General features: G+C 46.9%; 4 protein-coding genes across 12 annotated transcripts; all 4 read right to left on the reverse strand.

Moving 5' to 3' along the window:
- Positions 1 to 24: 24 nt before the first annotated feature.
- On the reverse strand, positions 25 to 7,872 carry EIF5A2 (eukaryotic translation initiation factor 5A2). Of its 2 annotated transcripts, none has more exons than XM_029962303.1 (5): positions 7,319 to 7,507; positions 5,827 to 5,931; positions 4,159 to 4,290; positions 3,803 to 3,893; positions 25 to 726 (listed from the first exon to the last, which is right to left on the reverse strand). In XM_029962303.1, exons 1-4 carry the CDS (start codon positions 7,481 to 7,483, stop codon positions 3,834 to 3,836), a joined length of 462 nt encoding a protein of 153 aa, XP_029818163.1. In that variant the 5' UTR covers positions 7,484 to 7,507; the 3' UTR covers positions 25 to 726; positions 3,803 to 3,833. The 2 variants fall into 2 exon arrangements, with proteins under 2 accessions (XP_029818163.1, XP_017934690.2); XM_018079201.2 differs by adding an exon at positions 7,789 to 7,872 and having other exon boundaries at positions 27 to 3,893.
- Positions 7,873 to 13,120: 5,248 nt separating this feature from the next.
- On the reverse strand, positions 13,121 to 23,901 carry SLC2A2 (solute carrier family 2 member 2). 2 transcript variants are annotated; one of them, XM_008930012.3, is made up of 11 exons: positions 23,749 to 23,901; positions 22,999 to 23,094; positions 22,270 to 22,526; positions 21,636 to 21,760; positions 20,756 to 20,871; positions 20,057 to 20,219; positions 19,456 to 19,643; positions 18,309 to 18,413; positions 16,159 to 16,260; positions 15,537 to 15,740; positions 13,121 to 15,333 (listed from the first exon to the last, which is right to left on the reverse strand). In XM_008930012.3, the coding sequence occupies exons 1-11, from the start codon at positions 23,779 to 23,781 to the stop codon at positions 15,142 to 15,144; spliced, it is 1,581 nt and encodes a 526-aa protein (XP_008928260.2). In that variant the 5' UTR covers positions 23,782 to 23,901; the 3' UTR covers positions 13,121 to 15,141. The 2 variants fall into 2 exon arrangements, with proteins under 2 accessions (XP_008928260.2, XP_017934689.2); XM_018079200.3 differs by lacking the exons at positions 22,999 to 23,094; positions 23,749 to 23,901 and having other exon boundaries at positions 15,142 to 15,333; positions 21,636 to 21,857; positions 22,270 to 22,450.
- A 5,162-nt stretch (positions 23,902 to 29,063) lies between these two features.
- TNIK (TRAF2 and NCK interacting kinase) lies at positions 29,064 to 154,108 on the reverse strand. Of its 6 annotated transcripts, XM_029962299.1 has the most exons (33): positions 154,043 to 154,108; positions 103,192 to 103,248; positions 98,244 to 98,369; positions 90,190 to 90,300; positions 87,757 to 87,847; positions 86,262 to 86,392; positions 82,941 to 82,995; positions 82,147 to 82,225; positions 77,834 to 78,009; positions 76,113 to 76,179; positions 75,064 to 75,268; positions 66,665 to 66,775; positions 66,099 to 66,185; positions 64,595 to 64,795; positions 59,705 to 59,869; positions 57,663 to 57,902; positions 55,293 to 55,399; positions 52,845 to 53,008; positions 51,632 to 51,729; positions 50,889 to 50,912; positions 48,083 to 48,091; positions 46,833 to 47,017; positions 44,038 to 44,164; positions 41,718 to 41,882; positions 38,717 to 38,831; positions 38,173 to 38,343; positions 37,738 to 37,881; positions 36,097 to 36,231; positions 35,731 to 35,831; positions 34,116 to 34,265; positions 33,024 to 33,183; positions 32,296 to 32,435; positions 29,064 to 30,615 (listed from the first exon to the last, which is right to left on the reverse strand). In XM_029962299.1, exons 2-33 carry the CDS (start codon positions 103,204 to 103,206, stop codon positions 30,532 to 30,534), a joined length of 3,939 nt encoding a protein of 1,312 aa, XP_029818159.1. In that variant the 5' UTR covers positions 103,207 to 103,248; positions 154,043 to 154,108; the 3' UTR covers positions 29,064 to 30,531. The 6 variants fall into 6 exon arrangements, with proteins under 6 accessions (XP_029818159.1, XP_029818162.1, XP_025751626.1 ...); XM_029962302.1 differs by lacking the exon at positions 66,099 to 66,185; XM_025895841.2 differs by lacking the exon at positions 57,663 to 57,902.
- Positions 154,109 to 196,374: 42,266 nt separating this feature from the next.
- Positions 196,375 to 241,070, reverse strand: PLD1 (phospholipase D1). 2 transcript variants are annotated; one of them, XM_018079236.3, is made up of 26 exons: positions 240,917 to 241,070; positions 240,472 to 240,599; positions 240,033 to 240,178; positions 239,071 to 239,179; positions 237,442 to 237,507; positions 231,958 to 232,016; positions 231,341 to 231,433; positions 228,734 to 228,886; positions 227,839 to 227,988; positions 226,928 to 227,011; positions 225,120 to 225,201; positions 222,832 to 222,942; positions 221,336 to 221,542; positions 220,278 to 220,494; positions 219,241 to 219,354; positions 217,108 to 217,236; positions 216,646 to 216,764; positions 216,377 to 216,490; positions 210,970 to 211,080; positions 210,216 to 210,304; positions 206,744 to 206,857; positions 205,560 to 205,612; positions 204,522 to 204,656; positions 202,608 to 202,761; positions 201,883 to 201,997; positions 196,375 to 201,346 (listed from the first exon to the last, which is right to left on the reverse strand). In XM_018079236.3, the coding sequence occupies exons 1-26, from the start codon at positions 241,068 to 241,070 to the stop codon at positions 201,122 to 201,124; spliced, it is 3,231 nt and encodes a 1,076-aa protein (XP_017934725.1). In that variant the 3' UTR covers positions 196,375 to 201,121. The 2 variants fall into 2 exon arrangements, with proteins under 2 accessions (XP_017934725.1, XP_017934726.1); XM_018079237.3 differs by lacking the exon at positions 219,241 to 219,354.
- Positions 241,071 to 285,811: the final 44,741 nt, after the last annotated feature.

Below are 285,811 nucleotides of genomic sequence, written 5' to 3' on the forward strand. Positions count from 1 at the left end.
CGTTCAGTGTAACCAGCACCAGCCTCCCCACAGCACTGACACCTTTATTATTATTATTTCTGGAGCAAAACACACACGTACAAATCTCTTTTCCCCTGATCGTTTCCATGGTGTTGAGAACACAAGCTTCCAAAAGAGAGCCGCGGGAGCCACTCGGGCCGGGAGCAGGGTTTGGATTGTCCCATGATCCGTAACTCCAGCTGTGGCCGTCGCTCCCCTTTTCCCTCGGAGAAGACAGGTTTGCTTACAACAGACAGCACAGGACAACAAGGGTTTCTGCGATACAGCAAAGCACAGCAAACAGTTCCTTGGAGTTCACAAACCAAGTCACTCTCGGGTGCCAAATCCTGTAGGGCCGGGCTGCAGGTGCTGGAGAGGCTCCCGACCCCCTCATTCCATGCTGATCGCTCCACCACGCCTCCAGGATCCACACCTTCACAACATTCCCAGTGGATACTCAAAATATCCTTAGCAAGGTTCTTTTAATAGCCTGAATTTAGTTCTACTGTAACAAACTACATTCTAATTACTCAACCAAATAAAATAAAAAAAAAAGGAAAAAAAGTGGGATTTATTGAATTTTGAGTTCTGTGAGACTGACCTGCAGCAACCATAAGAGTTTGAACTGTCAACAAACTTGACTTCTTTACAGATTATGTAAAATTATCTGCATTGTGAAACTACAGACCGTGCACCGTTTCTGGGTACACTGTGGATTACAAAAACCTGCAAGAGAAACAATGAACTTCAGCTAACTTCTTAAAAAAAACAGCCCTGAGAACATGGCTCAACCAGCAAGAGCCCAGTTGAAAAACCACCATTGTAAGCAAAAATTAGAAGGATCTATTGAAATCTCAAAGTATTATTTGCCAACATTTGAGGCAGGAAACACTGCAGTCTTTCCAATTGTGTAAAGTAGTAAGAGAAACTCAATGAACAGGAGCCATAAAAAAATGCATTATTTAGAGTGGAAACACCTCTCATCACCTCCCTGTGTTCACAGCCTTTAAGCAATTGCCATCAGCTATCAGAAGTTTATAGTTTATGATTTTGACACAATTTAAGTGTTAAGACAGTAATACAGAACAAATACACTGGTAAGATTTGTTTTTAAGCAAAGCTATGAAAGAACTTCCCTAAGCACTTGGTTATGGATCTTAAAAATACACACCTCTATGGATTACTGATCACAAAGTTTGTTGCAACGATTCTGACAGGAAACTGAAACATCTCGGTTTGGAAAAAAAAATGCCTCAAATACATGTTCTAGTTTAGAAGCAACTTTTAACCTTACTGAAACTTGGAGATTATGCTTAAGACATGCTTATGTATTATCTTATGGGAAGCTTCATGCATGATGCTTTGCACTTCCATGGTGTCTGAAGTGCTTCACAAAAGACAACTAAGTATATAAGAACAAACCTATAATGAAGTACTTAACCATTTAAATCTTGCAGAACTGAAGGTTGCAATAGAAGGATGTCTGAAAGGCCCAAGGAGGGCTCTTCTAGCAAGCTGGAGGTCATAAAACCTCTATCTTTAGATTGCTGTATTACTTGAAAACTCCAGTCAGGCCTGAACCCCGCTTGTAGGAACAGGACTAAAACCAGCCCTGGTCCCAGAGAGCTTAGTCTGAGTAACTGCTCAGATTGTGAGCTAGTGGCATCAAATACCTGTCTTCCAACAAGGTTTGTGAGGATAGGCAGGCATCTGAAAGTAGACTAAAACACTACCAAGAACAAGGACAAATTCAAGTCTCGCAGTTTTCAAGCATATTAGAAGTATTTGTAATATGGTGATAGCATTAGAACTTGCATTAGTTTGATATAGCAACCTAGGACCTCCCATGTGACACCACACAGCTCAAATTGCTGTCAGCACTATCATCAGTGCTTTTAGTCACCTCCAAAGCCAACAAAGCCTGTCTTCCAGGTACCAGCCCAATGGAGAGGCAGGAATGAGCATAGTGCAGAGTAGCCTCACCTATTCCACACACGCTTCAGAACTATTCTGAAGGCATTACAATCTACAGCTTCTTCTAAGAGCAGCTTTGCCATTTCAGTCAAGGTGCTATTTACAGAGTTCACCTGCAACATGTATTGTGCTAGGCGAGAGCATGAGGCAGGTCCTGCTTCTGCCAGGTGTCCCAGGTAACTGTGCTTTATTACCAGAGTGTATTTATTGCTGTCTTTACCATCACTGGTACTGCTCTCCCTGGCACGAGGAGTCTGTGGGAAATGCATGTTTTTGCCACCTGCATTTGCTAAGCCCTGCCACGGTGTGTCCAAGGGCAGTTCAGGACAGTTGCCACGAGCCCTTCGGGGACTAGAGAGTACAAACTATGAAGCTGAACACATTTGAAGCAGCTGAGAGCAGCGTGAAGCCTGACTCTCGCTGCCAGTGGTGCGAGTTGTGCGTGCTGTCTGGGGCAGCAAGCCACGAGCTTACGTGTCATCCTCCACCAGCCACTGAAGATTAAGGCAAGTTCATGGAACGATTTATCAACTGTGAAGAGAGGTCTGAGCCATGGACTAAGGAAGTTTCCCACTCGTGAAGAGTCACCAAGTCTTAGAATTCAAGCTGAACGCCTTAAACAGGAGCAGGCTAATTATCCTTCCATAACTATTGCTGTGAAGCCTTGTTAAGCTACTATATAGTTAGAGGCATGCAGGCGTGTTGCTATGACTCAGAACTCTCTAGGACAGGAGCCAGCTTTCCTAACTAGGTAGCAAGTGTTTTACTTTTATAGTTAAGCCATGGTTGTTCGGTATCGTCTGTCAAGTTTATATTTTGAAAATACAATAGTTTTATTTTTTCTTAAAAAGAATCACATGCATTTAGTTTAGGCTCAATGCTACAGTTTGTCCCACTTTTTGAAAAACATGTGGTCCCTGTGCTACAAAAATATGGTCTGAACCTGAAGGTTAAAACCTAAAGCTGGAAGCACTGCAACAGATTCCCATGGAGTTTGTCACCCTTTTATAGTTTTAAGATAAATATAATAAAGGAAAGCAATTGAACTGCATTTTTCTATTTTATTTTTCAAGTCTGACAAAGGCCTCGAGTGAAAGTCTATAGCTTTAACATCCATTCTCACCTTTGTGTCCCCTTGACCTATATGTCTTATCTACCCAATATTCCAATTGCCTGCCTAAACTACAGGTAGGCTTTTTTTTTTTAAACCATTTTATCATTACAATAAGCCAACAAGTTGGCAAAGAAGAAAACAGAGGTAATACAGTTAAGTTGCACATGGCCACCGGGGCTTGGTCAAGCCAGCTGGCATTTCTGATCACTTGAGTTTCTTGGTCTAAAAGTTGTGATTGGCACCTACAGTTCTGCAAGAGTCCCAATCCACAAAGTACTTAAGCTTTAAAAAAAAGAAAAAAAAAGGCTACTTTTATTGTCAGTTCTACCTAAAGATGTCAAGAAAAATACTATTTGTGCTCTAGGTCACTTTATAATCCTAGATACCTACCAGCTTATCTAAAAGCCCCTGAATACTGTATTTTGTCTGTTCATACAGACAAACACTGTTTTGCTCAAGCAAATAAAAATATATCCACTAGTAACACCTGATTGGTTTCTTAGATCCATAGCTGAAACCCACAGGAATGTTAAAATAGTTACAATTAAGGAATTAAAATCTCAGTGATTTTGAAAACTGCCAGTTAGCCTGCAACACTAATCCAGAATCCAGCACTGCTTTTTAACAATTCAAAAAGGAAATGAGGTTGCTTGTGAAGGCCAGAGCTTTGGTGACAATAAGAACCAAATTTATAGATCTGTGGTTTGTCCAGACCTGAGCAGTTGCCCGAGCCTGGCGATCTTCTTTACTTGCAAGGCTTTATGGCTACAGCACATTCTTCATTCATTGCACTTATGACAGAAATCTGGAAGAGAAGACACAGAGGTGAGCTCCAGACCATGCCACAGGAAGTGTTCTCAGAAGCTACAGACTTTCACATTTTAGTATCTATCCCATCTCTTTTCAGTACTCCACTACGAAAGTCCTTCTACATCTCAAAGGGTGAATTCCTACCCCTCTAACCCGCTCTTCACAAAGAGATACAAGTGGTCAATACCAGAATAAGACTTCCTCATTGCATCATCAAGTGGAATTAGCCATAACTGTTCTTGTCTGCCCTCCATACTCACCTGCACATCTTCATTGGCATTGAATTTTCCTTCTATTTCTTTGCCGAGATCCCCTTCTGGCAACTTTAGATCCTCACGAACTTCACCACTTTCCGTCAGCAGGGAGAGATACCCATCCTGAATGCCTATCAGCTATGAAGAGAAGGCCACTTTTAGGAAGTTTAACATCAGCAGTCACTAACAGGTAGTAGCTGAAGGTAAGCAGAAAGCAGTGAACTCTACCTGTTACAATAGTTCTTTAGTATTGTGTTTGTAACAGTTAAGAACCTTCTGTAAGTCAGTTTTTAATAAGTTTAGTGGGCTGACTTAGGGCAACTGTAGCAAAGGCCAGTCTGCTGTCAACAACCAACAGAAACCTGCTGGGTTACTTCCTACTATGTTGGGCACTGCAAAACCCACCCTTGTGATTTAGGAAATGTACTGCTTCCAGGTCACTGGTTCAGCTTTATCTGTGAATTAGAAACAATAACTGGAACAGTGTTCACTGAACAGCACTGCTTGTGTGAAGTGTACAAAGTACACATCAGGATAACTGTACACCTCCACACCTGCATTTCTACAGTGAGACACTATCATTTACATTAAACATCCACCAAGTCATGGACCACTTCTATAATGCTGTTTTCAGCCTAACCAAAAGCCTGAGCTAAGGGGAATGGCTATTTTGACAGAGTAGGCTGGGGAATGGGGAACGTGTAACAGTAAATCCAAAGGCTACCCTAACAAGTCTGAGAAATAGCAGGAATTTCAGTAGCAATATGAGCCCAAGAAATGGAGAAAGACCACCAAGGTAACATTAAGAATTTCTTGGAAGGTCTGAGCCCTAAGACAGGCTGGTCACACTATGTTCCAACAGCATCAGCTGATTTGAAGAGTTGCTAAAACACTGGATTTGGGCTTTGTCAATCATCTGCAGCTTTCCAGATGATGTGGATGTATTAACTCCCGACCAGAACTATTGCCACTACAATGGGAATATACTGAACACACTACAACTCAACCTGAACTGTGCTGCTTTTAAGAGCTCACTATCCATACCACAGAAGGCATTACAGAAGCCTGCTGAGCTCCTTTCATACAGGTATTTCAGTGCAGACTTCAGGAGCACCAAAATTATTTGATATCAGCTAAAGCCAGCTCCACATGAGGAGGAGAAAACATTGTAGCAAGTTAGAATTGGCATCAGATACAGTTTAAGACTGTTTGGGGATTCATCTACCCTATGTAAGAGCGAAATTATAAATGACAATATATGCTTTGATTCATGTTTACCTAAAGTGAGAGCTTGACTATCCTTTAACTAATAATAACTGGTAGCAGGGATAACCTCTCTCCATATTTTAAAGGATGCCAGTATCACAAAGAACACAGAAGTGACCTTATAACAACAGTTAAAAAACACAGTTATGAATTATGTCTATTACCTGTCACATTTAAAGATTACTACTGTAACATGAGGCTGTTAATACACTAAGGAGCTCCCTCTTTATCAGTGAGTTTTGACAGTCTTAACAATTCAGTAAATGCTATGAGTTTAGGTATGAGATGTCTAGAAAAGCAAGTTCTATTAATTCTGACAACAGTACTTTATTGAGAGGCAAATTTGGGGATAAAGAGAATTTACATGTGGTATTAAGAGTATAAAGCCCCTTATAACTGTTAACTCACCTGGTAATCATTCCTCTTGATATTTGGAACATCCATGTTATGAGTCGATGGGCAAATATCTTCATATTTTTTACCAGTGAAGATATCAATACCAACCAAGTGGACCTGTAAGAGTAGAAAAATAACTTCAGTTACTGTTGGTCCTACAGAAGCAACATGCCACTGCCGTATGGCACCTAAGATAGCTGGTTTCACACAACTTTCTAAGAGATCATGTGCAATCCCAGATTCCACCTAGACCCTTTGCTTGTGGTATGAAACATCCCTTACACAGAGAGGAGGCCTCTTGATCCCTTCAAGAGAACACTACAGAAACCCTACATGAGAACAAGATCACTGTTGTCTTTCACTGCCTTCTGTAGATTTACAGCAGTAAGCTCAGGGCGTGCAGAGGTTAACAAAATGTGTATTTCAAGTTGTAGCTGTTCTGAGAAACACAACAGTGTCGCTGACAATGCAGAGGTTAAGGGGAAAAGTGGTGGTCATGCAGAGATCACAGCAGCCCCCATCTCCCTTTTGCCTGTTGCACTGCCCACTGCAGCTGGAGCTTACATGGCCAGTTTAACCGGCTCTTCTTGAGTCCTCTACACATTTCTGTATTTAAGAAAATTGTATCTATTAAAAAAAGGGAAGGAGAAAGGAAAAAACTGGCAAGAGCTTGGTATACTCTAGCTTTCACAAATCCCAAATACTCTACCCACCTACACATATCACGCAAGGTTGTGGAAACTTAAAAATCTCATTAGTCTGTGCTTGTAACAGACCTGTCTCTAAACTCTCACACACCCAGCATGAAGAGTGGCTGAATGAATGAGGGGGGATTCCAGCCTTGCTCCAAGCTCTGGACAGCTGCACGAGCCAACTGCTCAGGCAGCAGCCCCAGAGAGCGGCTGAGAACGGCCCTGCTGAGACAGAGGAGGGGGAAGGCACTCCTCTCCCAGTGCTGGGAAAAGGAAAGAGCTGCGAGGCAAAGGCAGCAAAACAGGGCCAGAGCAGGCCCAGGGAGTACTGAGTGTCCGCGGAGCCCTACGGATTATGTAACACGGCACGGGCCCTTCTGGTCTGGCACTACAACAGTGAGAGTGCCGGCACGGGCAGACACAAAAGTGCTGTGGTGGGTAGCGACAGCACAGTCCAACCACGCCCTAGTGATTTCATCAGCCCCCCTTCCAGAACTTACTCTACCCCCATTACAGAAACTGGTTTTGTCACTATCAGCGTTAAACCTTTTTCTGTTGTTGGTTTGTTTGGTTTTTTTTTCAAAAAGCGTTAACGCGTTAAAGTTGGGAGAAAAAAACTAACCCCACCCCCCCCGCCCCCGTCCTCAATCGTTCCTGCTTTACATGACTGGAAACCCTTGAGCCAGCCCTGGAGCGACGAGACACGCGAGACGCCGCTGCGAGAAAGGCAAAGGCAAGACAGAGAGCCAAATGAAACGCTACACCCATCCCTCCAGCCGGCCGGGAACACAGACTGCGGGGCCAGCGCTCACCTTGGCGTGGCCGTGCTTGCCCGTCTTGGAGGTGGACATCTCCACGATCTTGCAGGGGCGCCCCTTGAGCACCACGAAGCCGTTCTTGCGCAGCGCTGAGCACTGCATGGGGTAGGTGGAGGAGGCGCCGGCATCGCCCGTGGTGAAGTCGAGCTCGTCGGCCATGGCGGTGCTGGGGGGGCGGGGGGGCTGCGGGGAAACCAGAGAGAGGGGAGGTCGGCTGGGAAGGCCAGGGACGGGGGAGAGGGGAACGGGGACGGGGCACCAAGGAGGGGCGGGGGGGGAATCACGAGGCACGGCCCAACCACCCACCCCGGGAGCGGCGGGCTGGGCCCCCCCGGCTCCGCACCACGTGCGCGGCGGGCGGGGACCGCCACGTGGCCGCGGTCCCCCGGCCTCCCGCCCCAGGGCGCGCCTCACCCTCCCCCCCCCCCGCCCCCTCCTCCTTGCCGTCCCCGCTGCCCCTTTACCTCGGCGGAGGGTCGGGGGCCGGGGGCGGCGGGTGGCGGGGCGCCGGGGCGGGAGCGGCGTGGCGCGGCGCAACGCGCCCCAAACACTGCGCGGCGGCGGCGGGAAGGGGCGGCGCGGGGGCGCGCGCGCACCGCCCGCCCCGCCCCCGCGCTTCCGCCCCGCCCATTGGCCCACGGGTCGCCCCCCCGAGGTGGGCGTGGCCTCCCGCCCCCGCCCCCCGTCCCCACGTGCCGGAGGCGCTTTCCCGAGCCCGCCGCGCCCCCTACGGAGCGCGCGGGCTCAGGGCGCCGCCGCGCTCGGCCGCCAGGGGGCGTCGTTGCGCCGCCTCCTCCCCTTGCCCACACCCCTCACGCTCCGCCGCCATCTTGGGCGGCTGAGGCGGCCCCCGCCCATGAGGGGCTGACCGCGCAGTCCACGGAGTGTTTTTTACACGCATTACAGGGGAAATGTGTGTCCCCAAGACCTCGTGAGGCCTGATTAACTGCCCACACAGCGCTCTGTTGTCCGCCTCGTGTGTCCCCTCTCAGAGTAATCAGAAATCTTGGGCGGCTGAGGCGGCCGCGCCCCCCGAGGGGCTGGCCGTGTGCATCGCGGGGTGTTACACGAATTACACGGGAAATGTGTGTCCCCAGAGCCTCGTGAGGCCTGATTAAGTGCCCACACGACGCTCACTTGTCGGCCTGTTTCTTATGTACCCTCTCAGAGTAATCAGGAATTAGTGTTTTGCAAGCCAAAGGGGCCTGAGACAGGCAAGATCCATACCAAGGGCTTGTGCTTCTTAATAGACATGATATTCCATTAATAGTGGAATTGTTAGTACTGCACTACTGTGTCCAGCTGTGGGGTCCCCAACATAGTAAAGACATGGATCTGTTGGAGCAGATCCCAGGGAGTGCCATGAAGGTGACATTCTTCTGCTAAGAAAGGCTAAGAGTTGCAGTTGCTCAGCCTGGAGAAGAGAAGGCTCCAGGGAGACCTTGTTGCAGTATTCTAGTATATAAAGAAGGGTTATAAGAAAGAGAGAGAGATAGACTTTTTACCAGGGCCTGTAGTGACAGGACAAGGGGCAATGGTTTTAAACTGAAAGAGGGTAGGTTTAGAAAAACTGTCCCCAGAAAAACTTTGAACGCCCCATCATTGGAAGTGTTCAAAGCCAGTGTGGATGGGGTTTAGAGCAATCTGATCTAGTGAAAGATGTCTGTGCCCATGGCAGGAGTTTAGAATAGCTGATCTTGAAAAGTGCTTTCAATCTAAACTATTGTAGTGCTTCTTGCCCCCTCCTCAGCAACGATGCCACTGGCACAGCCCTTGGTCCCACACCCAGCCCTGCACTGCCTCAGGAGGGGTCTGTGGCCATGGGATCCTGAGAAAAACAAAGCCAAATGGCTGTTTTTACTAAAACTCTCCAAGTCAGATGCCACAATATTTGAGCTATTTGACCAGACTCACCTGCAGACTGTCCTGTGGAGCAGCTGGCGGATGGGCCCCAGCCCTGCGGGGTGCCATGCAGGTCACCTACAAACACCACAAAACCAGGAAAATGCAGAAATTCCGTGGCAGCACTGTCAGCACTGGCCTCTGCTATCACCACCACAGGCTGCTGTGTGGTGTCCTACGTTTTCTAACCCAGAATCCTGAATTTGTCATCTGTGTTCCAATGGGGCATCTAGACAAGTCACTTTTAACATCACATTTTTAAATGGTTCACCATGGGATATTTTATTTAACCTGTGTCAATCTGCACGATCTGTTTGCCTGTGGTCCCTCCCTTGGTTATACAGATCCCACTCCAAATTGTACAGTGTGTACTTAAGAAGAAACATTTGGCTCTCATTTACATGGGGCCACTTTATGATGCCCCCGCAGTGGCTCTCTCTGTTACCACAGCTCTCCGTGGATGCTGCCTCACCCAGCCTGCTTTGGAGATGATATCCTTTATCCTGCCCATTTTACTGCTGTCTCAGTTGATAGGGAGAGTCTGGGGCATCCTGTTAAGTGTTTTCACATGTACAGTGAGTGTTTGTTTACCTGTGTGTGACAAATTGCACGTGTTCTAGGGCATTTTTTCTTCTGATAAAATACATCGTGAGTGAACGACCAACTGCTCTGACCCAAACAGCAGCAGGCTGTGGCTCAGCACTACTGATAATTTTTTTTCTCAAGTATCAGTTGATAAATTTGGTTGATTTTCCACAATTAACAGATTCATTTTGTAGTAGTTGAGAGATCTTCTGGGCTGAATCAAGTCCTTTTACTAAAATACAGCTGTAGATGATACTTATTTTTCAGACACAAAACAAATATTCCAAGACGGCCATTATCTGAGATTCAATAAAAAACATTGGAAATCCATCCATCATTCATTGCCTGCAGGCATCTTTCCTTTGTCTGGATCAACGTTTATTTTCTAATGTATGTTTCTTGATAATACTAACGTGATTATCCCCCTTTTCTACACAACAACAGCAATTTGATTGAAAGCACATTCGAAAATAAAATACTGTGGCCTTTCACATTTAAAGGTATTTCCTTTCCAGTGTTGCCCAGCCGGATCACACCCCCCCCTTTTCTTTCCAGTAGGCTCAGGATGCTATGAAGCTTTGTTTCTCCTAACTGTGTCTTTATATATAAGAAGTGAAGAGGGATTAGAAAACTTTTAGAATGTTTTAAACTGAATGAGTTATGTCTGTTCTGAGTTACATTCTGGAGAAATGTCTGACACACGTCCTTAAATCCCAGCCTCGAGAATATGCATTTCAGCCAGAGCTGGGCTAATCCCACCTTCTTTCCAGAAACATCCCACCTTGTTTCCAGCTGGCCTGCTGGAAGGCAGGAGGTGGTGTTTACACCCACATGAGCCATGGGTTCAGGTCACACAGAAATAACAGGTCACGAGCAAAGCAGTGTAAACAGCCCTGTTCCAACGTGAGCCAGAGTCTGCTTCAGCTGCTGGGCTGACTTTGCTGGGATCTCACCGTGTCCTGACTGTTAGAGTTGAGGGTTCACAGCGGCTTCTGGGTGCAGCATCGAGCAGGAGAACATAAGAGGCTGGGAGTCGGTGACTCCCCCTTCCACAGGGCAGTGCTGTGCTCAGCAGGCCCTCTGAGCTCCTCCAGTGTCTCTGTGGGGCAGGAGCCAGGTCACGGGTCACAGAGCCTCTGCAGTGACCTTGCCACAGGCACCCACCCTGCTCCGGGCACTGCTTTATTCCTGCCGTTCACCGTCAGCTCCCTCTGCCGTGCCTGTGTCCAAATTACCCAGGGAATTACCCTGGGATTGGGGATCAAAGACAAGCCGTGACAGTGCAGGGACACTGAGCTAGTGGGAACTACTGTAACTTCCCCACCGGGAAGAAGGGAAGCACAAAGTAACTCCAGCTGTTCCTGGGTCTGCAGCAGTGATATCCCACTCACGACCTGGGGCCTTGGTGCTTTCCACAGTCACAGAGCCGCTTCCCGCTCCTGAACTGAATACAGGGAGGCAAAAACGCAAGACACTACCCAAGTCTCAGGTCTACAGTTGTATCTACAGCCTGTAAAATTTAAGGACTGATGATCCACAGCCAGGATTTATTGCCCCTTTGCTGGGGAGGAGATCCTTCCTTTTCAGCACAGCTACTTAGGCTGTGCCTCTGGGTAAAATTTGTCAGTATTGCTTGAGAATTTAGTGAAACACTTGAGCACACTCGGCTACCTTAAATTAAATCTCATGCTTACACATTCTGCTGGTGTTCTGCCATGAAATTCCTCAGCTCCCATAGATTTCAGTGAAAGATAAGGACAGTGAACACCTCGGAAAATTCATCTTACCTCAAAGACTTGGTACCTGCGTACATAGTACTTGGGTTAACTTCATCGTTATCAGCTGTTTGACCCTGGAGGTGGAGGGTAGTGCTTTTCAGCGATGAAAAACAAGTTGAAGTGAGGCAGAAAAATCTGTGATAAATTAGTGTGGAGAGTGTTAATGGGGCCAAATGTCCTGAGTTTATTGAATTAGGGAAGTCAAACTAATTTTAAAATTAAGCCTAGAGAGTGGGAGACCAGATATCGTTGGCACAACAGGAAAGTCTTAATGGCTGTCATCTCAGCACATTAGGAAAACACTGTCAAAGCTCTTGCTGACAAGATGCTTTCTCAGGGATTATTAATTATATTGCATTATTAGCCAGGCATGGTATGAGAACATATTTTGCACGTTAACTAAAATGCAACAACCATTTAGCTAATAAGTCTTTTCAATTTTCTTAATGATTAGCGACTTAGTAAAACTGTAACAGTGAGAGGTAAAAATAATGGTTCAACAAGCTGTATCTCAAGAACAAGTTTTAACTGGAACTTGCATGTAGCAAGGACAGATAAAGTGTACAGTTCTAATTACTGGCCTGATGGGACAAGACATAAGTAAACATATCGACTCAAATGACCCCTTCCTGCGTTGTCATATGGTAAAAGTGCTCTTGTGATAGTTCAGCCCAGCTTGATCCTTCCACCACAGCCATAGGGAGGACAGAAGGTCAGCAGTGCCAAGATTTGCTCATCCTGTCCCAGGCTGGAAGGAGAAGACTCCCTTCCCTTCCACACAGCAGCTGCTGCAAGGAAGCACCATTTGAAACTATTTTCCTTAAGCCTTTCTGAACCCTCAGGCAGATCTTCCGGGAAGTTCAGGGATATAGGTATGGGTAATGTTAATGTTGCAGGGCTTTGTTAAACTAATTTATGTGCTGCAGTACAGTAATTGAATCAGGCTTTCTATTCTCATTCACCAGTGACATGAGAAAACAAGAACTGGCTGCTCAGTGTTGCTCAATAAATGGCCCTTCATGCTGAGTTCCTGGCAGTCACTGGTGCCCTGCAGGCATTAGGACAAAGATTAGCAGAAGTTTAGCAAAATAGTTTTGGACCACCTGTATGATGACTGGGAACCCAGCCTGGCTGGGGTCCTCCCTCAGAGCCCTCTCCCCAAATGCTCCGACAGTCGTGCCTAGAGAGGCCCCAGCACCAAGTTTTAAGCTGCAGCAGTGCCATGAAGCAGAGGTGCTTCATGGCAGGGTGAAGTGGGAGTGGGGACAGCTGGGGCCAGACACCAGCACACCTCCAGTGAGGGTTGATCCCAACACAGAGCCAGCTCACACCAGCTCCAGGTCTGCCTCCAACCCCAGTCTCACTTCTGTACCATCCATTTAAGGGGGTTTGGCTGAGGTCTTGCACAGCATTTACCACCCATAGAGCAGATGTGTTCTGCCAGGAAAATAGGTTCTGTCTGGCACTGGATGCATGTCTTGAGATGTACAGAGGGAAAAAAACAACAGCACAGGCCAACACACACCATAGATGTTGTTCACTGTCACTTTTATCTAACAGACATAGATAACATTACTGAAAGCAAGAACCCATCTCTTTCCCCCCCCTTCTTTTACATTCAGACAATCAGTTATAATATTTAACTACCTGTAGTAAACACTGTGGAGAGTTTCTGAGTCTGCTGTGGCAGCTGGTCTCACCTGGGAGGAACTGTTTGCAGCACACAGACAGAGGGTTCCACTCAGATCTGTGCCCCAGCTCTGCTGCTCTCTTCTCCACCCTAGCCTGGGCCCTGGTTCCCAGATCCCTGCATGCCCCATGTCAGACCTGGAATCCCCACTGCTGTAGCACATGACAGCACTGACCCAGTTCTTCTTTAGTTAAATCCCAGCAGTCACTCTGGGAAAGCCTTTGGTGCAATCTTACTGCTTCAGTGCACACACTGGGGCCTGACACTTCTCCCAAAGGACCTCGTGGCTGCACTTCCAGTCACTTGGAAGGGACCAGAATTTGCTTTAGAGTCGTAATACCAAGAAAGTAAAGTCTACAAAGGAAAAATGTTCAGGCACATGGAAAGGAGCATGAACATTCCCTAAAACCAAACCCACAGCAGCAGCATGATCCTCCTTGGTCCATCTGTTCTGTGCTTTTCATTATGCTTGATCCTCTGTTACATTTTGACCACTGCTTCACCATCAGCGTGGTGAGCTCACAGCAACCCAGCAATGCTGGTGTTTCATCTCTAAATAAATAATGGGTTTCTATCCTGAGAAAGTGGCTAGAAAGTAACCTGGTATCACAACAAAGAACATGCAAATCTTAAAAGTCAAGCGAACAGAGAGCAGGCTTTTACAGTGGTTCCAAGATATCCCCCCAAAAAAGGAAGAAAAATCCATGGAGTTTGATTCTGTCACATAAAAATGTCTCACAAAGAAGCAAAAGGAGCACAAACAAGGCTATGGAAACAGCATGACCTCCTGCTTGCACTTCTTGGCTGCAGCACATCCAGCCAGCAAAATCCTAAGTGGTGCAAAGTGAGGGTCTCATCAGTGGGCACCTTCCAGTTAACCCTCCAGTACCCATTCCCTCTTTGGGTCATCATTAATTGGGCAGCCCAAGCCCTTGGCTCAGGCTGGAGCCTGTGGGTCTGAGCACTGTACAAAAGGAAGGAAAGGCAGGCATAGAGGATGGGGAAGGAGGTGACCTGGCATTTGTCACACCGTGGGAGGGATGGCAGCAGGACTTGGGTCTCCTCACCCTGGGGTCAGGAGCGCCCAGGCCCCTTGTGTGGTCAGTATTGTGCTTGCCTTGTGCTGCAGCAGGGAGAAGGGAGGGAGGAGGGGCTTCCTAGGAGGAAAGAGGGTGCTGAATAGTTTGGCTGAAACATAAGGAAAAAAATGCCCATCAGCCCAGCCACAGTTTCTAAGATTCTCCTAAAAAAATGTTGTGATTGGAAATCCTTATGAGATCGGACAGCATTTCCATAATGCACAGACAGCAAAGCAAGTGAGGTTCAGGTGGGATCCACCTTTTTCCTCGGCACAGGCATGAGTAAGGGGGAGTTTGCCCAACCTGTTTTTCTTGGCACCCCATGCAATCAGTGTTGTGTGCTGGAGGCACAACTGCACTAGCAGTTGGCTTCTCAAGGCACCAAGTCACTCACGAGAAGGAAGCAGCAAGCATGGGACAAAAAGGTGAAAACGTGAGGCTGCAGCATCAGCCGACCCTCGTTCCTTCACTCCAGCTGCGCCATGGCCCTGCTTGGCCATGTGGTAACATCACTGTCCTGCTGGGGTCTTACAGAGGCACATGGAGACACACAGATAACATACTCCTCCCGTCCTTTCCCTGGCTCTTCCTGCAGTACCAAGTATCTCAGACTAAAATGCCAGGTTAGCACCTTGGGAGGTGTGAACAACGGCAGCCAGAAGGAATGCAGTGGATGGGTCCCCCTGGTCTGCTGGCTGCAAGATTTTTGTGAAATGAGACTTTTGCTCACGGTGCCTGAAGGAGGTCCATGCCCAGTCCCTCCTTTCTGGATGGGTGGGATGGCTATGCCTCCTCAGTGGCTCGCAGATCCTGCAGCTCAGTCATGGCTTTGGCCGAGAGCTTCTTGCGGCGGAACACAGCTGCGATCTCCTCAAAGGACTTCCCTTTCGTCTCCGGGACTTTGAAGTAGGCAAACAGAAAGAAGAGTAGGAGCAGGGCTGCGAAGATCGCAAACACGTACGGTCCACACAGATCCTGCAGTGGGGCAAGTGGGAACAGGGGATACCACCATGAGCACTGCGGGGATGGCTTCCCTTTCCTACCCCGGGGGACTGAGGTGCCCAGCAGGGCTTGGGGATGGAGATCTGGGAGGCACATCCCCATCCCGCTGGGTTACTCTGGCAGCCAGCAGCAGGGTCATGCCAACCATTTATTTGTATGGTTTAGGGGTTTCTTACCGCTATGTACTGGAAGCACATTCCCACGATGAAGTTGCAGGCCCAGTTGCAGAAGCCGGCGACAGCGATGGCGGCAGGACGTGGGCCTTGGCTGAACAGCTCGGCCACAATAAACCAGGGGATGGGCCCGGGCCCGACTTCAAAGAAGATGACGAAGAGGAAGATCGCAATCATGCTGACATAGCTCATCCAGGCAAACTGGCTCTGCAAAAGGTTGGTGTTATAGTCCCAACACAGCTCTCATTAATTATCACCAATTACTTTAATTAAGCTTCTTTTTCAGAAATTTCTTTCCATTCAGACAAGTGGGGACTGGACATGAATAATTAAGGCTCTCAACCCTTGTGCCAGGTGCTGGCTGGGTGTGTGTTGCCAGTGTTGCTGCTTGCAGGAGTTCACAGCCATCAGCTCAACTGTTCCTTTGAGCTCTCTCCTTGCCTGCAGCACGACCAGGACAACAGAGAATGGTTCTGTCATTAATAACTAGGGTGTTCAGTAGAGGAGGTCACCCCTTATTTGGTTTTATATCCCAACAGGGGCTTGCTCCAGTGGTTTGGACTGACTTTGATGGCGTCTTCTCTTGTTTGCAAACAAGGGATTAAAAATGGAGAGAAATCCTTACCAGAAGCACAAGTCCAACTGTCATGGCCACGGCGCTTATTAACATGCCCATCAATCCAGCCAGGAACAGGGACCGCCTGCCCGCCTTCTCCACCAGAAAGACCTGTAGAAACACATGCAGCAGCTCAGTCTCCAGCACTGCTGCTCTCAGGATCAGGTCCATTAGCAATAACCAACCTGTTACCACTGCCACACTGCCCTCCTGCTCTTTTAGCTCTTGTGATAGGGATTTATGTGCTGGTTTCCAAGTGTCAGAAACTGGCAGTGGCTCTTAGGGAGCCAGACTGAGAAGTCACCTTGCCAAGGGCAAGGCAAAGCCACATACACTCAGAACTCATGAGTTTCCGAGCTCTCAGGACTTCTCACTTCTCCTACACATGTATTGCTGACTGAACTTTTCCTCTCTCTCTTTTTCTGTTTTTTTCCCAGGAAATAAAAACTCACTAGCTCTGCATTAGTTTGAAATTGGCCTTCAAAATGTAGCATGATTCAGGTCACACCATTGCACGTTGCCTGTCCCAGGGCAGGGATAGTTTTGTAGCAGCAGGATTTTTCCTCCAATTGCTCTCAGACTCCTTTTGTTTCCCTGGCATCCACAAGTCTTAGTTTTCTCCTTCTCAGCTCCTCTTGGTGGACTCCAGTCATCTCACAGCTTTTGTAAGTCTGTACCAGACACCTCACCCAGTGGGAAGGTGTAGGTACCTCCAGAGGACAGTGCAGATGGCCTGGCCTAACTGTGCATGAGCCTCTGAGGCTGCCCAGTCCTTCCCCTCTGCTCTGAAGGACACCTCTGGCTGGCAGCTCAACCTTTCCTGCCATTATAGCTGTGATTTATGCTTCTAGGAGACCGTCTCCTTTACTGGAGGTGGTTCACCCTGCTGACTCGGGAAGTTGCAGAGAACGAGCCTCTGCGTTCCCTTCTCCCCCTGCCAAGGTCCACCCGCTGTCAGCACTTCTGCCTTTTGATCGGGGTCTGTCATTTATTGACAAAGGCAGGTAATTTTTTAAGTTCTCACGGCCAAAAGAAGCAAAGAGCAAATGCCCCAGGCTGTGAGTACCAGAGCCTCACTCTGGAACTGCAGGAGACCCTCCGTGCTGGAGAAAGGCTTCTTCCAGCTGCACACCTCCTAATTTCATTTCACAATAAAGATCCCATTTTCTTCTCACTATGGGGCCTGTGATGGACTTCCTCTAAAGTTCACCCCAAGACCTCCTATCTCATACATGCTGGAGTAAGAATGGTTTGTGTTGGAAGGGACCTTAAATACCATCTTGTTCCAACACCCCTGCCATGGGCAGGGACATCTTCCACTATCCCAGGTTGCTCCAAGCCTTGTCCAACCTGGCCTCAAACGCTTCAGGGATGAGGCATCCACAGCTTCTCTGGGGAACCTGTTCCAGTGCCTCACCACCCTCACAGACTATTTCTTTCTAATATCTAATCTAAACCTGCCCTCTGCCAGTTTAAAGTGATTCCCCCTGTCTTAAATCTCTTGGAGCTGTATATTTCTCCCTTGCAGCCAGTCCTGCTTTGTTGGAGGTAAAAGTCCTTTACTCCCTAAGTCTCTTGAGAGGTGTCAGGGAAATGGGCTTGGCATTTCCTGATCTTATATTAATGGCCACATTAAAAAACTAATTGCCTGCTGACAGGAATTGTGTTAATCCTCTCAGGAGAGAGACAAACAAAGGGAAAGTCTGTGGAAACAAACCCATCCTTTTATTGCTGCAGAGCACTGCCTAGGTAGGATGAGGATAGGTGCTGGATTACTGGATTGGATACGTAGCAGGTGCTATGTACATACACAAAACAGTTTGAAAGATAAGGGGTAAAGGAGACTGAGCTGCTTGCTCCCCCATCACAGGCCCCAGCCCCTTTTGTTTTGGGGAATTGCTGAGTTACCAGAGCTTCCCTGAACACAGTGAAGTACTTTCCACTCATAAGGCATTTTAGCAGTGCTGATGTCAGGCTCTCTGTCAAGGCTTAAATTTTCAAATGAAACTTGCCCAGGGAATGATTTTTCCCTGTAAGGTGTTCAAGGTCAGCCCTGAAAACTGCAAATCCCAGCCCAAGCTCCAGGATAAAATCATGTTTCAAAACCACATTGTAGCTTACGTGTCTTTGTAGTCTGTGTGGCAGAAGTATTTACTTACAGAGATAACAGTGAAGACTGTGTTCACCACTCCAACACCGATGGTTGCGTAAACTGGTTGGTCAACTCCAGCTCTCTCGAAAATGTTTGTAGAATAGTAAAAGATCTATCAAAATACATCAAGATGAAGGATTAGGCAACAGGGCTGGTGGAACTTTTTGTTCTCTTGAGAGAAGAGTTGCACTTGCTTGGCTGAGATGTGAAGTAATTTAATTATGATTAGTTTTTCAACTTTTAATAGCTTGTTATAGTAATTAAAGCTGAAAATTTCAAAGGAGCCGGAGGGAGTTAAAAATCCTGTTGAAATTCCCCTCCTGAGCTACTGCATTTGCACATTAAAACTGTTTTCTTCCATGTAGTCCATGTTTAATCTTGAAATCCAGCACTGAGCAATGAAGAAAAATATCTTAATATGACTGAGTTGTACGTGAATTTTAAAATATTCTCACTGCATTGAAACAACTCCCATTTCTTCCTTTTCTCCAAGAATAAGGTGATTCTTTTCTGATAAAAGTTAAGGGCAGTAGGTAAATGGGTGCTGTCCTCAGCTGGGCTCTGTGACATCCTCATCCCAGTTCATCCCCACAAGGCTGGGCACCCCTGCATGCCACTCTGCCTTGGGATGCAGAAATGCTCCCAGAGGTTTGAAAGCTGGTGGAACAGAGGCCTCAAGTTTCACCAGACTTTCAAAAATGTGATTTTTAGCAGATTTTGAAAAGGAGGCTCTATGCTTCCGGGTGCAAAATGGTGATTTCTGGTATCCCCAAGAGGTGATGCGAAAAACTGTTTAGTTACAAATAGCTAGAAAACAGTGATTCTATGGTTCCTGGGGTGAGCACATAGTCATTAAAGAGAGAAAACTGCTGATGAACTCAGTTAGGTGGAGGGTCACGGGAGAGCTCAGCGTGGACCCGCTGTGCCAGCTAGGTTTGTGCTGAACTCCCTCACACCCTTCTCCCCTCCTGCCCTCCCACAGCCAGCATGGCAGTGAGATCCACCCTCAGCACTGATGGTGGTGGCTGAGGAAGAAGCCCACTGCAGCCATGGGAAAGCCACCTTTCCCCCCTGCATGGCTCGGATGGAGCCAGAGCTGCCTTTTCATGCTCAGTGTGGGTTTCTTGAAAGACAAACATTTTGGGGCGACTCACCGCATTGATTCCCGAGAACTGCTGGGATATTTGCACCATCAGTGCCACGATGACAGCCTGCCTGTACTTGGAAGAGCTGAAAAGCTGTCTTATGGAGACTTTCTTTTCACTAGCAGCTTCTTGCTTTTCTTTTTCCATCTCTGCAATCTCTTTCATCGGGTCACAGTTTCCTCTAAGCCTTTTCAAATCTTATGAAAAAAAAAAGAAAGATTGACATTTTATCTTCAGATAAGGCGCAGAGTAAGGACAAGAATCTCTCTAGCTAGAACTCAGGGTAGGCCAGCCACATGGACAGCTATGTCCTCTTGCTCTGAGGATTCCTATGGCACATCAAGGATCCAAAGTGTGTCTGCTTGGCCAGGGGCAGCAGCACATCAGTCCTGCAACAGCCCTGAGACACTATGCTCAAGCTTCATCTCTCAGCAATGCTGCTTAGTCCCATGCAAACAGTTTTTGGTCCAGATCTGATTTGTACCTCAGCAGCTCAGAGGGTAGAATGGAGCAACCACAGTTATATGTGAATCCTCAGCCTTTTTCCTTCTGTGTTTAATACTGTATACAGTATAAAAACAATTCTAGACAAGCCCAGAATGTGTCTTACTTCTTTTAGCTTCCTCCACCTTCCCCAGTTTGATGTAAAGGTATCGGGGGCTCTCGGGGCACAGCAGGAGCAGGAAGAACTGCAGCAGGGCAGCCATGCCAGACAGACCGAGGAGCAGGGGCCACATTTCATCGTTGCCCAGGAGAAAGTCTAGTCCAAGGACCTGGAATAATTGAGGCATGTTTGAATGGATTGTTTTGCAGCCTAAGAAAAGAAAGTGATTTATCACTTTGGCATTTTGAAGTGACAGCCTGGAAGTAAACTAGAAGCAAATACCAATTCTTTTTCTGGATGTATTTGTTCTTGGTACATTTATGTGCCCACCTGTTGCATAGCTGGAACTCCTGCCATGGTAGGGAAAAGCTGACTGGGACTTTGGGCTTCCTGCTTCCCTGATGAAGCCATTTTTGAGAACCTGATTATTAGGGTCTTGTGCTCAGGATCCAGCCTGATGCTGATTAGATGCTGAAAATAATTCCTCAGGGAAAGGAGAAATTGCAGAAGCATTTTTTATTTCTTGAGATGTCATCTTTGTTAAGACACCTCCAACTGAAGGCATGAGTTTAACTCCATTAGAGTAGATTGCTTTGTGCACTCCTTCAGTTTTGGGGTGGAATGGTGTGTGACACCCCAGCATATCACTGGGGTCTCCCTAATCTCCAAACCACCCTCTCTGGACACGTGAACTTTCCTTCTTACCTGGCTGATGAGGATCCCTGTGACAATGGCGAGCTGGTGCAGTGTCCCCAGCGCTCCCCGAAGGGCTGTGGGAGAGACCTCGCTGACGTACATGGGCACAAGTCCGGAGGAGAGCCCTGCATGGAACACACTCAGGTGTCACCTCCTCTAGACCACAGCTCAGAAACTAGCAGAAACCACTCCCCAAACGGGAAAGGAGGATGGAGCCTGTGTGCTGCATCCCACACCCCACCAAACCCCTCGTGCCTGGCTGGGAACCACCTGCACCTTGGAAAGGTGCTGGGATATCCCTGCATAGGATATCCCAGAGCCCCAAACTGTGAAGCCTCTATACTTAAACACATATAGCACAGAGCACAGAGCAGAGATCATCCACTGGGAGGAGGTATCACAGGGCAAAGAGCTTGCTTAAAACTTGCCTTGAAACCTCAGAGCAGAGTATTGTATTTGCATACCAGTAACAGTGGTAGCGAGCCGTTATTTCTAAGGTAATTCTAATGTAATTCCATATTATTTGCTGACTGTTGTATTCTCTCCCTGTACAGTGCTTCTGTGCTCTCTGCTAGACAGCACTGCTGTCTAGGGAACCTGTTAACCAGCCTGGCTAATGATGTGCTGTTACAGCAGCCACCAGCAAGATCCAGCCTTGAGATAGAGAGGGGCTTGCTCCTTTCTAGCATATGTAAAACAAACGAGTTTCGTGACAGAGCCAACCCAGATACTTCTGGGAAAGATCCTGGATCGAGAAGGACAGACAGAGGAAGAAGAAAACTCCCACCTGTGCAATTCCTTCTGATTAAAAAAAGATTAAAAAACATAAGAAACTCTGAACTGCAGCCCTGGAGCACCCGGCGCCCTGCCTGACCCAGGCTGGACTCACCGCAGTACAGCCCCGTGACTGCTCTCCCGGCGATGATGAGGATGTGAGACGGCCCAAATTTCGCCAGCCCCATGAGGAGGTTCCCGGCGATGGAGAGGACGTTCACCACCAGCATGGCTTTCACCCTGCAAGGCAGCAGCACCACAGCTCCTTCCGGCACCTCGCTCAGCCAAAGCAGCCGTCGAGACATGCAAGTGGAGCTATTAACTGACATAATCAGCACTACAGAGGGAAAAATAATGATTGTAGGCACTGCAGAATATAGCGCCCGGGTGCAATCAGAGCAGTTAAAATTATATTATAAATTACATTTTACATCCTGTGCAAACACTGTTCAGATGCCCTTCTCTCCCATTTGCCATGAAAAGAAAAGGGGGAATTCAGAAGTTAATCAAGGCTGCTCATCAGCTGCTGTCTGAAGTGCTAAAGTTGCAATAAAACACCTGATTTATAATTGAGGATTTTAATAAGCCCGACCTCTATGATGGTTGGAACAGTTTTTTGGAAGTTGGAAGGATTTTTTTTCCCCTTTTTTTCCTAAACTGGGGAAAATACTAGAAATTGTATTTCTACAGGGAGGGAACAGAAAGTCTCGGGCTGTGGCACAGAGTCACAGCACACATGGAGTTCTCACCTGCCGAGCCGGTCGCCGACCCAGCCCACGGTGAAGGAGGAGACCATGCCACCGACGGCAAACACGGAGACAGAGAGGGACCAGTACATGGTGAGGATGTGTGAGGAGGTGGCCAGGTCCTCGCTGGTGTCAGCCAGGGGTGCGAGCGTGCCCTTGGTGCCAGCCTGGGGGTCTGTGCCATCCTCCCTGGAGGTGTTGGTGGCGTGTCCATCCAGGGGGACGATGCCCAGCACGCGCCCATAGTGTGCCTCTATCACCTGGGACAGGCAAAGAGGGAAAACCCCATCAGCTCAAATCTATAACCACCCCAAGAGCTGTTTTGGGGTTTTTTTCTGCCCCAGGAAAATCTTTTCATTGGAGGGTCTGCAGGAGTAAAATCATGGGGTCACCCCCAGCTCCCCAACACCCAGGGACCAGCGAGGAGGGTCCACACGGCAGGCACAGAGCATCCCCTCCTCCCTGGGCTGAGGTGAGCGTGGTGTCAGCACCAGCAGAGAGCTGCAGTCCCTTGGCCTGGGCACGGGGACTGTGTTGCAGTGGGGATGGCTCCACGACTGCAGAGCCCTGCTCCTTTCCCTGGGGAAGTGGCAGAGGGGGGGTCCTAGCCGTGTTCTCACCCCACTGCCTTTGTGCTGTGGGAGAAAGCGGCTGGGAAAGGGACAGGGAAGGGACAGATGGGCCCTGAAGCCTTGTCCCTTGGCTGTGCATGGCCTGGGGGGCTCAGCTTACCTTCTGGGGGGCATTAATGACACCCAGGCTGTAGCCGAACTGGAAGAAGCCCAACACTGCAGTGAAGACAGAGAGGACCAGCGTTCCTGTGAGGTGCTGGGGGAGGAAGCAGAGAACAGCCTCATCCTGTTGTCCTAACCCTGCCCCAACCTGGGGGGCTGCACCTCATCCCTGTCCCAGGGGACTCTGATGCCCAGCTAGCCAGGACCGTGGCATCCAGCCAAACCTGCAGAAGCACAGGTGGTTGGGCTTCAAAGGAGAAGGAAAGCCCCTGGAGACAGGCAAGATCAAGGCCCCCAGGGCAGAGTGCTGTTGCCCCACAATGAGCAGTCCAGCTCTCCCTGATGCACTGCCCATCCTGGCCCTGGAGCTCACGGGAGCCAGAGCTCTGCCTGGTACAGCAGCACAGGCAGCAGCAGTGTGCCCTGTCCCATCCCCAGCCTCATCCCCATCCCTGAAGCACAACAGCTGGGAAAATAGTCACCAAAACTGTGGTTTTCAGCAGTGCTGTTTCAAGCATTGTTTCCTTTCATCACAGTTAAAGTTATCCAATAAGCCAACAGAGCTCTTAAAAATAAAAAACAACCCCCGACCCCTTTGCCCCTGTGCTCAGTACACAGACATGAGAGAGCAATTAATTAAGGGAGGGGATTTTTTTTTTTTGGTTGGTTTTGGTTCTTGGCACGGAATTGCTCAGTGCTGGGCTCCTGCAGAAATCCCAGTGCAAAAATACCAGTGACCCATGGTTACCTTCTCTGTCTGCATTTTGCTTTTCTCTTCCATCCTGCAGCTCCTCCACTGTCCTCCCAGGAATGGTCCCTGTCCTGGGCTGTGGAGCGAGGTGAGGGCTTGGGCAGGGAAGGAGGGACAGCCACGCTGGGAGGGAGGCAGGAAAAGTGGCTGATGCTCCGAGAGATGGGTCTATATGAGCTCTGGAGTTAATGAGAAACCCAAGCCTTCCATGTGTTACTTGGCCACTGCTCGGCTCAGGGCAGCCGCCACCAATCCCTGTGTCTGGGGACAGGCACGAAACAACAGGAGACCCACAAAGGCATAGAGTGGACCTGGGAAATTCAAATGATCCAGCTGCAGGGCTGGTTTGGGGCTGTCCCTCGGTTTAACAGCCAGGAATGTGACATGCCAGGGACTGGGGAACACGCTACAGCCTGTTTCGAGATGCTCAACACTTTCCTCGGCTTCTGTGCTGGTGTATGTGCCACATCACAAACCCCTTTCTGAGTTAGGGAGAAGAAACCTCTCCAGCATATGTTAGCAAAGCAGATAGAAAATGACTAAGTGTTTTATTTAAATAGCACTTAGCACCTGCTTTAAAATATATTTATGTGTGTGTATCACATACACAGCCAAACATATAAACACAGATGTATAGAGGCCTCTCTGTGTCTCCATACATAGACACCTGCATGCACAGAGCCCCTCAGCACCCAGCTGTAGTGCCAGTACACACCTCTACGTGCAGCCTGAGTGGTCAGAGGAGGCATCTGAATGTGCATGTGAAGATATAACATAGCAAAATTACCCAGGATATTACCATAACAGAGGTTTTCATTAAAAAACCCTGCAGCAGCATGAACACTGAGCCTTTCAGCACCACCAGCTGATCCCTGCGCGGTCAAATATCGCTGGTTCTGTGAACTATGGCCGACGCTGCAAATACTCCTGCTGCTGCCAAATATCTTTGGCTTGGTTTTCATGAACTTTGCACATCTGCATAAGCTGGTCTGAGCTGGTCTTGCTCTGGCTCAGGCTGTGCTGTCCTTGACATGGTCAATGAGAGGAGCTGCAGGGCCGGGCGGACAGTGGCATCCGTAGGGACATGCCAAAGTCTGAGTCAGACTGGAGGTGATTAATGCTGATTAAAACCATTACCTTCCAAACCAGCCCCTGATGGGTCCAGCGGCCAAGTTACAGGATGATGCTCTCAGCCATCCAGGCTTCACATAGGCACAAAATGTACTCTCTACAGAGGAAGAGCAAGAGATAAAAAAACAAAGATGAGTGTAAGACCACTAATCTTTGCACTGGGCTCCTCCAGTAAAGTAAAACTTTAACTGGAGGAGAAAAGTTCATTGCATTAAGCAGGTGTTGATTCCAGTCTCAGCACCTGCATTCCCCTCTTGGGCTGACGTAGCTGTGAGGGGAAGGGCCCGAGGCTGAGCTTTTTAGTTTTCCCCAATATTTGTCCTTCCAGCTGAGATCTTTGCCCATGGTGTTTGTTTGCTTGCTGTGTGTGGATACTCAGGCATTTACAAGCACCATTTCTTTGCACTGCAGTTAAATGCCTCCACAATGGGGCTGTCAGGATTTGACAATTAACAGGCTTTTTAACAAGCTTGAATCAGAAAACAAAAGAGAGCCCTGACCCAAGATCCCAAACCAAAACCCTTGGGCACTGTGAAATCCCTGGCCAGGACTGATGTTCCCCTCCAGGATCCCCATGTACCCATCTGGGATCCCCATCCTATCGCAGGTGCCTGGCCAAGCAGGGGTGTTACTTCCCCCCTCTACTTTTCCCACCCTACCAGAGTTAGAGGGGTGAAAGGGCATCCACATACTGAAATGAGAGAGCAGGGTGGCCTTTCCATGTCTTCCATGCTGCTGCTTCCACAGCTGAATCCTCCTGTAATTCCACTTTCCAGGGGGAGGGTGTGGAGCAGCTGGGGGGGGAAATGGTGTGGGTGAGCATCAGTCACCTCCCCAGCAGTGGCCTGGCGACTTCCATGGAAACTTTGGATGCCAAAGGCTGGAAGCCCCACAGTCACATGTATTCCTCGATCAGATCTGCTGGCAAAAGGGATGAAGTTATCCCGGGATTCTCCCATCCCCTTTTACAGTCCCCCCCAGGCTGGATGCTCTGAGCCGGTGCCACCTCTCCCTACGAGCTGATGCCAGCTGGGCTGTGCCATACTCTTCCACAGCCTGGCTCTGGGCAATTCAAGCACATATTTAGCTCTCAGTGGCACCAGGACTCCAGACCCCATGTTTTTCTGAACGGGGGGCTGGATGTGGATGTGCCGATTAGCTCGAGGCTCATCCTGAGGCTCACAGGTGGAAAAGGGCCATGTGTAAATCTGCCTCCCACAGTCACTTCCCAAAGGGGCTGACTGATAGCTTGGAAAACAGAACAACATTCCTACAGGATAGAGCACCGGGCCAGGCTCTGCCAGGATGAATGACCAGCCCAGCAAATCTCTTGCATGTCTGACAGTCGGTTGTGACCACACAAGGTCACAAGGTCACCTGTGACCACACAGGTTGAGCCCTGAGGGTGCAGAGAGCAGCACAGCACAGCTCAGAGCAACACCAACCTGTCCCACGGCTGGTGAGCCTGGCCAGGCAGCGGTTCAGTGATGGGCAAACAACAGTGCCTGCATTATTGCTGATGGCTTACTTAAATAATAAAGCGTAAGAACTGTGTATAATACTGGTTAGGCAGAATTGCCAGCTTATTGCCTACTCTGTGTTGTGTTCAGTGTAACTGGTGTTGCTGATAATCTGATGCTCTGTGATAAAAGCAATAGGCTAAAGTTTATGGTTGGGCTTTGCTTTTGAGCAGCTGAACATGCTTGTCACCTGAGTGGAAGGAATTTAAAGACTGCAGGACAGTGAGGCTTTCTCTGTGGCTGGGGTAATTTGCACACCTATTTTACTGCCTCTGGGTCACTCAGAGGTAGCTTTGATGTTAAAAAAAAAGTAAAAACATGCCATTAACTGAAACAAAACCAGAAAGAAGAAAAGGAAGATCGAGTCCATAAATCGCTGGCTCTCCAGGTAAGAGCACGACTGATGCAGCACATCAGCTGGCACAGAAAGATGATGATAAACATCCATTTTTCCTCTCTTTAAGGACAGCATCCAGGGCAGGCACTGGTGCTGGGGCCACTCACAGGATGGTGGCTTCAGGCTGATAGTACACATTTAGGAGAGAGAATTTGGTGCATTTACAGCACCGCTGTAAAGATACCGGAGTGGTGGCCTTGTACCCTCCCAGCAAAATCAGGTGGCATTAAAACAGGGGAGGTTAATGGGCCCTCTCCCACCCCCAGCTCTGGGTGGTGCAGCATCACCGAGAACAGAAAAACTGGGAAGCAAACCCAGCAAAGCTGTTCTGCAGCAGGTCATGACAGCCTGGGTGGGAAGTGGGAAGTGGCAGCTCTGCAGGGAGCACAGGGCAGGACATGGATACTGCAGGGCAGCGGTGGTTGTGACAGGCATCCTACACCTGGAACCACATCCTTACTGCTGAGAACATTGCTGGATCTTCTCTGCGGAGCTGTGCCCTGATGGGTGGCTTATCCTGGACACAGGCAGGGTATGGAATGGAGGTCCACCACACACCTTCAGGAACAGGCAGGTTCATCACTGCTGGCAGACACGATGCTCACACTGTCCCCAGTTACACAGCATCAAATCATTGCCTGAGCAGAAAAGGACCTTACATGGGCTCATGTGGAGACAAGGAACTGCAGCACAACTACTTCAACCATTTCCAGCAACCAGCCCAGCTCTGGGGCCAGGGTCACCTTGAGCATCCCCCTTTTGTCACAAAGATGTTACAAAATACGCACTATCGACCTCCAAATCATCTCGCAACAAGAAAAATCCCATTTGATAATAATTCTGAAACAGGTTTGAAAACGTGCAGTTCCCACAAGTAGCTGCTACAGCCTTACCTCTGAGCATCCTTCACCTGGGAGTGGTACCCAGCACCTCCCTGGGGTGCTGGGGGTCACCAGGGCCTCACACAGCCTTGTGTCAGCTCTCGAGGCTTTTATTCCATTTGCCAGGACTCATCCCTGAAGTTCATGCAACATTTCACAGCAACTTTGTAAATAACTGAATCTGCAAGAGGCTCAGGTGACTCCTGCATGCACAGACATTACTGCTTTTTCCTCCTGCAGCACTGCTCAGCTGAAGAAATAAATTTCCTTTCCCAGGTAAGAACTCCCAGAAACAGGGTTTCAAAAGGAGCCCCAGGTTTTATTTCTTTAAACACTAAGTAGTTTCTGCGAGCACTGATCAACTACAAGCGTATTTTACTTACAGCAAAAGACAAGAAAATCAAAGCTAGGAATATCTGAAGGAGAAAGCAGGTCATTATAGTAATCATGGCTTGATTTTGTAGAAGAGCAGAAGTTTTTAGGTGGTAATGGTCCATCAAAACATCCCTTGGCCACTGCTGAGTGCTGAGTGCACACATCCCATCTCCCTGCACTCATCCTGCTCCAGAATGCTGCTCTCCCGAGAGTCTCCAGCCAAAGAGCATAGTGACTGGGAACCCTGAAAATCCCCTTTACCTCCATGTCCTCCAACACCCCAGGTTTTATTTACCCAAACATAAAAGGCATGGTTTAATGGTGAAGTTTTTTCTGTTTTATTGTGGTTGGCACCAGAAAAACCTTTGCTCTGTGGTATCTCCATACACACACACACACCGTACACAACACTGTGGTAATACTGGTTTCTCGTGATTTTTTGTTTCAAATTATTTTAAGATTTTAAAAAATACATTCACAAACTACCTTATGTTTAAACACAATTAATTCCTTCTATTTCATCACTGTACCAAAACCCTACATTAAAAAAATAATCATCCAAGGCTGTGTATTTGTCGCTTGAAGGGGGACCAAAAAAACCTCCAAAACTAGTTATCAGTTTGCAACATAATAAAAGCTCTGGGCTTTATTTGATTTATATTTTAACCACAATGAAAATATAAAGAGGTGGTGGCAATCAGTGTCTGTGATGGGACTTGCATGGGGTTTGAATACCAGTATTGTGGTCCTATGGCCATCCCTACACTCTGCAGGCTGCACTGGCCCAGCAGGAGGGTGCCTGAAGAAGGCACCCACAAAGCACATCTCACCTGTGCTCCCCTGGACTCCATATCCTGCTGCAAGTCCACTGCCAGCAATCCCTGCAATACCAAACCGTGACACCCTTCCCACGGGATGCTTCAGGTGAGGGTGGCCCATCCCATCCCATCCCCGCCGCCCCACATCGCCTCTCACCCTTGATAAAGATTCAAGTTTGACCAAGTCCTGTTGATTTAATCATTTTTTAATAAAGCCATCGTTACTGAGTACACCAAGATTGCCAGTTAAGCTCTCTATATGTCGCTGGAGGTAACAGCGCTGTGATCGACAGCGGAACAGAAAAAAAACCAAACGAAACCAAACCAAAAAACAAACCCCAACCGAAACGAGGTAGGTTAAAACCAGCAACACAGACCTTGTTATGCGACACCCCAACACCACAGGCGGCCATGCTTGCAGCTACTGAGAAAGAAAACCCCAGATACGCACCGAAAACGGAAATCAACTGAGCAGAGTTTATAAGGACACGATTCAACCTGAACTAAACACACACACACGGTTCGGCACAGATGTTGTCTTTCACTGTATGTTGGGTAATTCCTAGGGAGTGGAGGGGGTGGAAAACAAGTAGATTCAGACCCTTGGCCGAAGAAACCACACATATATATATTTTTTTAAGCTCTTTACAAGCCCAATCCAGCAATGTGGGGAGACAGGCAGCTTGTTTCGTGGTCCCCCTCCCTGTGCCGGCTGCTCCCGCACGCCAGCGCCTGGCTCCGGGCTGAGGGGCACGAGCGCCCGCAGCTTGTGCCGGTTTCGGCATCGGGATCCGGTGCCCACGGCATCCTGGGAGCCGTCTGCGGCCACAAATCCCACCTTGGGGGCGAGCACGGGGCTCCTCCGACCGCTCCGCCGTCCTCTCCTCCTCCGATCCCCCATCCCGGTGCCCGCGGCCAAGCCCCGGGGCGGGAGGGCACCTCCGGAGCAACAAGAAATGGCACCTCTGTCCCTATCAAGACACACCATTATGTGAAGATCCATATAGAAATATGGATTGACAGACTTGACAAAAATGGTAGCTGATTTTTATTAGTCTAAGGCTAGTAGTTTAGCCATTTAAAATCCATTTCCCAAAAGAGGGGAAAAAAACCTATTACTTTTTCTCTTCTTTAAAAATCCGTTAAGCCGTTGCTGCCAAAAGCAACATGTAAATGTTGGTGAAGGCAAAAGATTTCTAAAATTACCCAGCTATATGGTTATGGCCTTCATCACAAAGATAAAAGGTACATTTATTGTGCTGTCTCTCACCAGATTTAATTGGTAACTTTACAACATACTATATATTTGATGCTAGCAGGCAGACAGAATTAAAAACAGACTTTTTGACACTGTTTTCTCTCCCCGTTCTTACAAAGTAGGGGACAAAGAAAAAGTAAAACTAAAAACCAAAATAAAACAAAATAAAGGAAAACTCATAACCCACTATAACACAGCGTAATCAGGAGACCTCGGGTGGTCCAAGCGTGAAAGTCCATCCCTGGCCGCAGTCCCTGCCCCGGGGCTGGCGGAGCCGGGGGAGCGTGGGGAGGGGGTTCCTCGGCGCCCTCCACACCTGCCTCTACAGTGTTAGTCCACGTGTTTAATGTCCTTTAAATTAGAAATAATGCCATGGCGGTGAGTGCCAAGTGCTCCTCTGTTACCAGTTCATCATGGAGTTTCTGTTGAGGGTCATGAAAAACACTTGGCTGCTTCCTCCGGATCTCACCGATGCAAAAAATACCTGTTTGGAAGGAAGAAGTTATTATTATTTTTATTACTATTATTATTATCATTATTATTATTAAAAATGTCTGTTGACTCAGTGATTGAGGAAAGCAGGAGCTGCCCCACACAATTGGTTTCCTCTGCCTGAACCTCCCTCCCTGCTCCTTTTCTCCAGCTGACAGCACAAATTTTACACAGACCCGTTGCCTGGTTCTCCGATGTCCATGGAATTGAGAGGCTGGAGCTAACCCATGCAGACTGGGATCAAACTGAACCACTTATTAGTAAATGCAGTAAATAAACCTCCCTCTCTATAACCACCAAAAAGAGCAAAGTTTAGAACACCTTAAAAATACCAACTTTATCCCATTTTACTGCCACAGCACCATTTATTATGCAAAATTAATAAAACTGGTCTGGATCTTGCTAAACGTTCACCATGTGGGTCAACACCTGCATGGCTTTCTTGGGAAAAGTTAGTCCTGGTATTTCAGCTGTTCCTGAAAGTAAAGCTCAGGAAAATGACTTCCCTTCAATATGTTCAAAGCACAGAAACATATCAAGACTCTGTATGGAGCACATGGGTTTTGGTGCTTCTGGCAGGATCCACCAACATTTAATCCCAAGGGAAGTCTTAAAAAATAAGAAGTTATAATTTCCAAATACTGAAGGGGACAATCTGAAGCCTCTGTCCTTTTTAAAAGTAAAAATTACTTAATCTTACCAGTTTAACCAGTTCTCCAGAAAGACAAACATCTGGTTTTACTAATTCAAACCCATCAGTGATCAGTTGGTTCCAGTATTTTAGAAAGACCAAGGTGGTTTTTTTCTAGCTTTTTCAGAATTAAATTATATTTTAATTAAACTTAAATTCAGCTTCTTGAGCAGCTTGACATACTCAGCTGCAAGGTTAGGATACATTTTCCTGCAGAGTTCCAGTGTAACTCCATGCCACGGGCAGGGCAGTGCTCAAATAACGAGCAGCTGTTTGTGGAGTCAAACCTAATTTACTGCACATTGTTAAACCCTGCTCTGGGGACAGAGCAATTGGTTTCTTCACTGCTTTCGTGATCATGTTCATTATGAAAGATCTCCCTGCTGCATGGTCCTGATTTATCTCGGTGAAACCTTGTGAGATGAGGAAACACCACCAGCAGAAACAGACCTTGGCATTCAACCATCTCTTCCATGCAAATAGGCCTTTTTCTCCAGCAATTTCTCCTCATGTCCCCCTTGCAGCAACCATGGCAAGGGTCATCTACATGACAGCCATGGAACTCTGGTGACCCTCCAGAACAGTATTTATCAGTGCTGTCCACAGAAAAACATGAGGCTCCATGGAGAAAATAACTTAAGATGCATCAAAATGTTTCCGCATCAGAGTTCAAATCAGGGTCACTTGCACACTGCTACCATTTCTCAACTTTTAGAGTTTACTTGGCAGCCTCGGTTTAATGTTCAGATGAAAGAAGTGGGAGAAAGTCAAGCCAAGGGAATGCAGATCTCTGCTAGAGGAGGAAGAGATGTTGCAGGCTGAGGTCTCCATCCACTGGAGAAAATAAACCGGGAGTAGGTTTATGGGCACTGCTTATTAAACAGGACCTTCAGATTAATTATTAACCTCAAGATAAACCAGACAAAGTCTAAAAGCACCCTGCAGCTTAAAGCACGGATACAAGCTTTGAAGTGGACTTACCTTATCATTTCTTTCACATAGAAACTTCAACCTTTGAGCTCGCTTGTGCATAAATACTCCATCCAAATGTCCTGTCTCCACTGACCGGATTTCAATAGCTTTCTCTCCCCAGCCCATTATTTGATTGGAATGAATGTAGGCTGTCAAAAGGAAGCGTTTGGCAGGTGTTACAACTTGTGTTGAGTTAAATATTATGCAGAAAAGCTCTCATCAGCTGTTACCCAAAGCCTATGTGGATCAATGGCAGAGCTCTGACGGCCGGGCGGGTGCCCACAGGGACAGCAGCCTTCTCAGAGCACTTTCCATCCAGAAATTGCTGAGCAATTTAAACAGAAGAAGCATCACTTCTTCAGATTTCAGGGAGCGAGGAGCTGGGCAGTGGTTTGCCTCCACTGGCTGTGGAGCTGAGCAACAGCAGAGCCAGAAGAGCAACCCAAGTGCTCCCAGCTCCACATCCAACCCCTCTTTCACTCAACATAGTATCCCACCAGTGCAACGGCTTGCATTATCTTATACTTAAGACAAACCAGAGCTCAAATCTTCAAGGAGTCCCTTGCTTTTATTATGGAGGGCCAAACTGTAGAAATTAAGCAACTGCATCTCACAGCTGGTGGAGGGAAATCTCCTTTGATAAGCAAAAGCCCAAATGACTCCATCTCATCATTCTTGATTCCTCATCTTACTTGTCACTTGTATTTTAAGCAAGTGAAGAGGAAGGGTTGACCTACCCACAGAAGTAGGCATTTCTCCCCACTGGAGCACCACATCTTTAGTTATCCTTCCATAGGTGTTCACATAGACACCTTCATCCTCGTAGCACACGAGCATCTCCATCCCGTCTGTTTTAGGCAGGATGACAATGGCGTGAGGAGTAATATTGCCCTGAATCTGCAGGCAAAATAAACCCTGAAAGTCAGAATTACATCGAATGGAGAAAAGGGGAAGGGGGAAGGGAGCAGAGCCTTGGGGGAAAAAAAGCCCAAACCAACTTGAGAACAAAGCCCTCCCTCCATTCACCAAACAGTCACTGGCTTTCAGAGATAAGCCTGAAGGGGAATAAACTGTCATGTTTACCCTACCACAGAGCTGTCTGACATGGCAAGGATAAACAGGTTTAGTAATTACAGACAGATCACAACATATACGCCCCCAAGACTGATGGCTGACACTTGGCTGGAACACAAATAAGTGACTGAGTCAATGAATCCATCTCCTGTTCAAATCAAGGTAAATAAACCCAGAATTTTACAGGCAGCCCTAGGGAGGAAATACTCCTATTTTTTAGCGATCAGTCTCTCAAGGGCAGCTGCAGTGACTTTCCACCCATGTCTGCCCTTCCATAGCTAAGACAACACAAAACCATCCTAAACTACCCTGGTATTTCTCCCGATGCTCTTGCCAGATCTTACAGAGGAGGATCTGATGCTTGGATCAGATTCAGCAGTTTCTGGAGTTCTTTAGTGACACAGTTTCTCCTATACCGGTTAATCCTGGGTCAACAGCATGGATACAGCTTCAATAAGCCCTACAAAACCCTAGAGTTCCATTATTGCTCCATGTAGTGTATAGATTCTCCTTTCTGTGGGACATGGCAACCTTAAACCTGACTGCTTGGGAACAAGGACAGAAATAGCCTGTGCAAATAATGAACATGAAGTATGTGATAGCTTTGAGTCCTCTTTAAAAGTGGCTATCAATGAGGACAGCACTGGAGGATGTCACACCCATCACTGGTCACCATTTCTGAGCCACCAAGAGCCTCTCCAAACCTTGCTGGTGACCCACGATACTCATGCGGCAGCACTCCCTCGTGTACTCACGTGAGATGGTATATAGATATCATAGGAGTTCCCAGAATCCACATCAATCACATGGAAACCAGTGTGTGATCCAAAGATAACCTTGAGCCTCTGACCCTCTTCTACAGTGAGGTCCACGAGCAACGGCTTGTGCTGGAGATCTGCAAAAGACTTTTATAATCCCTTCCGTGAGTACCACAGAAAACCCACCAACCCCGCGGCAGCAGCCTGATGCGGATCCCAAATTGTATTTGTTTATCCTGCTAAATATGTGGTTAGTTATATTCCTCCCTCTTTGTTCCTATGTCAGATGCCTCAGAGGGTATTACCCACTCACTCCAGCCATCCCAGCAGATAAGTGTTCACCCTTGCCAAGCACAGCTCCTTAGCACAGGAGCCCGAGGCTGGCATAAGGATTTGGTCTCTAAAGGAAAGCGACCGCTCAATTTTATGTGAGTGTGTGTTCAGTCAGCAGAGATCTGTGACCACCCACTTCCCCTCTTGGCAGGGATCACCACTCTGGTTTGGGCTGCTGGAATGAGTCAGTTTAGCAAAGACCTGCTTTTCTCTGCTCGATCTACCCTGCTGGATGCAGGCTGGGACCAGCTCCCAGCCACGGATCGATTTGGGGCAGAGTATCTCTCCATGACTTAGGTGTTCAGCAGGACAGTGAAACACCCCCAGAGAGAGCAAAGAGCTCCTGGCTCTCTGTGCAAGGACCACTTTGACTCCTGATAGGGAAAATCTGTGGGTGGTATTTCACTCTCTCTCAAAAGATCCCTGCCTACAAGGCAAGGAAAGGATGTTCATCCCCCCAGGCTGCAGCAGCAGCACCAGGAGCACCAGCCAGCATCCTCAGAGCCCACAGAGGCTGGATCCCAGGCCATTCTGATGCTGCTGAGCTCTCCATGTCACTGAGCCCATTTATTCTGGCTTTTGTTCAGAAAAAGCAAATGTGACCTAATACTGAATAAGCCCATTTGTGTTAGAAGGATGCAAAATGAGATTACTCAGCATGAACATGTCCACAAGGCATTGCCCCTTGTGACTTGTCTTTGCACAGAGCTTAGGATGAAAAGTGCTCTGAAGGACTAAGTACAAAATGCCCATTGGCAGGTTGTAGAGGAGAAAGGTCTCACTGAGGAAACCAAGGAAAAGGGACAAAAAAAAAGAGAGAGAAAGAGTGGGTCATCCTCCCAAACTTTGTCTTGAAACAGAATCCACATTGCAGAAGGAGAGAGGACCTTGCAAAATAAAAACGGAAAATCATGCCAACCTATTTTTGTCCTGTATGTGAAAAATTAGTCAGAGGTTAAAAAAACAAAACAACTAAAAAATCCACAAAAAAAACCCCCACCAAAAACAGCCATCAAAATCTCCAACTCAGTTTTACTCATTTGCATTTGATCAGCTTTCTGCAAACCCCCAAGTGAAGCCTACCAGCATAAGCTAATATTAACACTTCATTGTTGGCCATAATCAGAAGGTATCCAATCTCTTCAGCCAGCATGGATCCTGTCTCTCATGCCTGTCAGGCATCCTGAGGAGCTCAGCTACATAAGCAAGAAGCTTTGCTGCTCTGCAGCGTACAGAAATCTCACGTATTTACAATTACTGAGTTAAAAGACAGACATACCTTAAATGCCATAAACTTGTGATATGGTTTTGGAGCCCAGGCATAGATCTCTACAGCGTTCTTTAAGGCAATCACCAAGAACTTGATCCTTTCATATTTCACTAAAATAAAAATAAAACCCATTTTAAAAACGTTCAGTTTCTTTCCAAAAAGACTGAACAACTCGTCTCCAGGAATTGCTTCTCAGGCCATCTCTCTGTTGGTTCTCATTAAGTAAAGTGTCCACCTAACACAGACAGATGAATTCCAAATTTATCTGTGGCTATGGTCTACTCATACTTTTAAGATAAAATTGTCAGGTCAGACCTAAAACTAGAGAATAAAAATCCATCTCTTCAGACATTTATTTCCAGAGAGGCCACTCACCGACTTTGTAGTGGATGCATCCTTCCAGGTCCCCGACTGTGATCCAGCCCTGCTTCTTCTCCACCTCAGGGTCATTGTGTAAAATCCTATTTCTCAGCCAGGACAGGTAATACACACGCAGCTTGTTCTTCTTTCCTGTTGGCAAAGGAAACGTCCCTGTCAGAGCAGAGCCCGTGTGCAGGGGGAGTCTTGAGGTTTCAGTGTTTATTTTCACTCACAAGATGATAAAATTCAAGTTAGTTTCGTGATGAAGTTGAAAATAGTAATTTAGCTGTTGTGTTAGGTTTTTCTTGAGAAGAAACACATGGAAAGCAAAGCCCAGACCTCTGTCTCCCAGACTGCAGGCGGACACTGGAAAAGCCAGGTTTTTGCTTCCCGTAGGCGGGAAATGTTCCTTTTCCTATAAATCAGTGTTCACAGTGAGATGGTGGGGCACAGCAGGGTGCCGACCCCAGCTCTCTTACAGCTCAAGGCTCATCCAACCACTCAGCTACCTGGTTTCTTTCCCTTTCTCTCCTTCATACAACATTAATTCCACCCTGGAGCTGAGACATGAGCTCCTTGGCCTTGACAGGCACCACTGCTTGCCAATGAGCCCAGAGCTGGGCTCTGCAGTGCTGAGGGGCTGCCAAATTTCTGCACATCTGCCTGCTCTTGGATAGCTGTGATCTGGCTGCAAACCTCCCTGTGGCTGCAGAGCCCCTGCTACAGGGACAGGACACAGCTCACACTGAGCCCAGTGGGACAGGACCCAAACCATAAACCAAGGGCTCTGTCTGCTCACAGGTTTCCACAAGTCCCCAGGACTCATTCTCAGCATCATCTTGGGGTTTGGTCCTGCCCCCATTCATCTTCCAGCTGTACTAAACCCCTTATTCGTACAGTTGCATCCCCAAAACCACAGGGGAGCTGCAGACCAAGGTAAATGATGGAGCAGCAGGTCTGGAGTTCTGTCTGAATGGAGGGAGCAGGAATTTGCAGCTGAATGCAGAGTGAGCCCAGGGGGTGTTAACAATGTGAAAGTAAAGAGAAGGATGATATCAAGCAATTTTCCTAACAAACATTTATCTTGCTGCCCTCCATGAGCTTTGTGGGACAGGCATCAGCAGGAGAAGGCTCTGCCACCTACGTGCTCCAATGGGGCTGCTCTGCAGGAAGGATGCCGAGTGCTGTCCTGGGAGACTGGACTACAGAGTTTTTGCTTTATTTGCCAGAAATCACCCCATGAGCCTGATATGAGCACTCTGTAGCTCTTGGTAGAACACAGGGACAGTGACAAGCCCATGGCCCTCATGATGCTTGGGGCACAGCCCTGAGCTGGAGCCCTGAAGATGTGGATATTTTTTCCCCCAGCTAGAGCCAAACAAACTAAAAGCAGAGCTCTTTGCCCTCTCAAGCTGTACCCTGTACCTCCCCTTCCCTGCTGAAGGAGAATGGAGCGCTGCAGATAAAGTGGAGCCAGCAGGTGAAGGGAGCAAACTACTCTTGGAGGCAATTCTTCCAGATTTAACTCATTTGATTCTGGAATAAACCACCTCCAGCTCCCCTGGGAGCTTCCGTCAGACACTGGTGGGCAGGTTTTGTCTGAGCTGGGACCACTCAGGGCTCAGGGCTGAGCAGGGGAGAGCACGAGAGGAGCACCTGATATTGTCACGAGGACGTTGAGGCCCTCGAGCACATCCATCTGCTGGAATCGCCGTCTGTTGATGAGGTTGTAGACCTTCCCTTGCCCACTTCGGTCCAGCAGCATCAGGCCATTTTCCGTGCCCACCAGCAGATTCACACCTGAGGAGGAGAGGGCAGGCAATGGGCACCAGGAGCTACAGCTGCTCCCAAGGATGGCACCCCGAGCTCGTCTGTGCTGCCCCACAAGTGTGACCAACCCAGCCAAGGCTGGGGTCTTCCCAAGGACAGGAAAGGGTTACAACACAGGGACTCAGGAACATGAGCCTTGCCCGGGACTGAGAAGGGCCAACCAGAGGCAGGGGCTCAGCTCTGTGATGGCACACTCCCATTTCCCCACCAGCCACGGGCTCCGGGGAACTCTGCCGAGGGCACAGCATGCTCAGGGCTTACCCCACAAAGCAGCACAGAGTATCTCCGAGTTGAAACGCTTCTTGTACTTCCGGATCTCCGGGGTGTCGCTGTGGGGACGGATGTTGGTGGGGTTGACGTTCACCACCGAGATCTTACGGGCTTCGTTCAGCTTGGCCTGCTCCTGCCTGAGCAGCTCGCTGGTGAACAGGGCTTGCAAGGAAACACAAGAGGACAGGGGGGTGTGATGGGTTAACTGTTCTGCCACCTCTTTTTTTGGGACAGAAAGACAATACGGGTTTTATTTCCTGATGGGGGAGTCATCACTGTGTTACAAGATATCAGTTTGCCCAGGCAGATGGGAGTGGGGACTTCTGCTGCTTCCTGTTTTCTCTCAGACCTTTCTGGTGGCATTTAACTGGTGGGGGAGAAGTTGGATGGAAACTGGAGAAGGCAAGGATGCAGACACAAGCAATGTTTGGACAAGACTGAGTGAAATGTGAAACAGGTTCAGTGGGGTTATTCGGGCTCCCAACCTGGTTTCCACAAGACCCTCCTCTCTCAAACTGGCTTAATTGCCTCCTACCAGTAGCAGATGACTCCTCATCCTCATCTTCATCTTCATCAGTAGGTGAGGTCTGATACACTCTGGTGTCCACAAATGGGGTGAAAGAGGCTTTGGTGCTACTTCCCATACCATACTGGAAAATAAACATCAAAGAGAGAGCTCAGAGCACAGAAATAACAGTAATTTTGTGTGTGAGTGTACATGTAAGACTTTCTAATTAGCAAACACAGTGTCTGCCCCTAAGGTGCCCTTTTCGAGCCCTCTATAAACATCTTCTCCTCCTCCCCATCTAACTAATCAGAGAAAACATTAAATTGGATTTCTGTGTGTCTGTGAGCAACAGAAAACGAGAGGAGCAGGGCCTGGCTCTGCTCTCTCCTTGCAGACAGAAGCACAGCCATGACACTGGTTAGGGAGAAGCTGCAGGGCCAGAGGCAAAAGCCACCACAGGCAAAAACCAACCAAGAATCACAGAATTGTTTAGGTTGGAACAGACCTTTAAGATCATCAAGTCCAGCTGATAACTTGCCTGCATCAACACACCTGCCTTAAAACCCGCTCTGGGATGTCAGCCAGGTGAGTGTTTGCTTTTCCCACCGTGCAGCCAAGGGTGGTGGGACCCTGGGAAACCTTGGCACAGGGCAGCTGACATGGTTTTAAACTGCCCAGCATTTCAGGTGGGACTGCAGAAAGAGCCATTTCTAAGCTAACAAATCTCAACCTGAAGGTATTGCAGGGAATGTCAGAGCCAATACTTTGCTGAGGGAATTTGGGGATGAACAAACTGCAACATCACATTGCTTTCTTTTTAAAACCACTGCTTTGTTAAGGCAGAAAACGAGGCTAAGACCTTCTTCCTAGCAAAAGGAAATCCTTGCCTTGGGAGTCGAAATGACGTGATTTCCCCCCTCTGTTGAGCAGCTTATCCTTCCTACTCCATTATTTACCAAGGATATGCTTTATGGATGAGCTCCATTTAGAGCTGTAACAGCAGCAAACCCCAAGTCACTCTGCAGCAGCACTACTGCTCACGTTTTTCTTCCCTGGGACATTGCCCCTTCATGAAATAAATTTCCCTCAGCTTTCATGTCACCCAGTTACCGAGCACAGGCTGATGTGCCATGGGAACACCACTGCCCTGGCACATCCCCACCCCAGCTGGGCTGGGCCTGTGCCTGTCCTCCAGTGGGCCACAAAAAGATTTAGGGGCAAAACCCTATCAGGCATAGGAGCACCCTCATGGCTTGTGACCTTCCCGAGCACTCTGGGGCTGGCATCCACACCAAAACCACCTGCGCATCCTGCTTCCCTCTCAACTCTACTCCTCTGACAGTCTGGCTGTTTCCATAGAAACAGGATGGATTTCCAAACAGTACACGGTAATCAAGACCCACGGAAGGAGTCGGCAGCCTGCGGCAGGGAAGGCTGCGGGCACGGGTACCACATTTACATACACAGTTCATCCACACTTGTGTGCACATGTAGGACAGACTTGAGCTACTTTGTGCTTCTCTCAAATCCAAGAAATACACAATTTTTTTCCCTGTGCTCGATGTCTTTTCCAAAACCACTAACAATTCAAGGAGGAGAAAAATTCAGTATTTACAGGGATGCTTTCCAGCTGAGAGCCAAGTGCTTTCCGGCAAATGAATTATGAAGAAACCTCTCATCTCAATGCATTTTTCCTTGCTCAGATTCAGTCATTCTCCACAGAAGCTGACATTTTAATAACTTACAAGTCTGCTATTTAAATACTAAGACTTCATCTTCCTCCAGGTCCTGTTCCACTGCCTATAAACCTCTGTGGTGGCTTACAAAGAGCAGCAAGCTGCACGCTGAGGTTGTGCTCGCTCCCTTCTTTTTGCTCAGAGCACCATGAGTCACCTGGAAGCCCGTGAACTAAATCTCCAAGTTTCCACTCACACCCACTCCCAGCTCAGTCAACCCTGAAAATGCAGTTTTAGAAATGGAGATGATCTTTTTGGTCGCTACTTCTATAAATGAATAAATTTAAACCCAATCCCAGCCTGCATTTCAGCAGTCCCAGGATGACTGTGGAAGGTGTTACTTTCAGGATCGACTCTCTCATTGCTGCTTTTAATACCAACGAGGAAACACAAAAAAATTTGAGGTCAAGTCAGGCACCATCTGTTCTTACGTTTCATCAATGCCCAATTCCAAGCAATTCTTATTTTTATACTGCTAGTAAAAGTACACCATGAGTACATAATTTCTATGAAAGAATATAGTATGGCAGAACTTTTGATGTGTAACCCACAAAATGAAATGAAAACATGACATACAATAGCTTTTTTAGCACCAAATGAGTTGATTTCTCATGGGAAAAGAGAATGTTCTTGTGCCTCATTCCCACAGCTGGGGACAGTAAGCAGGGAACAACAATTCCCTTGGTTCATTGTCACATCTTGTACTTTCTAAGACTTTTTACACCTTATACAACATTAATGTTCAATCATGTCCCTGTACAACACCTACCAGGGAAAAATACTTTGCCATGACACGAAACACATGATTTTAAAGTTGTGCAGATTTTTTTCTAGTCTGAAGAACTATCCAGAATTTTGCTGGCTTTGGTTTTTGCTGACCTTTTGAATCATGTTAATTATCAGAGATTGCAGAGGAGGAAGCTGGGCCCAGTTGAAGTTAATGGCATCACTGGCTCTCATAATTTCCTTTTATAACCAAGAGTAAAAAAAAAATAAAAAATAAATGGGGCTTTCGCATCAGTTGGCAGCACTTAAACCATGACCACCAAAATTCCAGCAGGTGGGCTTGAGAGACCTACTGTACATTTCTACCATCAGCCACAGACCCAGATAGCAACAACCCATCCGATTCCCTCGTGTTTCCACTACACTCACCCACGTGGACCAGAAACGGAGAGAGAGAAGAGCCAAGAAAGCCAGGGAGGAAAGCAGGAAAGCCCCTTCGTGGGGCAGAGAGGTTAATACTTGTTTAATGCGATGCAAAGGAGAAAGAGGAGCCCCCCACCACCTACTTCAGGCACCGAGTCCATGTCCTGCGCATGCGTGGAGACTCGCCCCAGGGCCTCGGTCGGCGTGCCCGCCGGCGAGTGGCTTTGCTGCACCAGGTCAGGGAGATTGATGTGACCTGCAAAGCCATTGCTGGCTGCGTGGCCAGAACGCTTTTTTTCACCAGAGGTCTGCAGAGACACAAGGCATGAGGAAGAAAGAGAAGGGAAGGGGGGGGAGGGAAGAGAAAAAGAAGAGAAAAAAAAAAACCAAACAAAACTAAGTCGTTGGCTGTCCCCAAGTTCCCAGAGCAAGCGCAGGAGAAGGACCCTCTCTGTTCCATCCCCATGCAGTCTGGCAAGCAGCAAATCAACCCCCCGCTCCAGGAGAAATAAAGACAGGATTAATCACAAAGTCAATACAGAGTAATTAGCCACGTTGCAGCGAGAGAAGCCTGATCACTGTCGTCTGGAGACAAGGAATGTAGGTAGGGCAGATTCTGCACTTGCCACCATGGGCACAAACCCCATGGCCAGCTCTCCTCCCCACATGGCCACTGGCCATCAGTGACAGCAGAATCTGAGCCCTTGATCAGCACAGCTATAGCAGCGAGTAGCCTGACTGCAAATGCCAACACAGCCCCGTCCATGTTTCTGTAACCCAAACCAGCAGTGAACAGTGCCAGCAGTGGTGGAAGAGTGACAGAACTGGCAGCTCGCTCTGCACACAAGGTTCCTTGGGTTTCCCTGGGGTTCCTCTTCTGCTCCATCCCCTCCCTGTGCAAGCCAGGTGCTGGGAATTTTCTGCCTTCCTTATTTTGCCATTTTGATGAATCTCACCTACCTGGAGCACACCAGTGAGATCAGTACAGGGATTTGCCCATTTGCTGGGATTGGCTCACCAAGCTTCTGGCCAGTCCTAACAACATTTATCTTTTGATTGCTCATTACCAGCACCTTCAATCACATCTTGCAATCACAACAGGGAGTGAAAAGGCCTTTACCCAAAGCCCACTGACCTCAGGGAGTCCATCCTCTGATGGCTTTGGTGGGGAGAAAACAGTGAACACCCAGCATAAGGCTTCAGTTTGGGTTTCTTATCATGCTCTCTCCTCAGAAAGGGGTTTTCCAGCTGCTTGTCTTGCCCATGGCTTTTCAACCCTTCTGCATCCCTGGTTTTCTCATACAGCCTTGCTGGCACAGCACCTGTTTTACTGCTGTGATGCTGAACACAAGCTCATTTCAGAAATGGCTCCCTGTTAGAGGGATTTGTTCTCCTGCTCAGCCACATCACCCTCCCTGATACAGGGATGTGCAGAGCTGTGGGGATCCCTGCTCTGAACAGCTCCTCCCCAGAGAAGGATGAGGTGGGCTGTGCATTGTTGCTCACCTCCAAAACTGATGGAGAAAGGCAGCAAACGTGTTGTGATTTCTTTGGTTAAATCCTTCCTTTTTCCAAAGTTGCATCCACCTTTTTCCTTCATATGTGAATATTTTATATAAATGGACCTAAGAATTAAAATGCTCCTCAAGTCTAGTTTGCATTTCATGAAACATCCCTCCTTCACAACTGCTGACTCCAAATTCTGCTCCCTCCTTCTCCTCCCCCATCCACCTCCTTTACATGCCAGTAGAGAGTGACTCCCCTGTTCACTAACCCCCCCAGCCTCCTGCCCTCTCACCAGGAGATCTGCTACCCATCTGTGTTTCCAGCAGCATCACCAGAACATTCCAGGAACTGAGAAACTGAGGAACACTGAGGGAGATCTTCCCCAGCCAACAAAGGTGCCTCCTCTGCCTAATTCCTGCAGTACCATCCATCAGGATTGATCCCACTGCAGCTTCACCTCCACAAGGCTGGTGCTGAGGATGAGGCCTTGCATCCCTGTGGGATGCCCAGTGTCCCCATAGCCAGCTCTGAGCAGGACCAGCCCCTGCCAAAAGCCTCCAAATGCTCTATGGACACTGCAGGGCTCTGACAGTCACATGGTGGCAAAGGCTGGGAAGAAGAGGGGAAACTCTGGGCCAGTTCCAAGCGTGTAACTAAATGTTGTAAATGGAAGGCAACTTCTGTTGCCGGGAGCAATTGTGGGGTTACAGTAGAGCCGTTTGCAGGAGCCTCCACCCCGCCGTGCCCTGGCACTGCTATTCACTGCTGTTTGTAGTTCTGAGAAACATCTGCACTTGTCACATTTGCTCCGAGAGTAAACTGCATTAACGAGAGCGCTAACGAGCACATTTGACTCCATCATTTTGTGTTCCGGACACACAGCACTGTTAGTTGTTGTGCTTACATGGGCAAAACCTCCTGAAGATGCTCCATGGAGATACTTGTTTTACAACTTACCTCCCTCACCATTAAAGTCCCTTCCCTTGAAATATTGCTAAACGTATCTGCGTGGGAAGTCTCTAGCCCGTGGGTCGTCACCATTCCCAGGTTGTACGGCTCATTGCTTCCAGGAATTCCTGTTGGTCTGAGGACAGAATGGAAAAGCGTTAATGATAAATATTTCCTTTGCTAAAATAAATTAAAAAATCCTCTAATACAGTATTATTCAGTAAGGGTAAGGCTCTGTATCTCTCGGGAAGAAAAATTAGAAAATGTATCCACTTAATCTACAGGGAAATGATTGATGTTGTCCGAAATACAGGACCGGGGTCGAGTTGATAAACTAGAGATACAGCACAGAGACCACAGAGAAGGACCTTTCTCCTCCCAAGGTGTCCCAAGAGGGGCAATGATGAACAGGTAACAAGGAGTGGCAGTCCTGCTCTACGTTACATCATTTTTTCTACTTAAGAAAGTTTAAGAAAATATAATTCACTCCCTTTATTCCCCAATTCAACTACTGAAAAGGGAACAGTGCCTCACAACACCTGATGGCAAAAGACAGCAGGGGAGAGGATGGGGTTTAGAGAGGGTGTGGGCAGAAGGACAAGTTGTGACTTGTAGCTCCCTGCAGTTTTCCAGGTGAAAATGTAGCCCTAACCCATGGTTTCATCTTGAGCTTGTTTCTGTGTTCCTATCTCAAGAGACAGGCTGGAATCTATTCTCACACACTACCATTAGCTTCTCACCACTGCCAAAGGACAAGAAAAAGTACAATTATTCCAGTTATAAAATAAGAAAGCAGAGACAGAGGAGGTTATGTTAATTTTGAGACTGTAAAGGCATGGCTGTGGTAGCCCCAAGGTCTCAGATTTCATCAGCTTTCACGTCATCCTGAGAGAAATCCCTGGACATGGGCAAGAGCTGGCTTGCACAGCTCAGAGAAGAGGAAGTTGAAGGGAGTCATCACAGTCTTCAGATGGAGAAATGATATCTGCAGAGGTGGATGGAGTAAACAGTCCCTCCTATGCACTGGGACACAAAGCGATGGACGGGATTATCCTACAGCAGGAGAGACCTGGATAGAGCTGGAACGAAGAGCAGCTAAGTGCTCAGGGAGGATGCCCAGGGAAGTTTAAAAATGGGTTATACAAAGATCACTTGGAAAGTGCAGGAGAACATGAGATGATCTCTCTCAGCCCCAGTTTCTAATGTCAAACACTGAACGCAGAAAAATAAAGCTTTGATAGAAAAATACCCAACTACATCGAGTCTGAACTTAACGTCCCTTCTGTAAAATAAGGGTGTAACTCAAAGCATTTGCTTTCTTCCCCAGACATAGAACAGTGCAGCCCTGCCTGCAGATACCCCTACATCTCAGATATTCCTGCATCTCCACCTTCCCATCTCTGGGGCACGCACGTTCATCGACGGGACATTTTGGGACAAGTGGCGTTTGGCTGGGATCATCCATCTCACTGCCGTGCCTGTCATCCCACACATCTGGCTGCAAGGCATTCAGTGAGACATTTTATCCACTGAAAAGTGCTGTGTCAAACCCAAGGTGTTTGGAGAAGGATGTCGGCGTGGATTAACCACTCCTGATTAAACTCCTCATCCGAAAGCAGCTTGGGGCCCCTTCTCGCACGCATGACTGCCCATCCGACTGCTTCAGATTCAGAGCCATCCCTCCATCTCCTGACCTGCTCCAACAAATTCCAAGAGCTCTGATTTTAATTCTTCTGGTGGAAGGAAGCTCCAACCCAGGAGCTTGGCACTCTGACTAACAAGGACCCCAAGGAGACCTCTCCTTGCCACCCGGAGGGCTTCTGTGCCGCTCCACTATGAATCAGAGAATCAAAGAATTGCTTAGGTTGGAAAAGATCTCTAAATTCATCAAGTCCAACATTATCCCAGCACCATCATGTCACTGCTAACCACGTCCCTAAAGCCAGGTATACCTATATCGACTAATAATTCATTTATCAGGAAAAATGGAAATGAACTGATTAAAATGCAATTAACCCCCCGAAGATTCCCACAGCTCCTCTGCAAATTCAAGGGGCAGGAGTCAGATCCTGCTGCCAGGCAGAGACCTCCAGAAACAGTCCTGCAAAGTACCAGGAAGGAAGCCCAAGCATGATGACAGCTCACTTGCATGTTGAGGCTGTGCTGCCCTCCTCCCTCCCCTAGAGAGACTCAAAAGCACAAGCAGGACACAACAATAAAGTCAGCTGACCTTTTCACTTCAGTGTTTTAGCCCACCATGTTTTGCTGCCAGCACAGTGACTGAGCCAAGGACAGAAATCAAAGACAAAGGTTCAGGATTAGTATAATCCTGGCACTACCAGTTGGCACTGGGCAGGCCACCAAGTACTACACTTCAGCATAGCTTGATGTGGGGCAAGACCAAGAGCAGGCAGAGCTTGAACAAGCCTGTGCCATGGGCAGGACCTATGGGGGGGATGAGGTCAGCTGCAACCACTCTGCCCAAAAACCTGCCTGGCTCATCAAAAGGAACAGGTCCATCAGCTTCGAGCCAATGTTCACTGAATGTACAGTGGAAACAGTTCTTTTTTTTTGTTACTTTTCCATTAAGTATCTCTAGTTTGGACCAAGAGAAAGACTCATCTGAATACATTATCCCTTGCAACCTTGTTCCCAGTGCCAGCCACCAAACATGGATGTGCTTTGGACATGTCCTATACCACGGCTACTGCTCCTCCAGGCCAAGACACACCACAGTTTCACCTCCAGACCAAGACACACCACAGTTTCATGGCTTGCCCCCCTCAAAAGAAAGCCCTTCTCACATAAGCCGTGGGATGTCACTGACAGGCACCGTCCCATCATGTGTCTCGTTCTCCCCGTCCTCCTCCTCCTCCTCGCTGCTCTCGGACTCCTCGCTGGAGGAGGAATAGTCTGTCACCTTCTTCAGGGGGCGATTGGTTTCCTCGATGCGCAGCTCCCTCAACTCTTTGGCTAGGGCCGTCAGATCCTAAAGGGGATGGGGGCAAGGAAACAAGAAAGCGATGGCTGTTACATTCAGAGCGAGGAGAACGTCACATACATCTCTCCAAAAGCCAATGCTAACAGCACGAGCAACAAGAAATAGCTTTACAGAGTCGTTACAAACATGAGACAAACGTAAGACAATGTTTGTAGCATGTAGCATTTATTAAACAAAACAAAACTGATTTACGCTCACTGAAAAATCAATAGCCAACCTCTTCTTTTTCTCTTTGGAACGTGTATGTGCATATATATACACACACTTATATGTATATACACGACAAAATTATATTTGTTGGAAAAGGTGAAGTTCAGTCACCATCATAGTAAACTGGAAAACAACGTCACTTCAAAGATTGGCTCGGAGAATTTCTCCAGCAGGGTCTTCTCTTCTTTCAAACTTCTCAGAGAGACCCCGTAATGGTATTTATTCTGTAATAAATGCATTTGGGAAGGAAGCAATGACAGCATCTCCCATGGAGTGGTGCAATCCCCACGTCAAGAGCTGCTTCCATGGTGAGTCTCCGCTGTCGGGCGGCTGCCGAGAGGCGGTGAGGAGCACGAGGAGAAGCGCCCAGCTCAGCCAGACTTTGGAGTCACAGCTCTGAGTCAGCCACACGATCAAAAAATAATAATAATAATAATAATAATAATAAAAAAAAAAAATCCCTCAGCGGGACCCATTAAGCACTTTAATGTGAAATGTGGCAGCCTACAAGCTAAGGGAAAAAGAAAACAAAAAAGAAAGCCTTGAAACGAGAAAAAAGATAGGAGCAGTCCCAAAGCCTAGTCATAATTTTTCAGTTTACCATGACTTTGATGAGGTCTCAGACCCGACAGTCATATAAAATAGACACTGCTATTTCAAAACAAGGAACATGGCAGGCACCGTGTAGAAAAGAGACTTTTTGTTATCTTACATGCTTTTATAGCAATGCAGGGGGAAGCAGTAGGGCAGAAAAGCATGAGAGCTCGAATTAGAATGGGTTAGAGAACTCTGTTGCACAAGACATGCACATGACGAACAAAGCATTGCAATTGTCAGTCTTACCATTTCTCCCTATATTAGTGACCGAGGTAGGCATCAGTGCATTCGGTCAGAGATAAAGGATCAGGGAGAAAGAAACTCATTGAAAAAGACTAAATTCCACAATAGTCTTACGGCCATACTCTCATTTACTGCATTTCCAGTTTACCGTTCCAGCAGGGCGACTACAGCAATATTAATTACGGTTGCAAAGAGAGCTCTTAAAATCTATCCTGTTGACACGTGAAGAAAACGATGGAAAACCTCTATGGCTGAGATGCAAACCCAGTTTGGTTTTTAATTGTGAAGTAGGAATGCTTTGCAAGCAATCTGTGCTTTGGTTCCTGATGACCCACACCTCCCGGCGGGCTCCCACCGGTGACAGCTGCACATTCTGCTCCCAGGTCTGCCCTGCCTGGCCTCTGATGTAGAGGATGGACTCCCATTGATATTGGAGAGCTTTGCATCAGACTAATTAGTACTACTTTACCAAAAAAAGCCTAGCTTTTTTTTTTTTTAAATGGTCAGTTCCTGTTTCACAGCAGGAACCTGTGATGGGTTTTATATGGGCTGTTCAACGAGGAGACGAAAAGGCTCTGGAGGGACCTTAGAACATCTTCCAGTACCTAAAGGGGCTCTCAGAGATTTGGAGAGGGACTTCTGACAAGGGCCTGGAGTAACAGGACAAGGGGAAATGGCTTCAAACTGCCAGAGAGTAGGTTTATACTAGATATTAGGAAGAAATTCTTCCTTGTGAGGGTGCTGAGACCCTGGCACAGGGTGCCCAGAGAAGCTGTGGCTGCTCCATCCCTCGAAGTGTTCAAGGCCACGTTGGACAGGGCTTGGAGCAACCTGGTCTACTGGAAGGTGTCCCTGCCCACAGCAGGGGGGTTGGAATGAGATGAGCTTTAAGGTCCCTTCCAACTCAAACTATTCCGTGATTCTATATCCCTCTCCAAATGCTCTCTGTACCTTTAAAGAAGGCTCTTTGTTGAGATTAAAGACAGAATGTGATATTTCAAGAGTTTATTTTCGATGCCAACGTGTTTGGGATTGAAATACAGTCAAATCTGCAGTCACGACAACTAATTATTTTAATTAGAGCTGTAGCAGCTTCTATGGTATGATTGTTTCTTTTCCTAAATAAGAATCAGTGACAACTTCAGCAGCTTAACAATGCTTTCCATTTAGAGTATCAAACATGCTCTTTATTGAGCACTTGCCTTTGAATTGGATTAGAGCCTCTCACTTTAAAAAGGACTTTAGGGCTGTGTAAGAGCATCTCAAAATTACAGCTGGACTTCTGCAGTGCAGGACTAGGACTGAACTCTTCCCTATCAAAGCGATGGACTGTGAAAATTACCTCTTTTTTGCACCTTCCATTTCTAACGTGCCTCAGGGCACCCTATCAGCCTTCTTTGGTCATCGCTGGAAGACAGTCAAATGTTTTAAAAATCAGCTTAATTAGTTTTAATAACTAATTTGGAAGTTCTAACAGCAATAATACTCCCAGACAATATAATCAGATAACTCTTATTTCCTAGTTAAAGCTTTGCCTCGGGATGGTTAATCCTTTGATGATATCGTTTTCTGCAATAAATGAGCACTTTGTAGGATTAAACGGCTTCACCAAGTTGCTCTTGGACCAAAAACAATCTGACAACTAGAAAGAAAGTGCTCTGTAGTTCCATATGTGTTCCAAGTGTTATTACTGAGGGTGACATAATACATAAGTTAGTAGTGTCAGTGCTCTTTAATTACTTTTAATTACAAAGCCTTCTTTAGATTTAATATTTGCTGGAATCAAATCAACTTTGTTTCCGAAATCACATCGCTCATTGAACTTGAATTTAGCACACATGCTGCCTCTATTTAGACACTTATTTATGTGCTTTTTTCTTAACAAAGCACCTCATTAAACAAAATGTATTGCTCATATTATACCCAAGAGAACAAGTTAACTAACCAGCACATCTTCCTGCTTTCATATCTTCTATTTTTAGAGGAAAGAGGCTGCAGGAGAGGCTGCTGATACTGGTACTTTCCATTACAGCTCTGCAGTTACCAGTATCAGTATCAGCAGTATGTGCACAGTGATGCATGTGTGAGGCAAGTTAAATCAGGAATGCTGGATCTTTTCCCATGACTATTTAAACATTCACCATCGCCAGATACAGATTTATTTAAAATACTGTCATATGTGAAAAAGGTAATTCAGGACTTTCATTTTTTTGAGAGGACAGATGAGGACAAGCATCGCCCATCAACATCCAAGATGGCTCTGCTGACTCTGGCTTTGCAGCTGATGCTGGTCCATGAAAATGAATTATTCCACTGCTCTGTTTTCCTTTATTTTTGAAGTGCCTTCATTCAAATTAGGCTTAAAACACATTTCAAATAGCACTTGGTGGCCCCACTGAAATCAGTGGGTGGCCAGGGGCTGTGGCTGAGAGCAGAATGTGGTGAGGGGTGCCCGGACCATCTCCATGTGCACAGGAAACCTCCGCTCTCACTCCTCCTCTTTCCAACACGCCAAACAACAGCAGCACCACACGTGGACCTTGGGGTGTCTCTGCCGTGGCCTCCATGCAAGTGGTGTGGCCAGCAGCTTCTGGGCAGCCCATGGCTGAGCAGAGCACACCAGCAGTGCCACTCCCCTCCCCACGGGCAGGCTCCCAACACAAGAATGCGACCTGTTCGCTCTCCCGTCTGACCCAAGATTGCATCATCATCTTTACCAACATCAGCACCAAGAAAACCCGGCTCGGTATTAAGCACTAACTAGTCAACCTTACATAGGCATGACCCACTGAGAAAAGATATCACTAACCTCATCTATAGCTTTCTTATAGCTCTGTGGGTAAAGGAAGAATAATCAGCATCAGAGGAAACAGATCGGGACAGGAAAAAGCCAGAGGAAGGGCAAGCAGGTTAGAAATAAAATTAGAATTGTTAGCTCAACGCTGTGGAGTGTAGAGAAAAAAAACATCATCAACAAAACATTAATACACATTAAAATAGAGAAGCAGTGGAAATTCATTTCATTATTAGGCCGACTCTGCAGTTTTAAGATACAAATGTCAACAGCATTAAACCAGGAGGAAACACTTCGGATGAGATTTTGCTCAGAGTAATACAGAGGGAGTGTACGGAGACCACTACCAGGTTGGGTTTTAAGCTGTGAAGGCTGTCGGGGGGCTGGTGGCCCAGCCTTCCCGAGCAGAGCATCCCTCCGCCGGGCTGCTGCGGGGGACATGCAGCACGGAACACAACAATGTGCCATCGGCAACCGCCGCGCCCAAGCTAGCAAAGCCCTTAAGCATCTGCTTCACCTGAAAACACAGGCTTAAGTGCTTTCCCCTAGACTTGGGCTCCTGGTAAAAACTCATGCACTCTCTTAAGCATTCAGATCTCCCAGGGGCTCTCGCCGTACTGCTGCTTTCCAGTCTGTCTGCTGGAGAAGCACCAGTACCAGCCTCGTTTTTGGGGTCCCCACGGTTACGCCACCGCACCGAAGGGAAATGTGGCCAAGCCGGCTGGCAGCATTCCCACGGGAAATAATTCGAGACTCACAGCGGGTCGGCTCGGTCGTGTCACGTCCCTGTTGTCTTCCTGCTTGACCTTGGGAGGCTCATGGGAGAGCACAGGGGACCCTTCAGGCTTGGCATTCCCTGGGTGAAAGGCAAGCAGAGAGAGCGGGAATTAAAATGCTGCCAAAAACCATCTCTGCATCCTGTCACCTGGGACAGGTGGGTGCAGGGGCTTCAGCATCATTTTGCTTCTGCTGCCTTGTAAAACCCTCCTGCTCCTTTCTGCTCGACTGTCACTGCAATTCTCCATCAACAGAGCAAGAGAAACCATAATCCAGCCCAGCCTCCACAGACAGCCCCCTTGCAGAGTCACTTTTGTACTAAAGAAATGAATTTACTTTGCAGAAGAGCAGTGTATGTGATAAATTAAAAGCTGTGAAGCATCTGACATTGCTAGGACATTATTTGTCACAGGATTCCTCATTAGTAAAAACAAAACCAAACCCAAAATGACAATTGGTGACAAACTCCTTTAATTGACTACCTAGAGGAGTGACGGTTTCAACAACAGACATGTCATCTTATGGCCAAGTCATAAAAAATTCAAAGCATGGAGGCAGCATTTGTTTTAATGCTCTTCAGCTCTGGGGACTGGAACCACAGGGCTGTGCCAGAATGCAGATGTATGGGAGTTGCTTTGGCAACTCCACTGTGATTAAACAGGGGAATGGAATATCTTTAAGAGGGCTTTAGGATGAGAGGAAACAATCTGGCTAGGAATATAAATCCCGTGTCAGCATGGCTGCCTGGCAAGACCACTGCAGAGAAAGCTTCTTCCAGGCTAAGTCACTCCTCTGCTCCAATCTCAGGCTTTGCACAAAGATGAAGTTCCAAAGAAATTATTATATACCATTATATACCATGTCAGAAGAAGTGAGCTAGGAAGCACACAGGTATTTTTTTCTGTTTACTCCAAAGCATAACTCCCATCTCCTTTTGTACAAGTTACTCGGCACTGCGATGCCAAGCCCAGGAGCAGCACACTCTGCTGTGGGCATCCCACATCAGCCTCCAGGCCGAAGGGAGCATTGGCATCTCCATTTGCAAGGAGGCCAGCAGCTTACAGAAATGATGGATCCTTTGATTTTTTTAAATTTTTTAAAAACCAAACATGAGGTCACAGGCCTCTTGCCCTTCCTGTGTATCAGGAAGCCGCAGAGAGAGCGCCCGGTGCTAAGGGATGTTTCCAAGCTCACCTCTGACTCTGTTGCGCTCGCTGGAGCCAGCCTGGGAGCCGGGCTGGGATCCACCCTGGGAGCTGGGCTGGGAGCTGGGAGTGCTGGAACTGGAGGAGCTGCCACTGCTGGTCCTCTGCAGGGGGCTCTCCACGATGGTCTCTGTCCTCCTCAGGTCTGGGTTGCTGCAGGAGGACAAAACAGCAGGGCACCATCAGCTGGTGTCACACACCCCCCCGGGGCTCCAGACCCTTCCCACACTGACAGGGACAGCTGCACAGGTGGGGAGATACCTCCTCAGCTGGAGAAGACAGGGCTGAGGCTCACCAATTTTGGGTGCACTACAGCCACGACAAAAAAATTGCCTAGAGAAGCCTTCTACTCTTATTTTGTCAAATTTGGCAACTCAGAACTCCCTTTTGCTCTGTGGATTTGCAATGCTAGAGTTACCCAGTGAACCATTAATATTTATCATAAAAGCAGGAATTTGCAAAGTGCTGTTAGACAGACAAAGATTTCAGTGAACAAGGATCTCCAGTTTGCAACAAGGATGCAGATAATTTGTACCACTTATTCACACTCCCCAATTTTCATGGCTTCGCTTCAAACTTGCATCAGATACCCACTTTTCTTCCTTGATTTCTCTCACCCTTGTGAACATACATAAATCTAGAATAAAAAAGTGCCCTTGATACACAAAGAGTGACTAATATCTCTCTGGGTATTGGATGCCTTTAGGAAATTAATTCTTACTTGGCATTGAAACGACATCAGAAGAGATGTTCACACAGAGTTATGCAATTTGGTTTTATACAGTGTTTCTGTAAGTGATCTTATTAAAATTCCGGTTAAAAATGTACAGTAAATATCCCTTCATTTTTTACAACAGGGTGACAAATAAAAGAAAGAATATTTTTGTAATATTTATATTTATGCATGGGCAGAATCGAGAACCAATAGCAGAGGTGGTTAAAAAGGAAAACTGGAAAAATGTTACATTACTCTGAGAGAAATGAAGTATGAAATAATTCCACTGAATATTTAAGTTCAATAGACATAGTAGCAACCTAGTAATTTCCAGTTTTCATCAAACTGAAGGCCTCCAGCTCATCCTGTATGGCTGACGTGTCCTTAGCTAAATTAACTCATGAAATGTATTTGAAAACTTTGGCAACCAGTGTCTTTACCTGAACTAACCAGGACTGGGATCATGAGGCTGCAGGAAACACTGGGCAACCTTGAACTCAAATCCCAGCCTCCCATTATCATTTTACTTCCAATACCATTACTTACAAGGACTACACAGTCCAATGTCCCTCTGCATTTTAAACTGTCCTTCAAGCAACAGCTAATTAGAAGAACTATGTTTTCAAGAATTCGAAATGTTTCAGCCTTCAAGCAAAGAAGAGCAACAAACCATGATATATTTTTTCTCTAATTAAAAAAAAAAAAAGGAACAACAAAAAATACTCTTCCTCCTACTGCTGGCCCTGCCAGCGACTCGAGGCTGCTGCCTGTGAGTTTGCTGATGCAGGGACGGGGCACTGAGCTGGAAAGGAAGGCGTATGCTCAAACTAGTGACAGCACACACTATGAACATCCCAGCGTTCACTTTTTGACCTCACCCTGAGAGGACACGGCAGGAAGAAGCAGCCAAGGAGCTCCATCACGCAAAGCTAATTGGAACTCCTATTTCCCCCGAGATCTGCCCGTCTGAGGCCTCGCTCTGCAAAGCAGAGACAAGCTCTCGCATGACTAAGCCGTGTTTTTGCCGTCCAGCTCTGAGCAGAGCCTGTCAGCTTCCCTGCTCGTTTCAAACATGCCCAGGGATAGCTGTGACATGGCAGAGATCAGACTGCAGCAGTGGTGCAGCTCCTTCCTCGGGTGCTCCAAGTGCACCCTGCATAGCACAGTACCAGAGAGCTGGATCTGGTCAAGCTAAAGGCCCTAGTCCTAGGAAGCCAAAAGGAATTTAATCCTTGATCTACATCTAAAGAATATCTCAGCAAGCTGTGTGTCTGTCCTCAAGCACATTCCTCAGTCATTATCTGTGAAAAGCTGCTCTGATGCATAGGAAATGTATGGAATGTACCTTTGAGACCTACCCACTGGCTTATATGGACTCCTTATATGCAAGAGGTGACACTGGGAGAACCAGAATCTAATACCACTAAAGGGAGTGTCCAAATTCCCACTTGACCCCCCCGCAGCAGGTGCAGCATCCACCTCCAAACTCTGATGTGCAGGAATGTATCAGCCCAGGGAACAAAACCTCCAGGGATCCCAGTGCTCACAGCATTTGGTGTCGGTACAAAACACTAATGGATGCAAAAATTCATCCCAGAGATGAGCAGCCCTGCAAATGTCATGGTGTTCCAGTCAGCAAAAGCAGGGTTGCTGGGCAAGGCCAGGAGCAGTGTGGCAGTGGCACACTGGGATCACTCCTGCCTGTCCCCTCCATGTCCATACCTTGCCCGAATGGGCTGGGAGCCCAGCCGGGGTCCCAGGGCGCTGCCATTGCCCGGGGAGTTCTTCCTTGCCAGAGCAGGGGATATGGAAGTGGTTCGTTGAGGCACCTGGAACAGAACAGAGACATCTGCCTTTCAGGGTCTGGCCCACCACCTGAGAGATCACGGGATCACCTTCCAGCACTGCCTTAAGGCTGATTTACAACTGATTTCCCACTGAGAGAAAGGTAATGTTTAGGGCAGTTATAAAACACAAAGCTCCTGGTTTTTAGAAGGAATCGCTGGAGTGTGAGACAGCAGGGAGCTGCAAAGGTGCTGTCAGGAATGCTCCTGGCACAGGAGTCCCCAGCAGCACACAGAGCAGCCCAGCTACCCCCAAACGGGACACTTGTTCAAAAAGGAATGTATGCACAGACATACACACACAGACAGAGATTTATAAAATGTAAATCTAACAAAACTCTGAAAACTAATTTTTAAGGTAAAATTCACCCTCAAGTGCATTTCAGAAGCCACGTCGGATCTTTTAGCACCTCTAGTTCAGACATGACACAAGCCAGCAGACAGAAGATGTTGACCAGTGGACAAACAAGAGGGTTGACAGTGGGAAGATCCAGACTGACCCACCTAATACTTGGATTAAACACTATGTCCTTTGTTGAGCTTCAGATGCTGCTGCCAAACCCTTGCTGTTGGCAGGATGGCTCACCACAAACACCCAAAGCCAACTGCAGCCTACAGGTGCTATGACAGGTAACCCTGGAGCCCTGCCCCATCCCGTGGGAGCACAGGCACCTCTACATGGCCATAGGCATGGTGGTCTCATTCCCCAGCAGTGTCTGTGTGGAGAGGCACAATACTCACCATGCAATACCTTGCACCAAGTAACAGAGGCAAAGGGCTTGGTGGGATTAGCAAAAAAAGGATTAGACTTTTTTTTTTTTTAAATAAACACACAGTTGTAATCAGGTAAGATAAAAAGATTTAGTGAGTGAGCATGCTTTATGCTCTGCAGCATAGCCAGCTGCAGCTTGTCTCATTACAAAGCAGTCTCCCCCCTCTGGGTAGGGTACTCTGCAGTCAGGACTTGGGGAGGTTTTCACCTTCCTCTGAAGCATCCAGCCATAAGCACTGGCAGAAACAAGACCCTGGACCACAGAAACAGCCTCACGGGGCAGTCCTTTCATTGCTTCCAAACACAGCAAACCCACTTTGGGTAGTTAAATGTGAAGTCAGACTCCTCATGGGTATCACTAACGGCCCTAAATGTGATCTAGTGGGGACTCCTTCCAGAGCTCATGTTCCCTCAGCCCAGGGGGAAATACTCCACAGTGCTGGAGAACAGCTTTTCTCCCAGCAGCAGGTGCCATGGTCTCACCATGTAGGGCATCACGGCAGCTGAGATGTCCTTCCCAAAGAACTCATAGCGAAAGCCAACATTAAATTGGAAGGGTTTTTACTTAATTAGGTTAAAAGCAGGCAGTGGCCCTCCTGCACTCTAGAGGAGCCAAGCACACAAACAGCTCCAGGAGCTGCTGGCTTGCTGTTCCCCTCAGCTGAGCACTGCTGTCTCCTCTCACTTAATGAGAGCAAAATCAGAAACATTATTAACACCCATGACACCACCATAGATCCCTTGCACAGGGACGCTTACCTGATAACTGGGATTTTGCTCTTAAAAAGGTAAGTCACTTACTTAGTTAATACGCAGAAAAATTGCCTCTCAATCAGGGACAAATACTGCCTCACTGTCACTAATCAATTTATAATAATTTCTTCTCTGTAAAAATCCTCCCAGGCTGAGCACTGATTCACTGTAAGGTGAACTTTAATGGCCAAGTTATAATTCTTCCAAAATGAAGGTGTACAAACAACACGATCGAAATACTGGTCCAGAAGAATCCTAATTAAAGAGGTACTACCAGACACTGCCAAAATGTCAATGAATGTATAAAGCTGCTGGAGCCCTTACAAGTCTTCCATCAAATATTGATTGCAACTGGAGGCACAGTACTGGACTAAAAAGGACCCGTCTTATTGAGTATGACAAATTTTATGTTCCTATAATTCTATTTCAACAGAAGGTTGTTTTTTATCTGAGGGAAAGGGGAAATTAATTTGTTTTGGCCACTGTCCGGGCTCGAGAACTTTCTCTGCTGGAGGGCAGTGCTATTTTGCAGCACTGTGTGTGCACCCAAGAGCAGCTCCCAGTAACTTGTGCAAAATCTGCCTCAGGAAACGCAGCCCCCGGGCAGGTCAGTACTGGAGAGCCACAGGGATGGGCTCAGTCCAGGCCACTCTGCTTTGCTGGAGGGACTCAGCTCTGGGACTGCCTCTTTGATGTGCTGAAAGTGAGGAGCGACAGTGTTACCTTTGGTGGAATGTCTTCCTCCTGCCGTAACCAAGAACTTCGGTCAAACTTTTCAATGCGAGGGGGCAGAGGAGGGTTTTCAGAGGTGGGGTCCGAGTTCTGCCTTGGCATCTCAGTGCGGTGAGAGGTCACCGTCAGAGCCTCCTGAAACCCAGCCAGTCCCTTTGCAGGCTGTTCATGCAGTGACTGAGACCCAGACAAGGAGCTTCCTTGGGATTTCACAGTGACCAGATGTGGAATCTAAGCACCAAGTCAAAACAGAACTATCAGTCAAAATAGGAAAACCAAAATCAAAAAAAGAAAGGAATCAAAAAAAATTTTAAAAATTTGATTTAAAAAAAAGATAATTTTGATTAGCATTTTGGATGCACTGAAAAGCCCCCTCGGTCTGAGATCAGCACTGCCTTGGTTTCAGGAACTTCTGACTTTAATTGCATCAACGCAAGATCTGTTAAAAATTACACTTGCACAGCTCAGCCTTTTAAAATCAGGGAATTTCATGCTCAGTCCTGCCCACTCCTGCGTGTGCAGGGACACGGCTGGCACTGACAGCCCCCCGTGGGTGCCACCCTGGCACAGGGACACACTGCTCCCTCCTGCCAGCTCCCGCACACACCGTGCCCACCCCAGGCTCTGCCTGCTGCTGGCAGAAATTCCAGCTCCTAAGCCTGCACCTCTACAGTTGTGCTAATGAGGTTTGTCATGGATTTTCCATGTTAAAAATGAAAAAAAAAAGAAGGAAACAATAGTAAATAATAATTGATTAAAAAAAAATCATCAGGAATTCTCAGGCATAGATGGCTTAAAAAAATATCTTGAGGCATGAGATTCTATAGGTCCCCTATCCCATGGATCAGCCCTATAGGATATGAGTGAAAGGAATACCAGTATCAGTTGTGGAAAATCTGAGAAAATCACAAATTTACAGTTTGTGAAATCAGAGCTTCTTCCCAGCTCCCCGTGAAGCTGCACTTCTTTGATACAGTGGGGTTGTAGCTTTTATTTGACATTTCTACATACACGTCTCTGTTCATGTCTCACAGGTATGTGTGTATGCACACACACACTGACAAGGGGCTTTGGGCTTCAAGCAACGTTGTCATTGCTATTTTACTGCCAAACAAAAGTTTTTGTAGCTGTTGATGATAAGGGTTGCTAAAAAGGTCACTGAAAAATACATGGTGAAATCAGAGAGATGACAGTGATGTGGGGTTTTTCCCACTTCCCAAGGCATACAGACCACGTATGTTGGGCAAAAGAGTTGTATGTTTAAGGGCTTTCCTGCATGTTTTTGTTTAAAGCTGGCATGGTACTGGAGGTGCACATAGCACACGTGGATGGCACTAAGTTGGCACATTTTCCCATAAGAAGCCCAGCTGGACTTGGAGCAAAGGCTTTGTACTTCCCTCTGAAATCCCTGCTGGAGTCTGTGGGAGGCATTCCAGGGGCTGGACCAAAACCAGCACCAACACTCCTACAGCTTTTGGTGGCAGAGTACTTGCAGACCTCATGGCTGGGGGAAACTTTTAAAATAACGATGCCCCTCCTCCGTGACAGTCATGGTGATCTATGCCCTCTGCAGATGTGTTTGTGACTGATGTCAACTCAATGGAAAACCAAAACAAAACCTTGAATCAAAGCGGCAAACAAAGCAAAACCTCTTTCTGATGATCCTCAGCATCAAAGCGTCCTGGGTCATTTGTACCAGGTGCTGTGGTTTTTAGTCCTTTACACAAACCAGACCCAAAGAGGATCAGAGCAACTGCTGCACTGGATCAGAGCAGCAGTTCCTCTCGGTCCTCCTGCTTGTTTCTAGCAGTAACCAGTCCGTGATGCTTCAAAGGAAGGTATAAACCAGTGTGATGTTGCTAACACATGGAGGTGACAGGAGGAATACTCATGGATGTAGATGCTGCTCTTACTCATGAATACACTTAAGGCTGAGGGACCAGGGAGCGAGACACTATTTCCCTTTAATCCGCTCTTCTCCTCTTTACCTTACCAGCACCCCCAGCATCCTGGCTCTGGGGAAGCACCGTTACCTGCGGGTCCACGGGTCGGAGCAGGGGTGGGGTCCGGGCTGGCTGCACACCACTGATGCTGAAGGACTCTGACCGAGGAGGCAGGTTGGGGTCAGAAATCCTGTTGGCCACCTTATGGGGCATGGCCGGCGAGCTCTGGCGATTGAGCCGGGAGCGCTCCTCCACCTGCAGGGGGATGGGGAGAGCGGGTCAACACCCCACAAAAGGCCATTTCCAATGGAAAATCAAGGCATCCATAAACACACAGAGGAAGTTCTTCTCTCTTTAGGTGTATTACAACTAACGTTTGACCAACCTAGTGATCAGTCAAAGGTTGGACTTGATGGTCTTGGAAGTCTTTTCCAACCTAAACGATTCTGTGATCATGGAATTTGAGTTACCCCACAGACCATGCAATAAATGCATTTAGAGGCACCAGAAGCACTATTTGTATTGATGCACTTCATTAATCTATGAACATGGAGTGGAAAAATAAAGAAGCTAAAAAGAAAAAATGAAGAAAAGGCAACATGCCTCAGAGAGGTGCCTCTAGAAGACGACTCCTGAGAAACTCTTGCTTCTTCTCAAATGTATCTTTAAGCAAGGAGACCCTTTTCCTTCACTATTGTAAACACCATAATGAGTGGTTTTCTTTGATCCGAATAAAACAATAAACATGGCAGCCAGAAGACGGCTGGTTTTGATCTGGATTTAGTGAGTCTGGCACCTTGTCATGTATGGGAGGGGAAAAACCTCTATTACTGAGAGAAAATTCAACCCAAAGCCCACTGCTTTCAGCTACCCTTGATGGGAACATGGTGGTTTCAGCTAACCCAGCCTTATGTGCCATCCTGCAGTTAGACTGTGCATTGATATTCAGGCAGCATATGCTATGCAGAATTTTTGATACCTCAAGATCTGCTGAATATTTTCATTTACGTATCATTAACGTGTTAAATACCCTTAGCATGTCTTGATTCCACCATGGATGATGCCATGCTGAAAGGCAATCTTTAAAACACGTTTGCCTGGCAGCAACCACAGCTCTTCTTTAAGTAAATAAATACTCATCAAACAAAAGAGCCACTATATGAATAAAAATGACTCTTTTTCAGAGACTGAGCAGGAGACAGAGTAAAATAGGTAAGAAATTTGCATTATGGACTTTTTCAGTTCAGGACGGACCACCTGGGCTTCTGCTGAGTCCTAAGAGGTCACCACAACTTCCCCAGGCACTGCCCACTGACCAGCAGAGGCAGAGCTCGGGTCAGCACTGCCCATGGAAGTGGACACAAGGATGGGAAGGAGAACTCCCTCTGAGCAAGGGAACAGAAGCAAGTGCTGGGTCACAGGCTGGTCCAGCACATCTCCTTATCAGCCAGGCCTTGGCACCAACAACAGGCAGAGACGGTGCCGCCGCGTCCTCTGGCTGTTTGCAGGCGCTCTCCGGCACGCTGCCAACCCATAATGTGCAGCTGATTATGGAGGATGTTAAGGCTTGTGTGGAGGAGAAGGCAGGAGAGTGATGAAAGAGGGAAGTCTGGGTACTGGGAAGGAGAAAGGTGCTTGGTTTCCCACTGCTGGCATCTCCTTGCTTGCACCTTGTGGCACCACCACTGCACCAGCTCTTGGGACTCTTCAGCTGTATTTTGTGGGGCCCTATTGACTCCACCATTAGACAGAGAAGGGGAAAAAGCTGCAAAACTCTTCAGGAATTCATCATTGCTCCAGTTCAGGCCATTTATGATTGAACTCAAGACTCCCCTCAAACAGGAAACATCCTCAGCAGCATCTGTGCAGTCCCAGGGGAAGGCTGCTAATGTTTTAATACATCACTTCAAAGTGAGAGGAGGATAAAAGCCACGGGGACTGAAGGAGGAGCTGACATGGGTGTTGGCTGCTGCAGAGAACAGAACAGCTCATGATGCACAGCCGAGCCCCGAGTTCCCGGGAAGCTCCAAGCTGCGGGAAAGCACCGCAGGGGACAGCCACCATGTGGGAAATGCCTGGTTAAACCTGTCCCCTCCTTTCTGCACGGTTATATATCACATATACCTGCCCAAAACGATCCTTCAGCTGACCAAGTTTCACCTGGCTACCTGCAACACCTTGCTTGGCAAATACTGGTTCATAACAGAAGAGTCAGTAACAAAGGGAGCTGGTACTTTCAGGACTACTGCTAAGAGTGCTAACGCCACATCCCTGGCTGGGTCACCAGAGAGTCCCAACATGCTCTCCAAAAAGGCCCAGCTAGTCCCTGATTAGAAGAAGAGATGTGACTTGGCAAACAGGGCAGGTCTGGGACAGCACCCAAGCTACAGCCCAAGTTAACTTCCAGTGGACAACCCTCCACTCACTAGAAGATGAATAGAAGGGGCAGCAGATGGGAATGTGCATCCATGCGTGTTGGCAGGACTATCTGATCAGACTGTTTTGTTCAGAATAAAGAGAAATTCCTGACTGTGCTTGGGGAAGCTCTAAGAGATGCAGCACAGCCTGGTTCCTCATCCAGAGTTCTGTTGTCACCAATGGGCCAGTCTCCAACAAGGCAATGCAGGGGCACAACCACAAGGTGAGTGGCCACAACCTCACTTTTATGCTTTACCCTTTGTCTGCAGGGTCTTGTAGTCACGATGTGAAGAGAAGTGAGGTTGGAAAATATGTGCACAAAGGAGAAGTGTGAAAAGCAAAGAAGGGCACAGCATGAAGAGAGCTCAGCTGTGTGATCATGCTCCTGAGAGAGAAGGCTTCAGACCAGAAAGCATAAAAACAAGGGCGGTACAGAATATAATGCAAAATCCTCAGGAAATACCCAAATAAGCTTTGCAGAGCCTCCAGAAATTGTAGGCTGAGCACCAGACTTGTCTCTTCATTGTTCCCAAAGGAAAATAAAGTCTCAATATTTCTGTTAACTTAGCATGCATGGGTTAGGTATGGAAATTGCAAAACTATAGCAAGAACCACTGATTAAGTACCAGTACAAATGCATCTGGTACAGCCAGAAAGGGTGGGCATTCACTATTTGCAGCAAAGTACCTAAATTGCTAAAAGTGGAACTATGCAGTAGATAAAACAAGGGATGGAGGTGAGAGAAGTCATTCCGGGAAGTTGCCAAGGGTGCTGTGCCCAGGCAGTACATCAAACCACTCCCAAGAGCAGAGAGATGCCTCAGCTGCTTCTTTGAACATTTAATTAGAAACTGGATAGAGTGACACAGGTGAGGAACAACTGGCTTGGACAGCTAAATGGTAGAAGCTGAAGATGTTCCCCAACAACAGGAAACCTGAAATTCCCTATGATTTCCGCAAAGGGTAAGAGGCCATGTTCTGCTACTCTCATTCACACTGTGCAGTTCCCAAGGTCCTGCTTCCACTGATGGCAACAAAAAGACGCCTCCTCCGTGGAATACAAGAAATGGGCCTTTGTGTCCAAAAGGGAGAGCTAAATCCAGCACTTTTCTCCTTCATCCCAGATAAAGAATAACATTCCTTTTTATATATCTTTGCTAAAGTTTTGAAGACAGTGCCAGAGGTACTTTAGCAACATTCTAGAGGATTTACTCAAAACCAGAAAATGAAAGAGTTTACTCCCTTTTTCCTGCCAGCTACCTACTCTCACAGCACTTCTGCAGATGATCAGGAGAGACCCAATTCTGCACGAGGAGGCAGAGGCACCACCCAGGTAGAAGCCTCTCCTGTCAGAGGTAGCTCAGCACATCTGGAAAGTCTCATCTGCAAATCCCACTTATCAAACCTCTTTTTCCAGTGGAAGGGCTGGAGAATGATGCTGCAACTCCATGAAAATATATCATCTGGTGCATTGCCACAAAAAGAGAAGGAAGACTAAATGGGAAGGCAATGAAGAAGAAACCCAAGGGAGTATATGAAGAGGTGAAAACAATTTTTGACACCCACATCTATCTCTGTGATGGTTTAAAAAGGCCAAGAACTGTTCATATCATTGGCCATTGCTTAGCAATGGACAGCTGGCTGAATTCCTTGAGCTTGCAGGTACTGTGGATGCAGCTGAGGACTGTCAAGAGGAAAGACCAGGAGACAGCTACATGTTGGATGCACATCACATCTCTGCCAGGACTGGAGTGCCAGACATCTGGCAGCCGAGCAGAGGTCTTCCTTAGTAGGAAGAATAATGGAGTTATTAAAAGATCTTTCTGCCCAGGAGTAGGGTTATAAATTTAAACCAACTAAACACAAAGAACTTTAGAAAAATTAATAGCAAGAGCAAGCACCAGTCTTACTGGAGCCACCACAAAGACACTAAGGAGAAAGAGTCTGCACATGATCCTGAATCCGCACTGCAGACAATGCACATCTTCATCTTTTCAAGACTATTCAGCCAGGCAATAATTAATATTCAAGATCTCACAACTGTTACAACAATTCTCTCTTTTTGTTTGAGAGAAAAAAAAACACAGAAGAGCAATCCCAAGAGATACAGCCCTGAGCCTGGGAAGAACAGCTGTCCAATCCCTGACTATGTGGAATTAGGGCTCAGCAAGGCACCCCACGACAACCACGCCCCTACATTCACCCCTGGCCCCCTGTGCATGTGCCAGGAAGGAGAATAAGAAGATGATCTTTAAAGTCCATTCCAACCCCTTAACATTCTATGATTCTATGCCCACAAGCCCAACAGGGCTGAACGCCTCCAGGAGGGATCCATCCTCCTTCCTTGCATGCCCTCATGGAAAAACCTCCTTCCTCCCCTCTGCTTGCACAAACACAAATGTGGAGACACACACACAAAGTGGGAGTATTTCCAGCACAGCTGACGGCATCTGCTGGATCCCAACCCTGTGGAGCACAATCTCCAGTGGGTACTTGGGACCAAACCCCACGCCCAGCCCTGTGGATGCAGTTGGCTCCCCCCACACCCCTCGCTCTCCCCTACCTCCTTGGCCCAGGCTGGCTTCTCGCTGGCATTTATCCCTTCTTTGTAATGGTAGAGGGGCTTCTTCTCTGCTGGCCTCTGGTCCTGCCGCTGCTGCTGCTGCTGCTGCTGCAGGGACACCAGGTAGTCCCGCTCCTGCTGGAGCTGCCTCTGCAGCCTCTCCGCCTGCCGCTGCTCCTCCAGCTGCTTACGCTTGTACTCCTACCCAGGAGAAAACACAGTGACAAAGGTGCCCGGCCAGCCTGCAGACTGCACATTTATCTGTTTGGGGAATCTGAAAGGCTCTTTTCTGGAAAAGCTTATTGATTTGAAAGACTTTGGGGACTGAGCTGCAAAGCATCTCCGAGGAGAGACTGCTGGGAGGGCAGAGACAACAAATTCAGAGTTGTGACTCCAGCATCGATGCTTTGCAGCTGCTGAACTGCCCTGTCTGATGGGAATGGGGGGTGCTAATGCTGCCTTGTCAGGGAAACCCTGTGACATCCTTAAGAGCTGACATTCACTTAGGAGTTACCATTGACTTTGTCAGGATTTTTCTGGACAGGAAGAACAAAGGATCAATCCAGTGAGGTGTCAAACATCACCTGGTCAACATGGGGCTCTGAGTAACCTGCTCCAGTGGAAGGTGTACTTGCCCATGGCAAGTTGGAATGAGGTGGGTCTTTAAGGTCCCTTCCAACCCAAACCATTCCATGATTCTGTGGTCAGACAAAACCAAACCAAAACCAACTCCTCTGTAGGATCAATTCGCTGATCCTGGGAAGGGCTGCACAGCAGAGCCAATTGTGTGATCTCTCTGAATCTCTACAGCTCTAAGAGGTTTAAGGAGTAAATCACTTTGAAAGGGCCTTTTTAGAAGACAAGGGTTTGTGTGAGGGTTTTTCTTTTTCCTAAATAAAATTAATAGCAAGAGTAAAAAAGAATAATCCCTGCGGATTAAAAGAAAATGCAGTAAGAGTAACAGCTACCAGCACTAAAAAGGATAACTCAAAACCAAATTAAATAAAAAAAAGAGGACATCTACAATGCAAACAGCACACAAGTGAATATACAACATTCCTGCAAGGAAATTAAAACAAGAGCCTTCACTTGGAACATGAAGAGCAACACGGCAGGGTGGGTTTGATGGGTGCAGGCACGCGACAGCTCGAATGCACCCCAACATGCTGCAAACAGCCTTCAAAACTACACAGCAGCAACCAGGGCTGCTCCTCTCATGGAGGCACCAGGGCTGCTCCTCCCATGGAGGCATCAGGGCTGCTCCTCCCATGGAGGCACACACATGCCAACGCCGCAGAAGGGATGCAACGAGAGCCGTGCACCGAAGCGGCGGCAGGGAATCAAGGCATGCTGGCAGCCACAGAGCGGGACAGGAGGCTCCAGGCATGTGGTGTCCCCCATGTCTGGGCATGGCAGGAGGCACCTGGGGGACATGGGTGCAGGTGGGCACATGCGGACGCGACACGGGCAGGAAGCGGCAGCGTGGCCGGGGCCTCCCATTTACCAGAAGTAGCGCTTGCTCCTGCAACAACTGCTGCTGCAGGATCTCTAACTGTCTCTGCTCCTCCTCTAACTGTCGCCTGATGTACTCCTGGAGCCATGGGCAGCAAGGATCAAAGGAAAAAGAGAGAGAAGGTAAAAGAGACAGTATTTCCCAAGAGGTAAGAGAATGAGGTGGGCACCCGCATCCACCCCACCCGAGTGCTGGCACTGATCAATCAGCACAGGTGCCCTCGGTCCCTGCCCAAAGAGCCCAGGGTGTCCACTACTCTACAGGGAGTGGTAAAGAATGGAAACCACTGGAAAACGGCAAACATGTCCCAGGAATACCAAAAAATCTGCCCCCAGGAACAAGTGGGTGGAAAAAACCTGCATCAAGTGTCTCCACACCTGCGGGCCAGCAAGTGGATCCACACGGAAACAAACAACAGCAGTGAAAGCAACACACGCGGTGTTAACAATTAAGCAATTTGCTCTCAAGTAGTAAAAAATGAGTGTTTACAAGAAAATCCCTGATTAGAGGAAGAGGAAGCCACGCTGAAGGCGACAGGCCTGCTCCCACCAGGTTACCTGCTCGTGCTCTGCACGCCGCCGCTCCTCCTCCCGCCGCATCTGCTCCTCGTAGTGCCGGCGCTGCTCCCGCTCCTGCTGCTTCCGCAGCTCCTTCTCCCGCCTCTGTTGCTGTGGGGGCAGGAGGCACAGGTCAGCACCCCTACTCTTTTCCCTGGGAGCTCAAAGTCCTTTTTCGCATGATTTTTGGGATGTCACCTCGCCCACAGACCCAGAGTGCTCCCACTCACCCAAGGAGATGCCTTGCTAGCAGGCCAGTCCATCTGGGTGGTAGAGGGGCTTCCTGATCCCACCTTCTTGATCCCACTTCATTCCCACGCACTCTGATGCCTGGCACTAGCTATGGAGAACCCAGACCATCCTCTGAGCACCAGAGGATAATTTCTTATTCCACCTGCAGATGAAGCCACGAGGGCAGCGCATGGTCCCCACCTAATCAGGCCTTAGACACCCAGGAGCTGCATGAGCCCATCACTTATGGGGAACTCACATCTCAGCCCCAGTGAGGATGAGGGAGGGAGCCAGGGGAGTTACTGCCTGTCAAGAGGGGAACACATTCCTCTTAATGTTTGTTGAGATCTGAAACTAGTAAAGAGGGCCCAAAATCCAAGGGCTTTTCCCTTCTGAAACACAAAATGAGCAGTGTGGGGGCTTCCCTTGCCATCCTCAGGCCACTCTTTCCTGCTGACCCTCCTGGGCCGCATCCCTGCCTGCTCCACTCCGTAGCACCTTTGCTGACAGCAATTCAGGGAATTTTGTGGTAATGACAACTGACCCACAGACTTTTGTGAATCATCCTGGGGGGCCCTGGGTGACACTTGCAGCTCCCACATCCCCTGCTTTTAACCCAGCCTAACTCCTGCAGCTACCCACACCAACCCAGGAGGGTTTTTTGGGATTCCCCAGGGAGCAGGGGCTCTCAGCAAACTGCTGGAATGCTCGGCACAGCAGCCCCTCACTGCAGCCTCGCATCACATCACCATCAGCAGAGGGCACTCAAATGCCAATACTGGCTACTGGGGCTCTGCAACCTGCCATGACTCCATCATCTCCTGCCACAAGCTAGCGGGAGGCGCCCGCTGAAGCAGAAACCTGGTCCTTTTTCCTCCCTTTTTTCCCTATTTTTCTTTTCCTGTCACTGACATGCAGAGGCTGAGCAGACTGCAGTGGGAATGCCGGCACTGGAGAAGCTGGCAATGCCACTAAATCACGGGGAGGGCTGGACCAGCAGCTGAGGAGCTGGCTGAGCAATCCAGAGACCAAGATATATCCATTTGAAACTGCTGCTCTGCAGGAACCGGCACTGTGCAGATGGATTTGAAACCTTTATCTATCTAAAGATACTTATATAGATATGTTCTATATAGATATCCATCCCTAATATAAATATCTGTCTATAGAGATATTATATATATTATGCAGATCTCCAGAATACCCCTCTCATACAGTAGATCTAATATATATATATTTATAATTGATACCTAATAGATAGATCTGCTCTATTAGATACATATCCATTATAGACATTGTAATTATATATATTCTCTCTATTTTATTCTATATTCTATATCTCTGTGTGTCTCTCTCTCTAGAGACAGATATCTGTAGATGTCTTTATAGATAGATACCCATAAAGATAGATCTGCCTATAGATATATCTATGGATACTGTAACAAACATTTAAACACACCCCAGCATTTCAATCTCAGGAGGAGCCACTGCCTTCTCACCCACAGGTAACATCCACAGCTACCCCACGCAAGGACTCCAACAACTTCCTTGGGCTGCAGCTCAGCTTTAGTGCCACCTATAGCCATATTTATCAATTCTGTTCCACTCGCCTCGGGGAAGGAAAAATTGCATCCAACCTGAAATAACCTGCCAGCTCCAGACTCCGGCGTGTCCCATGCCAGGCACAGTCACTCGCGCTGCCCACGTAAGCAGGGGATCCATGTGTTACTCCGAGCGTACGCCCGTCCTCGCAGAGCGCAGGGCAAACGTAGGGATGGCTGTAGTTTTTGGAACTCTATACTAGGAATTCAGGAGGATACGCCACTGGGATACGGTCACTCGGCAGCACTTACAGTAACACATGGGATTTCTTGGCTTCAGCAGCGCTCCATGACCTCCTTAGGTGATGGTCACTGCTCCCATGACCTCTGCAGCACAGATCTTTAGACTAACAGGTTAAATAAATGTCACCCTGAGCTTCCACTGACAACTCTATCACACTGGTTTTGGGGTGAGTTTTAACGGTTTGGCTTTTTTAGTTGAACTATCACACAGCTGAATAAAGCACATAATGCTTGTGTAGGCTGGGCTTGGCTGGCAGGAGGCAAGGCCCTGAATGCCACAGCTATTTCTTACATAAAAATCACCCAAATGGTCTTTATTCCCAATCTGGCAGGCAAGAAAATCCAAACCCTTCCAAAGAAGGAGGCAAAAGCTTTTTTCACAGGGAGGGAACAGCACACCACAACCCTTCCAGGGCACCATGTGCCCAGTGGCCCTAGTGAGCTTGGCCCGTTTCTGGCCTCTCTCCTGTAAGGCAGCATCTAACTAGCAGCTTCCTCCACACTTAAAAGCGTATTTAACTCCAGGAGCTGGGAATTGAGCCCCACAGGTACAGTCTTCTTTCAAAGACAGGTTCCTCTGGATATTTAAAAGACCTCTGCACCTGCCACAGCCGGGCTCTTCAGGCTGTGAGCAGGATGCAATACTCACATTTATCGAGGCCAGGAGCACAGCACTTCCCTCCAGCTCCACAGCGGATTTGTCAGGTCACATTATGAGCAAGTCATTTGTCACGGTCGCATTACCAGCACCTTCAGCTAAACACTGCAGCCCAGCAGAGCGGGGCTGAATCGGCCACGGCGCAGCCGCTCCGCTGCCCTCCCAGCACGGCCCCCCTTCAGCAGCTGGCAAACATCTGGAGAGGACCTGGCACTGCAGTGGGAAAAGCCTCCAGCAAGGGATGATGAGGACCCTGTTCTAAGTAGGGACTGAGCTCAGGGAGATGCAGCTGAAAACAACTGCTCATAGAAACGGAGAAAAAAAAGCGGGGGAAGATTCAAAGATCTCTCTTTCGTTGCCTCCTTTTCTCCCTGCTTTCTGCCCTCTCTCTCCCACTGCTAGTGCACACTTCCCACATTTCTCCAAGCCTGAAACTACTGTGTGTATTTACACTACCCAGATCCATTATTCATGCAAGGCAAGAGCACCAATTAATTAGGACTGCATTTATATAACTCTGCAGGTAAAGCTATATGTAGCCGCTTGTAAGCCAGAATGGGATCTTATTTGCGCTGCACTAGATATGACAGGTTTTAAATATTGATGAGAGAAGACACACGAAGGCAAAATCTCTCATGGGAAGGCCCTTGGAGGCCTGGCATGAAACAAGGACTTCAAAGGAGCAAGCTCACTTGGCTAGATCAGACACATTCAGGGCTATGAGCGATCGCAGAGCTGCCGCCACCCAGCAAACCCAGTGAGCTCCGAGAGGCACCTACACTTGCAAGAAGAGGCTCCTGGAAACCTTGGCTGCTGCTCCCAAACATCAGCACGAGCCAGGAAAGAAGTGGAAGGGGAATTCCAAGTGACAAATGAAAACAAATATTCTAGGTGGTTGCGTTGCTGTGACAGGCTCATTTATCTGAGCCACCAGGGAAAGAGTGACCGTGGCTGGAATACCATCTTTCCTGACACACCAAGCACTGGAGCATGGAGAAGTGTTTTTCACTGGTAGAGAAACTGGGTCAGAACTTCCCACCATGGCAAATGGGGATCTGATAAGCTCTGAACCATTGCAGGAGCTTTTAGTCAGGATCATCATGAAAGGATGCTCTGTGCAGGAAAAAGCTCATGCTTCAGAAACTATGAGCTCTACATGTTTCTTAACCAAAGAAAAACCAGAGATGCAAGACTTAGAACATACTTGTACTACAGGAGCTGCTTTAACACAGCTCTCCTTGGAAATGGGTACAGGAATGCTGCTGGGACCACTGCAGTGCCCCATGTACCATCTTACTGAGAGGGGGCTGTCATCTGAATGACAATGTTCCTACAAGCTGTAGGACACCTGCACATGCAGAAAAAAATAACAACCACCATTTTTGGTAATCTAAATTTATCTATGATTAATTGCTTGATTTTTTTGGCATTGCTTCATAAGAGCTACCAATAGATGGTCTTCTGCTGATTAATATACAGGAACTTCAGCAATTTTTTTTATCCCTTGAACATCCAGCTCTCTTACTGCACTAAATGAAACCTCACATGCAAAGAGCAAGATGCTTAGATTTGCCTTGTACATTCCCTGTAAAGATCTGACCTTTGTTTTATGTGTAGAAAGGAAAAAAAATCCACAACATGGCAGAAAAATGAGGTTATGTAAAGCCCTCCCTGACTCCATCTGCCCACTGCTGCCAAGGGGTCTGCACAGAGATTTGTCTTGCAGGATCCCTAAGGCTCCTGACCCCAAGATGTGTTATTCCTACAGCTCAGCTGGAGTTTCAGTGGTGAAACCAGTGCATCAAGGCTCATTCTGTGCCAGCAACAAATGGAGGGCTGATTAGGGAGCTGTATATATCTAATATAGGTATATACAGGGAAAAATTAAAATACATTCAAGCCTTATAACCCTTCTGCACTACACAAGCATTTTCCTTAGTGCTATTTGATCTATTGATATTTAATTCTCTCATTTGAGGGTTAATTCTACTGCACATTTTAAATTCACGAGACCAACTTTCTGCACGAGGGAACCCAAAACTTCGACTGATTTCCCATGAAGGTCCCAGTTCCAAAGCCAGCTTGGGCATTTTTTATTTCCACCACAATTAAAGACAGCTGCACATCTAAATCTCTTTGTCTGCCTGGAAGAAGATTCAGCCTCAGAGAAGGAAGTTGGTCAGCTGTTGAAAAAGGAGGCCCAAGTGTCTGACAGATGCAAGGAGACACGCGAAGGATGGCAGCCGGTCTTGGGGGCAGCACCAAAAGACCACCAGAAGATTTCCTCACTTGACTTTTTAATATATGCATTTGATGCTATTGTTGGAGCAACACTATGAGATGGTAGGTTTCCCCAAAATGGCCCTAAAATGGGAGGTACTTTGTGATAGGTTCAGAAATCCCAATTTAGGGAGATCTAGATGACAGAAAAAAAGGGATCCCTTCATTTTGAGCTCTACTGGGTGAGGAATGAGAAATGGTAGGAGCTTTACCACTGGCAGTATTTAAAGACAAGACTAGAAAAAACAAAAAAAAACCCTCCTGAAGGTCTGCACTGACAGAGGAATGGACCAGTTATCCCACTAGCAGGCCTTTCTCCAGCTCTTTTGCTGTGCATCTCCAGTACAAATTAACTCCAGGCATTTCTGAGCTTAGCATCCTCCTAAGTCAATCCTTTTGGAGCTGCACTTGGGCCCAAATGCCAACTCACTCCCTCAGCCTGGCAACCTCCACAGTGTCTTATGACAAGTCACAGCTCTTTCTATAAACACAGTAACATGCTTGGCGGTACTGGACAGGCTGACTTAGGAGCCCCAAAAGCCACCAGCTCCAAGGGTTTATGTGTCCTGGTTGCTCTATTGGGTTTTAAAGGTCAACTTTATTTTGAAAAACCAGTAATCTGAGTCTTCCACTGGCCTCTCCTCCCAGAGATCTGCTGGTCCAGTGCTGCTGGCTGGAGGCACATCCCATCTTAGTCGGACCGTAAAGCAGCATGGAAGAAATCCTGTTCCCATCAACCAAAATAAATCCGTGGCCAAGAGTCATCAATGAAAGTTAGTGCAAAGCTAGTGGAGGAAAAAGCACAGAGGCCAAACTGCAGCAGCCTGACTGCTGCTGAAGCCTTTAGGTACTGTTGGGATGGGTACAAGTGCTGGAGCAGTGCTGCTCTCTGGAGCAAAACTGCAGTGACGTGGTTGGAGTGAGTGTGGCGCCTCAGGGCAGTGATATCACAGTCAGCACAGCTGTGACAGCTGCTGTTGGGTACCTCTGCCTGGCCATCAGATGCTTCCTGCCCCAAAATATCTGGGAAGAACAAACACCAAACTATATCCCTGCAGCAGCAATGAAACTTTGTTTGCTGATCCCTGCATCTACTACTTTTCTGGTTTTCCCACAGCAGATATATAGCACCTTGCAGCTGACAAAGCCACAGCTGGCCATGCTGGGGAGCAGCACCTCTGCCACAACCCACAGCATTTGCAACAGGAGGTCTATATCTCTTTCAAGGACTCCTGCTTTAATCCTCACCAAAGCAACTCAGCTGTTTCTTCCTTGCCACGCAAACAGTGTCTAATAGAGAGCAGAGCTCACTTTGTGTCTGGAGATGCAGATGAAGCTAAACCTGGCCAGATGGACCTGAGAAGATGGGCACTTGAGAAGATGCTGGGGCTACCACAGCTGCCAGCTGGCCCCAGCATCTGCCCTAATCCTGGCTGAGCTCATGGGGCTGGTCACACCAGGGTGGGCAGAGGATGCCCTTCAGCTACAGTCTGTCTTTCCCCACTTCTCTGACACAGCAGGAGCATGGAAACACCTCTTTGTCAGCTTTGCTCCAGCACCTAACTCCCTTTCAAATTAGGTCTGAAAGGTGTAAGGCAGCTGTTAGAGCCACTACAAACAGAGGCATTAGTTTTAAATCCTGGCTATGGTGGCATTAGCTTTTAATGACTTGGGGAAAGAACAGGGGGAACTGGCAAAGCCTGGGGGGCTGCACAGAGCCTGGCCCAGCAAGGCAGAGACTCCGTAACTCAGGGCAGAGCTCGCCAGCTTAGCAAGGGGATTAGTCCTCCATTCAAAACCTGCCTGGGAAGCAGCAAAGAGAGAATAATTTTCTTCTATGTGAAGAGAACATATTAATACAGCAGCAAGCATTGTGTTCATTACAGGATTGCAGCTAATCTCGTGTCTGCTTTTATTCTGCTGTTGTTCTGTTCCCGTACCGCTTGCAGCAAGAGGGCTGGGACAAAGGCAGAGCCAGGCTTCCTTCAACAGTCCTCAGATAAACATCCATTGGGGTAGAGGATTTCAGGGTACATCTATGTGCAAACCTTGTCCTCTCTCAAAGCAGCTCACCAGCCTTGGGAAGGGAGCAAAGCCTGATCTACAAAGTATTGAACATGCTGTGCTCTGCTCTCTGACAGCAGGACAGACCTACATATTTACCAGACTGAAAAAATGCTTTGCCTGGGATTTGCCTGTGTTGATTTTTGCCCTGGAGGGGCTCAGAGGACCACCTCGAAGAGGTGCCATACCATCATCATCACCATCAGCTGCCTGAAATTCCTTCCTGTCTGTGCCCCTGGCCTGCAGGCATTACCCAGCACAGGGAGAGTCTGGTGACCACAGTAACAGATCTCTGATTCGTGCAAATTAAGGGGGTGGTTGCTCTAGTAGTCCATTTACTGCAAATCCTTTCTTCAGAAATATTGGTGACCTCTTTGGAAAGCTAATTTAATGACCCTTAAAGTATGAACCTTTCAATCAGTCTCTTGGAATGAGTTCACTTCGAGGCAATGGGTGTCTTTGTGCAAAACCCCATCAAAACCCCAAGAGATGGGGAAAAGCCTGGGGGTTTTTTTGTGAACTTCTGCAATCCAAGAACCAAGAGCTAAAGCAAAAGTGAGCACTTCCTACAGAGACCATGGCCAGGCTGAGCAGCTCAGGGACACCCAAAGTCACACGGTCAAATCCTGCAGCTGGATTTTAAATGGGGTGGATAATTTTATGACCGATCACATTTGTAGCTGGTGTGTTAAGACAAGGGTAATGAAATCTTATCCTTCGGGGCACATATGGATCATTGCACAAGTCAGGCAGGCATCTGCCCCTCCCCTGCAAGAGAAATTGTAATTGGCAGGGACTGTGAGGACTGAAGTTGAAATTAGGGATTAAATGGGACACAAATGGCATATGGATCTGGGGAAAGGGCAAATTGAGCTTTTCAGCCTCTTTTCAACTGTAACAGTCCACAGCAGCAAATAACGATAATGAACTTGACAGGTGCCTGGATCAGTATGAGTTTTGCCCATCTCGACTGAATACAACTGTCACACCAATAATGGGTTAACTCTGCTCAATAGTTCCAGGGATCCCTTTAAGTTTGGCATTTCAATGGTTTATTTATATCCAACCAGTTCCACTACCTTCACAAGAGTTGGCAGCACTTACTGTGGTGAGGAGAGTGGTTGGAGGTGGGTATGCCACAAGGATGAGCAGGGGGGTTTGACCAGTGTAACAAAAAGGTTTGGGATTACTCACTAGGGAGACCAGGACATGACCTTCTTAAATCAGGCTGAGAACAGTCACTTGGGACCTGCTACCAGAAATCCCACTGTTCCACCCCAAGCCTGCCTTTGCCAGCCCATCGCTCGGCTCTGGCCAGTTACCTCCTCCAGCCTTCGCCTCTGCTCCTTCTGCTCCTCGATCCGCTTCTGCCGCTCGGCCAACAACTGCCGCTTGTGCTCCTCGTTCTCCCGCTGCTGCTGCTCCAGCTGCTGCCGCCGCAGCGCCTCCGAACGCTCCTTGTTGGCCAGCTGCAGCCGCAGGAAATCCCGCCTCAGCGTCGACTCCCCGGGCAGGTTCAGGATGGAGCTGCACAGGACAGAGGCATCAGAGAAGATCCCCTCCCCGCATCCTTAAACCTCTTGCCAAGGGAGGTGATTTTCCAACGTGGCCCCTCTCTCCTCCACCCAAACAGCATCCAAACACCCAACAGAGCGTGGGCAGCAGAAGATGGAGGGATGGGGGGACTGCAAGTGTCAGAGTAGGGTGGTAGACACAGTGCTCTGCCCATGGCCCGCCATGGCCACCATTTATTTGCTAAAGGTTTCCCTTACATGAAGTTCCTAACCAAAGCCTCTGGTGCTGCAGTGGTACAACACTATATTTAGCTGTGCACAAAGCACACTTAGCATGAATCACTGCCAGCTATTAAAATACTACATTATCTCGGTGAAATAATGGAATAACCTGATACTAATTACAACAGCTCTGAAAAATGTCACCAAAGAAAGTTCCAGCCCCACGGTGCTTGCAGTGGCACTGGGGGAGGTTTCATGGTGAAAAGTTACATGGAAATAGGGAGTTACACTTGGATGTAAGGAACCACATTTTAGTCTTCTTTAACTTCATCTCACGTTTTTCCATATCTCAATATCCACATTCCCATGACAGCATCCTGCTGTGATGCAGGTCCCACAGGCAATGGGGTACCCAGGTTGTCTTCCCCAGCTTTTGGCTAAGGTGATTTGGAGCATCAGTTTATACCCACGCACCACCCAGCAGTGAGGATAAATATCCTCTGTTCTGCCAGGGAACAGGACTCAGTGTTCAAAGTGTCCTTTTTCCATTTCTAGTTCATATGAGCCCATAATTCAAGCTGATTTTATACAGAGCTAAAGGGACATAAGGGCAGAAATGAAATGCTGATTCTTACCTGGGCTCTCCAGAGTCATTTTCCTCCTCCTCCTCCTCACTTCCACTGTACTCATACTCTGTCTCATCTAGGAACAGAATAGCTCATCAGTGCCCTTTGCTGGACTCATTTGTTTTTTTCAGAGGCTGAAAACTCCAGAGCTCTGAATACAGAACAGACTCTTCTTGCATGGCTAAGAATAAGCAGCATTACTGCTCTTCATTTTCTGGTTTTATGGGGGGCTGGAAGGCCAGGGAAGCAGAGGTGGTCTCCCTGGGTGCTGGCACCTCACAAACCTGTGCCAGCTGGGAAGAGGGATGCAGTCCCAGCTGGTGCACCATGGGCAGCACCAGCACAGCGGGAAACAGCCTTGACAGCCACAGCCCCTCAATGCAAAGATGGGGGTGTCCTTGAAATTAGAATTTATTCCCATATGACAGTGAGTGACCCCCTTCTTCAGGAGGGTTCTGCAGTGGGAGGTGCCCCACAAGCTATTGAAGCCACAGTCACTGGAGGGTGGGATTTAACCATGGCTCTGAAGGTACCAACTCCTCTTTCCCTAAACATATGCTCTTCCTATGCAAATCCATGTAATTTCCAAGCAATGAAGATATCCACATTAAAGCCCACTGCAGTGTTGCGCTATACACTGCAGTTTCTGTTGGGATATCATCTTTATCGGATGAAGGGAATTACAGTAAAAGAAAGGCCCACATTTATCCAATTACTCTCCATCTCTAGGGTCCAGCCTTCATTTGCCAGACTAAACACATTTAATACTTCACTGGGATCCCATTTTATTGTTTTGATTGTAGTGAAATCTATTACAAGGGGCTGGAAGGTACGCATGAAAAATTAATTCCGCTACCAATAAGAAGAGAAATAGCGACATATTAATTTTCCGGATTCTACAAATGAGCTTTCAAATTAAAATTCAGTTCACAAGCTGCTGAATACTTTAACAAGTTTCTTCTGCTATCTGATCTTTCTTGCAGAGGACTTTGATAGGGCTTGGAGAGTTCACTGAAAACATTCAGTTTAATAGGTTATTCCTAGTCAGCGGAATTGCTTTGGGGCAAGGGTCTTATCTCGATGTTCATTTGCACAACTTTGCCATCGCTGGTGCAGCGTGGATGTCACGTAGATCAACAGACTGGGCACGAAATACGTGAGCTGGGGAAAATTCAGCTTAGCAGCTTCACCCTCCCACATGCCAGGACGTATCTATGTAAACGTATATTTTATACACGCACTTTAATGAATCAAAGCTTAGATGTTCCATGTGGAAATTACCACCTGGACAAAAAAAAAAAAGAAAACCACACACTATTTTTCATCAGGAAAAAAAGAATATTTAAAAACACTGATTAGCTCTAATGACAGTCACCTGTCTGTTTGGTATGAACACCCACTGGTTTGTTATGAGTATTTATTTTCATTTCAGGGACTGAGAGGAATCAAATCAAGCACAACAATCCAACCTCAAAACCATAGGAAGTGTGGTCACACAAGGGATCACACCACTGAACTCAACCAGATTGCAAACAAACTCAGCCATCTGAATGAGGGGAACTGAGACCACAAGCAACCCGGTCCTTTCTGCCTTCCTTCTCCTACCCACACCCTTTGCCCACAGGGATGTGCCTTGGGATCCTACAACAGGGATCCCCAAGCACACGGCAGGGGTCAAGGACTGCCCAGGGTGCTGCTTCTCCACTAACCCTCCTCTCTTCTGCACTCACCTTTCTCGCCTCGCTTCTTTTTAGTCCTGTCGATGTGGTCCTTGAGCTGGATGCGGACCTGCCTCTCGTTGGGCTGGTCTCGGATGAAGGGATGCTTCATCAGCTGCTCTGTGGTTGGTCTCTGGCTGTGGTTCTTCACTAGGCAGCTCTCAATGAAGGACTGAAACTTTTTAGACCTGGTCAAGGACAGGAAAGGAAGGTACAGAAAAAAAATAGGTAAATATATCAATTCTCCTATTAGAAGATGAAAAACCTGTGGGTATTTGAGAAGATTTTTTGGCCGCTACACAGTTCTTGCTCAGATGCAATCCTTCCAAAAGGATTCCCATGATCTCTCAAAGCTGCACCATCACAAGCACCCTTTATCACTTCATCTTCTCCTGCTCTTCCCATGCATGCTCCTATCTGTAAATTCCTGGTGCAATTAGGAGAAACCACTATTCTTCTCAGTCTGCAGAAAGCTGGGAACCATCAGTAAGACTGTGGAATCACCACAGCCAGATGTGACCAATGGCAACCAAGAAAAAAACAAGAGAGTGTTCCTCCTCCCTTCCCTCTGACCAGTGAAACTGCAGGTAGAAATGAGAGACAACACATACAGATATAAACATAATTCCTTAATAGATTGTTTCTCATATTTTATGGCCCCGGGCCCCATGAGTGGGACAAGATAAGTTGATTTTTGTTTTAGATTTAACCTCCCAACATTAAATGGCTTGTTAAAGCTCTGGCAACCTCCAGGCAATGCTGCTGCCTGCAGCCCTTCCCTGCTCTCTCAGAAGCATCACTAACCCACCAGATCCAGGGGGCCACCATGCCCTGGACTCCCTGATCATGGAAGTGAATAGGACGTTCCTTTTGGGCAGCATGGCTTGGGCAGAGGGGGGAACGTGGCTGTGAATGGCAGAGCTGTGGCCTCCTCACAGCCTGCCTGCCCACAAAGTTCCATTCAATCTCAGCTAAAACAGTTTTGGTCAAATCTTTAATAAACAAATTTCTCTTAGACTCAAGTGTTGCACATCACAAGTTTTCCTGGAACTAATTTCACCACATTATAAACCCAAGAGAACAGGGATTTACAAGAAAGGAAGATGTTGACAGGTTGCTATAGCCTATGTTGCTTTAGCAAATAAGAAAATGAATATAAATTAATGTCAGAAGCCAACAGATACTACAGAATTGTATTAGAAGTAAAACAATAAGCTTTCAGGGATTTTACTTTTAAGCTGTCAGGCTAAAATTGATTTATCTTTTAAGTGCTAATCCATACAAATTGAGATGCAAAAATAAAATACACTACTGGACCCAATTAAATCCTCCCTCCAGCTTTATTAACAAGCAAATCTTCCTTCCCCACCTTGCCTTGAGAAACCCAGTGTCTCGGTGTATCCAGAAGGGATAATCCATGCGATGCTCAAAAAAAATCCGCTTCTAAAATATGATTCTCCCTTGTTGGTGTGAAGCTGGAGAGGCTCCAGTCCTGGATGTGTGGTCCAGAGCATGTGCAAACACGGTCAAGGTGAAGTAGCCAAGAAGTTATCCTGCAGTAAGTGATGGGTTTGCCCATCTCTCGAGGATGGGGTTCCCAGTGCCCTGCAATGGCCTAGGACACCTTTGCACCCTTGAGCTGGCTGAGCAGCCACAGACAGGGACCAGCTCAGGCCTCTGGATTTCCCAAAATCTTCCTCTCTAAAAAAAGCAAGCCTGCCCAGTCACATAGTTCAGCCCTCACTGGAGCTGGAGCAGAAGACAAGGGCTTTCTCCCTGGCTCTGATCCAGGAGGACACCATCACATGCCTCATCCCCTCCCCAGGCCCAGGTCAGCTCACCTTCCTGAAACACTGATCCTCTAGCTCCTGAGGTTTCTAAAGCTTAAATCAATGTTTGCAAAGTCTTTGCAGCTGCTTGGATGAAAAGTGGTCTCACAGTGCAAATATCACCTCATTAACAAAGAGGTTTTGTGTCTCTTACAAGGCAGGTCTAGGGAAGGTTTATGGGAACAAAATTACTAAAGTTCGAGTTCATTTTGCCTGTGAAACATGGGAAGAAGAAAATAAAGCTTCGTTGCTGGCTGTTTTTAATTGGGAAAGAAAGTGATACACCAAAGACTTCACTTTCATAGGAACAGCACTATTTAAAAAGCCAGTTCAAGTATTTAGTGAGCAACAAAATTATTTTCCTCTCTGCAATTTTCAAGTCGGGGCAGGCTCCCATGCCAGTATTCCCTCTTGGCTTTCCCTAACTTACCCTCAAAGGTGCTGGAGTGCCTTTACTATTTCTTTCAAGTAAGGAAAAAAATGGTTTGCCCACCTGGTGTACTTTTATTTATGTGTTGCTGCACACAAAAGCAAGGACAAACTCAAGGTTCAAGTTGAACCTTCTTCATTTTGCTTTCCTCTTGCGACCTGTGCTTGTGAAAACCAGCTCACTGACTGCCAGGAACCCACCAAGAAAGCCTGGTCAAGCATCTCCACTCTTCTTGGGATGGGCGTGCAGAATTCCAGGACCCATCCTGGCAAGGCCCAAAACCTCCAGCTGAGAAATGAGCCAAGGACAGCAAATCTGCCCAGAGTCACATTAAAAATGCTGAAAAAATTTGCTTTGAAGGAATTGGTGGAGTTGGTAGAGCTTTATTTGGATGCTTTGGAGTTTCCCACTGCAATGAAAGTTTGGAAGATGGATTTGGTTTGAGCTGCCTGAGGTACATGTGTCCCAGCTCTGATGGAGACCAGGGATCCCTGCTTGCTCGTGGAGGGGTAGCAGAGGCCAGGTGAGCACCAGGCTTCCCCTTGAAGCTGGAGTTTCATGACACTACGACTTCCCAGGAGATCCTTCTCTCAAAGCAGCCAGGATGCCACCCCTGGCATGGCACAGCACTAGACTGACCAACTGACCCTGGGCAGACACCACGAGATGTGCAAACCTGAGGAAGCTGTCGGACATGCACGGAGAAGGTGGTGCCAAGGAACATTCCACCTTGCACAAAGCACGTCACAGTATGTCAGGGCAGGGACTAAAACACAACTTCCACCTTTAGGAGAAATGTCCTGCTCAAAACCTGCTTTCATCAGCTCCCCTCTGCCTGGAGGCAGAGTGAACCTTTGCTGAATAAACAGCACTTCGGTATGAAGAATAAACTCTGAAGTCTCACAATCCATATTGTGCTGTAGCAGTGAGGATAATGAAAGAGCTGGTGATCTGGCAGAAAACAAACATCTACACAATTTTCTCAGCTGACTAACGGTATCCTCAAAAGGTTGTGCAAGGAGAACGAGAATCTTTGACACTCTCTGCAGAGCCAGCTGGGAATGGTCCCTCCCTTCCTGGTTTGGTATTGGAGCAGCTGATGATCAGGCTAACAAAATTGAGATGCCTCGTGCCAAAGCCTGAGTGAGTTTTTAGGGGTTGTTCCTAAAACCCCGACAACCATGCACTGGATGCAGAGGACTCCAAGACCCTCTCATTCCTGTCCCAGCAACTAAACACCTGCTGCTGCGGCACCAAGTGTTTTCCATACCTACAGCATGCTCTTCTCCTTTTTCTGTGTGTGTGTGTCTTCAATAAGATAATAAGCAAAATTTCAAGGATTAAGACAAAACTTCCCTCTGGGAGTTCAGCCTATCTGGGAGCACAGGGCTGTCTCTCCAACCTCTGGCAAATCTTTCCTGACCAAACCACTGCTGAACCAGGGGCAGGCAAACAGCACGAACCAAAGACAAGTGTTTTTAAGGACTCCACTTCCATTAATACAGAACATACAGTAACAAAACAACATCTGCTGGGCTTCAGAATATTTTTCCTGCGGGTTTTTATTGGCATGCCTTGCCTTTTTTTTTTTTCCAAAACAGTGACGTATCTTTTCCTGCAAAATTTTAAAATAAAGCCCAAACTAAGTACAAATCTCCGCATTCCTGGGCTTCCAAGATAAACTATCCTTTTTTGGCCTGGATACATATTTCCACTTGAAAACGGAACCTGACTGGAAAGAAACAGGAGCCAAGCAAAGTGTCATCAGACTTCAGGCTGCACAAAGCGCCCTGGAAAAGCTGACACCGACCTGTGAAATGGCAGTGTGAGAGTCTGGCTCTCTCTGCCTTCCAAGGACGCCCTCCATCCCATAGTGGATCCTTCAACCCAAATTTCCTCTCCATAGGAGATCAAGACCCAAACCTACACTCACCGGAGTGATGCTGGAGACCATCACCAACCCCTGAAGCTGTACAAATGTAAACACAAACACCCAGCCTGGGCTGCAGAAACAAGGTGCTCCAGAACCAGTTTCACAGTTGCTGAAGATTGAGAAAGAGACTCACCACTTCTTTGATTTCAACCTTGGGGCTGGGTTGCGGGGGATGAGGAAGAGGGCTCTCATGGGATGCATGTCGCACAGAGCTGCAATTTGCAAGAAGAGGCATTAAACGTGGACATCCAACAGGGGAGACCCGAGTTTCCTCTGAGGCTACAAGACCTGCATGGCAGCTGAGAGCTGACATCCCCATCCAAGTGGTGTGTGTGTCCCCAGCAGTGGCAGGGAATGGCTGGGGACACCTGTGCTCCTGCAGTTCTGGGTCCTCAGCATCCACCCAGGCGCCAACAGCGACGGGCCTGGAGCACGGGGCAGCTGCACCATGTGTCACGATGCTCTGCTCTATTTACCTGCACTTACCACTGTGCAAGGACAGCCCCAGGGTAATGCTGAGAGCCCTGGCAGGATGGCCTGTGCAGGTGCCCCAGGTGAACCCAGCATGTCACTGCTGGTGTCACTGTGGAGGCTGGTAAAACAGCAGCTCTGAGGAGCAGTGTTTTACCTGCTTCCAGTCCTCCACCCCTTCTTCATCTGCACTTTATTTGAGGAAACTGAGTCCCAGAGCGCTCAGGTAAGTCACACAGCGCCATGTGCTCAGTGCCTATCCTGTCTCCTAGGCCACGCTGCCCTGGCAGCTTTGTCCCCATGGATGCTGCAAGCTCCATCTCAGTGAGCCCAGGATGCTTGGGAAAACCTCGGCATGGTGTTTCTTGCACAGAACCGAGCGCTGGCTGGTGCTCAGCAAACCCCAGCCCGTCACACCCCAGGGTCAATGAACACAGAGGGAATGACTCTACTTACGGGGAGCACCTTCCGCCATCTCGATGGCTGTTATCCCCAGAGACCACAAGTCGCTCTGTAAAAGAAAGCAGAGGGACATTTGTGACATAAGGGAGTACTGTCACAGCATCAGGCACCAGGTGAGGGGGAAGCAGGGCTCTTCCCAGCCCTGAGGGCTCAGCCCTGGGAGCCAGGTCCTCTGCAAGCCCCCAGACTCACATCTCAGACATTGCCTCATCCTCCTGCCATGTGCTGGAGTTTTAGAAGAGTCTCCCAACCCTGCTGTTTATGCCAAGATTTATTTCAAAACTTTCAAGGTATTTTTGGTGTGGGACACGGCCACCTTGCTGGCACCACTCCCAGCAGCCATGGTGGGGACACTGCCCAGGGACACGCTTATTCTGGACACCATATATAGGGTTGCTAAATATTGACAATGCAGCACCTGCTGGAATGGGAACTGGACTCTGATCAACTCATCTCAAGGTGGAAGGGATGGACTCTGCCTTCCACTCTTCCTCCTGCAACTCCAGCTCTCACATCATGCTCTCCCTTCACTCTGCTCTGTGCCACGTCCCTGCAGTCCCACTTCAGCTTTCTCCTCTCCAGTTCAAGAGCTGCCCTTTCCAAACTGCCTCAAGCCTTTAAACCTGCCATTTAGCGAGCAAATCCCAGAAAGGTTGTTTTTCCCAGTACAGAGTCCCAAAAGCTCAGCCAGAGCTGAAGGGAGCCTCTAGTAACCACAAGTACCTTTGCACATTCACCCTCCAAGAAAGACAACTCGGATTTTCAATTTGAAGGCACTTTTCCTCATTTTTGACTCAAGTTCTCCCTTAACAAATGCTGCCCTTGCTACACATCTTTGTACCTGCTTAAAAATTCTTTCTCAAATCTTATTTCCATCCCTTTCACAGTACAGTCTCATCCATTCTTTGTTTCTGGTCAGCTGGGATTTCTGCTGCATACTTAATTATCACAGTCTTTCCACATGATTCAGCACACATGACCCCTTCCCTCAGGGTTGCCACTGAACTCCTTCCAAATTCCTAATGTGTCTTTCCATATTGAGGTGCCCAGTATTATATGCAAGATGCCAAGTGATCTTAAAGCTGGAGCAATACAGAAAGGGATTATCACCTCTCTAAGTCTCCCAGAGAAAGCAGAAAACTCAGCAGGAAGCACACATTTTATAATGATCTTGAATTCGGGGGTTTTTGTGTGGTTTTTATTTTTGAGGCTGAAAAGCTTTTCAGTCCATCCAGCAAAGATATGATGTGCTAATATATTTGCATTGCCTTGACTTGGGAAGGGAAGCAGGCTTCTTTCTCCCCCTCCTTTTGATTCTAAGTTTATTGACAAGATATCTCTAAAGAAAAAAGGAGGACTGGCTGGGGGAAAAAAATCAACAAATAACCTCAACAATGTGGGGTTTTTATTTGTTCTTTTTAAAAGTGGTTTATTTATGTGAGGAGGTATTTACTGCCTCCTTCCATAGATTACACAGGCATCTCTTTCTGGCTAAGAAAACAGTGAGATCAGAGGCTTTTTGTCCAACAGATTAAGCCTGTGAGGAGTCCTTTTTTCACCCTATAAATCTCATCTTTTGTATTCAGTATTTTAAGCTGGTCGGCTAAACCAGAGAGCATCTGATTTGCATCCCTTTTAAAAGGAATAATTATAATTTACATCCTCCCCCCCTCAACTTCAAAGCAAGAGCATCAGGTGCAGGGATGTGATCCGGGGAAGGGACTAATGTCCAGTGGCTCCCAATTCCCCAGGAGCTCTGAGAGTGAGCGTGTCGGCAGCAATCAGCCTTCTGTCCCACACCCCCAGCCACAGGAAAATGGTCAGTGCCAACTTCAGAGACGCTACGAGCATCTGATCCTGGGGGACAATGGAGGGATTCTGGTCCTGGAGCCTGTGCATCAGTCAACGGCATATTAAGTGCCCTAGTTATTCTGGCAAGAGGAAAATCCTCAGGGATTTCAGAGGGCAGAAAGCAGCCTATGAAGATATCAGTCCTTTTTTAAAAAAATAATAATAATAAAAAGCTGTGATGAATGAGAGCGTTGCACAGGCAGCTGGTGGTGGAGAAGTGGTGGGAGCAGCTAGAGTGGGGTGCAGCCCTGCCATGAAGCACTGCCATCAGCAGAGCTGAGGAAGTGCCTGTTGTAATTGGTTAATCAAAGAGTAATAAGTAATTGTAGATTAAGCTATTTCTGCGTGTCCTTATCATTAATGATTTCTGTAACCCTGAGTCTGAACCCAGCCTGGAAAGCTGCTCTCTGGAAAAACATCAGTTCAAAAGTTGACTGATGCACTTAAATGGCTGCAATAGCAGCATGTCTCTCAAAAATGTCTCTGAATGATCAGTAATTGCACCCCAAACAGTCCCATGATAGTGGACTGTGGCACTGTTACACTGGAGTGTTCTGTTGCTAGAAAGCAGCCCACACCAGGGGGTCTCAAAGTTCTTTTTAAACATCATCTTGTAAAGTGACCTTTCAGCACGTGCATGAACAGAGGTCCAGTGAGCTTTACCTATGTCTGAGCTTTCCCCCCAGAGTTCATGTGTCAGTGACCTGCCCTCCTCTCTGGACATGCTCAGTGGACCTTAGGAGGTTTGCAGCTAGAAATTCAAGTTCTGGACACTTCAAAAAACCAAGGCACAAAAAGTCAAGGGATATTTCTACAGATGTGTGTCCAGAAATTTGTAGTAAGGCAGAAAAAGGATAAAATATATTAAGCTCTCCCTGCTTTAACCATCAGGTCTCACTGTTGTTTGAATGGGCAGGTGGGACTCCTAACACTCCTGCAGACCTGCTGCATGGCACAGGGCTCTGTGCCACATAATAACTCAGTAGTGATGTTGTGCTGCCACTGATCCAAAAATAAACTTCAAACAGACTAGAGAGACATGTAAAAAGTAGGTCAGCCCCCTAAATGTCTGATTGTGTGGCAGCCTTCAGATCTCCCTGCGAATATCAGCCTGCAGGCCAGAAGATATGATTTTGCCCTTTCTAAACCTGACCTGACTTCTCTCCAGAGTAAATAGAGCAAATACAGCATGTTTGACTGGAGTATTTAAAAACACACAGCACCAAAAAGCAGGGTAGCAGGTAGGAAGCCTCAGTCTGACACCTTTCTCAGCATGGGGAATGACTTCCTCACAGTAAATTTGGATACGTGAACAGCACAACAAATATTCACGTTGGACCTGCACTGGCATCTCAAAATCCCTCAGCCAGAAAGCAGGAGGAGACTGCGCTGCCTGTCAGTGTACTTTTTCAAAGCTGCAAGGATATACTAAATTCCTGAGTGAGAAGATGCTGGTTTAGGTACCTTGAAGTCGTAAGTGGCATCGGGATTTTCATCGCAGGCGATGACCTCGGGGGCCATCCAGTAAGGCGTTCCAATGAAGGTGTTTCTCCTGCCCACCGTCCTGTCCAGCTGAGCGCTGACACCAAAATCCACTGTGGATCAGAGACACAACGGGGCATTGTAAGGTCAGAGACAAACCTGAGCAACACTCTTCTGCTGAATGTAAAACATTGTGTTCATTCAGAACAACTCTGCACCGCCAGGAAAGAAAGATGCGGCCAGTGACATTCCTGTTTGATCTCTGCTGGGATCAACAGAGGTCAATCAAGGACAAACCTGATCATCTGATGTCCAGGTTTTCTATGAAACCCTGTGCCTTTTCCTCCTTGCCAGGAGGCAATGAAAAGAAATCACAGCTCCTCATACTAATGAGAAACAGGGTTAGCAACATGAATAACCAACAGCCTTTGTTCTATGCTTGCTCATTTGAATTAAAGCCTGCCAAATATCGGTGGAAGCCTCATTTTTCTACCTAAATTCTTGCTGGAAATGGCAGAAATGCAAAAGACTTAAGGAACTAAAGGGCCAAGGACACAGGCCCATAGGGAAATGTCAAGCAGAGAGCTGCAAAATGAAGCAAAAAATGATGAAATCAAACCAATGAGAGAACACTCTATGGTCCACTAAGTACACTTTGCACAACACAATGGCTGGAGATTTGCCCTAGAGAATTTCCCCTTAGAGGGGAATCTTCACCAGCATAAAGCCAAACGAGCTGGTGGTACCATCTGTTAAGGTGGGATTTTATTCTGCTGTAAAGGGAGAGGAGAGGCATGGGAAAACAAGGCTTGCACCACACAGTTCCCAGTGTAAGGGATCTTCCATCACCATCATAAATTAAAAAGTGCAGAGGCAGCCTTAATAACATTGGTGTTGAACAACTAAGAATATGAGCCCATCATCTGTGCTGATCCATTGCCTTACATATGATCTTCACATGAATGCCTGCTCTTCTTCAGGGTGGCTAACATCACGTATTAACTTCAGAGTACTTCTTGCAAATTAAGCTCTCTCCATCAGGTTAGTTTGGAAGAGGAGTCTGGATTATGTCACACTAAACTGAATGGATTATGATCCTGCAGGGCACTACTATGCAGCTGTAGCTGTAGGCAAACAGCCTTTGATAATGCTTGGTGATGCATACAGGGCAATTTTCAATCTGGGGCATGAAAAAATGGTCTTGGTTGCTTAACCTGTATCTGATGGCAGAGCTGTCTGAACAGTAACACCACTGCAAGTGCATCTTTGCACACAGAACTCGGCCATCAACCACCAGCAGTTTATGGCACAGCACTCGGTCCAACACCCAAGGTCATGTTATTGAGGCCAACATGACAAAAAACACAGAGCAGCTCTTGGTACCCATCCCCTTTCTTCAGGTCATGTACAAGTCAGCTTTGCTGCTTCCCTCCAGCCAGCCCACTCGCAGTTTCCAAGAGCTCTTACCCACTCTTACCTAGTTTCACTTCTGCATTTTCCGTCAGCAATACATTCTGTCCCTTGATGTCTCGATGAATTACTTTGTGCTGGTGTAGATGACTCAAGCCCTGGAGAATTCAGAGAAAGGTTAGAGGAATCCAAGTTCAAAGCATGTTATTTTCTGACATTCCTCCTCAACCAATTATGCTCCAGAAACAAAAAGATCACAGTTGGAGTTAAGCACTCGAGAATGCTTTTGTTTATCACATGCTCCAAACACTGTCCTGTGTCCCATGCTGGGAGGACATGCCCGGTGAGGCCCAACGGGCTCTACATCCCTCAGCGGGTGCTCCCCACTGCAGGGAACCACTGATCCTACAGGGATTAAACCCAACCTTTCAAGTTTCTGCAGGAACCCATACTAACCCAAATTCCTCCGTAGCTCTAGACATAATTTCCCCCATGTGCTCCCTTGCCTTAGGGAGCCATTTCTGCAGCATAAATAATAGAATGGGTTTGTCTCCTTTCTGTATTTCCATCATCCAGAAACTGAAGGAAACAATTCCCTTGTTATATCGGTCCAATAAACTGGATTTCAATACACTGAGGCGCTTGTATTAAAAAAGCTACCATGCAAATACAAACGTTATAACTTGCACATATCCCTAATAGAGACATAGCTCAAATTAAAAGCCTGTCTCAAAGGCTAAAGGTAAACTAGCTTTGTTGTTCTGCTGGTTTATTAGCTCATTAATTTCCTTCCGCAACCTACATATTTATTTCATTCATTTATTATTTCAGTTTCAAAGTAACATCCACCTATATTGCCAGCTTAGGAAAAATATGGATTACTTCAAAAACTAATTTTGCATTAGGCTTACATTTCACATTAAACATTCATATTTGAGGAAGAAAAGAATCTCTGCTATCACTACTGGTAGTTATTAGTCATTTTACGCTCATTACCTTGGGAAAACACTGTGGAATAGATTATATCTGTATGGGAGTCCTTTTTTAGCCATGTTATACTTGGTTAGAGGCACCTTTGTGCATTGCAGGTAAAGCAAAAATTCCACTGAATTTCAATAAATCCTTCAACAGCGTGAGATTGAGCCTTCTGTTAGAATTACAACTGTCCATCAATGTCTGAACCAAGAGTAAACCACCTTCTGCAGCATGAAGGTGGGAGCCTTTCATCACCCAAAACCCTATGGAGGTCACCCACCAACAGCCCCAACGCAGGGCCAAAATCAAGGGATGACACTCGATGGTGGCCCTGGGACATGAATCAGTGGCTGGGTTCTGACTCACTGCCAGGGACTAAGTGGGCTCAGAGAGCTCACACATTTAAAATAAGCCCATGTAACTGTGGCCTCCTGGCACTGAAAGCAGTGTCCATACAACAGCTGATTTGTTACAGTGCCAGCATCTTCTGCACATCATGTTGGTGTGGACAGGGCATTCAGGATCAACAGAGAAGTGCTGTGTCACCTCTGGACACCCATGGCAGCCTAAGTGTCAGTCACATTTTTTCAGAACAACCATTCTGCCTCATTTTCTTTCATAGAATCATGGAATTGTTTTGGTTGGAAAAGACCTTTAAGACCATCAAATTCAACTGTAACCCTGACACTGCCAAGCCCACCTCTAAACCATGTCCCTAAGAGACATATCCACACGTTTTAAATCTCTCCAGGGATGGGGATCCATCACTTCCCTGGGCAGCTTTTTCCAGTGCTTGGCAACTCTTTCAATGAAGAAATTTTTGCTAAAATTTTCCTGGTGCTACTTGAGGCCATTTCCTTTCATCCTATCACCTGAGTGGCTCTGGTTTCTTACACACAAATATTTCTATTTTCTCTTGGACAGATGCTCCGTTTGCAGAGCAATAAGTTTTGATGTCAGGCAACCATTAAAATCCCATCATCTGACCTCAGCTGTGCAAAATGCAGGCAAGTCTTTGCTGAAGCTGCCATCTCCCAGTACATGAAACTCTGGCACGGCACATTTTAAGACATTTCATTCAAACATTTAAACTGTGGGTATAAAAGCTGCAGCATCCTCATTAAAGGCAGAGACATGTGGATTTAATAAAACATAGGATGCTTTTTAATAATGAAGGTTCTTTTTTCCACAGACTTTATCAGTCCTCACCTGTTAACTAAAAATGTAATTCTAATGCAAATAAATCTTTGCCCTATTAATACCAAAAGGAAATTATATTTTTGTGGAAGGAAAAGGAGGGTTAAAATTCAGGGAACCAAGAGAGCTAAAGGGCATTAAACAGGGCTTATTTATTATGCATCATACAAGCACATGAATCATTCATGCCTGCAGGCACCACAGAGGCTCCAGCCCATGGCAGCACAGCATCCACGAAGCCTGTGGAGCCAAAGGCTTTCCGTGTCCCCTGAGCACCAAGTGCCACATTCCAACAACCCCCAGCATTCAGCTCCCTCCAGACACGTACCCGTAAAATCTCTCTGCAGATGTAGGCGATCCACTCCTCCTTCAAGGTGTTCCCCTTCGTGTTCTTGATGAGGTCGGTGACGGAGCCTGCACCGCAGAACTCCATCACCAGCTGCCAAATGGAACAGAAATGCAATTAATGCAATGACACCAATAGCATCCCCAGGTCTGCCTGACCCCAGGGCAGGACCCTGATGCTGGCACTGCTGCTGTGGGGCCACGGTGGTGCTACGCAGAGCCATTGGGACATCACCTTGAACCTATCAGCTTACAATCCATCTGGGTTATAAAAACTAAACAATAACAGGCTGGCAAGGCTCGAAAGGCTTGTTACTCTCCAGAAGGTTGGGAGCAAGAAGCAGGACTGTCCAGTGCTGAAAACCAGTGGAGGAGGCTGGAATCTCAAACCCCACCGCTACATACCCTGCTTTATACTTCTGACCAATATGTGTCAACAACAACAAAACTCTTCCTCCTGCATGTAAGTTCTCTGAAAATGCAAAAGCACCAAAATAAATGCTTGAAAGCTTCCTATAACCTTAGAAATCATGTGTACTTTTCAAACTATTTCTTTATTTTTTAACCAGAAGATCTTTGATTCTGATCATCTTTTTGAGCAGGAGACCTCCCTTGCAGGGAAAGTTGCCATTGCAGCTTCAGGCCTCCCGGGAGAGAGCTGATGTCCAACTGCTCAGGTTGGTTCAAACTACACTGACCACCACCACTTGTACCACTTCCAAAGTGTCAGAATATCAAGTATAGGAGCACAGTGATCTAACTCAGACCAAACTTAACCTTGTCATTGAGCAACTGTGAAATAACTGTTACAAAAATAGCACGGGATGTGAGTCTGTCTCCCAGGGACATCACGGATCCCCAGGGCGTGCAGGAGCTGCCACTGTGCTCCAGAAAGCGAGCGCAGCCTGTGTGTGCAACAAGCCTCCTCCAAGGCCTGTGCAACTGTTTCTCTCAGATGTGAAATCATGTTTTCCAATTAGATCTACGTCCTACTGAAAGATACTCCCTTGCAAGTGGTGCCAGATTCTTCGATGTGCATGTTTAAAGTTTCTTATCACATGAAGCTTACACGGCATTTAACGTTCTCCAAGCAAGTGACATCACTTCATTAAAAGCACAAGCCAAGAGAAGAGAAACTGAAGAAGGGTTACTCCTAACCAAATTGCACAAACGCAGTGATTTAAGACTATCATAAATTATAATGATTATAAAATCCAGACACAGCACCGCCATAAACCGTCAGGTTAAATAAAATACTCGAGCAGATTATACCTTAGTTGGCTTTGACCATGATCCTATCTTTAGTTTTGATGTTAAGTTTCTTTTCTTTTCCTGAACTGACAGCTGAAAAATGCTTGGTATATCCCTGTTCCATCAGGAAACTGGCTTCAAGAAATAGATGGATGACTGGCCAAAGTCTGCTCCATGCAAAGGCAAGGAACACACCTACAGCTCTTCCACCCCAGCGGGATCCAAGCCATCCAGATAGGTCACTGGGACACAGCCTAAGTCATGGGTTACTCATTGCTCACTGAATGGGGAATAGTGGAACAACTGGTTTCAAAGTCACTTTCCCCTCTTTTTTCCCTTTGGATGATTGACACATGTTTCTGATTAAAGGAACATTTGGGATACCACAGCAGCAAGTTTGGAAAGGAAAACTCTGGAGAACTGAGCCAGCCACAAACACTTCCCAATCTGAAATGCTGCCCTTTCCAGTCCTCTTCCATGGAAATTCATCCACAGGCTCTCACCAGGGTTTGGAGCAGGAAGAAGAGGCAGGGCATGCTACGATGTGTATGGCAATCATAATACTTAAAAGAAGATGGAAGAAATCCCATTAAAAGTACACAGTGCACCCATTAATTTGGCAGACTATCTTTGTGGAGCTGGCAGTTCTCTCAGCCCTCTACCCTGTCCTTGATTTCAACAGAGCAAAGATTAACTTTGCATCTGAGGTATCCCAAATCTGTGACTGTGCAATCTCCTGGAGATTAAAGAAAAAAAACAGAGAGAGGGGGAAAGAGAAACTCCCAGAGGGGGGTGTTTCCAACAGTGCTTTTTAAGAGCTGCATATTCCCATAACATCTGTAGGAAAATATTCAGCACTGGCAGATCTCTGTCAGCACCAGGAGGCTCCAGGTCCTGGGCAGGGGCCAGGGGGACTGAGCCGCGCTCACGAGCACTGCCCGAAAGCTCTGCCACGAGTTCTACAAGAAAACGAGCTGCAGAAAGATGACAAGGCTGTCTGAGTATCCCTGTCCATGCTGGAGAGCTGGTGGACACCCAATGTGAACAACTCCCATTCCCAGAGGGTTTGGGTGGATTGGGAAGAAAGCTGGCTGCCCCGGTGCTTAGCCGCACTGGGATCCCCTCATGCTCTTATGGCTTCCTTTGCTCCTCAGGTGGAAGGATGCTACAGAATTCCCAACAACAGCTCATACAACGCAGCATCCAGTAGGAGGAACCACAGATGATGGCTAAGGAGTCACACCAACAGGAGAGACCTGCCCCACAGCACTGCGTGTCCTGCTTGGCAACAATGCCCAAGAACGAAAAATGCACACTGGAGTGGGTACAGGAGGATGATCAGGTCTTCTCAGGGGACCTGAGGGCTTGTTCAGCCATCCAGAGGATGGATGGCTAAGGGATACGAATGTATACTGTCAACAGTATGAACAAGTAAGCACCAGAAAGGGAGTCAGATACGGGGATAGCATCAATTTATCAACACTCTATGGGTATATTTAATCTGGAAACCAACACTCTTCCAGGAGAAAAAGAAAAGTGAACAGAAGTTCCAGCTGATTTTATGGTAGAACTTAATATACTCAGGAAAGGCTTCAAATGGCACTTGGATACTAAGACACTTTCTTGCCAGTCCCACGTCTCTAGGTGAGTGCTTTGCCCTCACACACTTGCATCATTACTGGTCTTCTTAAGGGCTGAAGTCATGATGGAGTAAGACAATAAACTGGAAATGCAGATTGAACTTTTATTAACCATAATTAAAATTATCATCAAGATGGGCTAAAGGTAAGATCATCTTCCAAAATTTAATTTGCAAGGCCATTTATTGAGGAAGTATTTTTAAATACAGTTCATCTAGCATTTACATAGCTCTTCATATCAGAGTGACAGCAAACTTCATAAGCAAGGCAAATTCAGAAGCTGCAGCTGTGTTCCGCTGTCTCATGATTTTTTTGTTTAAAGAGACTGCAGTTTTCAAATCAGCCACAGCTTTCCCCAGTTTGGGAGTGGCCAGTAAGACCCCTGCTCCCACCACTGCTGTGTGTTACCTGGAAGGGCTCAAACCTGAGCACCTCCAGCACAGCAACCCCAAATCCAGCTGATGGTGAACTGCTCCAGCTTGTCCAGAGGAACACCTCAAAATTAATCAAACCCTTTATTCCACAAACCAAATCCTTCTGTGTTCCTATTCCTCAGCCCAGGCACAATTTGACTTCTTTTAAGTTACAGAAAATAAGCAGCATCCAAATGCTCTCACACGTTTTCCTCAACAAATGACTTGCCTGCCTGCACTTCCCTGCACATTGAGGCCAGCCAAGCAATCCATGTCCCCTGGGGAGGCAGCAGGCAGCTGCTGCCATGGGCCCTGAGCAGGCTGAAAGCTTTGGGTTAGGGATGGCAGCAAAAGGAGCCGGGCTCGCAGTCTTGCAGTGTTTACAGCACTGACACTGCTTTGAAAAGGAGTGAGAATGAAATAGTGTTGGATTACTTTGCCAGACAGCAGCAGAAAGCTGCTCTGGTAACCTCGGGCTCTCGGTCAGGGGCCGGGGGAGCAGCTCCAATTCCCCCTCACTCCCCCGGGACTCCAGGGCTTGGAGGGGCTACAGAGAGATACAGCTCAACCAAAAAATGACCCCTCTCAAATGTCTCATGATCTAATGCAAAGTATCAGCAGCTGCCCAAAAATATTTTTCAGTGTATATAAGCAGATTAAGAAGAGCACTCCTCCCTGGAGCTGCACAGGTGCAACCCAGTGCTTTGACAGCTCGTGCTCCATTTTCAATATAGCCTCGCTGCCCCCATTTTTTGCTCTTCAGATCCAGACTCTGTTCACACCACCCCTGCCACGATTCAATGGGGCCCTACGACTCCACACAGTGAAAAAGCACATTTCAACTATGCAGTGACAGCCCTGAGCGCTGCACGGCTGCAGTGGTGCCACCCTGACTGAGGGGCTGTTCCCAAATCACCTTAATTCCTTTCTCCCCTCACATTGCCCCAGATTATCTGCTGCAGAGGACACCCTGGAGGCAACACCACTGTGCTTGCCACGAACAGGTATCTGGCAACCTGCCTATCAGCAATTTTCCCCCTCGGTGACAGATGCGGCTGCAGGCACAGGCAGGGTTGCCATGGCAGCCCATCCATCACAGCCAGTGCCGCTGGGACCGCGCCAGCGGGCCCTGCCCTGGGTGGGCTCTGCCCTGGATGGGTTCTGCCCTGGGCTGCTGCCAGCCACTCTTCAGCCCCCACATCTGCACACCCCCCTCTGCCTGCTGCCCATGTCTGGCAGGGCTTCTCCAACCATGGTCTCAGTGCACCGTGGACGGCAAGGGCAGATGACAAGTGCGTGGCTGAGTGGCACCTCCATACCCCTGTGCATGAGCACAGGGTGTTAATGGATGGGGATCAAGCAGAGTGCCTGCAGTTTTCAGCAGTCCTTAGGGCAGGGCAGAGGTCCTTCAGGATGGGGTCACTTCCCCCGTCCAGCTCACACTTCCTAAGGAATGCCCCATCTCTCACCACTCAAAACAACCCCACCTCAAAATATCTCAGAACTGCACAGCCTGGTATCCCACAGCTTAGCTCTGAGTTGAGCAAGGGGAATTTAATAAGTCTAACTCCAAGAAGCAGCAGTTAGCTGATTAACTGGGTTCTCACCATTTCCCCAGTTTCTGCAGCCCACCCTTGCTCTGTCCCCTTGCTCCAGAGGCACCCCCAGGCAGGACCCCCTTGTCTCAGCTACAGATGGGCACAATCACCCTTGAAGGTCCACAGCACACCAGAAAGCAACATGTTACCCAACAAAGGAATAAACCCACCTCCTATTTTTTCACTTCTTTTAAAATGTTCCATAAAGGTTGTCCCTATGAGTTTTACTTCCTTTTTTCCCCCTAATGTATCAGATTTGTGATGCATCTGCTAAAATACCCTTCACGCAGCATTTTATTCCAGGAAAACTGGATTCTTTAGTAACCTCCTCTTTCAGGGCGAGTGGCTGCTGTGGAAAGGAGCAGCAGCACTGACAGACCTGCCCGGCAGAAGCGATGACAATACTTCATGTTGGAAGCCTGCCACGTTTCTGAGAGATCTTAATCTCCACTGAAAGAGTTCCCTATTTTTTATTTCCGTATCAGCCTCCTGGATGTCGATAAAAAGAATTACTTGGGCATTATCAGAAACCGTTTTATTTCAACAAAGGGCCAATGAAAAATAAACAAGCCTTTATCTGTGCAGCAGGACTGATAGAGTTCGAGGGAGTCCTAATTCAATCAGATCCCGAAACAACAGCTATTTAACGCAGCAGCACCAGCACACCTCTCCTCCACAGCTGGGGAGCTTTCCCTGGAATACCTCCACAAGACCCAGCATCGGGTATAGACTTAAAAAGCCCCTCACACCTCAGTGCAGGAAAAGCAGCTTTTGCGCAAATTTTTTTTACTAACCCATTAGAGAAGCCACAAAACGAAGAGGAGAGGTTGGGGTCTGGAAGGGAATTTAGATTATCTAGTCTGCCTTTGCCAGGGGGCAAGAACAAGCAGCACAGCTGGCTGACGAACACCTTCTCCCCTTGCACGATTGGGTGATCCACAGGGAAAAACCCAGGTTCTCCTCCAGACTTGGGGCACCTGAAGGTGATACAGCACATAGAGCTGCCTCTGCTGTGTCATGATGATGGGGATCGATGAAAGCATCATAGAATCACAGAATCACAGAACATCCTGAGTTGGAAGGGACCCACAAGGACCATCAAGTCTAACTCCTGGTCCTGCACAGGAAAACCCCAAGAATCCCACCATTTGCCAGAGAGTGTTGTCCAAACACTCCTTGAACTCTGTCAGGCTTGGTGCTGTGACCACTTCCTGGGGAGCCTGTTCAGTGCCCAACCACCCTCTGGATGAACAATCTTTCCCTAATATACAACCTAAACCTCCCCTTATACAGCTTTGGGATGCTACTCTTAATGCCATACCTCTTGATCAAAGGAGTTCTCTACTGAGCTATTCTTTTTGGAAGTTGAGGCTGTTCTGCACAGGCAATTTAAAAAACATTATTTTATTAACACTTGTGTAAGCCAAGAGCCCTTTGTACTGAAGCTGGAGAAAAAAAACCCAATAAAAACCAAACAAACCCTGTTCTCTGGCCAGAGCACACAAACCCCAGATCCAAGCAGTGTAAAGGCATTGAGCAGAGGGCTCCTCTCATTATTGAGGGCTTTGGCACACAGATGGTGGGTTTTTCCCCCCAGGCACTCCTGCAGCACAAGGGGAAATGTTATGGGCTGCTTTAATTTTTTTTTCTTCTTTTTTTTTTAAATTATTATAAACCGGCTAAAGCCAAATGGAATTTCACGGGATGAAAAAAGCATTTCTCAGCCTGACAGCTTTCTCCTTGCTGAATCCTAGGCCAGACGCAAGGAACGTGTTCCCACCAAAAATAACCTGAACACCCAAGCAAGAAAAGCCCCTGGAGTCCAAGCTCCTAAGTCTTCCCAATAATTCATTGTACCAGAAAGTCTCAGGGAACAAAATGGCACAGAAGTCCATCAATTCCATTTTTGTCCTGGAAGGAATGTCCTCTGAACCCCTACAGTTCCCACCAGATGCTCTGGCACGTAGATGCAGGGGCAAACAGCTGAAGTCACTGAGTGTTTTGCTAAAATAAAGCCTGTATTGCACAGAAACTACAGAAAAGAGCATCTCCATGGTCTCCCAGATGAACCAGGGATATTTGCTACCCCTGAAAAATTATGCTCCAGCAACCTTACTCAGGCACGGAAAAGCTCTGGAAACCACCCATGGGTAACATAGAACTGACTGGATTTACAAGACTGTGAGGAAATAAGTGCTATCTAGACCACAGGACAACATCCAGGTCGTATTTAGGATCACTCCAACACAGCTTTATCTTCAACACTGCCCCAAGGAAAGCAGGGTCCCAAACTGCTGCTCAGACGACTATGGGCACTGCAGGCTGTTGCTCCAGAGACTCCGACCAGCACAGCCAAGCTCAGAACACAGCACAATTAACTTTAATTAATTTTTCATTCCTGGGAAGCCCCGATCTGCAGTGCCACTGCCCTGCCCTGCGAGCACCAGCTGCCAGCAAGGGGTGGGCTCTGACGCTCCGGCTCTCTCCGGAGATAAGACAGTAGATTTAAACTCTATCCTCCATGGTCTGGGAACGCCGAATTAATAACTGGGAAGCCACTGACAAGGGAAGCAGTGGGAGGAGGCAGCCAAGGGTTTACGGAGACACAAAGCAGCTTTTGCTGCCCTTCAGCAACATGAGGCGCCTTCACCGATATGGCTGGACAGCCACAGATCTCCCTGCCCTCCCCTCATCATCCCCCTCCTCTTTATTCTCCTGCACTGGCTCTGTCAAACACGAAGCACAAGAGGCAGTGCTGAGAGCTGGTAGGAATCACGTGCACCCAGCATTCCCCCCAACCTACGTCTTCCCAGTGACGCTCCCTGCTCCCTCCAACTGGTTTTTTTGATGCATTTATTTTCATAGGATGGAATAATTTTCAACTGAATGTTGTAACAAAGACAATGCTAATGACACCTCAGAATAAAAAGGGTTTTATCATCGCTCTGCAAAGGTTTTATGGTAAAATGGAGAAGCGCTTTGCAGTGCAGCAAGAGCCTTTTCAAAGCCACAGCTTCAAAAAAGATGGATGCAAAATAAGGCTTTTTGTGCGAGACAGGTGCTGTTAAGTGGACAACAGGGAGTAAATAATTTCTGTCAAATGCAAGTTTTTTTAAAGAAAAGAATGCAACTTACCCAGAGCTGATCATCCATTCCTGGTGGGTTCTTTTTAATAAAAGCACCATAGTAAGTAGCAATATTTCGGTGGTGAGAATACTTCTTCAGCATGTTAATTTCTTGTTTGATCTCTTCCTCTTCATCCTGGGATGAGGTGAAAAGAAAAGAAAAATAAAACCAGAGGCATTAAGAGACAGCATTACACAGGCTCCCAGTTCTCTTTGTACATGGGTGAACTTCCAAGCACCCCACTCCTGACCGACCTTTTTCAAGCTTCTTTGCACCATTTTTTTACAGCCACTTTTTGCAGCAGAGCCCTGAGAGCTTGACTGAAGACTAATAGATTGCTGCTTGAGCCAAAAGCTAAGGAGAAAACACGTGCTTTGCCACATTCCCTGTCACATTTTTGAACCCTGAACTGGACAGATCTTCAGGTGGTGTGGAAACCAGCTTATTTCCTAAGAGTTCAGATCAGGTCATCTCCTCCAGAGCAGCATCCCAAGAGGATCTCCAGAACAGGGCAGCAGTCCTCTCTCAGGGGTCAGTGACCCACTATTCCTGTGCGCTGCTCCAAACTTTGCAGCAGGGAGAGCTCCAGGAAGTCCCAAACAGCTGGGTATGTGAAGGTATAAGAACCCACCGAGGGGCTGGGCAAGCAAAGCAAAGTCTGTCTGGGAATTGAACCCTCACTTGGAGATATGCTCTCCATCCAGAGGTGCACCAGTGCCAGACTTTGACATCACAGCCAAATCCCATGTTTTCAGCAGTCTAGACATTCCTCCATCTTTTTAAACTAATTTCTTTACAATTCATATCATAATTAACACCAGTCTTGTGTTCCTTTGAGGCTCGACCATGCCTGCATTACCCCAGCAATGCTCCCAGACCCACCAGAGCCCCCGGATGGTTTTGTAGAAACCACTGCACGGCAGAAGTGCTCCTGTGCTGTGCATCCCAGCCCTCCAGCTCATTGCTCCTGACCACCCTGGAAGCAGCACATGGCCTTTGGGGACACCAGGTGTTGCTGGTGGTGCGGTGGCACCACACAGGGAACAGGAAGGTGCTGCCTGTCCACAAACTCTGTCAGACTAACTGAGTCCTGGTGACAGCCACCATTCCCGTGGGCTCTCTGAGCCCCTCTCCATCCTGTCTGCAAAGCAGCAATAGCTGAAGCAGCCGAGCCAGAGGAGCCACACCAATACCTGTTTGGATATCCCACCTCTTTGCTCTCATGACCATAAAATGTGCCCTGGTTGTATTTTAAGCTGACCGAATCCCAGCCCACTGCAGTTCCACAGGCAGCAGTCAGAACCTTGATGTAAAGGACCAGAAGGGCTGTTCATTCTCTATTCTCCTTTATTCCTCTAATCTCCCTCGCCTGCTTCATCCCGACCTCAGACTTCCAAATGGGCAAAGGCCAAGACACCTCGTGGAACAGCACAGCTTCTCGAGGAGCAATGCCCCCTGACCAGGTGTCACATAACTCAGACAGAAGTACATCTTTCTTCCCCACAGAAAGTGATTTAGTGGCTACGCTCTTCTAAGAGGATTCAGGGAACAGCAGTGAGGATTAGGATAGGAGGAACAAATGCAAAACGTATCCAGGTGGAGCTTGTATAAACAACCTCCTGTTTTATTTTCGGTAAGAACACGGAGGGTATAAGCACCAAAGAAGATGAGGAATGGGCCCAAATGTTACAAGGAAAACTTGGGGACTATTCTGGAAGACCTTTATCCCCTCTCTTCTTCAAGCAGTCAACACAACTTTGCTTGTTTTCATTTGTCCAGGAAACCAGGGGACAGAACACATAGTTTATCATGACACAGAGGTGGGTTTTTTTAATTCAAGCCCCTTGCAACAACAACAACAAAACAGTAGCTGGATGCTCAACAGTGCTGGGAGCATGGAGCAGCACTCAGTGTAAAATTCCACCAGGGCTCTGAGCACTACTAGCCGGCTCTTCAGTCATCCCCCACCTCATGCCTGGTTCTCTAGGAAAAATGGAGACAAGCAACAGGGACATGTGGTCTAAGGTTTTATCTCGAGTCCCTCCTTAAATTGAAGAACTCAAAATGGGGGGAAAAAACCCCTCTAGAGCATCAGAGCTGGGGATGGCAACTGAGGGCATGTCTGCATCTGCATGGTCATGCTTGGTGTCTCCAGCCCAACCTCCTGCTCCAAGCAGGGCTACAGCCAGCAATCACCACCAGCAAATCCAGTGAGGGAGGGAAGAAAATGGAATTATCATAGCCGGCTGCTGCATCTACTCCAACCCAAAAATGAACGAAACCCACAGGCCAGGCTTTGCTGCCACACTTTGCCTCCATCAATCGATTCTGTTACATCCATCGCTGGAAGTAGGTCACGCAGCAAACAGCAGGACCAGCCCCCGGAAAATTAATCCAAACTCTTAATTCAGAGATAGTGGCTGCCCAAACCGATGAAGTGCTGTAATTTGAGGGCCTCTATGCTTGCAATCTTCCCTGAGAGATAATTAGCAAGAGTGGAAATGAGTTAAACAAAGCACCACTGTCAGGAGCCTTTAGGGGTTTAGTGCAAGGCACGTGGTCAGGATGAGACACTGGTTGGGAGCTCACTGAACACAGAATCATAGAATGGTTTGGGTTGGAAGGGACCTTAAAGGACAACTTAAAGTTCCAATCCCCCTGCCATGGACAGGAACACCTTCCACTCGATCAGGTTGCTCAGAGCTCCATCCAACCTGGGCTTTACTCTCCCAAAGCTGCAGATGGCCATAGTTGGGATGGCCACACCAGTTCTGTTCTCTGTTGACTTCTGAAAGACACACTGTCATCAGGGGCATCCTGGAAAAACAGGTGGGATGGAAGCTCTGGATCAAATGAAGCAGCAGTAGCACTGAAACTGGTGTGTGTCAAGAGGAGGTGAAGAACTGAGTTTGGGTTTTCACCAGCAGCCTTTGCACTGAGCCTGGACCAGGTGCCAAACATGGCTGTAGGCACAGTGCAGGGACCAGCTTTAGAAATTACTCCAGAAGCAATTCTCCAGTGGCTGGAGAACATGGCTGACTTCAGCACCAAAAGCTTTGAAGCACAGTCAGTCCCTTACCACAGCACAGGTTTCCACTGTCTTCCCTGTGGTCACTGCCTGTCCTGCCCAAGCCTGGTCTTGCTCTGAACTAGTCTCCTCTGGCTAAAAGCAGCCTAAGGGGAATATAATTAAATACCCCAAAACCCATGCTAAAATCTGATTTTACCTTGGCATTCAAGGTAAATAAACTTGAACCTTGGACATTCAGATGTGAAGCCCAGCTTTGAAAGGTAAAGTTTTAGGTCGGGACACCAATTTAAAGATGTGGATGAAATTACTATTGGGCAGGATCAAGACTTCAGGTACTTTCCTCCAACATCTTTGCTTGGAAGTGATGATATTTTAAAACCACTGAATTAAGTGTGTTTTCAAATTTAAGTCCATGCTTGGCCTCAAAGTAGTATTTTCATTTCTCAGCTTAAATTCATTCTAACATCAGACTTCATCCCATGGGAATCTCGCTGCTATTTATGCCATGGGTTTATGTTTGGTGGGTCTGCCTATTCCCTGAGAGCCTGCTTCCCACGGGAATGAGATAAATGGCACTTGTAGATATTGCAAGTAAACAGGAACAAATCTCACTCACATTTACAGACTCGTTTCCACACATCATTTCACCTGTTAGCACCAAAAATAACCTGGATGGAGGTCCCACAGATATTAATACCACACCATAACATCTAAGGTATTTCAAAACATACTCTCAAGGCCAGCTGCCTGCTTTCACAGCGAGTCATTTCTGTGTGTGCTGAGCTCCCAAAAGCTAACTCAAAACACCAATTCAAAAATTAAGGTGGGTAGATTGTGATCCTAATTTTTTAAATGTGTTATTCCAGTACAAAAAAAAGAAAAGACAAAACATAACAAAACATATTCTTACTCCCAAGCCTGACACTGTTTCTGTAGGCAGAAACTTTGGGAGGTAGAGTACTCCACTCAGAAAAAAATTATTAAAGAAAAAGCATCCTCAGGTCACCTTCCTAAATGCAGCTGTTGAGGTTTTTAGGGATAATAGCAACTCCACTCTATTTTTCTTTTGTGGCCACTGGGAAATGGTGAAACCATTCTTTCCCCTAAATTCTGTTATTCATTTAATAATTTGTAAATTCTTGGTTCTCTTAATCTGACGCAAGTTTCAAAAGAGCCACGTTTATGAGATCAGGGTGGTACATTTTGTTTCTCTTTATCAGTAGGATGCACAGGAATTATTTAACTTGCCTAATGAAGTTATTCATAACAATATTTGTACGTAGTTTTAGTAAACAAAAGGCTCTTTAGTAAAAAACATGGATGCAGAGAAACTGAAATGTGTTTATGAATACATTTCATAACATGATCCTGTTGCTACTTTTGTCAAGGGCATGTGTGATAGGAAGAGGGGGAATGGCTTCAAACTGACAAAGGACAGGGTTAGATTGGATATAAGGAAGAAATTCTTCCCTGTGAGGATGGTGGTGCACTGGTGCAGGTTGCCCAGAGAAGCTGTGCCTGCTCCATCCCTGGAAGTGTTCAAGGCCAGGCTGGATGGGGCTCTGAGCAACTTGGTCTTGTAAAAGCTGTCCCTGTCCATGGCAGGGGGTTGGAACTGTGTGGTCTTTAAGGTCCCTATTATTTTCTTCAGATTTTATTAAGGCATTTAAAAGAGACACTGCTGGAACTGGATGTTGTTGTGTTTCAGCACAAAACTACCTAATCTCCAAAACTCTTGCAGACTTATTTTTCTCTCACATATTCATTAAAACCAAAACATCTTAGTAGCACATATCACATTAAGACAAAGGGGATTTACTTCCCAGGAACACCAGTCTTCCACCAACCCCCACATGTTATCCCATCCCATCCCCTTCCTCCCCATATATCTGTAATTTAAGGATGCAGAAGGTGAGGATACATTACCCCGGTGACGTCCATAACCTTAATAGCAGCAAGCTGGCCTGTTTTAACATGACGACCCTGCAAAAGAAAAGGGAGAAGTTTGTTTGGTTTTGCTCAGTGACAATATTTTCCTTGCAGTGAACAACATCCTTAAACAATCTCCTTGTCTTAGTAGCACATCTGCACTTTTTTTTTATTTTTATTTTTTTTATTTTTTAAGAGCATCTTCACAGCAGCCATGATGGGAAAGCAATTCCCTCCCCTTCCTCCTGTCATTACAATTAATTAGTACAGGGCCTTCAATGCTGTATTTTCCTGGCAAACAAGTGCTGGAAATATCCTTTAATGCTCAGCCATGTAAAAAAAACCCAGCTCGGGGCCTCTCCTGAGCACAGAGCATGACTCGGCTGGAAATGGGCTGCTGGAGCTGTGATGATGGGAATGTGCCGGCACTGCCTTTGGTCCACTCGTGTCCCAGCCCCAGCTCTCACGGATCTGGGGACACACCAGGGAGTCCTGGCCTGCAGGGCACCATATGCACTCTGACCAATAATTCATTTATTTTGGGAAAGTCCTGGTTAACAGGCTAGGGAGGATTTTAAAAGCAGATTTGCTTCTAGGCTGTGGAAGTGACCCCATCCTCAGTGCTGGTACAAGCAGGCAATGTGCATCTAAAGGAGATGATTGAGAACTAGCACAAGAACCGAAGCCCCTGGACAAATACTAGGTCCTTTTTTTTGCTGAAAAATTAGCAAATCACTGCAATGAACTGCTTGTTGCACAGTGCTCAACTACATTAATCCTAATGGAAAAACGCCTGGAAGCGATACAGAAAATATAAGAGCTCCAACTATTGATGAGGTCTTAAAACTAACACAACTGCTATCAGGCAAGGCAATTCCCAGGCTTTCCTCCTCTCCCAAGCAATGGATCACACAACATCATATCGAAATTGCTCATATCAAATCACACACACAAACACCCTTTGAGGGCATGTGCTCTGATTCCAAAGTGGGAAGTCTGATGCTTCTCCTTCAGTAAAGCCAGCAAATGCTGATCCTGGCAGAAGAGCTGGGAGGCAAAGGGAAGCATCCTTATTTCCCAGTCAGTCCTTACAATGGGAGCTGCCCAAGGCTCCATCATGTGAGATACGGTATGGAGGACGCAGAGGGAGTGGCAGCTTCTGACCTACAGCTTTGATAATTAACACTCCAAGGACACACCAAGGAGCAGAGGCAGAGAGGGGTCAAACTACAGCACCGCATAAACAGGGAAAAACAGGAGCTTTTCCTAAACTGCAGGCTCCTCCTGCCCCCCCACCAGTGTGCATGTTGATGAGCTGGGGCTTGTACCCAGGTGTCCCAGCCCTCCTGCAGGCTGGAGATGGTTTTCCACACCATCCCACCTCCAGCAAGAGCCCCAAACTACCAGACACGGGAACCTCTCCCCGGTCCCTCAGGTTTCCAGGCACGGCACTGGGAAGCAAACCCACGCGCCGGCTGCGGAGCAAGGCGGCATCATCCTCTCCAAATTTATGACTTCACCAGGAAGCCAATTCACCCACCAGGGCTCCTCGCTCATTTATTAACAAAATTTATACGTCCTGAGCAACCGCATGTTCTAACAACGGAAAAAGAGCTTTATTTAAAATATGTGCAACATAAAAAGTAATAAAACCAGGCGCAGCCCAGCAGCACCAGGCTGTGGATGAAGCATCCCCTGGATGCGGCCGTCGGGAAGGAGGGGCACACGGCTAGACACCATCTATTTAGACAGCTAAATCTGCAGAAACAAATCCTCCTGTTCCTAAATTCACCCTTGTTTGCTTGGCCAGGAAGACCCTGTGTGTTCTGACACTTTAATTAAAGCCAACAGAGCACCAGCAGGGAAAACGCTCAGGCACAACCATGGCATGACACACCTGCCATGAAGTGGAGGAGAGAGGGGGAAGCAAACTGTGGCATTGCAACCCCATGTGTTTGGTAGTTATACCCACCCTCCCCTGATGCATCACCACCTCATCTTGTTTTTTAGGGACTGGCCAGCCTTGCTGTGGTGAAGTGCTGCTCCCTCCCTTGGCACTGGCTAAGGGGAAGCAGAGCCCTGCGTGCCCACAGCATCCTTCTCCCAGGGATCTGCAACCATCCTGTGTGCCTCCCAGACATTTACAGATGATGGTAAGGACTTACTATCAAGTAAGCATTTACCAAAACAAAATAAACCACTTGGAAACATATGTTAATGTGAGCCATGAGGGACATTTAGTCACGCAAAAATCAGGCAAAGTAGAACCAATAAGTATTTAGCCTGGGATCTTCTAACAAATGTTTGCTTTTTCTATAGTTTGTTCATGACAATGGATTACGCAGTTTCCTCCTAGCAGATGAAGCCATCCAAGGAAACCACATCTCCTCACCATTCAACTGTCCCTTTTAATTCAACATACCCATTTCTCAGTTTTCAGACTCGCAGTGAAACCACCATAAATAGTTCAGAAAAACTAGCTGATTTTCACCCTACTGCAGGTATTTGTGGGTTCACAATACAGATATAGACAGGTTGGAGACACTGAGAACTGGAAGTGTGAGATGTAATACAGGAGTTAAATCAGCATCTGACCTGTACCCATTAAAAGACGCCACAGCAGCAACAAACCCTTCTGCCACCGTGAGCAACCAACCACATCCTGCACCTTGGCCACACAGACATAAATGCCCATGCCCAAAGGCTGGAATCAAGACCAGGAGCATCCGTGCCCCTGCACTCTCTCCAAAGTATCCAGCTGGATCGGGCAGTGGAGCCATTTCTGCCAAAACCAAGGCAAGATGAATTTGTTAATTTATGATCTGCAACTGCTAAGTTGTCCATTGTGAATCTGCGCTGCTGTGAGGAGGCTACAAATGGGGACTGGGGTAGCAAGGCAAGAAAAACACAAAAAGAACCCTGTTGTGATGCTTTAACCTCACGCATTTTCTCTACCCATCAAAATTTGTTGGTTTTTTTCTTTAAATCGTTGCCACAGCAGGGCCCTCCACTATAAAACCACACAAGGACCAAGCCCTACTCCTGGGGTCACCTCTATTCCTTCAACACCAAAGGTGTGGGTCAAGACAGGCAAGAAGTATTGAAGTTCAACAGAAAATCTCTACTTTCTTAAAATTCCACCTTTTTTGGTGCCCCACGCTTGGGAGCTAACCCTGAGGATGCTGGAGAGGGTGCAAAGCCTTCAGGAGGACAGGACCCTTCCCAAGTAAGGAAGTCACTTCTGAGCCTACAGGTCACACCACCACCAATGTTTTTGGAGGAAACTGGAGCTACTAAAGTGTTTTCACGCTCTCCAGATTTGCTGTCAAGGTTCACTTGGATATAAACCCACATTTCAGCCTCAAGATTATTCAAGCGTGGTCTTGAAAGCTGCCACAATTTTTAATTAAACACCCATCTGAGCATAAATTCATGCTCCTAATTACTCTCAAAATGTTATATCAACTATCACTAACTTGATAATGTCAAGTATTACGACTAATTTCTGCAAATGAAGCAGGCACCACGAGTTTTTTTCTTCAAAGGTTGTGGTCCTCACACTCCATAAAGTGTAATGGACCAGCACACGATGGGAACATTGGTAAAAGCTTTTAAACATCAATTGATGCATTCAGGCATAATATTTACCAAATAAATAAACCCTGGCCTCAATATCAGCCTTTGTACACAACAACTGCATGTCCTGGCCCAAAATTCAAGTCCACCTTTTAAGGACAGAAAGAGGATGATTGATTGTTGCTTTTTAAAATTTTGCTTGCACAAGCATGGATTTCACCTCTAAGCAAAAACTGCAATTTCTGTACCCAGAAATGTATCCCACCATATTTACTTAACTTCTGCTGTCGGCTCTTATTCACTCAACAAAATAAATGACCCACCACCTGCTGCAGCCAGTGGGACACAACCAGAATTGTCACTCTCTTGAGAAAGGCAGAGCTCCCATTTCCTCCAGCCAGGCAGAGCACCATCTCTTACATCTCCCAGCCTGGACACGCAGCATCCACTGCCCCATGCACACATAATCCCCACAGCAGGCATCTAATGGAGCAACTATGTTGTAGGTCTGATACTTTAAAGCAAAACACTCGTGATCCAGCCATTTTGCACTGCCCTTAGTCATGTTGCATGTAAATATTAGTGTGATTAAGGTGCTCTTGCAAGGCACTGTTGAAATTTTGATATGAATGGTCTTGCTGGGACCAGACCACAACCCTGCTGAGGAATACTCTGTCCCATACAGAAATTTCAGTGAATTGAGACAAGTAACAAAAAGTCTCATAAAAATCCAAATATTACCACTTTGGCAGGAGAGAAGCCTTCCAACTAAGTTTCTTCCATTACATTTTTGTTGCAGTTGAAATACTGAGCTGGTGCCAGCAACCCAACAACCACCTTTTTTTCTGTAACTCCTGCCTCCAAACAGCACATCCTCAACACCACCACCTCCAACATATTCTTCCTACAACACGAATGGCACAGGACACCAGAGATTTTGCCAGGTTAGAAATCACCAGTTCAGTTTTCTGTGTTGACATGTGTGCTAACTACGACAAAGTCTTTGCCCAGCCCTACTTCTGCACACACACCATCAAGGTGTTCACTGGTGAGTCCCATCTCCTCCATGCTCCATTTCTGCATCCAAGTCCTTCTGCAGCAAAGCTCTCCTGGGATGGGTCAGAATTTCACACAGGTCCATGGTCCAGATCCTGCCAGTTCCTTGTTTTCCTGCAGTTTGAGACAATTCAGGGTCTCAATCCAAGAGTTTTTGCATGAAGGCACTTTAGCACTACTGCACTGAAAACTGCATCCAACTTTTCCTGAGAGAAGGAACTTTGCCTTCCAAAGGGAGCTGTGAATCTGAACTGCCATCCTGCAGTACATTAGACCATTTTATAGCACCTGGCGTGATTTGTTCTCAGCTTTTATAGAGTATAGGCACATTTATGTACTTGGTTTCCCACTGAAAACAATCTTAAGGGTGCCAAAATTCCCTTTCCAACTAGTTTGAGGGGCTAAAATACTTACTGATAGAAAAACCAGGCTTATTCTACTGTGAAAATTCAGCAGTTTCCAAAATAAGCTGTTTTATAAATTATGTACTCGAGCTTTGCACTTGGTTTACACATTTCTTCAAACATATCTGAAATAAATCCACGTCTCCAAGAAGGTAATTAAAACATCGGATACTCCGCAGAGCAGCCCAGCATAAGAAAAAGTGAGTCATATAACAGGATGGGAAAAATGTTTGTTTTAACAAAGAGTAACATATCTGTTTGATTAAAACAAGAGCCAACACGGGCCAAACCTTATTGTTGCTGCCTGCACTTAACCCCAGTACTGGGAGTGAGATTTCAAGCCAGTGGGCAGTCAAGACAGCTCTGCAGACTGGAGACCAGGCCTTCAACCCTGGTTGAGGATTCACCCACCCCCTTGTCTCTGCCTTACTGTAGCCAAACTACTGCCCTCTGCAGCCAGGTGAGGTTCCAGAGTTGCTCCTCTGCCCTCCTGAGCTCTCCTGCAGAACCCTGGTTGCTCTTTACCTCTGGCCAATCTGCTGACAGCCCTTGGGTTGCTTCTGGAGAGCAGACCGCCTTCACTGAGCAGGACAAGCACAAATTTCACTCATAGCCAATCCTCCCCTTACATCTGTCACCTTTTCCAACGTTTTAAAAAGTAAAATCGTGGAAAACTTTCAAAAAAATTCAAAGAAAAACTAAGCAAAGTGGATTTTTTTCTTTTTGTTTCTCAGCTGGGCATTTTAATACTTCAGTTTGGATTGAGCAACCAGAGCTTCCCCTCAGAAAAGCCTAAATCCTCTCCCACCACAGACAGCTCTCTAACTGCACAGGCCCAAGCTCATGCTCTGTGCTGACCAAACAAAGCTGACCTCAGGACTGAAGTGTTTCTGTATCAATCAAGCTCTGATCAGGACCAGGCAGCTGGAGAGCTGCAATTCCATTACTGAAGCTCCACAATAGGTCTGACGTTAAGTAAAGAAGGCAGGATTATTAGATTAACAAACTAAATTGTTAATTAGCATATTATTCATCTCCAGAAATAACAGGCACTATAGCATATAGGTGAGCAAGGCTTTAATCTCATATTCCCTAATATATAAGGGAAACACATCCCTTACACCAATGCTTGTACTGGTTCCATCCCCTATCCCTACTGTAGTTCAAAGGAGGCTGGAGACACCCACCTCCAGCTCAGGAAGGACTGAAGTTTCCCTCTTCTATGGATAAAACCACCAGTAAAAGAGGTCCTAAACCAGCATCAGAGATCCCAAAACCTTCCAGAAGTTTCTGTACATGGTTCCTCTAGATGTGGCTTGCAACCCTTCTAATTCCCACCCAGAGAAATCCACTGCTCCACAGTAGAGCAGCACGGACTGTGACAGATTTTGTCCACAAGTGTTTGAAGATGTAGGTTTTGAAGAACTGCTCTTTATGGTCACAGTAAACCCTGTGGCAGAGCAGATTTCAAGATAATTCTGCATCTGGCAGGGCTTTCCCAGAGCCACATGTTGCTCTGGGAAAGGGAGGTCAAAGCCTCACCAAGAGCTGGTCTATGCTGGAGGATAAGTGGGCCAAGCACCACAGCATGGAGTGGAGAGAGATGGAGATCATCAACAGACAACAAATGCATCAAAAGCGGGTTCAAGGAGCATCCTACAGGAACCTGAAGCACCAAAGGACTAAGGAGAGAGATTCCTGACAAAGAGTAATGTATGTGTATATCTATATATATATATGTATATATATATAAAGAAGGACACGCAGTGCCTTAGGCAGTAGGATTCAGTGCACCAGTGGGATGGAGGAGGAATGGGATGCTGCCAGTTATCAATGGATCCCCTGTAGATTTCCCAGGCCCTCCACGAGCTTTGCTCCTTGTCCCAGCACCCCCAGGTCCAACCTGGCAGTTCCCAGCATGGGGCAATCCCGAGGTTCTTTGCCACAAGGAACATCCCAGCCCCTGCAGCCCCGCAGACCCTGGGTGCTCCTTCCCCTCCCTCACAGCCTGCCCTCCCTCTGCCCCAGCTCCTTGGCTTCCCTGCAAGTGCACATTTCTGCAGCTAAAAGGAGGCAGCACAGCCTGTTCCCAACAACATTAGTTCATGACAGCCATGTTATTACCACCCTTTAACACCCCCACTGTGCTTCTGTTTCACGTCGCTGCCTATTCAACACTGCAGTATTCATAACTAAAATTAAATCTGCGTTTAGGAGACCCATAAGGCACCCTTTCACACAGGCCACGTCTCTGGTAGCAGCACCAGGTTGTTCCTTCCAGTGGGAAGCATTGAGCCGTGGAGGGAACAGCACTGCCCACATGCACCAGGACCACCCAGTCCTCTCAAGGGAGACACCTGGCTCCCAAGGGTGGCCCGAGGAAGACCCAAGCCAGGATATCCCACTGGCTGACACCTCTAGAGCCTTGGTGCCCGACAGGTGGCAGGGGGCCACCACAAACCTGGCCAGGTCTGGACTGCAGCAGGGAGCTTTCACATCTGCAGAATGCCACGCAGATCCAGATTTCCACATCCTTTTGCCGTATGCAACCCACAGCCAACCATTTCTGCATGTTCCCAGGGGTACCTTGGCTTTACCATGGCTAGAACCACATAGTTTTCAACTTTCAAACCCAAACTCCAGGATGAGCCCATCAGCTTCAGGGCACCAATTCCCATCACAGGTGAAGGTGGCTCTGTGCAGACATAGGAATGGGCATTCCAGAGCATTCCCTGAAATGACTGGGGATGCTCCTGACCTCAGACCATATGCTTGGGATACGAGTGAGCCACTGTGTCCAGGGCTCAGGGGCACCAGAAAGGTCTCCACCATGCAACATGCTTTGGCAGCTGCTGCTGTATCTTCTGTACTCACAGAAAAACCAAATCCCTTCAAAACAGATTGCTCCTAATGCGCTCCCTGCTACAGGGAGACAGGGCTTAACGCCTGCAAACATGTGCTCCTGCCTCCCATGGCAATTCATCCCAGAACACCGAGGCACTCCGCTACCCCTCAGCCTCCTCAGGCTTTTGGTACCTCATTTCTCCATGCCACACATTAAACAGCTGCATTTCAGCATGTGAAGTGCCACCTGCTCTCTAAGCCATGCCCCAAATCAGTAACTGTCTTGCAAACTGCAGTTGACTTAAAGAAAAATGGCCCTTATGGAAAAAACACAACACAGGCTGATGGAAATGTAGTTTCTGGAAACACCTCTTCAGCGCCATCTGCTTGACTCCGGATCTAGTTTCATAGTAGCAAGATCCAATTTTGGAGGTGGCATGTAAAGTGCAAGGTGATTTTTCAACCAACAAACAGCGGGAAGAACCTCCTCTCCAGAACCTGAGTGCTCAGCACCCTCTCCAGCAGCAGGAGACAAACGGCACTGGTGGCAGGAGACAACCACGGGGGAGCCAGGTAACACAGAGGCATCTGTTTCCTAAAGCTGGTTGAGGATTTTTAATATTTTTTTTTTGTCCCTGTGTAAGGAAAACTGAGTATGAAGGAAAGCCCAACTATGTGTGGTGTTTTCCTGACCACTTATTCGAGGAAACTTAACTCTGTGGCTGTCAATGGTTTTCCATTTCATTTCACTGACTTGCAGAAAGGAGCCTGAACACAAATCCACTGGGTTCTTCTCTGCACCAACCCTAACACTCTAAATCCGGGAGAAATTTGGGCTGAACTTCTGAGGTCCCGTTGCTGAACTTGCACAGGACATACGTCCAGTTACCTTGAACCACTTTCTAAGCAAGCCATCCTTATAATCCTTTCACTGCCTCCCCCTCTGAGCCTCTTCAGTCCTTCTCACACTTGGATCAGTACAGATCTAATCACCTTGATTCCTGCCCACGTGGCAAGGCTGACTGGCACCTGAGCCAGTTCGTACATTCAGGCTTCACACATTCATCAATCCTGAGCACGACTCCAAGTCCCTGTCTCAGGGTGGTAGAAATAACAAGAGCAAGCTGATAAAGGTACTTACGTTTTATGGGGCTTAGGAGAAAATGCCACAGCTGCCAGAAGCTCTCACATATATCTCGTGGGTGACTTAAGTCGTAGCGTTAGGAAAGTAAGTGTAAGAATGACATAAGTAACCCCAGATGTTGTGCCATGGAGGGTTGAGATGCTTCCCTAATCCCAGTGATTTTGTAACTCAGGATACTGCAGACCCTGTGTTGCACGTTTCTATCTATGTCAGCTTAAATATCAATTTTAGACCTCACATACCCAAAGGCAGATGGGCATCACACTCTCTTTCATCCAGAGCTGCCTCCAGGGTTTTTGTCCGCCCTGAGCAGCCTTGACAACTTACTGTCCATCCTATCCTATTCCCAGTCACTTACTGTCAGGAGTCAATAAACATTTTGCAGTGCCTGTGTTCTACTGATTTAGAAGACTCAGCCATGCCCAGAGCAATACTATGCGGTATACATACTAATTTGGCTGCACAGGGATACATCAAAGCTTCCATGTTGTCTGATGCTTTAAGCAAGTCAGGTACTGAGTAGCAAAATTTTAGAACCACTTATTGGAAAAGGGAGCCTGAGAAATGACATGTAGACCCATTTATCCTTACATTTGCTTTACGTATGTCACACGTGCACTCGCTGCTTTGTCTGGGATAAAGATGGGATTTTTGACTCCGCTGCAGAACAGCCCCACTGTGGCTCACCCTCTAAGCCAGCCTTGAGGGTTGGGATCAACAGCGTCAATCAGCAGATTAAACTCCATTGCTTTTATACTTTCTCCATTTCCAAGTCTCCTCTCTCAAGCAGGAATTTCCTACCCTTGGACTGGCGAGCCAAAGCTTTTCTGTTAAGCAATAAGGCAGTCAGTCCATTGCCTTTCCCTGCCTTCCCTAAAAATGGACCCAATGGCACTACTGGGTTGCCCTTGCTCGGTAGAGGACCCTCCTCTTGGGACACCCAGAGCTCCTCAAGAGTCCGCATTACTCTGCAAAGTAGAGAAACTGGGGTGTGACGGATCCTCTAGGAAAAGAAGGAGCCCTAAAAGACCCCACAAAAGACCCTCCCCCAGCCCCACATACGACCCCCATCCAGCCTCACAGCAGGCAGCACAGCCAAGAGGGGCTTTAGCCAGGGATTTGAAAGCAGGGAAGAGAGGAGGAGGACTCGGGATTAGCAGGGGAAGGTTAAGCCGGTACCAGGGATTGCATGGGAACAGCACAGCTCAGGAATGAGTGGGAGGAAGCCAGAAAGGACCGAGTGTCCCTGCCACCTTCAGCACTTGAGGACACGAGGGACGAGCCCAGCACTGGCACAGCACGTTGCTATTTGGTAATTGGGGGCTGCAACCACTGCCTGACGTGGTTATCAATGCAGGAGGGCTGCCCGGCCATTATGGGCCCTACTTACAGAGAATAACGTGGATAGACACAAATCGATGCCGTGCAGTTTGAAGGAATGGACTGAAGGCTATGGATTTTACTCACTGTTATTTGCAAAGTGAAACAAAGCAGTGAAAAAAGCTCTCAAAGCAGCCCAAAAAGCTGCCTGCAGGCAGGGCGCCTGCCGGAACGTGGGTAGCTCATGGAGGCTGCCTGCAGCTTTGCAGGGAGAACACATATGGGCAGGGGGTGATGGCCTTTTATTCCACTGGATAAAGATCTTAGTGGAAATCTGAAAAGCTCGGCATGAAACCTCATCCGCAGCTAATCCACGCGGACTGTGCCATGCTGTAGGCACGTCAGGAAGGAGCCAAGGCCAGGCACTGCATCAAATCACACCACAAACCTCCAATCTCAGCTGTACTAAGTGAAAGGAATTGGTAAGATACAGTTTTAGAAGCATCCTTCTGGACCAGCTGCTTCCTGCTCCTACCTAAAAGGCAGCTCAGGCCACCCACAAGCCCCATCCCATACAGCCAGGACAACATGCCACCCCTCCCAGGCCACCACAGACTTTAACACTTTCCCAGCAGGATCAATGCTTGCTAAGCACTAAAAGTCACCAATATATTACAGGCAGACTCATATTAAAAAGATCTTTCATATTCAAGGTCTTTCCCAGCAGCAAGAGCTGGCTGTCAGACAAAACCCCAGTTTGGTTATGCTGCTTGGTATTCAGGGTCTGGTCACCTGTAACAGGGTGGGCAAAGGTGATACACAGAAGTCCCTGCAGGAGCAGGGAAAGACCTCTCTGCATTTTTCTGGGGGAAAATCCCCCAACCTGCCAGTTTGCCTGTTCCTTCAAATCCCCACAGCCAGGGGTAGGGGGTATAACTTCTCTTTACATTACAGCCTTGTTTAAGACAACATTGATTTTAAAGTACACTGTGGAGTGTACCTTCGTAGTCTCCAAGGAAGGAGGGAAAGCACAGCCAGTGATGTGTGGTGTGGGACAATTTCCCGGGATATGGGGCCAAGGCTGAGCAGAGCAGCTGGAAGCTATTCCTGGATCCCCACCAAGTGCACTCAACTTTGGTGTAGAGATTGGGCTCTTTGCTGCTCAGCGTTATCCCCCAGCAAAAGGGGTAAAATAACACTGCAGCTACCCCCTAAAAATGATGCAATGGGTGATGCCATATTGCAAAAAGCCTCCAAAGCCTTCCTTAAGAGCAGAAACATGTTTGAGAATACAAGGAGTTGTTCCTCACACAGCCATACTCTGCACTAGAGCCCTGATTTGCACCTTCAAACAAGAGCACTCTATAAATTCTTAATTATTTTTTTTCTATAGCAGAGGGCTTTTGTCTTCCCAGGAGACTTACAAGGAAAAAAAAAAAAAACAAAACCAAAAGCCAACACAATTTCTTTACATTTTTAATTCAAATGCTTCTACACAGCATTTCCACAAGACAGCTTAAAAAGTGCACTAGAAATTGTAATTAAAAGCTGATCTGCTTTAGGAGAATGACTCAGGCTTCTGCAGCTTCAGCCCTGGCCTCAGCCAGCTCTGCCAGTGCAGCACTGACCGTTTCCAATCGGCACAGAGTGAGCTGCCAGCGTTCATAAGAGATCAAGGGAAGGTTTGCTTAAATATGAAGGGTAAAAGATAAAAATCAGTTACTATCACCTAGTTTCTGAGCAGCACAGGAAGGGAAACAAGCAGTCTCTGAGAGCAAAAGACCAAACCCCTCTCTAATGCCCATAAAAATAACATAAAGCCCATCGACAGATGTGTTTTTCTGAATAAATACCATCATAAATGTAACCTGTCCCTTTGCCTTCAGAGCAGAAAACTGAGTTGTCAGATGGCCTGGTATTTCTCATCCCTCCCACTGCTGTAGCTCAGCAGGACACACTGGCTGCAGAAATACCACCCTGGGATTTAGTTTCTAGTTTCCACAGACATCACATTTCCCAGAGGGAGCTACAAGATGTGCCTGGCTCTTCTTTGCTATTGTTGTTTCAGTAATGATAGAATTGTTTAGGTTGGAAAAGACCTGTAAGATCAATGAGTCCAGTTGTAAAGCTAACACTGCCAAGGCCAGCACTAAACCATGTCCCTAAGTGCCACATCTACACATCTTTTAAATCCCTCCAGGAGTGGTGACTCAACCACTTCCCTGGGCAGCCTGTTCCAGTGCTTGACAACTCTTGACAACTTCTTTCTGTGAAGAAATTTTTCCTAATACCCAATCTAAACCTCCCCTGTTGCAAATTGGGGCCATTTCCTGTTGTCCTAATGATGCAGATGAAGGGCTGAGATGAGGCAGAGATGCTGTGTCCTGGTGCTCCTCACAGCGATGGCTTCTGCAAGTGAACCTCTGACAGGGACTCGCAGGCGGGCGGAGGCAGCTGGGAGACTCCGAGAGGGTAATGAAATGCCAGGGCTGCATTTGCTCCGACAACAGCAGTGCTGTGAGAAGCAGAGGATGTTTACAGCAAAGGCACTGGCAGGTCGTGAACTCAGACCTCTGGACGTGTCCCTACATCGGGTCATTCTTCTCCCTTTGTCCTTGTACAACCTGAGTCCTCTTCAGAGATGAAACACATTCCTTCCCTCACCTCACAAAAGCACATGCAGATCTCTTTGAAGGAAAAAAGCTCCTCAGAGAGGCTTCTTTTGTATCACAAAGAGAAGTCTTGGTTGAATAGGAAGACACATTTTTAACATGAAAAGGGCAGCACAAGGAAATGGGTGGAAGGAGGTTTCTGCCATAAGTACTGCAGAGCTGCACCCAGAGTCAGAGCCAAGGGCTGCTCCAGCACCAGACTTAAGAGACAGAAGCCATGTTCAGGGTACAACAGAGAAGATCCCTGCTCCCCTGAAGTCCATTTGCCATTCAATCAGTCATACAAAAATGGAAGACTGGACAGTGGATGACACAGACAACAAAACAAATGTGACAGACCATTTTTGTTCCCTCCAATGCCCAACTTGTCTCCATTCAGGTCAGCACCCTCAAGAGGTAAGACACCAGGAGCAAGACTTCTCAATCAAGCATTTCCTGATGGAAATCAGGATAACCAGCAAACAGGAAGCATGGGGGGTGTGGGGACCAGCCACCCAACCGAGCACTGGGGTGTTCACACCTCCTCAGACCAACAGCTCTCAGGTCAGCACACATTAGATAAACACCACTGCAAAGTTTTGGGCCACTTTCTGCGTGGGTGATGTGGCAGTTGTCTCACCTGCAGATGTTTATGGTACCACCATCACTGTCCCTAAACAAAACACTGTTTCAAAGTCCCCCCAAGGTAGGTGTAAGTGCTCCTCAACACCTGGCTTTTGAACCTCCTCCCTCCCCTTCCCACTATTTGAGGATTTAAAAGTTGCCTAAGCCAGTTCTCACAAATGAAACATGGCAGACAGAAATCTTTTAGCAGGGAAAAAGCACACCTAGGACAGACATTCCCCCTAATTCGGGCCCTCCTTTCCAGCACCCTGCTCCTGCCTTTCACTTGAACATTCTTGCTGACCCCAGCATAACTTCTCTAGATGTTGCCTCCAACCAAGCTCACTCCAGAGAGTATGCAATGCTGTTACAAATCCGTCCTGGCTATTTAATTATAAGTGATTAATTGTGATTAATGCTCACAGCGGTGACATGACCGAGGAGTGAAGTCACTGGCAACAGCAGCAACACCAGCAATGGCACAGGAGATGACTGCAGAAGCCACAACTCATTCTTGCTGCCTACAACCCATAAGCCTCCAGTGCTTTAAACAAAGAGGAAGATGAGTAATTTCAGACAAAAGAATGAGCCATCATCAAAACTTCTGACACACAAATATCTGAACTGGATTAGGTACCTGTGCTACGAGTCTCTTTTTTCTTTTCTTCTTTTTTAAGCTTTTCACATTTTGTGTCCTTCCTCCAGGTTTCCAAATTCCTACCCATCTCTGAAAGAGATGAACTGAAGTATTCCCTGAAGGCTGCTGTTCCCAGTACCCTCCTGATCAAGAAGAACTAGAGATTTCAATAAATCTAGTCCCTATTCACCCCACACGCACCTCTATAAATTTCTGTCACAATATCTTTCCTTGTCTCCTCGGGATCTCAAAGCATTCATGTGCTGGATCAGAAAGAAATGGGACTCGGCAAATAAAACCTATCCTGAAGATAAATGTAAATATAGAGGGGATGAACTTCCTTGGTGTAGATGTAGAGCCATCTGAGGAGATCAATCACCACTAAGTTGACCTGAATGACGGCCAAGCCAGGCCATCCCCTGACAGGGAGTTGGGTTTCATGGTTGTGGAGGATAATTGTTAAGAAAAGAGACTTCAGCAGCATTTGCAGAGTGGGAAAAGCTCCTTACACCTGCTCAGGACATGCCATATGTAGTAGCCTCTTAACACGCTCTGAAATGATGGTCCTGTCCTTCCTGAAAGGGTTTGTGCTGATGAAAAATAAATGGAAAGTCATTCTTATAGTCCTTTCTTAAATGCTCATGGGCAAACAGTCTTTTAGAAGTGCTCAAAAACCTGCCCAAACTATCAGTAACACACAGTGTTGTGATTTAGTGTGAATGTGTCCCAGTTCTGTGAAAAAATAAGGCAGAAAGAAGGAAAAAACACGTGATGTGACAACAGAAAAGCAGATCTTGGTATCCCCTGAAATTCCTGAACAGCTTGAAATTCCTTTGAGTAAATTTCAAATCATTTCTCCTTCTGAAAGCTTAGTGAACCAGTCAAAAATATACCTGTCCATCCAAACACAAGCATCCTGTTTTCCTGAATGATTTTATGCAAATTAGATTATCCAGCCCTTGCTCTTCTGCTCTGTGCCAAGAGCCACTTGAAATGCAAATGCTTACTTAGAAACATAAGGGAAAATCTTCTGACACACAGCAAACCTGATCCTGGGTGACGAGAGGTTGCCCATTTGGTAAATCACTATTATACAACTGACTGGATAAAGTAGATTTCCAGGAGATGGGTTTCTCACGTGCCACCACGAAATGCTCCACCGGGCTGGGGTAAGTCCCAGGAGCGATGGGGTGGGAGGATGCCAACACCTCTCGCCCTGCAAATGCCGTTGTACTGAGGAAGGAAAACAGAAGTGAAACAAAGCCTAGTGGAGCAGGTGGCAGGAAGAGCAGTCATTTCTCTCCTCCTCCCCCAAACCCATTATTTACAGTAAAGTAAAAACCCAAGTGTCCCTAAAAATACAAGTTCAGGTTTCCTGTGATATCGTCTGACAGCAGCTTGTCTCCAGCTTTCCAAGCCCTATGAGCCCCTACTGCCTCCTCACTGCCTTCCTCCTCTCCCCCCTTTATTTTCAGTCTTCCCATTTTCCTCCCTTTTCCACAACCTGCTTTCCCTGTTTCATTTTTCACCACAGTCCTGGTAAGGACAGCGTGGTGTCCACCCAACACCAGGTATCCACCTGGTATCCATCCAAAAAGGAGGTTGGAGGATTGGGTCAAAGCCACTCACCCTCTGGTTTTGTCACAAGAGTGCATGGACAGGACTGAGGAGAGGATTTCTCCTTCCCCCACCCATACGTCTCTGATTATGGCATCTGGACACAAAATAAATTAAAGCTAAAAGCACCTAAAAGCATGGAGAATAAAACAGGCTAATTCAGAAAAGCAACAGTACATCTACATTAGTTACTGAGAAATGAATAAATGGCAAATCCAAGGCTGCAAAATTACTCCATTCTGTAGAAGAATTTATACACTTTCAAGAAAGGGCAAAAAAGGTGGGCTGAGAATATTTTCCATTTATGCAATTACTTTTCTAGGACCTGGCTGTGCTGCCATACCAGCAATAAGCAAATCCCCCTCTTGCCATATAGGCAAATATAGATTCACATGTCTCTGGTAACTCACTTTTTGCTGCAGTCCTAAGGTTGTCTTTTTGCACTCTTATGTTTTGTTTATTTAGGAAAAAAAAAGTTAAAAAAAGTTAAAAAAAGGTTAATCACTGCCATGTCTTAGGTCAGGTCATTATTCACACATGGGTATCTGCCATGTACGGTCTCAATTTCCACATATTTTCTACACCAACAAACCTGACACAGCATTTCACACTGAAGACTGATTTCCAGCAAGAATTCCCATCATTCCATGATTTTTTAACATGCCGAGGAAGATCTCATGCCGCCTTTCAACCTACTAACTTGCTTTCTCAGACTGGTTACAGGACAGAGCTCCTGCTGTCATGTCTCGGGCACACCTCTCCTGAAAGCTCTCACAGTGCTGCTCGGGGTAAGACTCCCAACAGGATCCAGCATGGAGACACCTAGGAGGCTCAGGGTTGTCATGTCACCTCTTCTAAGGTGGTAATGAGGGCAGTGAGCCTTCCAGAGGCAATTCCATGTTATTCATTCCCACTGATGTCTGTGCCATGGCATTCCTGGAGCAGCAGCTTTGCCCTCCAACAGGCTCAACCATCCCTCACCTGCCCCAAAACCAGTCAGACTTACCCCCACACTCAGGTACACGATTTTCAAGGCACAGCCCGGTTTTCTGGGTACAGATCACATTTGGGAACGGCTGTTGCTTACACAAAAACCCCTCAGTACTGGCTTGCAAGCCCACTTCCCTCACACACGGTGCTACTACAGCACAAGTGCACCAAGTGCTGTGCCTTCCACGGGTGCCAGACCACACTTTGATATGCTGACCATACACATTCCTTACCTTCCAAAGCAAAATCCTCACTGCTTGGCTTGGACTAAAAAGACACCATGCCTTCACTATTTTACCCCAGCCTCCCGAGGAACAAGCCAAACTGGAGATTCGGCTCACGTGGGTGCGTGCATGCGTGTGCTTGTGAGCTTTAATGCTATTAGCTAACTTCAAAGGCATCAAAGATAATTATTTTCTACCAACTTCATGGAAACAGGCAGCTGGGTGGCAAAGGATGCCGGACACAGCCTTTCACGAGGTTTATCTCCAACAGCTTTTAATCCTGTCGGCCCCTTTCTCCAGTCAATTATAGCAGCCTCTGTGTTGCCAGAAAAGTAATGGCAGTGAGAGACTATAGGTATAAGCAGACATAATAGAATCCTAATTTAATTAGGGAAGTACTCAATCAACCAAGAGACATAAATACAAAGAAAATCAGGTTTATTAGTTCTGGTGCTTGAAGAAATGCCCATTTCATTCCTGATTACTGGGGGAGGGATAAAACAAATCAGTAATTTTAACAGCACAGTCCTGGTTTGCTCTTTCAGAAAAAGATAATTATAAAACCAACCAAAACTAAAGAGCTTCAAGAAACACGGTGCTCACGGTGGGCAAGTAACTGAGCTCATATGGGGGGAGACGGGTTCTGGCTTAACTCTGGTTGCAAAATACAAATCACAGCTGGGCCAGCCTCATGGGAAAAAGTTTGTGACCCCAGTTCTCAGGTGAAATTTAGACTGGTCCTTCTCAATGACTCCAACAACTTGCTTTCCCCAGTGTAAGAAGAAATTCAGGATCACTGGGGTAACAACATACACCAACAGGCTTTGAGGGGGAGAAGGGGAAGGCACCAGGGCAGCATTGAGCCCACTAGGGCTAGAAAGCTCCATCTTTTGCCATCCCATCCTCATTTGGGGCTGGCAGGTTCAGAGCCTGCTTAGTGAAACAGCAGGTGTATGTAACATTTGTGCTTTAATGCCTGAGAGCTTAACAGTGCAAAGTGACTAACGAGGGGCTGGGGAACTATTTGGAGATTAACTAACTGATTTCACGTTATGAAAGGGCAGGCTGTAATTTTAGGATTAGAAATCTGTATTTTGGATGTCAACACCCTGCACTGAGAAAAGGGCCAGAAGCAGTGGCACGATGACGTTCTAATCCACTCGTGAGGAACCAAGAAGGCAAGCAGAGAATGAGCCATCCATGCCAAGAAATTCCAAAAAATTATAACAAATCCACTGCAAACACCACGTTCTGTGTTCTTTTGTAACAATAGGTGAGCTAACACGCATCTCCATGCTGACTCCCACTGCCTTCACTGGGATTTATCCAGCTACAGCCACAAGATGTGAGCACCTACCCAGTAATGTGGCAGGGCCCACCCCACCATCAGATGGTGCTGCCCACCAGCTAACCATCCCCATCTCTCCTGCAGCCTCCAGGGTACTCCTGACAGCACTGAGAAGTACTAAAAAAACCACAACTAGATGCCAGAAAGAGAAAAAAAAACTATATATGGGAAGCCATGTGGTGAGACTGTCTGAGCATCCCATTCTGGCACCAATTTAGTGAGACCAAGACCACACAACCACACTGCTCTTCTTCCATCCCTGCCTTGGTTTAAACCAGTGGCATTTAAGCAGCCTCAAAGGACTGTGACCTTTCTGACATCCCAAGAAGTTCCAGTTTCACTGTGCCCTTTGGGTTTATTCATCCAGGATAAGGAAGCACCCGTCACTACAACACCCTTCATGGGTGCATCTCCACCAGCTCAGCTCTCCAATAAAAACCAGTGGTTCCCCATTACTCCAGTAAAGCTGCAGGGGAGCAGCGGGTCACTCTCAAGACTTACCATGCATATTATATATACACATATATTCATGTATGTACATATATATTTACTGTGAGGATGGTAAGGTACTGAAATGGGTTTCCCAGAGAAGCTGTGGCTGCCCCATCCCTGGAATTGTTCAAGGCAGGTTGGATGGAGCTCTGAGCAATCTGGTCTAGGGAAAGGTGTCCCTGCCCACAGCAGGGGATTGGACTGAGATGCTCTTTAAGGTCCCTTCCAACCTAAACCATCCTGTGATTCTATGATATACACACACATAAATACATATATATGCAATATATGCAAAGTGGTGAATCAGCACATCCCACCCTACCTGGTTTCCTATTATTGCTGTTGGCTCATCAGGATAACCCCCAGAGGAGTCAGGGATGAAGTTTGATAAAGCCATGACTATTTAAGCAGAAAAACAGTCCTCTTGCAGCCTGCAGTATCCAGGGCCCTGTCTGATGGTACATTAAACACAATATTTATCTTACCAGGCGCTCAGTGTTTTATGTTTTGAGATTTTTCAACTTCCAGTTAGAGGGAATTTTGGAGACTCAAAAAAGAAAAAAAAAAAATCACTGTAAGGTGAACATAATTTACCAACACGTTTTTCATTTAATTTGGTTCATTTTTCCTCTTTCCTTCCATTTTCATCCATTTTTTCCTCTTTCTCCAGTTTACATTACTTAAAATTTATAAAGTTTGAAACAAATAAAGCCAGACTGAAAATACACAGTCAGTCTTGAACGCTGCAGAGGTTAAAAATAGGCTTTAAACCAGCTAATGTCAGCATCAGCATGAAAAAAAGGACACCCTGACAGCTCTAATTATTACATTCTCTTGTTTTGCACTTCTGAAGAGCAGCAATTAAATCTCTGCTTGGGCTTATAAGGAAAAAGTAAAGTGCTCTGCACCTGCAAAACGGATTCTGTTCCATCAGAGGATTTCAGCTCCCCAAAGCACGTTATCCAGGGCAGTCTGCAGAACAAAACCCATCCTCCCCTTTCCAGCGACCGAGGATTTTGCTGCCGGTTCACAGGGAAGAATACTAATAATGGCAACCCCTCCTCTTCTGCCCCTGCTGGATGGATTTATTTAAGAAAAAGCTCACCATTTCTGGACAAAACCGTTGCAGACTATGTATGTGTGCAATGCCTGAAACTGCCATATGGTGATAAGAGTAGTTTTATTCATAATCATTTTTATTGCAGGAGCCTCCGGGGACTTGAACTAGGTCACTTTCCCATCAAGGCTCACTACAAGCCGTTAAATAAGTGGTGCACAGAGAGCTCTTTAAGCATCCTGTATAAACGAGTCATTCTGTTCATTAAAAAAAGGAAAAGATAAACAAGCACCACAGTTTATGAAAACTATTTTCTGCTGCTCACAAATTCTTTGATGCTCAATAATCTGAGTTCAGTGTTCGCAGCTGTTGCCTCAGCAGCATGGAGGGTCTCTTGTTTATTCCAACTACCTGTCTTTGGGACATCTGCTGCTCTTAGAGAACTCTTGTTAAATCTGGCTGGGATGAGCCAGGAGGTTGGAAATCTCCCTGACTCAGAGACAGAGGGGACTCACTAACAGCCATGCCAGTTGCAGCAGCTTCATTTCTTTAGGACATTCAGCTAAAAAGCATATCATTGCTTTCATGCTCCATTCCAGGCTGGAACCGAGCAAGGATGGCTTAAAAAAAAAATCACGAAAAACTCAAAACAACAGAAAAGAAATCACTCAAAAAATCCCAAGGAACTACATGACACCTGGGTCAAGCTTCTCCATGGAAAACAAACGTTTTAATTTGTAGAGAAGTGTATTTTTATTTTCCTAATGCAAACCAGTTTTGAGTAAGAGCGTCTGGGCAGCCCCTCTCAGTGACGAAGGGAGGACTTGGTATGCGCAGGAAGGGCAGGCACCAGCTGGGACACCAGGAGAAGAAAGGCACAGTGTTTCCATAAAGCCAGTGGAAAAAAAAAATATAGCTGGGAACATTTTTCTGGCAGAAAACGTTCACTCATGGAAGTGAAGCACTGATAGCCAAGGATAAAGCTGAGCTCGCTGAGCCAGCTCTCCCGCTCCCAGGGACACCTGCAAGTTGTCTTCTGCAGCAGCAGCTGAATGGGGACATAAATAAGGCTGCCTGGGCTCCATCCCCAAACCCAAGCGATCACTGACGCTTTCTAATTGATCTCAATGGATTTTGCATCAGCCATTGACCCAAGGATCTTGGATCTCCCATCCATTCTGTATGGAGACAGACCGGCCTTTCCCACCCTAACTGAATTGCCACCCTGGTACCACGATTTAGATCCCACCTAACACAGTCAGCAGTCTGCTTAAAATATTTTCATAGGTTTTCCAGCCTGAGGAAAGGACTGAGCATGCCCCAAAGCTCAGGCAGCTTCTCCAGCTCAGCTGGCTGTTCTAATAAAAGACATTACCTCCTGGTTCAGCATGGCTACAGCGAACACTACTTCCAAATGCTTTGCTGATTAAGTATACAAAAGGATTTAAATAAAAAAGCTACATATACTTCAGACATTTTTAATTTACTCCTAATTCTATAGGTCTTGAAAACTTTTAATGCAACTTATCAGTCTGGGAAAAAAAAAGAGTTATCCCTATTAAGCTCACTGTGCAATACGTATCCCTCCTTGGCTCAGCTATCTATTTTTGTCCTTATAACGGAGCAAAACAACATGATAACGTCCTTGCAAGGTACTTCATCACAGTAATAATGTCACACGAGATAACTCAAGGGTGTGCTTCTGGTGTTTGTCTTTACCCTATAAGTCAGGAGTTTATCTGCTGGTTGCAAGGGCCAAGAATAAAAGAGCATATTTGAAGGTGTGCGTCATGCCCAGCCCTGCTCGCCGGACGCCTCACATTCCTCCTGTCACACAAACTGCCCTGCAGTTGCTGCTGGGCTGCAGCATGTGGTGGGACAGGCAGCAAACACCTGTGGCTGGCACGTCCCCCCAGAGCTCCCACTGCTTGGCAGGACCTGGGACCACCCCAGAGCATCAACAGGTCTCAGAAAGCTGAAGAGCATCACCGAACTCATGAAGCAACAGAAGAGTTTAACTCATGAAACTCAGGAAGCACAGATGAAAGAAACCCAACCCCACAAATGTAAGACCCAGCAGCTCTGCCCTGTCCTTGTGCCAGGGCTCTGGCTTTTCCCACTACTTTTCTCTCCAGAGGGCTGTGTGCCTTCCAGCGTGCCATAAGCACTGACAGCCCCAGTGCAAATAGTACTGTCACGATTTGTACCTTAGACTTTCTTAATACTGCTAATAAAAATCTAATACTTAGCTTTTTCTGGGTGCAAAACACCTGTTTTATTTTTTAAGCCTGATCCTTATCCTGACAGATTTCCTCCAACAGTCATGTAATACATTTCACACCTCATGGATGCATCACAAAAGCCTTACTAGCCCTGCACAGTATCACTTATCAATTCCAGGTACATTGCTCTTGTGTCGACACAGGGATGAAGTTAAAGTGAGTCCTGAAAGATGTTCTTTTTTTGGCAGGTCTTAGGAGCCAGCTCAGCACATTCCCATCTCCTGCTTCGTCTAAAAATAATAAACCCTCCGAAGCAAGCAGTCAGGATGATCTGTGCTGAGTGCAGGCATGCAGTGTGCCCGGTCAGCTCTGCTGCTCCCCCCTTCAGCCCTGCCTGGGAAACACCAATGAATTGAACCAGGGACAACGGCTGGCTAGAGCTGCCAGAAAAAGGTCATGGTGCTCAGCATGACATGGAGATCTTCGCTTGGCTTCCCAGTGATTGGCCACTGTTCAGAGGTAAAGGGAACATGCACCACGTCCCACAGTACTGATGGTGCAGAGACTGGATGTTTACCTGGCTGTCCGACTCACCCCCTCTCTGGGCTGGTGGTGTGGATGTCACCTGGTAACCCACCTCAGATGGGGGGGACAATCAGAAAGCAGAAGCCAAGACAAGACTTTCTCTGCTCAGCCAGTTCCTCACACTTCCTGCCTCCACAGACAAAACCAGCACTCTCATTTCTTTCTTTTCCAAACATTCAAGTATATAGGTTGGAAGTGACCTCCATCTGGTCCAACCCCCACACAAGGCAGGGTCACCATGGACCATAACCACCAAGGTGCCAGAGCCAACCCAGGGGAGGCAGTGGGGCTGCAGTGTAGAGAAGCTGGTGGACACTTATCAGCCACCACAGTGACCCTCCACCACCTCCAACAGGTTGGCAGCACACCCCAGTAAGTAGCTGTAAATTCAGACTTCCAGCAAATCCAAGAGCTATCAAAGTTTAATGCTCTATTATTGGCACTACTGTATCTGAATTCCAGGAGATATTCTCTACGCTAGTAAACCTAATCTTCTACCTGCAACTTTTCAATTTGCTGCTGTGATGTAGGTGCATCCTGCTCCTCCGAACAACAAATACGAGATTGCTCTCTCCTTCGGTGTGATATAAGAGCACCCATCCCACTTATAGTCCCTGCTGCCCATCTATTTCTTGCAAATACAGAACTGAACACACCCTGGGATTCTCCTCTATCAGTGTGAGAACACAGTGGTTCACTAGAGTGATTTTTTCATTACAGTTGTTTGCTCCCTGACTCCTAAAGCCATTAGAGCAGATGCACAACTCTCATAAGAAAAAATGGCCTCAATCTTACAGGAGATTCTTATTTGAACCTTGATTCTGGCACCGATGCCATTCATTCCCAAGATATTAAGAAGAAAATAGATATTAAGGGATTAAGAAGGGCAAGAAAACACCACAGACAGGGCTTTAGTCCTTGCACAGGGAATGGGCACCAGCAACACGCAGGATACATCACCAGGCCCTTCTGTGATGGCCACTTGTCTATCAGAGAAATCACTCAATCATCTCTTCATATCACTGCTGCCTTTTTGTTCTCAGAGCCCTCGTCTCTGGCTGTTCTCAAAGCAGGCAGGAAAAGCAGAGCTGACTGGGTAAAACGCTGTTTATTTAGGTGGCACAACTGAACCCTCACGCTATGCTGAGCTCAGCTGACCTGACACATCAAAGCCTCTGACTGCTTTCCAAGCGCTGACAGCAAGGACCCCGCCACAGCAATGCTGACAGCACTTGCAGAAGCACCACGATGTGCAACACCACTAACAAACCCACAGTTACAGATGAGAAGGGAAAGAAAACCACAAAAAGTGATGCTTACCAAAGAGGGATGGTTTTGGCACAACAGGGGCACTACAACGCTGTGATGGTCTTCCCTGAGGTCACCATCAGTTCTGCCTGGCCCAAAAAGCAATCAGTTTGCCAGGAAAAGCAGGCAAGCAGGGTATGTAACAGCCGAGGCTTTTTGGGTGACATCTTACCTGGCCATGGCTGAACTCACCCACAGGTTGGGGTCAGAGCATGGGACTCACTGGGGTTTGCTGCTCATTGAGAGAAAGGGATCACGAGTCCTGCTGCTCCTACAGCAAACCCATACCCACCATGTATGCTCTTTACAGAAAATAACATGCCCTTGGACATTTGGGAGATGAAGGAGCAACAGAATTCAGTCATTCCTTCCAACAGAGGGAATGTGTTTTAAGCAAACAGCCAAGGAAGCAAAGAGGGGGATGAGGGGAGGGAAGCAAAGCAGTTGTCTCACAGAGTTAAGTCTTTAATTAAGAGGGCTGAGCAGAATGTTTCGAACACCACATGGGTATAATTTAGAGAGCAGTTTGTAAGATGAGTTTTCATCTTCAGCGTGGGCTTTCATGTATTAACAATAAATAGAATTTTCATATTATTTCCATGAACTCCAGCTTTCATAAAAATCCCAGCCTTTTTATAGTGGCACAGCCAAGGTTCATATCAAACCGTCTGTACAAAAGTCATTCTGTGAAGATCACAGCTAAATCCTGGGTATTTGGTCAGAAAAACAGTGTCTTTTAAAGCCACTCTGACAAAGGACTCTAATTTTATTACAGTAAGGAGCCTGTCACACAGGTATGGACACAGCAGGACCCGGCCTCATGACACACATAATGCCACAAACTCTGGAGGGCTCAGGGAGATCTCTGACCCCACTTGTTCCACTTCATTTGAAACCAGCACAAAGTTTTTCTATCCATATTTTAAAAGGTGTTCCCCAGATCTCCTCCAGCCAAATTCCCCATGCTCCTGGTGCAGTCATCTATCACCAGCTCATCCTCTCCCATGCTCTCCCTGCGGGGCCGCAGCGAGGTTGAACAACGTGGTCCCTAATAGAGTATTACATATTGTAATTAGTGCAACACCAGTAACCCAGATCAAGGTGTTTTATCACAGCAACCCAACCTCTCCTTTACAGGATGCTTCCCTGAAGAGCACAAGGCTGTTCCTGTAACGAAGCGCATTCCCAAACAACAAACTGACACGCTTCCTAGGTTTTACAACCTGCTCCCATGGTGGGGCACATGCCATAAATTCATGGGAACAAGAGCAATCTCTGTTCTCTCCCAAGTAGACTCATTTGCTTAGACCTGATCCTTCCATTTGCACAGCCAAAAAAGTGGGTCCACCACTGAGTCATCTCCATGAGGGGTGTCATCTCCCCCAAATGCTACGAGAATGCAGCACCAGCTCTCAGAGCTGTCAACAGCCCTGTGAAGGCTGTGAAGCTCCTCCTGAGCTGCAGGCACATCTGCAGGGACTAATGCCTGTGGAGCTCTCCTGCAGCAGAGGATCCGGGTCCCCCATGACCCTACATATTACACTAAGGACCCCTCCAGAGCTTCACAAGGCTGAAAAGCCTATTCAGCAACTCCCTGGGGAGTCAGAAGGACTGACTAAAAAATGTGGGTTTGGCATCAGTTACTCAAGAAATGTGAGTGAAGTGAGTAATGTCCCCATTGGGCTGATGGTATCAATGAGCCAAGGGAGGCACATAAAGGTCAACACTTCAGATCATACCAAAAAACACGTGGCACCGCAGAAACATTCAACTCTTCAGTCCTAGTCCTGTGCTTTGACCACATACATCTGCCCCTTTTCAAGCTGTAGCCCACTGGGCATTATCTGACTAATCCTGCAGCAACGAAACCCCAAAAGTTCCCTTTTCCACAAACAGAAGTGTCTCATCGTCACAGTTCAATGACTTAAACAGCAAAAAAAGTCACAAGGAGTCACTGTTGAAAGTCCTTTCAGAAAGATGCCCAATTAATTACCAAACTACCACAGAGTCCGAAGTCATCCCAAATGCATCAACATGGCAAGTGATGAGTCATCTCAGGAAATGCCAGGAGCTCCTCTGTCACCAGCCACAAGGCAAGGCCAGTTTTTGCTCCAGACAGGAAGCAAAATACTAGATAATCTGAAATGGACCACATCAGTCATTGGACAGGAGGTAGTAGAACATTAAGATGGCCTGCAAAATCTGTTCCTATCCCTGAAAAAGAAGTGGAGATGTTTTTCAATGTGCTGTTGTGCAGGAGAAGTATCCTACTTCCTTCCTCATCACCGCTCCAGAGAGCGCACAAAGAATGCTCCTCCAAGAGTAAATTATTTAGGGAGTCATCACTGCAAGTTATTTCCGCTCATTTCCGAGGAACAATACAGCTCAACCTGGAATTTAAACCAGCAGCAGTGAAATGGTGCCCAGTTGACTCCACCTCCAGAAAACAAGCAAAGGATGGACAGAGAACACCATGAAACCACCACTAATAGAGGAGGATGCAGCGTACACCTGACGTGGGTTAAACACAGACACGCAGTCACAGGAGCTGTGGCACTCCATAAAAAACTGCTCCATCTTCACATCCTGTGAAGGAATGAAGGAATACACTTTCCTCCTAGAAGACAGCTGGGTTTTCTACTTTCACATGAATTACTCTAATCTTGTTGTGACAGTGCAGAGCAACCAGAGGATGCTGCGAGTTAAACGTCATCATTTGTCTGTAAGTTTTAAGAGGGAACGGGGCTGCCAAATCAGACCACTGCAAAGCAGGAATGTGACAGCTGTAACTAGGGCAATTTCAGTCAGGGAAAGATCTAAATAAAGAAAGAAATGAAAAAAAAAAAAAGAAAAAACAGAGAAACTATACATTACAAGAGGGAAGGGAAGTGAGAAATGTAGGTACTACATAAGACAAAAGTTGGCCATTTGCCTATTTAATGCCCTCCTCAAACCATTATCACGTTCCTCACATACCTGATGCACAAATGTTTAAGAGCAGCCTGGAAGAGACAGAAGAAAAGAAAGAAAATTGAGGTCCCAAGCTCAGCACCTGCTTGCCCAACTGCAGTCTTTTTAAAAGATGCAGAACTCCAGCTAAGACTTGGTCAAAGCCCCCAGCAGCGCTGATGGAAGTACACATATACCTTCCAATGTTTACTGAGATGGTTTCAAGTCTCAAGCACATGAACCCTGCACAGAAAAAGTCTGTGCTGTGACGTGACAGCCAAGGCAGGCAACAGTCTGATCCCCTGACCCTGATTTGCTCTGAATTCTAGGGGAATCAGAGGTCCTGCAATTAAGGAAACACAGGAAAATTAGATCCACCAGAGCATTCTCCAAAACAAAGGCCAAGTGTCTCTGCTGCCACCAAACTCCCAATGGATTATAAAACATTAAGCCAGAGGAAAAAAAAATAAATTTAAAAAATCTCAGAATTGTCAGTAAATTTAGATGTGCAGCCATTAAAAAAAGTTGCAATTCTTTTCAAGAAATATTTTCTCAATAAAGACTCTGCGAATTAAAACTAGATTCCAAATCCATCTAACTCCTTTATCCATCAGTCTTTTTCAGCAGTAAATCCAGAATCCTGACTCAAGCAGTCACCAAGGCTGGCCCCCATTCACCAGAGGAAACAGCCCCATCACAGAGGACCCTCTTCTTCAAGGCACCCAGTTGAGTGTCCAAGAGGGACTCTCTGCTGCTTCCTAAGAAGAGTATTCAAGAGACTGCATTCCCTATAAATCCTTTCCAGTTTTATGTTCATCTCAGAGGCATCTACCTTCAGGAGTTAAAGATGTAGAAAGATTCCATGCTCAGAATATTTTTTTCTTCCGAAAAAAGGAATCCAGCTTTAAAGTCAGAGAGCTCTTGGTGTACATGGATGGTCTGGAAGCAGAGCTGATGCCTGGTGGCCAATAAGCCAATGCTAAGGAGTGTATTTTTAAAACCTGCACTTCACCAGGTTTTGGCGACAATTATTTTTGCGTTTCTGCTCAAGACCAGCTCACCACAATGGTCTCCATTAGGACCTCCACTGTCAAGATCTCTCATAACCAGCCACCAAATAAACACCATCATGCAGCAGAGCCTCCTCCCTGGGGATGGCTTGGGCAGCAGAGCTGATGCCTCCAGCCGCATATCCTGAATCCAGAGAGACTCCACGTTTGCCTTCCAGTAGCATCCACACCGGCCTAATGAAGACATATATCAAAGACAATTCCTGTCTGACCTCCTCATCTGCTGCACACACCAATCCCAGTTGTAGGACAGGCAGTGCCCATCAGGGTTGAACAGGAACAGCAGTTGAACATGACCTTGAGCTGTCTCTGGGCTCTGAGGCTGCACTCACGGGCACATTCCCAGTTACAGGCAGCAACGAAGCCTCCAACCCGCATTCCCACTCCTCCCCATGACCCAGTTCCACACTGCAGAACTAGATTATGGCTCCCATTGATCCACTTGGTTTTCCGCTTCAGTTTTGCTGGTGAAGCAGTGAAAGAGGTCATCCCTCTCTGCCACTGCTGAGGCAGCTTCCTACCTACCAAAGAGCAGAGCTTATCTCCTTGGAGCTCCTTGCTAGTAACCAAGGGACAGACAGCAAAAATATCTTCGAACTGTTAAAAAAAGAAAGTGTGAAAAACAAGATGTGTTCCTGGATACACAGAGCACCTTCCCAATCTGTACTCACAGGGCTTAAAAAAAGGCTGCCAGTACATACTACAGACAGTATTTTATATTATCTTTACAGTGTAGTCCACAGCATCCATCACCAAGATGCTGCTGATGTGCTGAAGGACAGACATTTATTGTCAGCAGGGGATACCCATCACAGCTGAAGTTTCTGTAATTACTGTTTCTTAAGAGAAAGTGGAAGATTTATTGTTCGCATAATAGTCAATGAAGGTCTTTTCTGGTGTAGAATAGTGGTTTACTTACAGGCCTTCATCTGTGTGTCACATTGTATTATGCAAGATTAAATAATTTAATTTTTTCAAGCTGTGATTTTAGGTAATGTGTGGATTGTCCAGCAGTAATTATGAGGACAGAAGCTTCTTGTACTCTCTGCTGTGCCTCCCAAGGCAGCTGGTACAGGGGCACCAGTGGGGACTCTCTCTTCCTTCCCAGATAGTTTCTGGCTGTATTTCTTTAAGTCACGAAACCACAGGTAGAGAAGATTTATATTCTGTCATTGGATAAGGGTCTTCAGCTGAGATCAAAGCAGTTAGCTATAATTGCAGAGAAAAGGTTGCAAAACAAATCCTAATTTATCAGTAGGGATTTTTCACCCCCTAAAGTACATAGCATCTACAGCAAGCAGCAGAGATAAGAAGGCAGGAAAAAAAATCATCCATCATTAGAGAAGCTGCCCTCATTCACAGTTTTGCCATTAGCCACAAGAGAAACTCTAAACATGAGACAAAATCTCAGTGCTGTGTGTTATGACATGTCTCCCTTAAAAAATGTTTTTTAAATGAACACTGCATGCACAAATCCCACTACTGCAACATTTCTGCCTTCTCTCCATCTTCTTTCTCCCAGCTTCTTGATAAAGCCAAGACCAGATTGTTTAATTCCTGCAGAAACTTAAAGAGAAATCACAATTCCAGACAGTGGCAGAAAATGGCAAAGACCACGAGAGCCAATAACTCCAAACTGAAGATGGACAAAGACTAATGGGAAATAAAGAGCATCATTTATAAGTGAGAGAGATTAATCATCAGCAGGGATTGATGAACAGTGGAACCACTGATGCTTGAAGGGTTGACACCAAAATTAAAAGTTTGATCTGAGTAAGCTGCCCAAGCTGCAGTTGTGCCACACTGAATGAATTAACAGGTGGAGTCCATCATCAGCCAGCTGGTAACGTAGGTCCAACCACCTTGAAATCTGGGATTTCTCACCCAAAGAGAGACTGGAAGCTGAGGACCATCCCCTCTCTGTTCTAAACCACACCACACTGTCCTGCTGCCCAGCACCAGGGAGGAGATGCAGACAGATCCATCTCTTGCAGACAGATACCACCCCATCACTTCAACCCTTCACCAAGTTTCAAGACTAATTTCAGTGTTACACAAACTTTTGGGACCAGGCTGACTTTCCACTTGTAGACATACTATGGGAGTTTGATCATCACTTAAGCAGTTCTTCAGTGCAGGAGAACAAAAGAATAAATAAAAAGAGAAAAGAGAAAGCACATCCATCGTACACTCAGCCACCAGAAACATGCAAGGCAAAAGGGAGGGAATAAAGAACAGTATTCTCTCCTCAGCCTAGCATTAAAAAGACAAGATACATTCCCAACTATAAGCCTCTATGAATGAAAAACTGGCAGAGTCAATAAAATGTGAAGTAAACCTAATTCATTTTTACTATATGACCTACTTTCAGCAGGTTTTGATTCACATGAGCAGCTAGAGCTTCAAGGTGGTGATTCGGCAAGGTCTGTTCATTAAAGTCATTCTTTTCTTTATGGCTTTCAGCTTCAAGGGATAAGAAAACACATTTCTGTCAGAGGCATTCGCCAAAAAGGTCCCCTCGGCACAAACGCTGCAGCAGCCAGGGAAAAAAAATGGATATGAATGTAAATGCTGCTTCAGAACTGAACGATGATGGGAGTGAAGAAAAACCTAATTGCTGGAGTGATGCCTTCTCCACCGCCCTCAAACACCCGCTGGGTCCCACTTGGAGCCCTGCAGGGCAGGCAGGGATGCTCTGGGGGGGACCAGGGTGACAGTCCTTGCTCCTTGAGCATCCCCTTGTTGCAGCCATGACTCAGCCCCTGCCCTAGGAAGGAACAACAGCATCGGTGCCTGTTTGCTCTGACAGGCCAGAATGTGGCTCCGAGGTGCAGGACCAGGACCCCGGCCACACCACCCTGGCAGCAGCAAACCCCTTGGGGCTTCCCCACAGTGCTCTCTCCCACTCTCTCATACTTTGATAGTTGATACAGCCCTGACAGCTTAAAAATCACTTCCCTTCCTCCCCCGTCCCTAGAGGAAAAAAAAGGAATTTGAAATAATCTGCTGGCTCTGAGTTCTTCATCACATCCAACTAGTCCTGGAGCAGTAACTGGGACTGGATCTGAGATAAAATGCTGCAGAAAGTAATTTTCCATTTTGAGTGGAGCACCCTCTCCCTCTGTGCCGCATCCTCTCTCCCTGGCCACCCCTTCTGGGTGGTTTTCTTCTTCGTGGTACATCTGTACCTGTCTGTCCCTGACCCCATGCAGTCTCGTGGAAGAAATATATAATTTTATCTACTGACCATGAGAGGGCCAGTAAAATAAAGAGGAGCACAATTAACCTGGATCGGGCTCGTAGGCACCAAACGCTCCCACAATACTCACCCAAGCAGCCACATTTGATTCCAAAAGAGCTGTTCATATGCTTGGGCTGAGCATGTAAATAACCACATTAGGACTTAACGTGGATGAGATTGAGCCAGTCATTGCTAAATAACCACAGAGGTGATCTCTCCTTACTGCCATACCAAGCAAGGTGGGTGCCTCATCTCTACACAGCCCAGATTTTGTAAACCTGTGGGGAGCTCAAGTTAACCAAAAGCAGTTGTTTGCTTTGTAAGCAGATACCTCATTCTGTTGAAAATAATATGTGTTTTGACATTTCCCAGGCTAATCCTGACATCAGGATAGCTATTCCAGAATAGCATCCCTATTACCTGCACTGCCTGGGGCTGCCAGGGATCCCGTGGGGCCAGGAAGGATGGATGAACATACGGATCTCTCCACTGCACTTTTCACTGGCTCTCAGTCCCAGCTTCAAGTACCTCCAACATTACACAAAATAGCAAGAAACAGTATTCTGACTAAGGCTGTGAACACTGTACTGGGACAACAAGGCTCTGCAGGCGAGGCTGGAGTGAGCCACCCCTTGCCAAAGTCACCGTAGCAGAGATCAGTTACAGACCCTTCCGAAGAATCTGCCAAAATAACAGTAATTAGAAAATAAATAGTTCATTTCTGTGCTCCTCTTGGGCCACTGGCTGACAGCTTTCCTCCAGCTGAAACCAGGGGCACCATCACCTTGGCAGGCGCTGCCACAAGCTGCTCCCACAAAGGGCACTTCACATTCCTCCAGGAGCAGCCACACTACACCTCGGGCCAGGGCACAAAGGCAGGAAAAGGCATGTGGCTGAGAAAGCGGAGCCTTGAAGACCTCTCATTAAATGTCTCCATGTGGAGTAAGGAGAGCTGACTGGAACAGCAGCAGCTCCCACTGCAGAGACACAGTAAAAACAAAGCAAAACCCCAGAATGGGAACCCAAGCTCAAAAATCCTGCATGTTCCCCAGACAGGTATTATGTTATACACACATTTTACAGTGGGGGGGGGGGGGGGGGGGGGGGTAATTTTTTCTACAGGGAAACCATCATTTGAATATTTTGGCTCAGAAGAGTTTCCTTCCCTCATCACCAAAGCAAAGGATCTGTGAGAAAATGTCCTTCCTCCAAAAAGGGGGAAAACAATTTCTGGCTTGAGCCTAGAGAATGAAGCAACAAACCCTCTAAAGCTCAACTGAATAAAATGCCATGAGAGTTTTTAGGCAGAGCTGAGCCTGACCTTAAGCCTGGCCTGGCTAACCCTGGCCTTCTCGTGAGAGAGATTAAATAAAAAATCATGCCCTGTGCCTTGGTGTTCTGACAGACACAAAAACCCTCCTGGCATCAGCCCTGGCTTGCCATCAGTCAGTACATTTGAGACTTACTTCTATTCACCTTGAAGCAACACATGCAGCTATACAAATAAGTATTTTCCATATTTTGAATGTAATTGGGGGATTATTAAAAAGTAAGTTGCTCTCAGCCTCCTAGGAGACATGAAAAGGTCACGGAGCAGGCTGCAGAATATTTTCCCAGCCTTCCTCAGAAATATTTAAACTTACATGATTTCTCTATTTTAAGGCCTTCTCCGAGACTTTCCCCAAAAGTTCCAAAAATAATAAAATAAAATGAAAGCGCTCCACAAAAAGAGGACACATAAGGACACCAAGTGTGGGCAGGAAAATAGATTTCGGTACTTCTATGAACTCTGGCAGCAGAGACACGGGCAGATGGGAGCAGCAGCGAGGGAGCTCAGCTCAGCATATCATGTACCCAGCGGGAGGGTGCCCAGGAGTGCCACCCAGCAGCGGGCACCTCGCTCCAGCGCCACAATTCCCATTCCTCGATCTCGCCGGAGCAGAGGGCAGGCTCCCTGCGGAGGCAGGGGCTGGGCTGGGCACTGCCCGCGGGCAGAGCCGCGGTGCCCGCGCCGCGGGTGGGAGACACCGGGCTGGAAACCAGAGCGGAGGAGGGAGGAGGGGATGGGGAAAGCAGGGCAGCCCTCCGGGCCCGCTGCCTCCCTGGCTCCCGGGAAGCTGCCAAGCCTGTCAGCGGAGATGCTGCAGTATTGCGTTCGCTTGGCTCCGCACGCGTCGGGAGCAGAGCTGCCGGTGAGTCACAGCTCTGCACCACTCGGCCCCGCTCCCCTCCCCTTCCAACTGGCTTGAGTATTATATGTATTATTATTCCTCTCTCCTTTCTTTGTTTTTTTCCCCCCTCCTCCTTTTTTGACTCACTGGCTGTTCCACTGCTAGCCAAAATACCTCCTGCTCAAGGGAGGGAGCTGCGCAGAGCGAAAGATGATGGGGAGCCTGCCAGCCCCAGCCCCAGCCAGCCCCCACGGCCTTCTCCAGTGGAGAAGCATGTGGGTTGTGGACTTTTATTTTCCACTCATTCAATCACAGAAACTCCTTGAAGGAGATCTGCTGGTTCACATAAAGCTGTAATAACAAAGCGGGTTTTCAGTGTTTGCTTCACGACACTGACTTGGGCTCTAAAAGCTTCTAATTTTTCTGTGAGCTCCTGGCTAATGGGATATGTCTCCAATATTGCCAGTGGGTTCTTTTGTGCACAGCCTCAAGTAACCTCTGGCACAGCCTGAGGACATTCTTCTTCTCTCCTTTCACCTTAAAAAAAATAAAATAAAATCTACAATAATTAATATTGAACTGAGTTTATAAAGCCAGGAAGACTAAGTGCCCCCACTGTAGCACTCCTGCTGATACCTACAGGAATGTTGGATACACCAACATGCCAGGGTTTGAAAGGGCAAAGGAGTGTAAAATCATCTATGTTCAGTGTTCACCTGTGATTCACCATGTCCCAAGTTATGGAAAGAGCCCATGAGTGGTACCAAAGGTTAAGTGATTATTGAGAATGCACCATAAAAAGGAGTATTTGAAGCTACTTGAGAAGAGGAGATGCCACGCCTCTTTGAGCAGCCAAGAGAAGCAGCCTAAGCAGGCACATACAAAGCCTTTAGGTCTTACTCCCAGCAGGAAGGCAGCATCTAAAGTCAGCTGGGTAATTCAGTCTTGTCTCCCCATCTCAGCTGCTGGCAGAGGGGTTGATGAGTTACCTTCAGAAAAAGAGATCTGTGCCATTCCAACAGCTTATAGAGGCCACACAAAGATGCTACCAGCAGAGCAGAGTCAGGCCAGGCTCTGCAGAAAGAGGTTTGCTGCTCTGACTGGCAGCTATGGTTTCCATGGTTAAGCTTTCATTCAGAAGACAAAGCTACCCATATGCAAAGTGAAGTAAATCAGTTTAAACAGTGAACCCTGTAGCATTACACAGTCACTCTCCTCTTTAGAAAAAACACTGCTCTTTCACAGATGCCTTCTACTTGTTGAGATCTAAGGTGTGTCTGCATCCTCTGTAAGAGACCACAGCCGGTGCCAGACCCTCGGAATGCACAGATTGTGTGTGACGCCACCAGGAACCATCCTGGGTCCAGGTAATCTGTGTCCACAGCTGCCCTCTCACTCAGCTCCCTTTTATCCATTCTTCAAAGTCTCCCCTGATGCTGCTAAACATGATCTCGTTCCTGCGCCAAGCCAATCAAATACAATTCACTGCCACCAACTCTGCACTCATGAAGGCTTTCTCCTCTGCTGCTGAAGACAGACCAGCATCTCTGTAGGACCTCAAGTCCTGCAGGGACCACAGCCAAATCTGCAGCTACCGAAAGAACTCCTCCTTTGCACTCTTTTCACCAGCAAAGGCTCTTTAGATGATGGAGGAACTGTAAAGCTCATTCCCTGCAGCAAACAGCCTGCTCTGCACTGAATGTTGAACTGAAGATGTGCTGAGACTCATCTATTTTTTTCTGCAGCAGTTTTCCCTCAGTCCTGATCCCAAAACCAGTTTCCCCTTCCTTGAGGACTCAAGGTCAGTGAGACCTTGGGAGAGGTAGAGGGTATCTGCTATAGGATGGTTTGTGTACACACAGGGCACATATCTCAGGCAAAAGGAGTGATCAGGAAACTTCCATAACTGAGTTGTGCTTACCCACACATATCCCACAACCTTCATACCTCAACCTCTTTGCTAAATCCAGTGTTTCCTGCTTCAGTTGCACCTCTGCTTTTCACTCTGGATGAATCCTTTTCTTTCACAGCATCCTCTGCACTTCCATTCCTTTTGCTAAACTCAGTAGTATATCTTGTGGTAGCCTTTAATGGTGAGCATCAATAAAACAGATCAGCCTTCCAAGTCTTTTGTTTTCCAGTCAAATATATATCTGCTTTCTCCCTCTCAGTACTATTTTCCTCTAAGCACTGGCTCAACTGAGGGACTTCTGCATCACTGCTTCTGGGCTGACATCATTTAGATGGATGCTGTGGGGCCAGTCACCCCCAAGAGCTGCCTCACTCCTCCATCATTTGGAAGTGCTCATCTATTACAAACATTTCCCTTCACGTTTTCCTTCACCACTCTAAAATATTAACACCCCTATCAGACACATTATATTTGCTACACATTTCTAGGTACCTCTGTTCCAAACAGTTTTATTAGAACCCTTTGTACCCATTAAGGCCTGAAAGAATGAATGCCAGTGGCCTTTTGTAGGTTAATCCACGAGAGATCAAAAGAGTGCAAGACATTCTGTCTATTCAAATTACTCATTTTACAGTATAATAGTATGAATATTAATATTGTCCATTGAAAAAGTGTGTTAATTAGGATGCTGGCAGTTTTCTGGACCACTGCCACCCAAAGTAATCACTTGAGGGTACGTGACTATTCAAGCTGAGGTCCCAAATCACCGTTAATGACAGTGGCACACTCAGCTCAAGAGCCAAATAACCAAAATAATTAACAAGGGAACAACCTACAGAGGGTTAATGTTATTTATTTCTCCTCTACTAATTTCAGTTATTCCCCTCCCTAGTAAAACAGTATTTAACCAGACCACAAATAATTTGCATAGCACACACGTGACAGCTGCTGGGAGGTTTTTCAGCAAACGGAACAAATGCCTCATTAATAACTAAGCGCCAAGAAATGCTGAAAGAATTTTGTACCAGACCATCGAAAACCATAGCAGTTTATTCTTCTGATGCTTGCCTTGGATTAAACACTACACTCCTTTGATAAGACTGGTTTGGACAGATGAGAAAATGGAGAAGACAAGGTCCACATGTGTACAAGAAGGACACAAACTTGGGAGGTTCGTCACAGTTCAGACATGACTTTTTTATGCAGGTAAAGGGTCCACAAGCTCAGGGAGAGGCCTGGTCTCTGGTACATTAATAGCACACAGATGATCTTTAGCAGATATGATATTCCCCCCTTTCCAGTTTCCGTGTCTATTTTTATCCTGCAGCATGGGTGTGCAACCTCCACTGTAGTCTGCTGATCTCAAGGCTAATCTTAATTTTCTGCCAGCAAAATGAAAGGTCAGCTCCTGACCAGACACCAGGAAGGTCTCCCAGACGCCTGGGTATTTACAGACCTGACAATCCTGATGTCAGCAAGCATCTTGCCACAGAGGAAGCAAGCAGATCTGCAACCCCGGGTACCACTGACCCCAAGACACCACCACTGTTCCCCAAAACGCTTGAGATTTGCAAATACACTTTTTTCCACTAAGGAAATAACCCCCAAAATTTTGGAAATTTTTGCAAAAATAAGATTTTCACCGAGGGGTCTGATTTGAATGAAAAACCCATAGATTTTGTTTGGCTGGGCTGTTTTCTCCAAGGTGGAAGAAAAGCCTATTAGCTCGCTTGGACCTCGCTCGTTCTGCTTCATGGGAGGTATTTTCCTTTGGGATCGCTCTAAGTTGGAAACACGAATCCAGGTTTCCCACCTGTGAACCACTGCCATGGTTATAAAGGGCCAAAGTCCTTCTACTCCTCAAAAATGTTGTAGCCAAAACCTATTTTCACGAACTGGGGTTTCTCAGCATGGTGGGACTGACAAAATTTAGTGCCACTCTCTTCAGCATCTCAAGATATGCTAATTTTGGCTCATATCCATCAGTCAAGAGATCCAGTTTCTCCTGCAGGACCTCCAGCAAAGCCTCCCAGCCCCATTTATGAAAGCAGAGACTTGAAAACATCTGGCAAGGACACGAGTATTTCATTTTCAGAAGTTCTCAGTGCCCTGACCAGCAACATAAGTCAACAAAAGCATGAGGTCCACCAGTGTATCTGTAGGTCAGGTCCCTTTTTGCCTCGATGTAAACTAAGGCAAATTAAAGGAGACTCCTGCAAGCACAGACGACCAGAGCCTCTGGTTTTTGCATTCCCACCTGACCTATGAGGCTGCAGAGGAGACTTTGCATGTGCATGCACACACCCAGGCTTGGGGTGAGAGAGAGGTTCAAACACAAAGAATTTCTGGCTGCTAAAGACCATTAGTTGGAAGCAGCTGCAGAAACCTTTGATAATTCCCCAGGTTACTGAGCACTGTGCTGCTTAAATCTCTCCCTGGCCAGAGCTATTGCTTGTCACCCACCAAAAGCTAATCCTCTTTTTTTCTGATTTTGTCTCTATCTTCTCTTTTCCCCCTCTCCATATGAGTGCAAAGAACCTTTAATCTTAATTTCAGATGTACTTTTCATGATGTTGCAGATGTGTTATCTGCCACTGACAGTATTTGCCACCTATTTCTCCTTAAAGGACACTGCTTGACCTTGTAACAGCTTCCATGCCTCCAGCTTTAGAGGTTGAGCCTTTCTATTTGAATGGATCACAAGTAATCACTTTTCTGTATCCATTATTAGCAGTGAACCAGCTACCCAGAGAGCTTCTGCTTTGTTGTTTTTTTTCCCCCCTCCGAATGCAGCATTTTTCCCAGGCAGAGACATATTATGGCAATTCAGACACTGACAACTGTGTAAATCACACCCAGGCAAAAGTTATTGATGACCTCATTCCACTAAAGCATGAGATGATCAGGCTGCCCCATGGTATTTTGATCATCTGAGAACCCTGAAATTGAAAGTTGCAGGCTCCATTTTGCTTGGAAACCTAACAAAAGGCATTAAGTGTGACAAAAGGCACTTAGAACATCTCTTAAATTATCTCATTTCACACCAGCAGTAACAAATACTCGTTTTCCTCTATTAATACACTCTCCTTGCCCATAACTGTTCTCATTTTTCTAATTTTGAATTAAAATGCTTTCAAGTTATTGATCCCCTCTGCTAGAATCCTTTGCTTCTGTTTTTATTAGTTCTTGTACACGGACTAATTTGAATGATATGAACAGTGCATCCAACACAACCACCTTTCTAGCAGACCTGTCTCCCAGGAGTCGACGTGATTAATCTCTCCTGTGCAAGACAAGTCACGTTCCACAGCCCCAACTCCTCCAACACTGCTGGCGTGCTTAGATTGGTACTCTCGCATCTTTTATTAAATTATGTAATTAGCTTGTTTCTTCTCAAGTGCCTTCCCAAACAGGTTGTAAACGGTCACCAACGAGGGAACAAGAAAACCCAATGCTCACAAGTGTATGCTGGAGCTTTCAAGAGCACTTGCTCTTGCCCATCACTGGATTTCTCCCTGTGCCAACTCATCTGTGGGCTCACACAGCCCAAGAGATATTCCTAGTATCGGAATAGTGCTGAAGGCAGTAATTAGCAGAGGCTAAGGCACAGACTGCTGTAGCTATGCCAGGAGCTGCAACCCCTCCCAAGGGATGTAGGGTGCCCTTGCAGCTGGCTGGAGCTTCTTGGACCCTTACTGGCGGGCACACCCCACTGCCAGGGGCTCAGCCAGCTGAGGGATGGGCCTCACATACTGCCCTGGCACCAGCCTCTTCCCTCACTGTATTTAAATCCAACTGGCGATATGCAGAGTCCTCCCTAAACACCACCCCAGGCACCTTATCACAGGTTTGGGGCTCTTTTTGGAAGAAAGACAGCAGATTCGGAGAAAGGCTCATGGATTAACCCAAAATTGTGCTCTCACTGTCAGCCCTTTGGCTAATCCACATCACTTGCTACATGCCCTCAGTGGCTGCTGGCATCTGGCTGCTCCGCATGCAAGCGGCATCTCCTGCAGCACAGCATGGGAAAGGCACCAATTCTCCTTGGCCATGCCAAGCTTCAGCCAATATGGGCAGATTAAAAAAAAAAAACAAACACCAAAACCAAACCAAATCCCCAAGTTAGTCACAAGGGAGAAAAAGGCTGTAAGATGGAGGTGGTGCTGTAGTGCTTAACCTGGATAAACAAACGCGTCGTGCACAAACAAACTCTGCACAAAGCTAAATGCCAGTGATTCACAGAGCCCAAGTCAATCACGGCCAAAGACCCATGAACAGCTTGAGAATAAGCTTCTCCCTGCCCCTGTGTCCTTCCTGAAGCAGAAAGCTGTAACCTGGCTCTCCCATGCCTGGATAGTCCAGCACAGCAGCTCATGTGTGAGTCCATTTGCTGTCCAAGGAGTCACATGGCAGCCAGCATGAAGGAACAATCTGCCCCATCCATGCTGGCTTTCAAAGGTTGGATAGTGACAGACCTCAAATCCAGCTGTTCCTGTGGGGAATTAACCCCACGGGCAGCGTCATTTCTGGAGAATGGGCATGCTCTGGACCCACCGACCAGCTGAATGACATCTCTGCAGTGCCCACCGCTCCCCTAACCCACCAACTCTGTGTGGACGCTGAAGACTGAGGACCACAAACTACACCATGACTGCCATGGCTCTTCTATCCCAACAGATGCTGGGTTTTGCCAGTTAAAAAACCCATCATACTGGAGGAGGTTTTAGTAGGTGTTTGAGGGCCCAGCTCACTGTTTGGCTGCTACAGGACTTCCAGCTGATGCCGAGTGTTTTCTGTGTGACCAGGAGGACTCACTCACTGGATGATGCCCTTCGGTGCCACGGATCAAGACTTTTCTGCATTTTGGGCAGCTTCATGACTACAGTAAACAATGTTTTTTAAAGTCCAAAAATGTAATTTGATGTTGCGTTTCAGAAGCCTGTTCCTCTAACACAAGATTTCCCTTTTCTTTGGCAAACCACCCCTCGTGTTAGCCCTACTGGCATTCACATACACAATTCACAATTCATCTGGAACAGGCTATTTACAGAAATTCTGCTGAACTGGCTGTCTTTCCATTAGTTATGTAGAGAAGAAAAGGTCTGGCCTCGATCCTCAACCTGCTGAATTAAAGTGTGAAAGAGAAAATCTCTGAAGCCCAGGAACGCAAAGGCATTTCCACTGGTGCTGCCCACTGCGGCTACAGCCATAACTGCTCTAAAAAAACGAGAGACTAATGGCAACTCCAGCGAAATTTGCAATTTTTCCTAAGCCCTGATCGCTGCTTACATGTGAATTTTTACCTCTGTAAAACATAAAGATGCAAAGAGTTCAGCAGTAGAGATTTCCCAATCTTGGGGCGACGACCAGCCCCCAGGGTTGCTTGTCCAGATGGAGGAACCACCCTGAAGTTCACACACCAACAGTTATTTCAAGGAAAGCACAATGACAACCTTTGAGGAATGAATCACACCTTTTAACTAATAAGGACATATCCACAAGTTGATTTTTTTTTTTAGTACAGCTGGTTTACTGCACAATCCTGATCTCATTTGCTCTAGATACCATGCAGGCAAACACAAAATACGTTTCTCCACACTGACCCTGTTAATAAGCATTTCTCGAGAGAGCAGAAGAACTGTAAGGAGCTAACACCCGGTTTTTATTTGTTTATTACATGCTAGACTTATTGAAACAACATCCCACCCAGCACTAACTGGGAAAAAAAATAATTACATCAAGCTAAGGCCACATCCCCTGAAAGGAGATGAGATGGGAGCGTGGTGCATCACCCGTTCCCTGGAGCCCAGGTGAAGCATCACCTCCAGCATGAGAAGCATGTCACACTTACAGGTCTTGCCCAGACAAGGTTATCCTGCCTCTCCATCATTAGAGCCCATGGAGAGCTAACAAAGACAGCACAGCTTCCAGACCAGTCTTGTGGGCAGCTTTGTAAAATTAACTGTGGGCACCTGATACCCAATTCTGTCCTTCACACAACTCTCTCCCCCTCCAGCGCTACCATTTTTAAACACGATGGGCTGGATTACATCCCTGTCCCTTTCTGCCCCTGCACGTCCAGTTAATTTAAAGTATCATTTGCCATCAGGTTCAGTGGGTTAAAAAAAAAGATGTGCAGAAGGCTATTCCTTTTGAAAACTCACTGCCATGGATCACAAGCACCCCTGTAAATATTAGAAACCAGAGCAGAGCAGCACCCCTTCCACCCCAGGGTGCTCCTCCTATTCATGCTGCTGAGACCCTTGGTGAAACCCCCAAGCACACAACTGAAGTAGCCCAACAACCCTGGAAGTTCCTACAGCTCCCAAGTCCAACCACGACACTAAAGCAGAGATTCACACCAAGAGAAAACCCACCAGCCCCAATCTAGCACTTAAATTTCTCATCTTCATGCTAACAAAGGCTCAGGTTCCCCCACATCCCTCTCCAGCTGATTGCAGCCCAGACACCTTCCCAGTCACCTACACAAGAGCCAAGGGAGATGGGCTGAGGGAAGAGCATAGCATGGTGGGGATGTGGGGATGGACATGGGCTCCTAGCCACACACTTCCACGTGCACATTCCAAAACAAGAATTTAGAGACCTAAAACACACACAAAAAATTTAAAAGACTTAAACAAAACAGAACAAAAAAAAAATTTACACCAATCTGCCATTCTTATGCAAGGAGAGGAAAAAAATCCCACAACATTTGGAAGCAGGCTGTGTTTGCTTGGCACTTTCCATCTTTAGGTAATTAGTGTAAAGGGCTTCCCAGGTAAACCTAAGAATAAGCTGCAGATTTCAAGAGAAACACAATTCTCTGCAGTGAGCCTTCAAAGCATAACCAGAAGTTGCACAGCTCCAACTGGCTCCCCGTAGGCATCGCTTGCCTTCAAGTCTTCAGGGTCAGCCACAAGTCAAACTGCATCAAAATTTGGAAAGACATAAAAAAATGACAAGCAAAAAACGTCTCTGAAGACAAACACTACAGCAGTAGAGAATGCCTCAAATCCACAGCCTGGACCAACATTTACAGGCTGCTGCTCCTCCCCTCCCCTTCTCTAAACCTTCTAAAAAGCACCCTCCTAGCTGAGAGTGGCACCTTCAGAGCTGGGAGGAACAAAACACCTCTCAGCTCTAAAACCTACTTTTCAGTGCTTCTCTCGGTTCTTTTCCTCAGCTGACCTATCAGCAGCTGCTGTACTTGCTCCTATGGGAATCAGCCTCACTCCCAGCCTTTTGTTTTCACAATGTTGGTGCAGGGGCACCAAACTCCATCTCCTCATAGATCGCTTTCCAATGCTGGTACCACCCAGCAGCTCCCAGCTCTGCCTCCCCAGACCACCCCAGCATTCCTCTGTTTCTGATTTCATGGGAAAGGGGTGAGGACAGGGATGGGAAGGAAAGGAGAACAGAGGAGTCATTAAGCAAAGGTCACCAGAGAAGTCCACAGCAATGAGGACCTGGCCCCAGGCTTCCTGTGCACTGCACCAGAGCTCCAGCTCACTAGACTAACCTGTTACTCCTTAAATACTAGAGTTAACAAATGCAAAAAACAGTGGGTACCAGCTTCTACTTGGAGCAAGGAGCTCCTCATCTGCTGCCCTGCAGCCCAGGGTTATCATTAGAGTGACATATTAGCAAATGCTTTCTGTAACCCACCTGAGCCTTACAGCACCCTCACCCACTGGCCACAACCACACCCTTGTAACACAGTACTTGTAAGATACTACAATAAGCAGAGCAATGCAAGCTTCAGCAGGACACGAAGCCCCTCCTGAAAGGGAGAGCAATGCTTTCATATGCAATAATCCCAGTTCTAGAAGTTGCCTGTTTTCTAAACAGCTCCTCCACACTGCACTTGTACCTCTCAGAGTGTCCTCACACAAGACCTGAGAAAAGATGGGTCTGAATTCCCAGTCCAGCCATTCCTATGGGATAGGAGAAGGTAGTATTGGATATGGGGCTTGCTCATATCATCTGCAGAGCAGGTGCTTGCACAGAGCATCTTCTAATCCCCACAAGTCAAGGAGAGAGCTCTCTCTCCATCCTTATCCATGCCTGGCACACACACAAACAGCACTACAGGACCCACCACCATGTTTCTCATGCTTTTCATTACCACTGACTTTATTTGGCATCTTCAAAGGCAGCTTTTTAACCCTAAGCCATTGCAGATATCTTTTGTGCAATGTTTACAGAATCAGAGCATCCAGCAATGCAGGGGAAACTGGACAAATGTCACTTCACAGACGCAATGGTCTGCTCCTGACCTCCCCCCTGCCCTTTCCCTTCACAGACTCTGCAGGCAGGGAAAGGGAACATAGATTAACAGCGAGGCAACACAGGAACGTTTCTAATCACCTTTTATAACCTGCATTCTATAGGACTGAAATGCAAAAAGTACCTTTCCCTTATATTATTCAGAAAGCAGCAAAGCTAATGCGACATATTGGTGCGTAGGTGTGTGTGGGCTGGTTTCTTGGGGGGATGGAGGGCTGAGGGCTCGCTCTGTGTTTCAGAGAAATGAAGCAGCACAAGATGTACCAGTTGCTCTGGTAACAAAGCTTTTGCCTTTTTTTTTTTTCTTTTTGGGTAAGAGTGAAACATCATTTTAAGCGTTTTCCAGTTCAGACTTCCTTGCCTGCATGGCAAAAACAAGTTCTCATTTCAGAAACACACACACTCCATTTGAGTCAGCAAGGAAAGGACCTTCTCCTCTCAAGATATTATAGCATCGTAGGGAAGCTGATAAACTGAGGTCGCCCGTTTCCCTCCCGATAATGCTTGCAGGCATTATCACACACCAGACTGCCAGCCCAGCCCCTTCCTGCAACCCAGTAGGAGCTGATAAAAGCCCAGCATCTGCGAGCTGGTGCCTACAGAAGCAGGGGAGACACCAGCCCTGGTGAGGACCCTCACACAGCAGCACCACCACTCTCTCTGCCGGCACACAGCACACGGAGCCACCCCAGCGGAAACAATGGCTTAATATTTAATACTGTGCTTGTAATATGGAAGGATTATAAAGCAGCTTGTCAGGGGTTTAAATCCATTCACACTCACACAGATCATGTGCGACCTTGGAGGTGCCCACACACATGGGTCTGCGTCCAGATGGGGGTGTGAGCGCTCCAGCCACCACCAAAACCATCCCAGCAGAAGGAAGAGCCCTGATGGGACAGGATAACTGCTCTGCTGCCCCAGTGGGTCAGAGGCAAGGTGCTTCCCTGTCCAAGTCCCATGGAGCAGGCTCTTACTGCAGCACCAAACCCCAGAAAAAGCCAGAGAGCTTCCCAAACCCAAAGGGCCAACCCCTCATCTTCAGCAACCACCAGACCAGAGGAGGGATGGCTACACACATTCAGACATGTGGTTACACTAAGCCTGCCCTGACATGCAGCAAAAGCAATCCCTGAAGACCTTGAAAACACAAAGAAGGACCCAAAACCGAGGACTTGATACTAGAACCACCACTACAGCTTGAGTCACACCCAGCCTCACAGCGGGTGAACATCACGGTTCATTTTATAAACAAGAAGGTGGAAAAAGGGAAATGCTTGCAGTGTACCTTCAAATCAAAAGCTGGCTGTCTAGGGTTAGAGCTGCTTCTTTAGACTGCAAGATGATGGAGCTCTGAATTCCTTCAGCAGCCGGCAAAAGCGATCACCAGGTGCCCTTGGTGTGCTCAGGACCAGCACACAGCAGGCAGCACCACAGGACAGGTGTTTGGACGAGGGTGGGCAGCAGCACAGCCTGGTCTGCAGGCAGTGCACATGGTGTGCACACATTCAGTGCGGTCCTTCAAGCAAGGCACAGCAGTCAGTCTGCAGCTATAAAAGCTGTGTACGTAAACTAAGATTAATTCTTTACAGCAACAATCCCCAGGAAATATTAATTGTGTGCAGCATGGTAGCTTCTTCCACACGGCTAAAAGCAACAGTGATTAATTATCGAACTATTGACCATCAGCCTTTCAGAAAGGGAGACAATAAACCAACTGATTATTAAAAACAATTACTGTCATTCTTGACTCAGCCTAATTACCTGAGCTGCTAATAATGACCCAGGAACCTGCAGAGTCTCTGTTCTCACCAGGGCTGATGCAAGGGCTCAGTGCTTGATTGGTAGCAGCCACACCTCAGGCAGGCTAAACATGGCACAGACCCCACTTTATTTTCTCATATCCCCCTCAAAAAATGTAGAAGGAAAAAAGAGTCTTCTAAAAGCCTTTCTTTAGGATATTCACCTGCTACCTCACCAGCCTGCATTAGTGGAATGCCCAAAGATGCCAGGAGGAAGGATGCCACCGTGCAGGGAATGCACAAACAGCACCCAGGAGGGCAGGACACATCTGTCTTCTTCTCTGGCATGTACAAACTCTGGGACAACATTATCAGTAACAGGCTTGTGCCTGGGACATTCTCAGGGGTTTGACTCAGGGACCAAATTGTCCCAGCAGTCCTGCTCCTCCCAGCCCTCCAGCAACAGGTGACCTTGGATTTCAAATTCTTTATTCACTTTCTCATACCCACACACCTCAACATCTCCATCTACTGGGTCAAACCTGGGTGTTTGCCTCCAGGTGGATCAGTCCTGGCTTCTGGCAAATGCCAGGTTGGTAGTAAATAAGTTAAGTTGTGACTAAAGACCTCAGGATGCATTTCTTTATCTTTCTCCCCTATGTATTGTACCTCAGACAGACACACACAGTGCAATGAAGAGCAATTGCATAAACAGTGTCCTCTTCAAAGAGCTGCCTAACTTGGGCTGCCAGGGGACAGGGACAGCCCATGGGCAGCCAGTGGCACCCCAAGCTGGCTCCTGGGGTGACCTCCTGCTCTGCTCCATCCTGTGGTGATGGAGGAGCTCCCTGGAGGGCCACAGCTGAGAGTGGCGGCACGTGGATCCCACACACTCTAAATTAGAACACAGAATACTGCTGTGTAATGGCTTAGTGATTATATGGCATTTACCAGATAATTAAACAATCAATAGTTATTGTGCAGTTACAGAGTTGCCCACATACTGTATCTTGTACCCTGTAAAATAAAACCTTGTTGCAGCTGTAAATGGAGAGCCACATCCCCAGGGCACAAGGTAAAGCAGGACTTGGCATTTATGACTGCTGTCCTACTGGCACGGTTGGGAAGAAGCACGTGAGTACATAATCTCAACATCATTTATTTCAATGTTGCAAAACTACACAAGATGAGAGGGGTAAAGGTTACCATCTGATCTATTTCCTGAATTTTTGTTTTCCTTATTGCAAAGGCTTGCGTCAAAATCCTTCTTGAGTGATACCATACACAGGCCAGCATGTGATAGTCCATGGCTGAGCCCATAAAAACATCAGGGGAGTGCTTTGGTTTTCAACATATTCAGTGCACAGGAAGTAGCCCACTGCATGTCTGCCCCAGCCTTGTAACCATCTGTTGGACAGGTATTTGAGTAACACAGTGTACTTTTGCTTTGAAGCCGTGTGTTTATTGGTGCTGGACAGCCCAGCAGTTGTGGCCCTGATTTATCCAGGCAATCTAGGCATACAGAGTATTTTAAGGAGTATTTGTCTGCTCTCTTATGCAAATTAGAGATAAGCAGTAATAATAATGTTCTGGAACATAAAAGCGGCATTTCCCTACACTTTGGATAATGCTTTGAAGGGTCTTAGTGAGTTTTGTGTCTACGGTTTTGCTTTCAGCCATCAGCCACCTGCTAAAAACCAGTGAGGCAAAAGCTCAATTCCCCAAGTCCAATTCATTGTATTCCTGTTAGTCATTTCTTTAAACACCTTAAATTAAAAAAAAAAAAAGAAAATCCAAGGACACACTAAAATTCACTACTGCAATAATGTCTGGCACAGAAGCTAACAAGCTTTCAGTCCTTTATCAAAACCAGTTTACAATCTGTAACATTAGATGTAGGATTATTAGAAAATAAAGAAAAGCTTCCGATTCAATTAGAGAGATAAATCATCACTGGTGCGGTCCCTCATTAAAATAAATATCAAGCTATTCACAAGAGATCATTAAGCAGCGAACAAGCAATGTTATTTCTCTCTGCATTTTTAGTGAAGAGTTTGTGGTTGGGGTTAGAGAAGTGAGAGCAGAGCAGGTCGCTGCTGAGGGCTCCTGTGGTGCTGAGGTGTCACTGGGGTATGGCCAAAGCTGGGAAGGACTGAAGGGATGTTTTAACCTGCCATCCTGAGCAAAGAGTGACCTTTACTTGAAAACACAGAGGTCAAAACAAACCAGTCACCTTTGCCTTGAGCACAAGGCTCAGAGAACAAGGCTTTGATTCACAAAAGCACTCTGAACCACCTGAGAGGAACCTTCAAACCATGACCCAGAAAGCAGGATCAAAGTGACTTCTGCAGTGAGCTTCATCCCAGTGCCCGCACTCCAGCAGCCTCCTTTTGGGGGATCTTAATGTGCACTGGGCTTGGCCAACATGTCTCTTCTATGAGCAAGGAGAAGGCACTGGCAGGAGCTCCCCAACCTCTCCAACACAGCAGATCTGGGAGCTGGTTCCATGAATCCCTGCTCTCTGAGGGCTCCTCTTACTGCAGTACCACCAGACACTTCTCAGCCTGCTCCCCACTGTCAGGTTGCAACACCATTCAGTCATCAGAACAAGGTAACTGTGCACTTTATCCCACAGGATCAATGGGAACTTTGCATCCTGTACCTGTCCCTCTAGGTCCTGTGCAGGCCAGCTAGCTATCACCAGGACACCTGTAGTCTCTAACACAAACATGGCCATGTGGCAGTGTGTTAGACCTGGCTGCTAAATCAGGTTTTCTGGGGAAACATCAGGGCTGCAGTCCTGTTCCGGCAGACTCACGGCACAAAAACAAGATGTTCTCCCCTGCCTAGAATAAACATCTCACTTCTGCCTCTTCCCAACAGGAAAGTTGCTTTTCTTGCCTCAAGAGAGGGATCAGCTGTGAGAAGAACAGGTGATGCTCACCAGGTGACCATTCCTGGCCACAGAGCTCGGGCTGGAAGCCAGCACCAGAACCTAAAAACACAACCAGAGGCACATACAACCTCTATGGGGACACCGATGGTGCTCCCAGGGTAACACCACCACAGAGGGGAGGATCACCATCCCTACAGGGATTTAAAAGACATGCAGATGTGGCACTTAGGGACATGGTTTAGTGGTGGACTTGGTAGTGCTGAGTTAATGGCTGGACTCGATCTTAAAGATCTTTTCCAAACTAAACGATTCGGTGAACCCCAGCCCTGCCTCAGAGGGGTTTGAAATGGCAGTGGAACAATCTAATTAGGGAGGACATGGCTCCTAGGTATGGATCACTTCTAAAGGCTGATTTAGAACGGAGCCAGAAGGTCTGTGTGTCTTGAAAGTTGATCCATTTGTTTTGCTGCAAGGGATAAATACAGCGGTGGTATCTGGAGAAAAAGAATCACAGAGATCTTATTTCCGCGCTGGGTTTTAGGGTGGGACACCATAAACATTTATGTATGTTTTATATCAAAGTCTCCTTTTGTTTACAGAGTGTGTGCTACTCCAAGACTTCAGTTTAAGAGAGCTGTGAAGTCAGCCTTAGCCTGAGCTCATACCTCAATACTTACTAATTTGGTTTGGACAGCAACGTTTTCCCCTCCGCCCCCGTCACCATCCCGTCTGGCACCGGCACCACGTGAATCACACCGGGGACAATCCGGTTACTCCAGCAAGTTAAAAACAGTTAAGAGGAGGATTTTCCCTGTGTACAGCAGGGGAAAAAGGAACACAGAAGCATTCACCTCCCAGAAAGCCTGCACATGGACACTTCTGGGTGGTTTTTTTCCCCCCTCTGAGGTAACACACAGACGCACAGAAAGAATCAAACACGGCAAGAGGAAACTCGATCAGCTGAGCCGCGCAACCAGCAGCGCCAGCACCAGCTTATTTCCCTTTTCTGCTCTCCACAAAAACATGACGCTTTCAAAAGGCCGTTACAGGCGCATAGTTTCCACTGATTGTTAGAAATATGCACCACTTAAAATTAGGTCACCTTCTACCATTATTTCAGCAGCTGAGAAGAAAAACAGTTCAGAAGGGAGCTCCGGTGGTGGGGAACACATGGTGGGAAAACAATGAATGCCAGAAGGGAAGGCTCCCTGGAATATAACCTTGATAAGAACAGCTTTGGGGTGGGGTAGTTTTTCCTTTGTTTTTGTATTTTTTAAAAACACTTATTTCAGTTCAAAAATTCATACATTTAAAACTCCAGAAGTTCCAGTTCATCTCTGGTTCACTTCAATCCCTTGATCCTTCTACCGATGGATTAGCCTACAGCTGCAGGAGGAGGATGGGGGAACCACAGCTCTTTAAAACCTTTCTCTTCTCTTCAGAAGGGGCAGCTCACTGTCTTTTAGAGCATGACAAGCAAGAGCTGTGTCTCCAAAGCCACAGAGTAAGAGCATATGGCTATATTCCTTTCTACAGTCAAAGGATAATACGTGCATGATGGGTAAACAGGATCTCTGTGTACCCACACACACACAAGTACATGTGTATACAGCACTCATGCCCACACATACAGAAGTTTTTTGGAGAATGAGGCCCAGGGGAACTATTGACTCCCAGCAGAATCAAAATATTTAGCAAATTCCTCATACAATCATGCCAGAAAACATCTCCCCACCACATATTAAGTGCAGATAAACCCAGACTTTGAAATAATTCAATCCCTCCCCAACCGCACAAGAATCATCCAGAAGAAGACTCCACCAAGATGACAAATTCTGGAAATCCTCCAAGCTAAGATGTGCTTGAGACAGGTGATATAATTTAGCAGAGGGTGGACATTTTAAATATCATTGTAAAGAAGTTCATGGGTGTAAAATCCTGCTCTCCACAGCCCTTCAGTACTGCTGCATCCTGATGTTTACAGAAATTTAAAGCAATCCTACTGCCTTTAACAGGCGCTTTAAGAATAACATTTTAATAGTGTTTTTAATCCTGCAGCAGGTTTCTGCCAGTGGAAAGGACAGCAGCCAGTCCATGTGCAAGCAGAGCACTAGACTGTAGCAAACTCATTTGGCAGCCTATTGCAGCCGTAAACTCAGCGCTTTGGAGAGACCAAGATTTAGCTATTAAAGCACAGACTTTTCACTCCCTCCTCATCATCTAATCAATAAAAAGCGACTGGGGGGAGAGGAGGAAAAAAAAAAAAAGCTATTTATATTTCTGTGGCAGTATCAGAGCTAATATGAATTGCTTATTATAAGAGCTGTGTGCTACACGGTACTTGCACACAAAAGGCCAGAGATCAGAAATGCTGCTCTTCAGGCCTGAAAAAGTTGAAAACCTAACCAAGGTGATGTGTTGGGATGTTCTGTGTTCAACACACAGCCAAGGCAAACTGGATCACTTCAGGAGGAGCCCTTACCTTATAGACCTGCCCGTAGGTACCATTGCCAACAAGCTCCACCAATTCAAAGATTCCTGCAGGATCCTAGGAGAAATGAAAAGAATATAATTAATAAGCAATACTTACAGATCTCTGAAAAAATAAACATTCTGTGAAGATCAGCATCTCACTGACAAATGTTTTGAGCAGTTTAAGGTTTTCAGGCAGACCTGGGATCAGAATTACAGTGACAATGAGCAGAAGTATGGCACCATCCCAGTGACAGCCCTGCCAAGGCCCAAGCTCTGCCCAGCACTGCCCATCTCCAGCATCTGGGCTGGGAGATGCCAGGCAGGTGAGTGATCATCAGTCCATTATAATGTCATCTGCTCAATGCATGAACACTCAGTTTATGCTTTAAATTCAACTGCAAATGTTTGCTATTAAAACTTAGGTTTTTCTTATGCTTCCATTGGCTTTGGAATAAAACAAGCTCATTGGCAGGATGTCATTTCTGGGGTTCAAAACAGGGTTTTTCAGGTCTATTCCTGATGTCAGCAGAATTAGTGTTACTTGGTCTAAAGGTCATTTTTTGCTTGGTGCCTCCTGGTTGTTGACATCCTGGTTTGTCAACTGAGATGAGCAGACCTAGGGCAGTGCTATATGAGGACATAATGACTTGGAGGGTGGCAACAAAGCACCAAACTCTGTCCCCAGATCCCCCCTCCACCAGGCATGTGCCCAACCAGGGGACGGACAGTCACGTGCACCCGCTGGCACAGTTAAAAGATGATACGAGCAGTGAGGTACGAGGGAGGGTGGGGAAAGAATACACCAGCGCTGCTATTTTCTCCTCTCGGTGGGTTTTCCCCTTACAGAAGCTTTATTTATACTCTCCTGCTCCTCCTCCTTTTCCTGTACTCATCACTCCAATTTTGGATAGTGCAATCCCCCTGGAAGCCGGCGGATGCGGAGGCATCCTGGTATCCCGAGGGCCTGTGCACCCCTGTGCCCATCCAGCCGCCACAGGGGTGACCCTGGCTCCTGTACCACCCCCATCCTCATCCTCCCTGCTGGGTTTGGAGTCACTTGAGCTATCAGACAACTTGGCATCCCAGTGAGAAAAGGGATGCCAGCTGCAATCCCAGCGGCTGCAGACAGGTCAGTTGCCAGCTGTGACAGGCAAAAGAGATCAGCCAGCAGCACTCCTCGGGAGAGAGGAGATGGACACCCATCGCCCCGTTATGGACACAGAGGTTTCATTCATTACAAAGCTGCATCAGCTCAAGATGCTTCTGGGTCCAAAAGTCAAACACTGGGTCTTTGTGAGCAGCTGAGCAGCAAGGTTTAACCCAGTAATAATGCCCCAAGTAAATTAATCCAAGTCTTGACGTGACTGGTGCAGCTTTCCACCCATCCCAGAACACACACTGCCGCGGGCCTGCTGGGGTTCGGCACCTCTCTGCGACGGCGTCACAGCCACCCCTCTGATCATTCAGAAATGCCACATCCCCCTTCTGCCTGTTTCTGCATCATATGCAAGCAGCTTCCTCATGCTGCCTGGAAAACCCTGGGGTGCTCCAAGGGGGGAAGCGTGACAGCCTTCAGTGGGACCATCCACAGCAAAGGGCACAGAAGCTGTGCTGGAGGAGGCTCAGAGACCACCGAGGACACACTTGCCCAGGTGCACACACACCTTCAGCTGGACACTTGGGCTGGACACAGGTGAAGCTGCAGCACAACAGGTTTCTCTACCATGCAGCAACTCAGCCAAGTGTGGACAGCCTGTGGCTTTGCTGCCTTGGTATCAGGCAGGGAAAAGCCATGAATGGATGGGAAAGGGAACCGGGACCAGGTTTCCACAGTGGGTGAGGAGGCGGAGGAGGGGGAAACATGGCAGCAGCTGCTGTTTATTTTTTGAGTTTCTTTCCTAAGGGTTGTTCTCTGCAGTGCTGAAACAACTCAGAAAGAGGCTTTTCCAGTGCTACAAGTATATCTATTTTTGAATATTCACTAGGAGATTAAGGCAGAAGAAAGCTGTGCCTAGGGCACATGCTCAGGAGGTTTGGAGAAACATCGAGGGATGCAGCTGGCCATTTCTGATAAAAGGAACTCCTTCTTGCAATGTGTTTTCCAACTTCATTCCACAAATCCTGAAACTGAAGAGCACCCCCTCCCACCATCCCATGTCACTTCTCACTCCTCTAATGTGTGTAAATGTCAGAGGTCGTGTGGCTCCAACAGGTTTCTCTGAGTCCATCCATCACCCGGTTGCAGATCTGACAGCCCCACACCTGCCTCTGCAGCCAGGGGAGCTTTGTGCCAGCCAGAGGCAGCTGTGTGCACCAGGAGGGCTTTCCCCCATTGCTCCCATCACCCACTCCTTCCACTACAGCTCCAACCCACCAAGCATTTTCTCTGCCGCACTGTCCCCTCTCCACCCTGTTTCCTCTTCACATTTTTCCAGAAGCATTGCCAAGGTAACTGGGCATCTCACAGCACAGCAATGAATGACACCTATCACCTGACTGCTGGCACAGGCAGCTCCACCTCAGCACAGCCCTGACAACACTCTGGGAGCACCAGCAATGTCAGGGAGCAGAGGGAGCTGATCTCTCCTCCCAGCCACACTGCTGTCCTCAGCCTGGCTTCTTCCCATGCAGCAGGCATGGCAAGCTTCTCCTCAAGAGCCACACTTTGAACCCAGGAACAATGTGCTGTTAATGGCCTTTCCAGAAAACACACAGCAAAGGATGGGGCAGGGCAGAGGAAAAAAGTCCTGCTTCTCACTGGCCTCCCCTGGATGGGTTCCTACACAGAACAGAGCTTTGCATCTTAATGCCTGCTTTGGAATAGGGTGTCCCTGGTACCCAGGGCAAATCCTGCACATGCCACAAAGCCCCAGCTGAGATGCTTCAGGAGGGTACCAGAGAGCAGGGACAGCATGTCAGGCAGGCTGGAGTGGGTAGCAAGGGAATAAAATATAGAGGCATGTTAGCCAGGGGAATAAGAAATCCACCCTGCAGAGTCCAGACTGGGACCAATCCAGGCCAAGCAGGGAGTAATCTCAGACCAAATATAGCCTGTGCTGCAGATCAGGGCTCACAGCAGTGCTGGGCTGCACTTGGCTGGGGGTGGCTGCAAAGCTCATCACACACGGGTGCCTCCAGCCTGGCTCCTACCACCTTCTGCTGATGCTTTCTCCCCCATCCAGGAGGGACACACGGTGAGGCTGCTGCAGACTCTTCTTCCCACACCCCACAATGCCTTCACAAGCACTACTGTGATTTTTATAACTGAAAACATCTGCACTAAATAACAAGCCCACAAATAAAAGGAAAAGAAAATGAGGTGAGCTTTGCTTACTTTAGGCAAAGATGCACTATTTAAAATGGGGGGAGAGAACCAGCATTTAAGACAAATGCACAAATAATTTTCAGCTCTAGATTAGCTTCACACAGAAAAGGATTTGTGTGGTTGTAGTAGCAGCAGGACCTAAGGTAGGGTCCCTCCCTCCTCGCTGCTACTGCTTAACAAAGGAGGGGAGCAGAAAGGTAGGGGCAAGGGAAGAGGCACCCACACACTGCAGTAAGGCAGGGATCATTTCAGACCACTACAAGAACCAGAAATAAAACATTGTCCCAAGTCTGTAGAGGCCAGCAGCACCCACCACCCCCACACCAGTTCCAGGAGGGGTAGACAGGGCAGGGGCAATCCCACAAACCCAGGCAGGTGCCTGCAGAGCTGCAGGGACACTGGTGGACACTTGCACATCACCCACCACCAGCTATTCCTGTTTCAGACCTGCACTGATGCACAGCTCAATCAATTCCTGATAAGGAAAGAATGGGCTTATTTCTAGTTTAAGCTTTCTGGGGTGATGCTGGCTCACCACCCCACTCCCAGAAGAGCCCAGCTGTAGCTTTCTCCACAGGAAGGTGCTACTGGTCCCAACGTGACCACTCGCACACAAAGCCTCATTGAGGAGAACGAGTTACTTGGAATTTGTGCCAGAAGACACAGGAGCAAACTCAGGCTCTCCATAAAGTAGGCTCTCCATAAAGCAATGGAACACTGAATAGGATCTTTCAGCTGCTCATGGGATGGGAAATGCTAGTAGCACCTGCGGCAAGGGCTGTGCAGACTCAGTGGTCCTTCAGGCAGGGATGGGCTGGCAGCTGAGCTCTCCCGTGCCAGGATCTGACCCCACTTCCACAGCTGCAGCCACAACAGGCTCAAATTCAAGTGGGAAATTGTTATGTTCCTCACTCACCTTTCAGGAAAATCAGTGTTACTAAAGTCTCAGTGGCTAAAACCAGTCTGAGGCACAGAAAAAGGCAGGAGCATCTCCCTTTCCAGCAATTATCATGAGGGGTGGAAAAAAAGTCCACTATATTTCAATGAACAGTATATTTAAAACTGGTACATTATCAGAAAAGGGACTTCTGTATGGGGATGATAAAGCAGGATGTATTCAAATTTCAGCAACAAAACAGGCATCCCTTTTGAAAGACTTATCGGCGTGGAGCATGCAGCAGGCTCGCAGCAGGAGCACATTCCTGGTTAAAACCACTCCGCTCTGCCCAATCCAGACCCTGCAGAACTAAAGCTGAAAGATGTCCTTGCCTACACCATGATGTCTCGACAAGTCCGAGGCACAAAAGAGCCAATACTTTGTTTAAGGAGACTATTCAGAGAGCAATATCCATACCCAGGGATAGGTCAGTTAGGGCTGCAGGCGTGTATCAGTGCTGGCTATGGTGACCACTGGGTTATCAGAACGCAAGTTAAATATGGCCATGCAGGTGTCCATAAACACAAGAGGCATTTATACACAGTCTGTACACCAAACTTGATTGTTTTCCTTGAAGGAGCCTCATTTTTCTCCCTTCTAGCCCACACAAAAGGGATGTAACAGGAAAGGTTACATGAGGAGACAGTGGAAAGACGCTCGGGAGAGGGGAACCAAGGGGCACACCAATTAAACCACGACTGCTGTGGATGCACAGGAGGGGAAACGGGAGATTGGAGTCTCTGTAATCATTGTGCACTTAGTCCCCCAATTCTAGCAGCTAATGACAACTTCCAGCCAAAAATCATGGAGCTACCCAGTCATTAAGCAAATGTTATAACCCCAGAGAAGGAAACGCGCTGTGTAGCTGGAGGCAGAGCTCAGTTACGGGTCAGTAACAGAGGAGTGTCCCCAGGCACTTGTCAGCTAAAGCAACTCCATGGCACTAGGAGAGTTTTTTTAATCTCCATAGAGAACAAAGTCCGTGCAACTAATGCTCCCAAACATCAGGATTTTATGAGCCTTTGCCTTACAGCTCTGTAATAAAACAGCCTCAACGGGAGATCCCATTAAACTGATCAGGCACCCAACAAGAACCAAAGCAGGCTTCCAAAGCTGTTTACTCACCACCCCAAATAGGAGGCCCAATGAGCTCTGTCTGTGTGCAAGTGCCTCTGCCTAGAGAAGTCCTGACAGTCACAAGAAGAGATTTTGGCACTAGGAAGAACCAAAGCATTATTCTTCCCAAACAGTTTGCTCTTTTAAATTAATGGCAAGGCCATGGCACACAGACAGCCCAGGAGAGCCCCAATCCCACCCAGCATCACACAGCTTGGCATGACAGCACCCTCAACCCAAGTGGTTGTGTTAAGTAGTCAGCTGCCTGGAGAAGAGTCTTCCAATCCCAGCAAGCTCCAATCAGGAGAGGGAGATCATTAATTCAGAGTGTGAGGAAGACTTAGAGAGGAATGCAGCAGAGACAGAAAAGCCCTTCAGCAGTACAGTCTGAGATGTAAAACTGTCATCAGGGCAACGTATTTCTGATTATGCAAAACATCACTACAAGGAACAAGTATAAGGATAAAGCCTGCTCAGATTTTAATTCCCCAAGGCCAAATGCCCAAGCTGGCTCTTTGAAGCCATCCTTCACATTAGCCAAGTCAGAAACTCTGTAGACAGCCCTGCACCTCTCAAGCATTGGGACGTGAGTAACCTCAAGCTCTACAAAGTCAACTGCTATTCCTTCTGAAGACACATCAAGTCGCTTATTTTGCCATACTTTCCACCCTGGTATCTAGAGCAGGAATTGAGGCACTGAGGTTTGACAAAACAAGGTCCAGATCACTTTGGGGAAGTTACCCCAAATGACATGCAGCTCAGAGAAAAACAGAGGGGTTTGAAGAGTACTTGAAGACACAGCTGCTTTTTAGTAATCAGCTGGCTGCCTCCATCTCCAAGGCACTCCTAGTTAACAGTTCTGTGAGTAATATGAAGATGGACTGCACAAGCCAGAAGAGGATTGCTAATACAGCTGCAGACAACAGCAAACAAAGCAGGAAGGCAGAGGCCAAGGCAAAAAATACTGATGGAGTTACTTGGAACTTCCCCAAAAAGAGGCTGCAGGCATTACCTTTCTGAGCTTCAATCACACAGGCATAGCCCTAAGTTCGTTCATTGCTAAAAACAGTACCAAAAATCTTAACAGGCTGCACAGGTATTTTTGAGGTAGATTTGAGATACAGGTCAAGCAAAAAAGCAGAATCATGGACTAGTGGATACTATTCAGCCCTCACATGGATTGCTTAATCTTCTCCTAGCTTTGGTACCTTCCCCTCCTTCACCCACCCATGCAGAGACTCACAAGACAAGCTATCATCAATGGCATCTACCACTGCACCTCCTGCCTACTCAAGCAATACAAGCTGCTCTACTTAGAAGAGTAATAATGAACTCCCCGAGGGCTTTGTTTTCATTTTGAAGAAGCAGTTTGTCCTCCCTCACCCCTAAACACCCAGCTCCGTAACTTAAACGAAGATGTTAGTCAAGAAACAGCATTACTACACAGTGTAAGAAAAACTGTTGTCAAGGCTAAGTTGTTAACAGAAGAAAAATTCCCCCCCTTGACAGCTGAGAGAAGCCTGTTTATAAATCTATTTGAATCTCTTCTCTTCAGCATCTCATCAGGAGCCGTTCCTCTAGGCCCTACCAAGAGCTACTTTTGTGCTCTGTCCACCTCCCCTTTCTAAACCATAAATCCACTTTTGCAAGTTTCCAACACTCCTCTCCCCAGCTTCTCACTGCAGTAAAGCTCCAGTCACCACATGTGAGTCTCTTTCCTTTCCAGAATATTAAGACCTGCCAATAGTTGGCAGCAGCAAAATTAAATAAGAACTAATCACCACACTGGGCTTTTCAGTCAATAAAGCTGGATTATTTCTTCAACTATTACCTGTTCAATTTAGGATATAAGTGCGGATTTGTAGCCCCCAGCCAGCAAAGGAATAGCCAACACCAGTGCTAAGAGAAGAAAAGTAAAAAATCCCCCATGCACATATGCAGTCCAGTCCCACTTGGTCCTGTTCAGGCAAAGCCATTAAAGCTACATTAAATTGACTATTCCAGATTTCCTGCTCACAGACTCACACTTGCACATACAAAATTAGAGTTCTTCCGACCTAGTTTCTCCTTCCTAGTATGTCAAAAGAAAAAGCAGCCATTCTGTACCCTCTCCACAAATATGAAATATGGGAGCTCCAGGCCAGTAACATACAGACCTGGAAATAAGGCTTTTTTCAAACCAAAATGATGCATTTGTACCACTGCAGAAGGTGGGTCCCACAGCCCAAGATGCAGCAGCAATACCAGCAGAGGACAACAATGACAGCTAACCTTCCCCCAGCACTGCACACCGGAGCAGCCCAGTCCAAAGAAAAGCTATCCACAAGCTACACACATTCATCAAAGCAAGAAGGGGCCAAGCCTACTCCCCATTCCTTCAAAAGCATTGCTAGCAACACGGTGACTCCAGCTCATCCTGATGTCATTCAAGGAAGGGACAATGAGTCTTGACTTAAAGCTAATGAAGATCAACATCTGGCCTCCATGCATCTCACCAAGGTAAGAAAATGCTGAGATATTCAATAACCCTTAAGACAACACAATTGTACTTATCCTTCATTTGAAGTTATTCTCCCTCCTAATCAGACAACCCTCTCATTTTTAAAGTTCTACAGCACATTTCATAGATCCGCAGGACAGATTCAACGAATTGTTTGCAGTTGTATGACAAGCCCTCCTTCCAGTCCACAGAAGACTGTTCATCTAGAAGAGTCAGAAGTCAATCAGTCCACAAGCATCAGCAAAAGCTCTACTGCCAAGCGAATCCCAAGGTTTTCAATGCCACGTTAGATGAATGCAGCCTCAGCACAATCAGCCACTTCAACATATGCCTAATTCAAGCACACAGCTTCAACGGGACGATATATAAAAGGCTTGGCTAAGCTCAGTGTCTCTAAAAAGCTACAGTGCCAATTATAAATCATATCTATAGTCCCCAGAAGATCTAAAGTCACTACCAGCATTGTACCACGCTTCTTCGGATGCAGACATCAATTAGAGCACAGCAGCTGGACGCTCTCCTCACTGGAAGTCACTTATCTGCCATTTCAGACCAATAAGATATTACTCCTAAATGTTTAGATCTCATCCCTCTGAGAAATAAAGAGTTTCAACCTTGGCCAGCAAATGCTTGTGTCAAGATGAAATTGTTACCCTACTACTAAATGCTGTCAAAGGTTTATGGGGTCTTGGAGAAGTTGGTTTAATTACTTACGAAGGCAGCTGTTTCGGGAACCACGGCCTCTTAACATCCCACTCCTAGAGACACCCTGTGTAAAGCAGGGCTGCTGCCAAGCCCACGCCAAAAGCAGAGGGAACCCTCTCACACACAGGCAAACATTCAGCCTCCAACAGCAGGTCACAGTTGTGGCTTTGTCTGTGGATGTCTGTAGGGGTGACAGCTCAGAAGCCAGGCTGCACCTTTCCAACTCACTGCAGACTGGACACCCCGACTTCTGCAGCCCTCACAGGAGGCTGCTGGGGTCAGTCATCTGGGATTGCCTTTGTCAAGAAATGACAGCCTTGCTCCCTGCTTGCAGTGAGAGTTGTGGCCAGAGGGATGCCTTTAAAATGGGAGAACATCTCACTCCCAGATGCATTTTGGAGCAAAAAAAAAAAAAAAAAGAAAAGCAATCTTAAAACCCTTTGCTTTTTAAAACTAGGATGATTTTGTACCTCTGTGTCTGTTTTTAAGTTATAGTTGCCGAGCTGACCAGAAGAGTTATCAGGGATTAAAGCATTGTGTCATTGTGACAGCAACAACCCAAAGACTACAGCCTTCAAAAGCAGGGATCTGTGCAACAACCAACACACAGGCCGGGCATGTAGGCAGGCATTCCAAGGAGCCTCAGGGAGACTCAAAGCCAAGTGAGAGATGAGAAGGCATCTGGGCCAGAGCTGTGACCATTCCTGTTCACCCAGCAGCAGATGAGCATTACAGCCAAAGACACTGCACGTGGGAGGGCTTGGTTTCGTGGAGCTGCTGGAAACTCTGCACGCCACCTGAACAGAGGAGTTACAGGTGGGCCTTGAGAGGGACAACTCTGGTGGAGAGCCTTCCCCATCAGAAATCTCTACATCCCAGTTTTAAGCAGCTGCCATTACTTTTTAATATTTTCTTGTCCCTGTATATGTGTCTGGAGAAACAACACCTCCCTACTGGATTCAATCAAGTTTCTCACATCAGCCCAATTTTCACAGATCTGGAGATGGAGTTAACTCCTGGTTTGGTGCTTTTTGAAGAGTTTATCCACTTGTCATCAGCTCCCCACATTTGGCTCTACAAGGCTCTTGGTTAGCAGGAGAGGATCAGATAACTGTCCAGCAGCAATAGTTTCAAGAAAGGACAATGGGGGGACCAAATCACTTCAAATTATTGAGCAGAACTCTGCAAGAGAGGCTGTAGAAAAACCAAAATCCACAACTATACCAAAAATCTGCCAAAACCATGTACTATAAACTCATTTTTACTTTGAATTGTCTTGACAAAGCTGCAAAATTATTTAAAAGAATATTGAAAACATGTTAATTTGCACATTTCTTACCTAGAAATACCTTTCTCACCCAACAGTTAACAAGTTGTGGGGAGGGGAAGGGAAGGCTTCTCACCTTTTTTCCTACATTTCACAGATTATCTCCAGTAATGCCAGACCCAGCAGGGAGTCTGAAGGTTTGGTCTTGACAGACGCTGGAACTGGGTAGAAAACAAGGTCCCACAGCAAAAAGCAAGCTCCTGCCTGATGCATGCCAACAAAACAGCCTGGCAGTCAGGGACAATCCACAGTTGCTGAAATGATTTGCAACAATTTTTTGCCAGGGCACAAAGTATTTCCCATAGCAAGACTTCTGTATTTCTTGGTGGCTTCTTACACTGTGAAACACTCCCATAAATTCAGGGAGATGCTTTTTATTTCAAATCCCAACGTCCAAAATTACTAAACACGGAGGGTGGGGACAAGAATTATTTTAGTTCTTTTGATATATGCATTATATAATTTTGATATAAGCATTTTGGATAAGACAAAGCAGAGGGACCTTTCTCACACAGACATCCCAGGAAGATGCGCTGGTCTTGCTTCGTGCAAGATGTCCCGTAAATCCAACCACCACCTTTTGCTTTCCAGAATCAGCTGTGTTCCCTGCCAAATTACAGCCCCATGACACCTCCCTGCCTTGGGAGTTCTCTGCTAGCTCTGGTCCCTGGAGCCAGCCATGACATTATCTGGCTCTTTGTAGAGCTCCAAGGTTTTTTATTAGCCCACACGAAAAGGCTGGAAACGTTAACACAGCACACGCACAGCAGCTAAGCAAGCCCTGCAGGACCACGGGGACCAGCATGCTGAATGCCAGTACAAAACAGGAAACTAAAGCAGGCAGGAAAGTCCATAATATTTGGATTGTCAACTGAGAAATCCCACCCAGCAGCAGTCTAAGCCCTCCTGCAGGCACAGGGTACTCCAGGAGCCCAGCATCCGCCAACCACCCATCTCACCCCTGCCCACAATCCTTCCCCATACTCTGGAATGGGGTCAGCTCTTCAGGTCCACCTTATCCAGCCCAAGGGAGACCCTGCACACCCCCACACAGGATTTGGCCTGCAGTTATAAACTGTGAGATTAATCAAGTGGGTGTAGGGATGTGAGAAGGGGATGGGAAACATTCGTAACTGCTTCTAAATTAATTGCCATTATTGTTATTTGATTTGCTAAACTCTCCAGGGCTAGATTTTATTTTAGAAAACTATGAACATATCAGATTAATCAACTTAAAATAAATGGGCTTGATTTATTTATTTCTGCTGTATCTACTCCTCTTTAAGCTTGGCAAGTCACTGCATTCTTTCCATCCTGTGAAAAGAAAAAGAGCAGGGGCTTTGCTTTATTATTATTTTAAAGCAACCTCTACGAAGCTTAGCAGTTCCATGAGTTTAAATCATGGCAGAGGTATGTTGTGAAGGAGGACAAGTGCAAGGCTGGAGCTGGTTTCCATATGTTGCAGATGCTGGCTTTGCACTGGGAGCCCACCAGCAGAGTCACACCACACAGCCCAAGGAAATCAGATCTATTCCCCAATACTTTACACATCCAAGAGTTGAAAAAGACACCCTACCAGATTTCAACAGGGACCATCCCAGTGGCACACACCCTGTCCAGCCACACTTCTTGCAGAAAGTCCTGCCAGAGAGGGAGAAGTTTAATCTCCTCTAGCCAGATTGCGCTGTTCCTGAATCCTCTGGAAGTTGGGTCAGCATCCTTCCCCCCTCCTAATCCCCTGCCCTCAGCTTTAGCAATGCAGCAATGCCTCTGCCAGCAAACTAAAAAGAAAAGCCCTCACATATATTATGCTGAAGAATATTAATCTCGTGTTCCACAGAATATTAAGTGGATTACATCTGCAGCCTCCAAGGAGAAAAACGTTGATTTCCATGTATCTTGTGCTATTATTCACCCCTATTAGTTTTTCTACCAGCCTAATGTTAGTCATGACAATTTCCTGTTAATCAGTGCAGAGCTCAACTGGCTCTGCAATGAGAGCAAGTGTGACCTCTCTGTGGGCACAAGGAAGATCACACCACTGTGGCACTGTTGATTCACAAGACAACATTCAAGGTGAAAAACAACGTCAGCTTCTTTTTTTTTTTTTTGATGACTTCCTGGTGTGATTGCCCCTGAACATTAACATCCCTTTGTAAAGGTAAGAGAATAGCACAGAACCTTCAAAGGAAAATTGCTGACATCACTTGAAACTTGCCCTTAATTGAGATATAGCATGAAGAGATGGACATTTCTGGCCTGGAAAAAATGGCGAGGAGGGGACTCAACAAAAACTTGAGGTTCCTGTTCTCATACCCATGGGTACTGCAGCCACCAACAGCACCTTCCCTTAACACCCCCTCCAGCTCAGGAAACCCAGCCCTTCACTGAGTAACCATTCAAACCATTGCAAAGTGCCACCAGCTGACTTTACTAGAGTTTTACACTTTCTTTGCAGAGGTGTTAATGACTCTAAAAAAGCACAAGACTCCAATAAGCAGCTTTAATACCATTTAAATGCTTACCATTAGGAGAAACTGAGAGAGCCTGCAAGGGCCAGACTCTCAGAGGGCGGCACATCCATTGAAGCTGCTGCTCATGTGAGAGGAGTGTAAATTACTCAGCATGGAGTAAGCAAGATCAAAGCCACTCCAAAAGGATTCAACCCACTGACAGCCATGCAAACTCAGCCCAAGCTTTTCTGAATATTTCACAAGCAGGCTGATGAGTTTAAAAGGCCAAAAGGGGTGTTTTGATGATGCTGCACAAAGCAAGGAAGGAAACAAAATCTCAGGACATATGTTTCTCTCTAGACACGTTACAGGACCAAGAACTCAGCTCCAGCTTGATACATGGAGATATTCATACTTTCTGTTGACATCCTGCTGGTCTGTGCAGGGAAGAGGCACACAGCTTTTCAGCTGTAATTCCCAGGCTCCCTCCCCCTTTTTATAGGTCTTACAGTAATTTCAATTCTACACAATAAACATCAGAACTGATAAGAAAATCCTTATCAGATGAAGTAACTTACAGCTTCCCACATGGGCGAGACAGAGAGCTAATGGCTAGAAAAACAGATAAGGGTGCTCACAACCAGGAATCAAATCCACATATTCCAGCAACAATACACCGTCTCTGAAAGTAAAATAAACAGTACAACGAACTCTGCTAAATCCTCAGAGAGCATCACCTCACCCCAACTAGCAGACCCAGCTGGCCCATCACCATCTCTGCTGGTCAGAAGGAGGGCAGCTGCTGCCGTTTTATTATAAGCCAACTGCAGCGTGTGCCCAGCTGAGCTCCAGTCCACCTCACAGCCCCAGGCTACAGCAAGGAAGATAAATTACTGCAAAACCAAGAGTCTTCTGCATTTCTTCCCTCCTCTGAAGACCTGATGTATATTCACTGTGCAGGGACACCATTTCAGCTATCAGTTTCCCCAGACTCAAAGCACTCTAAAGTCAGGATGGACTTTTTGTTTGGGGTAACACTGACTACCATGATACTGCAATCCCTTCAGCATCTATCCCGAGGCCCAAACAAACTCCAGTGCTCCATCTCATCCCTGCCAGAGATCCAGATTGTTCAGTAATATTCAAACTCATGGCAAGCTGCTGGCAGCACAGTTGCACCTTGGGTTCCCCATATCACTTCGTCTAAACCAGAGACACAGGATGTGATCCTCACCACTGAGTCTTTCCGAGAGCTCTTATCTAATGGGTATTATCTCTCCATCTGCTTCATCTCCTGAAAATTGACGCCTGCAAGTTATTACCCTTCCCTCATGTCCCAAACATCACTGTATTGGCAAATATACAAGAAAAGCATTTATCCAGAGGAATTTGCTCATCAAGCCTTGCAGACGCTAAAACCACAGGTTATCTAATCTTAGGAGAGCATAGTTCAATGGCTACAGCACAGGATGAGAGGCCAAAGGGTTTGACTTCCACTCTCAGCTCTGCCAGAGCTTCATGGCTTGTGAGGGAGTCTAGGGAAGATGCTTGACCCCTCCTCACCTTGATTTCCCCTGCTATGAGACTCTCCTAGAGCTCCTTTCCTCACAGGGGATCTTATCTACAAAGTCCTCATTAGCATGTGAAAAGAGTTACCAATCTCCGGATGTGTATGTAAAGCAAAGTCTGAAGGAGTGGAGAAGCAACACTGGCCAGGGAGCCTGGAGACACATCCTCTTCAGTGCTCAACAGGCTGAGCACACTGCACTCCACATCTGTGCTTAGAGGAACATTTGAATCCTTTCCCTCTACTGGGAAGGGAAACCTCAGCAATTTCCTTTTTCTTGAGAAAACTCAGAGGAAAGATTAAATTCCATGTCTCTATAAGTCAAGGAAATCATGTGAGATTCTTCCCATGAAGTTCTGAGAGAACCCCACCACCTCTAGTCAGTCACCTGCAGAACTACCCCACAGGCTACCCTGACACAGAACAGGATAACCCTCCCAGGCACAACCCTTGCTCTGGATGCCAATGAGTGGCAGAACCAGACTGATCAGAAGAAGAACTAGAAGTCTGCTCTCACTGTCCAGCACAATCTGGATGAGGAGGTGAGGAAAATCCAGACCCAGCACAGATGCTCCCACAGGTATGACCAGAGCCTCACTACCAGGGTCTTGCTTACAGCTCAACTCCTGCTGGGGTACAGAAAGGGCTTTTTTGGTATTAAACAGAAACTCCTAGATGAAAACCAACTGATTATCAACAAGTAAGCTAATATTTCAGTTTGTTGCAGAGGATGCAGAATTACCCCACTGGGCCTGTTCCCATCTTTCCCAGTTGACTCAGTTAACCTTGAAGGCAGATCACATCAACCACACCAGTGCCAGCAACCAGCTGGGACTGCTCCAGTTCAGCAAGACCTTTGCCCCTAAGATACATCCACAAACTTCCTGCTTCCTCCCAAGTGGCAAAAGACAGTGCAGTGTCCACCCTGGTCAAGCCACATGGAACAGAAAGGTCTCAGAGCAGCAGCTGGCTCAAGAACTCGAAGAAAAAATAAAAAAGGCTCACTCTTTTTAAGCAAAAAATGTCCTATTGTTCCATAACTAATAGAAAGCAGAAGACGTTTTTATGGACTTGCTGAGAAACGAGGGTGAGCATTAGAAAGCACATTTTGGTATTTCATGATCACAAGGTGAGCTGCTTGCATAACACTGACAAGGAACATGAATGCTGATATCACAAGGCAGTTATGAAACTTGGGTTTTAAATGCTGAATAACAATAACACAGCAATTAAGTCTCATAAGTGATTTTTTTTTCCTTCCTTTTTTCTCCTTAACTGCTAAGGCTGGTTTCCCAAAGATTGGTAGATGCTGCAACTTCCAACTGTGGTATGACTGTCCTCTCTGAGGAGGTGCACACGTGAGGGATGCCCTCTGCTCCCACCTTCTCACAGCACCAGGGATCCATCCCACCCTGCAGCCTCACCACCAGTCACGTCCCTTTTTCAGACCTACCCCAGGGGAGGCTTCAAGCTCACAGCAAGAGACAGGCTCTGACCCTGTGAGGAGCAGAATGAGAGAATAAACCCAAATAACTGCATTCTGTGAGTTAACTGCTGAACCCCAAGAAGTTCCTCAGTCTTCCTCCCTGATGGTTTTTGACACAAGCACATGCTCTTGTGAATTCCTCCAGTGTGACCAGGGCACACCACCTCCTCTACAAGAAGCATAATATAGAGCAGCAAAATGCCATGAAAATCAAGGGCAAATGAACACAGAAGACAGTCCCTCCCCCTAACACCACTTCTATTTTTAGGCAGCCATATTAGCTTGGAGCAGTTTTACTCGTTTCTGATAATGAGCAGAGCTTTTGCATCTCCTCTCGAGGACGCTTCCTCCGTGCAGGCACTTTGCTTTACACCACAGCACGGAAGAGGTCACGTCAGCCGGCGAAAGCAAACCCACGATTTACTGTGAAAGGGCCTTGGGAAAGCAACTTCAGCTTTGAACTTATGCCCCTTCTCTGTCAACCACACTGCTCCCTTTTTTAAGCGGTACAGCCCGTCCACCTACAAGGTGTCCCCGCCTTTCAGTCACATGATACAGCCTTTGCCTATTCAAACCTGTAATGTTTTTACTCCACCCGACCCAGGTGGGATCCAGCTGCTCAGTGAAAACCAACAGCTCTGGTGTGCTTTATCAAAGAGCAAAACCCCTCCTTAGTGTGGGTCCCCTCTGGTGCTGAAGGTGACAAGGACGGCCAAAGGCATGATGAGAGCTACCAAGAGCTGCCACAGTGGCAGGACCACTGGGCTAAAGTGGGAACTTGCTAAAGAATAGGATGATAATCATGAAATGAGCAAGATAAAATGAAGATGTGTACAAGATCTGTGTCCCACTGCACTGGCAGGTTCTTTTCAGGAAGTGATGTTCCTCTGACCCTCAGAGAGCTATTCCTAACTACACACCAATTTTCTGCAATGCAACCACTCGTACATTCAATGTCCTTTAGTTGCTTCAGACTGCCTTGACAGGAATATCTGTCCTTCAAGTCCATCCCTTCTCATCTCTTCAAGCCTCAACCTTCCTCCACAGCCCTTCACCACTACCCTCCTGTCTCCTCATGCCCACACTGGTGCTGCATAAGGCAGTGGGATCTGTCAGTCCTGTCTGGACTGCCAACAGGCAAAGTCCAGAAGGCAAGAGACACCTTGGTACAGGTGGTAGAGATGAGGGGCAGTGGAGGTAGGCAGCTTCTCACCCAGAAAATGAAAGTGTGGCAGCCCGGGGGTCTCTGGCTGTTGTGGTGCATCACCTGGGGGAAGAGGGAAAACAAGACCTCACATATTTATCACCTTTTTTTTTTTTCCTGAATTTTCAATAAACTACTTGAAGATATTTGCCTTTGGGATTATGAACTTTCAGGAAGGCCTTTTTCCATGCTTCTCTACAATTATGAGATCTAGGGAAAAATACTCCTCTCTCAAGTTAATTACTTGTGTCAGCACTTCAGAGGATTTCACGACCACAGACAAAATCATCAGGCTTTTGACAAGTGAGAAAGCCTTCCCCACAAGCAAGGTGCCCCTCTGCAACGTGAAAGGGCACCAAGCCACAGGTTGAGCCCAGAAGGCAGTCACTTCTTGGTGAGCTCCTGCCCCTGCTCACGGGCACCTTCACACCAGCTCTCACTTTCTTCTGTGGATTGTGAAATCTCATTTATAGAGGAAAAGTACTAGTTCAATAAGAGGAAGCATTTAAGACAGGTAGTAGATGATTAACAAGTGAGTCCTCAAGTGAATTGGTGTAGGAGCACCACTGGTTCCTTAAGGCCATAAAAAACTTCTTGTCCTGTACCCACTTGGCAGACGTCAGAGGAGCTCATGGAGGGACAGTGTCTGGCAAACCCCTGCTGCAGGGGCTGGCACAGCCACAGACTATAGCTCTTCACCTCCCCCCCAGGCCCCAGACTTTTAACTGTAAGTGTCCAACCCAGGGCTCCTTATCATGGGTATCCCAGGAGGGGATTCCCAGAGAGGATCCTGTTCCTACCTTCCTGCTCTGCCAGCAGCCAGGCTGCCCTAAAGACCTCCCTCCCTCCCTCCACAGCCTCTGCAGAGGTGGCCATGGTTTTCCAGGCCCACTGCACAGCTGAGCACCCACCCACCTCCCTCTCACCAGCAGGCACTTGCCCTCCAGCCAGCTGAGCCATCTGGCAGGAAGGAGAGTTATCAGGGTCCCCACCCTTGGGCAACATCACGTCAAGGCAGCAGGCTGGGGAGGAGAGGTACAGAGTGTTGTGTGGCTCTTTTAAACCAAGGCCAAAGAAGAAGTAACATTTTCGCTCAGAGCCTTTGCCTTTTCATGCTGGAGTCCCACACAGCCAAGTAAAGGTCCTTCAGTGCTCTTAAGTAACAGCTGCTTTTAGGCAATAATACCCTGAACATCCTTCTTCACCCTGGCTTTTATAGCACACCGTGAAGAAGTTACAGGGATTTGGCACTTTCTCTTTACCAGGTCATCACTAACAAGTGACTCATATTATATTGCAAGTGTGAGTCATCTTGGCAGAGGTCACAATCCTAAGTGACAACTACTCTTCAATTATTTCCTTCGAGTTGAATTAAAGGTATATTGTTATGCTAATTTTACATCTCTTCCATCCCATCTTTCCTTCCACTGTCTCCAGAGCAACCTGGGATTTCAGCTCATGGTCCAAACCACCTCTGGAAGAGCTCTTTCACCACGGTGTAGTTACAGGTTGTCACAAAACATCGAAAAGCCAATGGGAGGTGTTCTGGATGGGCTTCCAGTTATGGCATTTAATAGCTAAAGGAGCTCCCCATCCATCACTTCTCCCACTGCAGCTCCACAGGGACAATGAGCTGCTGTCCCTGCCATCTTCCTGCCCTGTTCATGCTTTATTGTAGCAATTGCTCAAGGATCCGGGGCTTGCCCAGAGCTCAAACACAACCACCTTCAGGCTGACACATCACATTGTTTCCTCCACGAGCAGGGGCAAAGCTCAACAAGCAAAATCACTTTGAACTATGCCCAGCATCACATGAATATTGAAGAAATTATCACAAGCCATGAACAGGGCTGGTATAAAGAGGGGCGTTTTCCATTTGCTAGCCAAGCAGCCCCACATTTCAACAGGACTTCAGCTTCTCCTCTCCACTCCTCTTCCCTTCTCTCACCCCACACACAACATCAAGCTCATCACACCCATCACAGCTCCCCAGCCAGTGAACCAGAACAGACAGCATCCTTGCCAGGGCAGGGCACAGTCACTGCAGGACACTTGGCTCAGGGAACACGGTTTTGCCCATTAGAAAACACAGCCATTACCAGGCTGGTCACCAGTGGAGCACTCTGTTTACATTTACAGCAGTCAAACACAGTCACACTGGCTGCGATGATCACTTTGGAGAGCATTTGTAAACTGCTCTCACTACTGGAATCCCATTTAGCTATTACAGCCTCTTCAGCCACACTAACACACCGATCCCCACAGAATAGCAATGGGAAGAGCAGAGTCATCACACTATTTACTGAAGCTAATCAATACATAAAGGCTGAAGATTTATTGCACTGAAGACAGCCTGTCTGCATGGCCAGAAAACACATTTAAAGCCCTTTTCATTTTGTTGCTTTGGCCTCTGGTTTTTCTCCAAGAACAGCTTCCTGGCACACCCATCTTTCTTCCCTCCCAAAATGGTGACATCTGCAGGCAGACTAGAGAAGCCCCCTCACCCCAAACACCTGCTCTGAGTTTTCAGTGGGAGGGTAAAACACAAAACCCACAAGTTTAAGGCCATTACACCTTCCCTTCCAGCCACATTTCATGTGCAGTAACAGGTCCATGGCTATTTTGGCATCTCCCATCAAAGTGAGTAGCTTGGAGAATTCTGGCCCGCATTTTGAAGGTCTACATGCCAGTGACAGGGACACAGGCTGTGCCAGTCACAGCTACACCATGCCTACTGCACTCAAGAGGGAACAGTTAGGTCCATGCTTATTTTTGTATACATTTATATATGTAAATATTTTTATATATATAAATAAATAAAAGAACTTTGTAAGTGCCCCACAAAGCCCACAGCAATATCTGACTTGCTGTGTTTTGGGGGTGACCACCCACAGTGCTGAGATACCCCATGAGTATCATGACTAATGAGCCACAACTGGAGAGATTCACTGAGCTGCACCATCAATGCTCATTCTCTGTTTTCCTCTTGGCTCATGTTTTGGGGAGCAGAAGCAGTTAGGCTTAGTGTTCCTGGAGCACCAACATGAATTAGAACAATGAACAGTTACCAGGTAAACACTTTTTTTTTTTTGGTCATTATATCAGCTATATGGCCCTCAGTGTAAAAGAATCAAAGAATGGTTTGGGTTGGAACAGGCCTTAAAGTTCATCCCCTACCACAGGTAGGGATGCCACCCATCAGACCAGGTTGCTCAAAACCCTATCCAGGCTGGCCCTGAACACTTCCAGGGATGGGTCATCCACCATTTCTCTGGGCAATCTGTTCCACTGCCTCACCACCCTCTTAACCACATCTAAGAAAGATGGCAGTGAGGGAGGAGATCTGCACCTTCACTTCTGCCAGTTTATCTCAAAATCACACTAAGCTTTTATGCTTGTGTATGAAAGAGAAAGGAAGAGGCAAATATATTCTGATTTAAAGAGAGATTTCTATTGTTGCCTGGACATCAAACAGCAACCAATTAGTCCTGCGAGGATCTGACCCACAAATTATGAAAATAAATGCCTCTGAAGCTTTGATCTCTTGTATTTCTATAGCATGCTACAGAGGTTATTAGACACATTTATTAGATTCAAGCTGTGCGATCTTTTCCTCAGCAAATGCTCTACCACCTCCAATGCATCCTACAGTCACCATCCAGCAGATTAAGGGCATGGTCCCAAACAGTCACTTCTGTCATGCACTAAACACATGACTCAGCTGGCAGCAGGCTTTTTCCTGCTGAGTTTCAAAATTAGGAGAAAAGGGAATTTTTAAAAGGAAGTGCGGGGAAACTGTCAGCCACCTAAAATTTTTTTTTTGTTAGTTTATAAAGGAATATGCATCTGAGGCAAAAATCCCTGGCTTCCAAAGAGTGTTGCTTTCACAACAACGAACTGTTCTAAAAGCACCACTAAAAGCAACGCTTTTTGCACCCCAAAATGCCACTGCTGGAGGGACCGAGCAAAAGCTGTAACAAAAGGTTCCGAGCACTGTGAAGCTGAAAACCACACGTGCACACACGTGAAGAGAAACACCCACCCTCGCTGCAGCACCAGCACTGAAAACCGAGAGGATGTTCCAATCACATTGCTAAGGCTTTACTCAGAAGAGCAACTCACTGCTCACAGCAGCTGCACAAACCAAGCAGCGCCTGCACTCGCCAGAGGCTACGGCTGTTTTCAGCCTGAGTGCACCCGTGGGAAGGATGGGACCGTGTCACCCGCTCAGGCCTCACTCACTGACAGGAGGGTGGTGTTTGCACAAAGCTGTTAATATCTGACAGGGTTCCTGTGGCAGAGCAGAGTTGGTTCCCTGCAGCAGCAGAGTGAAGTGCTCACCTTTTGCTGCTCAGGGTAACTCAGCACCTGAGCACGGGGCAGTAAACGCTGCTTGCTCACCTCGGATGGAAGGAGGAGGTGCTGGTATCCAATCTGGATACTCTTATGCTGCCCATCTGATTACCATCATCCATCATTTACTACCAACACAAACCTTGAACTTCTGCCAAGCGCAGCAGCAAATTAACATGGAAAAGCAACATTCTCGATCAAACGGAAAGGTTTTCTGATTTGCCATTACAAAATAAAATCAGGCGTGCAGAGAGTTATAACTGAGTGCCAACTCAACTTCTTATCAGCGTTTTCCAACCTTGGTGGCTTTTCCTCTCCTTTCACTAATGACCCATTGCAGGAGCTCCCCAGGGCTGGGGCCCTACGTGCTGAGCATCCTCATCCCACTGCAGGAAGGGGATGCTCGGCCCCTTGCAGGGCTGATCTAGAAACCATGGAGGAGTGCAGAGAGAGGGGGAGTATCCATTTCTCAATCCTCCTTTAGAAATCATAAACGATTTACACGGAAAACATCAAATCTCACTTACACAAATTGTCTTCCTGAGCCCGGAGCAGACAGCCCATCAGAGTCAATGTGCACTCACAGTTCAAAGTGAAACAACAGGACAGGAGGCGCGGACTGGGGAGAAGGAAATTAAACCCACTGGCCTTGTAAGTGGGAAATACCACCTCCCACTTCATGGAGTTATCAATGACTTAAACTGGTGGTTTTCAACCTGCAGCCTGTTTTAATAGCTGCGTGAAAAGTAACAAAGAAGGCACCTGAGCATCAGCAAATGGAAACCTCATCTGATGGAAGATGTACACTTCCTACAGGCGAGCAGAGCAGCCAGGGCTAAAATGGACACCAGGAGGGAGAACAAGTCAGCCAAAGCCTCAGGAGAGGCTCAGGAGAGCATTTCACTCCATAATGCTCCAGGTCTCTTCTGCAGCTGGTAGCAAAGGCAAACAACACGTATGGTCCTCAGGTACCCCAGGGTGAGCAGCTGCCTTCAGGTGGTAGGTTCTGAACCCTCAACACCATCCTCCCCACTCCAAGGCACAACAGTTTTTACCAATGCTGTTTCTCCACACCACACACCCTTTTGCCTGGTGGTAGCTTTTCACTGGGGGAAGCATAGGAAATCTAGCAGGATTCTCCCCCCTTCACATCTGAGGCACGAAGAAATGAGACAGGGATCAATACTCTGTCCTTGGTCTGCAGGTCAGAGGCAGAGAACTCCCACTGGTGTCTATAATTACCCTCGCAAAGTGTAAGGGTGCATTAGAAGGAGTCGGGCAAGGGTTTGCAGGAGCAGCTCAGAGCCCAGGCCCAAGAGGTGCTAGCAGCTTTTGTCTGACATGGCCCCACGTGAATGATGCCTTCCAAGGACACCTCTTCCACAGCTGAGTGATTCATTTCTGGAGATTTACATACAGATCAAATGCAAAGCACTTCCTCCCTCACTCCACACAAACTGTACCGCTACCTCTGTGCGCCTGGCAGATAAAAACTACCTTCACATAGCAAGGACAAAAACCTCCTCTAACTCCTCCTTCTTGAATGGATTAAAAATCAGATCCTTTATTTTAAATATGCACACCAATCAAATGCTCTTTGTTGTTTCAAACCTTGACTCAACAAAGTGCTTGCACTCAAACTTCAGCCTGCTCAAGCATATGCTTTGCTATAAATTCACTCCAAAATATTAATTTTTATGGCTACCCAGCAGAGGAACACTAGTGAGAACAGAGAGACTCTCCATCCCTTTAGAAACACCATACACTTTTGCGTTGTGGAAGAACTCCAAAGAAGAGGAAGAGTAACCACAGCACCTGTGCTGAAGGACACACGGAAAACTGCAGAAGAGAAGCATCTGGGCTGCACAACTCCAGAAGGTAGGGAAAAAACTAAAATCAACCCTACAGAGAAATTAGACAGAAGACAGGCCTGTTTCTGTTGTAACTTTTCACAAGCACACTCAAGAATAAACATGCATGTGTAGAGGATAAATGTTTGCACCACTATCAGCGCTCCTGGCTCAAGGAATGGAAGCAAGATGCAGAAAAGAGGCTTAGAGTTGGACACTGCCATGCCTTTGGATGATTTAAACTAAAAGAGGAAAGATTTAGATTAGATGTTCGGAATAAATTATTTACTCAGAGGGTAGCAAGGCACTGCAACCCTGAGAAGCTGTGGCTGCCCCGTCCCTGGGAGTGTTCAAGGCTAGGTTGGATGGGGCTTGGAACAACCTGGTCTAGTGAAATGTGCCCCTGTCCATGGCAGGAGAGTTGGAATTAGATGAGCTCTAAGGTCCCTTTGAAACCAAACCATTCCATGATTCTATGGTTCAGAGACCAGTATTCTACTGCCAAGATTTTATGGTTAAAAACCTAAAAGGCTCAAAAACACACGAAGTATGTGGACACTGTCATGGTCCATAACTTACACATGCACTGAATGACACTGGAATAGGACAGATGAAGTCCCTGATGGAAAACTCCTGAAAGTGTTTATCCCCAGCAATTGTGACCATATATATTTATTTGCTGAAGATCTGTCCCAAATTTTGCATGGTAGCATATCATGAAAAACACAGCACAGATAAGCTTTTCATGTCTTTTTCCATCTCCAGAAGTCATCCCTAGTCAAATTTGTTCCTCTTTCTATTTAGGAAGAAGGTGACCTTTACAAAAGCTGCCCAAATTCTGTTGAGCTTCAGAGCTTTTTTTAAAAGGTGCTGAAAGAAGAAAACTAACATAATGCTGCCAGGATAATGCTCCTGAGTGGTGGCTTGCAGTGCTTATCCCCCATTAAAACTTCTCCTAAATCTTTAATGATGCTGAAATATGCCATAAACTGACAAAGTTCTGGAAACAGGACAATGCCAGCATGTTTGTTTGAGTTTTGTGGGTTTTTAAACATGCCAGCTTTTATCTACACTTGACAGTGACCAACTAATGCAAACAAACAGCCACAAACTTCACTTCTATACAAAGCAAAGCTAAAGGAAGAGTAGTGACATTTTTGGGTTTCATCTAATTCTTCCCAGCAACAGCTAATACCCACTGGCTCCTTAATTCTGTGCTGTCTCCTCTCCAAGACTGAGCATTAAAGGCCAGGCTTTTCCAAAACAGCTAATGATTTTAGGATCCAGTTTCCAGAAAGTGCACAATCAGCACTTCGCTAGAGTAAATAACAAAAGCTTGGGTTTTGTTAATGAGTTCAAAACAAAATCAACATTCAGGTACATGAAGAAAACAATTACTTCTTCCCCAAAAAGGATCTTCTTAAAAAAATTCCCAGCCCTGTAGGAAACCCTCAGCCAAGCCGTACATCCCAGGTGAGCTTGGTGACCTATGCCCAGGATGAGCCCCTCATCTAGAAGACAAGGAGCAACTATGAGCAGAAGGGTTGCTGGCCCCAGGTCAGTGCCAACCTAGGGGTTATCAGCTCTCTGAGAAAAGTTTTCCCTCCTGAGAGCTCTTATAACCTCCCACACACCTTGCAAAGCACTCCAGACGAATGCAGCTGTGGCAGCTACTGCAGAAGAGCCCAGTGCCACCAGTGGCACATCAGCCAGAGGCCCGGCCCTGCAGATGGATGCAGCAGAGGAAAAGCTATTGACCTCAATATTTGAGAAGGATCAAGGCCACTGCCTTCAGCAAGAGATGACAGGCTCTTGCATTTGCTGAGACAAAAAAAAAAGACGGGGGAAAAAAAGCCAAACCCAGCCCCATCTTTCTGCTCTCTCCTATTGGGATCAGCTGTGCATTTAGCACCAGAGAGCACAGCACACTGCATCCCTCCTCACGCTCATTCCCATTTTATGGCAAAAATCTGCTTCTCAAACATGCCTGTCAACAGCCTGTGCGAACCCCCATGTTAATCATTATTCTGCTAATAACACTGCCAGGTCACCCGGCTATTAAACATGCTGAGTGGACTAGCAAAAATATCTCCTTGCCCATACAAAAGAACATTATAATGTAGTTTATCTTATCCCCTTGTCAGTATAATACGCAGCACTACCTGTTAAATGGCCTCATCACTTTAAATTACAGTTTTCTGCAACATTAACAATACTCATTACCAGCACCACCACCAGAACATCTCTGTTTCAAGAATCCTTCTGATGTCGAGGGCTTTACACTGCCCTTTCCTGGCACGCTCAGCCCTCTGCACCCACACAGGGACACCGGGTACCACGGCAGCGAGCACACTGCACAGTGATGGATAGGAACATGTCACGAAGGAGGCAGGAGCCGGCCTGAATTGAGCTTACTCGATGCATCAGGCCGTGCATTTTAATCAGAATTCAGCGCTTTGTTCCTGGCCCAGCCGCCAGCACGTCAAACAGATGCACTGCTGTGGTGGAGCCCAACTGCGTGGCCAAAATAAACTCCAGTGTGGCAAAAACAGGAGGTCCTGCTACCTCCTATGTCACCTTTCAGCCCAGCCCTACAAATCCCACCCCGTAAGCCAGCGGGGAAAGATAAGCTGAAATGAATGATGGTGTGCAAGGTTCTGCTCGTGCCACCCTCAGCCTTCAACAGCATATTGCTGTCCTGCAAATCCACCTCCCTCCCCTGGGACAGGGGTAGGGAAGCCAAAGCAAAGGACAGGGCAAACTGGCAGTCAAAGGTCCACCTTTCTTGCACACATTTGCTTATTGCTTATAAACCCCAGCCTCTTGGAACATTTCAATGACTCAAACTTGGAGATAAGTGGCCTGAGCATTTCCTTTCCCCCCTGCTGGGAACAAATCATCCCCTTCGCCAGATTTTTGAGTCACTACCTGCTCCCAGCTTTTCACATTGCCCTCCCTCACCCCTTCAAACATGCAGACAAGCACAAGAGCAACATCCCCTCCACCCAGACTCACCTACAAACCCGCAGCAATGTGACACTTCTTTTCTAATAAATAAAATTTTGCAAGGCTTGGGGAATTACTCCTCCCTGCCATGTTTTGTGCTCAGGCAGCAAATTTACTATTGATTTCTGATTCCAGCCCCATGGAATGATTCATGCTTTGTGCCCTATCTGCTGAATTTATGACCTTTAACAATTATTCTAAGTGCTAGAAGAGCTTAGTTTAGAAGAAGATCTATTTCTTGGCAAATTAAGCTCCTATTCTTGTCTCGCTTGCAAACCACCCCATCCCTCATCATTTACAGGAAAGTGTCAGAGCAGGTCTCTCTCCCCGAGAGGGGGCAGAGGTCCAAGTGGCAGGAGCCCTGTGCTGCCAGACTGGCCACTTCTGGGCAGGGGGACCAGGCTGGACAGGGGGACATGGTTTTGCACTCCCACCCTGCTGCTGGTCCTCTCGTTTCAGGTCCCCTAATTACCCTGAAATGCCAGCACAACTCTGCTGACAGACCAGGCACTGCCGGTGGGTCTCCGGGGGAGGCAGGGAATATACATTTCCTCCCAAAGTGAAAACAAAACCCTGACTGTATCTGGTGTGCATTGTTATTAAAAAGCCACAAACACAGGAAAAAAAAAACCCTAAGCATGTGTGCATACAGTTTTAAAAAGAAATTTTACCCTAGTTCAAATGCACTTCCCAACACAGATGTTAAAAAAAGAATATTAAAATAAAAAAACCATTTTCAGAGGGCGGGGAAGAAACGATACCCCTCCCCCACAAACGATACTGCTCTCCTGGATTAACTCCACTGGATTCAGCAACCTTTCTCCCAAGACACCTTCCACCTACAAGGGTAAATGAGCTCCAGGTCTGTTTTTAAGCTGGATGGGTCCCCCAGTCCAATCTCTTCTACAGTGTGTATCGCTGAGCAATCATTTACACTATTAATCAACTAGAAACTCACCAGGAAGAAAGTAGGGCAAGTGAATAAAGATAGATTTCTCTTTTTTTTTTTCTTGCACTGAAGCAAATAATATTTCTAAAAATACACTTGTACAAGTCTTCCGCGGATTCTGCCTAATTTTATTTATTTGTCTATGCCAGCAGGCTGCGAGAAGCAGCCTCGCTGTTGCCTCCCGCATAAACGCTGCTTCCCTCAATGACTCCCCATGCTCGCTCCTTCCCAACGAGCTGTTCTTACGGCCAGAAGGATGGAGAAAGGGGGAAAAGGAAGAAAGTTACAGGAAAAAACGGACCGGGGGGACATCAGGCCACAGCCCACGCCGAGGCTGACACGTCTGACGAGTCTGACATTTCAAGGGTACACGCTGGGCTTCTTTTTCCAGGGGGGCGAGGAGGAGGCAGCACGCAGGGACACAGCGGGAGAGGGATGGAGACAGGCTGCGGGGCCCGGAGAGCGGGGGGAGTGCGGGCTCTGGGGCGCAGCCCCGCACCCCGGAGATGTCCGATCCCACCATTCCCGTGGGGGGCTCCGGGAGGGGGGACCTCCCCGCCGCCAACCCGTCCCCCGGCTGCGGACCCCGCCCGGCGCGTTCCCGCAGCGCGGTCGCGGCGCCACAAACACAAGACATCGCACACACCTTCCGTGCCGCAGCCCCGCACGGCGCCTACATACACGCACATGTGTACACACACACACGTGTACACACACACACACGTGCACACACACACACGTGCGGGCACACACATGTGTAGGTGCACACGCACACGCGCCGGCGGGCACGCTCATGCACGCGCACACGGTTACCCACCCGCATTCACATACGTGCAGGCGCGCATCACACACACGGAACCCCCCCGCCCCCCCACACCTGTGGCACCGGACGGAGGGAGGGATGAGAATGGATGCGGCGGGGTGCCCTCCCGCATCCCCTCCCCTGCGAGCCCCGCCCTGCGCCCTCACCCGCAACGCCGCAGAGGCGATTCTCGTCCAGGATCCGCGCGGAGTCCCGCTCGCCCCAATGTTTCCGCCGCCGGCCAGGCGGCCCCGCCGCCACCGAGCGGGCATGGGGCGCCGCCGCGCGCGCGCTATTAACGCCTCTCCCTCATTCGGGGCGCCGGGTGAAGAAAACCGCCGGGCCGGCCGGCCCTCGCCCTCCGCCCGCAAGCGCCGAGCTACGGGGCGGCCAGGCAGCAGGCTCGCCCGGCTGCGCCGGGATGGCGGGCGGCGGCGGCGCATCGCCAGCGCCCGCCCCGCAACCGCGCCCGCCCCGCAACCGCGCCCGCACGCCCCGCCGCTGTCTGTCACGCGGGGGCGGTGCCGCCCCGCCGGCAGGGCGGTGCCCGCGCGGGGGGTGGCTGAGCCCCCCCCTGAGGGGCGGGCGGGCGCGCGGACCGCCGCCTGCGCAGGGAAGGGGCCGGGATGGAGCCCCGGGGGGCTTCGCGACCCTCGGTGGTGCGCCCGCGGTGCCCCACAAACGGGCTTGTTCGGTACCCAGACACCCCCGAATGGGAGCGGGCGGAAAGGATCCAGGCTGGACCTGGACAGAAGGATCCGGGGATCCAGGCTGGACCTGGGCAGAAAGGTTCAGGGGTCCAGGCTGGAGCTGGGTCCCCCCACCCCGGGAGACCAGGGGTGCCTGACAGCTTTGGTGGGAAAAGCTGCCCCATTTCAGGCGCTGAACCCAAATTCTGCCAGGCAGGAGTGTGGGAAACACCAGGGAAACACCAGGGCCTCTCCAGCAGCCGCCTGCCTGCCCTGTGCTCCTCGGGATGCTCAGCTCCAGTGCTGGCCCTTCTGCAGCTGGATCCACATGGCACACCTGGATTTGGCAGCCTCTTGCCGACCCGTTCCCTCTGCACTCAGGAGCCACCCCAGCCCCACCGACTCCCGTTCTTGTCCTGAGCAGGAATAACAGATTGATGCTGTGTTTGGAATTGGCCAAACCCCTTCCAAAGCCAGCAATAGCTAGGTAGAGTCAGCTTTTAGTTTTCCTTATTTCCCTTTTTCGGATGTGGTTCCTGCCAAACCAGGTGCCGTATATAAATATATATGTATAAAAAATCTGTTGCCTTTGAGAGAACCGTATGGAAGCTGTACTTACAACATCAACTTGTGTCAGGAGCTTACAATATGCAGATCTGGGAAGCGGAAACCCTACACATGAGTCAATTGGCAGGCAGATGGGATTTTCTTACACTTTCTGATTGGAGATGTGCTTTAAAAGTAATAATAAATGGTTTTACAAACAGTTGTGCAGTTATAGGGAAGGTGTGTGCTGCTGCTGGTGCTGGAGGTGCAGCCTCTCTGGGCAGGACTGGGGGACACAGTCAGACCAAAGGATAGAAGGAGATGATGAAATCTCCCCAGGAGCAGCAGGATCGGTGCCATCGGTGCCTCCGCCCTAGGCAGCAGGGGTCCGGCATCCCTGGCTTATCAGCATTATTTGTCCTGATGGCAGCAGGGGTGACAGGAACTGAGGATGGCAGCACCGGTGTTTCAGCTTGCAGGGCTGTGAGGGTGCAGCAGAATGTGATTTCTTTTGGTAATGAACTGCCCAAGTGGCAGGCAGCGGAAGCCGCGCAGGGCTGCACATCACCTGCAGCGACAGCAGCCTGCCTGGATTTATCCCCTTTTCCCAAGCTACAAATCATCACTCCTCGATATCATGCACAGTCATTAGCCCTCACTTGTATAAAAAGAGGCAAATTTCATCAAAATGCTGAATTCAATAAAATAAACACCCAAGACTCTCTGAGCACCCTCCTGAATCTTTCGTGGTGGTTTTTTTTTTAAACCAGATGTTGTCTGTGTCTGTTCCAGCCTAGGGATTGCAATGCTGCGCTTGTAGTTGGGAAGCTGGAAGCAAAACTGCCTGGAAACTAGTAACAGACCAATGCGAGACTTCCTCCTGCTGTCATTGTTCTCTGGGAGAGAAGGGAGGAACAAACAGGATGAGAGAGGACACTGGTTTGCTCTAATGTGCTTTCCATCTGAGAACGCACAGGATTATTTGTGAAAAACATTAGGATTAATACATATATATATAAATATACATATCTATATATATTTCTGGTCCTGCAGACTGACAGATTGCCCTGATCCTCAGCATGAAAGCAAAGTCCCAAGCTAAGCTGTGGTTTTATTATGACCTACCCACTGCCTATCAAGATGGGGAAAATGTAGAGGACCCTCCTGTTACCACTGACACAAGAATTGCATAAAGCGATAGAGGGAAGTGACAAGAAAATCCCGGAGAGGGCTGCTGTTTCCAGGCTGTCTGGGGAAAGGAGCAGCCTCGGTGGGGAGATGTGTGCCTGCTGACCTCTGGAGATACCAGGACTGCTGCACAGTCTGTACTGGTGCCCAGCCAGGCTGCAGGAAAACCTGGAACTGGACAGTTCTTTTTTGCAGGAAGCCTTTTCCATAACAAGTTCAGTTTCCAATATGTTACTCTTTTATTTATTTACTTACTGGTATATCTGTGTCTCTCTGTACACTTTTTCTTCCAGGAGCATCTAAACAGTCAGTTACAGTCACTGTGACTCAAAACAGAGTAGTCAGTTGAACTGGCTCAAAATATTTTGCTGTGAGTCAGTTCAGCAGGAACTTGTGTTTCCACCTGACAGGTCCCGCTGGTCATGGTGGCTGGACCCCGCTGTGTCACACCATGGCCCCTCTTCCCACATGGTGCCCTGTGTTCCAGTCAGTGCTGGCACAGCTATAGGTGAGATGCAGCATGGGCAGGTCACCGACAAGCCAAACAAAGGCGTTGAGCTGCTACATCCCATCCTTCATTAAGCAAGAACCATGAAGAAAAGCACAGTCTCTCCCAGCTCATCCCCCCCCATGTCCCTAATCAGCTCCATACCTGGCATTTCTACTGCCACAGAAGCTGGGGTTTTTGTTCGGTGACAAATCATTGTTTTCCCTGTTTCGTCTCCATTTGGGAAGTGGGGAAATGTGAAAATAGCATATTTCCTACAGGCCTTGGTCAGCCCAGTGAGCAATGAGCACCTTAATGACCCAAAGCTCTGCTGTCAGCAGTGGAGGGCCAATGTCAGTGACCCTGAGATCACCATTTTTGATTTACTCATTGAAGGGCATCAGCTCATATATTAACTACCTGGGTCACTTGACCTCTGCATGAAACTAAATTTAATTAACTAACAGTTAATTATATCATGAGGGGATGTGTGTAGAATGAGTAAATCTAAGTGACACATAAGCCCTTGTCCGATTAGCAACAGCTTCAGGTGCTTTGGGCTTTGGATCATTATCCAAAATATGATCAAGAAAAGGAAAGAAGCAAACAGGGAAACACATTTGGGCCCTGACACATGATTTATTCCACCGGCACATGTGGATGACTTGCTCACAATAATTCTGTGACCATTGCCCCAGTTTTTCTGGTTCCCTAAGTCCAGGCAGGTTTACCCCAGTGCTAGGCCATGTAAGACAATACTGGAAGGACTCTGCACAAACTGAACTGAGAATTCTAAAAAATTAATACTCTATAAAATGCATAATAGTTGGGGTTTAGGCTAACATGATAACATGCAGCTGTGTTAAAAGGCACTCAGAAATGACTGGCTACATGTGCCCTAACGTGTATCTATTGATCTTCTGAAATGCACTTTTAACTGATTCATTATCGCTTACTGATTGCTCGTCCTCCTGCTGGTATGGGTTCCTCTCCAGGGAGAGAAGTGTTTTTCTATTGCATCCTTGGAGCTGAGCAGGACTACATGAGGGAACTGTGCTGCCAGGATTCTTCCTGTAGCTCTATAAAAAAAAAATAAAAAATCCCCTGTAAACAGTTCATTGCTCCCTCACTTAAGCATTGTTCAAGTACAAACCCCTGTAATCACTGTGATGGGGGAGTAAATGGAAAATCAGCAAAGGCTCTTTGGAAAACTCTTCCTCCACAGATTTATACCCAGGGAACACCAGGGTGCACTTAAATAGCAAAGTCCTGGGGCACCACAGAGAAAGAGATGGTGGATGGTTCACTTCCAGTAGCTTCACTTGCGCACAGCATCCCTCCAAGCTGCTGTTCTTCCCCAAAATATTTGACACCAAGGACCAGCCAAAGGTTTCCTTTATACCTCTTCCACTGCTCTTGCATTTGCCTTCTCTTGAGTGCTGTCACCGAGGGCCAAGGCCACCAAGGAGACACAAGCCTAGAAGCAACACCCAGCAAGGTGCTGATAGCAGCAGGAGTGTTTGCTGTGCCTTTGCCTGGTTTACATAGCTCAGACTCACCCCTTGACTTGCCTAAGCTAAGACAGGCTTCTCTGGGGTAGCAAGTGCCTGCACCCTTTGAAGCACCACTGTATTATTTACCAGAATGTTAAAATTTAAATGTAAAGTTGCAATTTTTAGGTAAAGCAGAGCTGTAACTAATAATGCATGTGCTTCCCCAGCAGATGCAGCAGGCACTGACGTTGATCTCCCATCAGTCTGGCTATAGCATTGGAGGTCTAACATGTTCTTTTGGCAATACGTTTCCATGTTGCTTTTTGGGAACACGCCACAGTAGTGATACAGGGCTTGATTTTGTCAATTAACCTCTTTCCTTTGTGCCGCCTATGCAAAGAAAAAAAAACACATTAAAGGGCAACCCTGCTCTTCAGGAGGGTGTCAAGTCTGTTATAGTCATTTAAAATGTGCCAATCGTGACTGGTTAAAAACCAATCAAAATCCCATTTTTGCACTGCTTGCAGAAAACCTAACGTGGCCTTGCTCCCAGCAAACCACATCCCCAAAGTCCTGCTGAGGAATACTAATTTCTCCTTTCTTTGCTGATATCTGAGGGATAATATCAGTATGTGTAAGGTCCAGAACATGTGAGCTGCCGGAATAGGGATGTTGCCCAGGACCCAACCCGATGCAGCAGGAAAGTCCTCTGGGAGCCCCTGCCCATAAATATTGGATTTACAGCCCCGTCCATGGGGCAGAGCAGCTGCTCTGTTTGTCAAATGCCTTTTATCAAAATTATTTATCATCTCAATATGTTTTTTATGCGGATCAGTCTGGAGCTGAGCTACCCTAAGCCAACCAGTATTTGTATTCCCTCTTTCTCTTTTCTTTCCTGGCTTGCCTTGCATCCCAAAGGCAGCCCCAGGCCTGGGAAACACCTGACCTGAAGCCACCCCCATCTGGCGTGAAGCACAGATCAGCAGAACAAGAGAAACTGGCTCTATCTTTTGTCAAATGCAAATTGCTGAGAGTTAATTAAGACACATTTCAGGAACAGTGAGGTGGGTTTTTTAAAAATTATAATCTATCCTGAGGTGTGGGCAGGGTTCGACATCTCTCCTTGGGAAAGGGGTTACAAAACTGGAACTGAGCACTGCAGTTGGCAAAGGTCCTGACAACAAAGGTCCCACAGAGCTGCAGTGGCAGCCAAGCACACAGGGTGCTCAGAGACGAGTGAGGTTGGAGGTCCAAAACCAGGTCCAAAACCTCCTGGGCATATATATTTTTCCAGAGTTTCATTTATTTTTAATGATCAATGTTGTCACCGTGGCTTGTGAGTTGTGTTGTTCTGCAAAGAAGGTGGGGCCACAAAGGCACGATGCTTTTGCCTTCTTGAAAGCATGTTGAAGACTTGTCATTTCCTCCTGCAAAGGGCGAAAGTCTTTTATACACACACACACACACACACACAAAACAAAAAGAATAAAAGAAAGGTTAAGCCACAGAGCAGACTTTACAAGTCTGATATTTCAGGCTTCCCACTCATCATCAATGCCCAAAGCAGAAGTGAATCAGAAAACAACTGGAGGTTCTTAAAGCAACTTAAAGTAATCGTCTGAGTAGTGCTCAAAGTGTGAGTGTTTGAGTAGGAAGACGGGGTTTGAGCCAACTGCTGTTGCCTTTCTGGGGAGGCTTCGCTCAGAGGTGTTTACTTCCTCATGCCTTCATGGAGATGTGGCAGTCTATGAAAGCACTCCTCCTGGAATTAGATGAAACTGGTTTAAAAAAAAAAAAAAAGAGGAAGGGGGGGTTCTAGGTCCTGTCATAACAAGGAAAAGCTTAAAAAAGCTCACCCAAATGTTCGCCAAAGGTAAGATACGCTGCTTGCTTAGGAAACGTATGGAGAATATCAAGGCATGGGCTTTCTGACTTGCTGAAAGAGTAAATCATCACAAGAGCAACCAAAAATATCACTTCACCATCTCAAAAAGGAGCCAGAGCCACTTGAGTCTGGATTTATGTATGGAAAGTCTTCTGCAGCAGTGATGTGGATGGAGGCTGGCTTCAGGCCCAGGAGGTCTTGTAGAGTTTACATACTCAGATTTATACATCCTTACCCATGGGAGGCAAACCCATGAGGAAGAGACAAGGGTTCTCCTAGCTGTGCAGTGTCCCACTGGTCAGCAGAGCCCTGGGAACAAAGGGACATCCAGGATGGGAAAAACATGGTCAACACTTGGTTCAGCACAAGGATATAGAGACCGAAAGAAAATGGGTGTATAAAACAAGCTGATGATCTTAGTGTTAACATGTGATTTCTGAGAAACTACCAAAACACCCGGCAGGAAACTGGGTGGTTTTGAAAATATCTGTTGAAGGCGTTCTGCATGTTCAGTGGACTCCATCTTCAGTTGAGAGAGCAGAAAAGAGTGGGCTGATCCTTGGAGCAGGGGGAAACCCTGCCCACATCTGAGCCTGCAGTTTAGGCTCTCACAAGTAGGTTACTACAAGGGAGCCATCAGCTGGGAACTAAATAGGGCACTCAGGAGAACCTTGGGAAGAAACTTAACATCAACCCCAAACAACAAAGACATGACCGAGACCCAGTTCCCCTGTGCACCAGCGCTGAGTGGGAGGGATGAACTGGAAAATTTCCTTTGAAATTCTGTCCCCTACAGGCTCAAAGCAAGCAGAGTATTAGAGAGACTTTTAAAAGTGTCGTTATATATTTAATTAATTCAGAAATTTGTGGTTCTGAGATTGTGGCTCCTGGCACAGGCAGTACTGCAGCCTGCACTGAGTTTGCTGAGAGCTTTGACCTCCCCAAGGGTTGCAACATCAGACCCTTGAAAGCATGTGATGATGAGTGGAAAGAGACACACCACAGACACAGCAATTGGAGAGTGACTTTTTGGCCATCACTGCTGACACTGTCAAAGCAGTGCTCCAGCCACTCCATACCACAGTCATCTCATCAAAGTGCACAGAGGGAAGGTACCAACAGCCCCATGAGAAAACTCTCTGCAAAATTTCTCCAAATTATTTAGTCGTCAAAGGATTTCGGTGCCTCTCAAGAAACAAGTTAACCATAGCCTAACAGAAAATCCACCATCCTCCATACAAGCAGGTGGTGGGTTTAGCCCTTTGTGAGCTCTCAGAAGCACCAAATGACAAGTACAGCAAAGTCTGAGTTTTGCATTTGCAGTAGCTGACACAGGCTGTTCACTGAAAGAGAATTAGCCTTTTTCTCTGCAAAACTGAGCATTAAGAGCTAGTCCAGCTGCTAGTAAATGGCAATTAAGCTGCTAAAAGCCCAGGTTGCTTTTGAAAAATAGGAGTTGATCTCCTTAAATATGCAGGCCCTCTTTCAGTCTGTTTTTTTCCCTCTCTTTTCTGTCTCTAACTTGAGCTACTCTAAGAGCTGAGGTGCAGCTTGCCTGAGATTACCCATTAAAATAATGAAAAAACCTGTAAGGCAACTGTGAGACAACAATTTCTTCCAGGCATGCAAAACAGCCATGTTTGCCCTTAACAGAACTGCCTGTGTTTTGTTTCAGGTCCTGGCTTTGCAGATTAAGCAACTGGGGAACATAACAAGCACTGAGTTCAGATTAAGCACAGCAAAACCACCAAGGCAGCAGCCGTTTAGTCAGAAAGAAAGAAGCATACAGGGTCAAAGTGACATTACCTCACATGGCACTGGGAAATGTCCCTTCAGCTTTATCACAAGATGCTGGGTACCTGCTAAACACACCCAGGTGGGGAGATGTGCCACACCAGAAAAAAACACAAAAAAGTCTGTATATCAGTAAATCCCCTGCTAAATTCTCTTTACAGAGGTTAGTATGAACATAAGTTACGCTAAACAAAAGGAGGGTGCACAAGCCTGCTCTGAAAGGATGGGTCTTCCAAATGGCATGTGTGGGTGTTTCTGTGGAGACACGTTGCTTGATTTTTGTCCCAGCTCTCACAATATTCGGCACTTTTGAAGATCCTGGAACCACACGTCCACATGTGACTTTTAGTCCTTATTTAAAAATAAATAAACAACTGAAAGTTGCAGCCTTAGGAAAGTAATAAAATATGATCCTTGAGAGGGTTAAAGAAATTAAGGGTAAGTTCAGGTGACCTGAGGATGAAGGCGATGTGATTGGTGAGGTCCCAGGTCGAAGAGATCATCCATCCTGTGTGAGGAGGGCTCTCCAGCACCTCAGCTCCATTCCAGCCTCGCTGTAGCCTTGCCAGAAGTAAAATATTGGAAATGTGGGTGACAGCTTAGATTACACATCGTTAGAAACAGCCAGGATAATCTGCCTCCAGCTCCCTAAAAGGAAATCTTTAGCTAACAAATATGCTCCAGCCTTTTGAGCTGGCAGATAACGATGGAACAGTGGATAAAACATAGCTGGATACCAGGGAAGGGGTGGACGTGGTGCTGGGTGGGGGGGGGGAGACACCAGGCCAGGGTGAGCACTGCAGGCCAGAAGAGCTGCTCCTGGAGTGGCTTGGCCAGGAAGAGGAAGAGGAAGATGGGGGTTAGGCTTTGTTGGGTGTTGCAATGTGCCATGCTGCAGGCCCAGCACCATGGCCCTGCCAGCTCCCTGCTCTCAGGGACTGTCAGCACAGCTTGACGGGCTTCATGTTTCTCACCAAGGGGTTCATCATGTCCATGCATCACCTCCATGTTCCTCCCATGACACCACAGCACATGGGTTTACTAGACAGATCCAAGAGTGGGTCAAAGAAAAGCGTCAGTTTACTTACGTTTATAGAAAAACCCTGCCCATCCAAGGGCAAGCAGCATCTCCATGTTTCCAGTTGGCTCTGTCCTATATATAAAGCTGTGAGATTTCCAGGGCAGGAAAATGCTGGAGTGTTAGGTCCCTTGGCATCACAGGATGCTGGGAAGGTGCCCCATGGTGCTGCAAAGCAAATGCATCACAGTGCTGCTGCCGCTGCCATCACCACCAGTAACACAGGATACTGGTCTGGATCTGCTGTGAAGGCAGGAACATTGTGGATATGGACAACTTGATTTTGTTCCTGCTGAGAAAGTCTCTGTTTGGAACAGTGTGTCTCAGCTCATGGAGGCTTATCCTGCTGAGACATTGAATAAATTCTGCATTAAATCTTTCTAGTATGGTAAAAATAATAATAATGAAATGGCAAGACACAGAAAGCCTACACACAGTGGGAACCAAATTTGGAATGATTTAGGTGGTTCAGGCTTTTTTTTTTTAGGGCAATAAGCAGCTAGTGCAGCTCACCACATGCTCACACAACCCAAGAGCTTTAAGTCAGCGTGGAGGTTTGAATGAATGATTCATTATTCCACACACGCTCTGGCTCCTCTGCCACTCCAGCCTGTACCCAGCTGGATCTCAGGAGAAATTCCTAGAGTGTGTAATTGTGTATAATGTGATCATCCTGCAGCAGGAAATAGGTTTGTAAGCATTCTTAGCCAGTACAATCGATGTCGTACAGATATGGTCTGCAAGGAAACAAAGTGGAGATACATATTGCAGCAAGTCATTGGAGAGCCAATGCAGCCTTCTGGGAAGGACATTTTAGGCAGGGAAATGTGTTTAAGCTCAAACAGTCACGGTACACATTGTATTTCATTTTAAAATGTGTCAGTGTGACCGTGCTCAGAGGGAAGGAAGAGACACTGACCTGCCATGCCCCGGCAGCAAGGCCAGATGTGGGGGGCACCCCTTTGAGAGAGGAAGGACCACCCTCTCACGGGACCCCACAATTGAGGAGGGTGCCCAGGGGTTACGTGCTGTGACTGCAGCTTCCTGCAGCACAGCTGTGGCTGGAGGGTCCTGCAGGCACAGCGGGACCCAGCACAGTGGGGTCAGGGCTCGCAGGCACCCAGCAAAGTGAGCACCCCCTTTCTGGGGGTGCGCAGGCTGAGCCCGCAGCACCCTCTAGAGGAACGCGGCCACCCAGCCCTCGATTTCAGGGAGGATTTGGATCCACGGGAAAGCATCTTTCCAGCAATGCTTTCTCACGTGGCTTTGCCTTATTGCTGCGCACCAGCTTATCTTGGAGACGCATCACTCATGAACCCTGTGCGTCTCTGATGAGTGGCATCAGGCCTCCAGCTTGTCCCTCCAGCTAGAGGGGGTGGAGATGGGCACTGCTGCAGGCAAGGGCCGTGATGGAGAGGGTGAGGTGGATCAGAGGCTCCCCACCAAACCAGGAAGAAGCACCCAGGGAAAAGTCCTCTGAGCTCCTGCCTTGCAGGGTGCCAGGTCCCCCCTGTGTCCCCAGCTGCAGCCAACATTGTCAGGATGCCAGGTTTAACACAAACTGGAAGTGGAGCTCTAGCAGGTGTGGAGATGGACATTTCACTCATAACATCTGGGCCCCAGAAGGCCGTAGACTGCAGCTCAGTTTAGCTTAGGATCCCTCAGCCATGGGCACTGCATCCCTACACCCATCTTGACCTAAGAGTGATTTATCAGCGAAATCCCACTGCAGTGTGATCCCTACAGGGATCCTACAAGGAAAAACAAACTCCCATGTGTGATTAAATGCCCTGGTTACATCTGCATTACTCTTTCCAGTCAGGATGTGCTGGCCAACACACAGTCCTAAAAGATATGTGGGGTTCATCTGGTACTCACTGTGGAGGAGACGTGAGACACCCAAGGACAAACATCCTTCCACTGCTGTGCTTGTGGCTACAGCTGTATTTATTTCTGGAGTTTCCCAGTTCCACGTCTCATGCTGGCCAAATGGGGCTTTTCTGTATAAAGAAAACCATTAACTCTGCCTCAAATTAATTCTGTATACTGTACCTCGTTCATATTTCTGCAGTTACAGTGCTTTGTATTTTATTTCATAAACCACGTATCAATTTCTAGGAGAAGCATGTCTGAAATGTGAAATCCTAAAATGTAAAAAAAACCCCCAAACCCCAAAAGTCTCAAATCCATGTTTCAAGTCGAAATTAAAAAATGCTGGGCAAGCAGCCTGAGTCCTCTCCTGAAGGATCCATTTTCCTTGGATGTACAACATGCAGGTTCCAGCCTGCGAGTCTGCTGGGCTTGGCTGGGGTCCCTTAATGTGCATTTGGCTGGTAAAGAATGAAATAAGGAAGGCAACCCAGGGAAGAGAATAGAAATACTTTTCTGCCTCTTTTGTGAGATAAACTGGAGGAATCAGATAAATGCCTAAGCCAGGACATCAGGAGCAGGATGGAGCTACAAGATGGGATAGAGGGATGGAGCACCCCACCCATGAGAAAGAGCTGAGAGAATTGGAATTGTTCAGCCTGGAGAGAGGGCGGCTTTGGGGTGACCTAATTGCGACCTTCCAGTACCTGAAAGGAGCCTGAGGAAAGATGGAGAGAGACTATTTATAAGAGTATGTAGTGACAGGACAAGGAGGGATGGCTTCACAGGTTTAGATTAGATATCAGGAGAAAATCCTTTACTGTGAGGGTGGTGAGGTCCAGGCACAGGGTGCCCAGAGAAGCTGTGGCTGCCCCATCCCTGGAAGTGCTCAAGACCATGTTGGATGGGGCTTGGAGCAACCTGGGCTAGTGGAAGGTGTCCTGGCCCATGGAAGGGCCCAGCCTGACTGTCCCCTCTCTTCCAGGTGGCCCCAGTTCTCCCACCCCAGGAAGGACCTGGAGGGAGAGAGCAGCTGTCTGTCTGGAGACACTGGAGCATCCATGTGACACACTTGCTTTTAAGCTGTGCCTTCATCAGGAATGTAAGGGAGTGCACACAGACCTGGCCAGGATAAGAGAGGCTACAGACCACGGTGGTGGGATTGCACCTGCCTGGACAGCATGATGCTCCCAGGTGTGCAACCACCACACAGCTTGGCCCTGGTGGATCCTCCAGCTGGAGACGTGGGTCCAGCTCTTACCTGAACTTCCTTGTGCCCACACCACCTTCAGCATCCTTCAGCTTCCTGCTGGGTGACCTCCAGCTCACCTGCCCCGGCAGGACTCCAGTGAAACACCCAACCCTTGGCCCAGGGCAAGTTTCCTAGTCTGGATATTCCATAAGGACAGGCCATCCACAGGGCACTGCAGAGCTCCTGAGCAGCACGCAGGCAGCACCCTGCTGCCACTGGGCATCAGAATCTCCAGATTAATAGTCACCTGTAAAGCCACTTCAACACTATCTCCCTGTTCCCCTTTCCTTTGTCCTCAAATGGGAACTCATGGGATGTTTAATTACTGAGATCAGGTTGAACATGGAGAGATTCCTCATCACTGAATCTGGGGATAAACAGTGTCCTTTGCAGAATAATTTCTTTTTTAACAACTCCCCCTCCCCCTTTCTCCAAATTAATTTCCATCCCAACCACGAGCCTCCGTAGAAAATCTTGCCATAATCATTTTGAGCTAAATATTCTGACTAATCAATCAAAGCAGTGGAACCAATTTTGAAGCTGTCACTTTTAATTTTTCCAATAAAAGAAAAATCGAGCATTTCACTCACAGTGCTGTTGTGATTCAAGCTCTTCAAACCTTCGCTCCACCGCATCAGCGCTTTGGAGAAGTACTTGAAAATGTGAAGAACTGGCACAATTGCAGAGAAACTAAAATAAATTGATTTTTAGCAGTGAGAAGAAACCTGTTTCTTCGTGTACCTTTAGACCTGGCTCACAAAACCTTTTCTTTCTTTCTTCCCTGCTTTCCTCCTCTACACAAAAATAACTACAGCCTATTAGTGATTTCACACACACAAAGGGCTGGCACTCATTAAAAAGTCGACGTGTTATTGAAAGCTTGGTGCATAAATGCTAATGAAGGGCCAGAAAGTAGATGTGCCAGGTGCTGGGGTGGAGGAGAGGATTCCTCCTGCCTCCAGCACTGGATGCCTGTGGATACATCAGTGATGCAGGAGCTGACCTGGGGGATGAGGCAGGAACGGCCTAGGTGCAAAAGTGGCTGGAGAAATCCATCCTGGAAAGGATAGGTTGTTAAATGCACTGGCAAGGGCACTTTGTGCTCAGGGTATGCGTGGGCTGCGTTCCTGCTCAGTGAGGAGCCATCAAATTGGAGGCTTTGCAAGTTGTTCAGCGAGTGAGCGCTCTGGCTGTGGGAAAGTCAAGGGGAGTTCTGCCATCGTGTTCCTGCCTCCCTGCAGTCGGTGCCAGCCACAGCCATAAGCTGGTGTTCACTTCTGCCTTTAAGGATGGATGGGGATGAAGTCGTGCCCTGTGAAAGCATTGTCCCCCTGTGTGTAGGAGAGGGAAGACAGCAAAAACAGCAACAGTGCCCTCAAGTTGGGCCCCTACTTGAATCCCAAACAGAGCACTGCACCAGCTACTAAAAATGAACTCTATCCCAACCCAAACCAGGAGAATCATATAGAAGAGGGAAAGGAGCCTTCCTACAAAGTGATACCTGAACTCTCTAGATTCAGGACCACTTCCAGTTTCACATTACTTTTACACCAAGATAAGCTCACACTGTGATCCCACAGCTCTCCTGCACTGCTCACACAGAAACCAAGCTGGCAAGACAGAGCCAGTAACACAACCAGCCTCTGTTGTGGCCGCCCTGTGTGAGCCCATTGCCCACCCTGGTGCCAGCCAGCACCCCTGCACCCAGCACCTCTGCACCCAGCAGTGCCTGTCAGGTCCCACATCGCTCCCACTCGTCACTATCTCCACTTCAAGAGATGTGAGTAGGATGCAGGAGGCACAAAATCAGTGTGGAGATGCCAGAGTGGCAGCCCAAGCCAACGGTGTCACTTAGTCTCATGCCTCCTACTGACCCCCTGCCTGACCCTCTGGCTCTGTTGTCTTGGTTTATTGTGTTTATTGAGGGCACAGATTGGGTTTGGAAGTTCTAAAGATGCGGAGAGCCCTCTGGCATCTGAGGAAGGAGATGAAACCTAAGAAACGGAGAAGTTAATATGTTTTCAGTTCACAAGAGAGCTTGGAAATGCCACTGATGCTTTATTAATCTCTTCTGCCCCTGGAGGACAACAGGCAGCTGCTTCTTCCTCTGTCTCTGCTGAATTTCCTTCACTGGAAGTTAAAAGAGACAGTGGCAAGTTAATTCTATTTTGGAGACAGAGCGTTTTTGTCTGTGCCTTTCATAATGCTCTTGGATTATTAAAACTCCTTTAAAACAGGATTTTTTAATCTATTTAAGAAGTCCAATTTTCTTTCTATGCTGCTTCACCCCAGCAATTTCTCTCTCCCAGGAAAACCCAAAATACTCAAGTCTAGCCGTTTTTATTGCAATTCTAGGCCTTTTCCCATCACATCTCAGCTGCTGGGGTAGCACTGTCGATGTACAGCAAGGGCAGAACTCAACCCAAAGCAGGATGAGGCCACAGCCCCCCAAAACAGGCAGAAACAACACCAAAGCCAAACGTTCCAACATGATGCTCAGTTGTATTTTCAGTCCATTAATACACATTCATTTACCAGATACAAATGGAGTGGAAAGGAAAGCGATCATTAGCAGGAACAAGGATACAAAACTCAATTCCAGCAGCCTTCACAGAAGGGATATTCAGTGTCACAGCGGCACTGTCGGAAGGGAGGGACGCACGGAGACCTGCGCTCACACCCCAAGTGGAAGCTCTCCTTGTGTGGATTAGTGTAGCTAGAGACATGATTTAAAAAAACCCCGAACAACAACATTCCAAAACTGACTTTGACACCTTTTGTCATTTCCCTAGTGTCAGGACTAGGGAAAGATGGAATTATTTACACGGAGGAGATTTTATGGAAAGACACTGGAAGGTTAAAAATAGAATAATCACAAATACTGGAAAATACAACAAGAAAGCAGGCAGGCAAAGGAAAATAGGAAAAAAAAGTGACACCCCAAGAGGATCATTGCATTCAGTGGTCGATGTGCAGTTGGTGGGGCTGTTCCACTTTGTTACACTTAGATTTACAGGCTGGCCTTGATTCACTGCCATGACGTTATGCTCCCGGTTTAAACTGGGATACTGCAAAGCTCCTGGTTTCAGCAGGATCTCAGCAGTGCAAAGGAGACTGCTTGTTTGAAACCATCTGCAGTACAAGTGCCACAAACTGTGATAGTGTGTTCACATCTCGTGGGGCACCCAAGAGATGCCAACCTCTGCCCATATCCTGGTCTGGAGACCACTGGCTTTCTTCCCCTTGGCCACCACAGCATCCTACCATGAAAGGCTCTGCTGCTGGTGGAGAGGTGTCAGCTTGGATCAGCATGGATTTGGGTCTCTACATTCTGCAGGAGAGGGAAATGGCATTATCCTACAGGACTATTCAGACTTACATATCAGTGTCTCCACAAATGCAGCTCTGTGCCCAGACAAACCCCCTGACTGTCCTTGTTACAAGTGCACAAGACTCATTACGCTGAAATAACAACAGCAAACCACATCTGAGCAGGGATTGATTGTACAGGGATGTTCCCTTGGAAGGAATACAGATACTGTAAATTATTCATGGCAGGGTCCCAGGAAGGCAACACCTGCACCAAGGTCCTCCCAGGGACAGCACCAGGACTGCAAAATCATGTCGTGAAACCTGATCAAAAGAAAGGAAGAGGGGAGCATTGGGGGTTTAATCCAGCAAAGTTCACACCAAGTCAGGGGACAAACTGAGACCAATAAACCAAAAACTGAGCCCAGCACCTTGCAACTGCCATGGAGCACTGGAGTGGTTCTCCTACAAATTATTTTTTAGTACAGTTCTTGCATATGATGACATTTTATCCCTCATTTTTTAAACCATGCATTAACTTCACAGTGAAACATTTATCCAGTCCAACATCTATAGAACAAAACATGTATTTTAAAATATCAGACCATTAAAAAATAAGGAAAGGAGTGTGAGTTCTCAAAGTGGCACGTTAAAGAATAAATTAAAGGGAAAAGAAGTGTTCTACTCGGGTTGAACTACAAAATAAAGCCTGAGCCTGGGAGAAGTTCTCATTTCCTACAGTTCTAACAAATAAATGTCACAAGAAACAGCTGACATTTCTGGGGTTGCTAGTGCTGGAATCCACAGCACTTGTTACAGCACTGGGTATCTGTGGGCGACCCTCTCTGGTTTGAAGGTGTTGAGCCCACGCTGGTATGACGGACTAAAGTAGTGATTGTTCAGGTGCAGAAATCAACTCTCTCAAGGTGTTCAACCTCACAGGCTTCTTAATATAAGAAACAAACCTGTAGCTGACAGGACCCATGGAGCCAACTCCTGACAGCACAGCCCGTGGTGTGAACGAGTGGGGCCTCCACTGGGAATGGCTCCAGCCCCATTGTCTGTTTGGGGCGAGCAGTGCTGCATCCATGGGGGATTTGGTGACCCCACGAGCCCCTAGGGATGTTGGGCTCTCTGCTCCATGCTGAGGCTGCTGTGCACACCCTGCTTGCATTTGAACGTTACTAAATTCCCAGTATCAGGAATTTAGCACCAACACAGGGAAGGGATGCTCAGCATGGCGCCTCTGTTCCTAAAAAGCGAAGCCTCCTCCCACACAGAGAGCCAATGTCAGGCTCTCTGCTACCTCAGTAATGAAAGACCTTCTTAATTAGCACCTTTCCATACAGAATCAGTCAATTAAATCTCCCTCCATGGCTCTGCTGTGTCACTGAGGACCAGCAGCCATCACATGGTGGGCTGAGTGTTGCAGAACCTGGGTGGTTTTTCCCAACAGCAGCCTGGAAGAGGGGGGAACTTAACATCCCTGGAGTTAGGAAGCCCCAGTAATTAGCTATCTACCACTTTAAAAGACAATGTAAGGATAATTTAACAATTACAAAAACCTTTGCTAATATGAGGACGGGTACAATAAGAGCACTTGGAAGATGACAGGAGTCTTACATTTCAAGGTTCAGTGTACGGGTGGCGGGGTTGAATGCTTCCTTCTCTACTCTGAACACAGATCTGTATGGCTGACAGGGACTCTCTGACAGGCTGTAATTGTTTGAAGTCAGCAGCTTTGTTCAAACTAAAACACCTAAAAACATCAGGAGAGAAAAGCTCCGAACCTGATGTGAAATAAGAAGACACCTTTGATCTTTCTTGATCGCAAATGGTCAGGGCACATATTGCTCTGGCTCTCCAGGGGGTGAACCCAGGTCAGTATTTTTAAGAGAAAAAAAATGAAGGGAATGTACTTCTGTGCTTACAGCATGCCAGGTAAAAGCATCAACCCCCCGGACTCCAGTTCATCACATAAAATGCTGCACATGCACTTCTAACAGGTGAACCAGACTACAGATGCACCAACGAAAAAGGAGTATAACAGGCAACTGCATCTACAAAACACAAGCATAAAACAGTGGAAACTGAAGGAAGGGGCTGAGACTGGGCTGCCCTGGAAGAACATCCTTATTCGGGTTGTTCCTTACTCGGGTGATGCAGCAGGTACAGAATTAGCTGGTGCTTCTTTACAGGTCTGAATGCAGGAGGGAATCAGCTAAAATGTGATGCCAGATATGTTTTGGGGATAGGTAGGTGACTGTTGGGATTCTTTTCCAGTTAAAAGCAGGTGAAACTGTTGGAAGAGCCAGAAAAGGAAAAAATAAACTTGCCTGTGAACTAAAACATGGCTTCACCTGGCCTTTTGTCTAAGGAGTGTTGGGCACAGGTATAATTCAGCTAGGGAAAGGATCCCTGCATGCAGGGGCAGCAGAGGAGCTCAGCCTCACAATCCTTCAGATCCAAGTCTCCTCAGGCATTTCTCATGTTCTCTCAGTGTTTGACACAGCACTGCTGACTGCCAGGAACACCTCTAGTTGGAGCTGGACATGAAATCAGGAGACATGGCTCATTGCAGGATGGGGGATAGAGATAAGGGCCAGGATGGTGCCCACCACACGAGGTCCTAATCCAGGAACAGTAGTGTTTTTCCCAGGGATGCTGTATTGAACAGCTGTTGTGCTGCACAGGGAGATGCAAAAGAGCTTTGGAAACCATTTTATGGAAATGGAAAACAGGACTGGGCATGAGGAGTTTTACCTCTGCTTGGGAAGACACGTCCTGCATGACTGAGCTCAAGATTGTGGCTGGTCTAATAACAAAGCAGAGCAGAGACAAGGCTTTGCCAACTGCTCCCCTTCCCCCTTGCATTCACCCCATCTACAAACCACGTCAGCTCAGTTTGAGCATGGTGTCAGCTTAATGGCCTTTCTCTTCTTTTAAATAGGGAGGAAAGGGATGGAAATGAAAATCTACCATAAACTGCCAGAAAAATGCATGAACGGAGGGCCCCGAGTGCAGAGCTTGGTTTGTTCCACGCCAGCTTTTGAGTTTCTGTCCCATTACACATGGTGCCTTGCTTTCCTGTGGCTCCAGAGACCTTAGGATTGAGCTGGAACCTTGATCCTCTCCTCAGGAAAGCCATCACGCACAGTGGGACCAAACTGACGTGCTGTGTGTCTGCAAAGGCCAGCAAATTCCACTGATTTCCAGCGCCTCTGGCTGTGTTGAGACTGCCCTTTGCCAAGCCTGAGGGCTGCTGATTGCTCCAGCTGCAATAGGAAAAGGGTTTTTTTCTCCCAAAGGGAAGAAGAGACCGAAATTCTGATTCTGATACAAGATTGTTAGTCCGTTTCCACTTAAGAAGGGAAACACCTACACTTGGAAAGCTGTAGGACAGCCCAAGGCAGCAGCAAGTGGCACTTCCCAACAGCACCAGGGCTGCACAACATGCTCCGACAGTGTGTGAAAGGGGTGAGATGGGGGACTCCAGTGAGCCACAGTGCAGATACCCAAAAGCCTTAAAAAGCACACACAGCCCACGACTCCTGCGCATCCACAGCACGATCACAGTACGTCTGCAACCACAGGATACAGCTGGCAGTGGTAACAACATCGATTGGGATTGAGTTCCTGTCCTAGGAAGTGGCCTGTGTCCTTTAGATGCTCAGAATGTGCCTGAAGAAGTAACTCCTTCAGAGGTTAAACTTCTCATTTGCCATCGTCTCCAAGTCTTTCTGCTCCTCTCCTTTGCTAGTGTCGATTTGTTTCATGTTCCTCCACCAAAATCCCTAAGAAAGGCACGTTAGCTTGGTGGAGATGTTTTTCGCAATAAAAAGCTTCCCAAAATCCCATACTGTTCATCAGCTCTCCTGAGAACAAGACTTTAAAAGGAAAAGCAGTCTGCATCTTCTTAAGTCCAAACCTCCATGGGTACCATGGACTCCTTTGTTCCGACCGAGGGAAGCAAGTACTCTTCCTCCAGAAAACGAAAGGGGAATTGTACTAAAAACCCACGAATCTTTTTTAATTCTTCTGCTGCTTTTGCAGGATCATCATTTGCTAATTTGGGCTTGCTGATGAAATCACGCAGTTGGGTTAAATTATTCACCTGGTCACTGGGAAGGCATCGAAACACCTGATCAAAACAGAAAGGAGGAATGGCCTGTTAGTGCAGGGGAAATGCTACAATGCAGAGTTCCTGAGAAACACCAAAACATCCAGTACAAATTCCCCAGAATGGGAGTGACTTAACAGCCCAAAGAACAGGGAGGGAAGAGGTGTGTGCCTATCCACGATACCACTAGAGCAAGCAGAGGGGAAGCTCCAAGACTTTTTCTGATCATCGCAAAAGCTCATTAAAAGACAGAAGTAAAATTTGCTCCTGCCCCAGTTACACTGTGACTGACTACAAGTAATAAGTACTGATACAAACAGAAGGAGAAATCAGATCTCCTGCCTTCATGGGTGCCGTCACATTCTGAGGATACACAAACTCCAGTTTCTTGTTCACAGCTCTTGCATCCAACTTTACTCGTTCCCTCAAAGCATCTCTGAAGGTCCAACCCCAGGAGCTGGACCTGCTTGCCCTTGCCCTCCCTGTGCTGCTTTTCCCGTTGGCATCTGCTGCCTCCATGTGGGATGGAGAGAGGGGAGAGGCACCACGTTCCTCACCTTATCAAAGATGGTGGCATTGCGAGCTGCTGTGGAAATCCACACCTCCTTGAAGAATTTGTCACATACGGGATCCTGGTGTTCCGGATTGAGATCGGAGCCGCCAAGGACAACCCTGAGGAGACAAGGGGATGGATGCTCAGGGAGGCTGAAGCATTGGGCACTCCCCCTCTCTTGAGAAATGCCAGGAGATTAGAAGTTTCCTTGGGACCTGCCAAACCCTCCCAGCACCCTCCCACTCCCATCCCCTGTGACAGTCTGCCAACTGAAATGCTGCTCCATTTTCTCCTTTTTTTTCTGCGCAGTAACTGTCCAGATGGGAAATAGGGTAGCGGGAAAAAAAGGAAAAAGAAGAAGGTCTTAGAGAAAATATGGCAGTGTTGTGGGCCAGATGGCTGCTCCCAGTGAAGAAACTTCCATTAGAAAGTGACATTGCTACCCGAGATTGAGAGAGTGTGAAAACGGGATGTGGAGGGGAAATACCACTTGTTTATGAGCTCTGCTAGAGAAATCCTGGAGAAAAAATGATCTGTGATGCCAAGCTGCTGAGCTGAGGACAGGAGCAGCGTGAGGAAGGCCAGTGAAAGAGCACCAAAACTGGGCTAAATCCAGGCCAGGCAGCACTAAAATTGTTGCTCTGAAAGGCTGGGGGCACGTGTCACCCTAAGCAAGCCCTGCCTGCATCCCCACTCCCTGCAGTGCTGGGCCAGCCCCACGAGTCCCACCTGAAGCAGCGCAGCCGCAGGGACTGGGCAAACTTCCCAGCGCTGTATTCCTCCCCGTCCATCACGGAGGGGACGGTCTCCGTGTCCTGCACGATGATGGCCATCTCGCTGTCCCGCTTCCCCAGCATGCTGCGGTCGTTGATGTTGGCAGAGCCTGGGCAGGGGGAAGAGGGAGCACAGGCAATGCCCCACTGCTGCACGAGAGCCCCCATACACCCTCCATCACCACCCGCCACCCCCGGGCCCTCCACATCCCTCAGCTCCATGGGGACCATCCATCACTAGGGAAAATCCCAACCAGAGGGCTTCCTTCTGGAAACACAAACCCTGAGTAACGGGATTTGGTGGAGAGGAAAAAAAACCCAAACCACTAATTTTTGCAGGATTCAACAGCTCCAGGCTGGGAAGAATGTTAAATCACAGCCATGCCCAGGCCAACAATTTCAAAAGTTTACTCTCTATATAACTTCCTAGATGCTTCTGCTGAAGGAGCCACAGCTTTAAATGTCTTAACTGCATTTGGTTTGGATGCCAAGTTACCTGAGACAGGATGGGTTCTGTGGGTAAATCACAGAATCCCAGAATGGTTTGGGTTGGAAGGTACCTTAAAGACCATCTCATTCCAACCCCCCTTCCATGGGCAGGGACACCTTCCACTACACCAGGTTGCTGTGGAAGGCTGTGCCTTTCAGGGGGGTTCTGCTCAATACCAGCTAAGCCTTTGTCCCCCAAAGAGGTTTCTCTGTCCCACACAGCCAGCAGAAGGCAGGGGGTGGGGGAAAGGATCTCCAGACAGAGCCGCAAGAGACCCTTGTGGCAGCAGTTAGCCATCAAGCCTTCCCACGGACTGGATTAACTCCAGGGGAGCCAACACCTCCAGAGGAAAAACAAGCTAAGCCCCTCTCCTTCTTTTCACCTCCTGCATAGTTGCCCCAAGAGCATCTAATTTCTGTGCACTCTCTTATGTGAAAAAGGAATGACACTGGTGCCCTATCCCCTCACCACCCAGATGGATGCAAATGCTGTGTAAAAATCCATCCTCAGGCTTATAGGTATAGAAAATAGAAATTCAGAGCTGTCCTACGCCCCCAGACCATCCCAGTTGGAACAACACTGCTCCTGTTTTAATATCAAACCACCTCTGAGCTGTTGTGCACACTGGAGATGGGATCTGGCCCCTGAGAGGGTGCCAGAGCAGCAAACCTCACCATAGGTCATCTGAGACCACAGGCTGGATCACTGCTTTGAAGTGGGGGAGTATTTTGACTCTTGCAAAATCTGGTATTAAATTATTTGTTGGCAAAGTTTTTGCTGCTGCTATAACAGCTCAAAAAGGGCTTCTTTAAAGAAACAGGCTGAAATTCTGCTTTTCTGCTGCAGTGTGGAACTCTGAGCCTGAACTGTCTCATCTTTGCTTCATGTTCTCATAATAAATATGTTAAGAGAAACGGATGAAATAATATCTATTACTCCTTATAGCATATTGCCCCATTCTTAGGAAACAGAGCTGATACATGACACATGTTGTCCAAACCTTCCAAATTTTTCAGCACATTCTGTTCTTTCAGGAACAGATGACAAGTCTCACAAATCTTCCTGCTCGAGCAGAGTTTGATACAAGACAGATGGACAATATTCCCTGCACTGGGATTCTCTTCACGGTTACACACAGATTTAAAACCATTTTAGAAAAACAAATTAAATGACAGCCCTCCGAATCCCTTCCTCCCTCGTGATGAATTTATGAGGTTGGGTTTTGGGTTTGTTTTTTTTAACAGAAAAATATTTCTCAGCAAAGAAATGACAACATAGAAAAGCCCATGGAACCACAGCCTGCACTGTGCTTGGGGATGGGAAGGGATTGATCCAGGTACAACCCAGTGGTCCAAATCCTTCCTGTAAGCTCCTGCTCACCGATTATAACCGTGTTGTCATCAGCAATGAGCAGTTTGCTGTGCACATAGATGAGCTCCGTGACTAGTTTTCCTTCCAGCTCTGCATATGTTCGAAGTCCACAGAATGATATGTAGTTTATCCACTTATCTCCAACTGAAAATTAAAGGACAACAAAAACGATGGGATGAGGGAGGTGGAAGAGAGAAGGAAAAGACCCTCTTTACATAAAGACCCACATAAATAACAGTTCGCTTTTCACTTAAAAAAAATAAACAGATAATGGAAATAAGTTTCTTTAAAAATAGACTTCAAAAGCTGCCTGTGGGCTCTCAGTGTTGCTCTGATTTGCTGCCTGTTCAGAGACTTCCACTTCAGCGAGAATGACCCCAATCTCCCTGGCACAGCACACAAGGGTCTGAACATCTTAAAATAACTGGACTCTGTGACTGTTTTTCTGCAGATCCTGCAGAAAGGAGGCCGGAAGCAGGTGTTTTGTTCATGCACAGTATGGAAAATGTGTCCTACTTGTGTGCAGGTCAGATTTACACCAAGACCTAGAACAAATGAGGCATTATGCACATTCCTAGAGTTTGTGATACATGGGTTTTCATGGTACTCTGATTCCCAGCAGAGCAAATTCCAGCAGGCATCCTCGTGGCAAGGAAGCAACTCAGCATCCTGCTTAGGCAGGTTTTTCCTCTAAGTGTTTCACAACTGCCAGAAGCAAACCCTGGGTGGGATTCACAGGGGATGCTGAGGGCTCATCGCTCCCAGAAGCGTGACCCCTCTCAGGACATTTTCCAAACAACACAATCCCGAGCAGCTGCAACTGTGCCATGCTCCTCCCTGGGGTGCTCCCCTCCTCCGGATCGGGGCTGCATCCAGGCGTGAAGTCTGACAAGTGGCCATGGCTCACATGACCCAACAGACCTCGCCATGGGATGACGGTTCGGAAGGAGGTGGCTCACAGCCCCACGAGTCCAGAGCATGTGGTGTATTACGTGTTACAGCAGTAACAAGACTAAACAACACAGAGGAGAGGAATAAAGCTCTTACCACCCTCTGCCTTCAGCTGAGCCAGGATTGAGTTTTCTCCTCGGCACATAGTCCTGGAAAGAAGGTAGGCAGCCATCAGCACCACTGCGACTCGAGGCAGCAGCATATGCTGGAGCAGAACCAGGCAAGGTAAATCACAAACACAGATGCCTCTCAAATACCCCGTGCAAGCAGGAGAAACAGGGTGCTTCCAGAGCACATATTTTTTCCAAATAACTGTTGATACATCAAGGACTGCTCATTTCCTAATGGAGCTCGTACCAACCCAGCACAGAAACTGGGGAGCATTTTTGCAGTGATGGTAAACGTGTGACAAACAGAGCTGCTACCCTGTGTGCCACTGGATGTGTCTCTGTGTTCGGGATGTGAAATCAGGTTAAGAAAAAACATCAGCATGTGCAGAATGCCATGTCAGGGAGTTTGTGGGATTACGGTTGGGCTGGAAAAGCCACAGCTGGCATCTCACTGAGAAACAACCAACCCAAGGGCAATTTCTCAAGACTCATGGTTGTCCCTGCAGAAAAAAGCTTAGGCAGAAGGGTCTGGTTAGGGGGACATTTCCCCCTTCTGGTTAGGGGGACATGCTGCTTCCTTCCTGCCCCACTCATCCTTCTGGAGGTGCTGCAGGACACCTGCAGACCAGGGAGATTTCACTCTGGGGGGAGCAGCAGTCTCCATAGGCTGACTGTGTCCTGGCCATACCATAACACAGCAGCTTTCCAGTAAAAACATTTTGCCTTGGGCCATTTTGCCTTCCTCTACAGCCTGTTCCCAGCACAAGGGCTACCTGGCACTGCTGCTTTTCAGTCCTTGCCATGAGACCAGCTGGGTTGCAAGTGCCCCCCCAAACATCCATCCCAGAGCAGGGGAATCACAGTGGGGAAGATGCCACTTCCTCCATGGGGCCAGTGGGCAGAGCCAGGCCAAGTATTGTCCAAAAAGACAGATTTGGAGACAAATCCTGGTCAGCAAGTCCTGGCTGGATCAGCTAAATGGAAAAAAATCATAGAATCATAGAATGATTTGGGTTGGAAGGGACCTTAAAGGTCATTTTGTTCCAACTCCCCTGTCATAGGTTGCCCAAAGACCCATCCAACTTGGCCACGCTGATGGCAGGTGGGGTCTTGAGGACCCCCCACAGCAGGGGGAGGTGTCCAGGGAGGTGTCCAACAGCCCTGCAGTACCTGTAGTTGAAGTGCATGATGGCCTGCAGTGCGTTCCCCCCGCCAGTCGAAATGTCTCCTTCAAACCCAGGCAGCAGCGGGATCACCACATACACTCGGAAACGTTTGTTTTCCCTGAAATGACAGTTTGGGGGAGTAACAGCCTGGAAATGTTACAGCTTCATACAAGGTGAAATCCCCTTGGTTTCACTTCCCCTGTGCTGACTGACTTGGTTTCCACCCAAGGTTGCCACACAAATTTTAACGGAGCAAAGCATCAAGTGCATTTCCAGTTTCAGGTCTTCATCACCCACCATCAGTACTTCCATGAGTGTTCCTTCAGGAGGAGAAGGAATACTTTACTCTCAGCAGACAACAAAAGAAGCTAAAGGAAAAGAACCACATTTTCATGGACGTTCAAGGGAAGGCTAAGTATTTTACAGATTGTGTCTGCCACTACAGAAGTTTGTTTTGAGAACCCCAATAGCCCAGTCCTGCTGATACTAGTGCAGACTGGAGCACACGACTGCCTGACACGGCACAGTGAAGGTCACAGAGCTATCACAGGCAGAAATCCAAAATCTAACCTGACATTCCACTGCCTCCTGGTTTTCAGAAGTCAGAAACATCACACACAAAAGGTGGAAAAAACTCAAGGCACAAGCGAAACGTTGATCATTCGTGGAAGGCAAGTATGATATGATACATCAAATGCCACAAAAACTCAGTTCCAGAATTCCCCTAAACTAATCCACACCCTAATTGGGATCCCATTTGGAATAAAAGCTACAACCACGGCATTGCTTGGGGCTTTTCTCAAAGCCGACCCCTGGGTTTTCTCCACTGACCAAAGCCAGATGCATCTGCTCTGCCAGCACTTCCCAGGTGCCCCTGGATGCTGTCAATTCCCTGTCCTGCACCCAGAAGGAGGAAGAGGAGGATGATGCTCCATGGAAAGGTGCTGCCACTAGATGGCAAACACAGTTTAAGCAGCACAAAATCGCTTCGGGAGCAGCAGTTTGAGGATAAGCCAGTCTGAAGTGTTCGTTAGAAGTATTCCTTCCCAGAGCAAGCCGTGCCTGTGAATTTAAGGGTGTGGCAAATGTGAAGCACTGGGGCCCCATCTGAGCTGTGACGGAGAGACTGAGGACCTGAGTGTCTTTAATTTCAAGCAACGCTTCCTCCTATCTGTGCTGTGCACTGCAGACTGGCTTTAGTTTGCCAGCAGAGCTCAGAAACAGTGAGGACTTACCCATACACAAGAGACTGTGAAACCAAGTCTGTTTATATTATGAAAGAGATCTACCAACAAAAGCATTCCCCAAAAAGCAACTTGTTTGTCTAAGGCCAGTGTTTATGAAACTGGTCAGAGAGCCACCCATGAAAAAAAGAGGAAACCAAGAAAAGAACATTATTAATAACATCAGTAAAAAATATTTAGTCTAGAAGAGTGAGAAGTATACCGGCTTCACTAGAGACTTTAATTTACAGTTAAACATCTGTGTGTCACCTACACTGTTTTCCTGGGGCAGTTTGGAACATGAGCATTATGATACAAACCATTTAGGTCTGAATTTACTTCTAATCTTAGGCAATGCCAAGCACTCTGGAGTGTGAAGAATTTGAACCTTATATTCAGTGAGAAATCACCAACATTAATCTGGCACAAAATTGGAGTACTGGCATAAAATTGGAGTAATACAGAAGTGAGCACCACATCTGGAAATGGGTCACTGAAGAATCTGTGTTAGACTTTTTAGTATCCGGACAGAATGACACCCATTACATAAACTTTATATAACAGGAAAATCTTAACAGATTAGCTGGAGAATTTGCTGCTACCTCAGCAGCATTGCTAATAGCAGGCAATTGATGCAAGGGACCCGTGGTAATCAGTCCCCAAAGGCAGGAAAGGCAATCCAGAGTGGCTTCCCAGGGGAATGCTGATCAGCACAGAGATCATCGAATCCTAGAATGGTTTGGGTGGAAGGGACCTTAAAGCTCATCTAGTCTCAACTCCCCTGTCATGGGCAGGGACACATTCTCTGGGCAACCTGTGCCAGTGCCTCACCACTCTCACAGTATAGAATTTCTTCCCAATATCCAATCTAACCTTGCCTTTTTTCACTTAAAGCCATTCCTCCTTGTCCTATCACACATGCCCTTGTCCAAAGCCCCTCTCCAGCTCTCCTGTAGCTCCTTTAGGCACTGGAAGGTGCTCTAAGATGCCATGTCCAGCTGCCTGAGAGCCTTGAGGTTGCAATGCAAACACCAGCAACACCATTTTCAGCAGCACTGGCACCACTCCTCATTTACCCTGGGTGAGAAAATCCATCCCATATTTTCATCTTTAGCTAATTTCAATTAATTTGGGTTATGAATTGCAGCTCACACAGATCACAGGAAACTCCACCCTGTTGTTAATGGCACAGCAGATAACACCCGGGCCCTCCCAGTTAGAATAGTGCTCCTCTTTCCGTAGTGCCTCCAAACAAAGCCTGGCTTGTAGGAGCTCCAGAGACCTTGCAGATACCTCCCACACCCCAGTGGCTGACTCTATGAGGTTGGGGGCCTTTACCCAAGTAAGGAATTTCCACGCTCAAGTGCCAAAAAAAGCAAAATTTCTGTGACCCTGGAGAGAGCACATCTAGGAAAGCAGCCCCTTCAAAGCTCTGGACAACTACAATATGGAAAAAATAATTAGTGCAAGGAATATCTTCCTTTGTGCATGGTGAAAAAGCATATGAGAGATGAAGAAATTTAGGAAGTTTTCTGTATATCAGCCCAGCAAGATCAGGATACTGTTTTAGACCACAAAATATATGTTTCTAAAAGATAGACTCCAGGGGAGCAACCTTAAGCAGGGCTGCCTAGGATCAAAGTGAAGACAAGCTACTACTTGTGGCATTAATGTTATTGTGGGTTTAGGTGTGCTGAAGCAAAAAGAGTGCCTAAAACGTGGTTGGATTTGACCCATCCAGGAACAAACGATGGTCCCCTTGCAATGGCTGGAGGTTGTGAACACCCTCTAGCATGTACTAGAAAGAGTTATTCAAACAATAGCTGAACCCTGCAGTTAAATCCTCAAAATGTCTTTGCTTCCCCCATTTGAAGCCAATCCTCTCTATAGATGATTTAAATAAACCACAAATCCCAGTTCACCGTTCCCACCCATTCACTTGCCTGACCACCCAGTTGAAGGCAGGTTGGCTATGGAGCAAAGGTGTCACTGAACTAGAGCTTAAAGGACTTGACTTTAAACAAGTTCCATAGTTAAAAATACATTTGCATGAGGCTAAGTCCAGAAAACCACTTTCTGGCTGCAAAGAAACCACTAAGGAGTCTCACTGCTGTGAACACAAGCAGATGTTCAACTGCATCAGTTCTGCATTGGTACAGCTATTGTACAGCTGTGTCCATTAAGGTGTTATTTTGCACCACACCGTGGAAATGCATCTGGAAGACTTCCACTGCCTTGTTAAGAACAGGTTACCTGTGAGCTTTAAGAATCCTCTGAGCAATTGCATCGCCGATCTTGTTCCAGACAACTTTGTCATCAGCACAGCTAATAAAAAACTGGTTCTGCAGGAAAAGCAAGCAAAGCTACTGTCAGATGCTGCCAGCAACCAACCAAAAATACTTGCATGCTTTGTTTCAGACCAAGAGCAACTAAAGATAGCTGGGTTTGTGTGCCATTGGAGTGGAGGCTTTTTTTAATTATGATTAAATGATATGTGTGTCTGTGCTTGTTTAAGGAATGAATTGGTCCTTATTAATCACACTCCTTAGAAAGTTCATGTAAAGAGCAACCTAAAAAGAGGCTAAAAAAAAAATAAGAGAATAAGCATCTCCATTCAGCCAGCACTGAGTGTCACTCTGACACAAGAGATTCCTGCAGTTGAAGGCTGAATGGATGAAGAACAGCCCTGTGAGTGGGAGGTTTGGGCATGCACAGGGGACACTGCAAAGCCACAGAGGGGACAGGAAGACTATTGCACAGGCCATGAAAGCTGCTGGCAATTTTGCAAATAGCCTTATAAAGGAGAGGTCTATTTTTTCCACCTCATGGTCAGAAGGCTGTCAGGGTAAAACCCATCAGTTTGGCCTGAAGACCACTGAAGCTGATGGAGCTCTCTGAATTCATAAAAAATTAAGACCAAACCTCAAGAAGTAGAATGACCCTCCTGACGGAGGCAAGCCATACCCAGAGGATCAGGACCCTCCTGCTTTCCCCTACTGCCACTCACTTCTATGTAGATGTAGTGCTTGCTGTTCTCTATCACGCTGATGTAGGCCTTGTGGATGGACTCCTCGTGGTATTTGATGCCAGCTGACCAGTCAGCAGCAGAGCGGATCACCTGGAGAGCAAGAGAGTAACACCTTCAGCTCAGCCCACCCAGAACACACCACAGCACAGCAGCTGAATTCCTCGAGAGGCAATGCTCTGCCCTGGCAGTGTTCACCCGTCAGGATTTCACTAAATAAGGTAATACATGCGACATTCGTGCTGCATTTGTAATCAGGAGAAAGAACATTCAAAACTGGTATTAATGCTTAATGTTTTGATTAAAGACATCAGTGGCCTGTTCTGTTGCTGTGTTCCTGCCCTCTCCCACCTGAGCACGTCCAGATGCAACGGAAGTAGCACAATGGAATTTTGTTCTTGCTGAAGGGCTTATGATAAACTGCTTTTAAAACAACCTGAATTTCCAAGCTTTAGGTGTGCACATCCCATCAGGGACCTCCTGCCCAACACTTCAAAGCTAGCCTTCATTTGGGTCAGTGTGTTTTTCCCACAAACAGCCTGTACACAATCATACACTCAGTCTGGTAACACAGGCCTTGTATTTTTGTCTTCAGCACTCCTGATCATTTGTTTCTTCTGCCAAATTCTTGCACAAGCCATCCCATTTGTGATTACATGACTTTTAAAATTTACAGTTCAGCTGCCCACGTTCATTTATTAGTTTTTACTGGAAATCCACTTTTAAAGTAGATCCTGCAAGATGCCCTGGGCATGTTCAGCCCCTCCCTCCTGCAGTTTTTGTGCAGGAGAGCCAAACCAATATGAGAAACAACCTTTGTTCGTGCTCTATGCCAGGCTGAGCAAGCCCCACAGTGACCAGCATCCTATTCTCCCCAGCCAGATATGTTGTGGCACCTCCTCCTCCTGAACTTTGAGTCAAGAGGAAGCCACACTATGCCCCAAGTGACTTCTTCCTAGATGGAAATGTAGTTTTTAATTAAGTGTTGGCAGAGTACGTGCTTGGGAGAAACAATTACTCATGATTAGCCTCTGTCTTTAAACATTGTCAAGACAAAACCATAGAAACAATAGCCTTAAAAATATCTCAATACAGCCATTATACCAGCACTCGGGGTCAGTCCCAGACAGGACAAGATCCAAGTGCTGAGGATCTGTGAAATGTGTGTGTTGGAACACACAAAATCCTGATCTCTTGGGATCAACCACATGTGGGAATCAACCACTTCTTCCTTGGAAATCCCTCCCATGGATTTCTTCTAATTCTCCATGTCCAGCTTCTGCCTTGCTCCATGTTACTCCCCCTGTTCCCCCAACATCCCTGATACCCTGTCCCTGAGCTCTGCTGGCCATGGCATGGCTGACGACTCTCAAGGGCTAATTAATTACCAGTAAGAAGCAGCAGGTAAGGATTTGGCCCTTTGGCCCAGGTGCTGCTTTCCTGAACCAAATCAATCCTCTTGTCTCCGGAACACCTCTGGAAGTGGCACTGATGGCCATTGCTGTTAAGGAGCACACAACTCCTGAGCTAATTCCTTCACTTGGACAGAAGGAGTTTTCTCCCAGAGGTCACTGAAGAACAGACCCTGCAACTCTCCTATTTGGCTGCTCTCTTGGTCAACAGGAGGGAGCACTCCTTTCCAGCACCATGGCTTCCCAGCACATCATCCACCTGCCCTTCCCTGCCTTCCTCTTCACTCCTCCACACCCCAGGCTGCCTGCTGTTACAGAGCCATCATCCCTCTGCCTCATCCCAAAACAATGTCATGGCTCATTCCAAAAAGCTGGCACAGCATCACTCAAAAAGCTTATGTCAGGTGCAACCTCAAATCCATGCGTGGAGGGAAGAAGAGGTGTCAGAAGGTGCTGGCTGGGACAGCAGAATGGGTGTAAAGTGTTCCAGCTTGGACCTCAAAGCTATTTTTCATAATTTTAAAAGGTCTGCAGCCACAGGGGCAGGTGAGGAGGTGGCAGGACAAGGCCACCAACGGCAGCATTGCATGGGTGCAGCATGCATCCTAAGGAACCAAAGCTGTGGCACTCACAGACACATACACACACCTGGAAAGTTTCTTAAACAGGTCTTCCCATATCACTGATGTTCCATCTCACACTTCTGTGCATCTCTCCTTCTCTGTCAAGGTATTTAAAGTGAGCTGGTTCAAACCCAACCTATCTCCAAGGGAGAAAAGGCCTCACACTGCCCAGCAGAGCACCTCCCATCCAGAGCTGGAGTCTTCATGCTCCTGCCTCTCCCCTCCCCTCCCTTAAGCCTCTCAATAGCTTGTCATCCCTTTAACTTCTCTAACCGATACAGGGATAATAAATGTGATGTTTGCTGAGGGCTAATGCATAAACCCCAAACAATCTGAGCTCTCACACAGACTTCAAAGAGGTAAGGGCGTTAGCTGCTGCCAGAGCATTAAATTTTCATTGCATTTCCATCAGGAACGGGATGTTGCCTCACCACGTCACATCTTTTGCAACGCTGGCTTTGGCAGATAACTGCAAACTCTGGAGTGGAAATAGATGGAAAAAAACCTGGCACTGCCTCTGGCAAATGGCTATTTGACTCCTGCAAGAATCAATGTACTCTTGCAAAAAGCATGTTGCTGTTGCTAGCAAAGCCCAGAAGTTCAAATGAAAAAAGATGAGAGACCATTCCCGACTCCTTTTCTTCCTTCCCAGACTGTACCTCCACAGCCTTTCCCACGCACACTGCATTCATCCTCCCTGCCCAGGGGAAAGCCTTGTCAGTGCTGCTCCTGCTATCCCCACCCTCCAAATATCCTGCTCCTCTCCTCTGACAAAGGAGAGCAAAACCAGATGGTACAACGAGGTTGGAATCTGTTGCTGACAGGTCAGTGGTTCAGGCTTGCAGCAACATTGCAATCCTCATGGATCTTTTGTGTTCTCCCTTCCTCTGATCTGCCCACAATTGAAGACAGATTTGCAAACAAGGCTCAGAAACAAGAAACCCAGCAGCCAGGCTTTCCTCAATCACCCCACAGTCAAGGACAGTCCTGGGACAATGGATTTTACCTTAGGGCAGTAACTTCTGCCTACAAAGTCCCTATACAGCATCAAAATGAGGATAATATGAGTTTGGTTGTTGGCCAGTCACAGGATGCAATATCAAGAATAGGAACAATATTGTTCTAGTTTTTCTGGATTAAAAAGCTGGTGAAAGATTTTAGGATATCTGCTTATTTCTGCACTGGCCTGTACCAGTGAAAGGAGATGTGAGCACCTACAACCCTCAGCTGTGAAACTAATAAAGGACAGGCAAGAGGTTGATATTCCCAAGACTGGAGGAAAGAAGCCACACAAGGGTGCCCTGATGCACACCCTGGAAGCTCCAGAAGAAGGCAACCAGGAAGGGGAGTTCAGACCCAGGCTGCAGGTGTCCTGTCTCCCCACCTCCTGAATCAGCCAAATCTGAAACCTCCATCTGGAGGTGAGCCTGAGCCACTCATGGACCCACAGTGCGACTTCAGGGATGTTCAGGGCACTTGTGTCATCTGGGGGCTGATGGAAACCAGGCCAGTGTGGGCATTTTGGAGCAGACAGTCAGAATTTCAAAATCTCTGCCTCTGAGCTCGAGGAGGTTACCCAGAAATCATAACCCAGCTGCAAGCAGCCTGGGGACCTGCAGCCAGGCAGGGCAGATAAGCCCCCCCTCACTGCTTCCACGGGGCTTGGTGCTCCAAGTGCTCTTCCCCACCAGTTTTCCCTCATACCAGGAAGGCTGGTATATAGCAGAACAACATGTTTTCACCCTAATATCATCTAGTTTTATTTATCTGGCTACATGCAGGGCTGGGCTACTCTGACGGATCTCTAAAAGCTGCAATTTGACATAAATTAGCAATGAGCAAGGTAGTTTCAAATGAATAATTTACAAGACAAACCTGCTCCTTTTTTGCTGTTTATGGCATCACTGAGAACAGCCCCTCATTTCCTGGATGTATCAGTTATTTGCAATGCCCCAGAAATGTGGTGGCCAGGCTAGTTTTCCAACAGCTCCCCCATCACTCAGCACCGGTGTCTGGAGCATTCCACAGTCACCATTTGAGCTCCAATCTCCTCTCCCATGGGCTTATGCCCTGAGCCAGCAGCTCTGCAGTATGGACTGAAGGGAAGTTGAATCTGTGTTGTTCTCAGTTTAATTTCTCCTTTGGGAACTGCTTCCAGTTCTGTAATCAGTAGAGCTTAACTTTTTGCTACAGCAAATCCCATGATTTAAAAGTTGCAGCTTATCTTGTGGTTAGAATGTGCTCAGGGGACACAAGCCCCATCAATTCCATGAGAACAAGACTTCCCAAGAAGCTGGTGTCACAAACACAGCCAGGGAGGCATTTACAGCCACAAGGAAGCACACTGATTCCTGAAGGAGGCTATTTCCCAACAAGCTGCAAGCATTGCTTTGGAGGCTGATGTAAAACACCCCAGACTCCTGAAACAAGATCCCTGTGCTGGCCATCCCTCACACCATGCAGGGAGGAGCAGACAATGCCCTGGCAACCCACAAACCCAGAAAAAAGCATCTTATTTCACTAAGCTTTCGCAAATGTTGCTGTTTTCTGGGCAGACCACTCCTTACGAAGAGCAAAAGCATGCATTTTTCCTGGTTTTGGTCTAACTACTCTTACTTCATACATCTTTTATCCACACAATGGTTTTGCTGCTTCAGCATAACTATTTTGACTTTGTATTCTTCAACAAGTTCGTATTTCTGCTGGGTAGCAGGAGTATTTAATACATGCACTCAATAGAGGTATCTTGGCAATTCTGACTGTGAGGATGATTGTCACAAACGAGACTGTGGGCTGACTGTGTGGAACTGCACAGGACCCACAGGGCTGCCTGGCTGCCTAATAAAATGCAGATGAAGTTCAAGGCAGAAAACAACAGCCCCAAGACTCCAGTTAATGCTGGGCTCTTGCTGACCACTGCCCATCTCAGTGAGGCCTCAGGGTCTGGTATACTGCTCTAAGATCTGAGATAAATACTCAGTGACTCAGTAACCTCAACCCATCAGGTCTTCCCAAATCATAAAAAACAAATGTTAGGTGCTAGATGAAGAGCAGCAGAAAACAAACCAGAAAACCACACAGCTATACAAAGTCATGGTGTTCCCACAACTTGAGTACTGCATACAGCTTGGTCCTCTTACCTCAAAGGTGGAGGTATAAATTAATGCTTCTCTACTGAAGGAGTTGCATTATTTTATTGTAATTGAAGATCTGAGCACCTAATCTGTGAGTTAAATGAAATAAGAGTTTTGCATTTTATAACTCAAGTTTTGCAGAGGGTCTGTCAGGAATCAACAGGATGATGCAGAACAAGCTCTGATAAGAGTGTGTGAGCAGGAGACCATCAACACCCACCTGGACTGTGGCAGGAACAGCATCAGGCACCTGATACTTCAACTCATTAGCAGTTTGCTGAGATTTTGGCAACAGGAATGGGTAGGACAGGGATCGATATTTGGGCTTCATAATCTGCGCAGGGGAAAAAACAGATAAAAAAAATCCTTGAAGAGATTGCAACTTATCACAATAACATAAAGAAATAAAATGCATGCCTACAGAGGGTATGTGGATGATGCAGGGCTGTGTTTATCTCCATGCCCCCAGCAGTGATGCCCACATCCCACCTTGGTGAAGTTCCAGCGCTGGATGAAGTGCCGGGCGACGTCACGAGCGGCTTTGCCGTGCACCACGGAGGAGATGTCATGCCAGGGCATCCTTGGGGTGGTGTATCTGTCAATGAAGTCTACAGGAAAGGAAAGCACATTTCAACTTCCTCAGACAAAGGACAGGAATGTGGAAAATCGCAGCATCCCCTTCCTCTAACTAAAGTTTCTGGGACACAGCACTGAGAGCCAGGCAGGTGACTTATGCAGTCACCTGCATCCACAGGCATGGACCATTACTTTCTAACTGGCCCTAGAACCTCTCAAAGTGAGTTTTGCTGCTTCTTCCTGGCAGCCAAACCAAACCAGCCTCATTACCTCTGGCTTAGAAGCACGAAAAATATGGTTTGAGACTGAAAAGATATGAAAGAGAGTTTGGGGGAATGCCAAGTAAAAAGACTTCCAGGGTGCAAAGGCACTTACCAGCAAAAGGCTTGTCGAGTTGAACCCAGTCTTTAAAGACAAAGTTGCAATAGTCTTTTCCATGCCAGAACCTGGTTTCCCCCAGCAGTTCACCAACACCTGTCTTCAGGCTGCGGATGGATCCTTTATCTGTCCCGGGCAAACAAAAACACAAAGACATGCTCCAAAGTCACGGCCGACCCTCACACATGGCTGGTGAGAGACTCACCACTACAGAACAGCACTGGTGGGACCTGCCAGTCCCAGGCAGCTGAAGCTGATTTCTCCCTAGTCTTCCTGTTGCTTTCAACGGATGCATATTAATATTTTTTCTTCCCTATTTTAATATTTGTTATACAACCAAAACAGGTTATATGTATATAAGAGTCTGTTACAGAAACAAAAAGCAGATGCTGAATTCTTTATACACTGGACAAAAAAAAAAAATCACCCTATAATCATTTGTCTTTCCCCAATCTTATGACACCTGGATATTCCCATCTGGCAGAATTCACATTATTCATATCATCTACTAAATATATTTTAAAATACTAATTAACTAATTCCACCTTCTCTGCTAGAGGATTTATTACTTTGCCTCTCTAGCAGGGTGTATTTCCTCTAACAGAACTAGTCTTTATTAACTAGAATGAGACGTTCATGTTCCCTCATTAAGTATTGTGGGTTTACTCTGTTTATTTTGCTTTTTCCAAATAAAAATGTCATCTTTTGATACAAGTTTACATGTTGAACAGGTTCCAAAATTCACCATGATTAAAAATGGTCTAAAATTTTGTAGGTAGGGATACTCCCTCCTAACAGGATCCCTTTTACAAAGTACATATTTTTGTGCAGTGAACTCTTATGGCCTAGACCATAAGAAGTTAACTGGTATTATCTCCTGACCCTGAGAGCAGCCTTCACCTACAGTACCAAATACCAGCGCAGTAATTTTGTAATAACATGCCAGGAGCACATTAACCTGACCACATCACCAGGCAACCATAAAACAAACAAACCATAGAACCCCTTAGCACAAAAAAACACCCCTTTCAACACTCAACAAAATATACACTGGCAGCAGCACAAGACTAGGTTACACAAAGCAAGCCCTGCCAGCGCTGCTGTGACCCCACTGAGCCGAGCTGAGCCAAGCCATGCCAAAAATGCCATGCAGCAGGTATGCAACACAGCTGCCCTGGGGAGCTTGAGCTTCTAGTGAGAGTCCAGGTGGAGCTGGGGAATTGCTGACTCAACATGCTCGAGTGGGACTGGGTGGGATACACCATCCGGCCAACACACACTCCGTGTGCCGAGCTCCGATGACTGTACAGTGACTCACGAGTGAGCATGAGTGACCACAGGGGAGACTGCACATCACTGCCATGAAGCAATGGAAAGCCCTGGTTACCTGCCACTGCTTTGTAACCAATATTTCATAATTGGCAATAAATGCCAAAGAGGAAGGCATTTGAAGGAGGAAGATATTGAAGAACTGCTCCTCACTCTGTACCAGAACTCAGGCATCTCGGTGAGGTACCACATTGGAACAGGGCCTTCCGACACCCATCTGGAGATGGGAACAGCTCAGTGCTCACAATCATCCAGGTCCCATCTCAACTGAGTGTGCTTTCCTTGATTTTAGTTAGGGGCAAAAGAAGGAACCCAAGTCTTTGTCGGAACATAGGTCTGACAGCAGCCACTCTGCTGTTTCCTCTCTCTGTTTGCATGTCTTCCCGCATCAGGCTTACTTTTAGAGTATCCAATGCAGAAGTTCCCAGTTCCAGTAACAAGCCCCTTCCTTTGCAGAATGAGAGCTGCTGAAATCATCATATATCAGAGCCATTTCCTCAACCATTCCCTGCTGCTATTACTGCAAATTTTTTGTTTGTTTATTTCTTTGGGTTTTTGTTTGGATTTGGGTTTGTTGTTGTTTTGGTTTGGGTTTTTTGATTATTACTTATTTATGATGCAGTACTTGTAGTTTCTGGAGAAGGCTCTTCTGCCAGGATGCCCGCAGAGGAGGGATAAGGATGATGGGAGAACAACAAGCAGCAAAGGCTGATCCTGGCACCCAACCTAACTCTCACCATAGTTATAATGCAAAACTAAACAGCAGCTAAAGCCTGAAGGGATCTGCCTTCCTCCACTTACCCTCTCGAGGCTCAGCAAGCCCCTGTTTGGATTCACTGTGGTGATGGAACATTTTCAGGTGGGGCCTTAAACTCTGGATTATATTCGGTTGACTTCTAGTGGGGCTAGGGAAACCTGCAGAAAGTCAAGATGCTCTATTCACAGCAAAAACACACATCCACTTCTGCTACCCTGGTGCCTGCTCCTGTTGGAGGACACCTGGCATGGCAGGAGCTCAAACGAGACATCACTTTGCCGGAACTACAAGTGACCAACAAGCAAAAGACCAAATTCAAGACTCAGTTGGTTTTAAACCAAACAGATGTAATGAAGTACAAAGCCATGGCTGTGTCCTGAGCTGGCTGCAGCCAACGCTCCAGCAAGCCTTCCTCCGGTCAGAGGCAGGAGTAGGATCTGCGGGGAGGGATGGGAATTCCAGTAAATTCCCACCGTGAGCAACATACAGCTTCAGGAGCTGAGGACTTTTTCAGGAAGGACTCCATGCCGGAACAAATGCCAAGCTGATCCTTGTAATTTTAGCACTGAAGCTATTTTTAATTGGAGAATTAAAAGCTGCATTTCAGTATTCAACTGTTGAATAGTCTCTCCTCTCTAGTAAGTAGGTAAATTGGGAATATTACCATTTAAATGAACTGATTTAAACCTAGGTTAACACTAGCCTATGTGAGGGGGGATAACCCCACTGAGAAATTGTTTAGCTTGCAACAATAAATGCAAGCTGAAAAATTAAAGATTCAATTTTCTCTTGCAGAAACAAACACTTTCCAACAATATAAACATTAAGAACCATGCATCATGTCATCTGATGGCTCATGACAATTGCTAAATAAAAAATCCACGTAAAACCTTTCCTGTGTATTTTGCAGTGACACAAATTTCTATACGTAGCCAGTGTTCTGATGGTTTAGAAACTCATCAACTTTCCTTCCTTAGGAAGAACACATTACCCTAGAAATCATGTGAATGTGCACATACACCCACCCACCCACCTCCACACACGCTTTATATACATTGTTTAGTTGAACATCATCACTTACTTGAGTCACTGTCGATGCTGCTGACGCTGTCAGCATGGTGCATGCCGTGTTTGTGGAGATGCTTGTAAATACTGAACCTCGAAAACTTTCTGGATTTTCCTACTCCTTTCATTTTTGACGTGTCTGGGGCATCATCAGTGTTTCTCTCGAACAAGTGGCTTTCTGGGGACAGAGTTTGAGGCTGCAGTGGGACATGTTCAGACAACTCCGCTGCAGACTTAAGAGACAGAAAACATGGCTGTAGGTGATGTTCAGACAGGTTGTCCTTTAACTACAGATTCCCGTGCTTATCAACGCTCAGAAACAACCACAAGACAAATTTTGCTCTGTGACAGACACACCTTGGTGACAGGCTTTTTGGGGAGAGCCTGTACTGAAGAGGCACTCGACAGGAAAACCTGGTAATACTAGCAGCATTTGATTCCATAAATTTACTCTGAATTATTACTCCCCTTCAAATTCTCTTCAACCTAAACCTCTCAAATTTTCAGAGATATGTGGTTGCATACAGACCCAGCTTAGCAGAAAGTTCAGCAAACAAGGCAGCTGCTGAGGGCGCGAGTATTGAGAATTTGTAGCACTCTGTGAGTGCTTACTGTGCATTTCTAGCTAAGTTTTATTAAGAAAAGAAATGCTGCCCAGAGAGGTTGTAGATACCCCATATCCCTGGAAGTGTTCAAAACCAGGGTGGATGGGGCTTTGAGCAGCCTGGTTTAGTGGAAGGTGTTCCTGCCCATGGGAGGGGGTGGAACGAGACGATTTTTAAGGTCCCTTCCAACCAAAAACATTCTAAGGTTCTGTGACTCTAAGAACACAGTCTTCAAGTTGTGAATGCTGCTCCAAGCTGCAGCGGGGAATCCAGCTCTCTATCTCCATGCCCTAACAATGCCGGTCAGCATCCAGCCCTGGAGAGTCATTCAGTGCTCAGATACTCCCTCCTTCTCACCACTATTTGGCTCTGAAGCTCCCGAACCCAACCCCGTGCTCAGAAGGGGACACAGCCTGTTCAGCCCCAGTGCACACCTCTCTGGGCACAGGTGCTGACCATGGCCACTTACTGCCAGGTTGGCTGTTGACACCGACTTCACGGCCGTCATTCGCTTCACGCTGCCCACGTCGGTCAGACGGTGCTCGTCGTCGTCCCACCGGCCGTACGCCAGGTCGATGCCGCCCACAAATGCCACCGACTGGTCCACGATGACCAGCTTCTCGTGGTGGGCCCAGAGGTACACGGAGGAGGACACGTGGTCTGGGTGTCTCATCACCTGCGGAGAAAACCAGCACTCCAGCTCAGCATCGCTGCCACATTTAAATCCCTCCCGGCAGAGAGCTGTCCAGCCTTCTTTTTGGCTGCTTGGGGTGACGGGGGAACACTGGAGTTGTTAATGAGTGCATTCACACAGACTGTTTGATTACTGAAGCTACTCAATTCCCCACTAGCTGGGTCAGCCATACCAGCAGGCAGGTGCTTCCCCACCACACAGGTCTTCCTGAGCAGCAAGGGTTACTGATTTTGGGATAGGTCACGCCTACGACAACAGTTTTGTAAGAGGACCATAGTCAAGGAAACTGTTTCAACAAACCATGCTTTCAGTAGAGCTGTAATAGCTGAGATTTCAAACACAGAGCCTGCTCTAAAAGAAAACAACATATTGGTGATCTGAGTCACTTCTTTGGTTGTTGCCACCACACAAGTGAAATGAGAAGTTGGCTGGTTTTTTTTTCCCCATTTAAAATGGGCAAGTTGTTTGCCATTTTTTTATGAGCTTCTTTTTGACATGTGTTTATGGCACAGAAATTCCTATATCTGAGCATACACCGTATAGTTTTATTTTTTATGTTAGAGCCACTGGACCAGCTTCCTGGAAAAAAAGCTACAGGATTTCCACCTGGCTGCTCCCAAAACCCGTAACACAGCTAGAGTGTATCTTCCAGTTACACCTTCTGGTCTTGCTGAGAAGATGATGGTAAACGGATGCTTCCCTTCACTGTGACAACTGATCAAGTGACAATAAATCAATTATTCTAGCATAACATATACCTTATTGCTCTTTAAGATGTATATGTCTCTAATTTTAAGAGACTGGATCTAGCCTTATCCACTGGTTTGACTGTCACAGTTCATTTTCTTCTTAGTGCCAAAACAGCAGCGTAACAGCACAGGACAGTGCAATGCTGTTCATCTGTGATGGAAACATTCACATATCCAGTGTTGACTCTCATCATTCATGTTTGAAGAGAAATGCTGAAATGAGGCAACATTCTCCAAGTGTAAATTTCCATCTGATGTAACCCCATTAAGTTGTCACATGAAATATGCTTCTTGTGAATTAGACAAATAGCTGCTTTGGCAAATATAAACTAAGCAATTTTATGTTCCACTAAAATCTATAGAAACTAAGTTGTAGTCACTACACGGGCATGTCTTCTCAGACTATTCCCACTGTAATGGTGGGAAACACCCTTCCAGTTCACACCCAAATACACTGGGGTCAGCACTAGCCATCAAGAACAAGTAAATGCAAACGTCCTCCTTACAGCAGTGTGCGCTTACCTTGATGTTTGGATGGAGGTGCATGAGCGTCCGCTTGCTGTATTCACTGTTGATCCCCAGGGCAAGTTCCACCTCTTTGTACAGCATAACAAAAATTCTCACTCCTTGTTGCTGTCAGAAATAAAAAGGAACACAAGCTACATAGGCACATCAATGGATACAGTCCATTTCCAAAGCAAGGAAAAGCTAAGAGGCAGCAAGGATGATGGAAATGCAGACTGATGTTACCTGCTCTTGACTATGCCCTTTCAGACCCACCATGGTGATCCCACAGCCTGGAAGGACCTGCACTGCTCGGGAAAGCTCTTCAGCTCCCTGAGGACGGCTCGGTTTGTGTGTGAAGAGCTGAGCTATGCCAAAGCCCACCAACAGGTCATTCCTACAGTAGCTACTTTTACACACCCTTTGAGGTGATTTTGCAAACATGATTCACTCCCTGTATAATCATGCTGCACACCTGAAGTTCAGTGTTCTGCTGCCTCGTGTTGCCCTGAGGTTTGCCCACAGTTAACCGTCTCTGCAGGATGACGAGACCCATGTGGTCATATGGACATCCCTCACCTAAAGGGGATGCTGCCAACTCAAAACCAGCAAAGAAGTTCTTTCTGCTGGTAGAGGTAAACAAGCTCCTGGAATACAATGAGCAGTGCTAAAAAGATGGTGCTTTTTGTGACCAGCATGGTGGGAGGGTTTCTAAACACACTTGTTAAAGTACCTTCAAATGTGCCAAGTACGCCCCAAACCTTGGAAAATACTGGTCATACACTGAGACACCTTCACTTGCCACAAATCAGCATGGATTAAAAATCTGTACTGGAGTTTGACCAAAGTTTTGACCCAAACATAAACTTGGGACCTAAACATTCCACAGTCTTTTAAGTTCCTATTACCATAAAGCAGCTACTGAGAGCTTAGGCAGTCCCTAAACTGTGGATGATACTCTGCTACCCACTGCACCCAGGGAAGTCCCAGTCAGCACTGAGCACACAGAAAGGACAGCCTTACCCCAGTACCTCAGCACTTGCATGCTGACTGCCCTGTCAAGTTAAGGAAATACCACAAGTGACAGAGCAAGCATTTCCAAGAACTGACCTTAAAACACTCTTCACTCTTACAAGGTATTTATGTCCTTAGGAAAATGCATAACAAAGGCAAATTCTTCCATTGAGTGAGCATATTCTGTGGCCAGGTTTCACTTGCCAGAAAATAAGACTACTTCCAAGTCAACAACAGTCAGACACAAAGAACTCTTATTTTTGCAGGTATGTGGAGGGTGACGACAAATAGTTTGCAAAGGGAAAGACTATTTCAGCATGTCACAGAATTATAGAATGCTTTGGGTTGGAAGGGAACTTAAAGACCATCTTGTTCCCACTGCCTAGATCAAGTTGTTTAAGTCCCATTCAGCCTGGCCTTTAACACTTCCAGGGATGGGGCAGCCACAACTTCTCTGGACAACCTGTGCCAGGGCTTCATCACCCTCACAGTGAAGAATTTCTTAATAATACCTAATCTAAACCTGCCCTATTTTAGTTTAAAGTCATTCAAAGTTAAAGTCCATGTCCATATGGACTCCTGCCCTTCTACTACAGCAAGAGTTCAAGAGGTTTCCCAGCCATGCTTTACCTTCTGACTCACTGATCACATGGGACAAACTCTTTTGAGCACCAGTGTTATTATAAGTCAACTTACAGCCCACACTCATAAAGACACCACACAGTTCTGAGTCTTTCCCTTACTTCTAAATTACATATATCACATGGAGAGCACGAGACAGCAACAGGTCTTTGACCCCACCAGGAACTGGGCAGTCATAACGCAAGGTCGAAGTGACCCAAACTTGGGGCAATCAGAGGATCACAGAATCATAGAATGACCTGGGTTTGAAAGGACCTTAAAGATCACTTAGTTCCAATCCCCTGCCATGTACAGGGACACCTTCCACTAGACCAGGTTGCTCCAAACCGTGGCCAACCTAGCCTTGAACGTTTCCAAGGATGGGACATCCACAGTTTCTATGGGCAACCTGTGCCCACACTCTTTCAGTCTGAAGCCACTGAAGTTTGAAGGATCTACCCTTCTGCCTCCAAGCTCTTCCAAACCCAAATGGGGGGCGCAAATCAAAACACGTAGTTTTCCAAGGCCATCTGATATGAGGCTTGGCCAACTTTAACTCTTGTCTCTACCAAACTAAACAGTGCAAACACTGCAGTCCCAGTATGACCCTGTAACTGGGTGGGTGCACAGGGCTCTCTGCAGGGTGAGGGTTGCAGCTGGAGCTCACTTACTGCCTTCCTCTTGAGGATGCAGTCCAGCCGCCAGCGATTTCCTTCCACAACCGGTCGTTTCATGAAGATTTCTGGGCTCAGCCTAAGAAGATAAATGAGTGGAAAAAACATAGCATATGTAGCCTGCAAACAAAGCACTGGCCTAAATAATCAACTTGGGAAGCAAAGAAATCAAAGTTTAAATAAAGTGGATGTGAAGGCTCATGTCCCAGAGTGATGCATTCTACAATGCTCTTTGTTCTTTAATAACAGAGCATTACAGAAGGCAGGGGACGTGTCCAGCACATTCATCTTAGTATTTAACAACCCACGAGACCAAGTTTAACAGTGATGTGTAAATAGGGAAATTTGGACTCTATCTATGAAAGAAAGATGCAACAAAAGAAAACCCCAAGGTAGATTTGAAAGAAATGTGCAGATATAAAAAATAAATAAGAGTGGGATTTCAGTTCACCTGGTACTTGGGCTATCTGAGCAGCACAGATTTGTACTGAATTTTCCTTGCTGCCTAAAGACAAAGCAAAGGATCTCTCAACAGGACATTTTATTGATTGATAGCTTTAAGGATTACAAGAAATAATTAAGCAATCTCACCTAACTCCTGCAGAGCAAGGTGACAGAATTTCATTCCTTTACTTTTGTATCAAGCATGGCAACTTCTGCTTAAACAAAGCATATTGCTACATCCTAAAAACATGCTTCTGACAACAGCATTTTTATCTTATACTCTAAGTTTCAGATAAGTTTTGGAATCCCATGGTACATTAACAATGGTCTGAATAAAACACTAAGTAAAAGACAATGGGTCTGAAATCGGATGCTTTTGAATTGCCACCTGATGTTGCATGTGGGGATCCAGGAGCATTGGGTTTAATTGTGCTCATGGTAGGAAAAAGATTTATCCCAGTAAATGCTAACATAATATGTAGATTTCTTATAATAATTTCTGCCTAAGAACTAATTCTCCCATTTCCTAGAGGCAGTGGATAAGTAGCAAGAAGTTCATTTTACAGATGGAGAAAGATAAGCACAGAGATATGCCTAAGGTGAAGGGGACATCTGAGTCATGTCTTGGGATCCTCCCATCCCCATGGTCCAGGCTGGCTCAGGCAGATTAACCTCCACAAAGGCAAGACATGGGCAGTCACAACCAGTACTCAGCCAGAAAACTCTGCCAGAGGCTGTGAGAACACCCTGTCCTGCCTCAAACAGGAATCAGAGCACTGCCTAAACACATCGAATCATTAGTTAAGTAGTGGGCAGAGCCAGGTCCTTAGGCAGCCACACAGCTCAGAAAGGGCAACAAAACTCCCCTCACCCATTATCTTAATCATTTAAGAGCAGACCAAAATCACAGCCCCACAGGATGCTCTCATGGCTGGCATGAGGTTTCCCAAGACAGCGAGGAGTTGAAAGGAGGATCCCATGGCAAGAGCACTGTTGGAGGTGTTTGAGCATCCCTGTTCCCTCGTACACTGAAAGCCATGTGTGCCCCTCGGGTCTGCAGCGATTTACGCTCCCGACGAGCACCTCAGACGGCAACATTTGCAATTCAGGTGGTGCCTCCACGCAATTTGAGGCATTTCCATGGAAGGAGACAACCAAGTTGTTGATGTGAAGCATGCGCTTTTGCTGCCAACCCTCCTGAAAAGGCCTTTGAATGCAACACAAGGAGAGGTTTGGGTGTGCTGCCAAACCATCTGGCTGCACGGCTCGCTGCCATACTGTAGGGCCCCCGAACAGTGCCGCATTGTCGGCAACGCCCCGAGACAGACAGCTGGTCAACACCCAAGTATGCGAGTACGAACCACCAATCTGTGATGAAAATCTCCTCCTTAGCAGCTTCCATGGCATTGGCGACGTCCTCGAAGTACCACTTTGCATTTACATACCTGCAAAAGCAAACACAGCGTGAAGGTTTACGTTTCCTCCCCTTCGTTAATCAAAGTACACGGCTGAAGAGAGACGGGGTTCTGTGTCGGTGCCGTTTACATTCTCTTCTCAAAAGCAAACACAAACCTAATATCAAGAAGCAGGAGAACACGCAGGGAGAATTCAGTGTTGCTGTTAGTAGCTTGGTGAAACAGCACAATAAGAGGTTATTAAGTGCCACTTGGCACTTCTGCCAACCACACACAATATTCCTGGATCTTGTTTGAGGTTCAAGACAGGTTTGTCACTCAGGAAAGGATGCTGGGGTGGTGTTTTCTCTGATTTACAGAAACTACTCGGTCAGCGGTTGCTGCAAGGCAGAAGTTGCAGCAAAAGCACCATAAAGATTTGCTTCCAGCTAGAATCCAGCTTTTGAGGTGCTTCTGGGCATGCCTTAGTGCAATCAGGTTGCACTGCAGACAGAAGGATTACTCACAGGACTGCTGCGTGCATAATGCCCAGTCACCCTCTGACTATACCCAAATTTGCATTTGTTGATTCTCTTTTATTCCCTTTATCCTTACAATGACAAATACCAAACCTGTTCAAATTCCAGTGAAACTTAATGTTACAAAATGCTATTAAGCCGTGACGCGAACAGAAGCAAAGCGCTCCTGTCACCAGCCCTGCTATTTCCTTCCTCGTTTTTTTGCAACTTCTCTAATTATCATCAGTCCCCACAGCTACCAAAGGCCGCCAGCTCTGCTCATCAGAGCTGGGGTGATGCCAGCAGGTGATGCCAGCACCCACAGCACCGAGTCTCCCACGGCCTCGCCGCACTCCTCACCACTTGGCCAGCGTGTTCTCCTGCACAGCCGCGTACGAGCCGAAGCGATGCTCCGTGAGGAAGTCCTTGCCATGCTTCCGAACGAACTCGTCTATGCCCTGCCTCCACCACTGGGCATGTCTGTAGCTGTTACACTTCAAAATCAGTGACCTGTAAAACAGAGGAGGTGCAGGGCAGGATGCTGGAGCCACTCGTGCTTAATTGGGCTGCTCCTCACTGTCTATCCGTGTTCATAAATGCATCTGCATCAGTCATGTTTTATTTAAGCAAAAAGTATGGGCTTTGCTTTGCTGTTTTGCTTGCAAAAGAATACACAGCACTGAGCTGTTCCGAGTGACTAACAGGAAGGCACTGCCAAGCACAAAATACCCAGATTTAAATTAATAGCATCAGCTTTGGAGCTGGAGCCAGCTAATGTTGTATTTTTTAAGAGATGAATTTACACTGTGTGCTAACATAAAAATATTTAATATCTCTTTATCCCAACTGGCATGGCTTTTGGGTAATACTTCATTGGGATACAGAAGAAAACATCCCTGCTTGCAGCATAAAAGGAACACAGCACCTAGAAAATGATCTAAGCAGTTGCTGCCAAACCAGGCTGCGCAACTCAACGTGCACCGTGCCCTCAGGCCCCAGCAATAACTGCAGGGATGGACAAACAGCAGCTGAGGCTCCAAATGCCTCATTAAGATGTTGGAAATGATCAGCATTATGGGCCAAATCCCCACAGGTCTGAGCACACCAGCAGCAGCAGCCCAGCCCCAGCCCTGCGGGAAGCGAAGTTGCACCATCAGCCCAGCGCCTTGTTAATCCCTCCTGCAGAGGAACATCAATTCCTCCTCAAGAAAGCAAAAGCAGACTAAGAGGGGCTAAACAAAGCCTGTTTTCTTACCTAGAGAGATTGTCAATCTGCAACCCATATTTAGTTTCTGTTTCCTTCTGGCCTATCTTGATGTTGAACTCCTTATCGACCAGCAGGACAAAGGAAATGGCCCCCGAGTCGGGCTTCATGTACAGCAGGAACGAGTCCTTCACCACCAGCCACCTGTACGGGCACAGCAACCACATCACCTGGATTTCACAGCCATGCCAGTTGTCAAAACATAAGTCATAAAAAAAGCTGATAATAAAAGGGGAAAGTGCTTCCATCAAAACAAGGCCAAATCATTTATCAAGGATAGGAAAACATTCCCTAAATAAACATACCCCTAACTAAATGGTAAAATTTCTTCTCAGGGGCTAGACCAGGGATGATTTTCTTGAGCAGAAAAGTGTCTATTTTATGAACTTGTGTAATAAGTTTGAATTCAATGTAAGACTTTTAGAGTTATTTACACAACTCCTTTTCACAAAGTCTTTGAAAATACAGGTTTGCTTGTTTAACAAAACCCCTGTTTATAAACCTCCTAGCCCCAGGCGAGGTGCAACAAGGATGTCTCCATCTCAGATTTTAATTCAGTTTGCATTCTGTACGGGAGTTATTTGACATTTCTAACATTAACTCTGATGCTAGGATCACTTTCACTCCTATCAAAATATATGAACGAGGCATTTTGGAAAGCTTTCATTGCCAAGCAACAGGCACCCTGTTAGAAACACAAGAGGAGAGATGACCGGCAGGTTTTACATAAATACTGTAGCCTGAAGGCAACTCTGGAAAAAACACATTTTTTACTGTGAATGGCATTTCTAATTTTTTCTCCCCCTGTGGCGTAGCTGGGGTAACCAGCCCCCTCTGTCCCACACAGGTCTCCATCACCAGCCCTTCGCCTCATTCTTCTGCACACTCAGAAATACACAAAGCAACACAAAACACTGCAAAAATCTGTTCATTCTTGTATCTTTAGTAACAGCCTCAAGCTCATCTACTTCCAGATCCCATAATTTTTTCTTTCTTTCAGGGCTCTGAGAGTTACCCAGCATCACCTCTCATTTGGTGGTAAAATACCTGCCCTCCCTATCTGGCCCATAGTTCCACTCTTAAACACCCCACAGAGTACATTTCCAAGCACTCCCCTTTCTGTTTTTCCCAGGCAGCTCTACAAGCCCAAGAAATCCTACCCGTGCCCTTTCACAGCATCACCCCACTGTCTGCCTCCATGTCCTGAAATCCTTCATTTAAATAACCCTCTCTGGGAAATATTACTGTTATTTGCTTCGTTATTGATGCATAAGCTGTCAGTCCCCATGGGCCATGACGGGAATTTGGTGCCCCTCTTGTGACAGTGTGTCCACAATCCCACTCAAACACTTCTCCCACCCCATTTTTAGGCCCTAAAGGAAAATGAAGGTCCACTGGAGCTGGATGTGCTACTGTCCCCCCCAAAGCCTGAGCTCTGCATAACACAGAGATGAGTTAACTAAGGAGTATCAAAAGGAAAAGGTGGGTTTTTTTCCATAAAAGAGAAAAAGAATTGGTGACAATTTAGCAATTTGACCTGAAGGAAAGTCACATCTTTATCTCCTTACGCACTCACTACAGAGATCTGTAAAATTACATTAAGAAATGTTGGAAAGACTATGAAGAAATAGGACCATTTGTTCACAAGAATGCAGAGAGGTTTTGTTGGAAAAGAGAATTATTGAAGATAAAACTAATGACAGCCTATGGGTGATGCTAAAATCCAAAGGTAGGTAATGCTTGGGGAAGCTCTATTGACCAAGAAACTGTTGCTGTAAGGTAGGTATGGGCTATTTGGATTTTCAAAAGGGAAGACTTGCAGGGGAAGGTCATGCTCCAGGAAATGCTCCCTGTATTTTTTGGGTAGTTGGTAACACACATACTCCCCTGCAGCATATGTCTCCCTGTGCCATGGCCCCAGGCAATACCAAGACCTAACACAGAAGGTAAAGGGATGGGGACAATAAGTTTTGTCTGTCTGCAGCAGGAAGGGACATGGGAACAGTATGGCTTGTGAAAACTCCCATGAAAGCACTGGGATTTAACTACCTGCAGTAATAAGGAAGAGGGAACATATTTAATGCCAAGGTTAATTACACCAAACAGCTCCTTACTGCTGCAGGTCACGTCTGATTTAATGCTGCTCTGCACTGGTCCAGAGAGTGTTTCAATTAATTGATTTCCATTTTGTACATTGAGGAAGGAAAGTTCAGAAAACAAAGCTGGAATATGCCCAGGGCAGTGTCACCAGCCACATCCCCTTCAGAAGGCATGGAGCCCCTGGTGCTCCCACAGCAGGGAAAGCTGGGAACAGACTGGGGGGTTATTGCCATTTCTGCCAGCTTGAAGCTGTAAGAAACCCCACTTTTCCTCTGGAGTAAAATGACCCTTCTGTGAACTCCAAAGCAGAAGAAAAAAACCCACCACACAGGAGTGTGAGGGGGGAACACCCTACAGACCCTTTCAGCCTGAAAATCTGTGGCTCTTATAAAAAAGCGAGAATCTCCCTCATGGATTTTGTTGCAGAAAAAGACAAATGAGCATTTCTGTGTGCCCGAGGAGCACGTGGCAGCCCCACCTTCGCCACCCCAGCAGTACCTCTTGGACCAGCGGTAGCACATCCTCCCCTGGCCACAGCAGTTCAGGCCAGGGATGCGGTGGCCCCCGGAGCGTTTCATGATGAATCCTTCTCTGTGAGGACAGAAACAGGGTCAGGGTGGGTGACACGGCTCACCTGGAGGTGCAGGGGGGCTTTTGGGTGGAGGGTGCTTGCTGAACTCCCCCCCCGCCTCTGTGCCCAGGGATGGCTCCTGCCACCTCCAGCTGTGCCCAAGCAGCCTCTGTGCTATGATCTGAAAGCTGGACAAAGGGCAAAAATAATACCCTCCAGAAGGAAATAAAGGAGATTTAAGAAATGCAGGGCGCTGGTTTATGGCACAGGAAGAAGAAAAACAAGGGGCTCAACAGGTTGCAGGGAGGGAAGGGGAGAAACCCTGTAAACCAGTCCATGTCTCACAAAGCAGCCTGCTCTCAAAACTATTTCCCCAAATTGTACCATTTCTCTCTGAACAGTAATAAATTTTTCTATCTGGATGATAAAATATTCTCCAGTCAGTTACTGGTGAGAAAGGAAAGCTATTAATGTGAACAGTATTTATTTATAAAGCCATGCTCTTAGTGAATCATAACTCACAAAGACACAGCTCACAACTCACATGCCCTTTGGTCCCAGGTCGTGGATGAATGACAGCTGGCTTACTCCAACAAACTCCATCTGGAAAAGAGAAAGAGATTCCCCCATCCTTCAAACTCTGAAATCCACAAAATACTTTGCTTCATTGAAGTGACTTGTATAAAGACAGAACCTACAAGATCCTGAGCAGAAGTTCCCCACCACTGCCTAAGCATCTTCAAGAAGACCAAGAAAAGTAGTGCGGTTGGGTTTTCAGTTTTATTTTGGATGTGCTTTGGAGAACACACTTCAGGCAACCCGGACAATCAAGCTCAAATGTATTATAGGGACCTACTCGTATCCTCCCTTCTGGATCACTGGCTGAACTCAGGACTCAAGTCTGACACTATTTTGGAGGTCTATGTGATATTGGCTGGCTGCTTGAATCCTCTCCTCCCTCCAGTGACCATCACAGAAAGACTGGAAAGAGAATGAGGACATATCCCCAGGTCTGGGAGCACCCTATTCCCTTTGATTCTCCTACCCTATGGACACGCACCACATGGGGGTTCAGCCCCTCAGCCTATTAGCATCCTTCAAGCAAGTTGCTCCCACTCAGTGCTGCACACACACCACTGCCCATTTGGCTCCAGAAGCCAAAAATCCACAGGAAAGCCACATTGGGTCAGGAGGAGAGCAAGATCAAATCCCAAGGACAAGCAACCTGCCTCCTCATGGGTCCTCCTGCTTCAGCAGGAATGGCAGAGGAACATAACAGCGAGCAAAGTTGGTGAGAAAGCACAGCATGATTACATTCACCTCTAAAAATAGGACACTGGGCCATTTCAACTGAGCAGGCTTTTCTTGGCACAGCAAGACATTCCTGGCAGTCTGCTGGTTATTAGCCCTGGGCCCCATTAGCAGGAACAAACACCTGCCCCGGGTGTCCTGTGCAGGACAGGGCTTGGGCAGGAGCAGCCTTGCGTGGCAGAAGCTTGTCTGCACCCAGGAACTTTTAATTTATTATCACATAAAGTTGTCCAAGTGCAGAGTGGTGCTCAGGGTAGGGTGAGGGCAGGTGTCACTGTCCCTTTAGCCAGGCAATAAAGCCAGAGGGAACCCTCTAACCACAGTAGGGCAGAAGATCCTTCCACTTCCTCATGCTCTGCTGCTCCTGGGACCTTCCCAAACTTCTCATATGAATAGGGCCGTGCAGAAGAACAAAAGACACTATTACTTTCCTCTGAGTATCTCAAGGACATAAAGCAACATCTATTCTGTAGAGGCAAATTTAATGCCCTGATTTTGGGGTCATTTCAGTCTGTTTTCAGAAAGTGGTTAGAACAAGTTATTCCATGCTTTTACTAACCATCTTGCTATCTCTGCTCTACCTACATGTTCTGGAAAAGTACCAGGTCTGACCTATGAACGTTTCAGCTGTTTCTGCAGTGACATTCATAGCAGGGTGGGAAGCACCTGAAAAACCAATGTACTCTACAAGGTCTTATCAGAGGTCCCAAGTGAAGTCTCAGGCCACTTCTTTGCCTGGATCCCATCTTAACTTCTTCAGAAAATGGTTGGCATTCCCCACCAGACAAAGCAGAAACCCAGACATCTCTCACAGTGGGCACACGCACAAAAAAAGCAAATGAATGTCAAAACCCTTTGAAAATGCTGGCTGGGACCAGAAAACTGGCAGCAATTTGAGGAGCACTGCATGCAGAGAAATAAAAGAAGCAAAAGGGAAAACCAGGAGGAAAAATTACTTGCAGAAACAGAACTACCACCACATAAAAAAGAAAGAAAGATTGTCTGGCAGCGCAGCAACCTCCTCTGCAGCCAAGGAGTCTTTGGAACAGCAATGACGGTTACAGGAGCCCATCCAACACGTTGATCAAGCGCTGGTTTGTAAAATAAACCCTTAAATAAATTCCTCCAGTTAGAAGGAAAATTCCTCAGTGCAGTGCGAAATATCTGATCGAATGATTTATTGTTATTATTATTGCTGCATTAGCTATTTTTACTGTTACAGAGCCTTTCATCCGAGGTGCTCGTCATTCACAGAGGGACTGAGAGAGGCAGGCAGAGCAGCCCAGGCACTTTCATCTCCGTCACACTGGAATTCCTGTGCTGCCCAGCTGCCTCCCTGGGGAGCTGGAATCCCACTCTGGTTTCAGAGCAATCCACAGCAAAATGTTTTAAGTATGAGATAAAGGCCCAGAGAACGCAGCTTCAATGACATTGTTGTAGCAATAGAAAGTAAAATAAGAAAAGCAGATGGGAGTGATCAGCTGCAGAAGGACAGGCTATGGAAGGCGGAGAACCAGCTGCAAGGTGCACGAGCCACAGGTTCAAACCATCCTGTTCTGCCAGCAATGCTGAGCATCCACCATTTATGTGAGTAAAAATTTCACAGAGCATCTGCATTTCAGAAAGAATTCAGCAGCTCCACACTGCGTTTTCATTTCGACTCTTGTTCTTAATTTAGTGGATTAAAAAAGTGGTTTGATTACCACTGATGGCTAACAATAAAATGGAATTACACGCTCTTCAGAATAATATTGTTCAGCAAAGTTTCTTACACAAAAAAACCTGCTCATACAAACCCCAAATTTAAAAAGAAAACTGGAATGTGCTGTATTTCAAAGGTTTTTTTACAGACCAGCGCTTGATCACTGTATTTCAAACGTGTTGTATTTCAATTATTGTATATAACTAAAAATAACTAAATATATAATAAATAACTAAAAGCCTAAATAATAACTATTTATTTAGAAGCAAATAACTAAAAATACTAGAAGGTTGGGTAGGGACCTTTGCAGAGGTCTGCAGATCCAAGTACAATATCAGAGGTAAACCAGCAGCCACTCACATATCTGAGCTGATCTTACATAGTACTGTTTTCACTTTAAATGAGGTTTTTACTCTCACTTACTAAAGTTCACACACTCCAGTTCAATCAAATCTTACTTTTCATTTTGCTTAGGCATCTTTCAAGTATGGGAGCTCACACAAAAAATAATGCAAGGGTCCAATTGATAAAATTTTTATGTGGAACTCAATCAAGCCCTAACATTTTGGGGCTATATTCCTCCAATTTCCATTTTCCAGAAAAAGAGTGTAGGCAATTAACAGACTGAGATTCCCACAACATTCATTTTAATGGTGATTGTCTTGAAGCACTTCAGCCCAGAGGTACTATAAAAAGGTTTTGGAAAGGATGAGAAGGCATGAGATTTAATCATGATTCATATAACAAAAAAGAAAATAAAAATATAAAAAGCTGGGGGATGTACAAGCTCTACAATGCAATGTGGTCACTGTGGACCTGATCCTCAATCCACTGGGGATTCCAGGTCTGCAAAACTGCTACGAGCTTCAACTTGCAGGCTTGACTGTCCCAGTGCATGGCACATCCTGCAGGCAGTGTATAAAGCTATTTGCTCTCACTGGGAAATAACAAATTAACCACAAATGCAAAATAAAAGAAGTAAAAAAGTGAATTCATTAAACTGTGCAGCTCGGATGTAAAAAACAAATCCTTGTAGACACAACTGAGCCGAGCAAGCCCTTCACACGGACTAAGGGCTACAATCCCTTAGGGCAGGTCACAGTTTGCCTTTGCAACTCCATGTCTCACTTTACAAAGAGTTCAAGATTTAAAAAAAATCACCTCAGTGCATCGATTTGCTGAAAGGAACACACAGGAGTCAAAATGTTCTCCAAGATTAAGACAGTTACAGCATTTGTCAGCATCCAGGCAAAAGACTTCTCAACCACAGGAAGAGCAAAGCCCTCATTTTGTTCTCAGAAGGACAAATACAGTTCTGGGAAAAGTGCCAGAAATCTTCACTTTAGTCTCTATAGAGTAAGAGAATGGTGAGGGTTGTTTTGGTGGTTTTTTTTTAAAGGAAGCACTTTTCTCCCTGTGCTTTCTTCCAGCATCGCCTGCAGGACCCACGCTGCCACCGTGAGCAGCAGAGTCCTCACTGAATGCTTCACTGCAGCCAAATCCAGTGGGAGCCAACAATAAACTGAGAATTTATGTGCAAAGTGACATCTGGGTCCGGGGGCCGGGGACAGAAGGGCGATTCAGCACAGGAGGGGAGCACGCCACAGCTGCCTGGGCAAGGCAGGACCGCTCATCTCCTCACCCGGCCCCCACCGCTGCTGCACGCCTCAAACCACAGCCTGGCCAAAGGATCACCCACGTTCTCACAGGAGCAGAAATGCTCAAAAGTATTTGAAAAAAGCAACGCTTGCCTGAAAGTGACAAGATGGATCCACACTGTAAAATAACTCTCCCCCGCTCTGCATATGCTGCTGATCAAAATTGCCAAGTTATCCCAACCTTGCTGTAAGAACAAAAGATGACTCTTTTCCACATGCAGACTAATACAGCTCTTGACTGCATTGGAATCAAGCTCCACTGCCTGTCCCCAAAAGAAGCACTCTAAGGAATACAGTTGCCTCAGACTAGTCTGAAGGTTTCTGGCCAACCCCAGTGAGCACTTTGGCCCATACGACAAGCAGTGCTTAACACACTGAGCTCTGCAACAGAGCCCAAACAGTTTTCGGGCATGACATCCATCTATGAGCTGCACAACATCTCTACATAACTGATATCCTGCAAAAGAGAAGAATATCTACCAAACAACAAAAACAAAAGTGGAAGGGAAGAACTGGCTGCTACAGAAACCCTAAGTTCAGTCTATATTTCTGGCTTGTGTGATGCTCCCAGTTATCACCCTTGGCTCAAAAATGTCACTAAGCTCGGCAGCTACTCAGAGCGTGCATCAGGTTTTGCTGATAATACAAAAGATGGAATAATACAGTCATTATGCAGCCAAAAAAGGGGAAATAAATTACCATCCCTGGGAGATGTTACAGTTGACAGGTGAGGAGCACCGAAGAAACATCTGAGGATGGATTTCAAAAGAAATATTTTTACTTAAAATAGGCCTGAAGTTGGATTTGACATCTCTCCTCATTTCAAAAAGAGTGATGACTTGAGGAAATAAGCCAACTACCATCTCCCTTTGGAACTGCCAAAATACCTGGGGAGGTGAAGGGGTATCACAAAAACAAACTCAGCATCACTGATGTCCAGTGAAAGTGCAGAGAATAGAAACCTGATACAAAACTGCACTCAGGACCACACACAAAGCCCAAACTGAAGGAGCAATTACAAATGTGGTTTGGATTCCAACTGTTTAAGTACTTAAAACTTGAACTTATCATCTTAAACACTGCAGAATTAAACAGAAATCATTATACAACCAGTTGCCTGGACTGGACTTCCTTGAGGAGATTATCCCTGTGTTATACCAGCAACATCCAAGACTGAGTCATTCACTCTCCTCCTTTGGTTTTCATCATATGACATCATGTTGGAGAAATCAGCTAAGCCAAAATGCTCACAAAACAGCTGCAAAATGTTTCATCCATAAGCTGCATGTCTTCTTCCAATGAATTCAGCATTTGTAAAGTGAATATTCTTTAGGTAAGCAAACTAATTTCTACTTACTGTTCCATGGTAGTTCTTGTACATCGGCATTTTCAGGATATTTGACAAGTAGTCCTCCAGCTGTTTCTACAATTAAAATATTGACACTTTAGATAAGATGTGGAGGTTTTTCTTGAAAATTCCTGCAATCCAACTGTCCAGCATTAGGAAGCAACCAAGAAATCAGACACACTTTTCAGTGTGAGTGGATAAATAAATACATTATTATGTTGTCACGGGATATTACAGCTCAGCACCATAAACAGTTTGGTCACAGGTTGTTTACTGTTCACATATCTGTGTTTATTCTTTCCACCAGCAAACCTGTTCCTTGGCAGTGTCACTTTGGAGGTCAACTTTCCTGACTGAGCCCAAGTTTCAGAACAATTGTAAATGCAAAATCAGTCCCCACTGTTTCTGACCCACGTGAATTAGTTTTGTGAGAAAACACTGCCTATGAGGCAACTGAGAGAGCCTGTTTAACCAAAACATCAGGTTCATGGGGTGAGGAGCATCATGTTGATGCTGCCCTGTCCCAAAAGCCACGGAGAGGGCAGTGATTGGGCCTGTTCTCCCCAGCCAGGAGGGAAGAAGAGAAGAAACCATTATGGGAGAATTAATCTCTTCCTATCCTCACGGTAAATGGGCAAAGAAGAAATCAGACTGTCACAGCATAGGAAACTGGACAGAGTCCTACAGGACACAATACAAACCAAAAAGAAACAAATGCCATCAGGACCTTTATTCTTCTCAGCACTGATGTCACAGCACTGACCTCTCCAGCTGGGCAGCAGGGGTGTACATCCCCCTGGTGAGAGTGGTGGGATTCCCACAAGGAAACCGAGGTGAGTTCAGAAAAAAGGATCTAGAACACATTTTTCTTCCTCTTTTAAACCAGCATCTCTCTCCTGAAACTTCCCGCGCACAAGTGGAGCCGTGCACAGCAGGGAGGGTTATCTGCACGTCACAGCCACGAGACACAATCTTTTGGGACGTGAAGCTCCAGTGGCAGAAAGCCCAGGGAAGGAGGGAGCAGCAGAAAGAGAACGATAAGCACAGGTTGAACAAACATGGGTTTTACAGACTTTTTTTTTTTCCCTTGCAAACAGCAAAGCTGCAGTGAAGAGGTAGGAAGACATCCACCCTCTCCACGGAAGGGCCCATCTGTTAACATCTGATGAAGTTACACAGAACACGTGTGCCTCGGCTAAAATTACCCATGACAGCACAGAGAGCCCGACTGTCAGCTCCTCTTTCAGAGGGGGACAGGACTGAAATCTCTCAGATTTTGATGGCCTCGGGGCTGCCTCCATCACGCAACTTGACTCTGCAAACTGCCTCTTCTATCTTTAAATCAGAGCAGGTGGGAGGAGGGGAACCACCACTCCCAGCATCCTGGATTTCCTCAACTGCAGAGGAAAAGTTTGCCCGTATGAACCCCGAGAGAAGCATCCTCATCACTGCACAGGGGAGAACGTGGCATTAAAGCCGGGCTTGTCAAAGCGTGAGTTTGTCAAACAAAATACTTTAACGGCAATAAACAAAGGGTTTGATAGTGTGTGGCTTTGCAAGCAACCTGCTTGGCACCTCTGCACATCAGAAGCCCTCCCATGGCACACCCCTGGCCCCCAGGCTGAGCTGGGCACTCACCCTCCTGCTGGAGAAGTGCTCCTCCCGCACCGTGCTCTCCGCAGTGTGCGGCAGACTCGGCATCTGCCTCGGTTCTCCCCTTTTGATGGATTGTCTTCTCACCGTGTGACTGGAAGGAAAAACAAACCCCAGCATCAAGTCTCAGTGCTGTGTGTGTGTGTGTGTGTGTGTGTGTATGTGTGTGCCTCGATATGTAACCCCCCCATCTGCAATGCTTTTATTTTTCCTATCCAAACTCTTAAAAACTGAGATGGGTGGGCAGGACAGCAAAAAACAAACAAAAAAAAGCCAGTGTGGATTCATTTAAGAAGCCAACGTGCTCCAACTGGCTCACAAAAACACAGCACAGAAATATCAGTATCATTTTTTAAGGGTCATCTTTTTTTGCCCTCAAATAGAGAGCCTACACCCTATTTTTACGGCATTAAGTTCCTCCAGCACTTAACCACTCATAATTTCACCTTTCTTATCATATCTCAATGTTTCTCCACATCAGGAGGCTCTTGCTGACCTAGAGCACTTCTCTTCCTACTTATTTTGTCTTTTCCTTTATATTTCTAGCCACCCTGAGCACCAAGGCCAACCTGGGCAGGGCTGACCACCCATGCCAGGGACCCCCATACCTTCAACATCCAGCCCACGCTGTCAAAAGCCACAGCACACCAGCAATTGCCATTAGCTTTAGCATAACCAATCCCCAAGTTCAAGGGAAATTCAACTCAAAAGCTGGTGATCTGGGAGACAACATTTTCTGTGTCAGCAGAGACATGTTTGCATCACTCAGATTATAGCTACTAAACACACAGATCAAATATTTTCATTATAGCTACTAAGTATTTATAAAGACTGAATTCTTCTGCCCTCTCAGCAAAGCAAATGGGACCAGTGAAATCAAACAGATACGTTGCTAAAAGATCCCATCCTCCCAAAGCCCACCGTGTCCTCACGGGATCCACACTCACTTCCTGGTAGGGATAGGGATGCGCACAAAGGCTTTGTATCTCAGCAGCTCCCTGTGAAACTCCTGGAAGTGCTTGAACTTCCTTTTCACCTGCCAGGTGAACTCTCCATGGGTCAGCTCGATGGTGTAAACATTGGGGCTTGGTACCTGCAGAGGAGAACATCACTACAAGGGATGAAGCTCTGAAACAAGTAATTTTCCTGCAGCTGCTCATCTGAAGATCCTTTATTCAATTTTACTTAAGGATCATTCTGTCTCCCGATTTCTTGTTCTGCTTTAGTAGATTTTATACAGACAGGTAACCTTCTCTCTTAAGTGCTTCCTGAGGCACAGGCATTCCTCCTTCCTCAGCCCGTGAACAAGCACGCGCAAAATCAACCCACGAGCAGCACCGTAACACAGTTCTAACGAAAGGAAACGACATTTCTGGAGGTTCTGACCTTCTTAGTGGAAGTGAAGCGTTCAACTTCCAGCACACGCACTCGGACAGGACATCCCGTGAGGTACGTCTGCGTGCCCGGCTCCTTGAACCCATGGGTGTGATAGATGGCAGAGAAGGGAATGCACGCTGCAAGGACCACAAACCCTGTTAGCTCAACAGCCTTGTAATGATCCACGAGGGCGTGAAAGCCAGCAGACAGCTGCAATGCTTTAACACAGGAGCATTTACACAGCAGCATTAATTCCACTAAAATATGCCAGGTTTTATTTAAGAGAGCTCGAAGACAAGCTTTCACAGAAGGGGCTTGACTTGAAAAGCTCAAGTTTTAAGAGCCTCCTGGTTCTAAACCGGGGTCAGTGGCTGGGCTTGGGAAAACCCCTGAGGCTGTACCCCATCTGTCAACAGGCATGACACGGGGTGAGAAGGTACGGGTGTCAACTCACCGGTGCCTTTCGGGTCATTTAGCACCTCTGAGTCAACCTCCTCCCCCTCCACGTGGAGCTCCCTGGTGTCCAGGCTCTCGATGATGTTGCTCATGTCTGCAGCGATCTTCTTCAGCGTCGATGTGGCTGCATGGCTTTGGGCTCTCAGTGACATCTCCGGGGCCCACGCTCTGGAGCCGCGGGGCGCTGGGGAGAGAAAGGGGCAGGGCTGTCAACACCCCCTCTGCAACACAGAGCAGGGCTCAGGGAAACCACTGGCAGCACAAGGCCCCCTCATCCCTCCAGCCCCTTACCCACATTCATCCCAGCTATCCTCATCCTACACACCTGATGCAAACAGCCAGCCCTGCAGCTACAGGAAACCACTGCCCAGAGCAGTGAAAAAGTACAGGCAGCTTCAGGCCACAAGAGAAAATTTCCCCCCATGCCAGTGACCACAGGACTCATACACTCTAGTTGTATTTTTAAAAGCAAAATAAATAATATTTCACTTTCCAGCTAAAAACACCTGCAGGGGGTCGGTTGTTGTTTAGGATTACATTCATGGATTGATTACAAAAGGAAAGCAAGGAAGTTTCTACATCAGCTCACCTGATCATCTCAACAAGTTCTGCAATAATGACCATACACCAGAAAAAGCACAAACCATATCAATTCCCAGCCAAATCCCAGACTTAATTCACAGGGCTCTATGTTTCCCAGGTTTGGCTGCACGGAGGAACAGCTCGCTCAGAAAATCAGTAGGTGTTTTTGTTACACGTTCTTCCTTTGATTGAACTAGTGATACAAACTCCAGGCATTATTAAGATTCCCTCTATTTCTCTACACCTTAACAATTGCCTGTGGCATCTGCATGTCTTGTGCTCTCCCACGGCTCCCTCCTCTCAGCAGGCTCAGATGTTACAGCTGTAAATGTTCCTCTCTGGGGAGCAGACCGGGGTTGGAGGCATCCTGATGCCCACAGAAGGCCTGGGAGCAACAAAGTGGACACTCCAGCTTGTCCTTGTGTCACCCCTCCAACAGCACAGGTGGCTGCAGGACCAGCCCACGGCCCCTTAGTGATGGGGACACGGGCAGGGGGAAGGAAGGCTGCTGCCTGCTTGGGGTGCTCAGGCAGTGGCACTTGGAGGTGTTTGGGCACTGATGACTACAGCACTTCCCACCTTTACTCCTACCCAGCCATGCCAGGAGCCTGAGTCAGGACAAAAATGGGGAAGGAAGAAGAAAAAAAATAAGGAAACAAAAATAAATCGATATGTGACGCATGTCCACTTGGACTGGCACAAGCCTTTGGCACCTGTGTGTATTTGCAAACCCTTCTCTTCCTCCTCCTCTTCCAGGCTCTGCAACTCACTGTGGGGCTGAGGAACTGGCTGCTGGTCCTTGCATGCAGCCAAGCTCCAGCTCTTGGGCATCTCCATGATAAATAAGTCCTTTCAATCTCTGCCCTGCTCTGCAGTAAATGTCACAGCTCCACAGCTTCACTAAAAAAATATGGACGGGACAAACTGGCAACATTTTACAGCAGTCAGTACAAGGATGCCCATTTATACTGGTGGAAGCTCTTACATTGTGTTAAAGAATGATTTTTAAAAGAAGTGTGACATTTCTGATGTCAAATTCTGCAAAGAACACTGTGCCATTATTGTTGAGTGAGCTCCATAGCAAGAGCTGGGTATGCCGTAACTTGGAAATAATTTAACATTTTAATAAATCATGTCTTTAGCTGCTTTTGAAAGGACATTCTTTATTATTGTTTCCTCTTGAAACAAGTACATTATTTTATTACTACAGAAGGCTGATATCATGTAAGCCCAAAAACACGTTAAAAGCAGCTGCCTTCAGAAAAAAAAAAAAATCCATTTGCACGCAGACTTGAATAAAGAAAAAATGAGTCAATCTCTTCTCTTATACCAAAGTAAGTGCAGAACCAACCTCTTGGGAGCGAGGGCTCTGAGGGCCTTGGTGGCTCTGTCACCTTCCACCAGTGGCAGGGAATGCCACCACAGCACAGAGGCTTTAGGACCAGACTGGGGGACTGTTGGGCCTCCAGGTCACTTCAAGAGACGCACCTGAATAATTCAAACACAAACCCACACACGAACCCTCCTGGGTACCTCCTTCCCCCCGATACACCGAACCGTGGGACAGTGTCCTGGGTTTGGCTGGGACAGAGTTAGTTTTCTTCTCATTAGCTGGTACAGTGCTGTGTTTTGGGTTTAGGGTGAGAAAAAGGTTGATAACACACTGATGTTTTAGTTGTTGCTGAGTCCTCCTTCCCCTAAGCCATGACTTCCCAGTTTCCCATGCTCTGCCAGTGGTGAGGTGCACAAGAAGCTGGGGGTCAGAAAGGCCAGGACAGCTGACCTGAACTGTCCGAAGGGATATTCCACTCCACAGAACATCATGCCCAGTATATAAGCTGGGTTGGCTGGAAAGGGCTGATTGCTATTGGGGAACAGGCCGGGCATCTGTCAGGTGGTGAGCAATTATTGGATTGTGCATCACTTGTTTCCCTCGGGTGTTATTCCTTTCTCTCTCTCTTTCATTACAATTATTATTATTATCATTACTACTAGTAGTAGCATAATATTTTATTTTGTTTCAATTATTAAACTGTTCTCACCCCAACTGCTGTTACCCACTTCCCTACCCAGCCCACACAGCTTCCCCACAGCAGGAACCTGGCACTCACACTGCCCCACACCTCCTTCACCATCACTCCATGGAAAGCCAGTTCTCCCTGTCGGAAGCTTTACACTTTTCCTATTCTAACAACACACTGCAGGGGAATTGAATTATTCAGAAAGCATAAGGTACATTTTCATTTTCCTCTAGCAGTGAAGTCATTCCACCTGATATAGACTGGCTTTGGATGCTTGATTTTCTCCCTGGAAAGCAGGCATACACAAATATCATTCCCAAGGGAGGACACAGAGGTTATATTTCCCAAATAACCCTGGGGATGGCAGAGGGGAGCCCAGAGCCCCACTCTGCACTGACAGATACAATAAAATCCTATTTCCAACTCAGCATTTCAGGCAAAGAAGTTTTTTTGACCATTTCTAGATGGAAATAAAGCAGCATCTTGCTTTGTATTTCTTCTGTCTGTATTCATGTTTAGAAACAAAACACAGTTTGTTTTTTTCTTAGTCTGAAGAAGCCTTTGCTTCATGGAAACTTAATGCCCTTTCCAAAAGAAGTTTTCCACAGTCCAAGAGAACACAAGCCCAAACACACTCTGTACGTGCCATGCCAGCAATTACACTTGAAGGAAAGCAGCAGACAAATACCACATCAGGAGGGCTGGAGGAAGAGCACACGGAGAGGAGCCAACAGGGAGAGGATGCACATCCTCCCTCCTCCTCCTCCTCCTCCTCCCCTCCCTGCCGTGCCAGGTACAGCTGGGCTCCTCGTCACATTAATTGACGCAGCCAGTTAATGGATAAACAATTAACCAGTGTATGCAGTGATTATTTGCCAGGGACCACAGCAGGGCTGCATAACTCAGGATTTATTTTTTTTTTTTTTTTGAAGCTGAAGCTGTTTTCACAGCTGGCACAGGCAAGTCCTGGGATAATGCAGGGTCCAAACTCGGATGGACCTGAGTCAGTCCCAGCAGCAATATTTCCCCCCTAGAGGTTAGAGCAAGATTTTGGGGTTGAGAGGGAAAGCGTGACATGTCCGGCAGCCCCATGAACTTGGGCAGAGGCCAAGCTCCCCATCACAGTCAGCTGCTGCAGAGCCAGAGGGCACAGGACAAACCCAGCCCTGGGCAGGGAGGACAGCACTGGGGTCAGCTGGAAAGACAGGACATAACACATCCCTCTGAAAGCTTCTGCAAATTGCTTTATACGGCTCTGCTCTCTAAGAGCAATTTAACCTCTTGCCCAGAGTTTCCATGTGGACACTGCCTGCATTCCCACGGGCAAGCTGAGGAATGCTCCCGGGTTAATCTGCAACAGGCTGGGTGCAAACAGGCACCACACACGGATATCCAGGATTTAACCACAAACCAGATAGGTTACATCAAGAAGGCCCTGTCTTTCCAGTGCCACTCACTGCTCACACTAGTGATGGACCAGAGAACGTAGTTACAAACCTGCTAATACTGTCAGCTTTGGAGGCTGCAATTACGTGCAGGTCAGGGAAAACTCAAGCAGCAGGAGAGTGGAAATAATAAGATAAATTCATGAGAAACAAGTGCTGCATTTTAGTATTCATCTGTTGCCATTCAGGATAGAAAATAAGCAGCATTTGTTTAAGGAAAAAAAACCAAACCAAACAACCAAAACCAAAGAGAAAGACCAGGGTTTGACTGAATCAAGAAACGGCAATCCGAACAAAGGCAAAACCTGTGCCAAGATGCACAAACAGGGATACTCCCTGCATGCCAGAAAGGAAGATACGGTGCAGAAGACAGAAGAGTCAGATCTAAAGCATTTGACCTGTGAGAACAGTGTCAGTACTGAGAGCAGGAAGAGAAACGTGACACAGTCTGCAAGCCTACAGAAGGCTGCCGTGAGCAGGGTGGACAAGGGAGAAGTGCTCTGAATTAGAATCACAGAATCACTGGGTTTGGGTTGGAAAGGACCTTAAAGACCATCCAGTTCCATGGGCAGGGACACCTTCCACTAGACCAGGTTGCTCCAAGCCCTGTCCAACCTGGCCTTGAACACTTCCAAGGAACAGCTTCTCTGGGCAACCTGTGCCAGGGCCTCATCACTTTCACAGGGAAGAATTTTTTAGATTTTTTAGATTTTTACCCTAATGTAAAAATCTACTCTCTTTCTGATTAATTGCTGGCTTAAAGCAAAGACTAGGGAGAAAGCTCTGTCTATTGGCAAAGGCATGGGATTGCCCGAGGAGGGGTTTGCAGACTCCCAGGGCTGGAGGAGGCAGGGGCAGGGGAGAGGGAACAGTTGCACCAGTTCCCTTTCGTGACCCTCAGATACCACAAATCCAAACCTGCTGGCCTGGGCAGCCAGGAGCTGGCACAGCAACCTTCATTTGAACAGAGGGAAGGTGCTGCTCCAGCTTTATCCAGCTTGAAATCTGCCTGGGCAAAAGCAGCAAGAAGGGAAAACCAACCAATAAAGTCAGCAGTAAAGGAAAACTTCGGAAAGAATTAACAGACAAGGAAGAAGGGAGATGGTAAGAAACTGAAAGAGGCAAAAAAAAAACCCCACAAGCACTGCTGACACCGCCTTTGTTCAGCCTAGTTCTCAGATTAATTATTTCTTCTTTCAAGCACCACTTAAGCTCTCTGCCTCCCGTCGCCAGGCTGTCCCCACAGCACAGGAGCCCCAAGCCTCTTGAACTAGTAAAATATATACACTGGAAATAGCGACTGCACCAAGGATCAGCCAAGATTTCAACTACAGGGACAGTGACTATTGAAGTAAAAATTAACTACATTAATCCCTGAGCCCTCATGAATACATTGCAAACCTGTAGCTCAATCCTGCAACTTTGCAAGCTTGGTATCTACTTCTGCTATTTGCCATTTTGGTTATGCTTTAACCCCAAGTTATTACTTCAGGGATCATATGACAATCTCAGCTAAATAAAATTCTTTTCTACTTGTTGCACAGGACAACAAAAGCACAGCTTTAAAGGCATGGAAACTGGAAGGCAGAAAATACACATTTTAGTAAATATTCATGAACAGTTCTGTGTTTTGAAGTTATTCACGTCCTGATGTGAAAATGTATGCAGCTGGTAATAGCACAGATTACCTAAAATTTGGTCAGCCTAAGTTTATTCTGTATTATGGAAGATCTGCAACAAGCTCAGATAAACCCTGTTCCTTAATGAGGCTCTGATGCTGATGAGCACTACAAAGAGCTATGAAAACCAGAAAGCCTTCATTTGAAAAACAGGGGAGGAGGGAAGAGAAAGTACATCCAGGAAAAACAGACATTTCCTGCTAATGCCTCACAGGGTTTGATGCTCAACATCAACTCCCATCCTTATGGTGAGAAACACTTTAATCCCTGAAAATTACCCTCATTCCAGTTCTCATGACATCTCTCTCAGTACAGTGACCTTTTGGCAAGGGCTGTGACAAGTGACCTCTGTTCCCACAGTTGGTTTTGTCCCGCAGGCAGCGGTGCCGGTGGTGGGACACACGCAAACCTCCTGGGCTGCATGGACAGAATCAGACAGGCTCAGCCTAAAACTAGGCAATGAGATGCTATTAAAAAGAAAAAAAGAAAAAAAAAACCCCAACAGTCAAAACAAAGCCCAAAGAATTTGAGCCATGAATTCTCTCTCTCCTTCTGCTGCTGCCAGGAGCCTGGGTGCCATACAGGCAGCCACAGCCCAGATGAGATGCCAAGGAAATCCCATGCATGATGCCCTCAACAGCTATTTGCTCTGTCTAGTGGTGATGAATCTTTTTCATGTAAATATTTCCTAATTTATCCCCTTTTAAACCTAAAATTAGCTTTGGACCACTCCTACATGAAGAAATATCCTCAGTTGACAAGGTGAGGTGTTATTTGCATCCCCCAGGAGAAACTGGGTTTGTCAGCACCTCAGATTTATACTCTGGCACACCTTCCTTCCACGGCCCTGGACAGGGGTCAGCCCTACCCAAACCCAGAGATGTCCCAGGCTCAGGTCCCAGTCAGCACCTTCAAAGGGGGTCCTGCTTTTTCAGACCAAGAAACCCAGTATCCATGACAAAGCAAGAGAAAATGCACTGATTTTATTTTTCCCCCACTACTTAATCAAAATCTCAGGGCTCCTATGTTACATTTCCTAAGTATGAAATTAAAGACAGAGGGGTTGAAAAATAGTCAGCAATGCCTTAACCCTGTTCTTCAGTTCAGTACATGGAAACTATTCAGCCAGAGGAGCAAGCAGCCAGCACGGCACACACAGACGCCTCCTGAAAATCTGCCCTTCTGGATGCTCACACTGCAGGGACAGTGCAAGAGGATTAGGGTTTGTTTTTTAAAACACACAAAACAACCCTTGAAAAAGAACCAAAGCATTGCTCCCGCCCTGGAGCTGGGGAACTGAAACACAAATCCAAATCAACAATAAACACTATGTTCAAACATCATCCTGACCTAATTTTCTTATCTTTAGCCCAATCCTGATAAAAACCAAAAATATTTCAAAACAGCGTTTCCAAAACAATCATTCCCACAAAGTGTCTACATTTAACAGTAATACCTCTAAAAGCAGAAACCAATTAGTGCTTCCTGCAGCACAGTTCCCTGGTTCTGCATTATTGATTTCCACAGTCCTTGCCACGTGAGGCTCACTGCCAAGCCACCAGCCTGCCCAGAGGAAAACCGAAGTCATGGGAATCCACACAGCCTGTTTGCAACCGGGGTCGACATGCTTCAAGGCTGGAATTTCCTGGAAATAACAGGTTAATCGTTGGAAGTCCCTGCTGCATTATTCCTACTGAGCAGAGCCCCTTATCCCTCTGTACAGGGCTCTACAGCATTCATCCCACAGTGCTCTTACTAGAGAAGAGGGAACAGAAAAACTAGGCAGGTCAAGGGAAGTGATGAGGAAAGGCACCAGTCAGCGTTGTCACTGTGTGGTGACCAAGCCATGGCTGCACCAGAAAACCCCCCTGTGCTGCGTTTTTCCCCACACCCAGGCCCAGCCTAAGCATCAGGGGCCTCCCAAGGACTCATTTTATTTGCTTTACCAAACAGCAAAGGGAAAACATAAACATCCTTGGTTGAGCAGTGGCTGCTGATCTCATGCTGATGCACTGGTTGCTCTGACTCCTGCTCCCCCAGCACAGGGCTCCTGCTTCCCCTGCCCAGCAGCACCCCAGGAGTACAGCCCCCGCTCCCTGGGGTGCCACGGGAAGTGCAGCCTCCCCAGGAAGCTGATCATTAGCTATTTATTGGTAATTAATGCTGGCCCTTCTCATACTAATTCGTCACCATGTTTTGGATTCCTCAGGCGAGGACAAGAGGTTTTAAGCACAGTGCTTGCAACTTGGGCTGTGCATCCTCCAGAGATCACCATGAGCCCTGCACTGCCTGATGTGGTCATGGCACACACCCTGCACCCCTAAACTCAGGAGTACTGTGCATAACACCCTTGAAGCCAGAACAGGGGATGCCCAGAGCCTCTGGCACCTGGTTACCTACTCCACCAGCACTGTAGTTACAGGCAGGCAAAGGGAATTGGCTGACAGCACCTTGAGTATCAGCTCCACCTCAGCATCCCCAAACCATGCAATGGAGATGTGATAGGAGTGGCCAAGGGAGTTCTGGGCTGAGGCAAAAGAGGGGCTGGGAAAAGTATCTGCTGCAAAGAGCACAAACAGCAGCAAGGCCAAAGGATGCAGCACTTCAGGGTGCTGACAGACATGCAGAGCTTCGCAAGAGGCAGAGACTACAAAAGCTTTATATAAAATCCTAAAAGCAAGTAGCTTGCCAGAGTGATAGTGTAATGCACAGGATTGTTGGAGTGGTCATCTATCTTCACAATCATCAGGGATGACAAGGAGCACTGCAGCACTCCTGGGATGGTGCACATTGCTGCCACTCTTATATTCAGTTGGACACGTCATACAAATATAGGACATATTTTCATGACCTAAACATATAGATGTCTACAGGGCTGATGTCCTGTACATCACTCAAAGCTATTCTGGTATCTCCCAGTGCCACGTCTGCTCCAGCAACCGGCACCTGCCAAGCCACATTTCTGCAAGGAATTTTGGCGGCTCAGAGACAAGAGGGCACGCTGGAAGGCAGCCCAACACCTCCATCCCACAGCAGGGTTACGTGGCAGCTGATAAATGCAAACATAGAGCTTCACATAACTCCTTCCAGCCAAGCTAATCCCAGGGAAAGCACTGCAGTCTGTGCTCAGAAGGATTCAGCGACTGAACAGGATCTCAGTCATTGCTCCCCAGCCCTGTATGGGCACTCACTCCTGGCATCAGCTCTAGATGATGACAGAGTGCAGGTATGTGTCAGGATGTCACCATCCCTGCCCCTGCTGCAACCTGCTGCTTACTGAACAGATCTCATTAAGTGGGAACATGACTTTTCTCTCTCCTCCTGCTTTTTCCATGTGAAAGCACATGGAGGTGCTTTTTGTTGACCTTTCTGTCACTTACTCAAAGAAGTAAGAAATTTCTGTGGGTATCACAGCAACAAGGAGTAGCAGATCAAGATCATGTATTTTTACTAATAGTTAATTGCTTCAATAAAATGCTATTTCTGTTGTCATGACTTTTGGGGGTTTTTTTGGTCTAAATGGAACTCTTCAAATAATTTCCACTGAGGAAAAAAAAAGTTGGCATGAACACAAGGCCATGATGGAGCATGAAGGTAATCCTTCTAGTTAGTACTACTAAGTACTACACTACTGGTGTAGCCCCCACCACAGTGCAGGACTCAAGTGTTCCTGTGCGAGCAGCAGCCAAGTCCAACTCCCTCCTGTGCCTGCGGGGTCCAAGGCACAGGCTCATCTCCCAGGGCACCATTGACTTCAAGGATGCAGGGTGACTACCACCACGGTCTTACTGATGCTTTTGTCCCTCTCAGAGGCAGCCCCAAGCACAAGGTGCAGGGCTGGGACTCACATGAAGCACCAGTGGCTGCTGCGCATTTGCAACGCTGGGTCCACGCCAGTGTCTGTGTGGTGCCATCCCACACTGACCCTTCCTGCCAGTGGGAATCAACCCTGCTCATGTTGAACATTAACCACTGCCAAGCTGTTTGCTCACTGTGCACACAGCATGCCAGGGGTGTACTTTGGTAAAGGCAAACCACTGGATGAACTCGGGTTCACGGGCGTGAGAGGAGCTGCAGCACCTTGGGAACACCGGGTATCTCTGGCCATCCCAGCAAGGGTATGTCCCAGCTCCTCTCGGCTCCTCAGTCAGCACACCACTGCCTCCCCATCCCAAATGGGCCCCTGCACCACACCCTGAGAGCGCTGTCACACACTGTCCCTACCCAGGGACAAGCTGGAACCACTGGTGCAAAGCCCCACAACACAATGCAGCCACTCTCATCACCCCAAAACACACTCAGTACTCTTGCCCGCAAACCCGGATTCAGCACCTTTCCAAACTGAAGCTCCCTATGGATTTTTATTTTTTTTTTAGCAATTCTTTTAAAAGCATTTGATGCATTCTGGCTAATAAACTCCACAAGAATCTGATCTCCCCATCCTCATTTGACTCCCATTCTCCAGTCTACCCCCAAAGCTGCAGCACTCGGGGGCTGCAGCTTCCACCATCGAGCTGGGACACCCAGCATCACATGCCTGTTGTACAATCAGGCATCATGTCCAAAGAGCCAGCAGCAACACGTGCCAGAGGTAACAGGCAGGTGCATGCCTGATCCTGATCCACATTTCCAACAGCAGCTGCTTTTCCTCACCCACAGCCAGCAGCGAGCACCGACATGGGCAAACATCAGCCCTCGGCCTCCCTTTCACGCCCAGAAATCTCCTACCAGTTCATGAACAACTTCATCTGTGGATCTAGGATAACATTAAGACCTCCCAAGAACTGCATTTTCCTTCTCCCTGGCCAGCTAAAACAAATATTTGAGAACTTCTAATTTCCAAGAAGAAAACAGTTGGCTTGAGGAAGTCTTAGAGGTAATTGTAAGAGAAGTTGTGAGCAGAGCTCAGAGGGCAAAGGCAATGTTGTCCCTGAGACTTCAGAGGGCAAACCAACCTCTCCCAAGGAGACCCTCCACGGGCTCCCCATATGACTCTCCACAGAATCACAACAGAACTCAGGCCACAGGGTACTGGAGTTACTGAAAAGCTAATTTTTCTATACCTTGAAGTGTTTGATCCATTATCAAAATTAAGTATTAGCAAATTATTACTTAAGTTGGGTTATGACTTCTCATATAACTCTGGAATGATGGCTGAGGTTTCAGACCAGTACCTGTCAAACTGAGCTCAAATGCAGACAAATTCAACAAAAAATTGCTCATTATGAAGAAGAAACTTGCAGAAACAGACCAGATTCCTTCTGTTTCTTTTCTAAATACAATTCAATACCTGCAAATTTATGCAAAATAGCTCATTTACACATATTGACAATACTGACAGCTTGTTTAGAACAAAATAGATGCCTCGGAAAAAAAAATTTTAACCCTTTTCCCAGAGGAGAAAAACAATGCCTCAACCAAGCCGGCACAGAAGGCCACTGAGGGTAGGCAGGGAAAGGTGATGCTCATCTCTGAGCTCAAATCAAACCTTATCTGTCTCCTCATCCTCCCTTACCCTCATACCCAGAGCTTCAGCCCTTTACAAGCAATGCGGGTGCCTGGACAAGGCAGAGACACCCTGCAGCTCTTTGTCCTTTTGTGAAAACTCCCCTACAGTACTTTTCCCACACATTCCTAGCGGAAATCAGAGCATCAAGATTAAGACTTACAAGCTGAACCCTCCAGACCTCAGCATGCAACGAGCCAAAAATTAAAGACAATTTTTCCCTCAACTGCCACGACCTTCTGGAGCAGTGCTGCTCAGAAAGGTGTCTGCAGAGTGTTTGTCACATGCCCCAAAAAAGCTGTTTGGCAGAAAGAAAATGCAATAGAGGGGAAAAAAAAAAACTAACAACAAGACAGCAGTTCCCACCTCGCCAGTTCTTTCTCCCAGTAAACAAAATGGCTCAGTTGCCATAACTGCTGCCAAAACTCAGCAGGATCAGGTCTAATCACAGAGATTTCAAAGCCACTGTGAGTCATCTACTATTCTTTTTTGGTAAGATTTAGTGATGGGTGGGACACTCAGAGAAAAAAAAGTCCATTTGCAGGAAACTTCACTCATGGAAAAATATACTTCAGAACATCTCATGGGGACTACATAAATAGCAAAGAGGAAAGGAGAAACTAAAGCACTTCTTTCTGAAAAGACTATGATGCACTGCCTTGCTCTCCAAATTGTTTCAGCAGCCCTTGAGCTGTGACAGAGAGAGGACAGCTGAGCTTCCTGGGAGACCTCAGCACCCATGGGTGCTTCTCACTGCACCCAAGAGAACCCCAAGCAAGGCAGATTTGTGTTCTTCATGTGAAGTCAACTGTATCATGTAATGGCATCTTACTTGAAATGAAAGGGAAATTGCAAGCACAACACCGACAACTGTTTAACCTCTTGTGTGCCACATTCAAAGTTGGTTGGGAGTGAGAACACTTATTTTTTTAAATAAAGAAAAAAACCCAACAGAGAGGTTGTCTTTAGTCAGGTAGCGGGTCACAGGGTCCTGCCATAGCCACAAGACCCCAGGTTACTGAAAATGTTGGAAATATGCAACTAATTACTCTTGCAGGTTTGTTTTTCCCCTGGGGATTCCTGGAGGCTGAAAGCAGGACTCAGCCCAGCTGATGGTGAGAGAAGCCTGTGCTGTGAGGTGCATCTGACCCAAGAGCAGTGCAGCCGTGTTCACGAGAGGGTGTGTTCTGGGTGGGGCAAACACAGGTGGGGGAGGAAGAAGAAGAAATTACTATTTCTGACTGAAAAAAATCTTCCCAGAACTCCAGCTGGTAAAATGGGAGAGGTTTCTAGGAAGTGGCTCAGAGGTGAGTCAGTGCCGGTGGCACAAAAGAGCCCCGGGACACACCACTGGCAGGACCCTGACGGGAGAAGAGTCGAGAAGCAAGATCTTGCACAGCAAGACAACCAAAAACTGCAAGTGGCTGTGAATCAGCCACTTGCACAAGCTGGGACAGAGGCTGTCAGAGCGCTGCTCTGTGGGACATTGTCTGCCTGGCACTGCCTTTTGTCTCTGTGCACTGGAACGCTCGTCCCGGAGAAGAGTGGTCCCTCTGTGCTCAGACCACCTTCTCTGCCCTGGGGATGGAGCTGTAAACAGCCCACAGAGCTACTGGGATCCTGCTGCTGGCCCTGGGAGAGCCAGGGAAGCATCAGGTGTTTATTGGCAGATTTATCTTATTTCACCCAGAGAAAGAGCCCTGGACATAGGAAAACTCACTGCACCAGCAGAAATAAAAATCTGAGACAGGAATCAGGCCCACTCACAGCCTGACCTGAAAAATGCAATCGAGGAAATACAATTTAATTCTTCTTTCACCAACAGAGGTGTAAGCCAGGAAAATAAATCTACTACATGACTATTCTGAATATTTGCTGCTGTCAGTATAGTGTGCACAGGACTCCACATCCAGAGTGAAAGTCTCCTTCCGTTGAGTATATCTGCAATAGCAATGAGGTTTTTCATCCTCAGCCCTGCAACTCCTTTCTCTGAGGCTTTCCATGGGTGGGCAATGGAGGGCTGCTCTTTCTCTTCTGCAAAATATCCACCCCATCGCTATTGAGCCTTTCTTCCTAAAGAGTCAGTTCCTTAAGGCAGAAAATCATTTCTTATTTTATATATGCCTCCTCTGCCAGAAAAAAGGGAATAGAGGAGGAAGGGGCAATGTCATTACGCTGCGGTAACTAACACAAACTGGCTACTTTGCTGTCAAATCCTGCTGGAGGTGTAGCACCATTTTATTTGCTGGAGCTCAACATGCACCCTGTCCCCGGGGAGCAAAGGGGAAAGTTTAAGGAAAACAGTCGCAGAAATGCAACCAACCAAGGAGTACAAAGGTACGAACACCACACGTGGCCGGCGCCGGCTTCGGTGCAGACTCAGCCCATGGGCAGACACGTGCCAAGGTAACACTGCCGGGTTCATTCCCAGCCAGCCCCACTCTCACACATATTTTCTTGGCATCCAACCAAGCACAGTAGCCTGATAAGATTATCTCAAGGTGATTACCCCAATATTAGAAACCTGCATCCCATTTTGGCAATGACCCCTCAGCACACGCTGTGCTGCCACCCTGCCTGCCAAGCTGACACTCCACCACACCCACTACCAGAGCGGTGGCAGGTCCTCTGGCAGTTGCTCCATTGCCCTCCCTGACCCCTTTTCAGCAAGACTTCCCTGACCTGTGCCTATTTAGACTCACACAAGCCACAACTGTTTTTAAATTATAAGTTCTTATTCTCTGAGGCAAAACTTGTCTCCCTGCTAGGGTGAGTGGCTTCCTCTCTGCCGGGGGGGATGCCTGGCACCATCCCAGCTCCTTTTGGGGCCCCAGCTCTGCAGCGTGGGAGCAGCAGCCACCAGACGGCTTCTCCCCCTCTCTCCACACCAGCAGATGGGTGCCGGGGGCCGGGCGCTGTCTGACAGACACGAGCCCCGCTCCCACTTTGTTATGTAAACCCCCAGGTTTCGGTGTTTATCTGCTTCAAGGATCCAGAAAGCACTAAATGCCATCGCAGCGTGTGGGCACGAGGAGCGAGGGATGTGCGAAGCGCTCAGGGCAGTGGCGATGGCACGCAATGCCGACCCCAGCGATGCCTCCCACTATTATTGCGTGGAAACAGAGAAAACTCTAAATTCCAAGGACAAAAATATATATAACATAAATTTCACAATCTGCAAATCCACATTTTACTCCTGCTTGTTCCCCCCCTCAGCACAGGAGCCAGGGTAATGGTGCATGTCCCCTGCACAAGTTCCATGACAGCCTCGCACCACCCGGAACACCCTGTGCCAAACAGGTGAGGGAGCAACATGGCAAATATTTTGTAAAGAAAACCAGGCAAACAGAGCTCTTTTTCCACCAGTCCCTCCACCACCCACTACTTTCCAGGGTGTCTGCATGTGCAGAGCTGGTATGTACATCTAGCAGGTGAGGACGAGTCCATGAAACCCAGTGGCACAGGAGGGGCACCTGGCTAAACAACTGTTAAAAACTTATTTATATATATAAACAAAAAACCAAATAATAGATATGTAACTCCATTCAGTCTCCTTGCTGGGAAGTTTCCAGGGTACAAGGCATGTGAGAGCAAGCTAAAAACACATCATCAATTAATTGTCAGCCAGACAATGGGAGGAAAAGGCAGGAAGGGTTCGCTCTCACCCTCCTCCTTCCTCACCCTCAAACAAGACCAAGTGCCTTATTTACATAAGACACTTCAGCAACTCAACACCAAGAAGGAAATCAAATTGCCTTCCTTAGCTGTTATAGACCAATTTAGGGCCACTGGACAATGCTCGTTCTCACTCAAGCTTTATTATTACTATTTTTAAAATCACTTGCTGCAAAATAGCTGTGAAATTAAGGAACCACCTGTTTGCAGCAAACGCATCAGAAAGGAGCTGCTCCTCATGGAGTGTAATGGCTTCCTGCAGTACTCCAGCTATTTCAGAGACTGAGTTTCTCCTTTGGTGTGTTCATTGGGCAGAGAGATACAAGATAAAACTAGAAACCTGCATGAACATAAATAACCGATATCTTCCTTAGTATATCATTTCAAGGGAATAACACTTGCGGTAACACCACCAGTTAAGTACACTCACCCTGACATTTCTTTCCCTGATGGTTTGACAACTTGCTTTAAATCAGTTTCCAGAGAAAGAATAACTGTAAAAACCCAAGTTCAACTGGCTGAACTTGCACTCAGATGTACGGTTTATCTTGTAAGAGATTTCTCAAATCACTGCTGAAGATCAGCCCCACTCCTGTAAAACATGGGATCTTTCCTTCACTGCAGACACACCTGAAGTCTAAAGAGCACTTCAAAAATTACAGGAATAACACGAGCCTTTACACTTTGTTACTTCTAAGAGTAATAAAATTTCTAGGTGAGGCACGAGCTTTCAGCCCGCTTTATGAAAGAATGATTTCACCAGCAAAGATCACCTACCTAGCCCTTATAATTTCATTTATACACATCTAAAACAGCATCTTCAGCAGTTTAAAGCAGCAGCAATTCTGAGACCAGCAAACTTCCTAAGCTGTGAGAGCTCAGGAGACACCTGCTAGCAAGAGCATTTTTTTTTGTGGCAGGATTTCAAGCCTCTCAAAACAAAAAGAGCATCACGGTCTGCAGGAGAAGTCACTTCATTAAGTCTTTTCCAGTAAGACCAGAGCTTCAACACTAATTTTAAACAATCCTGAAAAGGACGATGTTATATAATGGGACAAAACTAAATGTGCAAATGAGTATTTAAGTGAGAACCTTCAATCTTATCTACTTAGGAAAGCTAAATCTTGACAAAAACAAATTAAATGGATACACCTCTCAACAAACTTTCATTTAATCAGCTGAAGCACAGCCTACAGGAATTTCTGTAAATTTTAACAGGTCTTTGCAGAGGGATCTGGGTTTTTCCCCCAGACCTCAACCTTCTCCCTGAGGGAGTTCTGACCAAGACTGAGACTGAGGACATGGGTTTAGCCCCCACCCAGCCAGCTAAACCCTGCTCCAAGATGGGCGATGGAGACACCTGTGTGCTGCACTTTCAGCCCTGGGGGAGACCAGACACACTTTTCCACTGCAAAAAAACCAGATTTGACAGATTTGATAGTATCTCACAGCAGAAGGATGGAAGGAAAGGCCCCTTTCAGCTGCAGGCCAGTGCAGGACAGGGCAGTTGCACAAGTGTGGCTGGTGGCTACCATCCCATCCCAGTGCCCTGTGCCCATCTGAGCAGGGACCAGGGATCCCAGCATCCCTGGGGAGTGCTCAGCATCACGCAGTAACACCAACCCTGAAGGAAGGGGCTTTCTGCGTATTCACAGCAAATACAGTGCAGACTGATGACAAGCTGCAAAGGAAGGGTAGGCCAGGGCCATGGGATTAAACTTGGAACTTCCCAACTTCTGGCAAAACTGGGCAGAATTTGCCCACGAGACCCAAGCCACAGAGCTAACACTCATGAGAAGAGGTGGTTGGAAATAAGGTTCCCTGGTAACCTGCAAGCCTTTGGCATGAGCTCACACTACGAAATGCCAGAGAAGGCACGGGACAGAAAACACAAATTCTTGAGTAATTTTAAAGACACTCAAGAGTTCCCACCCCTCGAGCTGCAAACACAGGCAGCTCGAAACACAATGCCGTAGGAAAACAGAGAGCTTTTGTCCCAACAGGCCTGACCACGACATCCATTACTTACAGTGTTAAACCAGCAGAGCTTCATCCACCCAGTTCAACTGTCACTGCCTGTCCCCAAAAAGCCGCGTAACGCTGCTGGCTGGAGAGGCATCGTGCAGATTTACTTAAAGGAGGGATGTGGGGATCACGCAGACCTGGGCACACAACGTGCATTGTCCCGCTGTGTGCGGGAGAAACACTTTCCAAAGCCAACGGAGCTGCACCAGCTTGAAACACAGTCCAGGTCGGACACGAGGCACTTCGGGCTTGAAGATTTCCAAAGAGCATCATGCCAAATAAAGAGCAACAGCAACAGGCAGAAAAGGCTTTCACTTCGAGAAACCCAGCCGGCAGCTCGGCAGAGCGGGTTGTGTCAGCGTGCTGGGAAACTCTCAAGGTTTTCCCCTGTCCAAAAACTGCGGGTGTAGAAAGGACGTGGCAGGGACACGACTTCACCGGCACTGGGGACACACCAGCCTCTCTGAAGTTCACCCCAAAAGGGAAGCTGCCCTCCCTGGGTTGGGGTTCCCCAACCCAGACCCCCACGCTGACCCCAGGGCAGGACTCACATCCCACCCAAACCCACCCATTTCGCGGCACGGAAAACGGGCAAAAAAGAGTTACGTCCGACAGGCTGACAAACACCTCCCAGCGGCAAAGTCGGCCGCAGGAAAGAACCCGAGCAGGGAATTAACTTGAAAACAGGCGCCCCGAGGCCGAAGCATGCCGCGCTTCCCCCGGGCCGAGCGCCCACCCCGCGAACCGCCCGCACCCACCTGCGGCCCCCCGCGGCCGCGGGTGCCCATGTGCCCTCAGAGCAGCCTGTCCGTCCCTCTTCGGGGCAAGCGGGCGGCCGGAGCAGCCGCTCGGGAGGAGCCGGAGGAAGCCTCCCCGCAGCCGCACCGCCCGCTCGGTCCCGCGGTCCCGCCCTGCCGCCCGGCCCCGCTTATGGCACCGCGCCCCGCCCGCGGGAGAGCCCGGGATCGCGGCGGAGCGCAGGGAGGGAGCCCTGCCCCTTCCCAGCCTGGGCGTGCTCGGCCGGGGAAAAATCGTAACGATCGGGAGAGGGGAAACTCGGGTTTTTTATTCCAACTTCGCGCAGGGACTCAGAGGTTCCTCCGCGCTCCAGGTGCCGCTTCCACAGGGAGCGCAGTTCTGCCCTTCGTGCTGTCCTCGCAGTGACTCCAGCAGGGAGAGGACAGTTCCCCGTCGCCACCGAGGAAATACGTTTGGCCAGGGAGACCAAACGTATTAATTAAAAAGTCTGTGCAAATTAAAATTTTTAATTTCACATGCAGTGCTATTTTTAGCGTAAGACAACCCAATAATTACAGTCCCGCACTGTTTGCATCCGATCCGTCCTCCTCTGCACATGCTGCATTTTCCATGTTACTTCCCATACATCCTTTCTAATATGCAAAGAAGCAGATTTCTCAGCGAGAGAGAGAGAAAATTTTTGTGCTTACAGAAACATTGAACTGACAAGCGAAGAATCAAAACCCCTGGTATGTTACGGCTATAAACCCAGCCGTGTGCCCAAAACCTGTCTGCAGCACTGCAGCTCCCACTGCCACAGGGGTATCTTGGTGATTTCTTCCAGGGGAAAAAACCTCGGTGTTCCCACTTCCATTTCTACAGCAAGCATCAATATGGTTGTTAGGTTATTTTTCTTCCTTAAAGGATTTTAATTTTTATTTCTTTAAATCATGAGGGATTGAACCATGGTCCTCAAATCTACATGAAATAAATAACCCAACTTTGGTTACTGCTGATGCAGAGACAGCCTCTAACCCCTGCTCTGGCAGTACAATAATGAAGCATCTCCATGTTCTCCACCAGAACAGTACCTGACTTGTTTATGGGCACACTTGCAGCACGTTGGCTTAGCTTGTATATAGTGGGTTTACTATGACCTGTCTTACCAACAACTTAATAAAACCAGTGTGAATGATGTGCTTCACATTTAAAATCAAAGTTGGAAATCTAAGGTGGGTTCCCAATAGCATTGCAACACAGCTTCCTTCGGCTCACGTTGTTGGGCTCAAACACTCACACTCAGCACTTATGGAGAGCTGTGAGTCAAGGTGGCTCAGCAGTGCCAGCTGCATTGAGCAAGAAAAAAGATAGCACAGGCATTTGTAACACTTAGTGTCAGGAGAGAACAAAGCATCAGAGAAAACCAGGGTGGAACTCTGCAGCAAAGAATAGGGGTGATGGGAAATACAGAAAGTCACCCTATATCACTGCCATTTTCACCCCAGAGAGCAGGCAGAGCCATGCTCAAGAAGGGCACGTTACCCTACACTGCAGAGAGGTTTCGTGCTAAACATATGGAATAGAAATCAGTGGAGAGATGGCACAGGGAGCAGTGTCCTTCAGGGCACCCACCTGCCCAGGATGCCCCATCTCTGCCGTCCTCTCCAGACACGCCTCTGCTCACCCCACAGCTTCCTTGGGCAGGAGGCCAGCAGGTTGCAGGGGACCTCTGCCATCTCACATCTCTGAACACTTCTCCACGTGTTGATGCACACAGGGACATCTCAGACACAGAGAAAAACAACTCTGCAGACAAACCCCTACCCTCCCATCCAGAGCTCATTTCAATGCTCATCACCTATGCGACTGGCTGATTTCTGGCAAAGCTTTCCAAATCCATAAACCTTAGCTCACTTTATGCGTATTTAATCTCTCTGCTGCTAGGTTCATGCTGGTAGCCACTGTGAGCAGGGCTAGATCAGCAGCAGAAGAGAGCAGACACTGTTGATGAGCATTTTGGCCTCTACATAGCACAATCCCCCTCTCCCCTGCACCACAACAGATCAGGTTCTCCACCCACAGTTATCATCTCTTCCAGCAGAAACACCACTGTATCCATGTCCATTAGTGATTTTCTACATTTCCCATAACGTTCCCTGTCCCTGAGGCATTCATAAAGTGGATACTTGGCACATACCTTCAAAAATATCTTGCACTCTGAAGAAGCAGAGAATTGTCTCTTGTGGGTTTCTTTGCTTCCCTGTTCCCACCTGCTTTTCGATCTTCAGGAACTTCCACACATCCCCCAGAGGACACTTAGGGTTGTCACAGAGGGTGTGAAGTTTTCTTATTTAATGTGAGGTGCTGGTGCAAAGAGTGCACTGAGTGACAGTCACACAGGGATCGAGGTCACTGCAATCTGTAAAACAAAGGGGCTAATATTAGGAATCTTTTTTTAATTACTAGTTAGTTTTACTTAATTCGTATTTTTTCTTTTGGAGTACTAAGAGTCTATGCTGCTGCACAGCAAACCAAATCTGCCAACTGAAAGACAATACAGGAAAAGAAAAAGGGATTTTATTTTTTTTTTTAATAAGGACATTGTCCTCAATCTTGGTCACCACTTGGCGTCACAAACAGGGAGAAAGGGGAGGAGCAGAGGGACAGAGGTGGCTGGACACTAGAGGAACGCTCTCTCAGCAGATGGGAGAGAGCATGTAGGAGCACAAAGAAGACCAAGTTCTCCAAGCCTCTCAAAACTTTTTCTCACACCCAGAAAAGCATTCTCCCCTTCCCTTAGGGCAAAGGGCAGTTTTGTCCAAGGGTTGGGGAGAACAGGAGGGCCCTCAGCAAAGACACAGCATTGCTGACACGTTGAACACAGGTGTCATCTAAAAACAGGGTTTTACCCATAGAGGTTTTTCTCACCAGTTTGCTTTTCCTTTGTTAAATGAGCCCAGCTCCTCCAGTACAAACCCCAGCCCTGTGTTATTCACAGTGTTACAAACAACAGGCTATTCCCCAGCCTGGTGCTGCTGAACTGGTGGCGCCATTCACAGCAACTGACACATCCCTGGTCAGGTGAAATATCAAAGATGTCAAAAGCAAAAAAAAAACCATCAAATGCTTGAGTGGAGCACTTTTCTGCCTGTCTTTCATATTTGCAGACATCAAAAGGACCTTTTTCTTCCTTGTATTTCTCCTTTAGCCACACAGATGGTCCCTGGCCCCAAGCGTGTGTCGTTGTTGGTGCCTCTGCAAAGCCATGGGGTCCAGAGGGCAACTACAGGGATAACTGGGGAGTAGTTCTTCCCTCAGTTGGGTCCCATTTGGGAAGAAGCCTGCAGAGCCCCAGAGGAGGGAGGAATCAGCTTCATCACCCACAGTGAGATGAGGGCTGGTTTTGGCACCGTGTAAAGCCTGACTCCAGCATGGGACACCACTGCGCCTCCTGCTCCTGCACCACGTCCTCAACCTCTGCTGATGCCATCCTGACTGTAGAGCAAAGGGTTGTCTGCCCCATAGCACAGTGACTGTGCAGCTCTTTAGGACAACAGGGCTGTTATACCCTGGATAGCAGAGTGTCACCTCACCAGGGACTGGAAATGTGTTTTGCTATAGCCATTTCAGAGCAGTGCAACAAGAAAGGGAGTTGAACATGCTCCTACAAGGGGCACAAGGGAAGGGGCAGAACAGTGCTCAGCTCTGACTGCCAATGCCACCACAACACCCACAGCTGGCGATGGAGCCACGTGGATGTATACACCAAGCATCCCGGGAAAACCCCGCAGGTCCACACTCTGGGGCAGCCACTGCCAAGGATGGAGCAGCCCAGAGATGACCTAACACGGGCCAGCTGGCATTAAGCCACATATGTGCGCCAAAAAAAAGTGATTTTTATTGTTTTGTCCCATGAGACCTTCATTCCAAATGGAAATGAGGGGGGATGGTTTCCAGAAACCACATTGTCAAGTACCTTTTTTATTCCTCCCGCCTTCAAGGACCACAATTGTCCTCCTAACTTTGAAGGAACAGTCAGGGAAGGAAGTCACTTCGACATGACGCCTGACTTGGCTATGGAGCCTCCTAGGAGTTGTAGTCAGATCTTTTCCCACCCAAATCGCTTTTTCTGGCACAGATCCACAGCACTGTCATGACCCCCATGGCACAGCAGCAACCTCCCCTCTGCATGGCCAGGGGACAAGCAGGACCCCTGGACTTTAGTTGCTACATGATAACCCAGGGGCTGCTCAGGATCCAAACCTTATCAGATCTGGCCAGAATATTTCAGTTTTCTTTCACACCCTTCCCCTTTCACAGAATTCCCATGGAAACAAAAACAAAGCTCTTGCTGTTTGGGTTTAGTTGGGCTTTTTTAACTTCTCTCTCGGGGGTGTGGATGAAATTGGTAAATGAAAAGCTAAAAAAAAATAACATCTAATGGGTGTGGAATAATACATGAGATACCACTTCTAGCTCGATTTTCCCTGCAGCGGTGCATCTCCCATCCATGTCACCCCTTCAGAGCCTCAGGGGACAGAAATGGACCTCAGAGCTAAAATAATACAGTATTTCTTGCATCACAAACTTCCTTTTGGGCAGGAAATGCCCAAATCCAAGCTGTCCCACCCTTTTCCTCATTGGTGCATCGTTCTGCAGATACCTGGATGCCACCGTGTGGCAGCTGCCCTGTGCAGCGGTGGAGGGACAAGGATAGGGACAGGGAAAGGCAAGGCTTTAAGGGGAAAAAAAAGGGAAAAGATAAAATAAAAACGTGGGGGGTTTTGCGGCAATTCACAAAATTTAAAGGAATGCCAAGCACGTCAGTGCATGAAGCACAGGATCTGGAGGAAGGAGAGAGTGCAAACCATCTCCTTATGGTGTTAAGCTAAGACACACACAGTCTTTCTATTTAAAGCCCTGCAGTAACATGAATGCCAGGTTTGAGGGAGCTCAACAAGTCCATCTGAAAACAATTTACATGGTCCTCTCTACCACAGGGTCTGGGCAACTAAGAGCTTTTAATGCCTTGCTATTCCCACACAGCAGGACACAGCCCACCTTTTCTTGCTGGAAAACTGCAGCCCAGATTTGGAAAGGTGTTTAGTTAACCAGTAGTCTAGAGACCAGTGGGACCACCCTGGGGTCCAAAGCAGCTTTGGGATGGGGACACTGGCTGTAGGGTGCTCAGTGCTACTGCCCCCCCCCCTTTCCCTCCAGCTGGGAAATGATGCTGGGTGGAACCCTGATGATGAGGGTTGTCTTACCAACACTGGATACCCAGGCATGTCCTGCAAACCAAGCCATCTGGGCAAGGCCTAACCATCCTTCCTCCTCTACCAGCACCCCCAAACTGTCTTGTAGCAGGAGGGTGCAAGAAGAAAGCAAGACACAACCCAGGGTCACAGTCTCGGGTGTGTCTCAGCTTTCCCTCATCTTCCTCCAGGGTATGCTTCATTCTTCCATTGTCTACGTTTGGGAATGCCTTATTTCCCCATCAAGTACCTCTGGGGTATGCCTCAGTTTCCCCTTATCTACCTCAACAGCACTGTTTCTCATTTGTTCCACGGTGCAGTTCATTAAATGGTGAATTACACGTTTTATCATTTGTCCATAACAGGTTGTTGAGTCGCTGCGTTATTATTAGCAATAGGAAAGGAACTAAGTAAATTATTCTAAAGTATGTAATGAGCGTTTGAGTAAGAGTTAAGTAACGAGCACTTCGTTGGCGAGGAATCCAAACGAGACACACTCCACCCATTTTGTTAACAGACAAAAGCTTATATAAGCTGGATGTTACATAAAATCCTAAAATAGGGAGATGGAGCACTCCCCCATCTTTGGGTGATAGCATGACTGCAGCCCACAGATACCTGAGCTGACACTGAACTAGCTCCGAGGTAACAGGCCTGGAGCTGGCAGGAGGCAGCAGCACAGACAAGAGGTGTCCTGGGTGTGCTGAGACCAGCCCTGAGCAGAGCTCAGGCTGCGAGTCTGGATTTGCCCTCGCGCTCCTCCGGAAACAGCCTGCACAGTAACGCACTCCAAGCAGCTTTATCACGGCTGTGATGATCAAAGAACGTATCTCCATGTGGCAGGTCAGGCTGAACACCATCCAATCCCAGGGTGTCATCCCAAGGGAATTATAACCAGTGCTCAGGAAGGAGTACACAAGCGGGGCATGGTTATGGGGAGACTTCTCTGTGACTCTCCCAGTCTCCAGGGATTTGCGAGCAAAGGAGTTTTGCAAGCCAGAAGTTCTGTCTCTGTAGTTTCACAGCTCCTGGCAGCTGATTCTTCCAATAAACTGACTGGTCAGTTTTCAAGTTCATGTGAACTTTCAACTTCCACAATATCACACAAAAAAAACCCACCACGATTTACCAAAATTTATCTGCAGAGGAAAGGGACTCCATGTCTTGCAACATCAACTACTAGAGCTAAAAAAAGCAGGCTGGTGAGGGTAGAGCCTCTTCATCAGGTCTTTTGTGCCTGGAAGCCTGTCTGTCTGTAGATAAATTGTCTGTCTCCATAAAGAAATACTTTTTCTTCCTAGACAACTTGCATCCCATCTTAAAATGCACAATTCCAACACTCAGACAGTAGATTCAGCTGACAGCAATGGTTGCTTCCTAGACACAAGGTTAAAAAAAACCCCACACACCTCAGAGAAGAGGATTTGCAATTCTCGTCACAACCAGGACACCAAATCCTCCTTCAAATGCAGGTATCAGATGCAGTTGTATGAGAAGTCAGGGATACTTCTCTGGCTGGGGGGAGAAAAGGGGGAAGAAAGATCTTAAGACACAGGATTGTTGGTCAGGCAGAGCAAAACGTGTCAGGAGTTACTCTGTGGACTACAAGGGAGCTATTCATTGCTGTAATCAGTTTGCTCTGCGGTACTTGCAGAAACATGCCAAGGCTTTCTGTGATTCTGCCCAACTGACTTAGTGTTTGTGATTTTCCTAACCTTTGCTCTAAATTAATGGGAGCCATGCAGACAGAATTTTGATGCAAGTCCCCCGCTTCTACTGCATCCTCCCTGCCTGCATCCCACAGGCTTCCTGGGGCTTTGTTTTAAGGGAGAGACAGACAGAAGGCAGGCAGGAGGAGAAAATGAAGAAATGAAATGCAAGCTGTCTGGCCCACACAATTAAAAAAAAAAAAATCAGAATAGCCTGGCTTTGGTTTCTGTCATGTAATTTTTCTTATTTCAGAATTAAATCCAGATGACATAGATAAGACATGGGTGACCCCTAGTGCCCTTTCCAGCTGCAGCTTCCACTGTTATTCCCTGTATTGATATCAGAGCACAAGCAGAGGGAAGAAGCAGCACCTTTCAGATTTGTTCTTCATTCACAAAGCCTCACTCTCTCTCCCCTTTCAGAAACAGGATCTCATTTCCTTTCCCTACTCAAACTCTATCACTGCGAGGCATTCGCTGCAGCATCCCTTTGTCACTGTTGTCTGGGAACAAAATTAAACACATTTACTTGTGTAAGAACTCATTATATTCCACTGACTCTTTATCATAGTACATTTATATTTATTATGCTTACAGAAAAGAAAGAAGAGCCTATTTTGCCAACTCGAGGCTCATCAATAGCTAAGAACAGCCATTCAAACTCCTCAGAAGAGACCTTTGTCTTTTATAAAATGTATTTTGCAGCACCAAGGCGTTGAAAGGAGCAAGTCTTTCCTGTGACAGCCATCAGCATGCACCACTTTTTTTGTCTTCCATCAATGTCAAAACTCTCTGTTCCTGTGACTCAGCCTGCACCAGACATACCCTGCTCGCTGTGCTGGGGAATGCTCATCAGGGGCTTTTCCTGGTGCTGTTGTGGGAGAACAGCACCTCTTTCACAAAAATCTTGAGACACCTCCTCGCAGATTACTTTGGGATGCAGGATTTTCCTTGAGGAAATAAATGATCTCAGCACAAGCCTGAAAGATTTTTAGCTTCCTGTAATGGGGGGGCTTTGGGCATCTCCCCTCTTGCACAGGTTTCCTGCCCTGCTGGGGTCAGGTGCCCACCAGCACCCCTTGTGTGTGGTACCACTCCAGGGGTTCTGGGGGTTCTGGGGGACAGGGCTGTGCTTCTCATCAGTTGACATCTCGGAATTTCATATATTTAACAGGATCTTTCCAGGCAAAGAAGCCACCTGCCAACAGTCTCCACGGTGACATTTCTATTCTCAAGAGAGCAGCCAACACCCCTGTGCAGCCTCACACCCTGCCACAAACTTGTCTGATGCCTCTTCAGCTCTGTATTTCTTCTCTGCCCGTTGCAGGGAGGTCTTAGCACTGGCAGCCAGCACTCCTGCACCCCTCCTGCTGCATCACACAGGCTGCACCACAGCTCCTCTGCAGAGCCCTGGTCCCCAGAGTTGGCACCCTCGCTGCTTGAGCCCTGCTTGGCACTTCCAAAACCAAAAGTAACTCCCAGTTCAGCACTGGGGAGCCCCTCCTGGAGCTATGGTTAAACACCCAAGCTCTGTATAGGGCATGATGTGTGGCTTTCAGCCCACACACAGCCCAAGCTTACTCCATCACCCTCACTCCCTGGCAGATACTCTCCGTGCCACCCCAGCTCGTGGCGGCATCACCACCCAGCTGGCACCTCCTTCCCCTTTTGTCACCTGCCAGCCCATTTTTTCATCAGAAACAACTTCCAGGTCTTGACCGGGACTTCCTCCCCAGCATCTTTTCACTTTCACAGACTCCAAGCTCACTGGTCCCCAGAGTTCCTTCCCCTAAAGCCTCCAGGCTTCCTGCAGCCCTCTTCAACCCCCCAAGCGAACAAGCATCATCTTACCACCCATCTCCTCAAACTAGCCCTTTGCTGGCATTTGTGACTCAGCCCAACTGAGGATGGATCAGCCACAGATGAGGCTGGTTGAGGCCTCTGTAACAAGTGTTTTACTCACTGCAGGGCTGGGTGGGCACACTGCAGCTAAAGCAAATGCATTTTTTCCAGTTATAGCACAAGTTCTTTATCTGTTCTGGATATAGAATCGTGGAATAGTTTGGGTTCCACCAGACCAGGTTGCTTCAAGCCCTGTCCAACCTGGCCTTGGACATTTTCAGGGCTGGGGCAGCCACAGCTTCTCTGGGCAACCTGTGCCAGGGCCTCACCACCCTCACAGGGAACAATTTCTTCCTCACATCCAATCTGAACCCACCCTCTGTCAATTTGTAGCCATTTTCCCCCTTGTCCTGTCACTCCAAGCCCTTGTCCCAAGTCCCTCTCCAGCTCTCTTGGAGCCCCTTTAGGCACTGGAAGGGGCTCTAAGGTCTCCCTGAAGCCTTCTCTTCCCCAGGCTGAACACCTCCAGCTCTCCCAGCCTGTTTCCAGCCCCTGATTATCAAGGACATGATACTGCTCTATTTATTATTCTCTGAATCATTTTCCCCTGGTCTTACATCTCTAGTTTCACATGTTCACTTCTTTAAATGAAAAGCAACAGTTTCCGAATTGAAGTTCCTCCTAATGTTTTATTTTTAAAGTAGGTTTCAAGGAGGGTAGGAAGTGTGCCAGTTATTGCATAATTTTGGTTTTATCTGGTATAAATCTCACTTGCTTTGCTTGTATAGTGTTGGGATATCCTGTTCTTCCCAGCATGACACCAACTCTGCATTGCTCTCGTGTCTCTGGATCCAGCGCTGCTCCAACCTTCCCACTTTATTTCTTTTTCCCCTCTGTTTTAGTTAAGGATATGCAAAAGTCTTATCCTCAGAGCCACTGTTTGCTTTGTTCACAATGTTCCATGGTTCTTCCTCCTGAGTTTATTTACCTTGTTTGCTTCAGGAAACATCATTTTTTTCTTTATTGTTGTTCTGACTGTATATGATCCCATATAGAGGAGACACTACAAAATCTCTCTCTATAGCACACGTATCTTTCTATAGGTGCATTTTTCTCTCTATTCTTGTTTTTGCTTGTTGCTAGCTCTGTGTATTCCAGTTATGTTCTGCATCTAAAAGAACTTTGTCATGCTTACGTGTGCCTATAATTACTGGGAATATTAGTTTTTAATATTTTTATTTAAGCTCTGGCTTCATTCACTCTATTAAAATGCTTAAAATTAGCTCATCACTTTGATTTTTGATTATGACATGAATCAGCTTTTTTGCATGCTTTTGCAATATGCCACTTTTCAGGTTCCTCAGATCCTTGTCCATACTGTTGGAAAGTTACTCTTGTGAAGTGAAAATGCTTTCTTGAATGTCAATGTTACCTGAATGTCAGAATCTGAACCAGGCAATGCTGGATTTGACACAAATCTAGCCAGTGAATCAGTCCTTCATCAGATGAAGTAGAATCATCATAATTAATAATACTTTCAATGAAGACTGGAGTTTTTTCCTTCCAAAGGCTACACTTGTTCAAGAAAACTATGAATCCATGGTTTGCCTGACACTGCAGGTCAGACCAGATGATCAGAGTAGGCTGTTCTGGTATTCATACTGAAAAACTTACAAATATCTAGACAAACTGCAACTGCAGCTTGTGGAGAGATGGTCAGACAAGATAAAGAAGATGTGGCTTCTGATCTTAAATGCTCTGAATTCACTTCAGTCCTGCTGAGACACCCGCTTCTTCCCCAGAAATCAGTAATGCAGTTGCTTTTACTCGTTTTATTTCTTATCTGAGCTGTCTTACAACTTTTAAAACCTTCCTGTTCAAAATTTAGCTAGAAAACTGGCCTAATGCATCTTATACCACTTCACTTGATCCTCCTGCTGATGGAGAGCCAGTGTTTTACCATGATTATTGTTGCATTACTTCTGTAAATCAGAAGATGACTCCTTTGGAGGAGTTTGGAGAGCTGGAGGCAGCTCTCAGACCTCGCTCCTTCACACACTCAGCAGTGAGTGCTTCTGCTGAAGTCCCTGTGCTGGGGCCATGGAGTTGAGCAGCCAGGATGGCTCTGCCCCTCTGGCCACCACCCTGACTCCCACAACACTGCACACACCATCTCGCTGGCAACGCAGGGGTAGGGAGGCTGGAGGAAAGAGGATCTTTGTGTTGTGGCCTATTGGATGGATCTCAACAGGAAAAAATGGGGTTGTATGAGTAATGAAAGTTTTGAGACGCCATAAGCTGGAAAACCCCCCCCAGACACTCTGTGGCACTGCACAAAACAGGAAGCAGAACACAGGCTGGGGCAGATCCTACCCCCCAACACAAGGCACATGAGAAAGGTTTTATTTTTCCTTCAGAAAATCCATCAGGAAGCATAAAGTTAGTTTCAAAAATGTAATTTTACTCTTTAACCAGCACATATGCAAAAAGGCTCTGTGCTACCTTCCCAGAGTGTAGACCAAACTAAAAGCTGCCATCAGTCCCAGTTCCCCAGATCAATCCCAGTTTGCTCAATCTCTCCACTAAAACCAGTAGCATAATTCTCTATTCCTCTTTTTTTCCCCCAACTTCCAGTCATTTTGCACAGTTCAAGTAAAACATGTGAAACCAGGCTTTGCCATAGGGTAAAAACTGAAAAAGGAAGGACAAGTGAAAAATCCACAAGACAATTAAAGAAAGACCAAACCTGAAGTACAAAACCCCATCAGAGTCCAGCCAATTGTTTCTGTTTATACTCACCAGCACAGGAGCTGCACAGCCCTCAGAAGAGCACGGCTGGGGGTATATTCCCACCTTCTTTTAATTCTATCCATAAATCTGGGAAGAGCAGAGTATTACAAATCTCAGCATGCTCAGCAGATAGAAATATCCAAGTGTACAGCACGGGATGAGTCGCTTTCACCTGGAAGTTGTGAAGGCAGTACCTGGACACAAGTGTTTACCTGAGCTGGGATCAGCGTGTGGAGCAGGACAGTGTTTACCAGCGTGTGCACAATGCCCATTTGCCCATCTAAGACATCAGGTACTCCTGAAACAGAGGAAAATGTTAAAGAAAAAAGCACTGAAAATTTTTGCATTTCACCCCGTTTTTACAATCCCTTCGCCGGCCATCGGTGTTCCACTATTAGAGTTCTGAAAATGGTTAACAAAAACATAAAGAACACTCACAGACAGAGCAGCCAGCAGCACACAGCCTCAGAAGTGTCAGTCTTTATTAAACCTTCAAATGAGTGGCCCTGAAGTGCCAAATTCCTGTTTTACCCTCTGTCACACTTACTGAGGGAACGTAAACCGGACCCAGAACCGGTTCTTCAGCAATTTAATTGTAAGTATCACGTTCAGCAGCTGGTAACACACACCCAGAGATGGGCCACTTAGGTTTTACTTTATTTTTTTTCACTGTCTTTAGTTTTTAACTTTCTGCCCGTCCATAATGGATACCTAGTTACCCAATTATCTCAGCAAAGTCGGAGGAAGGTTGTTGCTGGGAGTTTTCTGGCTCTCCCACATGTAGCTGGATGACATGAATGAGAAGAGTTTGGTTCTCATCTGCTCCACAGCTCTTGGTTTCCAGCTCAGGACACCGGAGTTTTCTGCACTCATAAAAGGGCTGGCATTTATTTAGGGTCCCAGCACCTTTCCTGGCATCTCTCCAGACAGGTCCTTATGCAAATGACCAGCATTTACTTGGAATTTGCATTAATGTGTAACTGAAAAGCTGCTTCAGAGGACACCTGTTTCCAAATCTTTAGGTTCTCCCCATAACCAAACATCTCCAGGATAGCTTTCGGGAGTGGAGGCTGTAGCTGGGTGTGATTCAGAGCTGCACCTCATTGTTTAGTATTGACTTACTTAACCAAGGACTGCCTTGAGCAAACTGCCCATCCCAGATCCAAACACCCTTATCTCCTGGCAGCTGCTGTTCCTCCTGCATTTAAAGTAAAACTATGCTTTGGAGTCAGGCGTGGAGTTAAGCTGACGAGGCAGAGGATGACTTCACATCACTTTCTCCTGCTGTTCGTGAAATTCCCAAAATTAAATCTCAAGACAACAAGTACCCCACCAATCCAGCCCTGGCAAACTCCTGCTCCAATCAGCTGGCACTCACCTGGATCTGAAATGAAGTCCCCAGGAATGATGTGACAGGCTGTCCGTGGGCTTTAATATGTGGGACCCAGCCAGCAGCGTGAAATCCCAGCACTGTGCCGTGGATGCAGCAGTTCTGGAGCCCTTCAGAGAGGACCTCTGAGGCAGCACCTCTGCTCTGGGAGGCAGATACCCCAAAAGTGGGTGAAGTGAAGAGATAAATGGGTGAAGTTACACCAGCAGCAGCGCAGGATCGCCCAGCACGGCTCCAGCTCTGAGTCGCTTCCTCCTTCCGTCACTTTAGAGTTACACGGAAGGACCCAATAGCCAGCAGCTCATGGCCTTTTTTTTTTTCTTCTGTTTTAATAAGTAGTTCAATATTTAAGGTAGGAAGAATTGACTTCTTAGAGCAGTGGGAAAAAAATTCTTGCATCTAACCTTATTACGTGGAAAGGAAAAATCTGCAGTTTTCAGAAAACCAGGCTAAACTAGGGCTCTGGCCAGCCACTCTTCATTGTTTTTAACTGATCTGTGCTATGAGGGTATCCACATTGCTTTAAAAGTGGGTGAATAGAGGCAGGGAAGTCAGAGGTTGCATAGTGAAGGCAGAGGAGAAGGTGCTCCAGGATTGGAAGTGCTGGTTCAGAACACCACACAGCGTGCTCGTCCGGTATGAAACCACTGGGCTATTTCAAATTTGCTAAAATATCTTGACAGGGTGGTTCTGCTTTTCTTCTGCTGCCTCTGGTGCCTGTCTGGTCCCAGGGGAGCCATGTGCTCATGCACACAGCATCATGCTCCCACAGGGACACAGCTGGGCCCAGGAGGCTTTCTAAGAACTAACTAGGGAGGGAGCACACTCCTTCCCCACAGTCACCAAGCACTATAGTTGTGGCATATTCAGGTGTCCAAATATTGGCATATTTAGGCGTCCAAATCCAAATTTTTGTGCACACAGGTGGCAAGTGGGGATATTTCTTATAAACTCTTCAGAAGTACTTCAATCAAGGTTTTTGCAAGGTCATCTCATTTTTACTCTGAATCACTTTTCTGTCTTCTAATTCCTGACACTGCCGCTTTTGTCAGGCTGAACCCACAGAGCAAAGCTCTCCTGAAGCTCCATTAAGGATGAAAAGGGATGCAGAGGTTTCCTGGGAGAGATCCAAGTGAAAAAACCTCCAGAATAGTGGAGAAAAAAAAACATGCAAGGGTTAGGTTTATCGTATTTAGGCTATTATTTACATTAGTGATAGCAGTTGTTTGAAGGTCAGTATTTATTTCAACAAACTACTGCTATCAGTGAGCAGCTGAGTCATCCTGCCTTGTGCACAGGGGCAAAAGTGTGCTACTTGTGAAACACCAGCCTGACTTTTTCCCGTTTCCACCCCAAGTGCCACTGCATTTTTAAAGCACTGAACACATGATGCTGCTCATTACCCAACTCCTTTGGCTTGCTGGAAACCCAGCCTAACCTCTCTGCACTGCAAACACCAGCCTCGCACCTTTAAGCTGCCGATGACATACTCCACTGATTGCTGGGAGGCTCCTCGTGACTCCAGACAAAGTCATGAGTTTTCAGTGGTTTGACAGGCAGACTTTAGAAGGATGTTGTAAAAGGAACACCTTTGCATTCTGATTGCAAAAACCAAGGATCCCTTCAGGAGATTACAGCTCCCCCCCCAAACAGATTTGCAGCCCCACTATTAATGACTGAGACACTTTAGTGACTGAGACAGCCCTCGCACAGCAATAGTCTGGGCAAAAGCTGGTTTTAATTAGGAGCACCAAGACTCGTTAAGTGACCAAGTATGGTACTGAGTCACGTCACATGAAACGGCACGGAGATTGCTTAGGGCCATTGAGTTCAGTCCTTCCTTTAAAAATCTTTCCTAAGACTGTTCCCCTGGGAGGAGGAAGCCAGCAGGGCATTTGGCATCACCATTCAAGCAGGAGCCACAAACGTGTCTGATCAGAGGCTACAGAAGAGGATTTCGTGGACTCTTAAGAGCAGACAGGCTGAAATATTACTTCGGTGGAGACACACGGCTGGGAAGGGCATTTCTAACATTCTCAAGCAGTCCCTAAAACACTTAATTTAACACCAGCCAGCCCTTTAAACACCCTTGGGATGCTGTAATTATGTGAAAGTTGAAGCAGTGCCTTCAGGCTCTGACCTTAGATGCTCTCCCCCTGACTCTGCACAGAGCTGTGACCGGAGTTGTGCTGAGACAGATGCGGAGTGGCAGCAGCAGGACCTGCCTTGTCCCCAGAGTGCTCCCCTCCTGCCCAGACACCCGTGCTGGACAGTTTGCTCCAGGAAAGCTTGTCCCTTCCACAGTTAGAGCGGGAGGAAGCCTTTTGAAAGAAGCAACACACCCAGAGAGCCTGGGTTCCCGGTTGGGGGGGGAGATAAGATGCCTTCTGGGAATTGTAGTCCCAGGAAACACGAATTTGCAGCCTTCCTCAAAAGGTGAGCCAGGAAAGCTGGCAGCCTGCGACTGTTTCCATAGCTCCAGTGCAAGGGAAAATGCGTTGAAATTGAGGGAAATATTTACAGGCAACTCTGCTTGGAAATCAGCAAGCTCCAGTAGGAAAACTTGAATGTGTTTAGGAGAGTTAGACACCGAGGAAGAAACTCTTTCTGTCTTTATGAGAATTGGAAAAGGGTGGTATTTCTTGGAGTCTGCAGTCCAAGGGAAACTATCCCTGGGGTTCCCCAGGAGGTTTGAAGGCTCCTTGAGGAGAGAGTGTTGGCTGGCCAGAGAGCCAGGCACAGCTAAGCCCTCGTGGCTTAATGGGCATGAAAATACTGTGCCAGAGCTGAAGAAATGGAGATGGAGGGTTTGGACGCCAATGTCCACCAGCCTGGCAGAGGAGAAGAGCTCCTCTGCCTGCTGCCTTTGCCTGGGGATGAGGTGTCAGGGCAAGACAGGCTGCAGAGCAGTAAACAGAAACTACAGATACGGCTGAAAGAACTGGTTGGTACAAATATAGAATTACTGACAGAAAGTGTGCAGCGGTTGTTTGTGGTTTCCATAAGTCACCGCAGTGTTTTAACACTGAAAGAGGCAGAGGAAGTGTTTCTAAGGACGACTGTGAAGAACTGAACCCAGCACAGGCACCAGGCTGGTAAATCAGAGAGCGGATGATACATTTGCCCACAGCTTCAAACACTATTATTGGGAAAGTCATTTATATTCTTATTCTGGAAAAGACTATTATGTCCTTGTTTGTGAGAAGAAATGCTGTCCTCTGGCTATGCAAAATTCAGTACAGCAAGTTCTGTGGAAAGTCTGATTGCATTATCTGAAAGTCCTGGAGCCCACTGGGAGAATCACCACCTTCCATCACCCTGCTCAAACCCACCTGCACAGCCACCAGCCCTGCACAGCCTCACCCTTGGGGCCAGGCCTGGCTTTGGCTCTGTGTTACATAGGTCCCAGCAGCCCAGGCCCTTGCTGGAAAATCATATTTATGTACAAGCAACTCAGTTGTCAAAGTCTTGGTTTCATTGCTGACGTTGCCTCGCATGTGGCTGGTGCAGCACGTCCTCTGCAGCCTCTCAGTGCTGGGTTGGAGGGTTTGGAAGAGAAACTGCCAATTCTTATCCTGCTCTGCTGGTTTGGGGAAGTGCACTCACCAACTGAACACTAAATAATTGGAAATAATAACCAGTGAAGACATTTATGAGCTGAGTGGGGCCCTAGGACAATAAGGGATGGTTGATGGCAGTTCATTCATTACCATCTGCACATACTGGCAGTAAAGCTGACACCAGCAGTCAGAACCACAGCCTTACAAAGACCTCTTAACATTATTTTCCACTTTTACAAATTTAATTAGCTCTTTTCCCCTTCAAGCAGCAAAATACAAAAGTATTTTTTTTCAGGTAATATAGCAAATTTCTAGTTAAAGAAATGGACAGAACATAAAGTAGAAAAAAGCTAAATTAAAACTGTTATTCCCATTTTCTACATGGACATTTTGGCAGTAGCTTCTTCTCTGAAAAGAACAGTCTTTATGTTCAGTGCCATAAGTCATGGGCTTCCAAAGCAGAATGCTGAATGATGGATTCTCAAAAGATGGAGTTTAATCTGATTTCCTATGTCTTTCTCTGGATCTACTAGGCTGGCGTAAGTTTAGATGGTAACAGTCATATTTTCTGTTTCTTGAATAAGCTGTGGTGATCTCTGGTTCTCCTTCCCCACAACTGGCAGTTTCACAGGGCTCTTGCTGTTTTGGGAGGGGGACATTTTGTGTTGTAGGGGAGCACTGAACAGAACTGTAGGGAAAGGGTCAGAGTAAGATAACACCTCATAGCCCAGCAGCACCCCCAGATTGAACCATCCCTTTTCTTTCTCCAGAAATCGGAGCTGACTCTGGTCCAGCTGCTGGTGAAATGATGACTTTGGGATGATTGTAGCCAACCTCAGGGTGTTCCCAGGTAACAAACCATGCTGAGGCACATGTGTGCTGCTGGAGCTTCCTGTTCAAGGCCTGGGTTGGGCCATCAGAATCATGTTGGTGTGTTGATCCCTGCAGGAATATAATCTTTGTGTCGCTAATGCAGCCCCAGAGTCTGGTTTCCAGAACAACCTGGTAACGGAGCTATTCTTTTTGTTAATCACACTGTCCAAATAGAACCTTATGGACCTGAGTTTCTGCTGCTAGAAAGAGAAAGTTAATCATACCAGCATACAAATGGCAAGATTGAGTATTGTACCAGCAGCTCAGCCTGTCTTTCCCAGAAAGAAAATGATTCACGTATCCCATGACACATTCCCATCACGTAGTTTTCCTGGGGTCTTGAATTTCCCAACACTGTGATGTCTGACCCCGATTTGTGGTGAATAAAGTTACATTAACTGACCAGTTATTCAGTATATCATCTTTGGGTTAGCATTAATACCTTTCCCATTCAGTGGTGTAATATTTTATGTGTAAAATCCACCTGAGGCCATATTTCTGAGCCTTAGTAAATCCTTACTAGGATTTGAGAAAACCAGCATTTGAGGAGAAGGTGCCTCCTGCACTCAGCTGCTGGTGGAAAGAGGCTGATGATGAATCACCCTCTGATCCTCAAGCTTGAATTACCTCCTCTCCAAACCAGCTCTTCACTACCATGTCCAGAAGGTGCTGAGCAAGAGTTGTCATCCAACAGAGATGCTCCTCAGGTGAGCTGGTGGCTCTGTGCAGCTCTGCTGCAGGGGGTCTAAGGTGCAAGAAGACAGATAGGGCTGCTAAGGCTGCCCTCCTTACTTCTTCATCCTACAGCTTGGACTGAGGCTTGTCTTTCACAGCAACACCTCATCTGGGTTTAAGGCCTCCAAGAGATAATGTTTCCATCATCTTTGTTCAGAAACCACTCTCCCTAATTACCCTTTCATAGAATGCTAGAATGTTTTGGGTTGGGAGGGACCTCAAAGATAATCTAGTTCCAACCTTTCACCCAGGATAGTAATCTTTCACAGACAAATATTTCTACTTCAGCTTTGCCTGTGGGAATTTGTTATGACTTTCCCAGCAATACGGCAATGCATTTCTGCCATCAGATATCTTTTTCACATGTAGGGGCCTGGAAACCCTACTCATACCTGCTATCCTGATCCAGCTGCATTTGGGAATGAGTAGTTCCTGTATTGCATGCACAGTTCATTGCATGGAATTCAAGGCAAGGGGGAATGTTTAAACTGAAAGCATGGCAATGTCCCATTGGATCCCTGGATGCAAGATAGGACAAGGGGGAAGAGTTTTAAACTGAAAGAGAAGAGATATAGATTAGATGTTAGGAAAAGATTCTTTTCTGTGAGGGTGGTGAGGCCCTGGCACAGGTTGCCCAGAGAAGCTGTGGTTGCTCCATCTGTGGAAGTGTTCAAGGCCAGCTTGGATGGGGCTTGGAGCAACCTGGGCTAGTGGAAGGTGTCCCTGCCCATGGCAGAAGTGGTTGGAAATAGATGATCTTTAAGATCCCTTCCAACCCAAACCATTCCATGATAATCAGAGCAAGCAGGACCAAGCAGTGGGACACCCACCAGCAGCTCACCCCATGCTGCATCACCTGCATCCCAGGGATGCCCCAGGTTTGCATTCCAGCAGCGCAGGGATGGAGAACACATGGGCACATTTGCCTTGCACGATAAAAGAGTAACCAAAAGGCTCCAGCTCTGTCTTTTTTTGATGCAAAGGCAGCCAGAGAACTGCCCTCTCCCACGAGCCTGGTGCTCAGCCTATGAGATAATACAGACTGGCCTTTTCTTTGCAGCTGTATTGTTTTAGTGCTTGGAAAATAGCAGCAGGCTGAGCAATGAGTCATCTGTCACTAGATGGGGTTAAAGTAATTTCCGTTTTCTGTTGCCATGGGGAAATCAACGTCCTAAGATTTGTCCTTTCTCCCACTCAAACACGTGGGAGTAAAAAGCCTGAAACCCAGCAGCACTAAACATTTTTTTAATTTTTTTAAATTTTTTTTATTTTTTTTTTTGTCCCCTTATAAACAAACTTCCCTCCGTGGCCTTGCAGCTGTCAGTCTGTTCCCGGAATCATCCGGTTAACAATGTCATTCCCCTTGGATTGCAAAAAATCCAGAAACAGAGTTTAAGTAAATATTTGGCATTCATATAGGAGTTGCTTCATGTTATTACTTGTAAGAGTCTCTTTTGCTTGTAAAGTTTTACATGTACATTTGAGAGGGTTATAAACTTGCTATTATACAAATAAAACTGAAGCTTCAAAGGAAAAGTAAATTAAAGTAGCAGCTCCCCCAGCCATATAGTGTCAGGATATAGTGTCTAACAGAAACAGGAAAGAGGAAATTGCAGTAAATACCGTTTAAAAGCCTCACTAATGTATAGCTTATATGAGTAGCAGCACAGCAACATCTAGTGTTGATCAGGAATATAGCTGGAAGTTATCACATGCTTCGTTAACAGCATTTTGATGGAATCAGGCATTTCCTGGACCACCACACCACAACCACAGCCTCAGCTCCTTCTCCCCCGTGTTCCATAACGTGTCAGTCCTTCATGCTCTGTGTCACTGCTTGTGTTAGCATTGCAGAAGTGCAGTCATCTGGGAATGCTCCCAGCCTGCCTGGATCCTGTGGAGAATTACTGGGGTTCTATTTAAGCATCAGGTCAATAGATCTACAGATTTAAATGCAATTCAGTGGCCAAAACTTATAGCATCTGAACTAAAATTAAGGAAGTGATATTTTCCTGAGAGCTGATCCCATTACCAGCTGTATCATAAACCCCAGGACCAGTTAAACACTGCTGTCAAACTGGCTCAAAGTTATTCTTTTCCCTAGAAATCAGCGTGCAAGTGTAAGGTTGCCACGTTAAGTGGTATGTCAGAGTAGGCCCTCTTTTCAGGCTCCTGTATTTCCACAAAAATGCAGGGATTACTGTATTATGCACAGTAATATAGACCATCTTTGGAAAAATTGATTGGGTGCATATTTGATCTCTCACCATATCCCACGAAGACACTTCTTTTCGTTTAAAAGACTTGAGGCTCACAGTTAAGTTCTTGCTACTTAGCTCCTCTCTAGGTGTGGATTAACATTATGGATTAGGATTAATTTAGTTTTGATTACTTAAATTTAACTAAACTAATCAACTTTAGCTTAACATTAGTTTAGTTCTTTTAGTCTAGGTTTAAGTATTTTTAATGGCTTTTTTAAACTTCCACACTTTGGTTTTTTTTTCATATAAGCAAATCCTTATATCAGGGCTCACTGCGGACTATTTAGATAAAATAATTTGTCTCCTTAGATTACAGCTCCTATTACATGGGATTTGCTTCATCTTCAGTAAAATAACGTCCTTTGGGTTTTCTCAAACAAAACAAAATTAATGACTGGCTGCTTTCCAAGTCCAGCTGTCTTGCAATACCCCGTGAACAGATTTTTTGCCACATTTAAGTTTATTACATGATCTAATTAGCATGACTGTGTAGGTGCGTGGAATGCACTGGGGGAGAGGAAAAATACAAGTGTACAAAATGCTTTTATATAATTTGCTATGGGAACGTGCTTATTACAGAGACCTGGATCACTCTCTGGATTCTTTTCAGTAGGATTTTGAGAGTGAGCAGAGAGGCAAAGAAAAAGAAAGGGCATTCAAGTCTATCACAGAAAAAAAAGGGCCAAGAGTGGAAAAGTCTGACTACCATCTGATTTTTGTGGCTTAGAAATACAATCGCAAATTTAAAAGGTATTAATTCTATACTCACATTTGCTGCTTTTGTCTCCAGACAAAACAATTCAGTAAAATTCAATGCCTGACTGGAAATGAGGACTGCAAGCTTGTCAGCTACGCTGCGAGGCTCATTCAACATCAGAATGAAATACAGCTTCTAATTAATAGCAAGAAAATACAGATTGTTAACCACTCTGGCCACGAGAAAGGCATCAGGGTGTCTATTGGAAACACACAGCCAGACCAGGGATCAGAGCTCTGCCTAATGTTATTAAGACATTCACACCACCCTAACCAAGTTAAATGGAGGCTCAGTAACATGAAGCGACCAGGCTCTCTTTCTTCCTCCTGCATGCATGAAATGACATTTTAAAGTGACGTGTGATCTTTCAGAGCTGTAAAGGGGTCAGGCACCAGGCGCATCTGGCACACTGATCCTCTCATTCAGGAGCATGAAGTCATCCTCCAAGCTGCATTCCTGAGTGAAGAATGTGTAATTTTCCACGTGTCACTTTACTGACTTGCACTCTGAACGGAGGTTGATATTAATTCCATTGAAGATCAGGCTTATTTAAGAAAATTGCAAGCCTTGCTAATTGTGTTTTAATTAAACTAGAAATAAAATAGTGTTTGGTAAAGAGACCTGATGTTTTTTGAATAAACACTCTCCACGCAGCCCGCTGTGCTATGCCATAAATCAGCTCAGTGCTGGATCCCACCTGACAGGGTGAACTGAGAGTCTTCAGAGGTGTGAGTTTAATGGTAAAATTACTGCTTGTTAAATTTGCCACTCTGCTTTCCCTGCCATGTAGAGGTGATGTTGTCATCACAGCATGCCAAGGAGCCACCACCCTTCAAGCTGACTTACCCTGAAGAACAACTGTCTCCTTAGAATCTTCTTTAGGAGAATCAGGATGTGCCCTGGGGTGGTACCCAGTGCCAGCCTGGCTGGTGGCAGCATCCAGCTGGGAGAGGATGGGTCTGAAATCAGTTTGATGATTATCAGCAGTGTAATCTGGGATTGCAGATGATAAAGTACACAATTGCTTTGGCTCTTGCAATCAAAATATTTGCTGTGGTGGATAGGAGAAACAGGGCTCCAGCGATGGGGGGTGCTCAGCCCGAATCTCTGTGAAATCAAAGGCCTGTCCCTCATCGTGCCCAGGAACAGATCCTCAGAGCAACTTCCCACCTCCCACTGATTCCCAAAGCTCTCAGAGCCCTTATCTTTCATGTTTGGGGCAAGCAAACACACCAACAGCATGAAGTGTATGATTCACTTGATTTCAAACTACCGGCTAGAGCCTATTCCCTCTAAATCCCTTGTTACACACCTGTTACACCAACAGTGACTGCCCCTGGGGAGAAGGTCCTGCACGGGACGACGTGTCCGTGTCCTGCAGAGGCTGGATTCACACTGGCTGGGATGAGCAGGTCAGGGTTGGAAACAACCACCCCAACTGCTGTCAGCAAGCCCTGGCTCTCTCTGCGCCGGGAAGAGGCCTGTCCTCTTGGGAAGGAGTAATTCAGAAATCACAGGATGGGCTTTCTATAGCTGAAAGGGAAGGGCAGTGAGTTTGGAAAAAAAAATCATATTCCTAGGGGTGAAGAAGTCTTATTTGCCACAGTGTAATACCTTCTGTTTCTGTAGGAACATCCGAAGATAAACAGAATAGTGGTTGTGGTGCCAGGTAAACAGCTCTCCATGCCATGGCTACAGTCTCTAAGGAGCTGCTGTTTATTATGAACCATTTCTGCCTTGGCTTTAGTGACAAACTCTCCTTGCAAATCCAGCAGGGAGAGGCTCACAATGAAGGGAAGAGCTTGTATGGAGTTGCCAGAGGGATACTTATTACCTTTGGGATTATAAGATTTTTTGTTTTCCTGGAATTTTTGCCTCCCTCCCCTGTTTTTTTCTTATAAGTCCTGGTCCCTTGGATGGAGTTTTTGTCTCACCGGTCCCATTTGGAATGGAGTTTTGTTAAGCAAAACAAAAGTGTTATCAAAGGAAAGATGTTAGTGATCCTACAGAGACATGAAAAAGTCAACTATATCTGAATTATTTATTTCCTAGTTCGTGTGAACTATCTTTAAACAGACAAATGCTCAGAATAACATGAAAGTAAAGTGAGAGGCTCCCTGGAGGTTCTTAATAATATTTAAATTTGCAGTAAATATCAGTGTATTGATTATTATCATAGCCTTCTGATTTTTAATTTCCCTTCACAGAGAAGCCTCAAACTTTCTCTTTCTGAACCTAATTTAGATTGTTAAGAGTGTAAATTAAATGTATAAGTGTAAATTAGGGTCCCCAGGGTTGTGTTGGTGTAATTGTGATAATTTTTTAGCACTTTTCCTTGGTTTATTTCCTAATTTTTTAGCATTTGCAAAGGGATGTTTTAAGTCATGCAATGAGGCAGGTATAACAAGCTTTACACAGTAAAAGCTCAGGTAGGCACATGGTGTGAAATCCTCATCCTCCTCACTGAGAGCACAATACATGCCTGGTGCCTCCTCATAAAAACTGACTGCCCAACATAAAAGCTGGTGAGGTTTTTTTGGGATGAGGTCCCATAGTTGCAAGGTTTTGGAGGTGCTGGTGGCCCTGTGGCAGCAGGTGAAACACTGAGGAAGCAGAGTCAAAGCAGGACTTGGAGGAAGGGTGCATTTCCCCCCCCTTCACCCTAATGGTTGGACAAAGGTATCTCCAGGGGAATCCTACCCTTTTTTTTCCAGTGGAAGTGGTATTTTTCTTATGATTGAGATGCAATGACTTAGCCATGGGGTTTTATATCCATGTATTCCCACAACATAGCTGGCAAACCCTGACACAGTTGTTTTTTTTCCTTTTAATCCAAAAGGAGAAAAAAAACAGTTTTTCACAGCACTGTAATTTCTGTTGTCCTTACAGCAAGGAGTTGACTGCAACACTTTATGGCTTCCCTACCCTTCCATCAACCTTGGGATGTTTACTTTTCTTCAAACGTAGCTGTTTGCAGCACAAGAAAACTGAAGATCTTTTAACGCTGCTATTTGTTTACTGAAGACATCAAAGCCTTTTTCCATGAGCCCTCTTTGAGTCACTACAGTCTGCAAACAGCCGTGCAACACCAAGGTGTGTTTTGTGCCTCACAAAATAAAACCACAGTGCACTGAAGATACAGGTATTTTTCTTATCTGGGGGTTCTAAATTTATCTCTGCTTCCTCCTTCACTCCTCAGCTTCTCAAACTGTTTGTTCCTAACCCAGAGCCCTGCAGTTCCAGCAGACCTTCCTGCTGCCTTCCAAGCTGGGTGGAGGAACACAACTGCCAACGTGTACAGTGGCTGGGAGAGCAGCTAATCTAAAACAAATATTTTGTAACATCACCTATGAGCAGACGCATTTCCCTGTTTCACTTTGATGGTCGCGATGCTAACGGGAAGCAGCACTCAATTTTTTTTGTTAGGTCCTGTCAGCTTTCAGTTCAGACCCAGACTGTGGGTGCTGGGAAACAGTGGAGGAAATGACAGATGTTGGCAGCAAATTAAATAAACATATCTGCCGAAAATAATGTCCTAAGAAATACCAGGGTGTCCTTTTTATGGATTTCCTAGATACGTTGAGGCTATTTTAAGGCAAATTGAACTCCCACTCTTTGCAGTGTAAACAGGATTATTCCTTCTCTGGAACATATGGCAGCCTAAACGTCATTATTTGTGCATCACTGGTATTTCCAGTCATACTTCAAGTATTGTCTTGCCCCAAACCTGCATTTTACCACTCAGAGTCCAGTGTCAGTCTTCAGGGAGTGTTGAGCATTGACAGCACATCACAGGAGGCGTCTCCATGGGGGACAACCTAAAGCCTGTCCAAGGAGAAGGACCTCCTGGAGCAGAGCCAACAGATCAGCTCCCTCAGGTCAGCTGTGGCATGGACAACAGGGAAGAAGAGGGGCAATGAAGGAGGAGGATGGGACAAGGACTGACCCATGTGGGGTTTTATTGCACAATGAAGCAACTCACCCCACGATGCATTGGCTGAAGATTACAGAGCAGGCAAACATCCAAGGCTTTCCAGGAATCGGGAACGGTGATGTGCAAGGTCAGTGCAGGTAAGGCAGATCTGCGTGGGCAAAGTACAGGCCATGAGAAATGCTGACTGCAGTGGTTGGGAAGGGCTGGTGTGCTGAGGGCATTTTCAGCAACATTCAACTTGCTTTCATTCACAAAGTTCATACAACTTGCTGTCATTCACCCTGTCACAGCAGGGGAAGACAAGCTGCACAACCTGATGCTCATGGCAGCTGTGGGGACCTGGTGCAAGGAGGAGACCCACGAGGGAGGGGCTGGGTGGCAAAGGATGTGCTGTTCAGCAGCATTTAACCCTGAAAACACCAAAAGGAGGTGCAAGAGGCAAGCAGTACAAACCTTTCTCCTTCCACCAGCTTTAAACCAGGTGAGCAGTGCTGGTACAACAGAGTGCAGCCAAAGAGGCTGCAGGTGTATGTGGGACAACAGTTTTGGCCACTTCCCTTGGCTTTTGGTGCTGTGGAGCTCAGGTATAGCACATGGCTTAGCGAGGCAGGGCTCAGCCTCCAAGAGATGGGGGGTAACAGGAGTAAACATTCCCCAATTCCAGGGTCCCCAGGGAGCTGGGAATAGGGACAAGGCCCCCTCAGGGACATAACCAGGCTGCTCTTCCAGTCTCAGCACTCAGGTGTCTCCTGCAGAGCACTTCCAGAGTCTCGCCTTAAGAAATAAAAACAAAATGGCAGATCCTTAAAATAAAAACACAAAGTTTTAAGCATATCCAACTTTGGGATAGAGCATAAAATTTCTTGCCAGAAAATTTAAAACAAACTGGAAACTGATCATCTACTCATTTAAACGATGTGCCTGGAGCTAAACCAGCAAGGCTGAATAATCTCTGCTCTGCTTTCATCCTCCTTCAACTTTTCCTTTGTTCCATCAGCCACATGTGTGTTAAGTGTAAATTGAAGGGCTCTTCCCTGGAAAAGCAGATTGTGTAAAGGGCTTGGCCGTCATCTTATAATTTGGCTTCAGTGTTACAATTACTCTTACTAGCACTCTTGTTTTCTTGTATTATTTATCCTGGCCAGAACCCTCTAGGATCCCCTGAAGGCTTTTTTTTTTTTTTTCTGGTGGATTTAGCCAACATCCACTCATGAATCCAGATGTTTCTGCTTTTATCCACGGGAATTTAATGGTATGGATATGCCAAGATCATAACTTGAGGCTCAGCCTCAGGACAAGTATTTTTCAAATTCCCTAAATAAAAAATGGAAAGTGCCACAAAAAAACTGGGTCTTACTGCATGTTAGCATGCCAGAATGGAAATCAAACCACAGGACACTGTCACTTAAGGTTGTGGAGCTGTGTTGATACAGTGTGCTACGTTGCACCAGAAATTACAGCCCAGATTGTGCTATTTTCTGTTCTCAGACACAGATTTTGCCTTTAGCACAAGTTCAGCTCTTCTTTCCATTCACCACCCTGAAGCCAGGAGCACAGATACATGTGGGTCCAAGATGCTTACACTGGGAAAAAAGATTCCAGCCTGCAAGGCAGAATTAGTGCTGGCGTATTCAAATGAATGAACTTGTGCTTGTGTGTGTCACAGATAACACCCCCCAGGCAAAACTGGTTCCTGAATAAGGGCAGGGATGAAACATACCCTGCCCTGATCAGGACCTGACTGAATAACACAAGGTCTGCTGTGCCTTTGGCAGCACTGGGGAAGGATAACCAACCCCAAACTCATTCCTTGTCCAGAGTGATAAAAGCAGCATGAAGCAGACATTAAAATAACCTTAAACTTCTGCACTGCCTGGAGTTTTCTTCAGGCACTCCCATTTGTGGCATCCTGAATTTCTTCCCTGCTCCCAGTTTGTCAGCATGAGAATCCCAGTGAAAGCTGGTGTGCTGTGGTGGTCAGTGCCAGCATGGTGGTGTGCATGGTGTCCTGTTGGGGATGGCCATGTCTCTACAAGTGCCCTGAGGTACTTCAGTGTCAGGACATTCAGGAGCATGGAATAGCAAATGAAGGAGATGCACAGAACAGTTTTCAGTG

Source organism: Manacus vitellinus, unplaced genomic scaffold (assembly GCF_001715985.3).
Source record: "Manacus vitellinus isolate BGI_N305 unplaced genomic scaffold, ASM171598v3 scaffold_45_pilon, whole genome shotgun sequence".
NCBI classification, from domain to species: Eukaryota; Metazoa; Chordata; class Aves; order Passeriformes; family Pipridae; genus Manacus; species Manacus vitellinus.

Bases quoted from the DNA above. Each gene is read 5' to 3' on its own strand.
- SLC2A2 (XM_008930012.3), bottom strand. From the start codon at position 23,781: ATGGAAGAGAAAAGCAAAATGCAGACAGAGAAG. The intron at 19,644-20,056 runs GTAAGACACATT...TTTTTTCATAAG, and splicing joins GGTGGAGGAAGCTAAAAGAA to ATTTGAAAAGGCTTAGAGGA. The intron at 15,741-16,158 runs GTAAGGATTTCT...AACCTTTTGCAG, and splicing joins CAGTTGGACTTGTGCTTCTG to AGCCAGTTTGCCTGGATGAG.
- PLD1 (XM_018079236.3), bottom strand. From the start codon at position 241,070: ATGTCACTGAGAGCCCAAAGCCATGCAGCCACATCGACGCTGAAGAAG. The intron at 240,179-240,471 runs GTCAGAACCTCC...TCTCCTCTGCAG, and splicing joins GCTTCACTTCCACTAAGAAG to GTACCAAGCCCCAATGTTTA. The intron at 220,495-221,335 runs GTAAGTGGCCAT...CTGTCTCTTAAG, and splicing joins TGTCAACAGCCAACCTGGCA to TCTGCAGCGGAGTTGTCTGA.
- TNIK (XM_029962299.1), bottom strand. The intron at 55,400-57,662 runs GTAACACTGTCG...GTTCTGTTCCAG, and splicing joins AGGAAGACATTCCACCAAAG to GTGCCTCAACGAACCACTTC. The intron at 30,616-32,295 runs GTAAGTCCACTT...CCTTCCAAACAG, and splicing joins TATGTGAAAGAAATGATAAG to GTATTTTTTGCATCGGTGAG.
- EIF5A2 (XM_029962303.1), bottom strand. From the start codon at position 7,483: ATGGCCGACGAGCTCGACTTCACCACGGGCGATGCCGGCGCCTCCTCC. The intron at 5,932-7,318 runs GTGAGCGCTGGC...CTACTCTTACAG, and splicing joins GCAAGCACGGCCACGCCAAG to GTCCACTTGGTTGGTATTGA. The intron at 3,894-4,158 runs GTGAGTATGGAG...CTTCTCTTCCAG, and splicing joins ATGCCAATGAAGATGTGCAG to ATTTCTGTCATAAGTGCAAT.